The sequence below is a fragment of the Vanacampus margaritifer genome, chromosome 1 (genome assembly GCF_051991255.1).
Source record: "Vanacampus margaritifer isolate UIUO_Vmar chromosome 1, RoL_Vmar_1.0, whole genome shotgun sequence".
NCBI lineage: Eukaryota > Metazoa > Chordata > Actinopteri > Syngnathiformes > Syngnathidae > Vanacampus > Vanacampus margaritifer.
The window spans coordinates 13557055-13800357 of record NC_135432.1 but is presented as its reverse complement, the minus strand read 5'-3'; the positions used below and the strand labels follow the sequence as shown (position 1 = coordinate 13800357).

The window sequence follows — 243303 nt, the reverse complement described above, 5'->3', positions numbered from 1 at the left end:
CCCCCCCCAAAAAAAAAATCATATCTTAGAAACATAATATAATTGGCAAAAACTAACACCAGGTTCATTGCCCCAAAATTACCCCAAATCAGCTGAAAAGGTCCATGAAAGAAAAATCGTGTTGACCAGTACTATGCTCCAAATTATTCAACACTGTTCAACAATGGGACAGCAAGAAAAAAGAAAATTTAATACATGGCCAAGGTCATTTTTTTCTGATCTCTTCTTAATTTAAAACCATTTGGTCTTAACTTTATATTTAATATGCTATAAAAGCCACGATTACAAAATTTTGTCTGGTATCAAAACTGCATGCTTGAAGTTTCAAACAAACCCATCTGTGTCAAAATCGGTGAAGAACTTGATAGGTTATGATTAATTTCTTGGAGTTGAACACATCAAAAATGAAAGAGATCACCAGGGACTCCTGGTTCAAGATGGCGGCTAAGTCTGCACGTCCTCAGCCAGCCAAGTGGTACCCAAAGGAATCACTTAATTAACATTTCAAACTGTGCAAAAGATTGTGTCTCAAAACTCTTTTTTTTTTTTTTTATCCTGTACAGTACATTTGATTACTGCAGATCATTTAAATAATTTTGATTTTTTTTTCATCTTTTTCCGGTAGAATTGTTTGTTTTGAAACATTTATCCACGTACAATTTTTAACTTGTGCAATTACGTTTTGATTACATTAAAAATGACAGCTTTTCTATATTTAGGCACAGTGTTAATGTTCAAACTGCGCATGATACTGTATTTTAAAAATGGGTCATTATTGGTACTTGGAGCGCTAAGTATTTTTGAGGTGGTAGGCCACTTACTGGTATAGAAAATGAATGGATGAATCTATGGATCATTGCAACATACAATAAAAATATTGTAGTGACAATTAAATAGAAGAAAGAAAGTGAGTATTCTTAAATATTGCAATTGTATTTGGCGCTCTAACTTTATATTACATGATACATTCATTGAAAGTGTCACTGTTTAAAGAAGACCAATACTTTGCTTATGCAGTCAAACCAAATGCTGTGAATCAGTGAGCAAATTTACAGGGCAGTGAACGTTGTTTACCGTGGCTGCTAATTGGAGCATCATCCATGCAAAAATTGAAAACATGGTGACACGTGTGCGCTTACCAGGATGGTACCAGAACCACTGTTCCATGGTCTTTGGCGTTTCTAAGTCCTACAAACCCAATTCTTATATTTTCATATTTTTACACACAACAGTCATATTGTGGAGAGGAAAAAAAAAAAGGTTAAACTTTGATAGCATAACAGGAGGGTTCAATGGTGGTTCCGGTGTGCAGACTGCAGAGGTCATATCAAATGCTCACGAATTTTGTTTAAAGATCAATTTTATTACTGTTTAACCTTCCGGTGAAGATAGGTTAGATGATCTACAAATGTAACACGTGGAAATGATTCAGCGAAACAGTTTGTGACAACAACATTTTAAAAATCGTTTTTCTTTATGGACCATGCATTACTTGCATGATTCCAAATTCAGCTTCGAAGGCACCGTCTTTGAATAACTGCTGAAAAGCAAATAGAAAGAAAAACAGCATCAAAGCCTTCAGCTCTTTCAGTGATATTGTCACCCTGCCAAGAAGAAAAGCTTTGTAAATGCTTTCGGGTGCCCAAAGGCAGGGAAACGGCAAAAAATGCAAGTGTGGACTCTCACTATTTGGCGACAAAAAACAAACCTTGAATATAAAGTAGCTGAAGTCGCATGAGAGAGAGAAAAAAAAAAGAAAAAAAAAAAGAGTCAAACTTCCCAGTGGTGATTCTTTTTAAATCTCACAATAATTTGTGTTTCATTTAATGGAGTGTACATTCATCATCCCTGTAAAGCACTTAATGCATTTTATTCTTAGACTCATTTGTCTTCTATTTCCATGGAAGAGGTTGTTGCCCTGTCTTGTGTTAAGAGTTCGGTCTCGGGTCAGAGCAGTCACATGGTGACGGTGTAATCCTTGCTCACATGCAGACGCTGTTTGTTTATGCAGAGCTGCCATGTTCTCTGCTACTGGCGACATTCACTTCAGGTGGAGATTTATCTCACAACACAAATAACGATGGGCGACTGAAGATGCGTGCTGAGAGATGTTTGCGAGTTCAAAATAAATTAAAATGTGTTTTTTTTTCTTGAATTTTTTTAAACAAAAAGAAATCCATTGAATTTGCGACATGACAGGAGGTTGAAATGGTGGTTCTGCCGCGTAGACGTGAATCAAATGATTACAAATTGTGTTTAAAGATACATTTTATGACTGTTTAACCTTGTCGCGACAACAGGTTAGATGATAGATGAATGATTCAGCAGAAAAGTTTGCCGCAACATTTGTAATTTGTAAATCATTTATTTGTTTCGCTACGGGCTTGTACAAGTGACCACGTGTATGACTTGCATGATACACTTTTCTAGGCAACGTTTTTGAGTGTGATTCTCAAAAGTATTCATTTTCACAATGACGTGCGATTTTGGAAGTGCGTAGCCACGTCGTGATAAAATGACGGTCACAGAGAACGCATATCCAGCTTTGACAAATAGCAGTTCTAGCAATACTATTAGCTATGTAAACAAACCAACATTAGCCACAGGCGCTAGTTTGGTAGCATGACGTATTCGGAATGAGTATTACTTTGACACTGAATGTTATCGGTTTAGAATGTAAAATCTGTTTTAAAAAATCAGAATGAGGTGATAAACCTACCTGTTGGTAGTTCAATGTGGTTTCTGAATCCTTTCCGCTCTTTGAGGTCCTTTGCTCTGTCTTTGTTTGCTACTATTAGTGTGCAGTTACTGGTTTTTTAAAATGTATTTATTGCTAGCTGTCCTTTTAAGGATGAATCATCCATTTATTAACAGATTTACTGCCATAAATTCATTTAAAAAAAAAGATTATTAAAAATTAGGGGCAAGAGGGTAATTAAGTTTACTAGTTAACTCACAATTAATCACACATTTTACATCTGTTCTAAATGTACAATAAAAAAAAATCTAGGTTTTCATAATCTTGTTAACAAAAGTGGGGAAAAAAATGTTAGACTAATAGGAAAAGTTCAAATGAATTTTTGACGTTTATAGCCGTCAATGGCAGTGAATCAATTAAAAAAAGAAGAAAAGATTATTACAAAATTCGGGGCATCAGGCGATTAAAGTTTTTAATTGTAATTAATCACATGACTTCCCTAGTTAACTCGCAATTAATCACAAATTTCATATCTGTTCGAAATGTACAATAAAAAAAAAAAACTCTAGGTTTTCATACTATTGTTAACAAAAGTGGAAAAAATGTTAAACTAATAGAAATAGTTACATTAATTGTTGACGTTTATAGCCGTCAATGGCAGTGAATGAGTTCAAGTCAAATAGGCTATTTGTTTATTTTGCAAATATCTGTACTGTAGCTCATAATTTGACATGAGAATACTCTCGGCCAAAATTGGCCCAGAATTTACTATGTGTTCATGGAAATGAATGGTATGTACAGTAATAGTTAACCGGAAGGGTACCAACAACGTGGCCTGCGTGTGTAAGGCTTGTTGCATGTATTAACCAGTGAGCCTGCTGTCAAAGCTGACTAATATGACCACACTGCTCACTTCTTTGTCTGTGTCCTGCCAGCTAATACTTGGAGGGCGCATGTAAGACTTAATCCCATATTACTGTGGCTATGTTAAGTGTAAGCATACTTCCAGGAGCTGCTTCCAATGCAGAGAAGGAAGATAAACAGAATTCCTCCTTGATAAGATTGAGTATTAAGATGGCACTAGAACCACCTTTGCTGACATTTTTTTTTTTAATGCCCCATGGTCTTTAGTGAAAGGTCAAATTATTGTAGACTTGTAGTTTGTAACCCAAGCGTTCATTTTAGAAGGAAAAGGAATACAAAATTTAAAATGATGTACGTGTACTGATACATTAACATTCAGTGTTTGTAAAGGTTTTAGTGTGGGCATTAGTTTAGATAGCAACTGTCTACCTAGCTCTTCTCCCCGCAAGACAATCCTATAAAGAGATCGTCTTGGCGTCTTTTTCCAGTGCAGTACGTGTGTGGTCTATACTGTGCCACTTCTTACGTAACAGCTGGCCTGGACAACACAACACTACACTGACCCGAGACCTAAATCGCTCTAATGAAACGTAAATACAGGACTTCCTGTGTTGCTTGTTGGCTGCATCCACAAAATAAAACATTGATACATTTCATTGACGTACATTCCTCAAACTGGTATATTACCTAATAAGGACATGCTATTGTGGAAGGTAGAAAATGGAGGTGGAAGGTGGCTTTTCAGGTCAGTGTCTGGCTAAGTACGGGTTTACCACTCTCTCTCTCTCTCTCTCTCTCTCTCGCTCTCGAGTACTAATCCCATGACGAAGTGACTAGGATTTCAGCAGGGACACAAGCAGCGCATGACTTTGTCCCCTGGAGAACATACTGTATCTTTACAAGATACAAGGTGTAAATGTGATGATCTCACATTATAACAAAGAACACTTCAGGAAGGCAGATATTATTTTATTGTAGCCGTAATATGAAATTCCTCTCAAAATAAATGCAACCATCTGTATTATATTAGCTAACTAAGCAACAAAATAATTTAAATGAATACAAATCAATCAGTCAAATTGAGATGTAGCAAGTACTCATATGACTCCTTTACTTTGTGTGTGTTTGGCGGGGAAGGGGGGGGGGTCTATTAACTCATTAATTGCCATTTACGGCTATAGACGTCAAAAATTCATTTGAACTTTTTCTATTAGTCTAACATTTTTTTCCCACTTTTTTTAACAAGACTATGAAAACCTAGATTTTTTTTATTGTACATTTAGAACAGATGTAAAATGTTTGATTAATCGTGAGTTAACTATTGAAGACATGCAATTAATTACAAATAAAAAAATTAATCGCCTGACATGATTTAAAAAGAAAAGAAAAGATTATTATAAATTAGGGGCGTCAGGCGATTACATTTTTTAATCGTAATTAATCGCATGACTTTACTAGTTAACTCACGATTAATCACTTTTTTATTTTATTATTTTTAATTTTTATATCCGTTCTAAATGTACAATAAAACAATCTAGGTTTTCATACTCTTGTTAACAAAAGTGGAAAGAAATGTTAAACTAAAAGAAATAGTTCTAATGAATTTTTGACGTCAATAGCCGTCAATGGCAGTGAATGAGTTAACATTGATGGCAAGATTTTGATGTGTTGAAACACAAATAGAATAAATAGACAGCATAAATAGTCACAGAGAACGCATATCCAGCTTCATTAAAATACAAAAAAGCAGCGCTAAATAATACGGAGTTGGCATTCCTGTGAATAAGCCAACGTTAGCTAAGGCTGCTACGTTGGTAGCACGACTTCATAATGGCTCTGTTTCTGTTTGCTAGTCTTATGTCCGATTTTTAGTAAATGAGGAATTGGCTTTCTATTTTGAGCAAGGTTACTCAAGCCCATTGTAAGAAGTCCGCGCGAGGTTGCAGGTGTCGGTCGTTACCAGTTACGATTTACAAGTGCCCACAAGCAAGTCCAGTAAACCTTCTGTGTCTGGTTTCTTAAACTTCCTATTCAACAGAGAGGATGACTATCACTATCAGGTTTATCCTGTTAGTTTTGACAAATACGAGGAAAATGTGTTTTCATTAAAAATGCAAACGATGCATCTGTACTTTGTTACTTAGCAAACTCCTTGTAAACCCATTTGATAGTTTGTGGATGCTCTTATGTATTCCTATATGTAAGTAGATGAAAATACAAGAAAAGTGTACATAAGTTATCACATGGGTACATTTTCGTAACAATGAAAAAAGCAAACGAGCGATTTTTTGGCTACCTTGAAGGGCAGCACCTCAGAGGCAATTGTGTCCCTTCACACAGCCAATCAAACAGAACAAAATAGGAAACCGTTGAGCTCCATTCGTATATTGCAGAAATGAGCGCGACACATAGCTGCTCCGCATGAATTTGTGTCCTCGCAGATTCTCATATACGAGGAGACAGATGTCACTGTGAGGCCTCTGTGAGTCACGCACGCACAGGCATGAGTCAAGAGCCAAGAGATTTTATCCCCCGCTGCCCTCTTCAAGTTAGCTTTTTTTTTTTTCTAGAAACACATGGAACTTGTCTTTGCTAAATATTATTCAGGACAGGAGTGGACTGGACATGCAACAGAAAGTCACGTCTCCAGAAAAAAAAGAGGGAAAAAAAAGAAAGTCAGGTCTTGGCAGTGGAGAAAGAGAAATAAAGCAGCTTATAAACACATTAGTGTCTTTAAATTAAAAAGTCTTGACTCGCCTTGTGTTTCTGTGATTAATGATGAGTTATGTCAATTCCATAAAAGAGCAATGTAATTATTGGACAAAGACGGGGGCAAAGGTGCAGTGTGCGTATAGGGTTATAATCCAGCAAATGAATAGAACAGTCCTACATGTGCAATCAAACTATATGAAGACATTGAGGTGAACAAAGAGTACAGTCACAAGTTACACAACTATGTGCTGAAGTTATTGTACAAGAGGAGGAGCTTTCTTTTGATATCAGAAATAAGGTGACAAGGACAATGTTTTCCAACCTGTGACTAAACCCATCTGTGTTGCTTAGCAACAATAAAACATTTGCACAAGAAGATTGTTGGGGTAATAACTAATTGTGCTGTTTATTCTCGTACCATAGACCTTGTTAGTGTTTCAAGAGACTTGACGGGGCTGAAAGCCAAAGGTTTTGTTCACTGACATTTTCAGTGGCACTGCATTTATAGTGTTAGAACAGCAACTTTGCTCAGTCAGTTGAATACAAGTTATACAAAACACAAGATTACATCAAAGTACGTGTTTTTTTCTCACCACTCTGATAACTTCAGTCTACTTTGAAAAAGAAAATCTCAGAAATCTAGAAATCTGTTATTTGAAGATGAAGGATATTGGCGCAAAGTCTTGTATAATACACAGCTACCCAAAAGCTGAGCAATGACATCATCTGGTGGTACAAATGTGAACTACATCACTTCTTTTTTTTTTTTTTTTTATCTCTTGCACACACTACCAAAGATGTTTCATAACATCCAACACGAATAGAGAATGACAAAATCATATTCTTCATGGAATTGGATACTTAAATATTAAAATATTTGCAAAATGCATGAATTATTATAAGGGTTTAAAAGGTGGCAATTAAATCATCTATTTGCCTTGTTGTTGTGCTATTTGGAAGCCAAATTAAAGTAATCATGTATTTAAAATAAAAAAGTTACACACGTATGGATAAACTCCTAGTTTTTTAAAGATTAAACCAAAACAAATCATTTGTAAATCTTTGTGACCATTGACGCCTATAAATGTCAAAATTTCATTTGAGCTATTTCTATTAGTTTAACATTTTTTCCCCATTTTTGTTAACAAGAGTATGAAAACCTAGACATTTTTAAAATAATATTTTATGAGGAAAAAAAAAGATTATTAAAAATTAAGGGCGTCAGGTGATAACATTTTTAAATTGTAATTAATCGCATGACTTCAAGTTAACGCACGATTAATCACAAATTTTATATCTGTTCTAAATGTACAATATTTTGTTCTAGGTTTTCATACTCTTGTTAACAAAAGCAGAAAAAAAGTTAAACTAATAGAAATAGTTAAAATTAATCAATGGCAGCGTAATGGGGCGGGGGGGGGGGGCAATATTTTAAAGAAGGAAGTAAACAAATACAATAATGTGAGTGCACAAGTGTGTACACCTTCTTGTAACTGGGAATATTTTCTTCGTCCTTGAGCGTAACAAAAAATAACCGAGAAGCACTGTGTTAATCAGAATACATTTAAATGGTGGCGCTGTGGCAGGTGTGTGCTAACTGACTTCCATTTAACACGAGTTGGAAAGTGACTGATTAGCTTTAAACTCAGCCACAACCCCAGTATTGAGAGGGTGTGCACACTTATCACATTGCGCATGATCTTTTGTTGCTTATTTTTGTTCCCCTCTGCAAAAGATTTATCTTAATCTTTTTTTCCCCAATGTAGTTGTACAAGTTGTACAAGTTACAGGACACAATAATGGTGGAAAAAGTAAATGATTACAAAAAAATAGCATTAAAACAAGGATGTGTAGACTTTTAAAATCTGCTTTCCTTAGCAAGATGGTATGTGCAATACACTCAATACTCTCACTAATGTTTACAACTAAAAATAGGTTATGTACAATATTATTGTAACAATATACTGCAGACAAAAGAAGCTTTTAAATGCGAACACAAACGTCTTTTCTCACGCAAATTGCACCTCTCTAGATGTTCAAGGAGTCTTCAGCAGTCGATATCGATGCTGAACAGCAGCTCTTCCAAGGCCTCTAGTTTCTGATTGGCCTCCTCGATGGCACTGAACGTCTGCACGTTGCTGGCGATGTGGAAACGGATGTCGTCTATCAGGGGGACCGAGTCGGTCTCGTGTCGCTTTTCCAGCAAAGCGGCATCCTCCTTGACCATCTCAGCAAATTCTTCCTTCTCCACCAGCTGTGACGGACGCGTACGACGAGCACGCAGGTGGAAGATTACAACAAGGGAAACGGAAATTGTGAATAATGTAACAGTGGTAATTTTTGTTGTTGAGTTTTCCAGTAGACAATAATGCTAGCCATTCCGTGCTGTTAGTGGAAGTCAGCAGGGATGAAATAGAACTGTTGTTTGCACTTAAACTGGATGTGGATATATGGCTATATATCTACTGTGTATTATTTCAAGTCAATCGCACCAAACAAAGATTAATTAATTATTAATAGAAAAGAAATGTAGCTTACAGCCCTGTTGAATGAGTGCTTTCTCTAATACGACAAAATAGATGGAAGCACCACTAAAACTCTTAAAACGAATTAGCACACCTTCTAAGCAATTAGCAAAAAAGCTTGTTTTTTTGCCTTTTTTTGCATTTTGTCTTTGGTGATCTTTTTACACTGAAATGAGTCAGGTTGCTTCCAGGGATGAAGATCTTTTTATCTCATGCTGTGCAGCCCATAGTCCAGAGGTGTCCAAACTGTGGCCTGACGCCCATTTTTTTAGCAGCCCGCAGCAAAATAACCTTTCGTCTAGTAACTGCTGTAAAAATGAATCTCCGGTTGACTATAAATTGTTCTTGTTTTGCTTCTGAATGTGAAGATTGGCTCAGTAAGGGGAGGATATCGTATATTCTAGTGGGATAGTGTCGTCAGCCACCTCAAAATCCTGAAAAAATACTCAACTTTGCCTTATTACCTTTAACATTAAGCTATGATGTAGCACTTTATCAAAATATCTATACAGCGGTGCACCAGAAAATTACATTTCGAATCGCTACTGCCACTTGTGGCCGAGAAATGAAACTACACACATCCTCCTTCACGTACACAATGCACACGTCACATCCGCAGACAGCGGCCGGGTAATCCGAACCCGAATCCAAACAGCTAGGGTGTTAATCTGCTAATTAGAAGATTCAGTCATAAATGGTCAAATAAAAAAGGCTATTGTAAAGAGGGCTAAATTTAGGTTTTAAGGTTAGTGTGCATAACTTCAGTAAATTCTCATAAAAACCTAAAAAAAAAAAAACAACACCCACCCGCTCAATTATTTTGGCCATGAACTCTATGCATTGATCCTCCAGCCGAGAGAGCCGGAAGAGCTTGGCCGTCTTCCACATGCACAGAACGTTGTCCTCACATATGTTCTTGGCCAGGGTCTTCCCGCACAGACGTTTCAGCCCCGGCAGCAGGTACATGTCAGCCACACACAGGATGTCAAACACGTTCTCCCGTGTCAGCTGGACATCAGGAAGAACCGATTGGTTGTCAGGCCAAATTGATTAACACTCAAGAAGCATTGCAGGTTGTTTGTTGCGAGTTCACCCTCACTAAGTACAGTTGGAATTAAAGTAAGCTTGCCCTCAAAGCATGTTTTAATATTGTGTATATGATCGGATTTAAACATAACCAAAAAAACTCAAACCTGTGTGTCATCGCTGTAGATGTAATACATGACATGGATGAAAATCTGATGAGAAATGTTGTGCAGAGTTATCGCCGGCGTGCTAGGCTGGGACTGAAGCTGCTCTCCCTCACTGAAATGGTCCTCCAGCAAAGCTTTAAAGTAATCACTTCGTCCACAGAAAAACGCCTGCAGAAATACACACAAATAATAATCCCAAAAAAAAAAAAAAACTTAGCTGAAGTGAAAGCACGAGGCCGGTCTACAACGAGAATAAAGCGTTAAACCTTATGACACAAGAAATCGTAGCCTTCAACTCTAAAGCAGACGTCAGGATAGGTGGGCAGGTGGTCGACCCTGTTGAAGGGAAGTGCCCCGAAGCCAACCTGAGGAGAATCAAAAGCAAAATGGTGGATTTGGCCTTTACAACAAGAACTTCAGCATCACAGCTAGCTGATTAGGCAATCAATATAGGTAGATGTTAAAGCACCGCAAAATTGGGGGTGGGGAGGGCGGGGTGGGTCACAGTGGTGCCTTAAGATACAAGTTTAACTCATTCTTCATGCTTGCAACTCAAAAGACTTGTATTTCAAATTATCTTTTCACATTGAAATTAATGGAAATGACGATCTATTCCAGACTCCCCACAAAAAAATTTCATGCATTTTAATGACAAAAAAATAGCACTTTAATATTAGACTTTAATAAAATACATACAGTAAAGTCAGAATTAAAAATAACTTAAGCAATCAGTTCAATGCACATTGTGCCTATAATTACAGTCACCTTGATGTACAAGAAAAAAAAAGGAAGACTGAGACACTCAGCGGTATTATTAGTCATTTCTTGGCAGAGGATAAAGAATACATGACTGCGATGACTGTTATTGCCGGTTTACATGCATAACGGGTTATAACACTGCTACAGAGATGCTAACGCTTGCCAATGGTGTTTCCCATTATAGATTAGCAATAGCATTAAGGTAGCGGACTAAAGGCTAAGGGTTACGTAGTTTTTGGAATACACGTGTGATTCCTGATTAGTTTGACAGTAAACTTCAACTAAGAGAGGCAATAAAAATCTTGAAACCTCTTTTTCGACGAATATTTACTTATTCTGACAAAATGCTACTTGTTCTGAAGCTAGTTGAGCCACTGCCACCATACAGTGCATGTACCTTAAATTTGCGGTCGCAAGTCCAACCAAAAATGGTCCGAATGACAACTTGTATCGCAAAAAAACTACTCGTAAGCCGTGCCACTCATATCGCACGGCACCAGTGTATATTAAAACAATTTATTACAATTCATTGTTAAATTATAAACACTAACATAGATTCAAATGTAAACAGTTGTACGGCATCAATTATTGAGCTAAGCTGATCATTTGTTACTGAGCGATTAGCTTCGACATATGCTAATCAGTAAATAATACGTTTTATATTTCTGTAACTGGGCAGGATGAAAGGGTTAAAATAAAAAACCTCAAACCCAATTCTTACTCTGAGCTGAAGGGGCAGAGCGCAGTCTGCCAACTGGGCCATGTCTTCCTGGAGTTGGCAGCTATGAGGTTCCAGACTGAGAACCTTCACGCAGATGCCTGGCTTGTTGGACACTTCCGGGACAAAAAGAAACAAGAAGAGAGTCAAGCTTTGAGAAACAGATTAGCGCAGTCTGACATATAAAAATGGCATCTTACCAAATTCATACACCTGTCTGCATTTTATCTGCAGCTCCTCAATGAAATCTGTCATTTTGCACTGCTTAGCAAGTCGTCTGCAGTCGTCCACGAGGCTCACGTCAATATCCATACGCCCTGTAACAAATTAGGGATGGGCATGATAATCAATTAATCCAACTGTGAGATTGGTTACGTTTATGATCCGGACAATAACAGTTCAGAATTACAAACCTGTTTATAATCAATCAGTGTGATGGGAAAAAAAAGCATTATTTGGGAGCAAGCAAGCAGTTTATTTGTCAGAATTTCTCATTAAACCTCTTATCAAGCAAGCATGAAGCATGGTTTATTTACTACGACACATCCTTATGATTAGGAGCTGTAAATTCTCCTCACCTGTATATAAATATTGCAGAATGGCTCCAAAAGCTGCAGGGTTGATCTGTAAGCAGGTACAAATATGTGCGCTTACAATCACACATGATCATCTCTTACAAAAGTAGACAAGACATAGCAATGACTCGAGCGAGTGGGCCTACCAGAGGATGTTTAAGGTGGATCAAGGTTTTGTTTTTCCATTTGGTTGCAAACATTTCTGTGAAATACTCTGACAGTGCACCGAGCACACATCGGTGAGCCGCGAACATTTGCCCATGAACCAGGAACGTGATGTCACTGTGCAGTCCCTGCTCCAGCAACCTGAGGAGAGAGCAAATGTTAGGATGACACGACCTTGGCTGTTCTTCAGGGAGAACAAAAGAGATGTATTAGTCCTACAATGGGGACATTTATACACAGGATATAAAAAGTCTTGACAGCTCTTTTCCAATGACCGTTTTTGTGATACAAAATAATTAGACCAAGATCATTTAAAAACGTTTTAATTTGCTCCCAAAAGCATATAAAAACGTTCTACAGTATTTTAAATATTGCCATAGTACCACGGCGTATTAGACAATGGGGAAAAGAGCTTTTTTACAACATGGCCCAGGTTGATCTCTTGTACTTTGCTGCCAACTGCTGGCCGTTTTTGTAATAACTACCATCCCTTCTTCAGGTCAGAGGCTGCGTCAAAGCCTTCTGTATGCTCTAGCATTAAAAAAAAAACATTAAAAAAATGTATAGATAAGTTTTGGGGACTATGGTACGATGGCGTATTAGGGCCACGTATAAATATATATTTTGGGGAGGGCGGGGGCAATATTCCGATAAAAAAAAAAAAACTCGTAAATTTGCCACTTCATAATGTCACAGATTTGCGAGAAAAACACGTAGCTATTGTCTAATGAGAGGATTCGTTGGTGGTTAATGGGACACTGTTTATAAAATGAAAAGGCAGGATGGCGATGGATTCATTCTTAGATTTAAACTTTGCTCATCATTCCCCGCAGCCAGAGTGACAACACTTCCTGAACTCCTATCAGCTGACTAACACAAACCAATCAGATGCTAGCATACCATAGGTAAATGCTAGTGAATGGCGGAGAGCAAGCAGATTCGACACATCAATTTAGATACTTGTACAAAAAAAACACAAAAATGTATGAACGTGTAAATAATAATTCTGGAAAATAAATGATAAATGTACAAGTAAATATACATTTTAACAAATTAACTTAAATGCTTGATTGTCCGGGTGTGGACCTTCGCAAAGCGAGGCGTGTTTGTCGCTGGTCAGTGGCCGTACACAACGCTTCAAAAAGCGAATGAATGCTTAACATCATATGGTTAATCTCTACTAAAGCAATTACTATCTCCTTGTTTGGAAACACGACCGAAAAGTATTGGCACAAACATCCGAGTGGTACGCTACGTGTCGTTCTCGAAACTTTCTGAGTTTTTCCCCCGCAAATCTGCCACTTTATAAAGTCGCCAATTTATAAAGTGCAAGTTTTTTTCTCGGAATATATTGTCGCCACCCTCTAAAAATATATATTTATACGTGGCCCTAATATGCCATCGTACCATAGCCCCCAAAACTTTTTTATGTTTTTTTTTTTATGCTAGAGCATACAGAAGGCTTTGACCTAAAGAGGTCGCTTAAAGCAATGGTAGTTATTACAAAAACGGCCAGCAGTTGGCAGCAAAGTATAAGAGATCAACCAGGGCCATGTTGCAAAAAAGCTCTTTTCCCCATTGTTTTTAACAGATTTATGAATAATGATAAAACTTAGCTATATTCTAATGCTAATTGCTGCTAAATGGAAACAGATAGAATTTTTTTTTTCACGATGAAAAAAGAGACGCTACTAATCTTCCTTTCGGTAGGTACCATGTTTTTATAGCAATAGTAACACAATATTCTGTGGGCCTTGCAAAAATCAGTCAAAATCCAGTAAAACAGCAAGGAGCGAAGGGGGTTGCTTCAGTGAAAATGGCTGGGCCTGAATGAGTTAATAGGACCTACAACCTGTACGAAAATAAACTAATAGGGAGGTTACTAGTGTGTGACACATGCCTACTAGTTGGATGTAGTATTGTTGGTAGTAAGATTTAATTGCGTACAAAAAGACCAAAAGGTATGTGAACACATTTAAAGCTACTGAATGCAGAAAATTCCATTTTGAATTGCTACTGCCACCTATTGATGAAAAATGAAACTGCACACATCCTACTTCACATACACAATGCGCACATGACGCCACATCGGCAGACAGAGGGTGGGAAATTCGAACCCGAATCCAGTCTGAAAACTACTGGCCACAGGTATGCAGGAGTTCCCATTGTGCACAACTAAGGTGTTAATCTACTTATTAGAAGATGTTTCAGTCATCAATGGTCAAATAAAAAGGCTACTGTAAAGATATTTTTGGACAAATTGTTACAAAGAACAGCTTTAAAGTCAAACTACTTAGGTCTAAACTTACAAGTGCAGGCAGTAGTTAAAATCATCCCGCTTCATGGCGCGGACACTGACACACTTGTATTCTTTGAGCAGGCGTCGGATGGAGTCGTTCAGTGAGCCGTACAGGCAGCGCTCGCCATCAAACGTGTTGGCCTCACACTTGGCACCTACGCGGCAAAAAAAGGAGAAAAGAGGACATCTTTCTGGAATGCTGTGTTACACAAAATGACAGAGCAGTACGAGATCCTCCTCCAGATAACAGTGCTAAAATCTCAACCTTACCACTTGCCAGCAGGTACTGGACAAGCTCCTCATGGCCACAGAGACAAGCGTAATACCTAGCAGACGAGAGAGGTCACCTCAGAAATGGTAAAAGATACTCTTTCACGTTCACCACAAAGAACGGTACTTACAAGGGGCTGCTATCCCATTTGTCTCTTACATTGAGGCCCACGTCTCGCTGTTCAATGAGGTATCTAAAAAACACAAAATGAATGGCTTAATAATAATGATGTAATGATTATATGATGAAGCGATATGGAGAAATTAGGTTACCTAACACAAGAACATACAGCCTCAAAAATATCAAGAGACCACTGCAAAATAATCAATTGCTCTGATTTTGCTATTTATAAGTGTGTTTGAATACAATGAATACTTTTGTTTTATTCTACAATAAACTACAGACAACATAACTCCCAAATTCCAAATGGAAATTTGGCATTGTCATTTAGAACAGTCATGCAGAAAATAGCCTGTGGGTCTTGAAAAAGCCAAAATCCTCTAAATGTATGGCTGGTGGTAACAGTTTCCTAGTTTTTCACGACAAAAGGAGCATATATTCATTCTTATTTTTAGCGTTTTTATGTAAAACTGCAGCACAAATCAAACAGCTGCATTTTGGCCTTATCTAGTTATCAAAACTCATTTTCACCACAGGCCACATTGTAATGATAGATTCTCACAGACAGCCATTTGATTGTGAAGATCGTAATCATGTCATAATATTGTTACATATACACAATTGCCCCTGTATTTCAACGTCATTATATTGTGCTCGTACATTTACACAGCCGGGCAGAAATGGCAAGACATGCAACATTGTTAAAAGAAAGCATGAGTGAACAAGCAGGCAGAAGCACTTTTTTTTCCAGAAAAGCCTGTATTTTAGCTTAAGTTGCCTGAAGGTTGTTTCCCCCCCCCCCCCCTCTCTCATTGCAAAAAGTCTTACTGGCAAAGTGGCAGTTGTGGCTTTGCCTACCCCGGATTTACCCTGGTTTTGTATCAAATCTTCATACTCTTTTCATGGTTCATTAAAGTTTAACTACCTTTTCTGGCAGACACTAATGCAAACAAGTCATATGCAGAAACTGCATTTAAACATTGTGTGTACTGTCAACATATATTATATTATCAGATCAAACATTCTTCAAGGTACAGTATATAAACTTTTGACAAGGCCATTTGAGCAAGTTCAGCTAATAATATGATTTTTTTTTTTTAAAGGCACACACAATTAACAAATGGCTTCACCAGTGACCACTATCCCGAAATGCATGCTCAGTCATATTTTGCCCGAATTGTAAATAATTCACAAATTCTACCAGGGGGTGTAAACATAGGAGTACTGTTGTATAAATACATAACAAAATTATATAAATAAATGCAAAATTTTTGTTTGTATTCCCATTTTTCAGATCTACGACAATTTTCTATTCACACAAAGTGCCCTTTTCTCTCAAATAGTGTTCACAAATGTCTAAATTTGTGTTCATGAGCACCTCTCATTTGCAAAAAAAATTAAATAAATAAATCTAATATACTGGCGTGGTATATCAAGATCCTCATTTGACAACATGATTATTGCATAGGTATGTATTATTAGGTTGCCCATAAGAAAAGACCACTTAAAATTTTGTAGTTTTAATGTATTGGGGAGATTCGGGAGTTTATAAAACCAGTCAGAATCCGGTGTTATTATCATTTGTCTGCCTGACGGATCTATTTTACTTTATTTGTATTATATTAGTTTGCAGAATGCCACACATGTCTCAGCTGTAGAGTGTAATGACGTCAAATCATGCATATAATCATGCCACTAATCTACTAACTAATGTTACATGTGCAAACTAAGCGACTGAGGTTCGGTGACAATAAAAGCTCATTTTGGCTAACGATAGCAACGCTCGTTTCGTTAAGGAGCAGCTGTAACTCTTACAGTAATGCTTTTTTTCTTTTTCTTTTTAAGAGTACCGTATGAGGAAATCGGTCGCTTAGAAGGAATGTTTGTAAACAAATAATGGTTACCTGACTCTACAAATGTCGCCCTTTCTGCAACTACTAAACAAATCGTGGACGTCCATGATCCCCTCAGTGTTTTCGGTCCTCTGAAATGCATTGAGTCGGCCTGTCTGTTGGACAGGTAGGCAAAAAGTGGGTGAGGTTTGAGAGTTTGTTCGCTCGGAAGTTGAGGTGCTGCGTCAAGATCAACGCTCGGTTGTTGACAAGTGCTTTCTGCTCTGTAATGTTTTGCTGGAAGGGAAGGAGCTCTGGAGTCACGTGACGTGGTGGCGTTGCCTTCGCGGCGTCAAAGAAAGGCGAATAAAAGAAAACTCTTCTATTAATTATATGTGTACACGCTGGCTGACCAGGGAATTTTTTACTACCGCATATTTTGAAATCACGCTAAACAATATTATGTTTTTAATATGACGGATTGAATTTGACAGCAATATTATTTTAACAGTTTTTAAAAGTCTTTTAAAATACGTGATATTCATAAATGCAGCTTTTTGTACGTTGGACGGTAGCCTATTTTTGTAGAAAATTTGGAAATGCTTTACGTATAAAAACTTTTAGTTATTTTATGTTGTGATTTTTTTCGTGGGGGGGGGGTTGTTTTTATTTTTATAATTTTTTTCATAGGCATTAAAATTACTTTTAACAAAACATTTTAAATAAATGTGGAAACACAGGCCTAATAAACAAGGAAAGGGGTGACTAAATATCACCAGGAAGTTGCAGTCCACACAAAAGCCACATTTTGCTTCTATTGTACTTGGTTTTAAGCCTTTATACTCACTTAGAGTGTACCAGTGATTCCCAGCTCGATCATTTGTAAGTGATTATGAGGGGATCTCTTGTGAAATGATCCAATTTCAATTAATTTGTCATAAAAATGAATTTAGTTTTCAACTTCTAATTTGTTTCTGTCCATGCCAGTGATATGTGATAATAGGTAGACCAACTAAATGCTTTTCCACTAGATGACAGAAATACAACAAATCTGCGGAGCCACCTGGTTGCTATTCATACAACAGAATAGTAACAATTGACTCCCTGCGAGTATCTCAGCCTTTTGTTCAATTCAATTGGCCCAACTTTCACAGTGAGGAAGTAAATTTAGATAAAAACGTGATTTTATTTTATTTTTTTACCTTGGCGTTTTGCATGACATTTTTCTAAACAAATGGGTGGGTTATTTGGCACGATAAAGGTTGGGATCATACAACAGTAAAAATACAGAACAAAATGTGTAAATATATACAATACTAAACACGTAATATATATTTATTATGCTGATATGCAATACAATATGTTAAATGAAGCTAGTGAGTGGGAGAACAGATTTACATGACAGGAAATGTGAATGTTGTTTATTGATTCTCGTCATACTCTACTGAGTGAGGCAAGCTGATGTTTTAACAAGGAAATCTCAAGTTGGAGTTTTTCTCGTTCCAGATAGAGGTTTTCCTTCTGCAGTGTCAACACATCATTGCGCAAACACCCTAGGAGGTAAAAGACACACAAACACATTATGTTTCTTTACAGATGGATGTTGTGTCATAGATTTATTTGTGACATGTTGTGTATTATTATTGCAAGCAACGAGATCAACTTAATTAACAATTGACTCTTTACCTGTGGAAGGGTTCATTACTGTTGGATGCAGTGTGTATTCAGTGCCACCTTTCTGGGTGTGATGTGTCATCCAGAAAGGAAGGGAGCTGCTCAACTCCACCTCAACTGGGTAGCGGTCACTCACTTTCAGTGCCTGTGGAAGTGTGCATAACACAGCGTGAGATGATTTATTGTTAGTCGTGTGACATAACATAGAACTCACCAATTCTTCTGTCATTGAAAACTCTCTGTGAAAATTGAATGGTTTGGCTGACTGTGGTACAATGGCGGCCATCATGTCGTCTCCATACACGACAATCCTTTTTAAAAGCAATGGAAACAAGATAAAACCAACCTTTTGACTGTTTTCTCAAAAAGCAAGGAATTTCATTGAAGAAATATTTTGGATGAAAGCATGCCTGTCATAGGTATGTGCATTTTCTGTATTTGCAGTTGTGTCCATATCGTCACTAATGAGCCAGTGAAAATTCTTGTCACTGCGAATGCGAAGCTCTTTCATTCCTTTTTGAGTTACATATTTTCCATCTGCATTGAAGTCACCCAGGATCATTACGTTCTGGAAAAGAGAGAGAGAAGAAGGCAGATGTCTGACTTATAGTTCTCTAACTTTTGTTTACAGGCAAAAGCAAGAATTCAATAGATGGAGCAAACCAACGATTTACTTAACCACTCCCCATAACTCATGTTAACTCATCCACTGCCATTGACGGCTATAAACGTCAAAAATTCAGTTGAACAATTTCTATTAGTTTAAAAAAAATCCACTTTTGTTAACAAGAGTATGAAAACCTAGAAAAAAATATGTATTATACATTTAGAACAGATATAAAATCGTGAGTTAACTAAGTCATGTGATTAATTACAATGACAAATTTGAATCACCTGGCGCCCCTAATTTTGAATAATGTTTTAGTTTTTACAAAAAAAAGATTATTAAAAATTAAGGGCGTCAGGTGATTAATTTTTTTGATTGTAATTAATCGCATGACTTTGCTAGTTAACTCACGATTAAAAAAAAGAAAAGATTATTAAAAATTAGGGGCGTCAGGTGATTAAAATTTTAAATTGTAATTAATCGCATGACATCACTATTTAACTCATGATAAAAAAAGATGATTAAAAATTAGGGGTGAGAGATGCTTAATTTTTTTATTGTAATTAATCGCATGACTTTACTAGTTAACTCACGATTAAAAAAAGAAAGAAAATATTATTTAAAAATGAAGGGTGTCACGTGATTAAATTTTTTAATTGTAATGAATCGCATGACTTCACTATTTAACTCACGATTAAAAAAAAGATGATTAAAAATTAGGGGCGTCAGGTGATAATTTTTTTTAATTGTAATTAATCGCATGACTTCACTAGTTAACTCACGATTAATAACTAATTTTATATTTGTTCTTAATGTGCAATAAAAAAAATCTAGGTTTTCATACTCTTGTTAACAAAAGTGGGAAAAAAAATTAACTAATAGAAATAGTTCAAATTAATTTTTGACGTCTATAGGCATCAATGGCAGTGAATGAGTTAAATTTACTTCTGCTTCGGTTTACCGGTCCAAAATGGTGATCAGCATCAGTTCCTCAGCCCTCCTTAATCCAAACTTCAACCTAATATTTGGTAAAAGTAACCCAATCTGATACCCAGCATTTTTTTTAGTGCCATGCTCATTCCAGTGGAGGCCGAACTGCAGCAGGTCGGTGCAACTCACATCCGTTTTCCATTTCTCCTTGACCGCCAGGAAGACATCATAGAGTTCATCTAGCTCTTTCTCTGTATCCCACGATGTGGTCCGAACTGGAATCATCACTATATCCTTCAGCACTGCAACATGAACACAGACGGATTTAACTATGTATGTGGGAGACATAACCTGTTACACACTGGAGACAATGATTGACAGAACTTGACAAACCTGCTAGTCCTTTCATTGTGGCTCACTACCTGTAAACAACTTAACGTGTCCATAATGGACTCAGACATACTGCGGACACTATAGCAATGTTTTTAAGGATTGGATGCGAATGTGAAAAATCAAAAAGGCTTGCCAGTGTTGCATGGTTTGAAATGCAGAATATAAGGTTCCCTGCAAAAGGCATCCACGTCACTGTCTTGATTGTCTTCATATTGATAGCGGTCAATTAGGTCGACAACGTCATCCCTTTAACATGGACAAATAAGAAACTTAGAAATCTTTGCTATGTATTTCAATACTGCATTGTTTTTTTACCTGTAAAGGAAGAGGAACTGTTCCTTGTATCTGTTCCTTCCCAATCGGCTACTAAGCTGCTGAGCATAATGATGGCGTGCGTTGACTCTGTGAGGCACATGGCACGTAAGATATTAGCATTAGCACAAGGCTTAGCTTCATTTAGAAATAAACAAGCTCACCTATTAAGTTCCTTTACAAACAGTTCAACCGCCGCGCCACTGACATCCACAACCTCTAAAATCAGGATGATGTCATATCGAGACACAATCTAAAGATTTTAAGTTATGACAAACGTAGAAGCATGATAAATGCTTCTGGAATGAGAAACCTAGTGTTTTAATTTGTCTTGTCATAACAATTCATGTGTGTCCTACCTTAACCAGAGCTGAGAGTACATCTGGATTTGAGACTTTTGTTAGTCCAAATCTCTGGACATTGAACGCAGCAATCTTCATGTCTAACAAAAGAAGATAAAAAGGTTCAAAATCCTGCTCAAATGTAATACTCCAAGCAGTTCTTACCGGTAGTAAAGTTTAGACGTGTGCCTCAAATATAGCGCACATATGCCACAAGATTGCAGCAGTGACTGCTTAAGGTGTGTGTTTGTTTAGGAGAGAACAATAATTGGACAACCAGTTTGAAAGGGGGAAAAAAAGCACGCTGAGACTGCATGACCAGTTTCTCACAGGGAATGTCAAGCAGTTCTTTCTCTTTTCTCCCATTTAAGTGGAAACATGAAAAGCTACAAGACCTGGAATTATTCAATCCTTTCTGAACCGTGTAAACGTTATGACCTTTGAAAGTTCGTTCTATAAAGCAAAGTAATACTGTATGTATTTCTTATACTGAAATACGTCAGTAATAAATCAACTAAGCATAGGTGGAAAAAAACTAGCAAGATGGAAAATTTAAAGGTTTTTGATTCTGATTTTTTCAGAATGAGGCAAACTAATGCAATGAAGCAATCCTTGCCTTGTCCTTCTAGCAAACCTTATGGAGGCGGTCAGGAGAACTGTTAAGTCACATTTGGCGGTCACAAATCAGATCTGTGAGTTTCTAGAAATGTGCTGTGCTCATTTGATGGCGGCCTGACAGCTTCTCAAACCTGAAGGTCTCAATGAATAATTATGGCCACTAGGGGCCGCCTTGAGCCGATTGGTACTTGCGTTGATGCGATCATGCGAATCATGCGATACGTCAACGCGTCCGACTCCGCCACATTGAATGTGTCAGAAATATGTTTACTCGCTATTTTATTTAGATAGTTATCATCACAGTAACAACATTAATAGCTGTAAATACTCGTGAAACGTTATGAATTGGTGCTTAGTATCAAATAGTGAGTAAACGTTCATAAGTATAGCTAATCAAATTTGGGCATATTATCACGAGAAAACGAATACTAGTTCATTGTTCAGTTACGTGAAGCTTCATGGGGAAAAAATACTGCCCCGTGTGAGGCTCGAACTCACGACCTTCAGATTATGAGACTGACGCGCTGCCTACTGCGCCAACGAGGCCTTGTATGTAATAGGAAAGTATTTTTTTTATATACATACTCAGGCGTTACCGGACGGATTGCTCTGTGTTCTATTTAGGTAAACTCTCCACTGAGTCTGACCACATGATTGCCATAGGCTATAGCACGTGACAAAAATAATCAGTGGGGAAATCTGGGCCTGTAAATTGAAAAAAAATCTACGATACCGTATTTGCAGGAAGCCATGACTTATTTTTCAGGCGTATGAATGGAAACGTGGGTAGAGCACACAGGATTATTTATTATACCTTATTATGCCATCTAATGGAAGATAATATAATTCTGTCTGTTCCTATAAATCATTGGCATAGATAGGTGAGTAAAGACGCATTTGTATTTAATTTTGACAGATTAAGTAAAATCGGATCGTTTATCACAGCACCTCTTATGATCTGTCTCGGCAAATACACAGCAACCTGTAAGGCAAATACTTGCATGTGCACCTGTTTTCCTAAAAGTGATGAATGCATGACAAATATACTCGTCTTGCGTCATCTTTGTCACCGTGTGCACTAATTTACAAATAGAGGAGCTAGAAGGGCAGACAATACAGACTTTTTTAGTCCTGTGAAGAAAATAAAGATAAAAGTGATGTCAAATAATCAAACTTCATAATTAATGGGCATGTGTAATAATTTAATTTCCCCATGCATACTATACAGAAAATAGTTTACATCAACATCATGACAGCATAAGAAAAGAAATGAACATACTGAATACGTGTCACAGATCACGGAAGGCTCATAAGTGGTTCAAGGTTCAGCAGATCGTGGTAGTGTTAGTACATGATGAAATAAAATTAAAAATACACAAAATATACACGATATATTTTTAAATCACACAACAACAAAAAACAACAACCTTGATTTGTTAGAAAACGTTGATACATTATGTTACATCTCTACATTATCAGTCAGTCCAGCAGCGATGGGAGTGTTTGATGTTTTTTACAACCTTAAATTTTGCTTTTATTGCATGAAAAAGTTCAAGTAAGAGTTGAACATCGCCCCCTTTCCCCGACAGAAATGGGGTGGAACTCGCTTATACTGTATGTGCGATAAGGCAGCACAAACAAAATGCATCTCAACTTCACTTGGCCCTTTTCAAATGGCATTATCGCAGTTTAAAAAAAAAATGAACATTGCAAAATAAAATCCTTCATAATACAAGCACTACCGCTTCATGACATTAGCTTCGTTCAGTTTTAGCGAGATACAATCATGTTTTCTTTTTTGGAAACTGAGGAAGTACATGGTTGTTCTTGTGGTTTCCATGGAAGGCCTGCTGCAACATTTTGAATTTTGGCTCATGATGGCAAGCTCACAGTTCATTGCAACAAAGCTCAAACACGAAAAAGAACAGAAATACAGCATTCATTTGACTGCTCTGACACTATGTGGCTCAGGGTTAGCATTTTTTTTTTTTTCTCGATGACTTCCTTCTGCTTCTGGCAAGTGCACTGACAAAAACAGGCAGTCATTTGAAACAAGTTGCCTTGCACTGGTTACACATCTTTGGCCCTCCCGTCCTTGTTTTGCTGCCTCTCAGAACAGCACATCCTCATTGGTGATGAGCATTTCGACCACCAGCCTTTGGTAGCGGATGTCATTGAGTGCCGTCATGGCATCCAAGTCAGGCGATCTCATCAACGTGGGTCCGAAGACGATTCCAAGGTTCTCGCTGGACATGAGGTTTTCCTTCTCGTACTGGGTCACCCTGAGGGAAGAGAGGAAACAGCTTAGGTTTTGGAAAAGTGCTCAATTAGTCCCGTTTCCCCTCGAGCACCATGGTCTGGTTCAGTTCAGTTTAGTACAGATGCTTTTTTTCTGTTTCCATTACAAAGTGTCCCAAATTAAAGAAGAAAAAAAATCTAAACTAGTGGATAATGCAAGAAGTTTTAAGTGTACCATTAGCCCGCTCAATAGAAAAGTCAATCAATTAGCCAGACCCTCAATGATCATGTTAACTATGGCTGAGTTGTTAATTTTTAAATCAACATACTTGTAGAAATTTAAATTACAGCCAGTGTTGAGTCTCCCTTGGAAGCAATTTATTTCATGTAACATTTTTAGTGTAATGTTAGTCATTCATAGCGCTACATAAAAAAAATAAATGTGGCAGGCGGTACCTCTTGAGGTGCGCCATGAGGTGGCGCAACGACTCGCAGTGTGCCGGCGGAAGTAGCTTCAGGGCTTCGTGGAGGGATTCCAGGCGTTTTTCTGGGTCAGCGATCTCTACAATGAGCAAATGGAAGAACACCAATCAAGACATGAACCATGTTGTCATATATACAGGGATGTGATTTGACCAAAGTGAAATTATCTGAAAATTTAGCCGGGGGTCTGGGGGCCGCTGGCACCCAGCTAGGTCCAGGGTTAGGGTTAGGGTTAGGGTTAGAGCTCATGGGTTTTCCGTGTTTTTAAGTACTTTCAATGCACTCACATGACAAAGAAATAGACAAAACAACAGCATAAATTTCCAATGTATATTGAACTATCCCATATGAAATGGCAGTTTTAGTCAACTCAAAATCAGTCACATTCAAAAATATTGGACTGCCTTTGCTTTTAAAAACTATCACTGAGAATATCATCATATCTAACTAATGTGATTACTAAGTTAACACATAAATAATGTTGAAGAGTTCAAATTTCATGAACAAATAATTGTATCATGACCAAATGAAAAATAACTCATATTAGAGCATACCACAAATGTCTTTGTTATAGCAGATGTTATCTGTCGGAGTCATGTGCATACACAATGAACTACTATAAAAAATAAATAAATAAATAAAATAAAATAAAAATAAAAAATCTGAAAAAAAATTTTTTTTTGGGGGGGGATAAAAAAAAAAGCGGAATTCCGCGAATTAGCGGAAAAATCACATCCCTGTATATAATGTCAGTGGGGGGGGGGGGCTTACTTGCTGTCTCGATGAAGCGCGGGTAGGCATCGTATGTGATGAGGGGAATGGGCAGCTCTCGGAAGTAGAGCTTGAGCGCGCCGGTGATGATGTTGATGTCCTCATACACGCTTGACGAGATGTCCGCCTTCTCGCCATCTGTGGATGCAGTGCGGTGTCAGGGAAGGAGCCCGTCGCAGAGTTGACTTTAGAATTGTGATTCTTACCTCTATCAAATGCCAGCTTGACATCTTCAACCAGCTCGCTGAAACCAGATATTCTATACAAACCCTCTGACTGGAGACCTGGAGAGCAGTGGGAGGCCACGGTTAAAAAAAAAACAGTGATCGGTGGGTGAGTTAGTCGGCTCTCGGCGTCACTCACCTCTGGCTTCAATTTCCTGGATGCACATGTCCACCACCATGGGCCTTTTGGTGTTGTGCGCTTTGACCAACGTGGTCAGGTCGCAGCTGTACACCTTCTTGACGTGACGCAGGTCTGGCTGGCAGTCATTGGGCACGACCTTTGAGCACTGCTTGTGGACGTTCAACCCGCAGTCTGATACATATCAGGGGTTTATTCATATATGTATGGATGTATTAGAGCTGTCAAATGATCATTTTTCAAATTACATCAGATTAATCACATCGCTTGATTAAAAAGGCATTTTAATCGACATTTTTTGCCCGCCAAATTTGAAGAGCACCTGTTATGTGTTTAAAAGCTAAACGTTTCCACATTTAATGTTATGAGGGCGTCTTCAACATGATTTGATCCACTGCACACACACTCATCCTCCTCTTTTTCTAATCAGTTAATTACTTGCATGGTTTAAAATAAAAAATAAAATGACCTCAACAGTTTGACATGAACAAATATTCTGAATGTCATACGCAAACATGTATTAAATGCTTTACCTTCCATCCTTCAATCCATGTAATTATGTTTATTGCTCAAACACAACCTGTGCTACGTTTAACGTAACCATCCGCTGTCAAGATAAAGAATCATCTGCGGTCAAAATTAATAGTGTGATTAATTTGCGTTAAATGATTAATGCGATATTTTTTTGTGATTAATCAATGAGTTAACGCTTTAACTTTGACAGCACTAATATATATTGATTTTTGGGTCAGGCGCTAATTTTTTTTAATCGTAATTAATCGCAGGACTTCAATAGTTAACTCACGATTAATCACAAATTTTATATCTGTACTGAATGTGCAGTAAAATACAGTAAAGTTTTCATACTCTTGTTAACATAAAAGTGGAAAAAAAATGTTAACCTAATAGAACTATGGCTGCATCTTTTAGTCATTGATACAGTAATAATTCATAAAATTGAGTAAAAAAAAAAAAAAGGTTATTATTACTGCTCAATTTTGACATGGACGTGTCTTGTCGTGTTGTGACTGAAATTCCCCCAGTCCAGGGTTTCCAAGTAAGGGGCGGTCATTAATCGCACGGAAAAAAAAAAATTGTGCCGTTAAAGGGACTTTAAATTAATGCACTCATTTTGACACCCCAAGTATGTATGTATGTTTGTGTGTGTGCATGCATGCTTGTGTGGGCGCACCAGAGGTGGGGAGACCCGAGTCACATGATTTGAATAAGACATCCTTTGTAACTTGCTTACACATCCAAGTAATGACATAATTCGACTTCTCATACATTTAGCAGGGAATCAACTTGACTTGTTTGATTTTGCTACAGTAGCTTGGGCCTTGCTTGAAACCTGAAGGCTAACACTTGAGACTTATTTATGACTTGCATATATTCAAGACTGACTCCCACCTCTGGTGTGTGCACTCGTGTGTTACCTGCGCATTTGACTCCTTGAGCAATGAGCCCCCACATGAAGTTGGCACAGTACTCACACCAGTGAGGGCCACGAAATGTATGAATCTGATGACAAAGGCAAAAAATAAATAAGCAATCAACACATTCACGCACGCTCACACGCGAGTCTCACCTTAAAGTTGTGAACCTTCTCATATTTGGGCACCATGTCACTCTCGCGCAGCGTGGCTCGCCGCACCAGCGATGTGAGCTGTGAAAGGGCAAACGATTTTATTGGCTGCCAAAAGGCGGAGACAGGAGAAGTTGGTTTAGACGCAAGCGGGCCTTGGTTGAGCCGGGTCTCTGTCTTTACAATGGGGTCCAAGGCGCTGCCGGCAACTGGCAGATGAAGAACTGAGCCGCCGCCGCTGCCGCCGCCATCCAAACCAAGAGCAGCAGCAAACAAAGAACTCTTTTGGCGTGCGCGTTTCTGCCCTCGTCTGTCCGAATGCTTCTTACCTCTCCTAACAACATGAGCCTCACTGTTTGGCATTATGGGATCTGTAGTTTAATTCAATTCAAATCAAAAAAGGTATTTCATTCTTTGAAAGAAAAGAAATGAAAGGGGACAGAAACAAGAAAAAACTTGTGATATCTGCCCCTAAACAGTTAAAGACAAAAGCCCACTTTCAATAAATCATACCACAAACAGAAATAAGTTGAAGAGTCCAAAGAAAAGCTGGATGTGAAAATGACAAGCCTCTAAAGGTCAGCGAGCCCAAATTTTCTGCATCCTGATGGCGCTGTTCAACAAAAGTCAGCCAAAGAATCACAAAATCTGCTTGAGGATCTGCAAATAAATCCGAAACATCTTCCACAGCCTCTAAACTAGACCGGTGTTACCATCTCTCGCTCTGCACGCTCCAATCCACATGACTGAGCGTGTGCTGATACGCTGCTACGCTGAACAAGTGAGAGAGGGAACGAACGTGAGATGGATTGGACAGGTCACATTCAGAGGAGAATGAACCAATAAGAGCGCAGTGATTCTTACAGTCACTAAATGTTCCGTCTTGTTGCATGTTACATCACTATTCCGCATCGTCTGTGACACTTCACAAATACAAAAGTGCAGATATACTAAGTGCAGTGGGAAACTGATAAGTATATACTGTAGCTGGGATCAATTCATGTTGATTGTCCTCACCCTCTCCTCAGTGTTGTGGTCATCTTTGATGGGAGCCGGGCCATCAGGAGCCTCCATGCTGTGTGGCAAGTGTTTCTTCAGTGTGGGTTCCTGGTTCAGTGTAGTGTAGCCCACATGCTCATAGATAGGGTTGATGGTCATCTTGGCGATGTACTCCGCTGCCTAAACGAAAGTCACAATTTGAAAACACTTGAAATGCTTTGGGCTGTTAGAAGGACGGGTTAAAAAATGGTGCCCACTATGGATGTAGCGATATCACGGTATGTAGCTCACGATACGATAATTATCACGATACTGTGGGGAGGTTGGTGATATAAAAAAGGGTCACAATATTGAAAAAAAAAGAAAAAAGGGAGAGCTCATACTAAAAAAAAAAATACTATTGTGCTTTTGTACATAACACTTACTTGCTAACTCATTTACTGCCAGCCCAGTTAAAATTGATCTTTGACGTCTATGGCCGTCATTGGCAGGGAATGAGCTAATGCACGCACACATTGAGTTCCACATATTGACTGAAGCATATTTTGTTCCCCTTCATCTGACCATTAGCGTAGATTTTAAACATAGAAGGGCCAAAACATGCCTTGTGAAAATTAAACTGCACTAAAAAACTAGCCACCAGAGGGTGCTAGAACTGCACAAATGGAAACCAACCTGACTTTTTATGACAGATATGCTGCTTTTAATATCATGACCACGACGATATTGTGTCAGTTTTAATATCGCGATATCACGTTATTGCTGTTATCGTTACATCCCTAGTGCCCACTTAGTGTTCACCTTCGTCTCAATGTAAAGTGTGATGAGGCCATCTGTGACCAGGTCATGGATGGACTCGAACCTCTTGTCTCCAACAAAGTGCTTCCCATCATGGTAAAGACGGAAGTTTCTCGTTTGGCTTCCGAACCTGAATGGGGTGACAGGAAAGTTATCTTAGGACCCCCACCTATTCAACAGTCGACACGATTTCACACCGCTGGTTTTGCGGCAATTCAAAAATTGAAAACTTTAGCCAATCAAAACGTCGGATTTTCAAGCATCATGCAGTGCGTGGACACCCTTAGGCAAAATCTGCCCTCTCCTGAATAACTTTTAATAAGGCTTGGGAAAAAGTGTGACACATAAATGCAAAACTGGGACATTTTTTCTAGGCCTTAGTGGATCGACACTTTAAGACCATTAACCCAAAATCAAACCTTCCATTCACAGAGTAGTATTTATGGAAGGTAATTATCACCACAGGGGAAACATGGAAGCGGGTGTGTGCAGGTGGAACACGGCTATGAATAGATCATTACAACACAAAACCAAGTGGTGCTCCACTTTGGCTCAAGCTCATTCAGATCTGTCATGACGATTCACATTCTGCTATGGCACAACTGATGCCAACAATTACTTTTTACATTAGTGCGCCTACCTCAGCGCCAATGTATATGTCCCTGGTTGCCTCTGACTCTCTCGAATGAGGTAGCTGCCTTCGGCCTGACTCAGGAGCTGGTCGGCTTCCTCTCTGGAAATCATCCCATGGTACCTGAACACAACACAAGTCTTCTGTTCATATGAAACAATTCTCACAAGACACGCCTACAAAATTAGCCACTTACTCTCTTCCATAGTATTTGGGTCGATTGTCCACCTGCAGGAGAAATACACATTTTTCAACAACCATAAAAAGTTAAGCAGAAGAATTCCACCCAGATGCAAACTAATATTATTCGTGAGCTGATTTTATTCTGGACCAGCATGTGAGTTGGCGTACGTGTGGGAGCAGAGAAGAGCGTATGAGTCAAACGAAAAGCAAAAAAACAGTGTTCTGTTGTCCTTAACAAATATGATGTCAAACCAATACTGTACATCAGCTGTGTAAAATCTGTATGAGCTGTCCAGTGTCAGTGACTAAAGATAAATGCAAAGCATAATACTGTACTGGAAAAATAACAATGACGACATCAGCAAGTAGTCAACATCAACTTGACTTTTATCACATTAGTGTTGATTTTAAAGAACATTTGAAAGTTGGGCAAAGTCGAATAAGGACCAGCATTCAAGCATCTCAATGCAGACAGAAGAAAGAAAAAAAGAAAAAAGAAGAGGTGTTCATAATCAGAACGTCACCTCACAAGTGCAAGTCAATCGCCGTGGGTGTGGCGCCTCCTGCTGGAGCTGATACACTGTGGCGGAAAACACAAGATAGATATAATTTTTTAGAGAGTTAAAACAGGAAAGGCCATCATCACACAAACATTAATGCTAAAATAAAATCGGACTTAGTACTTACAGTAGGATTTCCAGACCGGTGGCCTGTATTCATCATGATCTGAGGACACAAAAAGAATATGTTTTGTCTCTTTTACTTAAAATTGACAGTAATAAATACATGAATGCATTTTGCTTTAAGAACATTTGAGAAGAGCGCAGTATGTACAAATACACAACAAATAAAATCCTTACAAAAAAATTAATGTACTATCATTATTTTATGTTTACTTTGACTGAATTTATAGGGCAAGGCTCATTTGATATAATTATAATTTAATTTAATTTAATTCTAAGTGTCATAATTGGAATACGTATAACAACAATGTAAAGAGAATTTTTTCAGTTATCTTCTGAATGGATAAAAATCTGTTATATAGCAGATAAATGTGAGTGCAGCATAAACGCACAAGCCATCTATGGCTTGACATAATCAAAATACAAAAAAATGCCTGCATATTAATGTTTCAGCATTTACAATCTGCCTCTTAAGTGACAAACACATCTTGTCGCTATTTTTGCGCTCTGCCAACCTATGCCTCATATGCAAATATTGATTCAGAGAGGGATGTTTTTTCAAAAGATAATTTTAAGAATATTCCACTGTCAGGTGATAGAGACAGTTTTAACATATATTTGTTATTATTAAACTGCAACTTTCCTTTTAAAACATCGTACTATACATGTAACAAGGCTTATACCGTCTTTTTCTCAGACGCAGTACTAGTAACATCTGTATGGGTTAGTTAGTTCTTTGCTGTCGTATACAAATAACCTGGTTATTCATTTTGTTATATACCTCAAAACCTAAAACAAAGAATAGCATCAAAAACTGTTGCCATTTATTGCCACTTTTTGATTCAAACTCTGCAGACAATCAAATTGCAATACCAGCTACAATTCTACATCAATTACAATTAGTTAATTAACAGTCTGTTTTAGAAACTGTACCATATCAGATCGATTTGACTACATTATATTATACAGTACTACGTTGTGACTTCACATGCATGTTCAAATCTCTAAATCGAAGCTACTGGTTTCCTCCGAGTTCAAGGTGCAATTAATGTACGCATTGTTTAGGCGTGCGATGCACACAAACGACAAGACAAATTAAAGCACTCGGAATCTACAATGGTAAACCTGATTCTCCTTACCAAACACATTTAGGGCCATCGTGATTCTGTAATTAGATGACGATTATGGTGCACAGTGGTGCGAAAACACATCCAAATTCCGGCCCTCAAAACCCTGCAAGACAAAAATAATAATATAAGCACAGGTAAAAACCAGAATAAATTGCAATACACCCAGCCGGCTAAACAACATACGAGCCAGCAGCAACTCAGATTGAGCGGTAAGCTAACTTTAGCAGGTTTATTACTTCACTGTTGACATGCTAAATAGCAACTCGCTGCAATTTACAAAAACGAATTACTTGGATATTGTTGCTGCGTTAAGGGAGAATGCGACTGGTAATTGTGGAACAATAGACCGGGTGTCTCAATGTAGCGGCTAGCTAATTAAACGAAGTACAGTACTCACACACTAGCATCAATTCCACAATGTGGTCGCCATCTTACTGGGTCACGTGAGCAGTCTCGCCCTCGCCCGCTGTCGTGGTAACTATGGCAACGGACCTTGACCATGAGCAGAAGAAATGCAATATATCCCATGATGCATTGCGCCATTTCATGAGTAGCGGCGCGAAGATCATCAGATCGCATCACATTACTTCTTTGTATTCATTTTGTAAAGTGCAAAATGTGTTCAATATTTATCAAGGGAGATCATCAGCTGTTGATTTAGGCCTTCGCAATTTACTACAGGAATGACATAAATCGCTCCCGTTGGATACAAAAAAACCCAAAAGAAACAAACAAAAACCCAATCCTAAAAATTATAATCTTAATATAGTAACAATTATGGAGCAGGGAATGGGCAAATTAATCAGAAGACAGCCTTCTTTTAAATAAATCATAAATCCGTAACCTTGCCAACAAGCTGAATTCTCGCGGTATTTGTTCACAAATAATTTGAAGTACTCCCTTGAGTTAATCACAATTATCAATCTGGCTATTGCCAAATTACTAAATCCTTGGCTGGAACGTGTTTTCACTCCAATAGATGCCATAGATTAATTTTCTCCAGAAGATGGCGTAAAGGAGCTACTGCTGCTGCACTGGTGTGGCCGGGGTCCCACCCGGCGGCTTCGGGAGGCGGTGCGCTGCTACTTATTGTTCCCGAAGAAAGCTCGGATAGCTTCACACGTTTTCCAGCATTTGTCCAAATGGCTGCCACGCAGAGCCAGCGTCTCACCTGAGAGTAGAAAGCTTCACTGCGGGGAACGCTACCGACCGACCGGCCAGCTGCCGCTCGGTAGGGATATACCGACAAACCCGACGGAGCACCAAAGAGAGAGGAGCGGGGGTGAGGTGAGGAAATCATTCTATCCGGATTATGAAGCCAGGTTACACGTAGGCTTTCGGCTGCGACTCATGCTGCACGCGTTTAGACGACTTGTGGCTAAACGAATGAGACCTTGTGAGATTTTTGATGACCCAGCATTTTCGAGTACAATTTGCATCAAGTCTGGTCATGAAACGAATCCGCAGAGCTCAGGGAGGACCAGACCAGCAGATCTTATTTCGCTGTCCTGTACAGTCAGCGAGTGTGCTTAATGGTAGCTGTTGAGTGCTTTCAACATTTTGCATCCTTTTCTCACAACTTTGTCCTCAAAAAGATAGTAGGAGAGTTTGGTGATTTGCTTTCCATTGTTGATCTATTAGTCAAATCATCCAAATAGGCTTATCATTGTCAAAACGTCAGCATCAATATTGACTAACACGCAGCGATCTTTAGCCTACTGACATCTTTACTAGGGCCTAAAGAAAGGATTAGTCTGCTAACCTACATCTTGGCCTTTCACTCTGCCAACCACAAGCATTAAAGACAGTGTACAGCAGGAGGGGTGTCTAAACTTTTTCTTCTGAAGGCCCCATACGGAGAAATGGAAGGATGCAAGGGCCGCTTTGGCTAATTGCAATTTTTATTCAATCAAACAATTATCTATTGCTTTTTTTTAAATAGATATTATAATAACTGTTGTTGTGTAAACTGCTGCATCACATCTGTCTTAAAGCTGATAAGGAGACAAATAGTTAGATTATTTATTTATAATACAACCACATAATGTTGCTTACCGTTTCCTTACACACACATGCGGTGTTATCCTTCATGTGAAATGGTTATTTTGCCTGTCTAGTGTCTACATTGTAAATAGGTTAAATCTAGCTAGTCTCACGGGCATATCTTGTCTATCCTCTGTTAATAACAACTCATATAACGGCATCAATGTGTTTTGAGCTATGAGTGTAGTCCAGGAACTGGGAATAAAATTCGGGGTGACCGACCCAAAATGGACCGGCCGTCACTCAGGGAAACTGCCGAAATTCCTGATGGCCGGTCCGCCCTTGAATGAACTAAACTAAGTGTCTCAAGGCCCCAGTTTAGTATTAATAGTATAGTAGTTGTCAGGGGCTTTGCACCCTTACTTTTTCGACACCCACGCTTTTCACACACCACCACCCAACTTCTTTTTTTTATTTTTTTATTAAAGTAGGGTTGCAGACTTGTGTCAAATGTTAGTTTTAGTATATGCTGAATGTGGGGCCGCTAAAACATAATGAGAAAAAAAACTTGATCTAGATACCCCATGCTGGACAGACTTGTTTATTAAACATTTTACCCCCCCCCCCCCCCCTTATTTTAAGTTTTTTAGAGTTTATGTTGTTGTTTGTTGACACCCTCCTCCAGGGTGAGGTCAAAGGGGGGCATCACCTCTGATCTCACACCTCTTTTGCACAATGTGCCTTCACACCTTTGCCTTGCCAATTTGTTCATTGTACACAGCCCCAAATCCTAATTTTAAGTGCACGACTGCAAGTGTTCAATTCTTTTATCTCACTGTTAAAGTTAAGAGTTGTGTGTCCTGAGTGTAGCTCTTTGCGGGTGTGTCGTGTGTGTTTTTTTTATTGCCGTCCTTCAACTGACACAATGAAGAACGCGTGTCCTTTTGATTGTCAATATGTTTAGTGGAAATGCCGCCACTTTATCTTGTCAAGTGCAACTTTGCCCTCCACATTTTGTTTTTGTGGCTCCCATGTCGACCCTCTCTCTCACACAATTGCATGGGAACCCCAACGCTTGGCTTTGACTCCCACAAACCCCTGGGAAATGTTCCTCTAAACACCAGTTCAAAGGCTGTGTGAGCGTCCCTCCAAGTGAAAGCGTCGCTGTTAGACGCTCCCACAGTGGTTTCCTTTGTGCCCATGTGCCTAGTTTGCTCAGCATTCCCCTCTCGCCGCTGACTACCTCCCCGTTTCCTCCACTCAACCCGCTGATCCGAGAAATAGGTCAAAGTAACAACAAGCGCGTGTCATCCTTAATATTGGTAAAAAAATATATATATATATCATTATTGCCGCCATAGAGATCCTGACTGCATCTGAATCTGTTAACATGCAGCTTGTTAAAACTCTTAGTGTTGTAGAGGTGCTGTTTAACTTGCAGATGTTTGTTAAGAGTAAAATGTCACCTGGTCAAGTGGGGCTATAAACCACTTGTGATTTGTTGTTGTAATAAGTATGTGGATAAAATTGTTGGTACCCTGAAATAACTTGAAACTGATGTGACTGGAATTTGTTGAAATATTTTAAGATAGGCGACAATTCGACTGGGACAATGTTCATGTGACTGTGTTTTTCTTTCTTTAAAAAAAGGGTACCAATAAATTCACCTGTGCTTTGCATACAAACAAAAGAACACTGTACGAGGAAACTCAATTATATTCTGGTGCTGCTTTGCTAAATCCGGCACAGGATGTCTTGAATCTATTCTGGTTACGATGAATTCTCAAGACTATCAAGTTTCAAGGCATTCAGAGGCGAAATATGCTGCCCAATGTCAGAAAGCAAGGTCGCAGTTACAAGTCATGAGTCTTCCACATAACACTCAGCCAATACAAAACACCAGACTAATAAGAAAGTCCTGATATAAATTAGGGCCCGACCGATACGCTTTTTTTGCTTTTTACAGATTTTTGGCAGAAAAAATCTCACGATTATTTAAAAATATATATAATGAATAAAATTAGCCCTCCTCCCCTCCCCAATTCCTTTTCAATGGGTGTCACTTACGCACAAACTTTCGCTATTAAGATTCTCTGCTTTGAATGACAAGTCTATAGTATGACCTTAGCAAAAAAATTCATGAAGTATACAAGTTATTTTATAGATTTATGTGTCAATAATAAAAACATTCTTACTTGTTTAAAACTGCTGTAAAGCATTGACCTTTTCTTTTATATATTTTTATCTTATGTTATTTTCACAATTCTTGAGATTTAATGGGCTAATCTGGGACCACGGGGATTGTATTTCGTGCCATGTCATGTGGAAATGTGTGTTAAGACAAAAAAAGAAATCATTGGATGTTTGCAAGTTTGCATCCTTGAATTTTGACAAAAAAAAGTATTTGAATCCTTGAAATATCAACTTTCAATATAACGTGAAAGGACAGTGACAACATAAAACAATAAGAAGTTAAATAAGAATAGAATAAACTAAAATAATATCAACTGAAAAAACAGGAATACTGACTGCTCTTGTGCGTTTTGGCCTCTTGGGGGCAGTGTGGTGCCGTGCATCCATAGTGTAAACACTTAAAGTGAGTACAGAAAAAAAATGCGATTGAATTCTATTAAAATAACTTGTTACTCACACATTGTGAAGAAATTGTGCATGTGCGTGGTGTTATCTCACCTGTGGGTATGTGTTGCCACAAGATTTGTTTGTGGATATTTGTTATTTGAAGGAAAAACACTCCCGAAGTCGATGCTAACTTCCTGTTAGCATTTGAATGGGATCCTCCCTTCGCTTTTAGCATTAGCGCTAGGCTAGCGATGTTTTAAAAACGAAGCATGTTTTGTATTTAAATATACAGTGGATGCAATTCTTAACTCCAACTGTGGTGTCATTAAACAGCTTAAAGGACGCTTAGGGACAACAGAATCGCCAGAATAACATACGCTACACACTTGCTAATTGCTAATGCTATGAAAGCAAACTGGTGCATTCAGGGCACTTTCACAGCGTCGAAAACTTCACTTTTCTTTAATAAAGCTTTAAGGGGAAAATAATAGGCCAATTGGCCAATGTTTGGAGGCCAATAATCGTCTGATTATAATCGGCGGCCGATTAATTGGTCGGGCCCTAATATAAATACTTTTGGACATTTCCGAAAGAAGCCAAAACATAGTTTGGAGAAGGCACCATTCAAACTGGAGGTTGTAACACTTTGGTCATGAATAGGGGCAAAATACCTTTGACATGCTAAAAATCACATTGAGACTTACAGAAATCAATTGTGTTTTTCCTCAAAACGTTGTGCAATTAAATATTAAGTTAATGTTACTATTTTGAATGGACCACCACAATGAAACTATTTCTTATTTCAGTGGCTATTTTTCATGACGTCTTATGGCTCAAGTGTGTGACCATGTTGAAATGTCCTTGAGCAAGATACTGAACTGAACTCTCAGTTGCTCTTGATGCTGTGCTCTGAGCGCTATGCAAGTGAAGCCCATTTATCGTTCGGTAAATTTTTATTCATTAGCATTACTTTGCTCAATTTCAAGTTATCTTAGTGATCATGGTGGATTTATCTTTCATCAAGAGTGTGGTACCAACAATTTTCTCTGCGTATGTAACTTGAAGGTCAAACCAGTTCCTTGTGTTCATTTCCAGTGACCTTCCATGTCAGCAAGCATAAGCAAAGGGATATCTCCAAAAGTACCAAATGTAAATATTTACAAGGGTCTGTTTATTCATACACATGGGAACGGCTGTATAGGTTGAATGATAACACTGGAAGGGTTGCCTTCCAAAAAAAAAAAAAAAGGAAGGGTTGCCTCTCGTGACCTTTTAATCGACATGATATGTAAATGACAAACGCACGTTCTGTTCTCCCTTTACCACCACTACACATTGATTTGTCAGGTCAGTATACTAAAGTGGGAAGGTGTGGAAAAAAAAGCTATTTTCATTTCTTCAAAAAATTTGCGCTTTAAAGCGTGTATGTGCGTTGTCAGAATTGTCTTGTAAAACATTCCTCAGACGTGATGTCACAGACCGTCTGAGAGGATATTTATTGTCTGAGGCGGAGGTTTATCGTGTGCAGGGTAGAGGTGGGGGGTGCTGAAAGGTTGGTGTGCTGCTGTATGAGTTGTGGGGGGTTGTGTCTTTGTGTATTCTCAGACCGTGTCTCATTTGCCCTACTTGTGAAGCTTTGGCAAGTCTGGACTCGTCGGTTTGTAGGAAAATGCCGTAAATCCCACCTGCACGTGTCTCACCGCAGTTTTATGCACATGCCATCAGCCCAACTCATGGACAAAATCACTGTGATTAAAAAAAAAATAAAATATATATATACTGTATACATATTTTTGTAACTAGCAACTAATGAGATTTGTTGCACATTTTCAGTACACTAACTTGCTCTCTTTCAGCCATAGAATACAGGGTAACGATAAGGGGGTCTTTCATTATACATTTCACTCCTTCAGTTTCCAGCTTATTGTAAAACATATGTTTTTGGATGGATTGGGTACACACCCAAAAGGGCAGTAATATATAGTGCAATTTAGAGTGAGGGCCCATGTAAAAACTTGGGTGTCTACGGAAATGCCCAAGTGGAATGTGAAGACCAGAATATAAAAATACTCAAATGGCTGACTGAAAAGGTCGCAGCCGGTTTAATTTGGAAAAACAGACACAATCTGCCAGCCATTTGGAGAAGAATCACAGCCCTTCTTCTGTTTCTCCAGCAGACGGGAACAGATTGAGAGCAGCGGCCAACAGCCCCGCCATGGTTGAACCAGCTGACAGGCCATCCACGGCCGGCCACAGGCTGGGCGCTCCCGAAAGCTTTGGGGTGTCCACCCTGGAGCCTGGTCTTCGTCCACCTGCACAGGCACCAGGAAGAAAAGTCTCGATCAGGGTGCAGATGTTGGATGACGCACAGGAAGTCTTCCAGATATCGGTGAGTAACGTCTGTGGTACCGTGAGCTAGTTTAAACCTTCTTCTATGTTGATTTTAAGTCAGGGTTATTTCAAGGTAGAGCTGGGTTTAAAACATTGAATAATCGATATTGAATCGATTTTCCTTTTCTAGCCTGATATTGATTCATGAAACCATGAATTGATTATTTTAATATCTCCTTTCCCCATAAATTTATAATAGAATTTTAAAGGCCAAGATTTTTGGGAGGTATTTTACTGTTCACGTGAATTTAAAAGTATTTTCTTGCATTTATGAAAGACCTGACTGACTGATTGTACTTTAAGACAATTCAGAATATTTTTATTTTATATTTACAATTATTGAATTATAATATATATAAATATATATTATTATATATATAAATAATATAAAAAAATAATTTTCATCTCATTCTTGCTGATGCCAATGTTTGTGTAACACTTACGTGATTATTACACTAAATCATTTAACCAGTTATTTCCTCCGCAAAATTTAATTTGGAATTTAATGTTTGTGGAGATTTTATCATGTCTTTGATATTTAAGGAGACTTGGTGTTCCATAAGTAATCAATATTGAACTGAAGTGAAGTGAAGCGATTAGAAGAAAATTGAAATTGAATCAAACTGAAGTCTTGTGAATCAAAATCGAATCAATTGAGGAAATTAGAATCCATATCCAGCCCTATTTTAAGGTCTTTAAATGTTCTCAAGAAAGACCATTAAGACTGTTTATAGAACCGCTAAAAACTGTTTAAAGAACATTTAGCAAACATTACAACCTTGAACAAACCCTGACCTGAAATCAACATTCGTTAGCGTCGCAAACTTTCACTCTTATTGGGCTTTAGAAATTCTTTTCCTAAGAGGCTTTAAGCTTTTTAATACTTTTCCCAGTTGAAATTTATGGTGAAATTCAGCATAAGACGAAAAATTACACATTGTGTGTTTAATACAACCACATAGCCAAAGTGGTCACATAGTGTACCGTACCCACATAAATAGCATTACTCACATCTGTTGTATTGAAAAATCAAGTTAAAAGAAGCCAATCTTGGCAGGCTTTATTTGTTAGGATGCGTGTATCTGATGCAATGCTGCTTAGTGAAAAGGCTCCTCAGAGAGGCTGCCAGGAGGTATAATGATGACATTTGATATTTATTAATATTCAGGAAATTCCGCCACGCAATTGTGTCATTCATATGTGAAAGCATTGTGCCAGTTTTGGAGAAGGAAGACTTCAAGTTATTGTCTGTCGAGTAGAGCTGTACATTTGTGGAGGCATCAGTTATTGACTTTTCTAAGCTAGGTTGTGCCTGTGGCTAAAAGTATAGCGGGACAAAAGCGTCGCAATCACAGGAAGCAAATGAAACACTTTCACTGCTTATTATTACTGACTATGAAAACAAGGGAGCCATTGTCTCACCCAATCATGTCCTGTGCCATGTTTGTGCAGTTGTCCCACCTAACGTGTGAATGCAAAGATAAGCAGCTCACACTGATGAAGGAATCTATCTTTTCCTTTCAGCACAGTCCAGCTTTTGCACATGCAGGCATTCATCCCAAAAGATCTTTCTGCTTTTAATAAAATCAGCTGGGAATGTGCGCTCATGAGGGAGCATGGTATTCATTATGGGAGGCACTGAAATCCTATTTAACTGTTTTGCAGTGACAGGACATTCCGGGTAATTAGTAATATTGAACATGTATTCCCATTTGCTAATTTGCAGTCACATACAACTCTGCAGACATCTGCACCATCTTCATATTCCCCGGGGAGCAGTGACGTTTATTGCTTTGTGAAATACCCCCTCCCCCCCACACACACACACCTCACAGAGTCCCAATTGGATTAGATGATGCGTGTGTAGTCAAAACGCACATTTAGAGCCACAACTGCTGATTCATAAAAGAAGACTGTAGTATCCTTTCCCCTCACAAGTCTCTAATTAGTCAATAATTTCTTCTCATCCGGCAATCTTACTTGACCTTAATCCTCATAAGACTGTCCAATACGTCCTCATCTTGACTGACGTCTTTGTTGGACGCCAGCGGCTTTAAAGACCAAGACGGGCGTGCGTGTTCAGGCGCAACAAGATTACTGTGTGGGGTTTTTGTTGCATGATTGGATTGTGGCTTTATGATCTGTGTGTGTGAGGTGGGCGGAGCAAAAGAGATCAAACCATGATAAGTGACAGGGGAGAGTATTAAGGGAGAGAAGTGTATCAGATTCAGACGCGACATCACTTCGCCGCTGTCCCCCAAGACTGAAGATATTTGAGTCGCCAGCTAATGTGCATCATGCACGTATGATACACAAATCGGTCTACTACTGATACCGACTATTAGTAGTCAAGAAGACCGATAACCGAGATATCAAGCTGATATTCATATGCAGTAAAAGAGAACATTTTTGCGTCAATTAAAAAACAACAACTTTTTCTTCAAATTTTAAACCTATAAAGAATTTACAGGTTTGTTTAATATTTTTTTCTTTTTAAATCACAGGGAGCTTCCCGGGTCATCAGCATGTGTCAAGCTAAATTCAAAATTAAGCAAGTAAAAAGCTCCCTAAAGTTTTCTACTTTTTTCTTAATTTTAAATCTGTCTTTCATTTAAAAATAAAAATAAAAAGTGTAGGTCATTCCCAAGGTGAAATTAAAAGGTTTCAAAAGATCTTTGCAGACAGTGAAAAATTGTCTGATTTAGCTAGAAATTTTTCTGTGACAAGCAAAAATTGTCTGTGAACATTACAAATCCTTTAAAAAAAAAACTAAATTTGGCTATGTTCGCAAGCATTCACCGCTCAGTGAGGTGCCAGCTTTATCGGCCATCAGATTTAAAAAAAAAAAGAAAGGCCAACGCCGATATCGGCACGTCTATCCCTACGGTCCAGTCCTCTCTATACATTTAAAACGTTTTGCAATTCTTACTTGCAGCTGCCATTTCAAACTAAAGAATTGCCGTTTTGCTTTTATTGACAAAAAAAAAAAAAGGTTGTGCACAAGTCTTTGGTCACCATTAAATGCATTAATTTAGCAATGCTGTACCACAATGGCCTTCAGTGGCAAATTCCCATACCGATTGATCACATGGAAGCAGCATCCCACACACAAACGGTTCTGTGTTACGCAAGACGGCATTGCCTGCCTCATTCCTGTGGTCAGTGACTTCCGTGAAAGCAGAGCACGGAATAGCAATTCTGCCTGTGACAGCATCTATTTATCCATGTGTGAGAGCCACGTGGAAGTATTGGGACGTGCTGGGTTTAAAGACAGGGTAACAGAATGAGCTGTCCCCTCCAAAAGCACGGCGGACATGGCAAGAGCAATGAATGTGAGATGAGGACTCAGGGAGCCAGAGACGCTTCTGAGTGAAAGGGAGCAGGATGGGGCCCAGCAGAGGGGCCCGAGCTCTGTTCCGCTCGCTGTCATGGAGAAATAGAACGATTTCACTGAAATAGCGAGGGTATTCACCACACGCATCCGTCCCCCATGGAGGTGTTTCACCATGGTCCCAGCACACTCTGTCCAGTCTGCATGGGTGCAGATGGGATGCTTGTTGTTTTTGTTAATGCTGTGAATGATATCCCCCAGTGAGGAAGCACTTCAGGTCTATTTCGTTTTAATTTCCGTTTCTGACATAATGGAAGATTACATACTGAAGCTTAAAAATTTCGCACAGCTGGACTTTGAGTCAAAACAAGAAGAAAGTAGACCATGGGTGGGCAAACGCTTGAGCTCGAGAGCCACATTGGAATTTTTTAAATTTTGACTTGAATTTTTTTAATAGACAGATGGGCCTGCAGGTCATTAGTCAGTTGAGGATTAAAACAAATTTTTTTTAAAGTTCATTTATATGGATAATTTGTTAAATTATTTATTTTAATAACAAAATAATTCATGTGTATTTTAGTTGTTTTGTTCAAGAATCAATTATATTATGTAATAAAATAAAATACAAATAAAATACTACTGTTTTTCTATTTTATGTAATATAAGTTTGTTTTGATAATAATGTATTTTTTTTAACATTTTTACTTTGTAAAAAAATATTTATATTAACAAATTATTTAGACAAAGAATTGTAAAGTGGTTAATTCAATTTTAAAAAATTAGTATTTTATGTAAAAAAAATATTTTAATTGTATTTTATGTCATTAAACATGTTTATTCTACTAACATATTGTTCTTTATTTACATTAAATTAACAAACTATTTAATGAGATAGAAAATGAATTTAAAATGAATAATTACAAATTAAGGAACCAATTTTAGGAACAATAATGGATAAATGAATCTTCAGTGGTCCTGATTAAAGAGCAGATTTGGCCCGATGTGGCTCGCAAGCCATACTTTTCATAACCCTGGGTTAGATCGTTGTCCAATTGTCTTTTTAGGTTTCATGAACGAAATAAAGACTGTTTGGTTAGTTGGTATCTTGATCATTTGAATTTTCAGAACAAGCCCAATGGTCTCCCTGCCGCATCATGAATGTGTGTCTCTCTGAGAGTCGTGAAATTTATGGGGTTCATTATTATGGGAGGCAGACTACACCCCTCTGCCAACAGGCATGGGATGCTAATTGCTTTTTTTTTTTTAATGGGACAAGGGCTCTGCATGTACTTAATTTGTTTTCCTCAATTGTGCTGTGAGGCATAACAAGCGCACACACACCAGCTACACACCTCACTGTCATTCACCTGTAGGCATTTTCATTATGTTGCCAGATTGATTGCCTATAATGCCTTGCTGTTAGTGCAAGCAGGTAAGTCGCCATGCTGGAGTGTGTGAGTTCTTTTCGATCTAGTTGTGTGGTAGAGGAAGTGACTTTGACGTCTTGCCAGCAGGGATAAGCCGTTTTTCTGGACTAATCTGAGCGAGAGGTTGTGATTGGTGGACAGACGAGGAAGCCCTCTCCCTGCTGCCTTGCTAAATGGACAAATATATTTCATTTTTTGTTTTATTTTGTTTTGTTTTCTTGTGCCGGGGTTCTGACCTGTAGTATGTTCAGTTCGATTCAAGGGATAAAGTTTGGACACAGCATCTCAGTCAACAGCAATATAGCCAGATTGAAGCTGAGTTATGGTAAAGCTTATTCCCTTTCCTCGTCATTTTCAGTGTTTTCCCCTCTGGACTGGCCATGTTTAAAGTCAAAGCAAAAAGCATGCTCTCTTGTGCTTGGCAAGGAGCTGCAGTGAAAATCTTCCTTTCTGAATTCGCAGAGGCTACCAAAGGAAGAGTAGCGTCTGAGATGTTTTGCATTTTCATTCTTTAGTTCTCTTCTTCAGAGGGTTTTTGTCATCCCTCTTAGCCATCTGGTTTGCATCTGTGCTCGTCCCTCCCGAGTTGTACAGATCACGGGGCATTGCATGCTTCCAAATCTGCCTTTTGAAAGGCTCAATACTTCCAAGAAAAGCAACAAATCCAGATGAAAGCCGCTGGAACACCTCATGACATATTCAAAACCTTCGCTTTTCATGTTTGTGATCGTCGCAACGGACCAATTCCAGGCTGGCATCCATATTTCATAAAAACAAAAGTATGAGCACAGATGGTGAGAATATTTTACTTGGCTTGGAGGTGGAGCGTGACATGAAATACTTGAGGAAAAAGAAAATGATTCCTGGTTGGAAATGAATCAAAGATTTTAGGAAAACATCGGGCAGGTGTGTGAATGCTGAGGCACTTAAGGCAAGTGGAGTGCTTTAGATCTCAAATGTTGTTTTAAGTTTAATGGCTGCATTTCTAAACTTCAGGTCAGTTTTTATTGGCTCACCAATTGTCAGACAGTACGTTATTTTATTAATCAGGCAGGCACACATCTTAAATGGGATTTTGTTTTGTGGTACAATGTTAAGAGTTCTTTATCATCAATTTAATATATGTAATATATGTAAGTGTGCAATTATAGGATGTTAGTGATAGTAGTGAGTGATATTAGATAGGAGCCACATTACTAATTTGGGACAGCTTTGGTTAAGCATTGCACTGAAGTGTATAAGGTGTGGCAGTAAGGTTGAAGGACTTGTGTGACAAAAGATGTAGTTCAAACCCAAACTACAACTTTTGCCGTGCAAAGTAATCCCTTTGGAGTCTTAAAGCGCTTTCCCAGCCTTTCCCAGGATTCTCTTGGAATCCTCTGTAGCGGTGTCAACATGGCTATCTTGAGATTGTCCACGTCTTAACGGGACGGGGAAAAAACGCATCAGGCCAGGTTGGGTGCTCCGGTTTGTCTCAGCCAGGAACTGCCGGATGCTCAGAAGATTGTAAGAAAGAGCGTGGTTGTGGTGAAGCAGCCAATAGTTGTCCTGACACAACCTTTCTTGCGCACTAAATGAAACAAACGTCAAAGGATCACTTTGAAGACATACTTTGTAATTTGGGTTTGAAACAATGGCTTTTCTGACACCCGTCATGGAACTTTTCTGACACATCTCGTATGAAACAAGTTTGATTTAGGATTGACAAGATAACCTAATTCGCGGTTAAAAGAAGAAAAAAAAAAGTCTGAAATACTTGCTCTGCTGAAGCTGCCTTAAGATGCCATATCATTGTGACGTGTATTTTATACAGCCTCCTTGAATAGAGGAGGAGGATTACTATAATTTGTCTGCTGCAAAACCCGCATGAGTCACTAAATGAAAAGCACATAGAAATGAAATGCACCAGCTGCAAAAAGCCACTGTTGATTGGTGACTTGTGATGGAAAATGATCGTTTGAGTTCTCTTTCTACTTTGTATCTTGTACACCAGGAGACTTAGAAGGAAATTCAACGTTTCAAAAGGGATAGACTGTTATATCCAAGTCTGGAGGAGCTTTTGGCTGCTAAATCTGGATTTTTTTTTTTTTTGTGCCAGACGTTGTATGATGGTTTCCAGGCATGTCGCCAGATTCCAACTTGGCTTGCTGATGGACAGTCGGCTGTTGAGGCCCGGGCCACTTCTCCTGCTCTCTAATTATTCTAAATGTGATGAGCTGTGGTGGTATGGTATTGGTCTCGATTCTGAACAGACGGCTTGTATGAAACCTAACCCCTGCCTTGACCGCGGCTCGGCAGGTTGAGAGTCAGAACGGGGGAAATCCTGCTTCCACTGGTTAATCGTTGGTTAATCCTGGTTAATCTAGTTAATCCTCCACCCAACACAAGTATGCAATCGTGGTTAAAAATATGACAAAAATGAAGGAGCTTGTGTATTGGAGTGAGCCTGAGTGGAGTGACTGTGTGTGAGTCTGGATAAGAATTTGAAGCATTAGCGTTTTCACACCCACTCCGCAGCTAGCATTAGTAGCATGCTAAACGGTATACTGTATGTATGTGCAATGTGCAGATAATAAAATGTTTTAACCGTGCCATTTTTCATGAAAAATTTTACTAATTTCTGTGATTATGGGGATTTTGAACAAAACTACCATGATGACAGTTGGTTTTTATTTTTTGGGGGAGGGGAGGTAAATTACACAACAGTACACAATGATTTTGTTAATTAAAGATGCTAACGATCTCTGGTTTAATAATAATAATAATAACAATAATAATAATAATAATAATAATAATAATAATAATAATTAGGGATGCACCGAAATGACATTTTTGGGCCGAAATAAAAAAAACAAAAATGAGAAATGCTTGGCCAAAACACAGAAAGAAAATTATCTATTTTTTTAAAAATTATCATTGCATTTATTATAATTAATTAAAATTATATTATTATTGTAAAAAAAATATTTAGGCCTATTTATTATGGGCATTTTAACAAAGCACAATATAAATTGACATACGTCTACCACAGACATCAGAGACATGTTGGCGAATGGTACATTAAACACCAAACGTGGGGTGAGCAACTGAGCATTTTATGGCGGCGCAATTGCACTTTATAGTCAATGTACAGTAGTTTGCATCAGCGGGCATAGATACGTGCGGTGCGGATGACGCATTTGTAGGCTATTTGGAGCGGCACAAGGTGAGGCGCACTTAAAATCGGCACATTCACAAACGCAGTGTTTCCCACATCATGTTAATACTTGGGCAGGCCACCCAAGTAAACTGGCCACCACCCAAGTAGATTTCAAGAAAATGTAATAAAAATAAATTAAATAAAACAAACAAAATGTGTCGCGACCAGGTATACCGCATGTAACATTAGTTCGCTGTCACTCACTTGTGGATCATGAGGTTAGAGGAGACGCAAGAAGCAGGTAGCAGGACGACGTACCTTAGACTATAGTACCGTCTACACCCAATGATGCCCTTTTAAAGATGCTTTCAATGGGGTTGAGCTCAAAGGGTGAGGGCGGCCACACGTGAGCATATCTCCCTTTATAGCCCATAGCTATTGAAGTAGGATAATGTGTTGTCTTGTGTGAGAATGATTTTACTGTGGAAGGCTCAGCTCTTCTTTTTATACTATGACAGAACTTTATTCACCTAATAGTTTCAGTACTAAAATGAACAACCTGTCAGTCTTCCCTTTGCAGTCATAGTATGTAACACAGAGCTTATTTTTCAATAACGTATTACTATTTTCATTGCTGTTTCCCTTTGGAAATTGGTGAACCTTTCAAACTTGGACATTGACCAAAATAAGAGCAAATGGTTTGCTGCAAACCATTTATTCGAAATGCTTCTTGCATATATTTTAGGTACTGCTGCACAAGGCATGGAACTATTTTAGGGTTATTGTTTTGAAAAGGAGTCCACTGACTGACTTTTAGTGGTAACATTAAGGTTGGAGACATATTTGCTTAGCCTGTTTTGACTCTCAAAAGGTTTCAACGTTAAAGTGAAGGTCTTTAGTTTGTCCAAATGTTTATGGTGACATGATCTGTGTTGATGAAGCCCATGTTATTGATATTTAATCCCACCATTCTTCACAAATATTGCTTTGTACGCTCCAATGTGACACGTAATATATCCCTGAAGCATGCTTGAAGCTTCCTGGAAAAATCTCAGCAGTTGAGACTAAGGAGACTGTTTTCCCTTAAAAATAGGCAGTACTTTTGTGTATGTATGTGTATATTAAAACGATTTAAACGGAATATTCTTGATTGGACTAAATTAAGAATAGTTGTAGATGAAGTGGACATTATAAGATGATCTTGCAGTTACAAAGTATCTGTTTTTCATGTTTTTGCATTGTTTTGCATTCCTGGTTTGAGGTTTGAGTAAGCTCCAGTCTAAACTACGGTATGCGTCTTTGCTCCTGCTTCCTTGTCTCTTCTTAACTGTGAGTGTCAATTCTGAGAAGATTTGTGGTTTATATTTTTCGATAATTTTTACGAGGATATTCTTAACCCAAGTGAATAATGACCTGGAATTTACTGTGTGTGCATGGAAAATGAACAGTATGTGTCCTTAAACTTGGAATGGCCGTGTCCTAGTGAGTGTGAAGTGAACCTCTTTTCATCCAAGATGACAGCGCTGAATGAATGGCTGAATGAATGAATAAAGAGTTAGTCACAGCCTTCTTGTATGGCATCTGTCTGTCTGTCATTCCAACACACACAGGTTGTAATGTGACATTAAAAAAAAATTCTGACTCAGCAATAAGGTAGTGCTCACTATTATTGTAGGAGCGTATGTCTGCCTGTCTGTCAGCGCACGTGGGCGTGTTTGTCCATTCAGGCTGACCACACGCAAGCCAAATCAAATCGAAATCAAAGCTGAACACGTTTTCAGCAGTTCATAGTAAAACTGTTTTTACTCACAACATTTTGATGGCAACCGATAGGACACACTGACATGCAGCAGAGGATTACCACATGTGATTACAGGGTGAGCCGCTTCTTGTAACGACCAAGCATAGCTCACTTTCCAGGATACATTCCTTTCTTTTAGCATTACTGTGGAATTCGTCACCATATTGAGCAGCAAGGACAGGAAAATGTCTACTGTGTTCTTAAAATTCAACCATTTCTTGCTCAATGGTCTTATAGTTTTCCTCATTGCCGCCACTGGTACATTGGTTGGGATGTCTCACAATAAAATTGATGCTCAGTGAACTAAAATCTTGTAAGATTAGCTGACATGTCATGCACAACATTCTGGTTTAATCAAACTTCAAATTTCAGGACTTCAAGAGAACATGTATACAAATTATACTATATAGTATAGTAGCTCTCAAACTTTGTGACCAAAAACAAACACCTGATTTTTTTAAAATAGTGTCTGAAAGAAATGTTATCAATAAAATGTTTATTTTTAGTTTGTCTGTGCTACTACTGGTTCACCGCCCAGCCTCAGTATAACAGTGAAAAAAATATCCTAGGTAATTTAGGGTTTGGTTCCACAGCTCTGTGTGTTTTGGCACTACTTATTTGCCAGATCACAGCTGAGACCACTGGATGAGTAACTCGTAGCTTTTCCCTGTGGCCTATTGGTTGGTTACAAGCCTACACTTGTTGGTCAGGTTAAAGATCAGTCGCTTGTCGTTAGGAGAGAGTTGTTTGGGGTGGGGTGCGTCCACTGCCCCATTCTGCTGTGAACCATCTAATTAGACACGCATGAGAGAGCTCCTAATCTCCAACATCATACTCTTGTGCCTTCAGGCCGCGAGTTCAGTATAACCTAATTCCTGCATTTTATCTCTCTTTCCAGCAACGCTCCCCCGGCAAAGTGCTGTTCGACCTTATTTGTGTCCATCTCAACCTGGTGGAGGGAGACTATTTTGGACTGGAGTACCAGGACCAACGCAAGATGACTGTGAGATGCACACATTTGAAAAGCTCTTTTTGGGACTTGGACCTCAATGTTTCACTCTGACCTTTACACAGGTGTGGCTGGACCTGTTAAAGCCAACGATGAAGCAGATCCGACGTACGTTGCATAAATGTATTGTACTGTAAAGGGGAAGTCAACCCCCCCCCCCCCCCCAAATTTCTTGACGATAATATGTTCTATGCAGCCCCACTAATCTAAATACAGTATTCTGGTTAATATTGCGTTAGTGGACTATGAGATAAGCAGGAAAATCCAGCATTTTGTATCAATATCAGAAGAACTTGCTATCGAGTGAAAATAGCATCACCGTTGCTCAGGTCTCATGTAACAACCAATCACAGCTCAGCTACAGAAAACAGGAAATTGGTCATTGCCTAGCAACTGTGATGTCATCTTCAGTCGACAGCAAGTGGCAAAATGGCCGCCCCTTGAGATGGATAAAAATGGCTGGATTTTGCTTCATAACTCATATTCCACAAATGTAATATTAATCAGAATGTCATATTTAGACTAGTGAGGTAACATATACTGTATTATTGTCAATAAATGTTTAAGGTTGACTTTCCCTTTAAAAAAAAATTGGGGTCATTTTTAAGTTAACCTAAGTTAACATAAAAGCTACATTTAAGGTTTTCCCTTGGCGATCCCCTTGTAGTGCAAATCCTACCATTTTACCATTATAATGATGCGCCAAGTTTTGTATGAGATCTTTTGATAGTTGGTATTTGTCACAAAAATATAAGATGACAAAAAATATATAACATTTTCTCTTTAATAACAAGTTCCCCTCCCTCCCTCCCCATTCAAGGGCCGAATAACACTATTCTTCGTTTCGTGGTCAAGTTCTTCCCTCCTGACCACACGCAGATCATGGAGGAGCTGACTCAGTAGGTTTTCTCACACACATGCGCACACTTATCTGAGGAGGTTTAATTTCTGAATTGTGTCTGCTCTATATTTACTGGTGGCACACAAAGCCTGGCTAGTTTGATCTCTCTGAACACTTAGACTGTTGTTATTGAGCAGGCTAGCTGACTTCAGCAACAGGCAGGAAGTGTTGCTCATTTTTCCCCCTTTGTGTCTTTATCACTATTGTCAGAATTTCCATTAATTAGGACCATGTTTCCCAAACTTTGAGCCAAGGTGCATATTTTGCATTAGAAAAACCATCAAACAAAAATGTCACATGAATGTACCAGTATTTGTTTGTATGAATGGCAGCAGGCGGATACACACATTTATTTCCCTTCTGCTATCAAAGAGAAGAACATTTCATTGTTCTGCATGTCACACTGTCACCGACATGGCTAAATGAGCAAAGAGACATTATTTCAAGTAAATAAATAATATTTTTTAGACAAATTCTGTGAAATTGGACCATTTTGTGTGGCTCACTGGATTAGGATACATGCAGACCAAATAGACGGAGACATAGTAGGCCGATTTCCCATCAATGTTTAATTCGACTGAACCGGCCATATACTTATGTTCTCATATTTATTGGAAGTGTATTCTGCTTTACATATGACTGCAATGCAATGAGCACAGCAAAGTATTTACACTGATATTCACAATTCTTGGCCAGTAACCTCCTTCCATCTGCTTCTGCTTGCCTTTAGGTATTTATTTGCTCTGCAGATCAAGCGCGACCTGGCCTGCGGTAATCTCATCTGTAACGACTCGAGCGCCGCCCTGATGGTCTCACACATTATCCAGTGTAAGAGAAAGGAGTGTCACTTACCAGTAGTTGATGTCACAGTTGGTGATGGGAATGGTGGAGGCAGGTGTATCACGAAACTCAACGAAATAGGCAGAAAGCAGCGCATAAACTACAATGAGTTTGTCACAACGCAAAAGACTGAAATCATCCATCTAAATATACAACTGTGGCGATTGTATCTGAAATTGGGCATCTAAAGGTTGAATGGTACCATTTGTATTTAAAACTTATTTCACTGAACACATGAATCTATTCATGGTTTCAGCAGTGGGATGCATGCAGCGCAGCAGGCTGAAGAAAATGTATTGGTTGCTAGGGAAACTGTCATTGCTGTGCCCATACACCAGTACTGCATGCGGGGATGAATAAATGTAGAACTAGAATAGAAACCAGCTGAGCGCAGGCCTCTGCCAAGGCTGAACAATCCTAAGTGTGTCTGTCTTGTTTGATTGAAAAATTATGTGGAACTGTTCCATTCCAGCTTCGTTGGTGCGGCTCCATCTGCTGGAACAACTGGAGCACTGTTTCACTGAGCCCAAATGTAGACAAACTGTAGCAGTCACAAATCAAAATAAATGATTGTATTTGCAACTCTGCTCCGATTAAATGAGTTGGCCGAAATTAAATGAGTTCTTGCACTGTACTTTTTCCGCCCTGCCATCTCAACTCACCTAACTCCTGTACTGTATCTTCATTTGTCTCCCTTCCTCCACAAATCTTCCTGTCTTTCCCCAAATTCAGCGGAGATAGGAGACTTTGATGAGACCCAAAGCTGGCAGCATCTTCTGCACAATAAATACCTGCCAGACCAAGACGCCATCCGGGACAAGATCACTGACTGCCACCGCAAACATGTGTAAGTTCTAACACTCTATTATTGGTCTTTAAGCTTCTGGACTCTATGCTGGCCATTTACGTCCTCCTTGCTTCCCTTTTTTGGAACTGTTGTAGTTGTGTTAATGCAAATTTAATTAAAGGGGATGTCAACTCAAAATATGGTATTGTGGTTAAAATAGCGTTAGTAGAATATGATCCAGCATTTTTTATCAGTATTGGAAGGCGGCCATTTTGCCACGTACTGTTGAGTGAAAATGACATCACAGTTGCTCAGGTCTCAGCTACCAATCACAGCTCAGCTTCAGAAAACAGGTGAACTGTGATTGGCCGTAGCCTGAGCCCTGAGCAACTGTGATGTCATCTTCAGTCGACGGACAGCAAGTGGCAAAATGGCCGCCCCCTCAGAAGGATAAAAATGGCTGGATTTTGGTTCATAACTCATATTCTACTAACGCAATATTAACCCGAATGTCATGTTTAGACTAGTGAGGTCACATATAACATATTATTGTCAAGAAATGTTTAAGGTTGACTTTCACTTTAAACTTACCAAGTGTGTAGATTTTTCCCCTGGTTTTGTAATTTAAATATATCAATAATACAGTATACTGTATGCCAAATTATACCTTTTGGCTATGGTACAATTTAAAAAAAAATCCTTGTTATTTACTGAATTGAATCATATGGTTGGGATAAAATGGATTTCATTCTAGACTCGTTGCTTGAAAATTTTTATTCTATTTTTCTCTACTAGATTAGATAATTTGCCAAATTTTGGACTGGGAATCAAATTCATGTACTGGTAATATTCTTAATTTTTTAAGGGTTAAAAAATAAAAAGGATTTGATATTTTACACTGAGTCATGACAAGAACTAGTGTTAGATTTACCCCCCCCCCCCCAATAAAGATGCAGTAAAAGATTTTTTAGGAAATCTTAAATTATTAGACACTACATCCGTACGTGTCTAAATCTAGACCACAAACAATGAAAGGGCATTAAAAGCTCAATAAGGCCTCAGGGTTAAAGAGCTGATTGAGGTTAGGCGTGCTTGTTAAACATAAACAACACTGAGCTTCCCTTATCTGACTGGGGATCAGTTTCAGAAGGGTGTCAGGAGTCATAAACACAGACATCCACAGCAGGTCTTGCACCAGATTTCTATTTCACACACTACACACCCATCTCACAGTCTCAACACTCCAGCAGATTTCTATCTTTCCCTCACCCTCCTATAAACACGCACAAGCAGCGCTGTGGCACCAATGAGGGGCTGAGTGTTTGAGCACCCCCACTTTTTTTGTGAGGGGAGGGTGTTGTTACCAAAACACCTTAGAATAGTTGCTCCCTCTGTGCCCTACCCCTCTTGGTCCTTGAAACATGACCTTAGCTTTTATTTCATTTTGCTGCGCTACACCAATAATATCTATGCACCACACACACACACACACATAAACTTTTGTCAAGCGATCAGCAACACAAAAATTTTGAAGTACATCCTACCCTGCCTCCAGCCCCAACTCCCCTACACTTTTACACTGTTTACTTTGCCACAACATGCATCCATTTATTTCCACAGTGGAGAGCAGCGATCCACAAACATACTGTTTGGCACTCCTAAAATGCACCTGCGAGAACATCCACATATTTTCCCCACTGTGTTAAAAGTGTCGCAGATAAGCACTGAAACCCGAAGCAGCCCGTCCCTGATCCCTTTCCCTTCCCCCATCCCTCAGCCGATGCAGGAAGGAAGTGGCTAATTCAGCAGCGTATACAGGAAACAGGAAGATATTTTCCGATTTGCAGGGAAACAAAGCTTGTCACCGCCATCTGATCTCGCCCATGTATTTTAAAGCATGCTGGGGGGGCGGCGGGGGGGGGGGGGGGGGGGGGGGGGGTCAATCACCTTGATCATCATTGTGGTCTAATTAAAGGGTACTGCATGCAAACACTGAAACATAAAGGATGCTAATTCCAAATATTGGCAAATCGAATATTCACCTTCAGACAGTTTCAATGTTAAAAGCAGACTGTTTGATAAACAAGCCATCAGCTAGATAAGCATGAGATCAACTACTGAATGATGGACCGGTCCCTCTCCTCTTCAGCGGACAGACCCCCGCAGAGTCAGACTACCAGCTGCTGGAAATCGCCCGGCGACTTGAAATGTACGGCGTTCGTCTGCACCCGGCAAAGGACCGCGAGGGTACCAAACTCAGCTTGGCTGTGGCCCACACTGGGGTGCTAGTGTTCCAGGTAACATCCATACAAAATTCATGTTTTACCACAAAATTGTGTGTAGAGAGAGAGATGGGGGTTATAACTTATGCTGGATATACTGTATAACTTCAAAATGTATGGAATCAGTACAAGAATTTGCATTTAGTTCTCTGGGATGAGACTGTGGAACAGTTTAGTTGAGAGCATTTCAATCTTGACGTCTTCCCACTCCCCTTTGAACTATAATTAAATGATTGGCCTAACCAAAGTAAGATTTTATTTTACAGTCTGCAGTGATGGGTGATTTTTTTTTTTCAAACATGAACCTCATTCTGTGCATATGTTTTCCTTTCAGGGATACACAAAAATAAATGCCTTCAACTGGTCCAAGATTCGCAAACTCAGCTTCAAACGCAAACGATTTCTTATCAAGCTGAGAGCTGACCCTGCTGTAAGTTTCTCTTGCACCTTCCATTATGAGGCTGCTTTTAGCTCCATCTGTCTTTATGCCCACTTCTTCTTCTTCTTCTTCTTCTTCTTCCAGCAAAGTGGTCACCATGACACGCTGGAGTTTGCAATGGCCAGCAGGGACTGCTGCAAAATCTTTTGGAAGATCTGTGTCGAGTATCACGCCTTTTTTAGACTTTTCGAGGAACCCAAGGCCAAACCCAAGCCCATCCTCTTCACCAGAGGATCCTCATTCCGTTTCAGGTAGTAGCAACTTCTGGAAAGCCAGAAGCACACATTTGACTATGTCGTTAGGGATTGTTTACACACCAATAGTATTGATAGATATGATATTATACAGAACAGATAGATACAATAAAGTACAGAGGTGGGCATCGAGGGCCGGAGTCCTACAGGTTTTGCATGTTGCCCTTCTCCAACACAGCTGATATATGATCAGCTCATCAGCCAGCTCTGCATAAGCCTGATAATGATCCTGTTGATTGGAATCAGCTTGTGTTGGAAGTGAGAAACCTCCAAAACCTGCAGGACTCCAGCCCTTGAGGACCGAGACTGCCCACCTCTGATATTGTAGATATATATACAAAAAATGGATGGATGCATACAATAGATGCAATTGATACAATAGGTAGAGCCACATATGCATATACACATACTGTAAAAATTTTGAAATAACACAACAATATTCAAAACGGATTCAACTGTGGGTGGATTTCAGTTTTTAGCTTAGAAAAGAAAATGGTCAAATGACAAAATCATTTGCAATCAATGGCCCACCTTTGTTGGGGTATTTTGTAATATATTATGCCATATGAATTCTGACTACCGATTCTAACTTTCCTACATATCTGTTGGCGTGTACTCATTTATTCTGAGAACAGTCATTTTTGCAGGAATCACCAGCAAAAATTCCAGTTTTAACTAGGTTAAAGCCATGTATTGCACCCTTAATTTGGCTTCTATAGTCATCCCTTTGTGTCCTGTTGTTGCAGTGGTCGGACCCAGAAGCAGATCATTGATTATGTGAAAGATTCTGAGCTAAAAAAGGTTCCATTTGAAAGGTGAGACTGTTAAAACTTTTTACCAAAAATGTGCATGTGATTTGACCCCAAATGTCAACCCTTCTCAGGAAGCACAGTAAGATTCTGTCCACTAGCAGCATGCCTCATCAGTCTTCTTCCTTCAGATCGCAAGTGCCAAAAGAGGTAACACATTCATATGACAGAAAATAAAAATCAGAGGCCATTAAAAAAAATCTTCTCCTCCAACTGTCTTGCAGAGTGTCACATCTGTACCGATGGAAGATCGACCAGACTCGGCCGGACAAGTGGACTCTAACGGTGCACAAGAACCACCAGGGGCCATATCTGCCACCAACGGCTTCCGTGATAACAGCGCAGCTCCCGGCTCAGATGCCAGGCAGACCCACAAAGACAAGCATCTCCTCAATCCAGGTCCATCCTGCAGGGCCAACAAAGGCAGCAGTTCTTCCATTCCTTACATAGACTGCAGCGACGTAGACAGTGAATGCGATGTCACAAAGAGCAGCAAAGGCTGTAGCCAAGCCAACGGCAGCAATGACGAGTCCAAAAAGCACACGGGTTGTAACGCTCCGAATGGGGGCCCGAATGGGAGTCTGTTCAGGCTTGTTAATGGCTTCTACCACACGAATCATTCGGGGTTGATGCAACAGCAGGATGTAAAAGGTCAACAGCAAGGTATGCTGGGTGATAGAAATGGTAGCGATCAGCCACAGTCCAAGGTTAATGGTAGCCACGAGCTCAACGATGATGACAGTTTGTCAAATAATAACATCCGCCTGCCGCTCCATAGCACGCTGCTGGATGAGATCTTTCAGGGTCGCGAGAAACGGGTGGCGGCACCGGGGCGCCCCTTTGGAATGGGCACTCAAAGCCAGTGCTCGAGCCCGGTGATGAGCAGCTTCCACCAGCGCACAAACTCGCTCGGTCACGGCGAGGTAACAAACGGTCACCCTCGATGGGATGACGCCGGGCATTATTTCAGTAAGCGTCCCGGGGGTACGCCCGTCGAGGCGCCCGTTGTCCCTCCGCCCAACCACTATGGCAGCTACTCGCCCGTCAACTTCATCTCCAACCGCACGCCTGCACATTTGGCCAAACAGTGCAACAACAACATGCGTAATCGCTCCGATACTGATCCGTTCATTCTCAGCCAGCTCACGTCCACGCCCATCTACCAAACCAGTGCACGTCACACCCGGCTGCATGCGCAGACCCCGTGTTCAGCCCCACTGGAGCGAAGAATGATCATAACTAACGGTAATCATCCCGGGAACCTCCTGGCTCCGGGTCAGGCGCGTTCCAATACAGTGCAGCGCTTGTTCGGCCAGCGCGGCACGCCCGCAACTCAGAAAAACCGTAACAATCTAAACCAGCCGGTTCAAATGATCGACGGCTCCACCAGCAGCGGCAGCGACACTAGTGACACCGAGTCGGACACCGGCAGCAGCGCGTACAGCCACCCGCTGATGTTCGGCAATCCCGCCGCCGTCAGCTCCATGAATTCGGTCAACTCTAACGGCGTGTGCGCGTCTCCGCTTCCACGCTGTAAATTCTCCTTTGGGAGTCTCCAGCTGGTTGACGGTAATGATGGAGAGGTGGCGCAAGGTGGCTACAATTTCAACGAGGAAGAGAGAGGCGGTCGCGTTTTCAGCTGCTAAAGGCCATAAAGCTACCAATCCATGGCATCTTATAGTTGGTTGCATGAGGGCAGGATGTGGCTGTCAATTCTTGCTTTTTTTGATTATGGTGATAGACAGAAGATAAGTAAAAATGGCATAAAACAACATTCCATGTGAGCTAAGTATTGGATTCTTGTGCAGCAACTAGTTTTGTACTTGGTGGAGAGGCCTTTTTGACCCTTTGAATTTTGAAGCTTCAGCTTCCTCCACAGATTTGCTATTGGGTTGAGGTGTGAAGATTGGTTTCGACCACCCCATGCACTTGAAGTTCGTAATACGTTTGGGTCATTCTCATGTTTGAGATATAATAAATACCTCAACATGGTTTCAGCTGACCACAAGCCCACTCTCAGTCATTGATATTCACTGGCAAACCTTAGGCGGGCCTGTAAATGTGGCTTTCTTGGAGAGCGGCATCTTACGGGCATCCTAAGCTTTTAGTCCATTATGGCACAGTTTTAACCAGTTATTTTCTCAACGACTGAGGTCACAGCTGCCTTGAGATCAAGTTCATGTCGAAGTATTTTAGCTCTTTTTTTTAGCTATAGTGCCCAAAGCGCTTTCCGTAGCATCACATTCACCCATTCACACACCAGTGTAACCAGGGGTGAGGATCGAACCCACAACCTCGCGGACGGACTCTACCACTGAGCCACGCCGCCCCTACGTACGTCTACTATTTGAAATAACGGCACCAGTTATCTTTCAGACTTTCACAAAGTATTTTTGCTGATATTCATGACCCAATTTTGTCCCTCATATCCAAATTGCAACAGAAATTGGAAGTAAGATTTTCTTTATCCTTGAGTTTTTGGTAATTGTGCTTAATTTTGTGCTACTTGTGCACCAAGCAATTAATGAGAGCCAGAATTCTGACTGAGTTGTTACAATACTTGTTTCACTTAACATGTAGTAACTTTTGGCTGATATTCTACAAGTTCACCACGGGATAAAAAAAAAAAAATCTTCCATTGTATATATTACTCCTGCAATGTCTGAGTTGTTTGAATTTAGTATGCATTACAGACAATGTGGTTGTTAGGGAGGTTAAGGTGTGATTACTATGGGATGCAGGTGTGCATTCCCTGTGTGTGAGTACAACAGATTGTTTTTGGTGACTGTAATAAACTGTAGCATCACCATGAAATCTACTCACGGAATTTAGAAATAGTGATGACAATAGACAAATGTTGACTTTGAATGAAGGCTTACTAGGGTTTAAGAAGGTTATGAGCTGTTGACAACAAAAGTTTGCTGGCATCACGTTTAGACGGTGATCCTGCCAACAAGCTTTTTTTTTTTTAAACAATGTGCCATAATATATTTGTATTTATATTATTTACATTAAGGACTAATGTAGCATACATAATTCAGTTTTCATCACCAAAATGAAGTGTCACCTTTTAGTCCCTATTTTGTTTGTTTTATTCTTGACATCTTTAGGCATAGAGACGAGGTTGTTGGTTTAAACTGTAATGTTGTATTTGTCGTCTTGTGCAATACATTAGTTTCCTAGTGTAGGCATTTGTCTTTAGTGCTTTTCCTGACTGTGTCACCTGTGATTATTTTCAAGCGGGCAGCCGTTGAGAATAATCCTCCTTTTAAGAGGGACTGTTGTTGCAGGAGTAGCTGTGCTCACTGCCTTGGACCTCCTGTCGTTTTGGAGCACTTTCATACTTGCAATGTTTTTTTGTGGTGGAGACTTTTGTAGTATTTTATATTTAAAATTAGAGACGCTTAACTAATGTATTTGAATAGACTAGTGGGAGTTAGGATAACTTTTATATACACGTTTGTGTAGCGTATTTTTGATAATTGTAGGCCTTTTCCAGTCTTTACACTGTTACACCTTTGCACTCACAGTAATCACCAATCAAACATGAACCCATTTCCTCGTGACCATTCATGCTTGGCTTGGCTCCTGGCATGCAAGCACACACACACACGCACACTATCTGTGTGTGTGACCTTTCCTTGGCGTCAGCTTACCGGGCCTTCTTAATTAAGTTTCCATTGTGATGTCGCCACATGAATGAATTGTGTACCAACCTGCTATTTGTTTATGCGTTTCTAAAGGATGCTTCTGAATGAGAGCCGAATGTGACAGTCTGACAAATGTCAGAAAATTGCTTGCTAAATTCCTACATCTGATTGACATTTTCCCCTTGGCTTGTTCTGATACAAATGTTAACACTTCATGCTTTGTAATGTTGCTATTTTTGAGCATGTTTTCTGTTTTTTTCGGGGCGTCCTGCTCGCCCCTCCCCAGAATGCATGTTAACTGGACAAACGCCTTTTCTGTCATTCAGCTCTGTTTTTGCTCACTTTGTCACTCACTGTTAAAGGCTTTTAAATGGTTCCAGAATGTTTGCGAAGCATTACGTGTAGGGGTGGGAATCTTTGACCGTCTCACGATTCGATTCGATTTTGGGTCTGCGATTCATTTCAGAATTTCGATTTTCGGTTCAGAATTTTTTTTTTGATGCAAAATGATTTGATTGACAATGATTTCTGCTTGAATTTATACATGTGCAAAGAATTGTCATGCTCTACTACGCACGACACTTTTATCACGCAAAAGAACGGCTATTCATACAAAACGTTTCAGGATTGTATACAGAGAAGCATCTTAACATTACTCACCAACATATGCTCTTCCTACGCTGCAAAAAAAACAACAACCTTTTTTTGGGCATAACTTGATTGTGACTTTTTCCTTCTACTCTCTAATGTGGCTACAACTTAACAGCGTATCCACATTGCCCCTAAGTGGCCAAATTGGGTACAACATGAACTGTACTCCCAATAAAGACACACACAAACAAGGGCAAGACCGTATAAAATAATTCAAATAAAATACATTTTGGGACATTTAAAATCGATTCTGAATTGTACTAAATGAGAATCGAGATTCTTATGAAAATATTAAATTAAATAAAAAAATTTAGGCACACCCCTAATTATTTGTATTACTTGTCTGTTATTTCACAGCGCTGTTTGTTTCCAAACATTTAGGAACCATTTGCCGTATGTTTCCGCACTGTGCACACGAGGGGCAAAACAAAGTTGCCTCAACTCCAGTGGGTGGGAGGGTGACAGACGGATACAAGCCAAGTTCAGTTTAATGCATATTGTAAGTGCAAACATATGTTTGAACCTCACTGCACGTTTTGAAGTTGTTTGTGTGGGATTTTTTTTGTTAGAGAAAGGACATACAATCATGCGCGTGCTGGAGTTGAGTCCTTTTGTCTTCCCTCTCATGAAAAAGCCCATACATGGTGGTCATTATAATAATATGTGCTTGTGACATGATAGATTGTGATTTTTGTACTTTCTTGAGATAATCAGAGGCAAATTTGCTCATATAAATGTTCATATAGTTGTTTTTAGGTAATGGGATTACATTACATGACTTAGATGTAGGCTTATATTTATTTGTTTTCTCCTGAACTTTAACTAATTAGTATATTTGTAAAGGTCAATAGAACTGCTGAACGTGTATTCCTCAACATTTGACTTACACACTAAATATGTGGGCTGAAGACACTCTGGGTTTCACTCTTGTAACTCTTTTCAACACATTTATCACCTTTTTTATTTTCCCCTCAAAATGCAAATCTGCTTGTTTTACTCTTCCTTCATCTGTCTTTAACACTGTAACTTCTTTTCCTGCGCTTGCATAAATAAAAACACCCAAAAATTCTAATAAAGAAAATGTGCATGATTCCGAAAAATAAAAGTTGGGAATTCTCTGTCCCTGGGTCCAACAGCCCTCGCCCTACCCTTAACTCATTCACTCCCAGCCATTTTCAGTGAAGCAACCCCCTTCGCTCCTGGCTGTTTTACTGGATTTTGACTGATTTTGCAAGGCCCACAGAATATTGTGTTTAATTGCTATAAAAACAAGGAACCTACCAAAAGAAAGATTAGAGTCTCTTCTTTCATCAGGAAAAAAGTGTATTTCTATCTGTTTCCGTTTTGCAGCAATTAGCATTAGAATATAGCTAAGTTTCATCAATATTCACATTCCTGGTGAAAACACTGACAAAAAGAGCTTGTTGCAACATGGCCCTGGCCGATCTCTTATACTCTGCTGCCACCTGCTGGCCGTTTTTGTAAAACTACTATTGCTTCAACCGTTTTGTGCAGTTGAGTGGCAGCATTAAAGCCTTCTGTATGCTCCATCATTAAAAAAAAAACATTAAAAAAAAACTATAAATAAGTCTATGGGAGCATGGTCATATTCAAAGTAGAACGTATTTATACGTTTTGGGGAGAAAATGAGTTAAGCACCTGGACAAACGAACTGAAAAGTCATCCACCCCCACAACCACAAGCTATGTTTTGGTGTTGGTTGTCCTTTTTGTGCATGTGCCCTGCTCGACGGCTCCTGCACTGTTTTGACTTGCTTGTGTTTGTGTATGTTTTTGGCCACGCTGGTAAGTAATTACGGACTCAGTGGTTTTCCACCAGCATGTGGACTCAACGTTGCACCCCGGGCAAGTATGACATCATAGTTTAGTAGTTAGCTTTTATAGTGACGTCCCGTACGACTGCAATCCTGCCTCAGCAAACAAGCATGCTGGACTTGAGATGTGTTTACTTTTAGACGCTTCAGCTTGCAGACTAACCTTGTTCTCATTACTAACACATTTACCGTGTATTGATTTGTGAGGGTCTTCTCTCATCTCGAAATGCATTACCAGGTTGCTTAAGTGTTGCCGTTGATGTAATTTGTAGAAGCTGTCATGGATGTACACAAGTTGGCAGTGAGTTTCTAGACAGTAGTTGTACTTTGTGTTGCATCACATTCCCCCAAACGCCACGTGTGTGTCCTTCATTTACCGTCACCTCACTCTTCTACTCTTACTGCCCCTCCCTCATCTTCCTCTCCATTTATCCCTCCTCTTCCTCCCCCAGGAAGTCCTGACTCTGAGGCCTCCCCACTGAAAAGTCACCACCCGGGGGTGAACGCCAACGGCATTTTGAACGGAGACATTCCCGTCGGCGTGGTGGCCCCAAGTCAGCTGTCGCCTCTCACCAGCCCTCTGCTCGGTGACGTTTGGAACGATGATGAGGATGAGGCCAGGAGGAAGGTGGGCATACAAAACAATAAATGGGTTTGATCTTGATTGTTTTAACGGGGAAGTCAACCCCCAAAAAGTTCTTAATATGTTCTATGCAGCCCCACTAGTCTTTTATAGTGTTAGTGGAGTATGAGTTAAGATGCAAAATCCAGAATTTTTATCAGTACCAGAAGGCGGCCATTTTGCCATTTTCTGTCGAGTGAAAATGATATCACAGTTGCTCAGGTCTCAGGTGACAACCAATCATAGCTTAGCTTCAGAAAACAGGCAAGCTGTGATGTCATCTTCAGTCGACAGCAAGTGGCAAAATGGCCACCCCCTGAGATGGATAAAAACGGCTGGATTTTGCTTCATAACTTATATTCCACAATTGTAATATTAACCCCTGGGCGTTATTTTATTTTGAAATGGCTTGGTCAGAACCAACAAAAAGCCAAAAAATGGTCAAATAACGCCCAGGGGTTGAATGTCATGTTTAGACTATTGAGGTCACATATAACATGTTATTGTCAAGAAATGTTTACAGTTGACGTCCCCTTTAAATAATACATTTTGGTCAGATGATTCTGTGCCACCTTTTTGTGTCCAGAAGTTTCCCACAGACAAGGCTTATTTCATCGCAAAGGAACTGTTGACCACCGAGCGGACCTACTTCAAAGAACTGCATGTCATCACTGAGGTGAGAGCGCTAATAGATAACAAAGAGAGTAAAAACTTTATCGTCGGGGAATCGGTTCCAGATGTTTTAAAGTGGAGCCTCTAGGAAAGTTCAACAACCTGTAAATTGTTTTACATTAAAGCCAAAACAGTTTGGATGCTGCTGTTTTTTAAAAAAAAATTATGGGATTGCACATTTACCCTCTGGGAATATATGCAGCTGGTCCAGTGAATAAAGACGAACCAATGAGTCAAATACAGAAGGTTCAAGACAGCGGCGCTGTAAACCTACTTAGATGAAATTACCGTAAAGTCCTGCTGACATTGGTTTGGGCCGAAAATGCATCCTAATCTGATTTTTTTCGCTCGGTCAGCTGTTGCTTCGCGAGGGTGGTTTCCAGCTACTTTGATGTGGGAGAAAGGCGTGTGCTGAGCGCTTTTTAAAACTCTTCAATATTTTCTTTGGCTGGCACTACTGAGCTTTCCAAATTCCTCCAAACCTCCCACCCTGTCCTTTGCCCGTCTGAACTGTGTCTCGCTGTAGATTCCCTCACCCTCTTTTTTTCCCCTCTTTTTGTTTGTGTCCATCCCAGTCTTTCCAACGTATTGCAGAGAAAGATGAAGACGCATTCCCAGTGACTGTTCGGAACCTGATATCAGCCAATTATGATCCAATCTACAAGTTCCACCAAAGTTTCCTTAAGGAGGTGGAGCAAAGACTGGCACAATGGTCAGTATCGACGTCAGATTACATGCGAGGTGTTGAAAGTACAGTAGAACACGATCCCATTCAGAGATGCTGGTTTGACCAGATTTGTTTGTACTAGAATCTTCTGCATAGAGGCAAACACAGGTCATATATTCTCTTTGCACTGTGTGAAACATTACTGGAGCTTTGTTGGGGACCTCCTCTGCCTCTTCTTCTTAATCTTAATAAATGCTGCACCTCTTCCAGTTGCTTGTATACTGTAAAAACATTATTAAATAAAAGAGAGTCTTAATCCACAATACGCGATGGGCCATGAATTTAGACCGGAATTCACTTTATTGATATAAAATAAGACCAGAATTGTAAAAAAGTTTTTAGTTAGCATTAATGAAGTGTAAAAATTTGTTAGCCACTTTTGAATTTAGGATGTAAAAAAAACAAATCGTCCCTCTTATTCTTGATGACGAATGACAAAAGCAGAAATGTTCTTTTCGTGTTCTCTCAACAGCTCTTTTTGGGGCTGTTCCTTGAGAATCAGCATTGCATAAAATATCTCAAAAACCAAAGAAAAGCCGAATATAGACTGCAGGGTTATTCCTTTGACACCATAATCTGGTTGTAAATAACCATAATTATTTTTTCTTACCAGAACATTGATATTTTATTTTTAAATTTGCGTTGTAAATCATCACTTCAGTTTTCGCTTTTATTTTGAAGTCACTTTCGGTTGAGTGTTTTTGTACTGAAGCTAGCTTAATAGTATTAGTATGCTAGAAAAGTTTGTTGCGCAGCGTCAAAGAATGCCTTATTTTGTATTGGCAGCCCCTCCGATGAGGGAAAAGGTAAAGTTTGTTTAATAATTTGTTTTCACTAGTGTGCATAGTTTTGATTGTTGTTTGCTTGGGTTGTAATATCTTTCAGCTCTTACGGTGACTTACTGTGATTTAAAACAAAAAAAACAACGACAAATCATCAGTAAAGTTTCATCCTTGTTCGAGGGGCCTGCTTCACTGATGTTTGGTGTAATATGCTGACATCTCGTAGAATATCACCTGTGATGGTGGTATGACATTAAGGCTTATTCTCAAATGTCTTGATCGCATTCGACAATGACTTGTGGACTTCTGTTGTACCTAGCTGTGTTCAAGGTTTGGCCTGCGTTATTTATTTCGTCACTGAAACGTTACAGTTCCAAAATGACCATAAATGATGTGATGTCATGTCAACTAAATTGCATTTGTGGTAACAAATGAAAAACCATTGTACAGAAATGCACTTATTTATTTATCATTATTTTCCTGGTAAATATGTTCCATTTATTTCTTTTTGGAGAAATGTGACCAAAGCTAGTCACTATTAACTCTTTGACCGCCAAAAACGATTAATGACGTATGCTAAAATCCTTAATGAATGCCACCAATAACGTCAATTGATGTCAACTTTTTTTTTTTCTCTAAATGAGCAGTGCAACGTCTTGCGCAACACTGCCTTGTCATTGAGGTTGTCAAATCCCAAAACAGCCACTAACTATGGCCAGCAGATGGCAGCATTGTATCTCTTTTCAATGGGCTCCCGGTGTATGGAATTACAATGAAACATGACGAATCTGATGAAATAGAATGTTTTCAAGGATGACGTGAATGATCAAAGCCTTTGTCACATTGACACTTATATTTTTTGTTTAGTGACGCTCTGTGAATTAGATTTAAAGTCCCTGTTGTGCAGAAAATGTATCTTTTCAGAAATGGCTCATTTTCTCCTTCTCCTGGCACTCAAATTACCTATTTTCAAATGGTAATTACTAAAGAATGGAATAAGGTAGAAACATATCTTTTTTTCTAATGAAAGAATGGAACGCGATTTTCCATTTGGTACCCACCATGTATATGTAGTCAAAACACACAATATTCTGTTTGCCTTGAAAGATGAGTTAAAATACTCTAAATCGGCTGGCATTGTAGAGGTTGTTTTTTGGATAACGTTTGGCAGTCAAAGAGTTAATTATTTTCAAATGTGAAAGAGTTATTGTTGTTTTTGTATTTCAAATGTAGTGGCGCACCAACGTTTATGGATGACACAAACAGAAAAAATTCTGCACACACTCTTGAATGGCATTTCAATGCAGAGTTGCCATTAGGAAAACAAAAGACTTTTGTTTTTACTTTTAGGGAGGGTCGATCCAATGCACACATCAAAGGAGACTATCAACGAATCGGTGACGTTCTACTGAAGAACATTCAGAGTCTCAGGGTAATTGAACTTCATCTACTGCTACCATAGTGATTTCCCCTGGCTTTTGTATGAAATAAACTTTTGATTCTCGACATTCTCCACGCCTCTGCTACAACTGCAGCAGCTGACGACTCATCTGCAGAAACATTCGGAGTGCCTGGTGGAGCTGGAACGAACCTGTCGGTAAGTGCGTCAACCCCTCGGAAAGAATGTTCTGACCTATTTTAACAGTTTGTATTCAATTTAATCAGTTTTGACATTTGAGTGCAATAAAAATAATTTTTTTTCCTAAAGTGACTCAAAATACACAAAAATGATCACATTTGTCATTCTTTTGTACAGGTACTACAAAATTAGTGTACACTGAGCATGTTTTGGGTATCTGGGTACCTAAAATATATTTTACATTTACCAGTGTGTGTTTAATTAAAGAAAAAAATATACTGTATTGGTTAGAATTTTGAAACATACATGCCATAAACGTGTGATCTGTAATTCTTTATTTGATATCGAGAATTATTCGGAAGATATTGTCAAAATCGACCAAATCATACTGTTTTTGGATGAGAAAAAAAAAAGAAAAAGTCTGTCCTCTATCTGTGTGTCTCAGGTTCAGTCGCAAGGCGGAGGCTCTGTGTGGAGAACTGGAGCAGCAGAGGGTGTGCTACCTCCCCTTTAACCTTTTCCTCCTACGGCCGCTCCACCGCCTGCTGCACTACAAACTCATCCTGGAGAGGCTCTGCAAGCACTACCCGCCCACCCATGAAGATTTCAGGGACTGCAGAGGTAATGAGTCCTGCCGCTGCTTTGCTGTATCGTCATGATTACATGTGTGGATGCTGAAGGAATAAATACATTAAAATTAGGGCTGGGTTTAAAATATCGAATAATCAATATCAAATCGATTTTCCTTTTCAAGCCCGATATTGATTCATAAAAACAGGAATCGATTATTTTATATATCTTTTTCCCATAAATTCTTAAGAAAATAGAATTTTAAAGGCCAAATGTTTTTAATCTTAATTTTCTTGAAATTACTGTTCACATGAATTTAAACATATTTTCTTAGATTTATGAAAGACCTGCCTTTTTTTCACTTTAAGACAATTCAGAATATTTTTAATTTATATTTACAATTATTAAATTAGATTATGAAAATCATTTCATCTCATCCTTGCTGATGTCAAATTGTCAATGTTTGTGCAACATTTAAGTGATTATAACACGCGCTACTTTCATTAATAAATTAAATCATTTGACCAGTTACTGCCCCCGTAAAAATTTACTTTGAAATTTTAAATTTGTGGCCTTTTTATCATGTACTCGATATTTAAGCAGAATTGATGTGCCATAATTAATTGATATTGGATTGAAATGAAGTGAATCGGGAAAATGTCGAAATTGAATCAAACTGAATCGAAATCGAATCGATTGAGGAAATGCTGCATTCGAGGGTAGTCGGATATATCCGAGTTGGTTTTTCCCAGTTCCGAACTGAAAGCGTTCGAGGCGAAAGTAAACAACGAAAATGGCGGATTGTGATCAATTGTTTTTTATTTTGGTCTTTAAAACTCATTTTGACCTCCAGCAAACTTGCCTTCTCGCAATTTTGCTTCATTTATTGTTTTTATCTTTTTCCATGAGCATTTCATACAGTTTAGTTAATTTCATGCAGGGAGATAGCGGCATACTGTCACGTACGTTGTGTTACGTGAAGTTATGTCGAATATTTATGAATGAAGAAAGTTAGCTAGTTTTATAACTCAAGTAAATTGTGTTTTACCATTCACGGTCTGTGTTTCCAAAAGGTGTCGCCATTGTAGAGTGACGTCACATTATAGCCCGTCGTGAAGTCGGGGTACTTTTTTTTTTCCCGACTGTGGAACTTCCTGGTTTGAATTCGGGAAAATCCGACTTCCGACCATCCTCGAATGCAGCATTGGAATTCATACTCAGCCCTAATTAAAATATTTCTACATTCTCAACTGTTAAAACATCAGAATTTTACAAAATTAAGATATTGAGGAAACTTTTTTTCCCCAAGAAATTTCCAGTTTTCCTACAAACCTACATTTTTTTCAAGCGAAACAAAAAATACTTTCAAGTGAATGAGACGTTTGAAAAAAAAACACACACACACATTTCACATTTTTTTTCCCGACTGTGGAACTTCCTGGTTTGAATTCGGGAAAATCCGACTTCCGACCATCCTCGAATGCAGCATTGGAATTCATACTCAGCCCTAATTAAAATATTTCTACATTCTCAACTGTTAAAACATCAGAATTTTACAAAATTAAGATATTGAGGAAACTTTTTTTCCCCAAGAAATTTCCAGTTTTCCTACAAACCTACATTTTTTTCAAGCGAAACAAAAAATACTTTCAAGTGAATGAGACGTTTGAAAAAAAAACACACACACACATTTCACATTTTTTTTCCCGACTGTGGAACTTCCTGGTTTGAATTCGGGAAAATCCGACTTCCGACCATCCTCGAATGCAGCATTGGAATTCATACTCAGCCCTAATTAAAATATTTCTACATTCTCAACTGTTAAAACATCAGAATTTTACAAAATTAAGATATTGAGGAAACTTTTTTTCCCCAAGAAATTTCCAGTTTTCCTACAAACCTACATTTTTTTCAAGCGAAACAAAAAATACTTTCAAGTGAATGAGACGTTTAAAAAAACAACAACACACATTTCACATTCCAACTTCAAACGGTTAAGCTCAACCTGGGGAAATATTTTCACCTTCCCCAAATTGCCTCATTTTTATTAATAACAATAAAATTCCCAAATTGAGATGTTTTACATATTTGATCTCTTTCTTCCACATTTCTCAACCGATTCAAACCACTGCAACTTAAAACTGTTCTGGTTATTCACCACATCCATACAGTATGGAGTTATTATAACATTACGAAAAACGTTTTACATTACCACGCCTTCCACAATTCTCCTTCCACCGTCCTACTTTTCAACCATTCAATGAATCCCACCACATTCCCGTTCAGCATCAGCTCTTCAGCGTTAACATGCAATTTCTAAATCAATTGCATTTTCTACTTTTGCGTGAACTTCATCCAAATGTTATCCCCGCTTCTTGTCTGCCTGCTGCAGCGGCCCTAGCAGACATCACGGAGTTGATGCTGCAGCTGCAAGGCACCATGATGAAGATGGAGAACTTTCAAAAGCTTCTTGAGCTAAAGAAAGATCTGACCGGCATCGACAATCTGGCCATCCCCGGCAGGGTAAGACACTTTGGTTGATAGAAGATAAATGTCGTCTGTTGTTCTCAATGGTAAAAGCGTGTTTGTGTTGGGCTGACAGGAGTTCATCCGACTCGGATGCCTCAGTAAGCTCTCGGGGAAAGGCCTGCAACAGAGAATGTTTTTCCTGGTATGACGTCAAAATGCTTGAAAATGAGCTTTAATGCATGTGGTGGCAAAATTAATAATTCCACTTTTTTTCCTGCCTTTTTTTCTCTAGTTCAGCGATTCCTTGGTGTACACTAGTCGAGGGATGAGTCCATCCAACCAGTTCAAAGTCCATGGCCAGCTACCCCTCTTTGGAATGACGGTATTCCACCCTAGGGCTGAAAATAATATTGATGGAATGGACCTTTATTTCAAAATAGAGGCTTATCTGTTTAGATTTTTGGGCATTTGCAAATCCAGAAAAAATATCTGTTCAACGTGTTGCCGGGCAAAACCTTTTCTGTGTTTGTGCGCTTGCTTGTATGTGCAGATTACAGAGAGTGAAGAGGAGTGGGGCGTCCCTCATTCTTTTACCTTGTTTGGCCAACAGCAGTCAGTGGTGGTGGCAGCCAGGTACTCTGCAACAAACATTTACACAACTTTGTTATTTTTATATTTTTCTTAAGTGTCCAATTCTACGACGGTTTATTAGGGCCACGAATAAAGAACATTTTTAGTGGGCGGGGGCAATATTCCGAGAAAGAAACTCGCTAATTTGCCACTTTAATAAATCGCAAATTTGAAACTTACGAAAAATACACGTAGCGTAGCTATAGTCTAATGTGAGGATTCGTTGGTGGCTAATGTTTATAAAATGAAAAAGCAGGATGGAAACGGATTCATTCTTAATGTAAACTTTACTCGTCATACACGGCAGCATACACTTCCTGATCCCCCATCTACGGTGGCCGGGAGGTGCAAAACACTTTTACAATACGAGAAACACTTTTACAAAGCTGGAGACTAATTTACATTTTAGAAAACATTTTTACAAATCAAAAAAGACACAATTACATTGCCATAACAAATGTGCAAGTCCTGAAACAATATTTACATTCGAGAAAACACATTTACAAGACGTGAAACACTTTTACACAAATATACAAGTGACAAAACACTTTTACAAGCAACCAAAACAAATTTACGTATTTAAGTAACTTTTTCAACCGGAAAGGACGGTCCAGTAGAACCGGAAGTGATAAGGATTTCATGGTGATTCAAGATGGACGGCTGGCAAGCGGTGTTTGGCTCGTTTTGACTTGAGCCGATTGACTCAATTCTGTTTTTTGTGTGGAGTTTTTTGTTTGGAGTTTTTTAATGTCGCAGCCCAGACGGAAGGACCACGCACGCCGGACGTCAGTCAATCGGCTCATGTGTTTGCCGAAAAATGGTCAAAACACCGCTTCCCCGACGTCCATCTTGAATCATCACGAACTCCGTATCACTTCCGGTTCTACTGGTCCGCCCTTTCCGGTTGAAAAAGTTACTTGTAAATTTGTTTTGGCAGCTTGTAAAAGTGTTTCGTCACTTGTATATTTGTGTCGCCGTTTGTAAAAGCGTTTCACATCTTGTAAATGTGTTTTCTCAAATGTAAATTTGTTTCAAGACTTATAAATTTGTTACGGCAATGTATTATCGTTTTTTGATTTGTAAAAATGTTTTAAAAAATGTAGGCATGGGCCAATATTAGATTTTGACGGTATGACAACCGTGAGCAAAAAATATTGCGGTATCACGGTATTAAAATTTACAGCTCTAAAATGTCTTTAAAGAAAATATTTGGGTAAATAAAAACAGCATTTTTTTTTTTCATTCAACACATTCTATTTAATTTTTAAACTAAATATAGAATATTTGGTACATTAAGAAACGTGTACCATGGTAAGTTTAAATAAATGTTGTACACTTATTTTTTAGTCATTTATTTATTTATTTTAATAACAACAAGCGTCTCCCCTTATCCCCACCTCTCTCCATGCAAGACTGCATGTGCACTTGCTGTAGAAGGAGAAGAAAGTTAATTGAAGGAGTTAATTACCGGTGACAGACAGTATTAACGGTTATTGAAACCAAGGTAAAACAACAAACCGGTTATCGGCCCATGCCTACTAAAATGTAAATTGTTTACAGCTTCGTAAAAGTGCTTTGCACCTCTCGGCCACCGTACATATCAGCCGACTAAACACTAACCAATCAGAAGCTAGCATACTTTAGGTAAATGCAAGTGAATGACGGAGAGCAGCAAATTTTGACACACAAAAATACCAAAATGTATGAATGTGTAAATAATAATTCTGGAAGCATAAACGTACAAGTAAATATTTATTGATCCTTCGCAAAGCGGAACATCTTTGTCGATGGCCATACCCAACATTTCAAAGAGCGAATGCTTAATGACATGGTTAATATCTGCTAAAGCAATTACTATCTCCTTGTTTGAAAACCCAACTGAAAAGCATTGGCACAAACATCCGAGTAGTACACTTTATAAACTCGCAAATTTTACCACTTTATGAAGTGGAAAGATTTACACGTTTTTTTTCTCGGAATATTGACCCCGCCCTCTAAAAATATGTATAATATACGCGGCCCTAATACGGCGTCGTACAATCCACTTATCAATTCTTCTGAACTTTTCTGACACACCAAAAAACGGATTGACCTAACTGCAAGAGTTCAATAAAGACCCCTTTGCTTCTTCCCAGCTGCGCAGCTGAGATGGAGCGATGGGTGGAGGACATCAGGATGGCCATCGACCTGGCCGAGCAGAGCAACGGTCCTCACATGGATCTGCTCTCCACCAGCCCCTCTGATAATAGTAAGGACGCGTCGCCGCGCACATTCGAGACTTGACTGAATTAGAAAGCTCAACGTGCTTCGTCTATCAATACCAAATTTGAATACAAATATTTACTCATTTGTATTCCTTGTCTGTTTGTTCCCCAGAGCTTCTGGAGGAAGGTGGGGCCGACCACGAATCCGAGGAGGAGACCTGCGGCTCGCGCTCGTCTCTGGAGCGCCAAGCTCAGCGCGGTAACACCACAGTTCACGTGTGCTGGCATCGTAACACCAGCGTGTCCATGGTGGACTTCAGTATTGCTGTTGAGGTACGTGACTTTTTCCTGCTGATTTCCTGCTATGCTACCGCTACGCCATATTGCTTTGCTGCATGTATTACACCAGCGGTTCTATACCTGGGGGTACCCTGACCACCGGGGATCCGCTATAAGTTATTATGTCATATTATTTTAAAAGATTTGTAACTACTTAATATATATGGAGACAGTTAATTTAACTGAGGATCATGACACTTATGCATTAATTTATGATACTGTATGTACGTACCATAAAGGCTGTGGGAAAATTAAAAATCATCAATTACTTTCAAAAACTTTCATGTTTGATTTGTGCCATTGAACTTGCAAAAATATTAGGTTGAGCGTAATTTCCCCCGTTTCTGGTGCTTAACTTATTCGCTGCCATTGACAGCTATAGACGTAAAAAAATAGTCAAAACTATTTCTATTTAACATTTTTTCCCCTTTTTCTTAACAAGAGTATAAAAACCTAGATTTTTGGGGGGGTACATATGGAACAGATGTAAAAATTTGTGATTAATCGTGAGTTGTACTAGTGAAGTCATGCGATTAATCGCCTGATGCCCCTAATTTTTAACTCATTCACTGCCATTGACGGCTATAAACGTCAAAAATTCATTTGAACTATTTCTATTAGTTTAACATTGTTTTTTGTTAATTAATATAAAAAAATTAATCACCTGATGCGATTTAAAAATACTAAATAAAAAATTATCCAAAATTAGGGGCATCAGGTGATTAAAATTTGTAATCGTAATTAATCGCATGACTTCAGTAGTTAACTCACGATTAATCACAAATGTTATATCTGTTCTAAATGTACAATATTTTTTTTTTAAAGGTTTTCATACTCTTGTTAACAAAAGTGGAAAAAACAATGTTAAACTAATAGAAATAGTTCAAATGAATTTTTGACGTTTATAGACGTCAATGGCAGTGAATGAGTTAATAACCTTTTCTTTAAAAAAATTAAAAAAATTATTAAAATTAGGACACGCTGGAGAGACTACGTCTCTCGGCTGGCCTGGGGACGCCTTGGGATCCCGTCGGAGGAGCTGGGTGAAGTGGCTGGGGAGAGGGAAGTCTGGGCTTCCCTGCTAAAGCTGCTGCCCCCGCGACCCGCCCCCGGATAAGCGGAATTGAAGACGGACGGATTATTAAAATCATTATTTATTTATTTTAAAGAAACGATTTCAAACTCTTGTCAACAAAAGTGGGAAGCAAATGTTAAACTAATAAAAATTGTTAAAATGAATTTTTGAAGTGTATAACCGTCAATGAGTTCATCTTGAGATTGATCTACATTACTGCTGCCCTTCTTCTTCCAGAACCAGCTTTCAGGGAACCTGCTAAGAAAGTTCAAGAACAGTAATGGTTGGCAGAAACTCTGGGTGGTCTTCACCAATTTCAGCCTCTTTTTCTACAAGTCACACCAGGTTTGAAAAAGACAAGTTATTTTCAGAGTTTGTTTGTTGTTGTTTTTTTTTGCTGCTGCCCTAAGTTGCCAGTTTTAGGACCTGGGGCATTCTTGCCTCAAATTTATGAATGATTTATGATAATTTTTCTCTTTTTTGGGTATGGGTAACGAGCGACCAATCATGGCTCACCTGTTTTCTGGGTTTGGTCAACAAACTGAGCTATGATTGGTCGTTACCTGTTTTCTCAGCACAGGTGATGTCATCTTCAGTCGACAGCAGGTGGCAAAATTAGTTTTTAAAGTTATTAATTGTTCATGAAAAGTAATTTAGTTATCACATTACACTGCAAAAAGGACTGTAGAAATTTTAAGAAAAAAATATAGTAAAATAAGAAAATTATTGCTTCAAATAAGCAAAATTATCTGCCGACAGAACAAGAAATGTTAACTTAAATCTACCTGTAAGATTTAAAAAATAATAATACTAGGCCCATATCAACCACTGCGGTCTTGAAAACAGTATTTTCAGACTAAAAACAAGTAATGTTGACTTTTTTCAAACTGTAATAAATAGAACTACAGTCGTACCTCAGAGTTTTAACATAATTCATTCCTGTGAAGTGTTCAAAGTTCAAATTGTTCAACCTCCGAAACAATTTTTCCCATAAGAAATAATGTAAATGCAATTAATCCGTTCCCAAGCTCCAAAAACAGAAAATTCCTATTTTAATTTCTGTTTATGTTTTTTATATTTACAGTACAGTACAGTATTTAAACAATAAAACTACCTTACCTTATCTGTTGTGGTGTGACGGCATCAGTGGATGATAAATGCTATTTTAATGCTAGCTTTAGTTCAGTGCTAAGTTTGTGTATTTTACATTGGGCATATTGTTAGACTACTAAGCGGTCCTTGCGTGCGTTGTTTAACGTCAGGCACGTTGTTGAACAGCTAAGGGGTGGGGGTCCCCGTGCTAGTATTTACAGAAGTAGTCACGGTAGTTACAACTGCACGATAATCTCCTTCCTAATTCCACTGTGGTTTGTAGCACGGTATGTTTTTCTTTGCTGCCACCGGTACTGTTGTCTTTCTTTGGGCCCATGGCGAAGAAAATTGTCGTGGAAAAATCTAAATGCACTCGCGAGTATGGAGCACCTTCGGGGGTATTCACGATCTGACTGGAAATGAGCAGTGCGTCGTCTCAACTGTCGCAACGTGAGCATTCGGCATTGCTCGGCTTCACTCGGGTACCCGTTTTTAAGGTACGTTCGACTTAGCTCGCTTTCAAACTCCGAGGCATTTTTTACTCCGATTTTTTGGTTGAAGTCCGATTTGTACGAGTTCCGAGACGTTCAAACTCCGAGGTTCCACTGTATTTTCTTAAAATACATGAGTATTTTTTTTTACGCTTAGATAATTTAGCGTGAATGTCAAGCAGAGAGACAACAGGTCCCATTTTCTTTGTCATGACCTTATTAGGAATTGAACCCACAACCTCCAAGTCTGAGGGTAGGGACTCTACCACTAGACCACTAAGCTGGTACTGAAACAAGGAAAAATTAGCTTAGTAAATATAGTGAAATGAAGCATATTGCACTCATCTGTTTTCATACTTGTATTTTTTCTGTTTTTTCAGATTTTTATGCAAAATCTTGAAATAAGAAAACTTATGAAACCCTAGTTCAGGGCCTTTGATGTTGGTTATTTGTCATCTTAAAATGTGGGAAATGCTTGTTTTAATCCTCACAGTACTTAAAACTGGCTGTTAAAACTCAATGCCAAGAATGCTTGATCAAATAAGATAATTAAGTAATAAGTATCTTAAAATAAGCACAATGATCTTGCCTGACAATTTCATTTTAAGTAAAAACAACTAGTCAAATCAAAATAAGCAAATTTAGGTTAAATTTAAGAAATGATATCTTACTGAAGATTTTAGTTTTTGCAGTGTAATTATAGGCAAAATATTTTCTTCTTACTGTTGAAAATGGCCCAATGAGTCAAGTATCCCTTTAACCCAAGCAATGACTTGATTGGCTTGACGATTTAGTAGGGACTTGAATTGCTTGACTTTTGCCACAGCAACTTGCGACGTAGCACCTCTGGCATGCGATAACACTGAATACATGTGACAACTGCGATCTCCTGACAGGATGACTACCCTCTGGCCAGCCTTCCTCTGCTAGGCTACGCCGTTACCATCCCGTCCGAGTCGGAGAACATCCACAAGGACTACGTCTTCAAACTTCACTTCAAGTCCCACGTCTACTATTTCAGATCGGAGAGCGAGTACACATTTGAACGGTAAACGGTCGCTTACTAATACATGTATACATACACGTGTTCAATTGACATTTTTTTTAAATGAAACACGAAACATTCAAAAGTTAAGAAGTTTGCAGTCAGTTCCCCTTTTAACTCATTTGTAATATATCTATATGTTCTATTTTAAATGTTTAAGTGTCCCAAAGACGTATTTATACGTTTTTTATGTTTTTTAATGCTAGAGCATACAGAAGGCTTTGATGCAGCCTCTGAACAACGGCCAGCAGGTGGCAGCAGAGTAGAAGAGATCAACCAGGGCCATGTTGCAAACAAGCTAATTTACCGATTTGTGAATAATGATGAAACTTAGCTATATTCTAATGCTAATTACTGTAAAACGGAAACAGATAGAAATATACTTTTTTTCTGATGAGAGGAGAGACTCTAATCTTTCTTTTGGTAGGTTCCATGTTTTTATAGCAATAGAACACAATATTCTGTGGGCCTTGCAAAATCAGTCAAAATCCAGTAAAACAGCCGGGAGTGAAGGGGGTTGCTTCAGTGAAAATGGCTGGGAGTGATTGAGTTAAGGTCATAGTGCCTTTTTGGTTCACACTGAAATGTCATTGTCAAAATGAACATCATCAGATATTTTGTGGCAGCGAGTCAATTACATGAAATGTATTTGACCAGGTGGATGGAGGTGATCCGCAGTGCCACGTGCTCCGCTAGCCGTTCCCTGCCAAGCACCAGGAAAGACCTTTATTTATAACCCCCCCAGGTGAAGATCTGGATTCTCAGCTGCTTTCAAGCAAGAAAGACTTTAAATATGCACCAAATCATGCCACTTTGCACTAATTAATATCTGCAATTTGTCTTTTCACTTCCACTTTCTACACACATTCTTGGGAGGTTCTTCACTGCCATCATTCACTTTCTGCACAGCTTGTTTATATTCATAATGATATTTTCTTGTTTTCCTCCTGGTAATTTTTTTTTTTTTTTTTTTTTGCACACGTGCACACTCATCACAACCCTGACTGAACTGTTTGACATCTGCCACAAGTGTTTGTCTGCATCGTACTGGTCTGAAATCAATGATGAAAATTTATATATCAGTAAATAGTTGTTTTTTCTATGACATTCTATACATGACTGCAGTGCCACTTTGAATCTCCCTCTTTTTGTACAGTACTTTGATACACTGTGAAACCATCTGCTTTGCTTGATTCTGCGATTTATTACTTTGCCACATTTTTGTGTCTCATTTACAAGGACGACCTTCCAGAGGATTTTGTTTTTCTTTTACAATCCTGACATTTTTCTATTCTAAATAAAGACAACAATCTGTTTGTATTCAAAAGAAAATGTTTTGTGTTCACTACAATACAGTACAGAAAATAACCATAATAAGCAGAGTACAATTGTACCAAATATTATATATGTAATAATAATTATATAAAATGGCTATAATTACATATGCATAATGTAAACAATGTACAATAAGCACCTTTGCTCAATCAATAAAGGTTGGGGAAACTGCAATAGTGAATAAACTCAAAGCACAGTGGGACAAATGTCATCAGCTTTAGCGGCGTATGTACACAAGCCCGTGATTGCCATGGGAGTTGTAGTCCTCGTAGTGAGGCAACGAAGGCCAGTCCGGCTGGTACGTCGTCGTGCTGTACACAAAGGCCTCAGTGACATCCCCCGCCGCAGACCTCTCCTCGTCGTCGGCCTGCCCCAGCCACTCCTTCACCGTCAGCGTCACCAGAGTTCGCTGATACATGGTGGGAGTTTGTTCAAAGCCATCCAGGAAATTTAGCAAGCGCTCGTCCACTCTGTACAGCTCGCCGTGAACCTTGTGACCCTGACCGGGGAGGTTGAGGAGGAATGGGATGTTGTACTCGCCAGCGATCACTAGGGGGAACCGTTCAGTCGTGACGGCGGAGGCAAGCAAACGCGCAGCTCCAACGCTCTCGTTCAACATGCGGAAGTGGTTCGGCTGCCCTCTCTTCAGAGTGCCGTAGACGAAGACTCGAGCCATGATTCGGGAAAGGCGATTTCTGAAGTGACAAAACATTACACAGACACCAAAATTATTCGTATTCTGTATTGCTCTCTATAATTCAGGTAGAGGCGGCAAAAAAAGTACTCTATGATACAGATGCTAAAGTAGAAGTACTGATTCAACTGTTGTACGCTTTTTTAAGAAAACGTTAAAAAAGAAAAACACTACGGTCTATTATGTAGAATAACCATCTATTTAATGGCACGTTTAATATATATTTCTTTAAAACAGAAGCTATAACTAGCATTGGCTAAGGTTTTAACAAAACACGTTAGATTAACTAATACTATAACTGAAAAACGTTCCTTACCTGTTTTTCCACATAAAACTCGTTGTTGTTTTTAGGCTGACATAAGACATGTTCGCCATGAATCGTTGTAAACGAAAATATTAAACAAATAAATCTCAAAGACCATAGATGGCTTGCTTCTACAAATCTGTTGCAGCATTGTTGCGAAAATGTCCACAGGTGTGCTCACTTTTTTTTGCAAGATACTGTTAGTGTACTCCTATAGGATTGTGTTCACTGTTGTTTACTATATTTTGATTATTCTTTATTTTGTAAAAAACAAAACACACACACACAGACTGTATTTGAAGAACTGGCGTGCAGACAGTTATTGCTGACCTAGAACCAGCGCATTATATAAAATATCTATAAATGTTAATCAACAACACGTATATTGTAGTTAAACTGTAGCAGCTTTTCCATTGCAAGACGCTTAGCCAAGAACGTGAAACGTGGATTTTATATCTCCCTCGCTTGATAGTACTTTACCTGAAATAAAGGGAGGATCGGGTCGCTCCAGTAGACGGGAACTTGACAAACTGACCCAGTTCGAGTTCCTCCGTAGGAGACGGTTGGTTGAACTCGGTCACATCAATCGCTTTAGCCAATCTCTCTACCCATAGAACTATAATACCGTGTGTCCGTTGAATCGTACATCACCTTTGCCGACATATTGTATGTGGCATAGTTGAGCGATTGATGAAGATGTCTCATTTATTCAGTAATTTAATTGGAGTTAATACATTTTGTTGGCTGCAAATTTTCTAAACTCAAGTTGGATCTCATAGGTTGAAGAAATAAAAAATACTTTTGATTGTCTAAGTCTGACTAAAAGCTCAGGCTACGATGGCTCTGCTGCATTTATCGCATATGAATTTAAAAAAATTACTGCTGTAATACAATACTGTTCCGATATGATTAGATGTATACACCTTTGCGTTAATTATGAAGGGGATGCAGTGTGCTTGCTATATTTACACTGCAAATGAACAAATGGGGGAGGGGGGGTATCCCTCCTCCGGTGGATGTCTCCCATATTGAAAACTTAATTTGAAACCCTAAAAACAACTTTAATCTCTATTTACTGCAGTTTAAAACTCTAAATTTAATCTCATGTTTAGAATCTTAATTTGAAACAAACCCTAGTTTAAGTCCTCCTGAAACCCTAGTTTAATACGCTAAATGTAATTTGGAAACATACTCTGAAACTCTGACCCAAGTTTAAAACCTTAATTTGAAACCCTAACCCTAATTTGAAACTAGTTCCCTATTTTGGCATTATTTGGGGTTGTGGATGGAAGTTTTCCCAAGATTCTCAATCTCACTGCCTCCTTGGCCCCACCCAAACTTCGCAAGCCAAATTGATAATTGTGATTCACTCGAGGGGGTTCTTCATATTATCATTAGCTGCTTTTCCACCAACAAGCCCAGCATCTTTGAGTTCTGGGTAAAGGGAGTTATTGGTAGTAAAAGTTCCGCAGGGAATTTATAATATGTGTTTCCACAGCGTCTTAGAGTTCTCGGTAATAAGCAAAATGCGCATCTCGACTGCACGGTGCATTATGGGTAGCAGCGTGGTGCATTGTGGGTAGGCTAAACTACCATACGGTCATTGAAAATGAATTGGATCCAATGCAATGAGCTCTGATTTCTAACATTTCAACCCTTGGAAAGTTGCTGTTTTTTATTTAATGTATTTTAAACATGCATAGCATGTGGTTTACTGACTTTGGGGGTTGATTTGCAAGCTTTAAGGCGTAAAGTTACGCAAAGTCTGTCACCACTCTAATCTCCGCCATTCAAATGAAGGTTAGTTGGAAGCCTCGCTTTTTTTCACGCATGCGCAAACGTAACGCGCACTTTGCTTATTAATTCAAATTAGTTGGATGACGTGTGAGTTTGATGAGCCCAGCCGATGTAACCCCCTCCAACACACACACACACACACACACACACACACACACACACACAAAAATACCATCTAATCAGCCTTGGTCAGTGCATATGGAGGATCAAAAGTGCCAAATTTCCAAATAAATAAATGACTAAATAAATAAACAGATGACTAAAAGTGAAAATAAAAACGGATAATATATATATATATATATATATATATATATATATATATATATATATATATACATAATGAAATAAATAAAAACATTAATATAAAAATATAATTAAATATCAATCAATAAATAAAAACGCTCTGCTCTCACATTTATTTATTTCATGCTGCAGACGCTCTGCCAGGACAAAATGTTATTCAAATGAGGGGGCGGTCCTAAGCGTGTCTTGGGTTGAACTCCGCCATTGTAAACTGCCTTTCATTGGTCGAGTGAGTGGCTCTGCGAACAAGGAAGTCTCGCCGGCTTACATGGAGAGCTCCAGCGATGGACGACTATCTTGTCCACTGTCACCACAATTTGCAATTTGAGTTGCTCGACAACAAGTCGAGGTGACAGTGGACAAGATAGTCGTCCATTGCTGGAGCTCTCCATGGAAGCTGGTGAGACTTCCTTGTTCGCCGACCCGCTTACTTGACAAAAGAAAGGCAGTTTGCAACGACGGAGTCCAACCCAAGACACGCTCAGGACCGCCTTCTCATTTGAATAACGTTTCGTCCTGGCAGAGCGTCTGGAGCATGAAATAAATAAATGTGAGGGAGAGCGTTTTTATTTATTTATTGATATTTAATTCTATTTGTATATATAATTTTGTATTTATTTCGACATTTATTTTTTACATTTATATATATATTTTTAATCTCGTTTTTTAAATTATTTTTTACTTGTATTTATTTATTTATGCATATATGTCTTTTTGTTATTTTTATTTATTATTTAATTAAATTTTTGAATTATATTTTTATCCATTTTTATTTTCACTTTTAGTCATTTATTTACTTATTTAGTTACACCCTGAACTGGTTGCAAACCAATCGCAGGGGACATATTGTAAGTCATTTTTTGAAAATCTTCCATCGAAACCCACATCAGTGACCCCAACCCACTGCACTGACAATTTTTTTAAAGGGCATCAAAATTATGCACTCGGCCAGTCCTCTGCACGCCACTGACTGTAGTTTTATCTGATTTTTTTAAGAGAATAACGATGATAGGTTCCAAAAACAATCCGCGAATAGTCGGGGGACCATTGTACTCTGTGTTAGCAGACAGCTATACATTGGGGACACTCGAATAGAAAAAAATGGTAACGTAGTTTCACCCGCACTACGTTTTCGGCGTGCGAGCCTTAAATCCGCGCTGACGAGCTAACGTCGGCGCACGCCAGACGACCTTATCAAGCGCTCTAGTTTACGTTGCAGTTAGCCAATGAGCGCCCGGCGATGCGTGCCCGTGTTGAGTGGCTCAGGCTGCTGGCTGGGCAGTTACGAGCGAGCCTAAGCAGCTAGTATGGCGGAGGAGGGCAGTTTGCTGGAGTTGGAGGGGCTAGAAAAACAATTACAGTCACTGTTAAGTTCTTATTCAAGTGACGACCTGCAGGTAGACAGCAAAACGTTCTGTTCGGACTATTGTAAGGTAGGTAGTCCGCGTCATTGACATATTTGTTGTCGAAGGCATTAGCATGTATGTTAGCTTACTCCCCTCCCCCAGAACTGGACGGCTAGCTTTTAGCCGCTATAATTGTGAGCGTTTGCAAGTAGCAACGAGTCGATGCCATTTAAATCACAGACATGGTTTCGTAACAAATGTTAGTCTCTACAATAAAGATATAAAAGAAACGCCAATTCAAGTGTTATTCTGGCGATGTCTGTTTTGTACGGCTAGCCTGCTACTATTACACCTGAGCAAGCGAGCACGAATTTACTAACAAACTTCGCCAAATGTTTACTTGGTTCAGGAATTGGCAGTGGTTTGCACTTGGCATTCACATATTTACTGCATCCCCAGTCTTGGTTGTCGATACATTTCTCAAATAGTTATCAATTAGCTAAACTAAATTGTAATCTGTTTAGATAACAGATCATTCGATTTCATTTAGGGGGTGGAGAGAATCCATAGATTGATTCGTTTTGCTATAAATTCTCTATAACAGTATAACTTTCTAAACGTTTATTGACTGAGCAAACACACATGTTTATATTTGAAACATCATATGTGTCATATGTCATCATATACGTAATATGTCATCTGAAAAAAAGTTTGTCGTTTTGTGAAACTATTCGAAGAAAATATGATGTATACATATAAAATACATGCTATCAACAGTGATATAAAAAATATTAGTGTTTGGTGTATTTCTGGTGGTGGGTGTTTGTTTTGGCTGAGACAAATGTTTCAAACAAAATTAAAATGTTAATGTTGGGGGGGGGGCTTACGTTTTCATTGTATTTACAGATGCAGTGATTTTTTTTGGGGGGGGAACAAATATTTGTTATCAAATTAATTGATCTTTTTTGATAATTGATTAATCATTTAGATACCTTTTCAATTTGATTTTGTCAAAGTGCTTGGAATTTCAGCTTCTCAACAGTAAATTTCCTATTTCTGTGGTCGTTCATGAAAAGTGGATTATTTTTTAAAAAGATGTACTTTTACTTTGGAAAACAATGATCAAACTTTTTGCCTATTTTCATACATATTCCAAACCAGTAACTGAATCATAATAAATTTTTGTCTGTGCATTGTCTGCGCTGTCAATTTGAAATAGAGTAATGTCCTGGTTTGGAATAAAGGAATGGAAATTTAAACATTTTATCAAAGCAATTTACAATTAATCGACAAAATAATTGACACAATCGATTACTAAAATAATTGATTATTGCAGCCCTATTTATTTATTTTTAACGTTTTTTTACCTTTATTTTAATCCAGATAAGGCAATTGAGAACAAATTCTCATTTGCAATGCCAACATTTTTGCAGGCAGCAGAATAAAACAAGGCCAAATAAAGGCAAATACAAATAACAGCATTTACAGAAAACAGAACACAAAATATGTACACACAACACCAATAAAATAATAATAATGCAATCATACATAACTAGACAAAATCTTCTCCAGTCAAAATACACCATCAACCCTTAGAGTTAGTACAAACCCAATTCCCCAGAAGTTGGGACAGTATACAGATTGTGGGGAAAAAAATGGAATGCAATTACATGTATGTGGAAGTGCCACATTTTAATATTTTGTTCAGAATAGAACATAGAGAACAGGTTAAAAGTTTAAACTGAGAAAATGTTTTAAGGGAAAACTATGTTGATTTTAAATTCCATGGTGTCAACAAATCTCCAAAAAGTTGGGACAAGGCCATTTTCACCACTGTGAGGGATCCTCTCTTCTTCTTACAACAGTCTGCAAACATCTGGGGATCGAGGAGACAAGTTTCTCAAGTTTAGAAATAGGATGCTGTCCCATTCTTGTCTCTCTAACTGTTCAACTGTCTTGGGCTTTCTTTGTTGCACCTTCCCCTTTTATGATGCGCCAAATGTGGTCTAGAAGTGAAAGAAGTGGACTGCAGGCTGGCCATTTCAATACCCGAATCCTTTTCCTACGCAGCCATGATGTTGTAATTGGTGCTGCATGTGGTCTGGCATTATTGTGTTGAGGAATGCAAGATCTTCTCTGAAAGTGATGATGCCTGGATGGGAGCATATGTTGTTCTCCAATCTGTATATACCTTTCTGCATTGGCCTCCAGTACGATTTTTCGGCCTTGACCCTTACACACAGAGATTGTTCCAGATTCTCTGACTCTTTGGATGATATTATGCACTGTAGATGATGATTACTTCAACCTTTTTGCAATTTTTCGCTGGTAAACACCTTTCTGATATTTGTCCACTATCTTTTTTGCGCAACATTGGAGGAATTGGTGATTCTCTACTAGGGATGCACGATAATATCGGTGGCCGATAAATATCAGCAATTATCAACCAATTTGACATCACACAGATAGACCTGATAATACAGAAGTCCACCAATAATAATAAACTTACCGCGTTGGTCCATCTGTTGTGGTTTTGGCTCAAGTTGTGTCCAACTCCTCAACCCCTCCCCTCTCTTATGGTAGTGTGAGTGTCGCATATTTGTTTTTTGTTTTTTTTGTGTCGCATATTTGTGACGTCATAATGCCCACAACGGACCTTGTGTTGACAGAAGATGCATCATGGCAGTCGCCAGTGTGGACTTTTTTTACTGGGTCTCCTTTGCTCTCTTGTGCCTCCCTAAACAGCTGTGTTACCCACCCCTGTGTGTTCTATGCACCTTGGGACTCCTCCCTTCTGCACTGAGGCAGATTGGGAACAATTTTGAAAAAGATTTTACACTCAACGATGAGGAGTGAAATTGTCCTGAACTGCTCGATGTTGCTTGCATTCGCCTCCTTGGGAATCCAAACTGCTGAGATACAATCCCTCTTCTCCAGATGGTTCTCAGGGTCTTCCAAAGACGTTCCAGAAGCTGGGGGCAATGTTTGAAAACCTTGTATGGAACTCTACTCGGGCCTGGTGCTGATGATGTTCTGGCATATTTGATGATCTCTTTGACATCCTTAAGGGTGGGTTCATTGATGTTAAAGAGGGTGCTGGGTTTGGGTGGACATATGAGGGCCGCACAGTGTCCAAGATCTTGCTCCCTCATGCCGTCGCTATAGGTGTTGCTGATGTAGCGATTGATGTCCTCCTCAGGACATGAGAGTTGACCGCTGCGTTTCTCTCCCAGCAGCTTCTTCGTAAACCCGTAAGGGTTTGCAATGAAAGCACTGCGCCTACGGGTCCTCTCCTTTCCCCTCCTCCTATGCCACTCCGCACGCCGATGGGTGATTAGCCTCTTCTTCACCGCATCCCGAAGTTCTGCCAGGGCGGCCTTCTCCTCCTCATTTGTCTTCCTATACTGGCTCCTAAGTGACTTCAGCTTTTTACGGAGTCTAGAGACTTAACAAGAGTATTTGCTAGCATACTGGCCTGAATGATGCGCTAGCACAAACTGATATGACTCAAGGGCAAACAAATATTCACAGTACACTAGTGCTTTACATGAAGTTGTTAAACTCACATTTTGGCACAGTCACAATAATAATTGTTGGGGAATTCAGGCAAATTGACACAGCAAAGTACACTTCAAGGCTATAACATATTTTGAGTTTCACTCGTCAGTAATTGCCTCTTTTAGTGCTGTAAATAGTAAATCCTTGTCGTGGCGAAAGCCGCATGCTAAACTAGCGATACGTCACATATTATTAATTGTTATATGACTTCTTGCATTTACCGCCATGCACCAAACATATTTGCCAATGGCCAAATTAATAAAAATAATTTGAAGACAATGTTGTAGTAGTCATGCATTACTGCCATGCAGAAAGAATGTGGGGCAAAGGAATTTACTATTTAGAGCACTAAAATGCGCAGTAGCCAAGCAGGATTCTATTGTTGGCCACAATGCGGCATAGGATTGTATTTAGTTAGTTAGTTAGTAAATAAAGCATTATATATATATACGTATATAGATATAGATAGATAGAGATATATAGAGATAGATATATATATATATATATATATATATATATATATATATATATATATATATATAGATAGATAGATAGATACCACCAGAGTATAAGTCGCAGGACCAGCCAAACTTGGGGGGGGGAAAGTGTGACTTATCAGGGTTTTTCCTGGCTCAAATTGAGGCAGAGGTGGTATCATCCTGACTATGATGGGTGACCACCAATACCACGTATTGGTATCGGTGCCAATACCAGTCTAATTTTAAGGTATCGGTACTCACGGCGGTGACCAATACCATTATCGGCCTCCTGCTGCCGTTTTACTATAAGGGACTAGAAATTATATGAATACAAAGTTGCCATTAACTTCATGCATTTTTAAGGAAAAATCATATATATGGAGATATATTGGTCTTTCTTTCGTTCTTTAACATAATCTGTCATTTATGGGTGGGGAATTTTATTTACTAGTGGTATCGGTATTTGGTATCAGTAGCGGTGACTACTCAAGTGTTGCCTATCGGTTGGGAAAAAAGTGGTATCGAACATTCCTAATCCTGACCATGCGCCATGACGTGCATGCGTTCTGTAAATTCAACTGACTTGCTTTCATTTTTTACATGCAACATACAGTAATTCCATGTTTCAATAACAAGAATAATAGTTCCAATACGAATATCACTTATTATCAGGTTAAAGCATTCATTCATTATCAGTCTTTCAGGCTGGAGGTGGTGAGCAAGTAAGGTGGAGGTGGCCGCCTCTGAGTTTTGTACACAGGAAAAACCCTGCTTATAGTCTGAAAAATATGGTAAATGGTACTTCATTTATATAGCGCTTTTCCACCTTACAAGGCCCTCAAAGTGCTTTACATTTAACTACTCATTCACCTACTGATGACGCAGAATCAGGAGCAACTGGGGGTTCACAGTATCTTGCTCGTGGTCACAATGGAATGGGATCGAACCCACAACCTCTGGGTTGCGGGACGACCACTCTACCACTGAGACACGCTCAAAATATGATAATTTTTAGACAAATTAAGTGAAATTGTAAAATTTCCTGCAGCATCTTTGATGAACTGTCATGCCAGATTCGGTTGCCACAGCACCATTGTTGGGAATCACTGGACTAAATCACATCTGTTTTTGTCTGTATGTTCATGCAGCTGGTGGAAGAGTACGCCTCTCGCTGGCAGACGCCACTCCCTCGGCTCAGGATCCTCGAGACGGCCCTGTGCCACTTCACTCGGGCCTCATCCTCCTTCACGTCAAGCTGCGATCATGTGCTCCGCACGCTCAGTAGTTTGGCCTTGTAAGTATACTCAAACACGGTGCCTTTCTTTACATATAAACTTGACTCCATTCCATTGCTTTAATGTGAACTTTGGCTTCCCAACTGAAGATGTTCCATAGAAACCTCTCTGGTGGTATACAAAAAAGGCCCGCAACCTTCATTTTTTTCAGGTTTGCAAGAGATTTTAGAAATAGGATTAGACCAGTGGTGTCCAAAGGTGGTCCCCAAGGGCCGCAGTCTTACAGGTTTTGGATGTTTCTCTTCTCCAACACACCTGAAGCTCTTCAGCAAGCTCTGCATAAGCCTGATAACGATCCTGGAGCAGAGAAACATCCAAAACCTGCAGGACTCCGGACTGAGTTTGGACACCACTGGATACAACTGTTTTCAGTCGGCATTGAAAAAACATTTAACATTTTGGTTTTATTGTTGTACAAATGTAAAAAAAAAAAAGAAGAAAAAAAGATACAATTAAGTGTTCACCACAGATGATAAAACTAGATAAAAATAGATACAGCACCAGTACCAGGTACACAGGCTATTTTCCCTTATTTGGTTAAATTTGTGCTGTAGAACTTCAGGCGTAATTTAGCTTCAGTGATACCCCTGATATTCTGATTCATTTAAAACATAAACATTGTTGTGTAGAAAACATTCTTGACTGTCCCATTTTTCTCTTTGGTCTTCACACAGGAGTGTTTTTGAGTTGCTGCTTTTCTTTGACGAGCAAGATTTCCACGAAGAGCCATTGAAACACTTCTCTGTTAAATTCCAGGTGAATAATATTTGCTCTTCCTGACTGAAATTTGAACATACACACCATTCAAATAATCGGTTCTGTTGTTTGCTGTGGACTGAAAACATTTTGGTTTGATGAAGAGATAAACGAGACAAGCAAAAATCATTTCAGCTATTGTTTCCAAATACTTCCATCTCGATCTGGTACACGGCAAAGTCAAACTTGAACCCATTTTAATGTAATAATAATTTGGGGGAATGGTGCAATGCAGTCTTTGCAAAATTAAAATTTCATATGGCTCAAACAAAGACAAGTCATTGTGATCATGGAAAACAACAGCCATTGAAGGCCACCATTTTGAGAGCTGTCAAGAAAGACCAAACTACTGTTAGTAGCATCAAGAAGCTCCGTAGAGCAAGAGTGAAAGGGATTACAATCTACTGTTTGCAACAACAAAAAACAATACGGGCAAAAGAATATTGCTGAGCTCAGGCTGAAAATTAAGTCAACATTTGGTCAGTTTGTTTGGTTTCATACATCAATGTTATTATTGGGTTAGTTCGTGTGTGTTTTTATTTATTTTTACGAATTATTGACCAAACAAAAGTGTTGAAGGGGCTTGCTCTGTTTGGCAATCCAATATAAATGATTAAAATATCGTGCTGGTTTTTGGTCCTCTAAAAAGTGATGATTTTGGAGTTACAAGGATTTCGCCCGACGCTGGCAAAATATACACCACAATATGCAAACCAATCATTACCAAGAAGAATAGGAAGGCCAGGCTGCAATTTGACAAAAAAAAAATACAAACAAAAAAAGTTCTGGGATAAAGTTTGATAGACATGAATCAAAGATTGATTTTCAAGATAATTCAGTTATCGCAACTGAAGCAATGCCTGGTTTTCAGTCATTTCTTCACAGTTTCAGATTCCTTCAGTTATTATTGTGGGTTTTTCTTAAATGAAAATGAAAACTGAAATGTTAATCTCATGTCTCTGATTAATCTTTTGTCAAACTCATAAATTCAGTCTACAGCAAAGAATAAAAGAATAGGCATCACGGTTCCAATACTATTAGAAGGGTGTGTATACTGTTATAGACCTTTTGCACGTGACGCCACAGCCCTCATAGGAACGCCCCCTCCCGGACGGTGGACGGCAAATTAATCATTTGCCTCGTACAGATCCATTGAATCTCATACAGTGTTTAGTCCTGTATCTAATCGATTATCTTGTAAAATGGTCGATTGTACTAATAGACAAGAAAGGGTGTAAACCAAACGTAGCTTTTTATCGCATACCTACTGATGAAGATAAAAGACGTCGATGGTAGCAGCAAGACTCCAGGCAGCCCTCAAAAGTATTTACGGATTTGCAGCGATCATCTTTTACGAGGTTAGTAGATAAATGTTCATATATTTTACTAGCAAACATACACTCTGACAAAGATTGTAACAGAGGTGTTGAATTACGTGCTTAAAATCACATTAACGAGTCAGATAGTTAGCGTCCACTCCAACTCCACGTACTAACAGCTTTGTTTAAAGTGTACCTTCTTCAAAACTATTCAGTGCATTTGACTTTTTAATAATGGGGAATTTGGTCTTAGTGCTTGGAGTTTTTCCCACTCTGGAGCTCAATACTTCGGAGTCATAATCATGAAATTACTGCATAGCTTGCCACTACAATAGTCATTTGTTCCATGCTAATCAACATAGCATAACATATCATCATAGTGCTTCAATATAGAACGGACAATTTAAAAATAAGTCAGTTAGCATGATAAACAAGTTTTACCTTTGCATTACGAGGTATATTGTCCCCCAGGTGTGAGCGTAGCATCTCGTCCCAGAGACCGCCAGCGACAAGCTTTTAAATCTGCCCCGGTGTAAGGAGGACATATGACATTGACTACATAATGATATCGGTCGTGCGCAGTGAAATCCAGCAAAGTCGGCGATTTGATTAACTTGGTAAAAACAGCAGGCGACAGAGGGTAAGGGGTTGTTTTCAAACTAGCGATCTCCAACTTAAGTAAATATTGCGCTCTATGAGTCCCGACTAAATGTGTCACTGCGACTGACGAGCGAACTTCAGTTGAAGCAGTAGATTCCATGGCTTGATGGGCAATAAGAACTTTTAATTAGTAAAATAACAGTCACTAAGTCGCTCCGGGTTACGTCCACTTCCATTCAACAGTCGTTTCCTTCCGCCGTCCATCATAGGTAGTCACGTGATCATGTGGCGTCGGTGCAAAAGCTCTATCTTACAGAAATGTGTTGTGACTGTCATCTTTTCATTTCCTTTATTTAACCAGGTAAGAAACTCATTTAGATTAATAATGTAATTTCCAAGAGTGGCCTGGCCACAAAGACATTATCTATTTTATCTTAACACTGTACATTACTATAAACCATAGGTGTCAAACTCCGGTCCTGGAGGGCCGCAGTCCTGCAGGTTTTGGTTGTTTTTCCTTTCTCCAACACAGCTGTTATATGATCAGCTCATCAGCAAGCTCTGCAAAAGCCTAACGATCCTGCTGATTTGTTGGAAGAGGGAAACCTCCAAAACCTGCAGGACTGCGGCCCTCAAGGACCGGAGTTTGACCTCCATGCTATAAACAATTAACAGATAACCTATTATTAATCTGTCTTGGTGTTTTTTTTGTAGGAATGCCATGTTGCCCTTTTAAGGCACCAGAATGTTCACCTACTTCAGGTTGAGCCTTTGCTTCGTGCAGGAGGCGCTTGGTCCAATACAACCTTGAAGCAAATACTCAGCGATTCCAGTGTACCTCAGAATGAAGGTAGATGATATTTGTTGTCACATCATTAGCCCAGGTTGCTTTCCCCATGTTAATTGAATTCTTATTTTGCTGATACAAAATGCACTCTGCAAATACTGTTGTTTTTTTGCCACCATGCATTGTCTGGCATCTTAATCAAATGAATTTTTTGCTCACTCTAAATATCGCTGGTGAACAAACAAAAGCTTGTTAAACACCCTTACAGTTAATTACCCAAATGTATTCATAGCAAAGAACTGGCGTATATATAACTGGGAAACCTTGTGATTTTTCTTTTTCTCAGTGGACAGGTTCCTCAGTTCTGAGTTGCCAGTGTTCTTGGAGCTTCGGTTGCGCTACCTTCTTTGCCGTGAGCGCGTCAGTGAGGCTTTAGCCCTGGCTAAGTGTTGTATTCGTCATCCGACGGCAGGGAAACACTTGTTCTTCCTCCAGGTCTACCTCACATGGCTTTACAAACAGCAATACAATCAGCTGCTTAAAGAGGTAGGTGGAAAGGAGGCGGGCAGTTGATTGTTAATGGCTCCCTGCTGCCATTAACTACCTGGATCATTTTGTCTTATAGCACTAATCTGAAATGTTTCTTTCAGGTTGCTGACCTCACTGGTAAAGATGCAGTGCACATCATCTGCAGTTTAGAGTATGAAGAAACAAACGAGATGCTGTTAGCCCTCTGCCAGGTGTTCCTCTCCCAACAACTCTGCAGGGGAGACATGTACTATTTATGGTGGGTAAATTAAAATTCAGTTTTATGTTGTAATGGTGTATAAACATCCCCTCCTTGTGCTTCTGTGCAGGGAACTTGTTTTTGTGTGGAGCCAACTTCACAATCGGCTGAATACTTCTAAACAAGCTTTTCTTGAGGAAAGCCGTCAGCTAATGCTGTCTGCCACCAATGTCAACTCAGTCTTCCCGTTTGTCAGAGTTGTAATACAAGAGGTGGGAATAGTACAGATCTAAATGTATTGGTTATTTATCCAAATCACAAGTTCTGATCCTTTCATGCATCTGACTATTTTACAGTTCTTTGTGTTTCTGTCTTGTCAGCTGGGTGAAGACGGGGTCCAGTTTTGCGTGGAGCTTTGCACGGATGCCTTGAAATCTTGTCTCCCATGTGACATTATCACCAAGTCGCTGATCTATAAAACTATTGCTGGCCTCCTCCCCAACGATCTGGAAGTGTGTCGGGCGTGTGCGCTCCTAGTGTTCTTCTTGGAACGCACCGTGGAAGCCTACAAGATGGTGTATTTGCTCTATATGCTTCCAGACCAGGACTACTATGCCGAGCACAGTCCCATCAGAAATCAAATCCGATTTGAAACACTGCAGGTAAACTGCACTATCACCATATACAGTATTTATTAGGGCCCGGCCGATGTGGATTTTTTGAGGCCGATGCTTCAAGTAATATTTAGAAATATTACCATCTAATCAGTTTTAGCAACAGAAGTTTGTCATCTTGTAACAGGAACCATTTTATTCAAATTTTGTGTTTGTCTTGTCCTTTCTTTTTACAAACATTCATCAAACATAAAGATCAAGTATAACAAATACAAATAGAACAGCCATTTAAGATAAAGATGAACAAATACAGAGGAAAGGAAAATAAATGGGGGGGGATAGATACAAAGATTGAAAAGGTAATGCTGCATAACTATGAAAGAAGAAATAATGTGTCATATAATCAAATGAATAGCTCAATTTCTCCATGAGTTGTAACGCTCACCCAAGCGTGCTTTCATAAAAAAAAAAGTATGACTTGTCAAATTGACAGAATCACCCATTGATATAAGTACACATACTGAAGAAATCAACATTATGATAGTTTTCTGTGTAGTAATAGTTTAGATCATGATTCTATATGTTCATCATTGTAGGTTGTTAGGGTACATAAGGCGAAAAACAATCGTTCAACAGAGGACAGATTGCCAATGTTTTTTGATGTTAATCGGCAGGTTGATTAATCGTTCGGGCCCTAGTATCTGTGCAATGTAGTAATGTGTCAATGTATGTTTTCTTTTTTCTTGCTGTTTGTTGGCAGGTCTTGAAGAAGGACCTTTACTTTGATCCAGAGTTTTGGAACCTTATTGCTTTGCGTGCCAATTGTTTGAAACTGATGAATGAGAAAGTGGTTGAAGAACTCATGGAGGAAACATGGGTCCCAAATTTCTGTGCCAAAGAGTTTTCTTTTGTCGAAAGCACATCAACAGAAAGCACTGATAATAGAATAGTAAAAAAGCCTGATCATAATGATGGCAGACATAAAGAAATTATCCCTGCAGAGGCACCCAAGAAACTCAAGTTGGGCCAAGGCAAAACAGGACTGAATGATAGTAATGCTGTGAAAAAGAAGGCTAACTACAGGTCACGATTTACAAAGGAAACATCATCTCAGCCTTTGAGGCGTTCATTTTGGCAGCTTGACAGGGTACATGACATACGGTCTGGGCAGCTAAGACGAGCTACCCGACTATCCGAAAAAAATCCTCCAAAACGAAGGATTCAAAAACCTAAATGGCTACTGGAAGATTCTGGCAATCTACAAGAGTCAAGGCGGAAGAAACATAGTTTGAGACATCAAAGGGTCCATCGGTCGTCTGCCCTAAAGAGGTCTGAAAATGGGCAGCCCAAAAACAGCACCCACCACCCTAAGGTGTCTGAAAGCTTTTGCACCAAGCATGAGAGCGGATTTCCACTGAGCTCTGTTGAACCAGTTTCTGCTCCACAAATAATTCTGGAGCTGTCACTGCCAGACAATGAGCTGATGGGAAATTTCACTGAAGATTGCAACAGACAGAAAAGCTGTCCTCCGATGCTCTTTTATAAACAAACACTAAAACTTCCTGACCCCTCCCATCCTGTGAAGCTACTGAGTGGAAAAGAGGTCATCCTTCGAGCAAGGGATGCAACTATGCTTGTGCAGCTCTTACACTGTTATGCTCGCAGGCCCAAAGGAAAGGGTAACGGGTCAAATATTCATGGATCCGTATCAACAATCACACGGTCTTCTACGCATGCAAATCCCCTTAAAGAACCACAGAGAGGGCTTTGTGAAAAACCTAATGCTGAGACAAGGGTTTGTTTGAGCTCGGAGGATGCAGATGCAACTCAACATCCAAAACCACCAAGCCCAGTTATACAGTCGCAAGCAAAAGAACTCTTAGAAAACACAGAGATGAAAAAAGGGGTTTCTTCTGACAAATTAAATATATTGAAAAGAACAGAAACTCATATTTTAGGTAAAACTGCTCACTCTCCAAACACAGACAAAGTTCATACCACATCCATAGAATTGAGTGATGAACCTTCTGTTGAGATGAAGGTGACTTTTGCTTCACAAAGCCCTCCAGTGGGGAAAGTCAGACAACAGACAACCACAGCTTCCACTGAGGTTTCTCAGACCTTTAATACACAAAGCAGTGAAATGGAAGATACTGAATACACCTCATCAGCCTCCAGCTCGTTAACTATTCTAAATTCAGACTCTCCATCTCACATATCTCTTGAAGATAAACAAGCTTCTGTGAACATAGATGAAGAACAAAATAATCCAAAGACACTTCTCCCTCATTCCGAAAATGGCGAAACATGTATTGACAATGACAAAGATGTCACGGAAGATTCACAACACGAACAATCTAACCATGTTGATGACATTTCAGCCTTAGTAACAAAAATAGTCACTCAGCTTCCTCCTGTTGAACTTCCTCAAGACATGGAGGATTGCAAGCAATCGACAGGCACTGAATCCAAGGAATCATTGCTTCAAAATACAAGCAATGTTGTAAACGCCTTCAGTCATACAGTACCAGAACCATCAACCACTGCTAATATACAAGGAAATGATCAAGCAAGGTCAGCTGACGGTGACGGTGATGATGACTTTGAGGATGATGAAACAGTAGAAACAGAGGAATCCAGGTTGGAGTACCGCTGTACTTTTTGTCAGAAAGATTTTAAAGGCAGGCGTGTAGTAATACACGCTATGTTCCATTTCCGTAAGGATGAATGTATGTTTTGTGGGACCAAGTTCAAAGATGACCTCCTGGCTATGATGCACTTATCTGATCATATTGAGAAGCTCAAAAGAAGCAAGGAGTTAGCCAGTAACAAAGCTCAACAAACCGGGGTGTCAGAGACCAAAGATTTCTCCCAACCCAAGACCTCTGCCAAACCTAATGTTCCCAACAGGCTGTCTGGCCATCACATTAGTATGAGGCTGAGGCGGTCCTCTGTCTGTAATAAATCTGTTAGCCATCCAGAAGCACACTTACTATTAGAATCAAGAAATTTGCGATCAAATGACCAGCCACTCGATAATCAATTTGTACAAACAAACAAACAAAATGAGAGAAATGACAGCAAATTTCCCGACCGCAAGGTAAATGGACTTATTGGCAAAAAGAATGAGTTTGACCAAATGAAACGGACCAACTCAAAAGCTGAAGACGGGCAGACACCTCCAACGCACGGTTCTAAAGACAAAGCAGGCAACTGCCAAGTGAATCACGTGATGCCCAAATCTTGTGAGTCCTTTGCATCATTGGTTCAGAAGAGGAAACACATTGAATGTTTTAAGGATGATGTAAGCAAGGACAAGGTCATTCAAGAGAAAATGGTAGAGTGTTCAGAAAAAGTTGACTGTCCAGCAGATGGATGCACTTGGTCTATAGACCTTTCTAAAAACCGTGTTGCTCTCCTTTACCATGCTATGGAGCATCACTACGGTGACATCAAACCTTTAGAGCTGTCATTTAAAGTTGCAAACAACCAATGCAGTATTTGCAAGAGAGTTTTATGGAGTTTTGAGCATTTTCAGCATCATGTGGAAAGACATCGGCTCAGTCCTCGGCATCCTTGCCTTCACCTTGGTTGCACCGCCAGATTCAAAACCGGAAATGAAATGAGACGCCATGCCAGAAAACACAGTCCACTACAGGCAGTGTGCTGCTTACCTGGTTGTTCTGAACTATTTATTTGTCTCTGGGCACTGAACCTTCATGAAAAAGAGCACTATGCTTCCAAACCCACCAAGCCAGTAAAGACTGTGGACATGCAGACCGACAATAAACCTAACTGCATGCAGGTAAAAGCTGTAACCTCTGCTATGAAAGGGACTTTGAGCTGTTCGCCTCGTAATTTAAGGGAACACGCGTCTTATGACACAATGGCAAAATGTGTCAGTGTTCTTCCTCCCGCTGTAAAATCATCCGTGGTGGAAGAAGAGCTGAAAACGAGAAATGAGTCCAAGCATTCAATTTTAAAGAATCTCTCCAACAAGGACACCACCACACAGTCCAGTAGTCATAGTTTGAATCTGAGGTTAAGAAAAGGTCAAACATCAAAGGTTAATCTGGTGGCTACCAAAAGTCTGGAATTACCCTTCATTGAACACAAGAGCAAATTGAGGCAGAACTTCAAGAAAATTCAGGTCAATGTCAACCAAACTGAAATAGTCCCTAAAAGAAAAAGAGGCCGTCCACGAAAGTTAAAAAGAACAACGCATGACGATAACACGACCAAGAGCCAAAACAGTATAAGTCTAAAGAGCGAAATCCCAGACGGTCCTGAGACAACAGTGTCTTCAACGGTTAGCAACAAGTTAGACATTAAAGCAACGCACAAGCAAGTCAACAATGCTGGCAGGATGACTGAAATGATACACCAGAAATCAAAGTCCAAAAAAAGTGTGAGAGTGAACACCAGGAGCAGTCGTGTTGAACGAAAGATTTCCTTGGACAGAAGCTCCCTTCTAACTATGGCATCTCGGAGTTCAATGATCCATGCACATAAATTAAGAGTTCTTAATTTGAGGAAGCGCTGTGCTTCAAAAGACAGTGTGTCTTTAGGAGCCAGTACGGCAAAGACGAGAAGGGTTACACTAAGAAAAAGTCCCCGCACAGAGTCTCGATTGCCAGCTACTTCAAGGGAGCCTGCAAAGTCAACATTTATTGATGTAGCCCAGGAGTCTGGTGATGGAAAGGTAGCGAAAACGCATTCTTCCAAAGGTAGCCCTAATGATGGCGCTCCTGCTGTCACTCCTATGAACATGAAGAAGACTGTAACTGAAAAGAAGACATCAGACAACACACGTCATTGGAAGGTTGGTGGTAAAAAGAAATTTGATGTTACAATCTTACCCAGTTTGGAAACAGAGTCCCAGAAAGAACCTAAAAGTGATAGCTCCAGTCCTACCATGTTCAATTTGAATAGAAAGACAAAGGAGGAACCTTCACATGTGACAAGTGAAGTCTCCAGTTCCACCACAGCCAATTTGAAGGGAAAGTCTAAAAAAGAACCTTCAGATGTGACGAGTGATGCCTCCAGTTCCACCATGGTCAATTTGAAGCAAAAGTCTGTGAATGAAACTTCAGATGTGACGAGTGATGACTCCAGTTCCACCACGGCCAGTTTGGAAAGAAAATCAACAGAAGAAGCTTCAAATGTGACAAGTGATGCCTCCGGTTCCACCATGGTCAGTTTGAAGCAAAAGTCTGTGGATGAAACTTCAGATGTGACGAGTGATGGCTCCGGTTCCACCACGGCCAGTTTGGAAAGAAAATCAACAGAAGAAGCTTCAAATGTGACAAGTGATGCCTCCGGTTCCACCATGGTCAGTTTGAAGCAAAAGTCTGTGGATGAAACTTCAGATGTGACGAGTGATGGCTCCGGTTCCACCACGGCCAGTTTGGAAAGAAAATCAATTGAAGAAACGTCAAATGTGACAAGTGCTGCCTCCAGTTCCACCACGGTCACTTTGAAGCTAAAGTCTGTGGAAGACCCTTTAGATGTGATGAGTGATGGCTCCAGTTCCACCACAACCTGTTTGAAGAGAAAATCAATAGAAGACCCTTCACATGTGATGAGTGATGGCTCCAGTTCCACCACAACCAATTTGGAGAGAAAATCAATAGAAGAAGCTTCAAATGTGACAAGTGATAAAATAAAGTCCAAGGAAGAACATTCAAAAGTCACTAGTGATGGCTCTAGTTCCACCACGTCCAATCTGAAGAGAAATTCCAAGAAAAAATCTTCAAATGTGACTAGTGAGTGCTCCGGTTCCAACATGTCCAAGTTGAATAGAAAGTCAAAGGAAGATCCTATAAATGTGACGAATATTGAATCCAGTTCAACAATGTCAACTGTTCAAGATGAACACACAGCACACAAGCCTACTTCAAGGTCAAAGGATGTGCAGGTTAGGAGAAACAAAGCTGCCAAGGGAATTAAAAAAGGTGAAATAAAGACACGCAAGAAAATACCACATCCAGTCCAACGTACTGCTAAAGAAGCAACTGAGTCTAAAACTGAAGCTTCAAAGGACAGTGAAGTGAAGGCTGGAGAAAAGGTAGAAGAAAACCTAACACCTGTGTGTGCAGAAGACAGTTGTGGTTACTTGCTGAAATCAGGGTTCGTAAAAGAGTATGAGAGACCCACATTTTGCATCGACACTCTGGCCGAGTATGGAAAGAAGCACATGCGTGCGCCTCCCACGGCTTACCTCGACGAGAAGTACACCGCCATGCCTAAAAAAAGGAAGGTGGCGACGTCTGACTTTCGGCCTCAGGAGGCTCCCGTCACTGCCGCTCCACAGAGACAACGGTGTGCCAATTGCTTCATGACGTTCAACAGCGCAAAAGAGCTGCAGAGTCACCGCCATATTCAGCGCTGCTCCAACCTCTTTGGCTTTGACTCGGATGAAGAGGGTGAGTCGAGACCATTTCAGAATATTTGTAAATAATGGGTGCCAGGGTACTTCCAGGTGACATAGGAGTGAGTGACAACTGCTGAAATGCTGACACAAACTTGTTTGGTGTTGCGGAATTAGAAATACCCCTAAGTTTTATTTTTTATGAATTAATCCAGCGGAACCTGTAGGTGGGGAGGATAAATAGAATGCATGTTGTAAATGGTTGTACAGAAAAAAAGATGACGACAGACGGACTAGATCACGTATCGACTTTCCCAATGCTCAATGACGGTTCTAGCTTGGGGTTGTTGCACGATTTTTGTCAACATGGACGCCTTGCTGAAATCAACAGGTTGTGGGTTTGCACAGCAAGTTAGCAACGGTGCCTCAAGCATGTTGCAATATTTCAATTAATAAATAAAAGACTATAATGGTAACTAATGTACAATTGCTATACATGCCCATCTGAAAAGGCATCTGCTGACGATCATCCTTAAAGGAATAGTTCGGGGTTTTTGGACATGAATCTATGGCGTCTTCATCTAAAGTGGTGTGCCATCAGTACTGACTTACAGCTGACAGCGTTCTCTGACCCGAGATCCGGTCCGGTTTTGGTCGAGCAGTCCGGCAAGTTGGCTGGGGTCACGGAAATGAAGCGTTTTTCTTGTAAAAACAATTTGTGTTCAAAAGAGTGATAAATTTGCATTACAAAACTGCACATTAGGAAAAACTCAGACTCCATTACCGCCGGGCACTATTTTTCTGTTCGTATCACTGCGCGGCGTGCTGCATATCCAGCTGACAAACGCGCTTTCCACCGTAATTATAACTTTGAAAACTCACGATAACATGTCTGACTACGACGACAATGTCTTTAAGCACTGAGCCAAGGGGGTATCTTTATGAACCCGAATATACTGATGCCGATATTCGTCAGATGGAATTAGAACGGGCAGAAAGAGAGTGCGAGAGGGAGGAGGGATAGAGAAGTGGTACATAGCCTTGAGAGAGCTGATGAATCTCACTGACAAATGAGGTGCATTTGTTTAAAGTGCTCAGAAAGCGGTGAAAAGTGTGCGGAGATTCAGGGAAATTTTAATTGGTACAGCACGGGAAATCACGCGTCCGCATCATGTTTACATACAGAACAATATAATACAGTGTGACGTGTCACAAGAATGCTGCCAGCAGACGTCGTTGGTAATCTCACCTTTTTATTTGTCTTCACACAATTGGCTACTGTTGGCCGCAGCCAACGACGAACACAAGAAACTTTACTCGCAGGCCGAATTGGCACACGTTACCAACAATGAATGGATGAGGCCCTTCCCACCGCGAGACGTGCAATGTGTTCACAAAGACTCGGACACAAGAATACAAAACAGATTGTGCAACACAGGAACACACAACACACCTTAGTTATACAAGCTTATTAAGTTTATACAATCGTAACGTTATTTACTAATGGCTCTTGCTCTCTCACATCAGGTAAACACTTCCAAACAACTTTGTTTGTGCACGTCTGTCAGCTGGATGCAGTGCGCCGCGCAGTGATACAAACAGAAAAATAGTGCCTGCCGGTAATGGAATCTGACTTTTTTCTAATGTGCAGTTTTGTGATGCAACTTTATCACTCTTTTGAACACAAATAGTTTTTAGAAGAAAAACCCCAGCCAACTTGCCGGACTACTTTTCGTCTCAACCAAAACCGGACCAGATCTCGTGTCGCAGGATGATGTCAGCGGTAAGTCAGTGCTGATTGCGCACCACTTTAGGTGAGGATGGCATACAGACTCATGGCCATCAGCCATTCACCAAACACCTTCATGTAACATTGAAAAGATAGACAATGGTGTGGCTCTGGCTTCTTTCTCCTTCCACTACCCCCCCCCCCCAAAAAAAAACCTACTCATCCCATCAAAAATCAGACACCTTCATAATAAATTATAAAGAAAATAGATAGCTGGACCATTACAGAAAAGATCACAAAACTGTCTGGCGGCATAGTAAGCCACTTGTAAAGCGTCAGACTGAGAACCAAAACCTCTATCATCGGGTTTGTGGAAGGCAGTTTCACACAGTTATGGAAAAATGTTTGGTGGTGTTGTGTTTGTAATTTAGCAAAACGTCATGGCTAGCCTGATATCTACAATGCACTATCCATTTAGCCATCAAAAGAGCGTGCCTTGTGCCATAAATCCGAGCAGCAGTAAAGTCCTTCAATGATGGTTATTTATGTCTGAATTTCCACTATGTTTAGCTTTGAATCAACTTGACTGTTGAAATGTTAATTAGCGCTACTTTTGAAAGCAATTTACCTCAGGTATCATCTTCCTTTCGACGAACACTTTTAATTAAATTACAGGCTGCGGTAGAGAAGAAAGCTGACATAATCCTTCAAGCCCTTCACCTTGTTTTCTCAATCACCCCGCCTGGTTCAAATGACGGACAAGTTTTGTTAAGTATTCATTTCATCAGCGAAAGCTCAGGCTTTTGCTGCCTGGGAGTACATATGACATCATAGTGAAATATCCTGAGAACCTCTGCTATTGTGACTAAACTTAGTGTCTCTATTCGTTGTGTTGCAGGGAATAGTTGAACTACCTGACTTGAATCCAAGTGAGTGGACCTTGTGGATGCAGAACTGACTGGCCTGTGGAACCTGTGGGGTTGATGAAGGTCCACAGGACCTCCTCAGGACTTAATAGATGTACAGACCAAAAGCGCCACAATGGCAATATTTGTTAATAAAGCCTGGGAGCTCGCCAGTGAGTTAAAATACCTACAGAAGCTCAGTCAGTTTGTACTGAAGTGCCTGCCCTGGATCCACACGTTTCCTGCTTCACTGGAGTCTGTACCACACACTCTTAAAACATGGACAGAACTGCCGCAAGGATACTCGTTCCCCATCAGTAAGCCATAAAAAGGATGCTTTGTTTGCATTTTGCACTCTTGTCATAATCTACAAGCTCATGCTATTAACATCGGACAATGAAATGCAGTTTCAATTTGTAACAGCTGGGGTAGGCTCCAGCTCTTGAATGAATGAATCTCATATCTAATTTTGGTGCTGCCAGTAGGGGTCAGCATGTACTAAAATTTCTGAAGTTGCTGCATTCTTTCTTGCCCTAACTTAATAAGTTCACTTCTTGTTTGCAGTTTTGCTTCGCTGCACAGGTTATTTCATTGTCATTGAACAGGCCTGTTTCTGCTATAAACATTGCCCTGTTTTCTTTCAGGCTTACTTCTACAAATAAGACAATGCAGAACCACAGTTTTAACTGTTTGCAGAAAGCTGCAACAGGTTCTATTTATTTTATTTTTTATATTGTAAATATTAGGAGAGTTTAAATTGCTTATGTCAGGGTTTACTGGAGCGGAGTTTATATTTGTTTTTGGAGAAAATAAAAGATAAGACATTCACATTATTGATTCTGTTTTTTAATCACTGCAGACTTGGATGCAATTGTCAGGGAATGTCTTCTACGTTTTTTAGTTGTTGTTTTTTTAATTGTCTTTCATAGCAGTGGAAGGTTATTTAAATGAGCCTGCATGGCCAGGTGTAGCCTGAGGCTCACTCCAACTACATGTCACTGCAGGTCTGTTTGTGTTACACACATACATGGATAAAAAAAAAAAAAAGTTTTAATTAATTATTATAAACGATGTCAAGACATTTGTCAGTAGATCATTTAATTGAGTGTGTGTGTGTGTGTGGGGGGGGGGTAGTACTTCAGAAAGTAAGCTGAGAACACTTCACTCTTTTTTTCTCTCTCTATTATGTAGTGTTGGATTTGAGCCGTAAAATATTTGGAGTCATTCTTTTAGCACTATTGGCATCAATACCAATCAAAACATTGACTTTGGGAGAATGGTTTGCCTTAAATACAGTATTTCACAACTACATATGACCAATATTTAAATACGAATAAATCAACTATTTACATTTTAACATTGCCTCGGATCATTTAAATTAAGAGTAAAAGCTCTAGATCAGCACTGCAGCAGGAACTGTACCTTTTTGAAGCGAATGACTTAAAAAAAAAAAAAAATTTTTTTAAAGACACCAAGTAGTGTGTAGGAATTACAAGACGGACCCGTCTGTGCCCTCTGGTAGGTATGCAAACGTTTAGTTGGAAAAGATTGAATGTTGGTGTCATGTTCATACTCATGCTGCTGCGGCCTCTCTGCTCGGCTGAACGCTTCCACCTCACAGCCAGCAGCAAAGTAGCCTTGAGCTTATTTCATCTTTAGTCTACTCTGTCATTATCTTCTTCCACTTTCCATTTCAAGGAAAGTGTCGGCGTGCTTGCTCCAACATGTTGCGGCGCAGGTCTCAAATCTGGCCCGGAAGCAGATCGATCCGATCCGGCTTTCTGACATTTCTCCAGGTGCGATTGGATGAGAGCCCACACACGGACACCCGTGAGTCACATATATCTCATTTCCTCTTCTGTTACTGCATCCACCCTTGGGACAAAGTGTTAGTGCCTGGAATCATGATTAGGTCTGTTGTAATCCAATAGCTGTTGTTTTGTTCCACATGCTGGTCTCTTTTGTAGTGTCAGGCCACAAGTTTCCCGAGGTTTTAAAGGCATCCTCGGTTTGCATCTGTTCCTCTGTGATTGGCTAATTCCACGGTGGCCTCATATAGTTGGGGATGCATTGGCAGACTTGGTGGCTGTAGTAAAAGTCGGACAGACAGGCACGTTTGGGGCTTCTGCACGGTAACCTGTAACAACTAGGGAAAGGTGGAAGAGGAGAAAACATTTCATCATCAATTACTCAATCCCAACTTGGGTTCCCAAGAGGTGGAAAATAGCTGAAAAGTGTGTGGTAAATGTTATGGAAATTGAAAAGCTGACAAGGCAAGTGAGGTTAATTTAATGGTAAGGTATCTTATTCACGCCGTTGCACCAAATTAATACCATTTGCCTTTTGAAACACTCTCAAAATGTACTTCAATTTGTTTGTTTTTTTAACTAAATCTGCTAACTCACATTGAACTGCTCAAAATGTATTGCTTCATCTAGGACAATAAATTTTTTCATGTTATGTTTTTATTGTGGACCGACTGAAACTCCCTAATTGAGTAAAAGGACTGAAGTATCAGGAGTTGACTTTTTAGCATTGAATTAGCAAATGAAAATAGCCATGTGACATTTGTAGACTGTTGACACTAAGTGCAGTGCAGTGGCAAATAAACATTAAACCCCCCAAAAATTATTTACAGAGCAGGACTCTCCCCCCATCAAAGTTGAAGTGGAAGCTATTAATAATAATACTAATAAGGGACTTACATACTTCCCATGGCCTGGAGAGGATCTGAGAAATGCAACTTTCTGTGGACCATGTGACTTGGAAAATATTCCACATTTTTCAGAGGGGGTGACGTGTTTGGGTCAAAAGTGTGAATTAAAATGTTTTTCTTTTAGATAACGTTTTTCTTTTAGATAAGGAGTAAACTACAATATTTCTAAAGGATTTAAATTAGGCAATCTGATTAATATGCAGGATACTTTGAGTAATGGTGGTGGTGGGGGGGGGGGGGGTATTGTACAGTTACAGGGATTCAAATTAATTCATTGAAATGGCCCAAAACATTATTTATTCCATAAGTAGACATCCATGACAATAGACTGCTCTCCTTGCCCGCATGAAAGGGCATCACAATACAGTACCTTAAGTCAAGTCATTTTTATTTATATAGCGCTTTCAAACAGCCTTAGCTGTCACAAAGCGCTTAAATGCTTTTTTTTAGTTTCTAAATTAACTTGAGTGTCAAAGCATGCTTTAAACACAAAGCAACAAAAAAAGCCAATAGCTTGTTACGCTCACAAGTCAAGGTATTACTCTACTTGCATTAAATTAACTTAATTTAGTCAAGATTATGCTAACATATATTTTTGCTCAGCTCTATTTTAAGTTCCCCTTTAAGAGCCAACCTTCAATTTTTAATTTTTATTAAAATTTTATTAAAAAAAAGTCCCATGCGTAACGAAAACTACAAAGTCATGTTAAACTGTTTTTTGTCACAAATCCATCTTTTTGTGGTCCCTCACAAAACGCCTGAGAATGTGCACCGTGACAAATGACTTGCACATCTGAACTTCCCCTCATGGCTCAGCTCCCGTCCCCTTGTATGTTTTTCTTTGGGTCCTGTCACTCCATCCATCTCTGCGGCTGCTCGGCGGCCTGATGGCTGCTGTGCTCTGCTCACTGTCAGCATGCTCAGGCCTCTTGGGTCAGAGGCCTCTCGCGTGCGAGCTGTGGGAACCGCAACACGCTCGCAGCTAAGAACGCGGTTGGTTGCTGAGGACGTCTTGTGTCCATAAAAGGAAGCGTCGGATCAACAGTGAATGGACAAGGTTGCAAATCGGCAATGAATGTATCAGATTTAGATTTTGCTTGCTCGAATTTATTAAGGAATAAATGGTTGTCATAGAGCAACACAACCATAATAAAGATGATTCAGGAGTTTTTTTATTATTATTAATTTTTTTTTTATATAGTAGTGTCAGGGCATGCTATATAGGACGCAGGTCTAGAATATCTTCTTCATTTGAAGAGACTGGACTGTGTTTGGGGACCACTGGCTTGCAGGGCTATAGTGACGTAATGATATAAGCTTTAAAGATGGTGGAGTGAAAGGCTAAGTTAAGTGGTAAATACGCAAGGTGTAATTGTATTTATTTCTTCTTTAATTTAGCAGTAAAAAAAAAATATTTTATATAATTAGGGATGGGCGAGTAGCAATGCCAGCCTTATTTTAGGGTTTCATTACAGAAGGTGGCCGATACCAGTGTCGGCAGCCCTCTTGTGGCAGTTTTATGATCAGAAACGAACTTTTTTTTTTTTACAGGAATAGAAAATTGACATTTATCTATTTTTTAAGGAAAAATACTATATTGGAATATATAAGTCTTTCTTTAAAATGATCTAGATCATTTTTGGGGGGAATTTGGTATCTGTATCTCAAGAGTTGAGTATCGGTATCGGTCTGGAAAAAATGTGGAATAAATCAATTGTAAACAGACTGGCAAGAGAGTAGAGTAGGCTAATATTTACACTTGGAAGAGAGTAAAATAAAGAATTGACAAAAATTAATAAAATTACTCCAGGGTTGAGGAACTAACTTTTTTTCGTTTCTTTTTTTTTTGCACTCACTCACACAAACACGCATGGTCACGCCAACCTGCATCGCAGGCAAGTGACGGTACCACTCCGCCACCTGGAGCCCTGAGGAACGAACTCGCGACCTTCAGCTTGGGAGACCACCTGAGATATGCCCCTCCTACTGTTTGTTTATCTCCAAGAGGAGAGTTAGGAAGATTCCATCTGACGCGAGCAAGGAGCTGCATGGCTCAGGGATTGGCTATTTCCCAAGCTGAAGGTCGTGAGTTTGTTCCTCAACCCTTGACTTTTATTTATGTATTTATTTTTTAACAAATATTTATTTTACTCTTTTTCAAGTGTAAATATTACTCTAAAACTGAGTATTTGGTAATTGGTCCCACTCTATATAAATAGTCAAATTTACTCTACAGAATTTACTGTATACAAATGCATTTTTACTGTCTATTTCAATAGCCATTTTGCTAACTTGGTCCAACAAAATAAACTTTTGAAAATAGTGTCCCTCTTTATTAGCTAACGTAGTCCTCGTACTGAGAAAAAAAAATACATGTCACATGTTTAAGAGCGAGCTAGTGTTGGCTCGACTTTTGTGCTATCAAAACATGTTCCCATAGCTTCGCTAAAGTCAACGCTCAGTAATAAAAACAATGCTAAATTGGCTAATGACTACAACTGGAAAATACATTTCCATGTATGTCTTTTTTCTTTAGACTGGGATTTTTCAAAACAAAACAAAACCGAAGCAGGCTGGCACTAGAGACGACGCATTATAGCCATGAATCATTCTTCTTCAAATAATTTTCTTGAATATCTTGAATCTCTGATTTATTTGAATGCTCCCTGGTTCCTTTTTCTCCATCTTGTTTTCCCCTCCATGCCTTACAAGGGCTCATGATCTCAACCAATCACAGTTGACTTGACCTCAGTGGAAATTAAGAACTAAAAATGCAACTCCAGCTAAGCCAGCAGGTTAAAAAATACAATAAAATCACAAATACAGATGAATACGATCTACATCTATCTTCTTTTTTTTTTAGGCTCACCTGCAGGTATTGGGGTTGAACCTCTTGCCTTGCCTTAGGCACGACTGTGGACTCTCTCTGCACTGACACAAGCAGGTGTCCGGGTTGAGGGGCTGATTCCCGGGGCACTGGGCAGCGCACACGCAGCCGCACAGCTCCTCGTCCCAGCGCTGGCCGACGGGGCACCACTTGCCCTCGCCTTGACCTTCGCACTGACATTCACCTACAGGAAACAGTCTGCTAAGGTATTGATCTATTACTGCCCATCCCCAGCTAATAGCTCAAAAGTCACAGATTTGCGTGGTGTTTTTTTTGGGAGGGGCTGGTTTTCCCCTGTAACGCCTTAAGTTACCACAAGATGGCGTTGAAGCCCTGGCTAATAGGAAATTAGTGATTGATGTCACGTATGTATGATGAAGAGATGCATCTCAACTGAGACTAAGATATGTCTACAATTGGGAGGAGTTAAGTTTAACCTCGGTTGTAAATGGAGGTTAGCGAGAGCCGCATGTATGAGTTTGCTATATTAGTACTTTGGGTGCATTTTTTCCCAAGTCATCTGTAAGTGTTCTTGATTAATATTTTGTCGTATAGACTCCTTTATAGTCTATTTAGTCCAAGGTTCCATGCACACAATTGGCTCATAACAATGGGAGACATACATGTGTTTAGGTACCTTTTTCATTTTTTTTCCCATATCTTCCAAACCTTGAATTTCCAAAATGTACTTTTCAGGAGACTCCAAAAACGTTCAACCATTAACATTACATCATGAAAGAGAGGAAGTCATTTTTTTATATTTAAGCCCAGAGTTAATGCTCAAAATGTAATGTTACAGTGTCTTATACCGTGATATTAAACATACTTTTTAGGATTAAAATCTGTCTCAGGCCATGATGGCGGCACTCGGAGAGCAAAGTATTTTTTCTGTGGTGCTTTTGTGGAAAATGAGAACCACCGCCATGCACGGTTATAAATATTTCTCCATTTTTTTTGCGTGGCAGGGCTCAGTCCCCATTTTGTGTATCTGCGTGTATTGTATTTCTGTCAACATATCTTAAAAACACCCCTTACATGTGTTGTGGTCCAGTTTCCAGCCCAGACCGCAGCTGGCCTCAGTGAGCCCGTTTCGACAGACGCATTCGCAGCTGGGCTCCTTCAGAACCCTGTTGGGTCCGCAGAGAGCCAGCAGCCCCGAGTCCAAAGCCTCTGGAAGCCACAGAGATAAAGAGAGGTTGTTGGAATAGCACCAGCGGTTAGTTGCAAAATCCAGGCCTTGTTAAGTAAATACAACTGAGCTGCTGTAAGCCTGCGCTTGATTTCTTTTCGCAAGAACGGGAGACAACTATTTCATGGAGGATGTCGTTTTCTAATGACACAATATTATGCAATGTATCTGCTTTCAAAATTAGTTAATACGCTTACAGTTGGCTGTGGATTCATTCACTGCCAGCCATTTTAGAGCATTTTTCAAGACCCACAATATGGTGTTCTTTAACATTATAAGCACTCAACCTACCAAAAGAAAAAGTAGAAGCTCATCTTTTACAGGGGGGGGGGGGGGGGGGTCCTAGCTTTTTTGTTTCTTTAGGAGGCCGCTGTGGAACATGGGCTAGTTTCACCAAAAGCACTTGTTTGTGACCAATAAGTGGAGGAAATGAGTTTTGTGAAAAGAAACACGTCAAGCAGAACAGTGACTTTGGTGCTCATATTTTTCCTGCTTTTGTAAACATCTAAAGCTACAACACAACAAAAACAAGACTGAGCTTTTGATGGTAAAATAACATTTACAGATATACAGCCGCCTCCAAAAGTATTGGAACGGCAAGGTCAATTCTTCTGTTTTTGTTGTATACTGAAGATGTTTGTTTGGGTTCTAGGTCGAAAGATGAAAATGAGACAAAACTTTTGAAATTATTTTCTTGGCCTTCACTGTAGCGCCTTTCAGTTCTTATTTGTTTCATTGTCAGGAGGTAAAATGTACCATCTATTAGTGACTTTTACCCCCCCCAGTAATTTGTTGTGTTAGCATTTTTTTTTTCTCGGTCATTATCTTGTTGCATGATAAAGCGTTGAGATTAGTTTGGATGCGTTATCCAGAAATGTTTTTGCAAACGTCAGAATTCATTCTGCTGTGACCATCTTGAGTTATATCATCAATAAAGACTCGGAATGAAGAAATATACAGGCCATACCACAACATTCAAACCGCTCATCCGCAAAAAGAATCTGAAGGCCAGATTGGATTTCGCAAAGAATTACAGGGATGAGCCACAAAAGTTTTGGAACAAAGTTTTATTAAGCTCTACCAAAATGATGGAAAGGCCAAAGTATGGAGAAAAAAAAAAAAACCTGCCTATGATCTATAACACAAGCTCATCTGTGATTGGTAGCAGCAGAATGAATTCGGACATTTATTACTTACTGTGTGTAGGTAATATCTTCACTTTCATTTTTGTTTTGCTTAGATTTAAATGTCAATTTATTCCAATTCCTCCTCAACATTGCTTTTGTTTTCTACATTAGCTATCAAATCAAGCGTGTTTCAATCATGTTTGAATATTGCTGCTGTGACAGTTTGGTTTCCCTCGCGGGATGAGTTAGCCGTCTAAATTTATGTCCATTCCAAAGTGTAGAGGTTCATGATCAACAACGAAAAAGGGTCTCACCTGTCTCTTTTTCAGAGTAATTAATGGCATCTATTGGCACACACATGCAGTTCACGGGATCCCACAAGAACGCTGGAGCACAGGGGACCGTGGGAGGGGAACAGCTATACACATAAACACACACACACACACACACACTCTTAGAATAAGGACATAGACCAGGAATGTCAAACAAAACAGTTCAATCCGGTTATGTTTTGTGTTAAGACTTTTATCATTTCCGATTTTTTTTGTCAGGCCGTGATCCGAGTCCTGACTTTTGATTGGATTTCACCACAAACAGTTTGGGGGAATCCTATTTTTAAAGGGGAAGTCAACTTTAACTCATTCACTGACATTATTGGCTATAGACGTCAAGAATTCATTTGAACTATTTCTATTAGTTTCACATTTTTTCCCCACTTTTTTTTAACGAGTGTGAAAACCTAGAATTTTTTTTATTGTATGGCTTGATTTTTTTTTGGTGAAGTCATGCGATTAATAACGATTAAAAATTGTAATCGCCTGGCGCCCCTAATTTTTTAATAATCTTTTCTTAAAAAAAAAAAAAAAGATTATTCAATTTTTTTTTTTGCTTTTTTAAAAAGACTGAAAACTTAAAAATATTTTTTTTTTGTACATTTAGAACAGATATCAAATTTGTGATTAATCGTGAGTTAACTATTGAAGTCATGTGATTAATTACAATTAAAATATTTAATCGTCTGACGCCCCTATTTATTTATAATCTTTTGTTTCTTTTTTTAATTAGGGGCATCAGGCGATTAAAATTTGTAATTGTAATTAATCAAATGACTTCACTAGTTAACTCAAGATTAATCACATATTTTATATCTGTTCTACTAAATGTACAATTTTTTTCTAGGTTTTCATACTCTTGTTAACAAAAGTGGGGAAAAAAAGGAGAAATTAATAGAAATAGTTCAAATGAATTTTTGACGTCTATAGCCGTCAGTGGCAGTGAATGAGTTAAACATTTCCTGACAACATATTATATGTGACCCCACGAGTCTAAACATAACATTCTGATTAATATTACATTTGTGGAATATGAATTATGAAGCAAAATCCAGCCCTTTTATCCATCTCAGGGGGCGGCCATTTTGCCACTTACTGTCGACCGAAGAGGACATCTGTTGCTCAGGGCTCAAGCAACAACCAATCACAGCTCACCTGTTTTCTGAAGATAAGTTTTGATTGGTTGTTATCTAAGACCTGAGCAACTGTGATGTCATTTTGACTCGACAGCAAGTGGCAAAATAGCCGCCTTCCGATATTGATCAAAATTGCTGGATTTTGCTGCTTAATTCATTTTTTTTTCTCTGCTGCTTAATTCATATTCCACTAACGCAATATTAACCAGAGTAGCATATTTAGTAGACTAGTGGGGACGCATGACTGCTTGGCAAGATTTTTTTTCTCCAGGGTTGACATCCCCTTTAATGCAATGCTTTAAAAAAATAAAAATAAATGTACAGATGATAAACTAAAGCAAATTGCACATTTTTATTTTTGGAGGTTGTCCTTAATGTTGTGTAAAATGATCAATGTAAAGATGCTGCCAATGTCTGTGCATGACACACGCCTGCTTCAATGTCACTCACAGGTGATCCGTTGCGGCTCTTCTGATGATGGAGTGAAGTGGCCGCTTCGGGAGGCACTCGCACGCCGTGTGATTGACAAAGGTTACCACGACAACGGAGCGCTCCATCCTGGGTGGCGATAGCTCCATTAGCTGGAAGGATGGAGGAGGGTGAGAGTTGTGCTTTTGAGTCAGTGATTCCCAACCACTACACATGTGAAATGAGCTCATTTCACTTCATTGGTGGGTCAAATAATGTATTCGCCACAAGTAATAGCTTTCTTCATCTTCATTTGAAGTTTAAACACACCTAAACAATAATGGTTAACCTTATGATGGAAAAGGTTTCCAATACATACTAGGAACCAAACTGGCAGAAAAGTACAGTAAGAAACACTTTTTTTTTTTTTTCCTTGAAAAAGAACCGTTGACAGTTTGTTTAAAGTGCATTAAGTTTCTCACCCTTGGTCTGCCACTACTACTGTTTATTTCTTCAATTTATACTGCATACCATACAACAGTGGGCTCTTTCGAAAGACATCACGTGTGTAAACAAAAACGTACAGACGTGGTCGCTTTTCCAGTTTGGACTAATTATGTATCTTTTCTAATCATAAACAGAGAATTGTGAGTCCTGCAGGATACGCCAATCCTTAAACCTTGGAGAACAAAAATTGACCCTTTTTTTTTTTCTGACAGTTTAATGATCTAGCAGCTAGATCAGGGGTGGCCAAGTTCGGTCCTCGAGAGCCACTATCCAGCCTGTTTTCCATGTTTCTCCCCACTAACACACCTGATTCATGATCGGGATCGTTATCAGGCTTCTGCAAAGCTTGCTGATGAGCTGATCATTAGATTCAGCTGCGTTGAAGGAGGGAGACATGGAAAACAGGCTGGATAGTGGCTCTCGAGGACCGAACTTGGCCACCCCTGAGCTAGATCATTAAACTGTCAGGGAAAAAAAGGGTCATCTAGCAGGTCTAGGCTCAGGGACGGCTTCTGCCCACAAGCCTGCATAACACTGAAGTATTATTTTATATTTTTGGACATTTTAAAATGTTGTCCTCTGCTACTTACTTGCTATCTGTTACTTATTGACTGCAATAATAAGTATTTTTTTGTATACTTTTCCAGTTCTTAGCTTTTTCAAAATTTGATTAGTTTAGAATAGTTGACTGCCCGAAGCCAGCTGGGATAGGCTCCAACGACCCCCGTGACCCTTGAGAGGACAAGAGGTTAAGAAAATGGATGGATAGATAGTTTTGCTTTTTTAAATACTTGTCATTGGAATGTTGTTGTATCGGCACCTTGAAGTGACAATAAAGGCTTTCTATTGTAATCTATTCAAATGAAGGGATTCCTAAATCTAACTAAATGAAGCTCACATGTGCCTCAAATTCTGGCTTACTACACAAAATGAACCAAGGAATGGCTCAGAAAATTAGTAAGTCAACTTAAGGTACCACTGTATATACGTTTGTTGACGTTTTTGTTTTGGTGGTGTGCTGTGACGCATCAAAAAAAAGATCCTGGATCGGTGCCACAAAAGATCAATTTCTAACAAAAGCTACAAATGTTCCCGTTGAAAGTAACGCCCCGTTAGAGTCGAACGCACTTTCCCGGCATTCTCTGCCGCTTTCACGCGCCCGTCCGTGCCTTGGCTTGAAAAAGGTTGTGAAACGGTGCTTGCGTCAGATCATAGCGAGGCGTGCTGCGGATGTGCTCATATTCACCGTCTTGTTGACGAGCGCGTGACTCGTGTTGGTGCAGTAAAAGGCTTCGTTGGGGCAGCATCCACCGCAGCGGTGCAGCGCCACGCAGCGGGGGAGGTAGAACTGACTGGTGGATTCTGGGTATTCTTTAGTCACCTCGATGCACACCTCCCTGGGCTGACATGAGGTGCGCTGGATCTCCTCTAGGATGACTGACCACATTTGATTGCATTAGTCGGCCGTTCGGCCCAAGGGCGCTTTGTGAGCGTCAAAGCACGCCGCCGCCGCCGCGTTTACCTCCGAGAGTGCTGTCCACTTTGTAAAGCGCCTCCTTCCTCAGATGCCCCCAGAGATCGTCGCGGTCCGAATGGACCGTCGGGCTGGCCGAGGAGGTGGGAAAAGAGGAGGAAGAGGCGTGCCATGACTTCTTCCTCAGGCACTGCTGAAGCAGATTGTATTCAGGATAGAGAAGCTGCAGCAGCTGATCCACGCTCACCACGCTCTGTAAACTGACCTGGTCGTCTGACAACACTGGAGCCTGGAAGGAAGACAAACATAACATTCTTATCATAGTCCCACATCGGATATGATGTCATAACATGATCATCATCATCGTAATAATGGAATTGTTTGTAAAAACATGCGTGCGGTGTTGTGCACCAAATTGTTCTCCTCCCCCCACTTTACACCAAAAAGCCGAACTTTGTTCTCTGCGATTGGGACATGAAGTCATTGCCGTGGGACTGTGAGGTCATGATAGAGCAATGACCGGTCCAGTGCTCTGGGGTGTGTCCACTTCTAGGAATATGGAAGAATAATATTCATGGCTGTTTCATTACTCCAGCTGCAGCAGTATTCAATTACTTCAAAGGCTTTTTTTCTTTTCATTCTCATGAAAGGCAAATCATTATTCTGCCGGCAAACTGACGCCAACTCTTGCAACATCATTTGAAGAACCTGCAATCTGAAACTTAGATCTGCTCTTACTGGATTTTGTCACAATTTGTTGGATTTCTTATTTGTCCCAGCTATGTGACATGGTCTACCAGGGCAGCAGTGATTTTTTTTTAAATATTTTTTTTTACATGTGACAGCTGTATAGTAGCAGTGAACTCAACTCACATCACAACAAGCATCATTTCAGCAGATAAGCAACCAGAATCGTGCAATAGCGATCTCGTCAATGCCCTGTGGAAATTTGGCAGTTAACAGTTGTTATTCTTCTTCCAAAAAAAAAAAAAAGGTTCTGGCTTTTTATTGCCACTCCCAGTTGAACTTTACTGTCGAATAAACCAAAAAAAAAGAGCTTAAATGTTGAGTATTCGAATGAAAACATTTTCCTTAAATTCTGCTAGCCTAATGCTAACACATGGGAAATTGAAAACACCATGGACGTGCTAACGAATAGCATCGAAGACACGGTGTGATAACCTTCTAAGGATTAGATACCTGAACATAAACAATCGAGTGACGCATATAGCCAGGTAATATAAGTGTTAAGAATTCTTCAAGTTGTTTTGTCTGCGAGGTTCACTTATCTTATTTTGAAATGTATGCTTTTGGTTTGAAAGGCCGCTCCGTATTCCCGTTTCCTGTCTGCAGTCCTCGTTCATCATTCCGCTCGCAGCGTGCAGTAGTAAATGACGAAGTGAGTGTCCATTCTGATTTGTAAATTGTTCCAATTCTAATTCATGCTGATACGTTCTTATCTGTGTTTAGTAAGAAAATGTGAGTCTTTATGTATTTTATATGTTCGTTTTGGCTGAGGTTTGTACTTATTAGCAGTAGTTGCTAGCTAACTGATAGTGTGTGGGTGTTAGCAACTTGCTAATATGAGCGATGTAGACCTACAATACGGTACGTTTCCATATAAAACAACCTGTAAACATTTACGTATTTAAGTTTATTTGCATTAGGAGTGTAATTTGCTTTTCAATGATAAAAGCACTCAGATAGCTGCTTTAAATGTAATTGTTTTCTTTCCTTTATTTCTCCAGATACTGTAAATCTGCACATGCAAATAAGTATGCATTTTCAGTTGATTAAATGGTTGAGTTGAGTTCAACTGAAAGACTTTCATTCTCTCTTACCGGAGCGCCCTCTGATGGTTAATCAATCCTAAATAACCAGTCCAGAGGTTGAACCCTCAACAATAAGATGATATAAAAATACTCACAGCTTCAGGCATATATTACATACCGTACTTACTACGGCTTACTCAGGAGCTGAGACCGGCTCCGTGTACAGTATAAATTATAAAATGCACACCGAAAGGACTAGCACAATGTCCATTGAAGCAAAATGGTTGACTTGATTATGTTATTACTGTATATATTTTTTTTAAAAAGGCAAATAATATACAATGTTATTTTTCTTATCAAAAAACACATTCCAAACTTTTCTTCTTTTTTTGCGGGTGCGGGAACAGATTATCGGCATCTCCATTCATTTCAATGATGAAAGATTAGAGATGAGTTTTGAGGGGTTTTTTTTTAATTTTTTTTAGAGTAGTTGAACTTAAGTCTTTTTCACTAACGTCTTTTTGAATATTGAGTTGCTAATCCTTTGCCGCATCAAGCTGTGACCCATTTTCTCTCATCTTCACATATCTCTGATTTTCATGTTGGTTAACTCTGAAACCAAGAGTAGACGTTAAGTGTGCTATTTTATCATTTGAATAACAAATGTAGCACTTGGGACACACCTTTGATTCACAGCTTCAAACATTAGCTCACATGGGGAAAAAATGGGTGGGTTCAAAGAAAAGGTGCCAAGTTGTGTATCAGTTGCAGATGTAAATACCTGGAAATCAAAGCTGAAATGGTCATCTGTCTCATTCATCTTTAAATGTCAAACCCAGGAATTAGCATTACTTTTCCAATGTTTTGTAGGGAAGTATAGGTCCAAAACTATGATTTAGCTTTTATAGACGACCAGAATTGTTGGTGGTTGATGATTGAGTGTAGACTGTTAGCATCAATTTAAGAGGTACCACTAAAATATGAGATTTACCAGACATTTTGTGTAAAATACGTCCATTTATTTTCCAAAGCTCAATATTATTTGGACATTTGTCGTAGTCGTACATTTTAATACTTGTATAAAAAGTCCTTTGCAGTCGACATCACAACATTCTGAGATCTCTTGCCTGAGAAGCTTTGCCAGGCCGTTGTTTGTGGTTCTCTTCTGACTGCCTATACTTTAGTCTTCAGCAAGTTTTGCCTTGAGATCAGACCGGTGATTTGCCCATTGAGCAATATTCCGTTGATTTGCCTTCAAAAGTACTCCGTTGCTTTCACAGTATATCTGAGGTCAGGGTATCAATTTTCACTGTCAAGTTGAGTCCTATCGGCTTTGTAGCGTTTGGCTGAATGTGAGCAGAGGACACTGTGGTCCGATATATCACACAGCCTCCATCATGTTGGACCTCATGTTGCGTTATGTTTGTCGTATGTCATCGTTCTGATACGAGTTGACCAAGGTTCAGTCCAAAGAATCTTTTTTTGTTTTTATATTCATAAGATTGTACATTTTTACCAAGGCAATCTTTGTGTGCTATCTTTTGTCGTTTTTTTCCTTAAGAAAATTGCACTCAATGAATGTATTCTGGTATGCACAGCATGGCCACTGGGGGCAATATAATACAGACATGCAGACACAATCAAAGAAGAATTTCACAACTACTCTAAGTGACTCAATAAACTACAATAAATTAATTGATATGATTATGACTATTGCAATACTGGAATTTGCTATTTGACTCGTTCCACAAACGCACTATAAATCACAATGACTCGTGGGGGGCACTACGGAAGAGGAATAGGGCCAGTGAAGGGGGGGGGGGGGGTTGGCAGGATTCTCACTTTATTCTCAAAATTCGGACTTTAAAGTTTGAATTCCGACTTTGATCCCAGAATTCCGACTAGTGAGAATTCTGACTTAGTGACGTAGAGCTATAAATTGTGGGGGAAAGAATTCTGAGAATAAAGTCAGAATTTTGACTTTAAAGTGAGAATTCTGAGAATAAAGGGAGAATTCTGATTTGACTTTAAAGTTTGAATTCTGACTTTGATCCCAGAATTTTGACTAGTGAGAATTCTGACTTGACTTTAAAGTTTGAATTCTGACTTTAATCCCAGAATTCTGACTTTGTGACATAGAGCTATAAATTGTGGGTCAGAATTCTGACTTTAAAATCAGAATGCTGAAAATGAAGTCAGAATCCTGCCGACCTTTTTCCCCGCTCTTCACTGGCCCTAATCCTTTTCCGTAGGGCACAGACACGATCATAATAAATGGCTTGCTTGAAGTCTTCTTTTTTGAAGAGCTGTTCGTGTTCACTATCTGCTAAACTACTGCTTGTGACGTGAGTTCACTGCCACCAAATAATGTTCGTATATATTACATTTTGCTTGCAAGTCAAAGCAAAATAAATAAATTTTTAAAAAAATTGGCTGAACAACATATTTAAAAAAAATAATAATAATAATTGTCACCAGTATCTCAAGGCGCCAAATTGTTTATGCGGCCTCAGCATTTTTTCGCAATCACTCATAATAGATTTGTTGTCTTTTAGCACAATGATGGCCTCCTACACTTGCAAGATGTTATTGGACTTGATAACTGCAGCCCAATGTAAACGTAATATAAATTCTGAATTTCTAACATGTGGAGGGATTACCGTTTGTTCTATCTTTTGTAAACTGTATTAAATTAGCTAACAATGTACTGTAGACGTGCAGTTGTGTACTAAGTGTATCTTTATTTTTTTTTTGTAAGTGTGAATTGATCTCAAACTTTGGACATTCTCTACCTTGTACGCAGTTTTATGCAATTGCAGAAAAGTTATCATAGCGAAAAATCCACAAGATAAAAGTAAGATATGCAGCATTTTAAAATCAGCGATACAGTGAGACTTCGTTTTGGCAATTCTTCAATCAGGTTTTTTTTTTTTTACCCCTTCAAATACACAGTGGTGGTCAAGGTTGCAAAATCCAGGTCCAGAAAGTAAATACCCTGCCACAGATTGGCTTTAGCCACAGGTGCTTCTACTTAACTGTCTGGTAAACAAGCTCGTAGAAGCACCTGTTGAGTAGAATCACCAGTGACTTAAGTCAAACTGTTTCAGGGTTTGTTCTCTCTGGACGTGGATTTCCCCAACCCTGGTGGTGGTGTATGAAGGAATTAAATCATAAAATATTCTGTCACTGACCTTCCAAATACAGTGGTGCCCTGAGATCAAAGTAAGATGACCTGTTGTGATATGTGATGTCGTTCTTTTCTTTTTTTCTTTTTTTTTGTAGAGGGCAGAAATTCGTAATAGTGACTTCTAGCTGTGTATTGGTTCTCCCAGGGGAAGTTTACTGTCAAACTAAAAATAAAACTACATAAGATAACCTGACTTCATAACACTGTTCTTGCATTAAAAGTGTTATTATACTGAAGCTGATTTTGTCATCATGTAACCTGCTTTACATGAAGACACATTGAAGCTGTTGTGTTTGGTAAAATCTCACGAAGTTGTCCTTGTGACCGCTTAAAAAGTCATAAATTAGATGATTTTAGTCGTAGTCTCAGGTTCTTAACGCCTTTCAACTCGGGCAAGTCTTGTGCACCTGCGACATTGCAAACTATCTGACTGCTGTACCAATAAAAAAAAAAAAAAAAGTCAATTGACTACAGCGGCATACTGGCACGTGACCAGAGACGGCCAATCACAACCAAGTGTCGGCTTTAGATGGGGCAAAGGCAGAAGGAAAAAAACTTGAGTTTTTGCGGCGATAGTTCAAATAACACTAGAATTGTAATCAACAAAATGTCCGTGCATATATTCTCCTAGTAATTAGTTAGATTTTTGCAACGAGGTTACATAATCACGTTACATGATGTAATTCATTACTCCCTAACCCTGGTCAGAAGTAACGATGAGCTCTCACCTGGGTTCCCGTGTCTTCAGCTGCGTAGTAGTCCATGTAGTCTTGTCCTGAGCACAGTTTGCTGACATTAAGAATCCATAGGAGCACAGCTGGTATCAACATAGTGAGGAGGAGAGAGTCGAGTTGAAGTGAAGGCAAGGACAGAGGAAGGTGATGAGGGAGAAGAAGAGAGGAGGAGGGTTGTCACAAGCTCAGAGGTGTCCTTTCGTCATTCTACCCGGGGACGAAGTTGCTCTTCCGGCGCAGGTTGTACTTGGAATGTGGGAAAGCAGCTGAATCGAGCATGATGAGGAAAGTGCTCGAACTCCGGCTCAGCGTGGCTCATTCAGGATGGGCGTGTGACGTCAAGTCTCGCCGCATTCCCGCCGTTCGCGTTCAGGTGGACGTCGGATGAGCAAAAAAACCCGCTTTTGTTTTGTTTGTTTTTTGTCCTCGGCGTCCTCCTCGCCCTTCACACTTGCACACCTCCTCGCCTTCTTTATCTCTTATTTTTCTTTGCTCCTCACGCAGCAGCTGCGCTTTTCCCTCCCTCTGTGTCCTACTCAAGATTATCCGCCTCTTGCCCAAGAAACCTTCAGGGCAAAGCTCTTAAAATCCTGACATAAAAGCATCAGAAAAAAAGGAAGAGAGAATTCCAAATCCTTTCAATCAAAAAAAAAAAAACATGGAGATGGTGACAAAGGGCAACGTGAGTTTCAGCGCTCATGTGAGCAGAAGTGTCGAGGCGCTGCAGGCAGACGTCCTGGTGGAGTAAATGCAAAAGAATACAAGAGTGGAAAGCTTGTTGCTTGTGGGCGGAGCCAAGAATCTGAGGGATGATTTATGCATTTTCACTGGTTATACTGGCACGCTCTTTTTCCCTTTTCCCCCTCCAGGCTATCATTTATGCCATCGGGCTCTTTCAGGGATATATACATTTAGTGTCAACTATTTATTTTTTCTACTCCACATTCTTTTCTTTCTCCATGGCAGACTTTTATTTGCGTGCGCTCACCTCAGTGGAGCAAATGGTGATGAATGCGGCTCTTAAGTGCCTTTTTATTGCCCGCTAATACTTTCGCTGTCTGTTCACGGTTTCTGCTTTACATCATTCTGATGGTGTCCTTCCTCCGATTAAAAAAAAAAGAAAGAGAAAAAGGTTGCTGAAGTACATTTTTCTTCCTATGCTGCTTTTAGTATCCAAGGTCAAACATTGCATACTTTCACAAATGCCCCAAGGCTCGAGGGCATGTGTGTCGCGGGGGAAATGTGAAGAGCAGAAACCTGACTTTCGGAGTTATCTTCCGCCCTCCCAAGGTGACGCAAGAGAGCGAAATAACCCGGGACCGACCACACTTGAAAAAACAAAAGGGCGAGAAAGGGTGACTCGCTTGAAGCCGAGTGGAGCTGTGAGAAAGGGGAGTGTCTGGGAACTGCTTGGTTGGAGGGGGGGGGGGCATCCGATTTTTGTTGGGGGGGGGCAGTGGCTGGCAGCCTTTACAAGGATTAGAGGCGCACATGCACGCACACGGTGGCAAGTGTCTGCATGCAGATGTGCTTTATGTGTTGAAATCTGCGCAAGCCAAATTCCACATTCCAATCATTGCTGCCTCCATCTTCGTGTGAGCTCACGGCATGAAATTCAACGTGATTGATTTTTTGGATTGTTGCCAAGTATTTACAGTATACATTCATGTGTGTGGTTTCTGTTTAGAAAAATGACAACTTTTCTTGCTGGCCAATTCATGTGCTGAAAACAAATGACTGTCATAAAGAGGTCTTCTCTTCTTTCCAAAACCTGTTTGGAGTCATTTAGTCCATAATTATGGACTACACTGCCTCCTCAATTTTCACATGGTTGCAGCAATGGTAGCCTGGATTCTGCAGACACTGACCAAATTAAATCCCCTTAAATGTTTCAAATTGTATGAACATTAATGATTGTGCAGCTGGACATAAAACTTTGATATCCCAGAGTTGTTGAGTTGCGCACAAGTCAACCAAGATAGTCATAATCAGTGATGGGAAATAACCATATCCAAATTATATCTTCTTTATCCTCTGTTAAGAATACTAATATTACTGTTGTTTGCTGAGGAGTTTTGACTGGCTCTATATTGGTATTATACTGCCCCCAGGTGGCCAAGACAGCACACTCTCGATTGAATTAAAACAACAAAAGTGGCAACAACTGTTCAATTTCTTTGCATTCTTTTTAATAATGTCATTTTTGTCCGCTGATGAGAGCAGAAATTTATTTCGGAAGTGCTGTAATTTGGACAAATGTGAACCAGGGAGCAATCTTCTTCTTCTTGGTATGACTGTTTCTTACCTTGTCAAATTATTGTTGATAAATATTGTGATGGGTTCTTATTATAATCAGTCTTCATATAGATTAATATAGCATTTATTATTAATAGTAACATAATTAAAGGTAATTTCTAGGGCTGGGTATCTATTTGATTCACAAGTCTTCAGTTCAATTCGGTTTTTAACACCCCCCAATTCACTTCAATTCAATCCGATATTGATTAGTTATGGAACATAAATTCTTAAATATCAAGGACATGATAAAAACACCACAAACATTAATTTCCAAATTAAATTTTGCGGAGGCAGTTATAAGTGGTTAAATGATTTAGTTTATGAATGAAAGTACGTGTTATAATCACTTAAGTGTTAAACAAGCATTGATATCAGCAAGGATAAGATGACAATATCTTTATCATTCTAATTCAATAATTGTGAATAAAGATTCTGAATTGTCTTAAATTGCAATAAGTCAATCAGGTCTGCTGAAAGTTCTTAATGTGCTGTGTAGTGAACATTGTTGCCAATCAGGCTAATATGTACTCATTACAAATACATAGCCTATTTATTAATTTATGCCATTGTTGTATCGCATCAACATGCAAGTTTTTATAACGTCGTAGGCTTAGTACTCGCTAATTATGTTAAAATGTTTTAAATGAAGATTACCACAATTAAGCATTAAAAAAACAGACAGTAATATACATTTGAAAAGCTCTCATTTATTCACTGCTTCCCCCCTATTGTTGTCCTTGTGGTTCTCTGCGGTCACGGGTCAGGTCCAACTGGATTTCCTGTTTGTGTGTCAAATGTTCTGTCAAAGTCCTTACTGGGGCTGCAGATTAAGCCCCATCTCAGCTTTCGTCCGCCTCCAAGTTGATGTTGTTACCAAACTTGGCGTAGAGCTGCACCTTCAGGTCCGACAAAAGCTGCTGGATGGATGACACTCGCTCGTCGAGCTCTTTGACCTCTTGCTGCAATGCTTCCTGCTCAGAGAATAAGGCAAACAGAAGTCAACCCACCAAGAATGTCTTGTCCATAATGTTCTATGCAGCCCCACTAGCCTAAATACTAGGGGTGGGAATCTTTGAATGTCTCACGAATCGATTCTGATTTTTGGGTGTGCAATTAAGAACGATTTTTGATTCAAAATTTTTGATTGACAATGACTTTTGCTTCAATGTATAGATGTTCAAGGAATCGTAATGATCTACTCCAGTCTGACTCGCTAATGCTAATTAGTGCTCTACTCACGGCACTTTTATCATTCAAAAGAATGGCTCCACGCCGCAAAAAAAAAAAAATAAATAAAAAAATTATTGGAATAACTTGATCGGGACTTTTCCCTTCTACGCTCTAATGTGGCTACAACTTCACAGTGTATCAGACCGCGTGGAACCACACTGCCCCTAAGTGGCCAAATTGGGTACAGCGCTCCCAATAAAAGGCACACACAAACAAAGGATAGACAGTATAAAAATAATTTAAATAAAATAGATTTTGGGACATTTAAAATTGATTCTGAATCGTACTAAATGAGTAATTTAGTCGCTTTTCTTATGAGAATCGATTTTTTAGCACACCCCTACTAAATACAGTATTTTGTTGAACATTGCGTTAGTGGAATATGCAGGTTTTTTTCTATCAGTATAAGAAGGCGGCCATTTTGCCAATTGCTGTCAAGTGAAAATGACATCACAGTTGCTCAGGTCTCAGGTAACAACCAATCACAGATCAGCTTCAGAAACCAGGTGAGCTGTGATGTCATCTTCAGTTGACAGCAAGTGGCAAAATGGCCGCCGTGAGTTGGATAAAAACGGCTGGATTTTGCTTCATAACCCATATTGCACAAATGTAATATTAATCAGTGAAGTCACATATATTATTGTGAAGAAACGTTTAAGGGTGACTTCCTCTTTAAGTCACCAAACATGGCCCTACTTTCAGATTTGGACCGAAAGACACCAAAACAACCAGACAGAAACAGTATGTTGTGACAACGAAAGAATAAAATGTAACCGGCGAATGCTAGTCATGATAAAGAGACATTAATTGGGCTCTGCTGCTTGTGTTGTCCTTGTATGAGTCTGCTAATCGATAACAGTACCGATTTACTTTGTGTTACGATACTGCAAATAGAGTGCGTCAAATGACTCAACTATCAACCGTATTGATGTAGTGAAGTCTGTAGTGCCCATTTTGATTAAACTAACCATTTGTTATGCTGCTTTGCATGCGCAGAAAAACTAAAACATAAACCCAAACACATTAAATCAGCAATCACAACTAAATCCCATCAATGGAATTGTTTGCATGATATGCATTAATTGTGTGTTGATAGTAGATCTGCAGTGAACCTACCTTGGCAGCCTCCAGCATCTCTTGCGTCTCTTCTTGCGTGTGACTAATGAAGACGTCACCAATCTGATAGGGGATCAACAGTGAGTCGTCGTCAAACATCATTAGGTCGTCGCCGGCGTCCTGCAAGTTCTGCAGTGACTTCTACAAGGCAGGAGAGCGCATCAGTAAACAAAAAGTTGCAAAATATGACACCAACAAAAACATGATGACGCTTATTCCCACACTGCTCACCTTCTTTGACTCGATTTCTTTTTTTAGCTCCGTCATTCGATTTGTGCTCCTAGCGAACTTGTTGATCTTCTGCTGGTCTTCGAAAGTGACGTTGACATCCTCGACCCCCTGCAGGTGTGAAATGTGTTTACAACGCAGCACCTTGTATAAGCTACGCAATCGCTCTCTTATCGTTCACATATATCAGCCATTCATGAATTCAAACGAGATGGGCATGGTTTTACGCACTCTTTTCTGCAAAAGCCACAAAATTACAGATACCCGGATGATAATCAACCCGCCTGGATACAAAATCAAACTAGATTGAACACGACTGCTATGAAAGGCTAACCTTGACGACAAATACAGTAAAACTCGGGCGTAACGTTTTGTCGTTTTGTTAATTTGACTATCTGTTTAAAAACGGAGAGCAACAACTTCACCAAAAGTAATCAATATTAATCAAGCTATCCAAAAAGATCAATTTGCTGAATAATATCACAGATATGAATGGCGAGGTTGCACATGCTGCTCTGAACTAGATGAGGGTGTGACCACGACTTAAAAACATCGGGCAAGCTGTCTTTTACCACCGACAGTTTCATAGACAAACTACACAAACTCTATACCACAGCGGAATAAAGTGTGATGGACAACTAATAGTTATTTTAAATCCATTTTACGCCACTTGCCTTTATGGTTGCAGCCATCTTCACTTCTTCGTCGATACCGTCCTGTTTCAACGACTACGAACGTCAGGGTCCAACTAACAGCGCCCCGTGTGGCGCGGAGGACGACAGCTCCTTTCCGTTTCGTTTTTTTCCTTTTTTTTTTTTGAACATTGACTGCTTACCCCTTTGTCATGCTCATACATCAGCCGCTGTGTCAAAGTGAATCTTCCCATGTGGATGTCTTGGGTAATGAAGTTGCGTTAATTGCTAAAAACAGATTGGGATTTTACTGGGGGAGAGAAGGAGGGTTTTGTTAAAATTTTCAGTAAGGGCTAGCGCATTTAGCGGCAGCGGCATGTGTCGTGGCATCAGCGACGTCACTTCCCCTTATGCTGCGGCACCAGCGACTTCACTTCGACGTATGCCACGGCATCAGCTACGTCACCTCTGCTTATGCCGCGGCATCAGCAACTGCCTTTGCCTTTCTTCTTTATCTCGTGAGATGTCGCGACTCCATTCAACTTGGTGCTGCTCCCATTACTCATTCCACGGCATCGTGTGCGTTTATGAACGGATTATTTTTTTCGTTCGTATGTGTTTACGAACTGCGTGTTTAAAAAAAAAAAAGTACTTAATTATTTTCACGGACTTGCACTGGGGGGCGGGGGCACGCAGTCAACCCCGTAATCGGAGTAATAAACACATTTTATTGCTGGCTTTTAGCTTGACACGAATGTCGACATTGGTCTGGTATCTGATAGTGTTTACCTTTTGTATGTTATTAATTTAATGTTAAATTTTTTGTTTTTATATGTTTGGTTTTTACTCCATGTAGGCTACATTTTTGAAGTGCTCTAGAAATAATTGGCGAGGCACCCTACGTTACTTCCATTCAGCGTCCAAATATGGTGTGGCATCGCTAGGATGCCACAATGGGTGACAGGAAAAACACCATATTTGGACGCTATTTTTTTATCAGCTTTATTGAACCATAAAATAAGTACAGAAGAGTATTGACCATTTGCACCGACGTCACGTGACTACCCTATGACGGACGGCGGAAAGAAATGATTGTTGAATGGAAGTGGACGTGACCCGGAGCGACTTAGTGACTGTTATTATACAAATTTAAAGTTATTGCCCATCGAGCAATGGAATCTACTACTTCAACCGAACGTCGCCTGTGAGTCGAAGTTGCACATTTAGTCGGGACTCATAGAGCGCGATATTTACTTAAGTTGGAGATCGCTAGTTTGAAAACAGCCCTTTACCTTCTGTTGCCTGCTGTTTTTTACCAAGTTAATCAAATCGCCGACTTTGCCGTGTTATGGCGCGGCGCTGATGTGAAACCCGAAATTCCGTGGCATCTACCCCATTGGTAATGTGAACGCTTACTAAAAACAAAAACAAATCTGATTTCACCCAAAAATCGGAATTACGCATTAAGACCTGCAGTGTGAACGTAGCCTAATTCTCTGCTTGGGTTGCAATAAACAGTTTGAAGTCTTTTTTTCTTTTTAAAGAATTGCTCTTTACTTGTACTTTTATCTGCCAAACTGCTGCTTGTTGTGAAATGAGTTGAGTCCACTGCCACCATCTGGTGCTTGTATCCCAAATTTTTGCTTGAAGGTCAAACCAAAAAATGCCGATTGAATGACAGATCAGATCTTGACAAATCGCTGACGTATTGGCAGTCGGACTCAATCTCTATCCTCCGTGAACAGCTGTTGCTTGCAAACTCTCCCCCAAAAATCCAAATTAGATCATTTTATTGTAGTATGTAGTATGTATGTATATTTAATTAAATATAGTGCTTTTGATGAAATCATTTAAAAAGCACACACGTCAACAAATCACTTAATTAATTTTTTAAAGGTACAAAGTGGAGCAAAAAAAAAAAAAGGAACATAAGTTGATTTTGTTCTGTTTAAAAAATGTTTAAAAAACGAACACCAGGGCCAAGCTGAGTGTGAAATGTCAATGAATGGGCAGACTTGGCATGAGCCGCTACTCAATGTTCATCATGAAGAGGTTAAAATGGAGGCCGGAATCACAGAGGACCAAGTTGACCAATTTCATCCGTTCTCACGAGTGGCTCTCCAGCTGCTCCAACTCGTCTCGCAGAGTCTTCGCCCTGGCCAACTTTTCCAACTGATCCTGTGTTGGCTGCTTTATTTCCCCTGAGTCCACCTTCTGCTGCAGCTCCTCCACCTGACGCAGCTTCTTTCTCAAATTCTTAATCTTCTTCGCTTTTTCCGCTGCAGGGGTATCATCTACTCCCGTCGCTGCTGCCGTTGCTTTGTGCAAGTGCTCACCACCCGCTGAGATGGTCACATTCTCGACGGCGTCGGAGAGAGACGCCACGTCAGCCTCGCTCTCCTCCGGTTCGTGCTGTTGCTGTTTTCGCTTTTCTTTACGTTTCAGGTTGCGTTTGGCCGACTTGGAGAGACTGGCGGCATCGCCGTCCGGATATCCCGGGATCTTGTGCTGCTGTTTTGGGGACTCAGTGTCAGATGCACTCAGGCCTGGCGGAAGACCTGGTTTGCTTTTGAAGAACTTCACATATTTGTTTTCATATCTGAAAGACAAAAGAGGGAATTCGAACATTAAAAAAACAATCACCTCTTTTCTCATGAAGCAGTTGTGACAGAGTTCACTTACACCGGGACCTCTTCTTGGGGGACATAGCCTTCTTTCACCCGCCGTGGTTTTCTCCACGTGCCGTCCGGTCGCTGTGTGGCAGCAATGTATTTTCCTGACAAACAATAATAACATAGAAGGGAACTGTCAAATACACATATACAATTATAAAGCTTACATTTGTCCCACCAAATACAGTGGATATAAAAAGCCCAGACACCCATTCAAATGCCAGATTTTTGTGAGGTTAAACAAAAAATAAACCAAACAAAATCATTTCAACACTGCTTCCACGACATATAAAATGGAAAAACCTTAAATCTTCCTTTTAGTAAAGTGCAACATGTTTTGTCAGTTCTGCAACAGTAACGGTTGGGAATAGTGTAAATCGCAGATTGTTGTTGTTTTTGGCTATAAAAACACCAATAATATGAGTTGTGGATAACAATAAACATGAAGCCACAAAGAGCACAGCTTGCTTGGAAGTGTGTTGCACCTCATTGCTTTATGCTTTACTGTTAATTAAGTAGAATGGACTTCAAGAGAAATGAACATGGCAACAACAACAAAATAGCTCTGCACAGCAATGAATCCAACCAGTAAGAGATCAAGTTTGCCACATTAAGTTAAACAATTTCACTAATGTGGGCTGATATATTCACTACATAAATGGATCTTTGTTGAAACCATGCCTGCTACAGGTAGTGACCAGAGATTTATATGCTCTACAACTAGATGGCAGTAGATACAACATTAACCTGTATCAACTTTTGTGACATTTGTCAGACTTTTTTTTTTTCCTTTCAAATATGAATGTGCATACATAATGTAAAATTTTATGGTGGCGCACGTCTCCAGTACACTGTAACGTGATGTTCACTACTGGTAACTTTTAATCAAACACACCCCACTGCTTCTCTTCATTTGAGCAACAATACAAAAGGGAGGTGAGGTGAAAGCAAGTTTGTCGTTCGTCTCATACGAGAGGACGCGTGATAGTATCATGCTAACTAGCAGCTAGCCTGCGAGCAACAACAGGGATACATTTGCATGGCAACAATGCAGCGTTGCGAGCACTGCAAACGTTGCAATAGCCAAACACACAGCAGCTGGTAAGATAGTAAATCCCGACAGCAACCGTTTACTAATTTGATATTTGTTCATTATATTTTAATTCTGTAAGTTCCACACGCGCAGGGCTTACCAGATTCATCTGTAACATAGGGGGTTGCCATTTTGAAGAGCTGATCGTTCCCCTTCGTGGGTCAACCTAAACGTCCCCCCTACCCAACGCTCCTCGTCCCAAAACAGGCAGAGACTACAAAATCGTTATCGTAGTAATCTCATTACGTTGTCCTCGAGGTGGTCGCTCTCATGACAACATCAGGCGATTAAGCGAGAACGAGAGGTAAAGCAGAGCAGGTCTTAAAAGAACATCATGAGCCTTGTCTATCGGGAGGTGCAAGTTAACAAAACGAGCGAACGTCCCCCCAGACGGAAGTGACGATACTTTAGGGTTGCCATGTATCGATGCAAATGGTTTGCCTCTTCGAAGCGGTTAATAAAATAAAATTCAAGAAAGAAAGAAAGTACTGCGGAGAAAAATAGTTACTGCGACCATTCCGCTTAACCTGGAGTCCGGCATCGGGACCTTTGAAGACATTTTAATTCACCTGTATTTTATATCTCTTGACATTTTCCTGTCCATTCAATGGACATGGTCACACACAAAAATCGTTGCAGGCTTTGTAAACGCAACTGCCACATAAGTCAAAGATGTTGGAGTTGAACAGTATGGACAGACAGCTGCACAGCTCCTTCAGTGACTCTAGATTCAGATGCTACTTTCTGACAGCTGCTGTCAGCACTCAGCTTTTTTTTCTCTCTGCTGGGGCTAAAGCGAGGCTTGACTAATTTATAGTAGGGGTGAGAAAATGATTTATAAATATATTTTTATTTTGTTATTATTATTATTATTTTTTGTTTAAATAAAACTGATCTTACAGCACAAGCCAAAATGGCGGTCTTACTCGGTGAATAGATCTAAAATGGTCTAACATTAGACTTACAAACAGCCAAGAGGCACTTGTACATTTATTACATTATTAATAATGAAAGAATCAAAACCAAGTATGTATAATATTTAGGTCTTAGGTCATCTGAATATTGTACATTATAACAATAATGTAAAAACTGTTCCATAGTGTGATATGCAAGCTATAGCTTTACATTATAATGTCAAAAGACTATCAAATGGTACGATAGCTAGCACGGAGCTGTGGTGGTTTGATCTCAGGTTGAGTTAGGGCAGCCAGTCTAGTACTCTTTAATATTCTATACAAAGAGTAGGACATTTGCATCAATACTTTCAGCTGAATTAAGCGATTTGGACGATTAGACTGATGTTTTGCCTTTTTGTATTTAGTTACCCCTCTCTTTCACTGCTTGTACACATTTTGTCCAACGTTCTGGGTCCATGGAAAAAAACATGGAACGATAATTTAGTTTCCATAACAATATGGTTGGAACATCCAACCGACCTCTTTTATGCCTGATTTTCTGAGAGCTTTGTATGCTAGTCACATGCAAAAGCAATACACCTTCTCATTCAATACATTTGCTTTATTTTCATGAAAATGTAATGTACATAGTTGATCCTCACTGAAGGCATCAAAACTATAACAACAACAATGACAACCCTTACACATTTAGAGTCATGTACTTTTTTTTTTTAAAGGGTGAAAATAATAAAATAAATACATAAATAAATAGCCACCCTTTTTTCTGATTACTTTTTTTGCACATACTTGGTCAAAAGGTATTAACCTGAAAGGGTTTTCCAACAGTCTTTAAGGTGTTCCCAGAGGTAAGAATGCTAAGAGTATGCAAAAAAGTAACCAGAGCAAAGGATGGCTATTTTGAAGAATATATAATATAAAACCTGTTTTCTCTCTCTCTCTCTCTCTCTCTCTCTCTCTCTCTCTCTCTCTCTCTCTCTCTCTCTCTCTTTCTCTTTCTCTTTCTCTCTCTCTCTTTCTCTCTCTCTCTTTCTCTCTCTCTCTCTCTCTCTCTCTCTCTCTCTCTCTCTCTCTCTCTCTCTCTCTCTCTATATATACCATTTGTTTTCACCGTGTATAAGGGGCATTGCGAAAATATATCATATGTGCCCAGATGTTCGGAATTGTCCATAGCACATCCTATTCCTGGTGTAGCGCCATCCATGCATTGCATACCCACAACCCTACTGAGGATAATCTACTCATGTTACTATTCCAAACTTTTCCCGTTTGTCAATTTTTCATTCATTCGTCCATCCATCCATTCATTCATTTAGTTTTCAGTTCCAGCTAAAACACATTAAGGCTTTGTGTGAATTTTCATTATGGAAAAATTTGCTTCGACTCCCAGAAAAAAAAGTAAAAATAACTGATATTTTCAAACTATTAGGACTAATTTTGCTGATATGTCAGTAAAAAAATTGAATACACTAATGAGCAAAATGAAGAAGAAAAAAATCGAGCTTTGTCAAATGTTTCCCGTGTGCCGTGAATGGTTAATAAAGGCGTGTTTGTGACGTTCCAACCTGGCAACCCTGGAGGAACCTGAAGCGAACTACAGCAGAACACAGAGCGGCCGAGCAGTAGAACACAGACTCTTGTCTTGTCGCTTACCTCACAAGTCTGCTGCCTTTGGGATCTGCGGTCACTAGTGCCCGAATTATTCTCTCCTTTTGCATCACCAAGTACGTAACTATTATTTACCTACTAGCGTAGCATGTTCAGCTTTGTTATTATGAAGCTTCTAAGCGAGCTGCTTAAATTGGCGTAGAACGGATAAATGGGTAGCTGATGAGCAAATTTATTTATTTTTTTAAAACCATAATAACTGCAAGCTAGCTGCAAGCTACCGAAACCTTCATACCGATTTTCATTTTTGATGGGGGAAAAAAATTGGGTAGCTACCGTGTTCATGTTGCAAATCATCGCCGATGTGTTGCTGGAAATGTTACACCGGAGGCTAATAATTGCGGTCCTTAACGCGTAGCTGTGCAAAGCTTACGCGGCGTTAGGTAACGATAGCAAGCTAACCTTAGCTCCGGAGTTGGGCTGATGATGTGAAACGAGCGAGCAAGCAAGCTTATTGTGTGCTACATTTTACAGCCTTGTGGCGGCTACAACCTGTCTTGTCATACAAAGACAGTACATGCAATGTATTGCGGCTTGGTTGTCATAAATTGCTATTGAAATGTTCGTGTAAGTGGAGAAACGAACATTTTTCTTTTGAGGGATTTCGTGTAGTGTTCCAAAATGTGCCTGATGAACGTTAACTTATCGACGGTGAAGTTTTCCACTAGTTTCGCTTTCCAGTTATTCAGGCCGGTTTCTTGGCGTGGTCCGATAAGCCCATTGACTTGCATACGTCAGTGCGTGTGTAAATGTGTTTAGTTTTAAAGTTGAGAGTGGCTCTCACTTAACCCCCCTCCTCCTCCTCCTCCTGCTCCTCATCCTGCAGCAGGCAGCCCGAATCCTGCTGGCTCTCTTGACGACTCAAGTAGCAGCAACCCACTTGATCAACAAACACAAGGATGCAGCACATACACCACTATCAAAAAGTTTGGGATCATCAGCTTTCCGGGGCAAATTTCGGGATGAACAGAAAAATCAATTTGACGTCATGTTCAGTGTTTCACGTCCTTTGTATTGAGTGTGTTTAAGTCCCTTGCTGTTTCCAAACAAGTAAGTGAACGGCAGAATTCATAACAGGTGAACATTAATTAACCTGTAAACTTCCTGGTTCAGTTGGAAATGCTATTTAAACCAACAATCATCTTCATCAAGCAGTTCATATTTTGACATCATGAGGCTTTAAATCCGACCTTGTTTGAGGGACTTATTTTTATTTTTTCATGTTTTTTGTTGTTGCCATTCAGCGGTTTGTTAGAGAACAACAAATTGTGCATCACAAAAATGTTTAGGGATGATAAAATTCTATTTACATTTCAGTTTCATTGTGGAAGTTCACCAAAAGCCAAATAATCCTAAACTCAATACAGGTAGTGAACGTGCTTGCTTTCTTCTTGTCTGCACGCCTGGCTGCACTATCGCACCGGTGACTGTCATGCGCATACACAGGTGTGGTTGAAACTGTCATCGATAGACCGAAAGCTTTTAGCTGTCCATTTCCCGAGAAGAAGCAATCAGTTCTGCTTCTTGCTTCAAGGAAAACATGGGAAAAAATAAATTAAAGATCGAATAATGTTTGATAAATAGGTGGACCTTTGCTATGTTGCGAGTACAAGCGACTAATAAGTTTATCACAGTTTCTGACACTTGGCCAAAATACTCACACTTAGTTTGTACTAGGGTTGCAGTTTTTTCTTAATACAAGTACAGATACTTGTTTGGGGGAACTCTCTCTATATAATTGGCATGACATGAATGAAGTAATGCTTGGTCACGAAGCCACAAGCGTGTCTCTTCCATTTGAGCTGACATTTGCGAAACAACCTTGAAAGTGCTCCAAAACAAACTCGGTCATTTCTAGGTCAACTCGACAGTGAGATTCTTACACGACAAGCGTGTCAAAGATTAGGACTATCTGAAAATGAAGGTTTGTTTTCCAGACAGGAGGCAGCAATTGATTGAAATCTGCCTTTTTATATTTTTTATATTTTAACTTGTTAGTGGCCATTAATATGTGCCTGCATGTGCTTCTATTGAGTTTTTGCAAAAGATGAAGATCTCGAAATCTATGTGAAAATGATTGTGTGATGTTGCTAGTTGTTTTTTTTAATAATAGTGTGGTCAGAAGAGTTGCTATATATAAGTTGCAACAATGGCTGCATTTGTAACCTAGCACTTCTATTTGCAGCCTTGTTGTTTTTTGTGTGTTATGCTAGATTGGTGTTCGGACTATAAGAGGATCCATGGGGGAAAATTATCCCTCGTAAGACGCCTAAAGTTAAAATGGCACGTCAACCCAAAAATGTTGTATGTGCCCCCCATTAGTCTAAACACCACATTGTTTGATATTGTGCTTGTGGAATATGAGCAAAGCAACAAAATCCACCTGTTTTTATCTCTCTCAGTGGGCGGCCATTTTGCCACTTGCTGTCAACTGTAAATTATATCTGCTCAGGTAACGACCAATCACGGCTCAGGTTCAGAAATCAGGTGACCCATGATTGGATGTTAGTTGAGCCCCGAGCATCTGTGATGTCATTTTCAGTGGCAGAGATGGATAAAAATGGGTGAATTTTGATGCTTTATTCATACTGTATACTATTGATTGGATTCCGATTTTTGGGTCTGCGATTCGGTTCAGAATCGATTATCGATTAAGAGCGATTCTTTTTTTTTAATTCGAAATGATTTGATTGACAATGATTTTTGCTTCAATCTATAGATGTGCAAGGAATAGTAATGATCTACTCCAGTCTGACTCGCTAATGCTAACTAGCGCGCTACTCGCGGCACTTCTATCACTCAAAAGAACGCCTCCACGCTGAAAGAAAAAAACTTTTTGGGGAATAACTTGATCGTGACTTTTTCCTTCTACTCTCTATTTTGGCTACAACATAACAGTGTATTAGACTGCGTGGAACCACACTGCCCCTCTGTGGCCAAACCGGGTACAACATGAACAGCGTTCCAAATAAAGGCACACACAGACAAAGGCAAGACAGTATAAAATAGTTTGAATAGAATCGATTTCGGGACATTTAAAATCTATTCTGAATCATACTAAATGAGAATCGCGATTCTTATGAGAATTTTTTATTTTTTTTTTGCCACACACACACACACACACAATATTAATCAGAATACTGTGTTTAGACTAGTGGGGGACTCCCACCATCGCCGTTTCTGTTTTAAATAGACAAAAGTAACCAAATGAATGACAACTTTTTCTCCCTACTTTCTCCTCACCAGGAAGAGAAATCGTGTCTTTAGCTGAGCTGATGGTGGAGGTTTGGTCTGAATCTCCCCCTTCCGACCTTCCGGCCCAGGCGTGAGCCTCGACAACTTCCTCCATCACAGCACAAACTCTTGAGAAAAGGAGCAAAACCTTCGGATCCTTCACTTGTGAGCGATAGTGCAGCGCACTTTGAAGTCATCGTCTTGAGCAAGTTGCAGACTCATCATTGTGCAACTTGTGGCTGACAACATGGCAAAGAAGAACCAAAAGGGTAAGTGTGTGCTGAGATGAACACGCCCGGCTGACGTGCGGCGCGGCGAGGCGAGGTCGTGGCTGGCTGGCTGCATGGCGTAACAAGTAGCAGAGTGACCTGGCCGTGTATGTTTACTGTCACTTTAACCTCTTTTCCTATCACTGATGGATCTGTTTAACTTTGGACTTCCCGCTCACTGTCCTACTCAGCTGTGTGCAAATTTCCCTCCTCTACATTTAAGGGGAAATATTCCTTAAAAGCCACTTTGTCTTGTTTGACACAAACAAGCCAGCATAGGAATTGACCAGACATTTCTTGGGAAGATTTTAAATGTAGCTCCATTAAAAATTGATGTAACACAACTCGTGCACACTGATTTTGAAGCGTCTTCTGTCGCTCTCATTTTTTTCCTTCTTTTTCTGCTCATTTCAGACACTTCGGGCGTTGTGTTTGACACACGCTCAAAGATGGTCATGTCCCAGGGAGGACCGCCGGAGAGGATGAAGGAAAAGGTAAGACGTGTGTACGCGAGCAATGCCGAGGAGTTTGTTTTAACACACACACACACACGCTTCCCTACCATTTGTACTTTGGAGGACCATTATTGTTTGTTTAATGTTCTACACCTCACTTAACCCGAAGGCCTTTCAGGGAAGTCTGCTTTGATAAGACGTTTTATGGAATTGCACCTCAAGTGTTTTTATTGCGCCAGAAGCCTGAGCATTTTTTTTACATTTTTTTTACCAAGACAGATTTTTAAGATGTGAGCAACATGCTGTTTTTTAACGTTGTGTTCACATATTTTAAGATGCAACTGTTGAAAAGCTGTTTTCTTCTATTATGTTTAAGTCTTGACGTGTGTCAAAGTTGCGCATCAGTCACCAACATGGACATTTAGTGGTTTGCAGGGTTCCCGCCAGTGCTTTATCTGCCTGACCAGATTTTTCTTGCTCCCCTGCCAAGCTATACGTATCACTTGTTTACAACAACATTTACATGACCTGTAGCGTGCGTAGTATTGAATATGGCCAAAGGTCGAGATTTGGACCCTGCTGTGGCGATAATCATAATTGACGTTTCATTTTGTCTATCGTCTTCCGTGCGCACTCCTCAGTGTGATAGATATGTCCTAATTATGATTCGTTTCGTCTTCGGTACATTAAACTTAAAAAAAGAAAGCTGTTTCTTCTTCGGGTGTTGCTTCAGGTCTTTCCGGTGCACTGCTGTTGATATAGCGCCTCCCTAATGGCGCAACCCTGCAACTGCAGTTAAAATACGTTCCTGCCGAGCTCAATCAACACAGCCGCAGCGCTGTGTTGATTGAGATCAGTGGCTCCGGCTGAATGTGGTGAGCAAATTAGATGGAGGTGGCCGCCTCTGAATTTTGTACTCAGGAAAAACCCGGCAATTGTATTTTTATATATATATATATATATATATAAAAATATATATATATATTTTTTTTTTAATTGTATTTTTTTGTGGTTGTTAAAATCATATTTTAAGATTGTGCTTTTTTGGAAAACTCTGTTAAAGTATTGTTGGTAAAAATGGCTTATAATAACATATAATAGTCACCCTTTCAAAACACCCATCATATTTTCATCAGTTAGCAAAATAATTATTGATTCATTTGATCATTTATTAGTTATTGATTATTGTACTTCTAGAGTCTAGAAGTACAATAATAATAATAAAATAAAAAATAAAAATAATAAAAGACAGATGAACGTCGGGTGCCTTAAGGCATCTGGGAATTGCACCCAAGGTTGAGCCAGACTTGTTGTGCAAGTCCACAATTCTCATCCCGATATCTTGGGAGATTTAATTATTATTATTTTTTTTTAACATGTGTTTAAGGTGTGCATTCAAATACGGTACTGGCCAAAAGTTTGGACTCACACACATCTCATTCAATGTGTTTGCTTTATGCTCATGACTATTTACATTGTAGATTCTCACTGAAGGCATCAAAACTAAGAATGAACACGTGGAGTTATATACTTGACAAAAAAAGGTGAAATAACTGAAAACACGTTTTAGATTTTAGTTTCTTCAAAAATAGCCACCCTTTGCTCTGGTTACTTTTTTGCACACTCTTGGCATTCTCACCTCTGGGAACTCCTTCAGTACTGTCGAAAAGCCATTTCAGGTGACTACTCTTGAAGCTCATCGAGGCAATGCCAAGAGTGTGCAAAAAAAAAAATCATCAGAGCAAAGAGTAACTATTTTGAAGAAACTAGAATATAAAACATGTTTTTAATTATTGCACCCTTTTTTGAAAGTACTTAGCGCCACGTGTTCAGTCATCGTTTTGATGCCTTCAGTGAGAATCTACAATGTAAATAGTCATGAAAATAAAGAAAATGCATTGCGTGAGAAGCTGTGTCCAAACCTTTGACCTGTATTGTACATCCACAGGTGTGCCTCTTACAGCGTATGCTGTCAATAAACCTGCCATAAGCTTCAAAAGACATCTTACCATCCTCTGGTGTTTCCCAAATTGTTTCAATTTTTTTTTAGGTCAGCTTGTAACATTGAAGATAGTAAGCATTTTCTAAAGCAAAAATAAATATAATTCTCTCATTATTTTGGCATTTAGCAAATACAAATAATTTTAGTAATCCTAATTGACCCCAAACAGAAAAGGTTTAGTCTGAGTTCATTCCAGACAGTGAGGGAGGGACAAAAAGTGTATTTTAAAATAATGTGTATATCAACATGGTTTCAAATGTCGTGCAGCGGCTGCAGCGCAGGCAATAATTTCTTTCTGCACTTTGACTTGACACTGTTGTGACTGATGTGCAAATTTAAACACTTTAAGACTGTTTTTTTGTATGACTTTTGTTGTAACTTTTGTCTTGTCAGGGGTTGCTAAAGTGCACAGCACACAAAAAAATTAAGTCTACTTGTGAGTTTCTGAAACCTGTGCAGATACATGAGCCCATTTTGGCAGCAGGGACTCTACATGCTTTGCTTGTTAGCCACAGGCAAATATTATTGTAAAACACTACTGTTTTGGTTTAGCTTGTTGGCACTCGGCTACATTTATGGCGGATGTAAAACTCTGCCAGCCTCATGTTTTGATGCAGTGCTTTATTGTAGTTAATGTTTAAACCCGCTCCAGCTGATATGTGTCACTTGTTGTATGATATCTGTTTTTCCATGTGTTGCAGATCAGCGCCGTCAGGGCAGTTGTGCCCAACAAAAGCAACAATGAGATTGTTCTGGTGTTGCAGCATTTTGAGAACTGCGTTGACAAGGCAGTTCAAGCATTCTTAGAAGGTATGAGGGCATCCAGTGTTGACCTAGAAAGCTTCACTATAAAACATTTATTGGCTAGTGTTTGGCTTCCATAAAAGCCACAGTTCAGAAAGGCCTTTAAAGCAACGGTCATGTACGTCATATATGACAGCAGCTGCATTTAGTGGAGATTGCATTGTTTGTTTTGTGCAATTCCAGCTGACTGGAAGTCAGCCAGTTGTGACGTGCTAGCTGTCATCGTAGCGGCGCTTAGATTAAGCATGCCTGGGCTATATTAAGCACAAGAAACTCCTTTTACGTCAGACTCTTTTGTTTGTTTTTTGTTTAAGTAACTTCCTGACAGCACCAAGAGGCATTCAAACAATGTATTGAGTATTTTGCATCGTTTCCGGCACACCTTTTTGTAGGTAGTGCAGCGGAGATCCTGAAGGAGTGGAGTGTCACGGGCAAAAAGAAGGTATGTGCACCTCATTCTCATTGATTGAAGATTTTTTTTTTTTGTGTGTAAATCATCTTTGAAATTTATGTTACTGTACAGTTGACCCCTGCTATTTATTGGAGATATGTACTTTTTTTTTTTTTTTTTTAACAACCAAAAAAATGTCTTCATTAAGGCATATTTTAAAACCTATGGGTGACGTTAGTTAACCCCGAAAACCTGAAGCTTTCCTGGAAATTCAACAATATCTTCAATGCCTACTAAATAATTGATATTTCAGCTCCTCAAAGCTTAGATCTGTGGCGTTCACATAAACCTTTATTATTATAAAACTTCAATATTTAAAATAAATAAATAAATCAACAAACTGTTGTGTCGCATCTGCAGGTATATTTACCTTCCAACACAAGAGCGCAGTTGTAATAACCTCGGGGATCGCGTGGTAGTTATTCGTCGTCCATTCCATTACAAAGCCGTCGACATCTTCAACATTCTCATCGTCTACAAACATATTTCTTAACAATATGTCACTGTTGACTGGTTACACTGATTCACAGTCCTCCCGCGCCGCCATCATTTATTTCATAACTCCCGCGAGCAAATCTGCGTCAGCCATGAACGCTCGGATAAAATTCCAGGACATGCTACGAGGCCCACGTCACCCTCTCGTGTAGATTTTGACGCATTTCATCGGATAAGAGGCCAAGAATTGGTCAAAACAAAATGATGTATCCGCTCTCTCAGCTTTAAAGGGAGAAGAGCGCTGGAGCGCTCCCGACTCTAACGATAGCGACGCGGTTATGCGCTCCCGGCCTTAATGGGTTAAAAAAAAGAAAGAAAGAAAGAAAGAAAATCATTCATTACAATTTTACCATTAAAATGGGGGACACATGAAGAAAAAGTATGTGGGGGAAAGCAACATAATTGTATGACATGGAGCCAGTATTTATTGATACTGTATAAGACTACAAAGGCATTTGATGGGAATTAATTGGTGGAAAATAGGAAGTCAGTTACATAGATACCTTTTTGTTATGAGTGACTTTTTTGAGACAAGCGGTCGATGGGCCATTTATATATTCATTTATTTTATTTTAATTGCGAGCAAACTTGAGCTACGAATGTAATGGCAGGTGACTCAACTGACTTGAAATTCTCTTTTTTTTGTGTATATATTTTTAAATAACTGTAAAGTTTCAGTGAGTTTTGCGCAGGTCACATCCCACCTGTCCTGTTGATACTTGACAAAAGAAAATATCAACAAAGCAGCCTGATATTGATATCTTGATCTGCAGCCCAATAAGAAAAAGAAGCCCAAGCCCCGGCCCGAGGCCGCAGCCGAACCCGGCCCGTCCGAAGCCACACCCGTCGAGGAGGGCAAGGACAAGACCAACGGCTTCCACCCTAACGGATCATTGGTGGAGGGGGAGTCACTTGATTCTCTAAGCGAACATTTAGACTCGGCTTCCCTGGACGCGTCGGAGCTGGACTCTGAGCTAACAACATCTGAAATCACTGGTAAACACAGACAGGACTTGTATATTGATGGTTTTTTTTTTTGGGCTATTATGTGTTTTAGGGGCGTACTCAAACTAGGCCATTTGAGTCAGGCCAAACTTGTGTGCGATTCTGCCACACTTTTTCTGTCACCCCTGGCATGCACGCAAATTGCAATATAAGGTTTGTCTTATTTAGTTGCCATCACGTCATCATACAACACAGGTTTGCTGATTTGGTGGATATTGTAGTCCAGCCAATTTCTATCGTGCAAGGTGACATTTATCATGGGGAGGTGTGGTAAGGCACACGTGACTGACTAGATTAGTTCTAGCCATTCTGTTTATTTGCATTGGGCGGGGCTATTGATGATTGTCTCGGAACAAGCACGTTGCCATACAATAGAACGTCGGTTTGGGTATGCCACAGTTTTCAAAAGATTCAGTGATTTGATTTTGACGGATTCATTTAGTGCTAGCTGCAGCATACACTTCTGACAGACTGATATTACATCAAGTAAAGACGGAAGTCCTGTTTGAAGTTCGTTCATTCATTTCATTAGCAATTTAGTTTATTTCACATGCTTTTCTGAATGTTAAAACTATGGTAATTTCTGTCTGTCTGGAACAGATTATTTGGATTTCCATTGTTTCCTATGGGAAATACTGCTTTGGTATTCATCCAATTGGAATTTATACAGACTTTCGAAACTGATTAATAGTGAAAAATGTTTTATTGTAATTTATAGCTGCGATTGGCTGGCAACCAGTTCAGGGTGTACCTAACCTACTGCCCGAAGCCAGCTGGGATAGGCTCTAGCGCCCCCCGCGACCCTTGTGAGGACTAGCGGTTAAAAAAATGGATGGATGGATGTAATTTATAGTCCTTGACCAGTCACGCCGGGCTCTTCCAAGCGTGCCAGGGAAGAAATCTTAAACATAAAGCACTTGTTCCAAAAAATCATACTAATTAATAAAAACAATAATAATAACTTGGCTTTTCATAGTACTGTGACCAAAAAACACTTAATATTTTACTTATTAATCAAACATACCAGATGTTAAAGTATCAGCTAGGCCTAGCATAGCACAGATTGCCTAGTGAGAATATGTCCTTACCAAAAACAAATGTGAACGCATCATCACTTGTTGGTCACCAGAGGAATTAAACAGCTGCGATGTGCGGCTCATAGGTGCAGAAGCAGAGCCGCCCTCTCAGCCGGTACAGAGTTCTCACCAGGCGCTCAGAGGCAACAAAGCACGAGATTCACAGCGTCATAATTCCTCCTTGGCACTCCCCGATGGGCAAAGTCAGCAGCGGTCGTCTGCGGGCAAAAAGATCGGTAAAGTCCGTGACTCATTACTAAAATCTGCTTAAGGTGTGGTGTTAAGTAGTAACTGAAAATAATTGTGTAGTTTTGTTCTCATGCAGACGCCACCTCATTAGTAATACTGTCACGTTGCAGTTGAGTGAATGAAGAAAAAAGAAAAGAAAAAATTACTACTCAAATATAGGCCACATGCACGTGACATTATTCTGTCTTGTGACAATTTGAATGTGTCCCCTCAGCTCCCAACATTGACCGCTCTGTGAAGGACTTGCAGCGATGCACCGCTTCGCTGACTCGCTACAGGATGATGGTGAAGGAGGAGATGGAGTCATCCGTCAAGAGGATGAAGCTGACTTTTGCTGATCTCCAGACCACGTCTGTATATTTGACAGTTTTTTCTTTTCTATTTTTTTTTTAAAATAATGGATTTGTCCAGTATTTTGCATTGAAACAATTAGCGGTGTACCTTCAGGACTCTCATAAGTGGAAATAAAAAAGACATTACTAGGTATCGCTATGACAACATGCAGCGTACAAAAAGAATATGTTGTGTTGCAAGCTTAACTCATTTGCTCCCAAAAATGTATAAACACATTCTATTTTAAATATTGCCATGGTCCCCTATAAGTTTTTATTTATTTATGCTAGAGCATACAGAAGGCTTTGATGCAGCCTCTGACTTGAAGAGGTGGCTTAAAGCAACGGTAGTTATTATTAAAAACGGCCAGCAGGTGACATCAGAGTATAAGAGATCAGCCTGGGCCATGTTGCAAACAAGCTCATTTACCCACAGTTCTAAAGAGACTTATGAAAAATGATGAAATTTAGCTATATTCTAATGCTAATTGCTGCAAAACTAAAACAGATATAAATATACTTTGTATTTTTTTTCCTGATGAAAGAAGAGACTCTAATCTTTCTTTTGGTAGGTTTCATGTTTTTATAGCAATAGAACACAATATTCTGTGGGCCTTGCAAAATCAGTCAAAATCCAGTAAAACAGCCTGGAGCGAAAGGGGTTGCTTCAGTGAAACTGGCCGGAAGTAAATTAGTTAATAACCGCTATACTTAATGTTTGCTATTTGATTGCTTTATTTTTATGGCTGTGAATTATTTTCATACATGTCAGTGACTTGCACTAGACTTGACTGTCATGTCCTACTGCAGAACCTTTCACCACATTATCCGAACTGCGTGCAGCTGTCTCTTGATTCATGTTTCTGGAATTCTTGTCTGTAATCTGATTAAAGACAATTTTATCTTCATTTTCTTTTTCAGCCTGATGGACAGAGAAGTGACACTGCTGTCCGAAATGGACAAAGTGAAAGCAGAAGCCAGTAAGTACTGTCTTTGAGAAGTCTCAGGCAGATAGAAGCTCTCAAAGGAACTCAATCTGGCCTGACGTGTTTCTGGAAAGCTCGTAAAAAGTCTTGTTGGGGAAGAGCAAGTCTGAGTTTTTTTGGTGAGGAGCCTCCAGGGGTCCAACTATATCAGTGGTCTGCAACCTGAGGCTCTGGAGCCACATGTGGCTTCTTATTCCCTCTTCTGTGGCTACCTGTGGATCTTAAAAATAATAATAATAAATTAATATTTTTTACATATTTGTTTGTATTTTTTCGATAATATATTATTCAAATGATTTAGATTAAAAAAAAGAAAAAGAATACATATTCCTTAAAATTTCAGAGGCCAAATTTTTAAGTTGTCAAGAAAAAGATTTGTAAGTTAAAAAAAATATATCCCAAAAGGATCATAAAATGTCCAAAAAGGAAGAGGAAAAGGAAAAAAATACCATAAAATGTACATGAAATTGCCAAAAATATCAGAGAATTGGAAAAAAAAGAGCAGAAAAGAATGTTCAAAAGGGTAACCTAAAATGTTAATAAACAAAAGAAAGGCAGAAAATTACCATAAAATTGTTTTGCAATTGCCAAACGGCAGAAAAGAAAACGTTCAACAACTAACTACAAAATGTCCACACACAAAAAAAAAAATCCAGAAAAAAATTAATTAAAAAAAATTGGCATGAATGTCAGATATTTGCTGGCAAAAAAGCTGCAAAAAAGTCAAAAAATAAAGGCCATAAAATGTCCATAATAGGAAGAAGAGAGGCAGAAAATTACCAGAATATGGCCATAAGATTGCCGGAAAGTCTAAAAATATGTAAAAAAATTACACGCAAAAAAAAAAAAATCCAAACACTAAAGACAAAAGGGAGAAGAAAATGAATGTCATAGTATTGGATGTTGTATATTTTTGTGTTGTGGTGCAACTCCAATAACTCATGAGCCCTCAATACATTAAACTAACACACTGTTTCCTTCATCACAATCTTCAAGTGTTTTGCGGCTCCAGACACATTTGTGGTTATTTATTTGACCTAAAATCGCTTTTTTGACAGGAGAGGTTGCTGACCCCTGAAATATACCTCCAACATTCCTGTATTTGCATGTATGGAAAGTAGGAAAATAAACAAGCAAAGTGTATCAAGACAAGACATTAGTACAAGTAGGCCATTCTGCTTCATTCTGCTCTTTGAGCGAAGAGCGTTCCTGGAAAAATGGAATGGTGTCGGGTGTCAGGGGAGTCTCGGCGCTGTCTTCATGCTGGGACGCGTGAGAAAATGTGCAGACATGAAACTAGAAAAAAAGAAAAAAAATTTCTTCTTTTGGCCTTTCCTGTCTTTTCCGTTCAATTCCCCAGGAATTGTTAGAAAAACTCAGATGGATTATTTAGATTTTTAGGATATCTTTGTTAAAAATCAGCTGTGCTGTACAGTTCAGGTTGCAAATGACTAGTGGCTGTTGTGTGCTTGCTGAGCCGACTAAATTTACACGAGAAGTTTCGATGCGGAGCTCGGCATACCCGAGTCCGGAACTATCAAAGCCCTTTTTATTTTCTTAACGTGCTCAAATGGATTCAACAAAATGACATCCTAATTGTTAAAGACTGTGATTGGTTAGTCACCGGATGACAGTGCAATTCAGTCATTTCCGTTATTACGGCCCGAAACGCACTCGCCTCAGCACAAATCCGTCATTCTTTTGACATGTACCTCTTGTCTCTTCAAATCTCATATCTTAACGATTGTCGTTTCAGTGGTGAGTTTGAACGCCCGGCAGAAGAGAGCCGAAGAGCTCCGCAGGCTGACGGACCAGTCGGCGTCCATGTCTGAAGAGCAGCTGACTGAACTGCGGGCCGACATCAAGGTGCTTCAAGTCGCTCTCCGACGCCCCGTTTTGCTTCCCGCCTCGATGCCCTGACTCTCGTCTGTCACCGTTTTGCCTTTGCAGCACTTCGTGAGCGAGCGCAAATACGACGAGGATCTCAGCAAAGCTGTCAGATTTACTTTCGATCTGGAACCGTTGAAGACGAGCATCACGGAATTTGGATCTGGTAAAAGCTGTCATGGCCGCTACCTCCATATTGTTACCTTTTTAAAAAAAATAATGGCCAAAGTCATAGTCTTACAGTTTTTTTTTTTTGCCTTTTAATATTTCCCCTGGTCACATCTGCTACATCTTTCGTTAAACAGAACATTCAGTTTTACCCATGAAATATTAATTAATACAGTTGTGCTTGAAGGTTTACATGCCTTTGGGGTATGTAAATTTATGCAAATGTACAAAATCAAAAATGCTATGAATTGCCACCAAAACGATTGCCACAGTATTTTGTATTTTATGGTTACTAGGCAACCGTGTCGCCGTACAGTGCGCTCAGATAAAAGTGACTGAGTAGAAACGGGGTTTGTGATTTCTGAATCTGCCACGTCCCCTCATTTTCTTTGCCAGTTTACCACCCTCGGACGGGTTACTCGGATCGATCCCGTTGCAGCTCCACGTCGTCCTCAGTGGCCAGCCCAAGTATTGTGGAAAGTCCTCCCCCCACCCAGACCCAAAGCCCCCCCAGCCAATTCCGACCACCGCCGACCAAACAGGTAAACATTTTTTTGAAAATCACATACCTGATATATCTGGCAAGGGCGGGGTGAGGTCGTGGTGCAAAGTATGGCCACGTATGACGTACTTTGTTCTTGAAGTCGGTTCTGATTTGTTTCGAAGTAGATTGTATGCAAAGACTAGGAATTATTCAGTACTTATAATTGTGGTGATTTTGAGTTAAAATGTTTTTCAACTAGGCATGTCAAAATTAGTGTGTTTATTTAAAGTTTCTTTAGCGCCACTAAATATTTTTAACGCACGATTAATGACCTGTACTGGGGGAATTCCAGTCGCAATGCAGCAGACTTGTCCACGTCACTATTAAGGTGTAATAAAGTAAATAATAATATATTTGTGGAGACTAAGGTCTAGTTGTATTTTGTATTATTTTTTAAATGTGCAGTATTTCACAAGTTACTTCATGTTAAAGATTAGAATGCAATTATGCCATCTAATGGCAGAAAAATGACCAACACAAATCAATATCACTCTTTTTTTTCTTTTTTTTTCTTTTTTTTTTTACAGTGTATCTTTTTCATTTTAACTCAATTATATGAATTATTATGAAATGACTATCAGTGACTTAAAGATGCAATCATATTTCTAGTAAACATTTTTTTATTTTAACAAGCGTATGAAAACTAAGTTTTTTGTACATTTAGAACAGATTAATCTTGAGTTATTAACGCTTTCACTGCCAGACGTTTTCAGAAACGGTTTGTCCCCAGTGCCAGCCGATTTAAGCATTTTGACTGATCTTTCAAGGTCCACAAAAAATGTTGTTTGGACTATGGAAACACACATACTACTAAATGAAAGATTGGACTCTCATCTTTCATCAGAAAAAAAAGTTTGTTTCTACCTTATTCCGTTCTTCAGTAATCAACAATAGAAAATGGTTACTTTCACCGAAATTCTCTGTTTTGAAACAAAAAGCGGAGAAAAAGAGCTTTTTGTGAAACGATGTTATTTCATGCACTCTAGTGAATTTGACACTTCTTTTTGTCCATGAATGATGCCACAAACACCTAAATAGTGCTTTACTTCTGTAAAACGCTTTCACCAACAATGAAAAAGTGTTTTTAGTTTGCAAAATACGTTTATTTCCATTCAACAGTGTAACAATTTGACAAAACAATTTCGCAAACTATTTACAAATGTGTGCAACTGTGGTACTACTTACAATTATGTGGATGTTTCAAATACAGTTTTTCTTTTTATAACGCTCCCCTGCGTGCAAGGAGACACAGCAGGACTCGCACAACAGATTAGTTTCACTTTCGCATTGGTCCGTTTTGCGTGCAAACGTTACACTTTCTTGACGGCCTTTTTTTCCGGGGAATAAAAAGCAAGTAGCAGACTGTACACACTCCTCCGATGAATATGCATTGGACTCGGGGCACTCTCCGTCGTCCGATCGAACGTCCGCCTGTGCGTGCTCGGTTGTGCTCCGCGTTTGACGCCGTCATAGCCGCCGTGTCAGCGCTTGCAACTTCGCCGTCAACCTCGGATTCACCATCATCATCGATGATGATCATCGTCGTCATCAATGTGCTCTTTTAGCGTTGGTTGATGCCTTTCGTCTTGTAAGTGTAGAACTGCTTGCAAACGGGCGCCTTGTCCGTTTCCTCCTCCTCCATCTAGCTACCCCCCATGTCTCCTACTGCCGCGTCAATGCTTTCCAACCACGGAGTCACCATCATCATCATCATCATCGATGATGATCATCGTCGTCATCAATGTGCTCTTTATCGTTGGTCGATGCTTTTGGTCTTTGAAAAAAACGGCTCGGGCGTGAGCTGCTCGCAACCGGTCGCCATTTTTCCTTTGTCTTCCATTCTCATCTCCTGCTCGACGTTCTAGCTCCGCCTCTACTGACGCCCACCCGATCTTGTCAAAAGAGTCATCGCTGCCCTCTAGGGGCCAAAAATAGTCATTAGGCACAACAGACCTCCTTGAAACTTTCACCACAGCTCCGGAAGGCTTGCCCGCACCCGTTTCAAAAAAAATAAATGTATAAAAAAAATAATTGGATGACGTCATTGGCAGCCCTTCGTAGGTTTTTACTTGACGTCTTTTAACGTCAGTGGCAGTGAAAGAGTTAAAGTCATGCGATTAAGATTTATAAAAAAAAATAAAAAATAAAAAAACGTAATGCCATGACACCCCTATTTTAAACATTTCATCAGTACTTATAATTGTGGTGATTTTGTGGTAAAATTTTTTCAACATTTCAATTTTCCTGATAAAAAAAAAATTTTTTTGAGCTGGCGGTGCACGCATGTCACACAGAGAAAGACAGAAAAGCGATGAGACGGGTTCAACTTGACAGTTGTGTTTTTAAACTCACACGTGGCACCCTCAGGAAGACGCTGTGTCTAACTTGTGACGTGGTCCTCAGATATTCCAAGGCAACCGGCGCATGTTCCAGGGCCCGGGCTATCAGTCGGGCGGCCAGCGCTACGGCAGCGGCTTCAATCACGATCGACACCCCGGACGCCCTGATCACCGTTACCGCGGCGACGGCAGCGGCCCGCCCAACAGCTCTCGAGGCGCGTCCCACGCCGCCGCCTCGTCCTCGTCCAACCAAAACCGAGCTTCTCACAACGGTCTTCCTCAAAGGCTTCCGCGGATGCCTTGCCCTTGACACTGGAATCCCTCCGCTCGCTCGCTCGCTCCAAGCCCCTTTACTTATCAACCTTGCACTCCCCGAGCCTCTTCCCGCCATCCCGAAAAGAAGTTTACATATTTTCATGGTTCCATATACACCAATCCGTTCATCCTTCAAACTTGAACAGCAGCTCTAATGCTTCGTGGCTAGAGTAGTTGATGTAAGGCCCGTGTGAGGCTTCTCCTCGCCGTCTCCCGTCCACTTGTGAGTACTTGACCGACATTTGCCCTCACCGCAACCTTTTTTGTGTCCCCCTTTCAATATCAAAGTTTAAAGGAAGTCGTATGGCACTAATGCTGAGCTGCTACAAACCAGGGAGAACTAGCGCTTTAGCTTTAGCTTGCTACTAGCTGTCCTCAGTAGTTTGTTGCTGAACTATGCTAATTTGCTAGATTGATGTTTTCCAACCTTGAATGAGTCGAGGTGCCTGTATATAAACACTAAAATAATCACGTTTCAAGTCACTCCGTTTGTTTGTTTTTTCCAAACAGGTGGCTACGCATGTCACATAGTTAATTTTTTTGCCAGTCACTAGAGGTCGCTTGCATTTATTTTGGACAAAGATGCATTACAGTGAACTCTCCCCGGCTTGGCGTTCATTTTTGAATCTACCCTTAGTTATTAATTGCTTTTGTTGTGAAAGTATTGCTTTGCCGTCATCTTGGTGCCGAGGACCGATGTGGACGTGAGTTGAGGAGTGTTACTGAGATACAAGTTGTGCTTTGCTGCCACCTTGTGGCATGCGTAGTCAGTTATTTTATGATGGGGGACGTTCTTTCCCCCCTCCTTTTTTTTGCGCCAGACGCTCACATTTTTTGTTGTTGTAATTAATAGATAGTTTTCAGACCCTGAAGTGACCCCTTCCTGATAAGTTTTGTATAAGAGGGCTCTTTTTTTTTTTTTGGTAGATTGTTTTATTTAAAAAAAAAAAAAAAAAAAACGGAAGTCCTTTATGCTGTTTTTGAGTTTTGGCTTCTGACCAACACATCTAACTTTCTTCCTTGAGCAGTTTGTTGTGTTGCCTTTTGTTGAACACATCTTTTTACATTTGCCTTTGAAGAAAATGAGATCATTTAGGGAGATCATTTTCAGATAATTGTAAAAATTGTCCACTTATTATTTTTTTTTTCCAATACATACGCTCGTTTTTGTACTGCATGAGTAAAGCTTCTCACTTTGTGTTGCCACCAAAACGTGAAGGAAAACAAGTTAAATACCTCATTGCGGAAGCTTCAGTGTGGACTGTATCAAAGAACTGCGGGAAATATACCTTGTAAAACCTGCATTTCTTCACCTTTATTACCCTGAAGATTTTTTTCTTTTAATTTCTTCATGTAATTGCTTGAAAGTTGTAATATTTGCATCGAAATGGGCCAAGAATCTTTTGACTGAAAAATACAAGCTTGATACAAAAATGAGGAGCTAGCCTAGCTAACATCTTCAAAGTTCACTGATGAGGTTTCTTGCTGCATAGTAGTCTTTTTTTTTTTCTTCCTTTTTTGGTCCCACCTTTTTGTACGCCGACAAATATACTGTAGTGCTTTGTTTAATGTGAGCTTTAAAGGTGCTAGCAACTAAGTTAGCATCATTTAGAACTAATTAGCAATGTGCGTATTCCTTCAGGTGTTCATGTTTCTGACTGATGTCATTTTTGCTGTTGAGTTAATCACAACTTGAAAACCACAATTTCTTTCTTTCTTTTTTTGGTGCAAATTGTAGAAATAGTTTATTGCCAAAGACTTGTCTTTTTCTTTTCTTATTATTTTATCCCATTGTTATTTTTTAAAATCTCAGTTAATCTTGCAGCCTTTTCATTTCCTCAACAAAAATCTCCTTGTGAGATTATCAATCCAAATTGAATTCTCTCGGCTCTCCTTCCTGCATATATTTTCTATGTGAATATTCACATTGGGCATCATGGACATCCAGTTGCTGAGACATCCGCAAACTCAAGTGCCTTTTCTTATGGTCTCCCACTAATTGTTCCCACCCACATGCACCACAAAACAAATCACACGCAATCGAATGGACCAAAGACCTTGGCCTCACCCACAGTACACCCCCCCCCCCCCTTTCAACCGATGGCACACTTCATTTATTACCAATAAACCCTTTGCAATATGGACTGAGTTGGCTTTGAATTATTGCTATGAATTGTAGCATTTTTTTTGTTTTCAATTATGAGCATTCAATTTGACGTATCCAACTGGAATATTTTGATATTCTCAGAGGTCATGCAGAATTGTAGGACATATCAGCTATTTTTTAGTATGAGTTTGATTTACTTCTCATTTTTAATAGCACTATGCTGCAACGTTATCACTCAACAAAATATCCCTGTTACTAAAACATTTTTCAGGCACATTAGATTAGAATGTTCCATTCAAAACAATCTTATGTCTATGACTTACTCCTTGAGGCTACTTTTTTCCCCCTCCTGTGCAGACACAACGCACGCACGCCACACACGGAAATTTCCTCATTAGGAAGTAGCAACATGATTGAGGAGCAAAAAAGCAGACCAGTAATAAAAATAATGCGAGTGGTAGAATGTCCCAAAAAACTTTTCACATATCCTGGTGTAAGTAAAACTTAATTTCAGTCCACTTGACAGCCCTTGAATGATCGGAGGACAAGCGTGCGCTTGCTTGTGAGCAAAAGCAAAGATGGGAGGGGTCAAGTTGGATGAAACCATTTTCAGTCAAATGGGGGGGTATACGGTATTTTTGTTGTTTAAATATGGTTTATATATTATATATATTATAGCTATACGTTTCTAGCTTGTTAAAAAGCACACAGTAAAATCTTTCTCTCTCTCTCTCTATATATAATACTAATTTTTTTGGGGGGGGTGCTATTGTTCACTTAATGAGTTAAATACGCGTCTGGTTAAAGGACACATTGAGCCAGCAGAGGGCACCAGTGCTTTTTAAAACGACAAACTCCCCTCCCCCAATAACTCAGAGCAAAATTTGACAAGCCTTGCGAATTATATTTTGCTTTAAAAGTCGCATTTTTTGTTAAAGTCAAAGTTTAATCAGGGAAAGTAATTTTAATGAGAGAATTTCAAACACACTATCCTACTTATTACCGGATCTTTTTTCTTCTTTTTTTTTAAATTCACGCAGGGATTTTTGTAACGAAAGAGCACAATCGTGACAGAGTTGTGGTTAACAGCTAAGGAGTATTATTTTTTGCTTCACCACATACTGTAGGTAAGCACCTTTTTAAAATACAATACACAATTTACTCTATTAAATGCTCATTATTTCACAAAGGTTGAAAACCATTGCACAAAATACAGTAGTAGCACTTTTTGTAAGCTTTAGTGACTTAATATGAAATCGTAATTTTTCACAAACACATCAAAGACGACAGTTACTGGTGCTCACGGTCCATTTCTTTATTTACACGCACCAACAACTTTTATAAGCAAAAGAAACAAACATTCTTGGGTTTTTATAAAAACGGCACTTCCTTTTCTCAGAATGATTCCCTAAGTAAAAAGTGCAAGCGATGATGAAACATGATGTGGATCTGCAGAATGATGCAGAAAAGGAAATGGTGATGACATTGGTGGTGAGTCACAGGCCGATGACAGGAGGAAACACCGCAGCACCTGCCGGAGGAAGAAGAGTCGCGTCAGTCCATCTGCACACTGCCGCACATTTCCTTCCCCATTATTTCGTACTTTTTGGGCTACCTCGACCATCTCCCGAGTCCCCGTCTGGGACTTTCCAGTCCATCTGCCGGCCTTTTTCATACAGTCCCTTCAGGACCTTCCTGACTTCGTCGGAGCCGCCTCCACGACTCACTTCTAAATACTTCCTGTACAGCTGCAGGGCCGTGCGAGCGTCCTCTATGCTGTCATGGGTTTCCCCCTGAATGCTGAGGTCTGATAACAGGAGGAAAGGACATTTAACGTTTGTTTTTTGTTTTTTTTGCATCGAGGGAAACCTTAAGCCTGTCAGCAAAATGTTTAGTGGATTGACTGATGTCAATCCAAAGCATTTCAATACAATAAAATAAACCTTCATTAGAAGGGTAAATTGAGAGAGGAATAAGAAACTGAAAGCTCATTTATCTTGGTGGTTCCAGAACTACCTGCAATAGGTAAAAATCTGCGATACAGAAAGAGCATAATTTTTCTGACGTCCGACGGAACCCGTGTGCCTTGAAAACCATACAAAACCATACAAAACCTACAACCCAAGCCCCCCCCCCACTCCCCACACACACATCTCTGGCCACTTTAGAGTGCCTCGTTGTCGGGCCTGAGTACACGTACGCCACGCAGAGACTGTCGGAAAACCATCACTTAGCATGATCCCTTCCCTCTACCCACTTCATTTGTATCAGCAGTTATCTAGCGAGTTATACCTACAACCCCCCCCCCCCACACACACACACACACACACACACATCTCTGGCCACTTTAGAGTGCCTCGTTGTCGGGCCTGAGTACACGTACGCCACGCAGTGACTGTCGGAAAACCATCACTTAGCATGATCCCTTCCTCTACCCACTTCATTTGTATCAGCAGTTATCTAGCGAGTTATACCTACAACCCCCCCCCCCCCCCCCCACACACACACACACACACATCTCTGGCCACTTTAGAGTGCCTCGTTGTCGGGCCTGAGTACACGTACGCCACGCAGTGACTGTCGGAAAACCATCACTTAGCATGATCCCTTCCTCTACCCACTTCATTTGTATCAGCAGTTATCTAGCTAGTTATACCTACAACCCAAGCCCCCCCCCCCCCACACACATCTCTGGCCACTTTAGAGTGCCTCGTTGTCGGGCCTGAGTACATGTACGCCAAGCAGAGACTGTCGGAAGTGAGGAAGGGGGAAAACATTTCTCAAAAGTCCGAACAAAGGTTTCAGGTTAGCATGGTTACATTAGAGTGCCTCATTGTCAGCCTTGAGCGCACACGTCACGCAGAGAAAGGAGGAACAAGGAAGGGGGGGGGGTGTTGAAAAATAAATAAATACAAATTTAACTTGACAAGTCAGCATTTGGACCCGGCTTTGGGCTGTGCCTCGTTCAACGAGTGCCTGTCATGCAGAGAAAGAAGCCCTTTTCTATATACGTGACTTTTTTTTTTTTTTTTTTTTCATCATCCAAATTTGGCAGGGTTGCTAACAACACACCGCGGCGTGTAAAATTGTCCAAAAACACAAGTGCCAGGGTTCGGTTGAGTCTGCGTGTGAGTATCTAGCATGAGCTGAGGCTGACAGCAGCTCCCGCATGCGTGTACTGATTTCGTTTATGCATTTCACTGCTCACAAGGAGCAGAGGCACTGTGAGAGTGCTATAATCCCATTTCATGACCCCCCCCCCCACCCCCCATCCCTCCCACCCCCCCGGACAGACTTACCAAGAAAGTACCAGGCGAGAAACCGCAGTGATATCATCCTCTTCCGAGGCAAATGGAAAAGGTAGACCGTGTCGATGACTTGGTCTTTGAGCACCTTGAAAGAAGCAATCAGTCATAACCACGCTCTAGCCAACTCTTAAATTACATCCCGCTGGATATGGAGTGAGTGGCGAGTGAGTAACAGTATACCAATAAATTGATAACTCGGAAATCCTTCTGTAAGCCGTGACCGACAAAGCGGACTCCCGTGTCGATAAGGAAACGCAGCTTGAGGTAGGTGGACTTGAGCGTGGTCAAATGCTTGGAGGAGATCTTCGCATCCAGGTCACCCGGTTTGATGCCGGAATACTGAGTCAAGTAGTCCACCACCTGCACGACATTCAAACAATTCCACTGATTATCCCATCACTTCATTGAGTAATCACATAAAAATCGATTTTGCATTAAACACAGTGGCACGTACCCACGAGGTGCAACTATTACTGTTGCCCACTTGGCTCACCATTATTCTACTGTAGTATCTGTGACTTTGAGTGTGTTTGGCTTTAAAAGGCAGGGCCTGATTTGGTGAGTGACGTGGGTGTCAACGAATAAAGTGTAGAGTTGATATGAGACGTTCTTACTAGTTGTTGCCCAGTTGATTTTTTTGCTTTGTTGAGAGCACAGAAAACTTTAGCGTAAAATTCAAACACTCGCCACTAGATGGCAGGAGTGACCTTCACAACAACCAGCCACTATCAATTTGCATGGTTACTTGCGGTGGGAATCTTTGAATGTCTCACGATTCGATTCCGATTTTTGGGTCTGCGATTCGATTCAGAATCGATTTTCGATTAAGAACAATTTTCGATTGAAAATGATTTGATTGACAATGATTTTTGCTTCAATCTATAGATGTGCAAGGAATTGTAATGATCTACTCCAGTCTGACTTGCTAATGCTAATTAGCGGCACTTTTATCACTTTAACACAAGAACGGCTCCACGCTGTAAAAAAAACTAACTACTTTTATTGGAATAACTTGATCGTGACTTTTTCCTTCTACTCTCTAATGTGGCTACAACTTAACAGTGTATTAGACCGCGTGGAACCACACTGCCCCTCAGTGGCCAAACCAGGTACAACATGAACAGCGCTCCCAATAAAGGCACACACAGACAAAGGCAAGACAGTATAAAATAATTGAAATTAAATCGATTTTGGGATATTTAAAATCGATTCTGAATCGTACTAAATGAGAATCGCGATTATTATGAGAATCGATTTTTGGGCACCCCCCTAATGGTTACCTTGCATTCAACCAACAGTACCTGTTGTGTTGTGAAGGGTCCGACCGATTAATCCGCCGGCCAATTTATAATGGGGCAAATAAAAAAAATATTTTAAAAAGTATTGTAAAATAGTCAAATTAAGTCAGCATTAATTGACCAAAAAAAGAAGTTACTTCATTCATAATATATTTTTTAAATGAATCATCTTCTGCCAAATATTAAAAAAATAATAATTAATGCCTTTTTTAAAATTTTGGGTGCAGGTTTGTCACTTAAAAATCAAAAAAATCAAACCAAGGTTTCTGAGAAAGTGACAACAAAGTGGATGCTGTCTATTAAATAAAATCTTTAAATGACGAAAAAATGAGTGAAGTGCGTGTGCAGCCGACAAGTCGTCTTCAGACATCACCTGCTCCTGCGTAGAGATGTAGTCGTCGATGAAGGGCACGCCCTCATTGGGCCCCTGTCCCCGCACGCACGTGATCCTGGCCACGGACATCTGGCTGGGCTTGATGGTCGACTTAGTGCCGTCACTGCGTAGCTCCGCCTCTTCCTGCCGGCGCACACATCATTCATATCCCGATTTGTTCCTTCGGTGCGGTTTCGTGGGGAAACCCGCGCAAGCCGCTCGCTCACCTGGTTGAGCGTAACAAACTCCGCGTCCAGGCCCACCAGGTCGCCCGCCTGCGGCATCTCGCTGACCATCAGTGGGATGAAGGTGGCGTGACTCTTCCTCTGCTTGCGAGCCAGCGAGGCCTCCGTCAGCAGAACGCTGGCGTCGATGGGGTTCTTAACTGGAGAGGCGGCAAAGAGCGAGTCGCCACGTCAAGACCTTCTTACGCGGGGCGAGCGTCACGCGTGAAGTCAAACTCACTGCGAAGGTCGTATTTGGTGTGGTAGTTTCTCTTGGCGTAATACAAGATGGCGGGCACTTTCCAGCTCATGTCGAATTGCGCAGCTTCGGTCTGTGACGTTGAAAACAAATCTGGTAAACTCGTTTGAATACTTTGGCTGTCTGAGATGTGTCGTGAAACTTCGTCTCTTCACTCACTCTGTAGGAGCTGTGTGGCATTTTGTGGCCTCAAGATCAAAGGTTATTAACTCATTCGCTGCCATTGACAGCTATAGACGGCAAAAATTCATTTGAACTATTTCTATTAGTTTAACATTTTTTCCCACTTTTGTTAACAAGAGTATGAAAAACAAGAATTTTTTTATTGTACATTTAGAACAGATATCAAATTTGTCAGCTATTGAAGTCAAGCGATTAATTACGATTAAAAAAATTAATCGCCTGGCGCCCCTTATTTTTAATAATATTTTCTTAAAAAAAACAAAAAACAAAGATTCTTAAAAATTAAACAACTTTTTTTTTTTAAAGAAAGAAAATATTATTAAAAATTAGGACTATCAGCCGATTAAATTTTTTAAATTGTAATTGATCGCATGACTTCACTAGTTAACTCACGATTAATCACACATTTTATATCTGTTCTAAATGTATAATAAAAAAAATCTTGTTTTTCATACTCTTGTTAACAAAAGTGGGAACAAAAATGTTAAACTAATAGAAATAGTTCAAATTATTTTTTTTAAAAAGTCTATAGCTGTCAATGGCAGTGAATGAGTTAAAATGGTTTTGGGATTTGCAGTACAATTAATTTTAGTTTTCAGAGGTGGTTTGTTAGTTTTTTTATGCTTAGTTTAAGTAAAAAAAATATTTTTTTACTGTATTTCTGTATTCTACATTGCTCATGAAGAATACGTCACAGCAAACAAACAAATTTGATTTCGAGTGGCGGTCAATGGCAGCTTTTCCAGACTCACTTTATGTATTTCAAAAAAGTGGGCGTGGCTTGCCAGGTTAGGTGCTTTAGTATTGGTCGACTTTATTCCTGAAGTTGATACCGTTAATGCTGTGAAAAAACTCAAAAAACTGGCTTCAGGTTAATTAAATTAAGCAAAAAACAAAACAAAATAAAAACTAATTTAAGTAATATTGTCATTTATGTTAGTTTTTTTTATGCTTAGTTGAAGTAAAAAAAAAAATGTTTCTGTATTTCTGTATTCTACATTGCTCACGAAGAATACATCACAGCAAACAAACAAATTTAAAATTAAAGTAAATTTAAGCAAATTTTAAATTTAAGTAAAAAAAATATTTTTTTGCTGTATTTCTGTATTCTACATTGCTCATGAAGAATACGTCACAGCAAACAAACAAATTTAATTTCGAGTGGCGGTCAATGGCAGCTTTTCCAGACTCACTTTTTGTATTTCAAAAAAGTGGGCGTGGCTTGCCAGGTTAGGAGCTTTAGTATTGGTCGACTTTATTCCTGAAGTTGATACCGTTAATGCTGTGAAAAAACTAAAAAAACTGGCTTCAGGTTAATTAAATTAAGCAAAAATCAAAAACAAAATAAAAACTAGTTTAAATAATATTGTCATTTATGTTAGTTTTTTTTATGCTTAGTTTAAGTAAAAAAAAAAAAAAAAGTTTCTGTATTTCTGTATTCTACATTGCTCACGAAGAATACATCACAGCAAACAAACAAATTTGATTTGCCGAGCCGTTTCGAGTGGCGGTCAATGGCAGCTTTTCCAGACTCACTTTTTGTATTTCAAAAAAGTGGGCGTGGCTTGCCAGGTTAGGAGCTTTAGTATTGGTCGACTTTATTCCTGAAGTTGATACCGTTAATGCTGTGAAAAAAACTCTGTTTGGCTTCAGGTTAATTAAATTAAGCAAAAAACAAAACAAAATAAAAACTAGTTTAAATAATATTGTTATTTATGTTTGTTTTTATGAAAGTGGGAAAACATTGGTTATAAGTTGGAAATCGGCTTCTGTGAGAAAAACAAATTTAGAATTTTATTTTAAGATCATATCAACCAGTGCTATTTTGTACCGTCTACAGGTGTTAGTTAGTATATACACTCAACAAAAATATCAACGCAACACTTTTGTTTTTGCTCCCATTTTCCAACTCAAAGATCTAAAACATCTTCCACATCTGTGATAGTGAGCACTTCTACTTTGCCGAGATAATCCATCCCACCTCCCAGGTGTGCCATATCAAGATGCTGATTAGTGCACAGGTGTGCTTTAGACTGCCCACAATAAAAGGCCACTCTGAAAGGTGCCGTTTTGTCACGTTTTCTATCAAAGATTTAGACTCTGTTTGTTTGTGGAAGACGTTTTAGATCTTTTGAGTTCATCTCCAAAAAAATGGGAGCAAAAACAAAGTATTTCTGTTGAGTATATGTTCCGTCCCTTCTAAACAAAACCAACGGAGTGATTGACTCGCCTTGTCGATGGGCTCGATGAGGAAATCGTTGAAAAGGTACCACTGCTGGTGCGTGACTCCCTGAAACAAACATTCCTCGTGCGGTTACTATGCTAACAAGGAAGGACAAATCATATTTGCTACTTTGCTCACCTCTTTTCTCTGGTGATACGTTTCTCCCACTTTGATGTGCGCCACCAAGTTCCCACCTGTGCGAGCGTCAAGGACATGCGGCACGGTCACCACCAAGTCGTAGAGGGACGCGCCATCGGCCTCCTCGGTGTCACTCAGCTAACGGCGATGAGAACGGCGGTGAGCGGCCAAAAAACCAACCACGACTTCCTTTTCTTGATTTCTCCCTCACCTCCTCCGCTTCTGGCCAGCTGCTGATTTCCAGTCCTTGGGTTTTGCTGATGGACATCTTCAACGTGAGCGGGATCCACATGTGTCTCAGGTCCTCCAGCCGGGTGAAGCCCTCCGTGTTGCAAACGTCCTCGCCGCTGGGGAAGGTCAAGCGAGGTCAGATGAAAGGTTGAAGAATGATGTCAGCGGTGAATTGAAGAGAAAGGGAGGCCGAGGGTCTTACTCCAGGCACCACTCGGTGGGCATGGGCGGGGGTTCTTTAGGCATGGCAGGCTCCGATTCCTCTTTTTTTCTGGCCTTAGTGAAGGCGTACTATGGAGAGAATCACAACCAAATTGGAGATTGGATTGTACACACATTTTGGTCACTTCATTTACCCGAGCGTATAAAATGATGACATTACCTCTGCCTGGACCTTCCAAAATTCCGCCTCTTTAGCGCTGTTCACCTCACAGTTTATCACCAAAACATCGGGGAGACATCGAATGTTGCGTGTCTGGACCTGCGGAGGCGCACAAAGACAACAAGAGTGTCGGCGCCGCACGAGGTCATCAAAGTGGGCGCCATTCCGCAACTCACTGTGGGTTGATACTTTTCACAGTTTTCGCACCACGCCTGCGTGCTCTGCTCCAGACAGATGCTCTTCTTCAGGATCTCGGCAAAGTCGTACTCCTTTATCATTTTCTCTGGCACAAAAAGGTCATGGTATTTGCGTCAAGCTAAGATTTGATTGCTAGTCCCAGTTGAAGTTTAACTCATTCGCTGCCATTGACGGCTATAGACGTCAAAAATTCATTTGAACTATTTCTATTACTTTAACTTTTTTTTCCCACTTTTGTTAACAAGAGTATGAAAACCTAGACTTTTTTTTATTGTATTAGAACAGATATAAAATGTGTGATTAATCGTGAGTCAACTAGTGAAGTCATGCGATTAATTACAATTAAAAATTTTAATCGCTTGGCACCCCTAATTTTTTAATAATCTTTTCTTAAAAAACCCAAAACAAAGATTATTAAAAATTAAACAACATTTTTTTTTAAAGAAAGAAAATATTATTAAAAATTACGGGTATCAGGCGATTAAATTTTTTAAATTGTAATTGATCGCATGACTTCACTAGTTAACTCACGATTAATCAACAATTTTATATCTGTTCTAAATGAACAATAAAAAAAATTCTAGGTTTTCATAGTCTTATTAACAAAAGTGGGAAAAAAATGTTAAACTAATAGAAATAGTTCAAATATTTTTTTTAAAGTCTATAGCTGTATGAAAACCTAGAATTTTTTTTAAATTGTACATTTGAACAGATATCAAATGTGTGATTAATCGTGAGTTAACTATTAAAGTCATGCGATTAATTACAATGAAAAATTGTAATCGCCCGACGCGACTTAAAGATAATAAAAAATTCGGGGCGTCAGGCGTTTAAATTTTTTCGTTGTAATTAATCACATGACTTCACAAATTTTATATCTGTTCTAAATGTACAAAGAAAAAATCTAGGTTTTCATACTATAGTTAACAAAAGTAGAAAAAAATGTTAAACTAATAGAAATAGTTTAAATGAATTTCTGACGTCTATAGCCGTCAATGGCAGTGAATGAGTTAAACATTGAGATGCACCGAAATGAATTTTTTTTGGGCCAAAACCGAAAATGAGAAATGCTTATTATAAAATATTTATGCCTATTTAGTACTGTCATTTTAACAAAGCACAATATAAATTGAAATGCGTCCACACCACAGACATCAGAAACATGTTGGCGAATGGTACATTAAACACCAAACGCGGGGTGAGCGTCGTCTGGCGGCGCAATTACACTTTATAGACAATGTACAGTACTTTGCACCGGCGGACAGGGATGTGTGCAGTGCGGTGCGGATGACACATTTGAAGGCTATTTGGAGCAGGACAAGGTGAGGCGCACTTAAAATGGGCACATTCACATATTCACCAACGTTTAAAAATACATTTCTTCGCACCAGCCAATCGGCTTTGGGAACGGACTGCAAAGTCACGCACGGCATCCTGAACAGATCTGTAGTCACCTGGAGATAGTGGTAAGTGTTTACTTGTTTAAAACTGTTGATAGCAATAGTGCTAACATAAGCGAAAGTATTTAGCATGGCCGCCAGAATGCAAGTGAAAAAGTGGAAGCGCTCTTCAAAGAAAAAAAGGAAGGCGTTTGCCAATTTTGGCTGAAAAATTTCGGTGGCCGAATATTCGGTGCATCGCTACATAAACACAATACAAACAGAATTACACGTGTGGCGCTAAGACAGCATGACGATCGGGTTCTTGGTCACATCCCTCACTCGGGCGCTCTTCCCCTGATTGCTCAGTTTTTGCCAGGTGGAGTCCAATTAAGCTATTGGAAGCGCTCAAATATGATGAGTGTAGCGGTTCTGAACCTTGTTGGAGGTACTGAACCCCATCAGTTAACCGATGCACAATCACCGAATGAAAAATAAAATTGTCTTTTTTTCCCTTCCAAATTCAAGACATACCGTATAATCATTGAACACAATATCGTGTGGGCATTCAAATTTTAAAAAGTTCTAAAATGTCAGTTAAAAGTGCAAGAATTTAAAAAAAAACACTTTTTCAACAGTGCCATTTTGGGGCATTGTATGTATAATTTGAGGGGAAAAAATGAATTTATTCTATTTTGGAATAATGCTGTAACAACCATATGTGGGAAAAGTGAAGCGCTGTCAATACCTTTCCGGATGCACGATACTTCTGTCTTGTTTGTGACATTACGATGCCAAAGAGGTGCGTGGGCCCCCGCGCTACTCACCTTGAGTGTTCTGCTCGGGGTAGTGCATTGTGAAGAGCAAGGTGAGAGAGGAGCGAACGGTCTCCTTCCCACAGCGACACAGGCTGCTGTTCTCCACCTCGCACCCAAACAGCTTCCCGATGGCAGACTCACCGGACGAGCCCAGAGAGCTGCAAGCAGAACAATCTTCTTTGGGTTTCCTTAGTTGAGTACAATTTGGTCAACAACCAAAAAAAGGGTTACTTGACTCATTGAGCCATTTTCAGCAGCAAAGTTCATATTTTGTGTAGAATGAATTTGTTAACTTCATTATTTTTCATGTACAATTAATACTTCTGAGGAAGTAGGCAACGATCAATCATGGCTCAGTTTGCTGACCGAACCCAGAAAACAGGTGAGCCATGATTAAGTGTTACCTACTTCCTCAGAACATGTGATGTCATCTTCAGTCGACAGCAAGTGGAAAAAATAGTTTTTAAAGTTATTAACTTATTCACTGCCATTGACGGCTATTGACGTCAAAAATTCATTTGAACTATTTCTATTAGTTAAACATATTTTTCCACTTTTGTTAACTAGAGTATGCAAACCTAGAATTGTTTTTATTTAACATTTAGAACAGATATAAAATGTGTGATTAAACGTGAGTTAACCATTGAAGTCATGTGAATAATTACGATAAATTTTAATTGCTTAATGCCCCTGATTTTTAATAATCTTTTCTTTTCTTTTTTTATCGCGTCAGGCGTCTTAAATAATCGCATGACTTCAGACTTTAGTTCATTCACGTTTAATCACAAATTTTATATCTGTTCTAAATATACAATAACAAAAATCCTAGGTTTTCATACTCTTGTTAACAAAAGTGGAAAAAATGTTGAACTAATAGAAATAGTTCAAATGAATTTTTGACGCCTACAGCCGTCAATGGCAATGAATGAGTTAATTGTACAAGAAAAATAATGAAGTTATCAAATTCATTCCGAACAAAATATTAACTTTTTACTGCTGAAAATTGCTCACTGGGTCAAGTATCCCTTTAAATTGATATTTCCCCAAATACTGCAATTTGATTTACATTTCTCGATTTAAAGTTTCAGCTTTAATCCTGTAGTAAATTATTTTAATATGACCTACAAGTTAACGTAAGTTACATTGAGTACATCTCATTCCATTCCCAGTGTTGCACAGTCAATAAACCTTTATACCGACTTTTCGGTAGCGCGCCACTTATATTAGCGAGCAAATGGAAGTGTGCCAACAAGTACAGAATAATTACTTTCACCACTTACCGCTAGATTACGCCGCATGCGCGTGCGTTGCGGATCCGCTCCGCTCCATCTTGACTGCGTGCTCCGGACACGCCAATACCATGGACAAAACTCACCGGCTGCGCATTATTGCGGTCCGGCAGCTGCGTCGCCGGCAACTTGATGTGCCGTGTCATATATAAGTTTGAGGCTTTCCACCTCCATTATAGATCTTGCCTCGTCCATGTTCGCTGATGTTTAAACCGTTAATAAGCACCTGGCCTGGCTCCGACCATTAGCCTATGACGTTTTGCTGACATGATTGCCAAACAGGATCTGGCGAAAAAGTCTAAAAAGTAACCAGGTTTTTTCATTTTAAAGCCGCGTTGGTCTTCCTGTCCCGCTCGATGTGTTCTGTGCTACTTTGCCATATGCCGGATGCCGACGGATGCGTCATCCGGCAAAAACAGAAAATAGGTTCGTCACTGTGCCACAGTCGATCCGCAGCGCATACGCAGCCGGTGTAATTTGAACAAGCTGCTAGAATGGAAAGGAATCGGCTCCGGCGCCGGAGCGGAACCGCAACGCACACGCATGCGGTGTCATCTAGGGGTTAGGGTGCTGCTGACCTGCTGCTGGCCCCCCTGTAGGCCTGTGGCCCCTCCTGCTCTTGAGTCTCCTGGTGCAGTTGTGTGAGAATGAAGCGGTTCCAGCTTTGGATTAAGCGCCCGAGTCTGGCCTTCCCCGTTTGCTCGTCGGAGTCGGCGAGGATCAGGCCCAGCGCCGACGCTTCGGGGATGGTGCGGAATGCCCGCAAGAAATTACTTGCCTTGATGAGAGGAGACAGAAGAGGATCAGGCAACGAGTGCCTCCCGATCTTTATAGATCTAACGCACATATGGAGGCTTTGCTCATCTCTCAGCTTTCTCAGTGCAGAAGTAATATTAGTTGCACTATTCTGAAGATAAACATGTACAGTAATTTCTGGACTACAAGGCGCACCTAACTAAAAGCTGCGCTAGCTAAATTTGGGGAATGCTAAGCATTTAAGCCGCACCCGACTGTAAGCCGCAGGTGTTTTTAATATTAGCACACCGGGTTCCCGCTACTTTATTTTTCATAATGAGGGTGAGAATGGTCTCACTCTCGTTCTGTCTCTGCTACTGTATTTGAGCTCACTTTTTTTTTTTTTTGCTCTGCCTGACGCTCTTGCCCTTCCTTTATAGTGCGCCCCATTTGTGGTCCGATGGATAAGTCGCACCTTTGAATTAGCCGCAGGGTTGAATGAAAGTAAAAAAAAAAAAGTAGCGTCTTGCAGTCCAGAAATGACTGTAATTCTCTTTTGTTTTATGTGTCAACAAAAGTGAAGCTTAACTGACCTGACATGGATCTCCTCGCGACAAATCCAACATGTGGAAGAGGAAGCCAAGCTCGCAGGCCAAACAGAACTCCTTCTGACACAAATGATCCTGCACCAGACAGCGAATTGGCTCCAGGAAATATAAAACCTAAAGTGCCAACACAAACCATAACATATTTAGCATTTAACAAACAAATCAAAACAACCATTTTATGAAAAGGATATAGAGTAACTCTCACCTGGATCATGCAGTTACAGTATGCATTGGGGATATGAGGCTCAAGGCCGGCGAACAAGGTTTTGTTGTAATGTTTGAAGTCAAAATCTTCCAGTCCCAGTTTGGAGTATTTAATTGTCACCTACTCAAGCACAAGAACGTCACAGTCGTACATGAGGTACAAGAAACCTTCACGTAGAGAAAAATACTAACCTTTCTATATTTTTTGGGCACCATGTAGAGATGTGGCTCTTCGTCACGCCCAATCGGTGATTCTGGAACCTGGTTGTAACTGTCGTAATCCTGCTCAACGTCTTTTATTTTGTAGGGAACCTGAATAAGGAGAGAAAAAGAGATAAAACAGTGAACACTACAAAACAACAACAACACTGCTGTTATCCGCATCAGTGTTTCATATACACATCATGTTTTCAACATGCCTGGTTCCGGGGACGAGCGCGCGGGTTTGCTGCATATCCGATGAATCCAACGGTCTTTATTGTCCGCAGGATTTCTGGGTCCACAGGAGGAGCTCGTCTATAAAACAAAAAAAATACAAGCTTAGGTATGTCACTTTGTCAGAAGTAACTATTTTGACGGTAAATCAAATGAAGAGATATTCTTTCCCTGTGTTGCCATCTTGGTTTTAAATTTGTTCTCAAGCTATTTTCAATACTTTGAATTGGTTAATGATGGGTACAACTACTAGATGACGTGCGGCCAGAGTAATAGTATTGATTTGTGAAATAATATGAATATAACCATTGTTGGACATGCCATAAAAGGTTTCCATCCAACGGTGATGATATGTGTGCAATGACTTCAGCCTGCTGATATCAATTTTGTTGTCTCAGCAAACTTTTTTTTTTCTTCTTTTTTTTTCTTCTTTTCTCTATGGAGAGCTCAGTATTGTTCATTCGATTTGACATGTCATCATTGCTCTCCCTTTTTTTTTTATTAATTTTTTTTTTTTTATATATATATATATTTTTTTTTTTTTTTTCCAGCAAACTTTTCTAATCTTTAAAAGGTTTTGACTTTCCAGTGAACTGACAATATAAAGACTAGTAAAAATGGTTAAACAGCAGTGCTTTGTACCATTTTTGTTTTGTTTACTCAAAACACTGTCACCTAATATCGAAAAAATTTGATGCGGGTTTGACGTGACAGATAAAATCAATGGTTACCCAATGTTCTTGATTAAAAGAGGGGTGGGTGGGTTGACTCAACACAACACTCACAACTGTTTGACCGTGACCGCAGATAAGAGAACTGAGTGAACTTCCACACAGTAAACAGATCTACATGATATTAGTTCTTTGCAGCGAGTAGTGACACCATACATCTCCATTCTGGATGAAGTGAAAAGTCTCCACTGACTCTTGACTTCCTCAGCCTGCCAGTGACTCATCCCAAAGCCTACGAGCAGCTTCGTCTTTTACACCGGCCGATTGCGGTCCAACAAACAGAAGTTGTGGATTTCATTCAAATTTGGTATATTGGTAAACATTCCTGGGAGAATGAATGATGTGATCCAAATGACTCACAGTCAACGTTGACGCCTGTTACCTGGGGCTGGGCGTGGCCAGCGCGGCGGGCCAGTCTGACAACAGCGGCTCCGTGCTGGTGAGTGTCATGGGGATGAGAGAAAGCGGCAGCAGGTCGTGGTTCCAATCCAGCTGAGGCAGCGTGTCCACAAGGCAGGGCAGAGCAAACTCCGTCTCCCGAGAGTAGTCATTGAACGAAACATCGGGAGTGTCCGACCACAGGTGCGCGCATCCCCCAGAGTCCCCGAAAGCTAAAGCTTGCTTGCTGGATGATACGTCAAAGCTCATCAGCAACTGGCCCACGGTGTTCACGTGAAAAATATCCGCCACGTTGGCGAGTCCAGTGGGCTCGCAGAATTGGCACTGACCTGGAAGGGAGACATTGGGCAGACATTTAGCTTCAAACGGCACTAGCAAGCATCACAATTCACATTTTACACGAATGTATACCAATAGATGCACAAAGGTATACGGTTTCAAATAGCCCAAGAAGAATTACAGTACAGCACACTTCTCATATTGCTAAACAGCCCTGTTCAGAGAAGCATCCGTCTGCAGGATGCGCCAAAGCGAGTCTGGCTTTGCGTTACCATGGCGACGAGTGAGCATTTGTCTGGGAGATTTGTGGACGTGAAAAGTTTTTATATCCTTGCATGTTTTTTGGGCTGTCGTGGTTATGCCAATGACTGCGACCCTGTTACGTTATGCAGCATGTTTATGTGCTGTTATTATGGACTAAAGCTGATGATGCTGTTTTTGTGTTGTACATCACTTTCCACTAGAATAAAAAGATTCTTACATGAATAGCTCCATTACAGTGAAATGTAATTATTGTTACTTTTGTAAAAGTGCTTATTTGAGCAGGTATTCAACATGCTGCTGGGAATATAAATTGTGACAATTTTTTTTTTCCTGGCGAAAAAAATAAGAAGTAAATTGTGACAAATTTGGTTGTAAAAAAAACAAACAAAAAAAACACTATCAATATTTTACGTCTTTATGAAATGGAATTGTAGCCAAAGTAGAGATAGACCAATATGTTTTTTTTTGGGCCGATACAGATTATTAATTGTTGAATAATCCTAAATCCAACTCTTAAATTAATTTGAATGCCTTTAAGCATGTTTATTAAAACAGCTTTTTTTCATTAAATCATGTTAAATGTTTTTTTCTTTTTATCTTAGATAATGGATATATTTATTGTAAAATTCTAACAAAGAGTGCAGGGAGCTCCCAAGCTCAATAGCATGTCTTAGAAAGTTCAATAAAAATTTAAACAATAGCTCCTTAAAGTTGTCTACATTTAAGTTTTCCCAAATTTCACTCTAACTCGGTGCTTCTCAAATAGTGGAGTGGGCCCACCTTTTTAAAATGTTTAATTTATGTAGCTTTATTGTAAGTGCAAACAAAATCTAAGAGTGAAGGGATTTCCAAAGCTCAGCATGAGAAATTAACTGAACATTTAAACCAAGAAATAATTGCCTGGGCTTTACCCAATTTTAAGATGATATCTTATCGGACGGCAGATTTTTTTTACGAAACGCTGATGCTGATATGCATAAAAATTTTAAATATCTGCACTGTAATCAGCCCGGCCGATAATGAGTCAATCCCTAACCCAAAGTTGTCAGTCAGTGTAGTCCAATTGCAACTACAGCTGTACCTGTCTGTGAGATAATGGCCAAGCGTGATGTGTACGTAGGAATGAAGCGCAAGAAGACCGGGTCCACATGCACTTGAAGTGGCGTAACAGCTCGCATCATGCGGAGGTCGTACACCATGAGGAAGCGGTCGCAAGCCAACCCGTTCAGTCCTCGGCTGGAGAAGCCGCAGGCGGCCAAGAGGTTGCCGTGTACGTCGAAATCTGACAGGCTGCCCGAGAAGGCGTCAAACTCATGCTCCGTCTTGAACGTACGCAGGTCACGAAGTGTCACCTGGTTTTAATAGAAGGACAACATGACCACTGGAAATTGGACTTGAGATTTCACTTCCTACTGGAGCCTCCTTACCTTGCCTGAAGTGTGCCCACAGAAGAAAAAGCGACCAGTTTGGCGCATGATTGCAACTCCGGGGACCTCCACGGTGAACTTTTAGGCACGTCAAAGATACCATGAGTTAAGAACTGTGTCAAGTGATACTGTGCTATATGGGAATCTCACCTTTTGAGTTTCCTGAACTGTATTCAAGTCAACTTCAGCTACATAGTTTTGTAGTCCTCCCATTAGCAACATATTGTTGTCAGTCATAAGGAGACTATGCATATCAGCGCCTTCCTCCATCCTAGAAAGACCGATATGTCATCAATTGATGATTGCGATACTAAATCTGTAATCAAATGAGATAAAAAGAAGGCTCTCCGTACGGATAATCAAACATGACGAGGCCCCCACGAGTACAGCATTTGAGGTTACACTTTGAGAGGAACAGCACGCCTGTTTCCAAACTCTGAATGTGTCGAATATCATCAGTTGCATGAACTTGAAAAGAAGAGTAGCGGCCCATCGTGGAGCCAAAGAATGACGTAGCGTGACCCTGTATGCAAGGAGAAAAAGACATTAGACGTTGATTTGAATAAAGGAACCCCACATCACAATCAACGCTCACTCTGTGGTTTCCCATCCAAAGCATTTCTTCCTGTAGGTCAAAATGTGTGGCTGTAACAGGGACGCCAACTTCAGAGACGACACTGTGCAGCTCAGAAAACATGCCCTCCATGAGATGCACAGGTTCAGGGACTGTCACGGCCAGACCGTCTGCATCAATCTCAACACCCTGCAGGAGGTTGGGGTTGATGTGGGGATCCAGGGAGGGCTCCAAACCAGGATCCAGAGTCCCGTGAAGGCTCGGAGAATAGTCCCCCATCCCAGAGTCCAGACCCTCATAGTTCATCATGGGTTCAGCTAAATCAACCTGGAATTAAACCACAAAGTCTGCGAATGATACACACTAATAAATGTGATTGTTGTGTTAGTCGAGTTGACAGGACATGAAACCCCTTCTTCGTGTTTACTTCGCGTCGGCTAACAGTTAGCTGGCGAACACTGTAATGATTCAACGAGACTTTTAAACTAGTCTCCTAAATTTTAGGAGCCAATCATTAAGGTGAGAGACACATGATGACGTTGTAGTGCACAACAGTAACGAGTTTACAGATCGAAGATGTTCACCGGCCGTGTACAAGTTTTAGCAGGTTAGCTTATGGCTAACAAGAAACACAGCTAAAATGCCGAACACAGTCAGTTCCATTCAAAAAATATAAATAAATAAAAATCTCCTTTAGATTCAAAACCAGAAGCGATACATACGTTCTTGCCGACTTGAGGTTGAAGTTTGATTTTCCTTCCATAATCGGAGCTGAACTTACAACAAAAACAATAACACGCGCAAGCACCCTAAGCGCATCCGGAGCAGTGGCGGTGCGTTCAAGAGCACTTTCGTAAATTAGCCACTTCAAAACAAAACGCATTTACTTACTCATATAACTTTATTTAACTCTTTTTAATGTAATAAATTGTGTTTTATTTCCTCAAATATATTTAGAAATATCTTATCCTTCTAGTGTAGAATAAATAAATAAATAAATAAATAAATATATAAATAAATAAATAAATAAATGTAGACTATCGTATTTTGATCGTTTTGGATATCTTTAGTATATTGATAAAGGAAATCGGTGACATTTACTGATATTTTTGGGCTTCCCGGGGCCAGAATAACAAGGAGATCAATTTCAGCGAGTGATTATTACTTTAGTTGTTTATTTATTTGCTAGGCTTGTAGAAATTGGAAGGAAAGTGCCAATGAATCTTTCTAAAACATTCTTACAAAAAAAGAAGAAAATAAATCGAAGGAAAAAGAAAACCAAATTCAAGTTGTTCTCCATTTTTGTTATGACAAAATCGACAGGACAATGTGGAATGTGGATACACCCTTTTTCTTCCTATGCTTTGGATTGTCTTTTTATTTCAATTTTGTCATTTTCACTTAATATGTCTTAAATGTAAGGAAATAAAGACACTGATTTGAAGTTCACCTGAGGGATGCCCATTAGGCAGGGAAATCCCTGCACTGACTCATCCGCGTTGATACCTTTAAAAGAAAGCCACCGACGCTCATCACTCAATATACTGCAAGGAGGAGGGATCGGTAGACAGCATAAAAAAACGGAAAAAAACAAACCCCAAATCGACCATGACGTTTGCTTGCAAGACTTTACTGTATATTTTCTTGCCGATGATCGCTTCTGCTTGTTGGTGCGCTGCCGGTGAAGAGAGTGAAGATCTCTGCGTGAAGATGAGGAGCAACTCTCTGAAACTCAACCAGCTCGCAAAAAATGTCTTACTACAGGTACGTGCTTTGGAAATAGTCCTGTCAAATACACCTTGATTGAGAAGTGCATTTTATAATCACTTTAGTGAAGAAGAAAAGAAAAAGACAGCCAACCGTTTTTGGAAATGGCTTGTAATCTATAAAGTATAGCAGTTAATGAAAGAATGACTATAGCCCAATCTAGGCCTATGTGAATGCAAATTCTACTTGAATAAATAAATAAACATAAATAAAATATGAATAATTAATATGTTCCTGCATTGACATGCCACCGAAAATGAATGTGCACATCAGGCAGCTGATTTTCTATTAACAGTGGAGTGACAATGCACGGGAAAATGTTTTACAGGCACGGAATGGATCGAACGAAATATCAAGTTTCACAGACTTCTTGCCTGACTGGATGCAAGCCGGAGATCAGTGTAATGAGACATTGAGCCGCCACACTGTAAGCAACAATACACACACCGTGACATCAGTTTGGTATGCATGCGGAAAATTGGAGTTGCATTTAAAGTAATTTGGATGTTTGTTTGTTTTTTGTCACACCTTCAGCATCCATGCATTGAAAAGATCTTCAAGGTGTTGAGCAGCTATAAATCGGCACTAAAAAAAGTCGCAGAGTTCTCATGCTGTTTAAAGTTTGTCTCTCAAGTGCAGCCAGCATTGCATGGCCTGCACGAAAGCATGAGCAAATGCATGAAAGTGGTGAGTGGCCTTTATAAGCATTTACCAACTTTAGGAGTCAGGTGAGATAAGTGATTAATATGTTGGGGTCTCTGTGCAGGACAAGGAGGTGGAACAGCGTTACAGAGAGAATGAGGATTGGGAAGAGGAACCGCTGTGCCACTACACCCTGGACCGACTCTTCTCCTTCTCCATTCTCACGGCTCGAGTCTTTGCAGTTGGCCATCAGACTGGGCACTCTCAAAGCTTTCCCCACAAGTGCATGTATGAAAGAATGCACCGTGATCATACTGATCAAAATGTCTACAGTCAATTGTGACTGACCCCCTTAAACCTCATCATAGACATTAGTGTGGATTGTATTTCCAATGGAAAGTCCCCCAAAATATTTTAACGATATTTTTTCAAAATATATTTATTGTATTTATGACTATTTATTGTTTTTGTATGATCCCTATTCACCCTGTCTGAAAGTTGCACAATAAAAATATGCCTTCAAAATGTGTTGCATACAGTATGTCTTTTTTCCTTAGTTCATTAATGAACACAAATTGTAGTTCCAGTTATTTATACATTTTATTTTGCTTCTCTGAGGTCAGGCCGTGGGGGCAGCTGCTAATCTTAAAAGACCAGATTTCTCTCTCCCAGGTCACTTACTTTGTCCAGCTCTTACATAGGGATCCTGAGGTGTTGTCAGACCCGCCAGGAGGCGTCTCCTCTGCGTTTCATGGGTCGCCCTGTCGGGTCTACTCGTAGCACCACCACCAAGCTTTGGGAGAATTTTCTACGGACTGGCGAGGCAAACCTAGAACTTTTTGGCAAGGAGCATTAGCGCTGTGTTCACAGACGCAAAAATGAATCATACCAAGAAAAGAACGCTGTCCCTACTGTGAAACACAAAGAGATTCTTGAATCTATACAGTGTACAATGCAGTCTCAAGAATTTCAAGGTATTTTAGAGCTAAATGTGCTGCCCAACGTCAGTCAGAAAGCTTGGTCTCAGTCGCAGGTTATGGGTCTTGCAACACGACAATGACCACAAATACACAGGTAAACATACCCAAGATAGGCTATGAGCAAAACATTGGACTATTCTGAAGTGGTCTTCTATGAGCCCTGAGCTAAATCCTATTGAATAAATGTAGAAGGAGAATTCTGTCAGGAGAAAACACCCTTCAAAATGAAACCCTTGAGATCCGCATTTTTTCTGATGGACAATTTTATTATTATTATTTATTTATTTTTACTGATTTTGACTCTTGTCCCACATAAAAACAACATGGAGAAAAATTGGGGTTTTCTCATGTTTTTATTTGTTATAGTAGACGACTGCAGATATATGTAACATTTTAAACATGAACATCATGCAAATCAACTTGCAATAGTGATTGGTTAGCACGGATCCAATCATGAACCAGAAGTGTTGACATCGTCCAAATAATGTGTTTTTATTGGTTTAGAAGGGATTAAGAAAACTGGAGCAGTTTGCTCATGACGAGTGGGCCAAAACTGAGAGTGCAGATGTCTCGGACCCATCAATGGCTATACCTCTCGTTAACTGGGGTGAACCCCAACATACAGGCACCAAGCTAGAGGGCTTGGTGCTTATCACTGGGGGCAACTCCCAATTGTATAAGAGATGCATAAAGGACGCATAACGCCTCGGAAAAGTTTAGCTACTTGGATCACTGGGCCACACAAATCCATCCACCGAGATGACATAGTGGCTCAGAAAGGAGAACGCCAATTGTCATAAAAATGAATTTAATATGTTGATGTAATGCCCAGTGTGAAGGAAAATACATAGCTCCCCTTTTCTCCAAAGACAGCATAATATTATGCTGACATAAGGAAGGTGTGTTTTCCAAAAATATTTCTGCGATTTTGAGGCCCGCAACTTCCCACCTAATTCCTTCCTAGCATGACCGCTGCAGCATGCTGATGATGCAATGCAAATTCAGTAGTATTTCAAAGCAAACAATGGGGGAAGAATTATTGTTTTTTTTTTTTAGAGGAAGATGGAGAGGGGAAGTAGCCAAGAGCTCAATATGAATGAGCCATATTGCTACTTAACAAGGAAGTTAACCATTATGATGTCATACAACTCTATCAATCAACAATCATTAATAGTGCCCTTAAGGCTAGTCTGTATGTGTGTGTGTGTATGCGTGGTATTGTTTTTGTTACATAGTGGGGCCAACATTCCGGGATGTCACAGTTGTGGGGCCCACCCGTCCACGTGGGGCCATTTTGCTGGGCCCCACAAGTTTAGACCTCTTTTTGAGGGTCAAGACTTTGGTTTTAGAATTTAGGTTTGAATTGGGTTATGGTTGAGGTTAGGGTAAGGAATAGGGGTAGGCAATCATTTTGGATGGTTGGGGTTAGGGGAAGCGGCTAGGAAATGCATTATGTCAATGAGATGACCCCACAAAGAAAGCAAAACAAACCTGTGTGCGTGTGTGAAAAAATAAAGACTGTGTATAAAATAAGTGCATATAAATCCAAACAAATTCCTTGAATGTTTACTATACTTGTCTAATAAAGCTGATTCTGATTTTGAAGTTGATGCAGTTTATGTCTTACAATCGTCCAGATTCCTAACATGACCTTTGACAAGTAAAATGTTATCAGTTCATCTATGAGTCTAAAGTGAATCACGTCTAGTCAGCCCAAAGAAATTTTTAAATCCTTATGACGTCACACTGCCCTTTGCATAAGATTTGTCATTGCATCAAATTTCCCTGATGTGTGTGATTAAAAAAAAATGCGATTAAAGTCAGTAGGGGTCATAAATCCTTTGATGTGTTATCACGTTAGCCTACTTGCTTTTGCTCTACAATGACGTTCAGCGCGTGACATCGACTCGTCATTAATTGAATATTTTGGGCTTGAGGAGAGTTGACTACGTGATGATGACTACGTGCACTGACTGAACTATATGTTTTTTATTTAGTTTTTGATCCCCTTGATAATTCATTTCAATTGTCTTCTGTTTCTGAATATAAAGCTTTGGTAAACCATTAACTCGTGAGATATATTTTTTTAAAACAATACTTGGAAAAATATCAATGACGTCATCAGCAACTCTCTTGGTCGCTCAACACATTAAAAAAACGGGTTCGAGGTGGCGGAGTGGTATCGTCACTTGTGTTGACTTTAAAAAAAAAAGTTGTGCAAAACCTAATACATCCTATTTTATGTCATAGTAAATTGTGGCAAAATAAATGCTTGATACAGCAAGTTTATTTCCTCAGAGTGTCGAAAACTTTTGAGTAGTTTTTTTTGTGGTTTTAGAATGTACACCAACATCACTTCCACATTTACTTTTTTTCCCTCAGCAAAATAACTGATTTGCGTTTTTTTTTTTAAATTATGTGCATGTCATCCACTTCTCGCTTTTTTCCCTTTATTTTGACTTTTCAACTTGAAAAAAAAAATATATATATATATTTTGTCAACTGCAGCCAAACATTCACACTACTCCTTTTGTCATTTTCATCTTCCCACGTAGATGTTCTGTTGACAAGCAATTGAATCCTAAAGCTCGGGGCTTTCTTTCTAATATGCCAAATAGGTGTTATTACTTTTCAGAAACAACAGCGACATCTGCTGGCATAGTGAAACCAATGCAGACTAAGAGGGCGACTGATTCTACAGTATGCTACTCTAGTCTGAAATCACATCTGATTGGACAAACACGTCTAACATCCACATAGTTGTTCTGCAAGCCACGTAGCCTATATAAATGCAACTAAATGAATCAAATAGACAATTGTCAATAAATCCATACATTTTTATGGAGCAAATACTAGAGGTTGTAAAGGTAAGTGCTTCTGATCGAGTTCACAGCCCACCACTACTCTAGAAAAATTGCTCCAGGACTTCCGAGGCATTATTCTTGGTACCTTTCACTGGCTGGATCTGTATAAAGAAAATATGAAGAGAGATCATTTCGAAGTAGACTTATATGCGTGAAGTCAAGCTTCCTAAAACACAAGTAGAGAACTGATTTCCCTTAATGTCACGGTTAAAATCTTTCAAAAGCAATTTTGAAAGTGACTAAAAAAAGCATAATAAAAGTGTTTCAATGTGATTTTGAGTGATAAGACTTACTCCAATGATGAAATGCATTCGCCTCCAAATTTTGGAAGAAACAATATGTCCAGAATCACTGCATAATTTAACAGTAATTAGGAACTTGTCAACCTTCAAAAAATATTTTCATAACTTTTTCTGATTAAATATGGACTTAAAACCAGTTGAATGGTACCTTTGTCATGGCCTAAGAGGGTTTGTATTGCTTTTACTGGCACTAAGCAACTTTGAGGAGGATGGTAGGAACACTGCCACACAAAAAAACTACAAATGTGCTGACTGCTTAATGGCATGCGTTAGTTCCTCCTTTTCCCATTTCCCCACGATTATTGCTTTCCTGGCAGAAGCTGCAAAACAACTGAAAAGTTTTGTCTGAGGAGACAAAAAAAGTAAAATGAAAAAGGGAAGCTACCCGGAGAAAAGGACAGTCAAGGATCAACAATGGCCCGGCTTTCACTTGCTGGTGTGCGCTTGTTCTCATGGGAAATGTGGTCTTCCTTCATACATAACATTACCGCTTTTGTCCATATGGTGCCGCCATAATCAACATAAACTGAACGTTCCTTAGTGTTGCTTTAAAGTAAAGCATTTAATGAATGTTTGCGTATATCATTCAGAATGTTTGTTCATGTGAAACTACTGGGGTCATTTTTTTTCCATTTTAAATTATGCAAGTAATTAACTGATTAGAAAAGTGGAGGATGAGAGTGTTCAGTGGATCAAAAAGTGATTAATTGTGATTAATCTGATTTAAAAAAATACCTTTTTTGACAGCTCTAGATTGAATGGAAATGGATACAATTTACATGTGTATTACTTTTGGGCTGGTTACCGTTCCTTGGACTTCCTCCTCCCATTCTCAGCGTCCACCCGGTGACACCATGTCAACACCATGATGCACTTTAAGCTTCTTAGGCGCTAATGAAAGTGGGCGCACATTGTGCGGGAGACAGATGGCTCCTGTCTTGATTAAGTTCTCATTTTCCCGCCTGCAGATGCTGGCAGGCTTTGCTGGGCCAGCTTCATCCCCGAGGAAAGGAGCTCATGTGTGAAAGTGCAGCACGCGTTCTGTGCTATCCTTTCTTTTTCTTTTTCTTTTTTATTTCTTGATGGAACCAGCGTGTCACCTGCTAAATTTGCTGTGTTTTTACTACACAATGATATGCAAGGCGTTAATTTGAATGGATACTACTAAAGGAAGCTTGAGAAGAAATTAGTTTTGTTACTGAGGAGCAGCGGAAAAAGTAAGTAAAAGGTCACATTTCATCTATTTAGATCACATTGAATATCATTCGTTCATGCCCCGCTGGTTAATGGAGGATTATTGTATCAGTGCTGCTGTAAACGTTTAAAGCAGCTGTAAAGAAAACAGTTGTTGCCCGTCAATGAAATGCTTGCCAGATCAACTTGAAATAATGAAGGTTAAAGGGGTTAAGTTACCCCCCAAATGCACTTCTGCAGTTTGACGTTCCAGTTTATGCGTGACTCATTCGGACTATGACTTATTTTCCGAGTCCTGTCTTATGTGTTTCCTGAGCGCGCTGATGTTTACAGCCCCAACAGCTAATGACTCACAATGAAGTGCAAGGAGCCACTCTAATCAGGCTTTTCTTGGCATTTCCTCAGCCTCCTGATGGGAGAATCATCACCGCGTACGCCGTCGCAAACTTGCATGAGCATCGATGATCTGACATCATTTGTTATGGTCCAATGTCCCTTTTGTGTGTGCAGGCATGACCCTGGGAATTGTTTTGGCAAGGCCACTCCGTTGGGGTCTTTTCCTGTTTTGCGTGGTGAGCTTGTGCAGCCGGCAAGGGTCTGCTGGCAACCAAAGCTCTAGAGGCCAGACGGGTACGTGACAGACCCAACCTGCAGACCAACGCACGGGCCCTGGGGGCTCATTAGGGCAGCTGGTCACCAGTCTGGGTGCTTCTTTGGTTTGAGCCTCCCCATTCCCTTGGCATCTGCACTGCCTGCCAATAAGTGCAGTGCTTGACTACATTCACTCATTGCACTTAAGCACCAAACTATTTATTATGTATATATATATTATTATATACTAATTATTGTTTTTAACGCTCTGCCTTGGTATCACATTTCATTGACAATTTAACCCCTGGCCGCTAATAGTGCTGCCATGTATGTTTCCAGCCAGACTCCTCAGACTTGAGTATGAAATATGCACGCAAGGGTTTTTATCTCTCTGCTCGGCTGCACAACAATTTAGAGTCAATTCAGCATTTATCGACGTGAATCATCTGTGAAGTCATAATCAAAATCAGCTTTTTTATTATTCTCCTGCGAGATGATGCGCTCCCGTGTTAACGATTTTTCTCTTCATGCGCATTACTGCATTATTTCTATCCGGATGCACTTTGCACATTCAATTAAGATAGACAAATATCATGTATGCATCTTTTAGTTGTCTGCACCGTGAATGACTGCTGATGCCCTTCTTCCACGTGATGGCGCTGTAGCTTTGAAAAAGTACTTGTTTGCTTATTTGCATGAGCGCCATAAATCAGTGTCTCCCGACCTTTATTAAGCCAAGGCAATACAATCCTCACGATCACACCAGCAAACAAAAATGTGACAAAAAGTATGAATAACTAAATAAAGATGACCTCCAAATTTACTTACTCAGATAAAATGGGTCTGTTTAACTGAACAAACAGCTTATTTAACTTGCAGGAAACTATGTCTTAAATCTGCTGAAAGATTTGCCATTTCATGGTTCTGCCTGTCATTATATATCGCTGGCATAGATAGATGAACAAAATACAGTCAATTCTTGTAATTGCTATATTAAAAAAATATGTAGTCAAATTTATGCCACGGCATTGTGGTTGGCACTGTCGAAAAGGACAAGACTGCTTCACCTTCTACTCTCACACAATATGTGCTTAAATTCTGCACTCCCCAAATTCTCCTCTTTTAAGGGTCATCGAAGGAGAGGACAGGGACTTGCGAAGTGGTTGCGGCTCATCGTTGCTGCAACAAGAACAAGATTGAAGAGCGCTCTCAGACGGTCAAGTGTTCCTGTTTCCAAGGACATGTAGCCGGGACAACAAGGGCACTGCCCTCTTGCGTGGAAGGTCATTGCTAGCACTCACATTCTCGTGCTGCTCTTTAAATGATTCAAGGATTTTCTTTTTAAGTTATCAGTGTTCTGGATACGAGATTTGAATATCACTCGTTATCTCAAGCAATAAGTAACTATATGAAGAAGAGTAAAAAAAAAAAGACCTTAAAATTCTAAAGAAGAATTTGGCTATGTATTAACATGACAAGATTATTATATTCATCAGGTCCCACCCAAACACACTGGTGCTTCCACAAATACTAAGAACCCTTTCTTTTTTTAATCCTTCATGACACAGTTTCCACAGTAACATTTTCATGAGAATTTTTATGAGGTTTAGGGCTGTATTTTCATAGGTAGGCCTTGCCGTGTATTTGGCGTAAAAAGCATCATTATTCTCAGTGTAGTCCGTGTTTGGGACCACATTCCGCCAGTCGTGGCTGCCGCGCCCCCAGCACATCTAGCAATTTGGTGACAAAAAGTAGACTCGATTTTAGACCCGCAATACAGGTCTAATTTGTGGCCCAGGTGGTGTAAGGAGAGTTTTGTGGATTTAAACAAGGCACAGGCAGACAGATTTTCAGCTCCGTGGACATGTGTGGTAGATGTCATCGGATTTCATTCATAAATATGAAACAGTATATACATCAATTTATTGAACAAATTATTATCATTATCATCTTAAAAATATTTTAATAGCACCCGAATGACCTATGTGGGGGGTGGCGGGGTGATCACACACGCACGGTCAACTATTTTTCATTCCGATGATGAATCAACTGTCCACTTGCGCAGTAATTTGGCAGCTAGCTCGGCTTCAAGGTGTTTAAAGCCACTCCCAGATGAAGTTTACTGTCAAACTTATAAACTTAAAACTTAAATAACATATGTTGTTTATCATTTGTGAAAAAAAGATAATATTACAGCAGCTAACTGAGTCACACACTGTACAGCAGTTGTGACTATTCTTCTTTGTTTGTGTCTGCTTGGCTTTGTAATAATAATAATAATAATAATAATAATAATAATAATAATACTGCCATGTGGTGGCCAATTAACACACACCAGATGAATTAATCACAACACAGTTTACCTTCATACACGTTACCACTATAATATATGTTTATATAAAGTACAATATTATAGAGGGCTATTTTTGTTATTACAAAGCACACATTTTTTGGTTGTGCTTTTTAGTAGAGGCTGGAACGGATTAATAGCATTTTCATTCATTTCAATGGGTAACGATGATTTGAGAGGAGGGGGGTGGGTGTTAAAGATGTATTTCAAGGCACATTTGGACAAAATGCAAATGTCAGTCTGTGAAGACAACAAATTGAACAATAAATTGATGACATTGGCCAACATGGAGAACACTGTCAAGCTGTCCATTGCAATACGGAAATCAAGGTAGTCTCTCAGTTATCACCTCTATTAACAGTTTTTTTCTATTAGTACACTACATCAACAGAATAGTACAGTCACATATTTTTGCTCATGGGGTAGAAACATTTGTGTCCCCAAAGATGATTATTTTAGGTTTAAGATACTTTCACCTACTATATTGTTTCCATGGCAACTCCACTGTCACAGAAAAGAAAGGCCAGATAGAGCCCACTGGAGAAGTTATATAGACATGTCAGACAGACAAATCCTAAATCCATTACAGTAAAATAGCAAGAAAAGGATCATGTATTTAGTGTACACATTATGAGAACATGTGCCCCCCCCACCACACACACACACACACACACACAACACTATCTAGCTTACACTGCTTCGTGGTCACTGCCCTCATTTAAAAAGTAGCTTTCTGTCGTTGTGTCATGTTTCCTGCAGCCTCCATCGTGCGTCACAAGTGGTGGTGTCAGATGAAGCCGTGCGTGGAAGGGGAGGAGTGCCGAGTACTTCCTGACTTGACTGGCTGGTCGTGCATCTCTGGGAACAAAGTCAAGACCACCAAGGTGAGGAAAAGTGAAATAACAAATCTGTGTGCTTTCCACATGCTGGAGCTCAGTGCAATGGAAAATCCTCTTTCCTTATTGCATTAAAGCAAGCTAAAGTCATCTGCAATACTTATTACACCATAAGCTCTCTTTTTGAAAGAGAAGGATCAGAGAGTAAAGCGTGGTCACTGCTCCCAGTGGCTCTCGAGCATGCAGACACACAACAACGACTTCTATAATCTGGCGAATGACGGGGCCAAGAGCACAGACATGGAGAAAAGCTGTAAACTAATACTGTGCACTAAAACCCGTGTAATTAAATCGGACGAGCTGTGGAAACGGCGCCACATTTAGAAATGTGCTTTCTCATAAATTGCCTTTTTGTTGAGCTGTCGTAGTTTGTCTGTGACACAGGCAGGGGTAAGCAAGCGCATGCAGCGTGCTAGCCCTGATCAAAAGAGACCCACTTGTCTTGACACTTTATACTGTATACCATCCAACAGTAGGATGGTAAAAAAAAAAAAAGTCAAATCTAATTGATTCGATGAATTAGTTACTGTTACTATGTTTGGTTTTCGTTCGTCTGATTGCACAGCAGGTTTGCTACTGGAAATGTTTAATAAGTTAAAAATAAATGTTTTTACTTCCTTACCAAGAGCCCATATTTTATAGAGCCAGAAGTTGGGCAGCCCCCCGCCCCCTTTACATTTCCTTTCTAGCTACCATTGGTAACACAATGACTAAAAAAACGTTTATTCTAGTTAAAAGCCGGTGATACACGACCAATATTAATTTCCTGTTGTTAATTTGTGGTGGCTTTAACTTCAAACACAACCTCCAAAGTTGACTGCAATCTGTGTTCTAATTTTAAAACAATGTATTCCAAAAAGATTAATTGTAATGGAATACTGTAGCCTGTTTTCATGTTGTACTGGCACATGTGAAAATACATCTTTGATCACACAAGATAAAAGTAGTTTTCAGCTTTAATCCTTTACAATGTGCTCCAAATGATTGCCGGTATGCTTAGAATTCATGGTCATTTGAGTTTGAACATTTAGGGAGATATTGTTGTTTGTTGTTTTTCCTTTCTAATTAAATCACAGATATTTATCTCAAACAGGTTTGACAATCGGTGTCCCAGAAAAGCCTATTTACAGGAAATTAAGTTGTTTCATATTATTACGCAAGTTATTGTTTTTATGCATAATGGGGAAAAATAGAGTCTTTTCTGCTGATGAAAATCATCAAATAGTTAAATGCCTTGAAAAAAAGGATTAAAGCTGTGGGCGTTTCAAGAAAATCATTGTACTGAGAAATAATTTGTGTGTGACTCAGAGAGGAAATGGGTTCATTTTGTTCTGCATAAAGTCATACTCATAATCCAGTTTGCTGCCTCAATATGGCAACGTACTGTAGGTCAAGATGGGCCTACCACGTCTCATCGGTCCATGTGTTGGGATTTCCTCCTTGTTTCTTGTACTATGGTCAGCAAATATAGACAAAGAGATAAATGAAACAACTGGACTTGCTGTTTGTTGAAGACATTTCACCTTTAATCTAAAAGGTTTCTTCAGTTCAAAATTTTTAGGTGTACAATTGTACAAGTATACTGAAAAAAAATATCAATGAGGCTACAGGGAAAATATTCACTCATTCATCCTGAATGAAGAAACTTCCTGTTGACCAAGTTTAATTTTTATTTTATTTTTTAAAGTTGTATGTTACTGAAAATGCACTACAGCCAGAGCATTATGAAATGATTTACTTAAAGGGACAGTCAGTGATCTCTAACACCATCTAGTGGTGAACTAATAATTCATTCAATTAAAAAACCCACTATTAAGTTCAATAATAAGAAAAAAAAATATCCCATCACATCAACGTTCATTAAAAAAAAAAATACAATCGTAGGTCTAGTAATCACTAATTATATTACATAGATGGAGCCTCACCTTGCAAGAGGCTGACATGTTTCGCCGCCATCTTCCTGCTACAGATGCCCAAAGGACAACTTTTTACTAGCCCCTCCCACTAGCCACTCCAACCTATGGCTCCGACTAACTCCTGCTAGCCGCTCTTGTTAGCTGCTCCGGCTAATTCCGGCTCGCTCGGTCTTTTGGCGCCGCTCACCGAGATGCTCGTTTGCTTACACAAAAAAGTGATCGGCGGTAGGCTTGCGAAATAGAGTCTCTCTGAGCCACTGTAGTGTGCGGGCTCTTGCGTGCTTTTAAATATTATTCTTCGACTACTAGATGCCGCTAAGGGGCTTTAAATGTAAACAGGCCAAGGGTATTCTTCTTCTTGAAAATGAGAGTGGCTGTTTTTTCAGTGATTCTTCACGGAGTTATGGTGCATCGAAACTACTTAGTACAATTAATCCCAAAAGTAACTTGAGTAAAAGTAACATAGTAAATGTAGTGCGCTACTACCCACCTCTGTTAACGGCATGCTTTTTGTTGCGCAACATGCAGTTTTGCTTCCCAGCATTTATTTTGAGTTTCCTGATGTCAAGTGACTCGTCTGCCCAAAGCAGCAACTCCTGAGCCTGTTGTATTTATTCATACATTAACGCTACTGTAGCATTGCTACGTCATCAGCAAAATCCAGGCCAGTCAGAACCCCTACACGAGGGCGCCTTTCCTATTCTTCCTTGTTGCCAGATGGCAGCTCAATTCCTCTTCACTTTCTTCAATAGGTTCTCTTAAAGCATAGTGAAAAATTATGACAAACAAGTAGGGGGCAAGAGTTTTACACTGCAGTACATCTGCCAGTATCACAAATGGATCAGTTTCCCCCCATCTAGACATATCACTTTTGCCAGGGGTGTTTTCAAACATCCTTTCTACAGCATCAATTATCTGTGCGGGGATTCCACAAGCATTCAGGATTTTCAGCAATTTCCCTCTGTGGAGTGTTGAAGGGTTTTCTGAGATCGATGAAGGTGATGATTGCATGATGGTTGTTAGTCTTTATACCTTTTACAATCTGTGTGCCAATGAGAATGCGTCCTGCCGTTGTTCTTCCAACCATAAATCAATTTAGATTTCTTCTAAGATGCTGAATGACTAATTGAACTTTTTTTCCCACAATTGAGCTGAGTCTCTGTGGTTAGCGGCCTGGTTGGGATCTCCTGATGTTGGATTAGGCACTATGCGTTCAGCATTGACCACTGGGTTAATTCATCTCAAGCACTTGTTACAAAAGTTAAGAGTGATGTCACCAAGGTTGCAGCTCTTGAGGTCTTCAGGTGGTAATAGTGGTTTGTTATCCTCTCCACTGCTTTTGCCCTTGACGAGTCATCCTTGTTCACACATCTGTCAGCAATACCCCAAAATGAATGTCGAGATCTTCCAATCATTTTATGACTTCCTCATCCTCTATCCAGTATTTGGAGGCCTCCTCAATTCTTTGATATGGCAGTGTCAGTTCTTCACACGCATCCTGTGCAGGTTCAATTTGCTCTTTTCTGGAATTGAGTGTTGGCAACACTATATTATTTATTAATGGTATGTGTGAGTAGTATGTCATACTCAACTGCTATAGTTATGGTCTCACTGATGGACATTAATATCTATGGAAGTGAATGAGTTAAAGTGTTTTAACCCTGGAGAACCCAAGAACCCTTTTCTTCTTCGGAAAATTATGAATTATACATTAAATGACTGCTCTAAGTTCACTGAACACCAAAATATATGTTTTTTCAATTTTAACCCTTTTTTTTTGAACTAGCTCAGAGTTGCTAATTTATCAAAATATATATATAAAACATACTCCTAGGCATTCTGCAACATGATATGAAATAGATTAACAAAAAAAACACAATTTTACCATCTGATGGTTTGCTGAGAAGATGGTTTTGTTTGGATTGATTTCCAGCTCAACAAAACAGCATGTTGCCAGCCATCTTGTCACCACCACTCTGGCTCATGTAAGTGCAATATTCATCCACTAGATGGCCCCATGCAGGGGTCAGAAGTGACACTCTGGACTTTTGAAGTTAAATTTGTAAAAAAAAAAGAAAGAAAAAAAAGGTCTTTGTTATTGGAGTAGCAGAATTTATAGGGGCCAAATTTGACCCTGTGGGTTCTCCAGGGTTGTTAATATTGGTTTTCCATTGCTATTACTGAAGGATTATTGTTATATTTTTTGTTTTTAGGTGTCACGGTAGCAAGGCAGCTACTTCATCCAATCAGAGCAAAGCCGTCCAACTCAAGTAACTCTGGACCCTGACCATGGAGCATCAAAGAATACATGGATTAAACAGCGGGAACTTGTTTTTTTCCTTCTTTTTAATTTCTTGTGTTTAGTCAGATATAGTCACGGTAATCCTATTGTGTGGACAATCCATTAGTGAATATGCACAAAATGGCTCCAGTGAATGTTTTTTTTTTAAATTTTGAGTGGTGCATTATGTTGAGCCCATGTGCATTGATTCAAAGAGAGGATGGGCCTGTTGTCAGACACTACAAAGGAGACTCTTAGGATTTTCATGAGGCTCCAACCAGTGGCCTGCAACTCTCTGCCAACCAAAAAGCAAAAATGCTGGGAAATGTATATTGTTGTCTATAACAAATAAACCATGCTATGGATTCCCTTTGAGTTCTATAAAAATAGGTCAGATCCCTCCGGACTGTGAAGATGTATTCTCAAAAACATTACTGCCACACACACACACAGGCTCCGTTTGGACTACGGATTGGATGGGCCACCGCACAAGCACGCAGACATTCCCGCCATGCAAAACAAGGACTGTTTGAAATGCTAATCATGGAGAGAAAAGCGACGAGGAGCTTCTTCACTGGCGAGCCTATTTACATCACGCATTTGTTTATCTCGCCAAACGCAATACTCCTGCGGAGGGGACGCAGCTTATTGTAATGGCGGCGAACATGGAAAGTTTTATGCCTCCGAGCAAAGTGTAGCCACTAACAAAATGCTTTGTGTTATTACCACTTTATCTTCTTGATGAATAATATTATTATTGCCTCTGTTGTATCTCTGGAGTTCAGGCACTGTCTTTGCATTTTACATTTTCAATGAGGAGATAACAATAATATACAAAAACCCCAAGACACTGACGGGAAATCTTTTGCTCAGTTTACACTTTTTGATGATTCATTTTTCAAATAAATTGTGTATTTAATGCTCAATCATTTCAAATTACACTCCTCAGTGTAACGCTTTTGTTGAAGTTGATTCAGCAGGTTTGGAGCACATGTAAATATCAAGGACTGCTACAATGACTACTTATTTCACAATGGTTCAGTCTGTTGGCATATCTTTTTGTTGTTGTTGTAGTTTTGAATCTACCAACCTAACGGACTTTTATGGATGTCAAGAGAATTTTTTTTAACACTTTAGTAGACAAGAGCCAGAACAAGCACTTTGAGAATAATGCGAAATACAACTTTGCTGTCAAAATTGTTCTAGTCTACAATAATATGTTCCATTTACCCCCACTAGTCTTAAACGCATTCTGATTAACATCGCGTTTGTAAAATATGAATTAAGCAGCAAAATCCATCCGTTTCTATGCATCTCAGGGGCAGCCATTTTGTCACTTGCTGTCGACTGAAAAATGAAATCACAGTGTCGAAGGGCTCAGGTAACGACTGTCATGGCTCAACAGTTTTCTGGGTTTGCTTATGTGAATCTTGCAAGCTGAGCTGTTAGGCACAATGGCTGTGTACGAATGATAGCCACTCAAATCCCATCTTCATTCACTGTATGGTCTCGCAATATATAGTAGCCTCATCTGTACTTCCCTCATTCTGTTTGGCGATTCGGGCAGACAGCAAACTACTTGCTCCTCGATGTATATCACGTGACCATCATTTTATTTCCATTCTGGCAATGTATTCACTGCTATAAATTCATAAAAGAAAACAAAGATGATTAAAAATGACTGGCGACAGGCCATTAAAATTATTAATTGTAATTAATCGCATGACTTCACTAGTTAACTCACGATGAATCAAAAAAGTTTATATATTTATATATTTATACAATAAAACAATCTAGGTTGTCATACTCTTGTTAACAAAAGTGGGAAAAATGTTAAACTAATAGAAATAGTTAAAATAAATTTTTGACGTTTATAGCCGTCAATGGCAGTGAATTAATAAAAAAAAAAGATTATTAAAAATTTGGGGCGACAGACAATTATTATTTTTTATTTGTAATTAATAGCATGACTTCACTAGTTAACTCACGATTAATCACAATTTTTATATTTGTTCTAGATGTACAATAAAAAAATCGAGGTTTTGTTAACAAAAGTGGGGGAAAAAAAGTTTAACTAATAGAAATAGTTCAAATGAATTTTTGACATTTATAGCCGTCAATGGCAGTGAATGAGTTAACCTGTTGAGTGACCATTAATGCTCACTACTTTCCCAAGTGCATTGTGGGTAATTTTGAGTGCACTACATTTTTTTTCTCTCTGAACATTCGGACACCCCTACAAAATGGTGTCATTGCTATACAGTATAATGGGAAAAGTGTGGACATTGGGACACAGTGTCATTTGATGTGATTTTCAGTCGACAACAAGTGACAAAATGGTATGAATGTAGCTGCTTAATTCATATTCCACAAACACAATATTAAAAACATAGAATTACATTTGCACTGGTGGGTGTGCATTGAACACATTATTATTATTTTTTACTTTATTTTTTCCCGTTTAAGGACCAAACCAGCTAGCAGATGTTTTCACCACTCTTCTGAACCTCTCACTACTGTCGTCTGTAGTCCCCACATACTGTATATGAGCCACATTGTTTTACTGCCCAGTTGCTCTAACACTCGTTAAGCAGTTAACTACTTGGACCTCACTAGTGGGAAATTAACAACTTAGACCTGAATACAGCCAAGATGAACCTACGCTCTGGAAATGTTCACCTTTTAGTAGCTAGACAATAATTCACAGTTTATATTGACGCTGACATGTCAAACGTGTTTTGCTGTTAAAGAACAATTTTAAAAGTAAGTGTATATGCACACAGAATTTGAAATTGAAGTATATAATTAGATGAAAAATTTACACCCCAGTTTCATATTCTGTCATCTGAGAACACAAGTAGCAGGGCTTCCTACTCATTAAAAAAAAAAGAAGCTATGTGACTGTGATTCATCATGCTCAGGTAGCGTATATCTCACTGGTTTAGTCAAATACAAAAGGTTCCTAAAAGACAGTACAAAGATTTAAAAAATAAGATCCAGATAAATAATGAGGAAGTAGCTACATACAACCCCGCTAGCACCTGCAAAAGTTTGCATGCATTTAAAATAAGAAGCTTGATGAATTCAAAACAAGACACAAGAGGATTTGATCGAAATAAGAGTCATCCAAGATCCCGATTCATGGCTCGAGCATGTTGCACACATAGACTGCTGTAGTGCTTAGCAACAATAGAGTAAATTGCATGTACATTGAAGGTATTAGTTGATTACTATATTAAGTGTAATCTTTGCGTGTTCAAAATAATTGAAAAATGAGATCTGATGAAGAAGCTTCTTTTGCAAAAGATTTATTTTAGGAGCTCCTAAAAGACACAAGACATGCTTACATTCAAAGGTGATGTTAAGCCTCGAGTGTGTCCATATGAAAAACACACAGTCGCTTTATAGAGGAAAAAAGCATACTCCTCCTCTGAGGCTGGACAAAGGGTTAGCAATTATAATAAACAGACAAGTGATTCATTGACATGTTTACTCCAGTTTCGTCCAGAGCCGGAAATATATGACTAGACAGGTACGACCCTGCGACCTAGACTCCCTAAGACCCACAGTGTTATCAACTTGAGAACATGCATGCCTCCCATGTGCATTCCTGTCTCACCAGCTGGAAGGGAGTGAAAAGTGTTATTCCTTACACTACAGTTATATGTCCAATATATTTCACACAAACATTATCAGTTAAATGGCATCTATATACTATAAGTAAATTCATAAACAGTAAAAATATGCTTAGAAAATGTTAAATGTCTTCAACATCAAGACACGTCCGCTATTATTTACTCAAAAAGAAATCCAAGACGTCACATTTCAATGGAACCAATTTAAGTCTGTCATGTCATATTGCCATTACGCAAGTCAGTCATGTTTTTATACATTAATGTGATTTACTGTGCACAAGAGAGCAGGAACGTAGGAGTAATCATGACAACCAAGTTTGACTCAAAATTGATTTTCATCACATAATTCTCTCTCTCTCTCTCGTGAAAGCAACAGATATGTGAGAGGTTTCTTGATACTCGTTTTCAAGTGATGTGTGACTAGCTGCTAAGGACAGAACGTGGTTGCTGTTAATAGAAAAGAAAGTCAGTGTCTCGGGGCTCATGAAGAAGAACATAATGGAAGCCTGGCTTCTCTTTCCCCTCAATGAGTTTTCCCATCAGTACCTCTCATAAAAAATGTCAACGGAAGTCACAAAGTTGATCTCAGTGTGCATACGCTAAAGAGTTTGTGTGAAGTAAATTAGGGGTCTTTTTTACTGCAGGCAAGTCCAGTAATAATATAAGCAAGTCGGAGCAATAAAATGAATGTAGTTTGGTCATGGCTCAAAGGCTTTGTCATTATGCACACAAGCTTAGATTGTGTTTCCTGCTTAATTAAAAGAGAGACGAACAATTAGACTTTAAGAATCAACATTAATTAGACGATATTATCCTCCTAGTGTGATGCACTCGCATGCATTTGTCCCTCATGACACCATCTTAATGAAACAAAACTCACTCATTTGAACAAAGGAAAGGGAAATCCACGTTGTCAATAAGTCGGTGACTTGTTGACGCAGTTATCAGATCTCAAAATTTTAAATGCAAACATGTAAAAGGCTCACCTCGCTTCCTTACCTTAGCAATATTTATTTCACTGTTTATAGATGCTGTATTTTGTATATATATATATATATATATATATATATATATATATATATATATATATATTTTAATAATTGGTGGATTAGCTAATAGTTAGCAATTATAAAGGAAATGCAAAAATAATTCACACATAATAGCAATATTTTAGTGCTGATCTGGATAAAGTTTGCCAGGCAGCAACATACGTGCATGTAGCCTGCAGTGGTGGATGCAATTTTCAATTGTGGAGAAAACACCGCTCAGGTGCATTCATCAAGAGCAGATTAGCACAACGTGAAGAGATAAAAATATGCAGAGATCTGACCTCATCTTGCCAGGACAGAGAAACTGGTTTTCACAAATTGAGATTCTGAAGAAAAAGAAGAAGCCCTCAGCGGGCCTTGTAAGAAGATAACACATGCTAATTTGAGATAACAGTGAACAGTTGAGCTGAGTTCAACTTTACATGCTGTAACTGTCATCAACATTTGAACAAATTCTCAAAGAACGTATTGACAAGGTTAGGGAACAACATTGGCTCTAGAATAAAACCCAGGGGTACCTCTTTTCAAATGTAAAGCTGGTCACATGGCCAGATAAATCAAAGTATGTCCGAAGTTGTTTATTAACTCATTCACTGCCATTGACGACTATAAACGTAAACAAATTCATGTTAACTATTTCTATTAGTTTAACATTTTTTCATTTCATTAAAATTTTTATGAAAACCTATATAAAATTATAAAATTTGTGATTAATCGTGAGTCAACTATTGAAGTCATGTGATTAATTACGTTTAAAAATTTTAATCGTCTGACGCCCCTTATTTTAAATTTTTTTTATTTATTAGGGGCGTCAGGCGATAATATTATTATTTTTTTGTTATTAATCACATGACTTCACTCATTAACTAACGATGAATCAAACATTTTAGATCTGTTCTAAATTTACAATAAAAAAAATTATAGGTTTTCATACTCTTGTTAGCAGAAGCGGATTTTTTTTTTTTAACTTAGTGTAAAGTTATTTTTTGAAGTGCATAAATAGGAGCAGAATGACACAGTGAGGAGTCATGCAGCATTTTAATACAGATTTTTACAACGTTTCAATAAAGAAAGACCTGAAACCAAACTAAAGTGTCCTCCAACTGCAGGCCATGTCTTCATCCCTTGAATAATCAGATTAGGGTAGCTGAATTTCTTAAACTATATTTAAGTGTCTAGTGTGTGTAATTGTGACTTAGTGTCAGTGTTGCTTAGAGTCAAACATGCGGCTAAGGAGCAAATGGTGAGAGAAGAAAACAACCTACAGCAAGACTCTGCAGTCGGCCCAAGTTGCTTGCTGCTCATTTCATGTCAGATGACAGATGACGGCCACATTATGTCATCCTGCGCTCGCTTCGCTCAGCCAGCTGTGTTTCTAAAAGGACGCCAGAGATATCGAAGAGACTCAATGGCGCCTTCAGAAGCTCATTATCCGAACAAGGAAACAGAGCTTTATTTATTTTTATAATAAAAGGCTGCTGACCTTCCACACTTCGTGTTTTAATTAACCATAAATGCTACAAAACCTAAAAAAAAAAAAAAAGTGTTTACTCTGTGAGGTCTTTCAAAATGTGTTTAGCTGTCTAGCTTAGCTAACTACATAGATTGATAGATAGACAGATTTAAAAACTACTAAATATTGTTTATATTCAAATTGCAGACAGTAGTTAAAGCGCAAATATGAACAGGCTTTGCATACACATATATGGATTTAGACCAGAGTCGTCCATTAACTTAAAGCTGCCCTATGGAGGAATTTGCCCCAAAATATCTTTACAATAGCCTTTTTATTTGACCATTTAATGACTCAAGCATCTTCTGCCAGGTTAGGCCGAAAAATGAAACTGAACACTCTCTTTTTTTGTTTGTTTTTTGAAAACTTTTCAAACTCCACACATCCTTCTCGCGTACACAATGCACACATGACATCGCATCCGTAGACAGAGGGAGGGAAATTCAAACCCAATTCCAGTCTGAAAACTATTGGCCCGAGGCTTGCAGAAGTACCGATTGTGAGCAGCTAAGGTGCTGCTAAAATGCACTATTGTAAAGATATTTTTGGGTAAATTCCTCCATAGGGCAGCTTTATATTAACCTCGCTCGGCAAGCTGAATTCTCGCGGTATTTGTGAGTTCACAAACTCCGGAAGAATTCATCTTGTACTGAGCCCGTTGATTTCCACCGATCCGAACCACCAATCACAGAGTGAGCGTGGAAGCCAGCGCTGGAGCAAACAAACACACAAACAAACAAACAAACAAACAAACAAACAAACAAACAAACAAACAAACAAACAAACAAACAAACAAACAAACAAACCTAACTTGGACGAATGGACGCTGCAATTAATTCTGTTACTCACCGTTTTCTTGGTGAATGTTGAACAAGCGAGAGGCGCTTCATGCATTTTAGCTGGTAAAGATGTTTGTGCTTTTTTTCCCCCCTTCGGCAAAAACGAAGACGACATTTTCATCTGTGGCCGTGATTGGTCAAAACAAATGTGCACAATGCCGCATCGTGCAATCAGCTGGAAGTAATGTACAGAATGTTCCGCCTTTCCCAAGCAAATCAACGTAATGAAGTCCCAGATTGATATTGTGGAGAACTCCCTTGAGTGAATCACAATATCAAGCTGGCTATTGCCAGGTTAGCTTTATATTCTTGTGATGTAATAAACTTTTAAGCAATTTTGAGATGAGCATAAATATAGAGCAGCACATATAAGGTGCGTTTCCATTACCCTCAGTTTTGCGCAAAAGGCACGTTGCGCAAAAGTAAGCTGGTAATGGTAACACATGATTTTCGAAAAAACTCTCAAATATTCCCAAAAGGTTTTTACGCTCTGAATGGAAAATAACCATGGTTTGATATGTCCTCATGTAACCTCTTATATAAGGCTGAACTGTTGGCGGAATCGAGCCTGGGAACTCTTAATTTGAATGCCTTGTTTATACTGCAGTCCTCCCTATTTCAGAAACATGTTAGCAAGACACGACTCATAGAAAGGGTGCCTGGGAGAGGGCTTGGCCAGCCCCGCTTCTCACGCTCATCCCTACTTGTTAAAGAATAAAAGATGGAGCGGCGCGCGGTTTGGGTAGAGTCAGCTGAGGGAAGCGTACGTTCGCCCAGCCGTTAAGCAGCTCGTTCTACCCGGACCGTCGGCTCTCCGGTCTAGTGTCAAGGTAAGCGCTGATGTGATTATATTATGCTGCTTAGCGTTGAAGTGTGTTGATTGCTGTTTGCGGGGAATAAAGGGTACAATTATTCTAGCACAGTATATCAGTCTCTGTGCATTCATTGTTGCCGCCGATCACTCACGATCCTGCATAAAAATATATAAGTGAAGTAGTGTTTAGTGTAATGGAAACACTTTTTGTGCGCATTCCCTGTAGTCATGTGACCCCCGCCTGGCCACGGAGGAAAGGAAGTAAGGGTGTATTCAGACCTGCACTGTTTGGTCTGCTTTAAACGGACCAGAGTTCGTTTCCCACGCTGATCCAAACTTTTTGTGCAGGTCTAAATACACACAAACGAATCCTGGTGCGGACCAAACAAGCGGAACGAGACCCATTTTTTGAGGTGGTCTCGGTCCTCTTCCGAACGCACTCGGCGCGGTTAGCTCCGCAGTCTGAATACAAAGCACGGCTGATCCGCTCCAACTGCAGGACATATGCACCTTTTTGGGCTTAACAAGCCACCGTAGCCAAGCATCGCGGGGGGAATATTGCCCGGTAGTGAATATTGTGCTAGATTCATTTATAATCATCCGTATACTGTTTAGCCACGGTGTTGTCAGTATGTTGTGGTGGGCACTGAAGAGGGTCTTCTGCCCAGATTTAGTCATACCTGTTTTAATTTACTTATTTCCTCAGTAGAACTTTGATCTGTGGTTGAAGTCAATGTGTATTGAATGATGTCTGTAGGGCCTCTTCTATTTTCACAACAATAGCTATTGTATGGGAACTCGCTTTTGCCCGGAATATTCTGTAGAAATAAAAGCTTCGAAGTGACTGTTCATCGATCTCCAGCCTGCATTCGGATAACCAACATTCTCACTGCCCGAAAGAAAACGAACATGCGGAGAAAATATATTTTTTTCAACAGCACGCGGAGCCCAACTGCTCCTCCGGTTACTGCACGCAATCGACGACGCGTTCCAAAATTAGAAACAGCGTCGCGCAACCTCCGTTGAATGAGCTGGCAGTGACACTCGCAAATATCTGGCATCTAATAACGCCACAAATATGCAGGACATATGCAGCACGTCAAAATTTCATGTTTTCTTCTATTTCCGGGTTCGGTTATGCGTTCAGCCCTCGTCATTTTTGTCCAATGGGAGCACAGATCGTCACGCGGTCAACGTCATTACGCAATATAGTCCACTTGCAAAAAGCACAGTGTGAATATGAATCGCACCAAATGAAAAAAAATATGTAGTCCGCTTTTGATCCGGATCAAACAAGTGGACTAAAGGACTTTTCTGGTCTGAATACACCCTAAGAAGTACGGGGCCACTCGCTTTCGTGTCGGAACGGCCTCCTCTTTTAAAGCACAAAGCGATTTAGCTCTGGAGCCCAGGCCGCCGTTCCATGCATGTTCCATATCGTTGCATGAGAAATGGCTGTTACCCCCCGCACGGGCAACAAGCAATCGAGCGGCATACGGCGCACGTCCTCGTTGAAATCCGTTCTATCCGTCCGCACCATAACACGAGTTATAAGCGCGCACACAGACAACACCAAATGCCAGAATCCGTCCGATGAGGGGAGAGAGATGTAATCACTCTGGGGATCCGTCTTCCTTAAAGGTCCCATAGTATGAAAATGCACTTTAGTGGGGTTTTCTATCAATAATATGCATCCCCGGCCTGTCTACAATCCAACCAGGTATGAAAAAAGTCCATCCGCAACTTCTTTAGCTTTCGCCTCTTTTCTAAAATGTGTGCTTCAAACGGGCAGATGAAACTTCTGTGACTTAGTGACGTCAAAAAGACACGGAAGTACACTCGACCCAGCCCCCTCGGGTTAGCGGCACCGCTTCTGGTAAAGGTTTGTCGCGTCCACTGAAATTCGAGAAGCTGGCTGCTCCTTTCTTTTTCTCTCCCTGCTGGCAAATGCTCCGTGGAGAGGGGAAACAATGATCAGGGAAAAGTGATTGCTTCCTTTGTCCCAAGTCTTTGAGAAGACAGTGGATTAATTTTATTTTTGAAGGACGTGTACGGACATCATCATCATGACTGTTTTGTTCTTCCTTCCTATCTTTTCTAAAAAGAGATGTGCACCTTCTACCATATTACTGATGTCGTTTTTAGTGCTGTTAGATATTATAACATTTTTAATACTTCATTTTATTTTATTAACCATTATTAACATTCCAATTCTTTATATTAACCTTGTCAAAATGTTTTGTGTCCTGTGCAGAGCAGATGGTGTTGATTTCGGTATAATCTGACCTTAAACTGGGTCATACTATTTAGTCTAAAAAAGTTCCTTCTCAGCGCTTTGTACACGCACATTTCGGTCTTGAAAACAAAATTTGCTTTGAAATAACACACACACACACTCTTTACTTTCTTCATCAGTCACGGCCACCGTAAATTTGGTTCAACTTGTTTGTGAGATTTTGTTATGGGGAAAAATAGAACCTTCAACTATATAACATATTCAGTCCCGAACACACACCCAAATCTGACCTTGTTTACGCCACTGCTCACGGAAAAGTACCAGAGAGTATGTTTAGTCTATAAATGAAAAGGAGGAGGTCTTTTTAACTATAAGAAGCTATTGTACACGTAGAAGAGTACATTTGACGCTCTGAAATCCCACGTTGTTTAAGTGATGATTAGAGGCAGTTATTTGTCCAGAGATTCTCTGTTTTTTATTAAATCATTTTTATAAAAGGTGTATTTTTCTTACATTAAATCTATCTTCATTTTTGGAACACGCAAAGAGGACAAAATAATAAAATTTTCCTTCAGTGCCTAAAGTGGGAGCTGCGTTTTGTCGTGTGCAGGTTGTTTGGTTACAAAAGGTCAGATATGATAAAGCAGAGGGTGGTTGGATAATATGAAGTTGTTTTGTCAAGATACAATCTGCGGTGGTTAATTTGCCGTGACTGGTAACTCGCCACCTAGTTGACATGACTTTGTGATGCTAACCGGCCGCTAAGTGGTCTCGACGAGACGGATTGAACCTTGCGACCGCGCAGTGGCCTAAATGTGCATATTTGTGGTATTCATAACGGCTTGGAAAGGTCTACAAGCATTCACGGCAAATCAGAGACATTCACGGCAAAATAACCATTGCCTAAACAATCACAAACTAATGCTGCAACAGTCTCTGTAGTAACTTTATGCTACTTTTTCTTACGCTAAAACGTTATGCCACTTTTACAAATATTAAAATCGTTCTCAAATGTGTAAAAGACATTTCTGTATTTTTCTTTTTTTCTGCTCCCATGCCCAGTCTTTTCCATTCACAACACTAGCACTGGCTACCATGACCGAAATCACTACCCCTTCGAGAGGGAAGGGTATGGCCTGGGCTTGGCCTGGTGCAGCTATTTACATAAAAGTGACACGCCCCTAAAACAGGTTGTTTTGAACAGAGCGTTTTTTTTGGGCTGATTTGGGGACAACAAAAATATTAGATCCAAAGTCAATTTTGGCGAATGCATTTAGTATGTTGAAAAGTTGAATAATACGAGACCTTTAAACATCATGAGCATCTCCTACAGACGAGACGAGAATTGCGCCTCGGAAGTGAAACACTCTTCAATGGAAACACCGACATGTCGAAATTGTACTTTATCAAAATAGCACAATATCGCAAGGCAAGCACACCAGAAGCAGCACAATCGCAATGAATTAATCATAATGCTCAAAATGTTTCATTCTGTTCTTTCTATTTCTTTCTTATTTCTGTGTGATTGTATAACGTACAACATTATAAAGTGCTATCTTAGTTTTTGGAAGAGGTTGGAACAGATGCAGAACGAATTAAACTCACCTCTCAAGGCAGCAAATCGACCTAAAAGTTTGAAGACCACTCGATAGTGACAAAGAACTAGCCAACAAAAGATCAAATCCCAAATAGTTTTTGTAGCAATTTTCATTCTTGAGGCAGCCCGACGTTGCGGCTCAACCCCTGCCATTGTGCCGAAGCTATTTTCACACCCGTTTCGGCATCCTGCAGACTGTGGACTTTTGTACTTTCCAGTTGTGTGGCGTTCACAATAAGTTAACAAAAGACAGGCAGAGCTCATCTTTAATTCAAGGCAGCCTTTGTCACACTACGATGAAGCCCTCCACCCTCTTATGTAAGATATAAAAAAAAAAGCGCCACCATTTCTCCGAGATTGTGTGGCCTTTACCTGCACGCGGCTCACTTGAAGAGAATAATTCAATGTTCTGCTTTTGTTCACTCCTCGCTGCGAGCGGCATTGAGTGGCACGGATCCTCTCGTCGGCGTTCCGGCGTGGCCGCCGCCGCGCACTCGTCACCTCGTTCCCTCTCAAACAATCTGTTGGAAGGTTCGCACCTGGAAGCGGAGCATTTTGCCGCATTCCGTCTTCATTATGCCTTGTGATTCTATTCAATGTCTATTTTTAGCCCCCTTATTCCATTTACACTCCCACATTTCCCAGCGATGACTCCAAATATGAGGCGAGTGCCTCCGCATCGGTCTGACTTGACTTGATGCGAGGCGGTGGTGTCATTGCAAATCTGTCCACGCTTGCTTTGTGCCATCTCGTTGTTATTCCTTTGCGAGGTCCTAACTGCATGAAAGGCCCGCTGTTCTCCGCATGAATCATTTAGATGAAAGCCTGTGGTGGAGAAGGGAAGGAGCACCAGGCACCTGATGTCAACTTTAATTACAATCCATTTTGGCCTGCGTTACCTTGACTTTGAAATGTCACAGCCCCGCCTTTTCATCGGAGACGGTCGTCACAATCGGGAGGGGGAAACGACCGAATCCCTTTTTTGTTGACTTATTATCAGGGGCGATCCACTTTTTTTTTTTTCTCTCTTCTGGAGAGCTCAGTATTGTTCATTCGGTAATTTTACCGATTTGACATGTCATCATCAATGCTCTCTTTTTTTAAATTTTTTATTTTTATTTTTTTTTATGTGGGTGAGTATGTGCGTGTGCGTGTGCGTGCGTGCGAGTGAGGGACGATCCACTTTTAATTGGGTGTTTGCTTTTATTTCTTCACTGTATCCTTTTGTTGTTTGTCTGTCGCCCACCCATGCGCTTTACTCTAAACAGTACAAATACAAAATGCTCTCTCAGACATTTATCTTTACTCAAGCAGATAATTACTAGCGTGTGGGGAGTTTACGTTAGGTTATTTCACACTCAGCGCACTTTATCATCTCAACATATCCTGTTGATTTAAGTCGCACCTTGTTATTCATAGAAAGTGAGCCTTGAATTGGGAGCACAAGGCAAGACTTGACTTTTTAATCATTTTGAATGAGCTCTTGTCTTCCCAAGGAACCCGTGGGGACCCTGCGCTCCCAGGACGTCCCTGGTGTGTCATACAAAGAAGTCAGGCCACATCAGCATCACTCGCGTCTCATTTCTGGCTGCTCCACAGCTTGAATGTAAGACATCAGAGGCCTTCAGCTGCAGCCCGGAGAGCAACGCTGAATGAACACTGAAACTGGGACACTGCCTATTGACATATTGCACACATTAGTCCCATTTAGCAAACATCTCAAACGGAATCTCAAACTGTGAGCGCCTGAAGCAAACAAGGCAATATCTAAACACTATTTCCATCTAGCCGTAAGAACATGAACAGCGGTAACAAAAAAAAAAAAAATTGTCATTTTGCAGCACATGATGAAACATGCAGTAATTTGAGACTGCCGAATCAAAGACAGTCAGAAATGATGAATAAAGCAGTCACATAAAAGTGCGGTTTGGATGTTGAGTATGAGTCTTGCAGCTCCTCTTCTTGTTCACCCTCCCATTTAGATATGATAATTCGGTAAAAGATTTTAGAGCTTACAATTACTTCTCTTCATTTACTACTACAATTTACAAAATGCATCAACTACTTGCTGTTGGGGTGGGAATCTTTGAATGTCTCACGATTCGATTTGATTCTGATTTTTGGGTGTGCGATTCGATTCAGAATCGATTTTTGGTTAAGAACGATTTTTGATGCAAAATGATTTGATTGGCAATGATTTTTGCTTCAATTTATAGACGTTCAAGGAATCGTAATGATCTACTCCAGTCTGACTCGCTAATGCTAATTAGTGCTCTACTCGCGGCACTTTTATCACTCAAAAGACCGGCTACACGCTACAAAAAAAACCTAACTTTTATTGGAATAAATTAATCATGACTTCTTTTTTTTTACTCTCTAATGTGGCTACAACTTAACAGTGTATCAGACCGCGTGGAACCACACTGCCCCTCAGTGGCCAAATTGTATACAACATGAACAGCGCTCCCAATAAGAGCACACACAAAAAAAGGGAAGACAGTATAAAATAAATTAAATCAATTTCGGGACATTTAAAATCGATTCTGAATCGTACTAAATGAGAATCGCGATTCTTATGAGAATCAATTTTTTGGCACACCCTTAACTTTGGATAGGGTATTCATTTTTGTAACCATCCGCATATTATTGCAATACAGTTTTGTGATTGGATAGACTATAACGTTCTGGCTCAAATATTTGTTTTTATAAGTTGTAGAGATTTCTGAATATATGCCAGTCGCAAGATGCATCAGTCCTAATTACACTATTTAAACAAGTTTCGCTCCCTTCCACTGAACTAAATCTATGAACAAGTATTTATTTTGTCATATGTCACTTTTATTACTATTGCTGCTGTTGTGTAAATCTGTCTTGTAAAGCCCACATTATGGCATTTGGCTTCAACAGGTGCCTCATGAATACATTAATCAAAACAGTGAGTTTATCTCACATTAGGTAGTAAAGTAAAACCGAGAATAACCTTTGCTTTGCAATGACATTCAAGAGCCCCTTTGTGCCTGCAGAGATTAAAAAAAACTTTTTTTTAGGCCTATTGATTTAATTTTTGGGGGCCTAAATGCCATGTCATATCGATTTAAAGGAACATTTAGTCAAAAACCAGATGCCACCACTTTCCCAGCCTAATGAATCTCAGGCTATTTGAATCCTGTATGATAAGGTTACACAGTGTAGCACGTACATGAGTGCTATTTTTTCCACACAAGGCAGTTATTTTATGTACCGGTATGTTTTCCTCAGATCTTAGACAGAATGCATCGGAAATTAACTGAGTTTAGAGACTGAGTGCATTTTTACTGAGTATGCACAGAAGCTAAATTTGCAATCTTTTTACGGGGAGTTTTCAGTTGAGAGAAAAAAAAATCTCACAGTTAAAAATATAATATTAAAAATATGTTGTTGTTTTTTTAAGGTTTGCCCCCAGTTACACCCTGATTTTTCCATGGTTTGATATGGAAAACAAATATTGAATTTTTAAATGAATTTTTGGGTTTTTTAAAAAAAGTGCCATCAACCCCCTTCCCAATTCACACAGATTTTTTTGTGTGTGCCGATTTTCACTATTCGTGGGCCACAAAAAAAAAAAAAAAACACTGATTACATTTAGCATTATAGTAAAACTCCATTACAAATGAGTCATGTTGTCGATGTAGAACGTTAGCTACTTTACAGTGCTAATGCTAGCTTAGCGCAAAGATGGATAGACATGATTCTCGGCGACTCGCATCTGAGAATCAATCTCCAGGGGGATGAATTAGTGAAATGATGCTACATTCAAGCTAGCAGTTGTAGAACTGCAAACTTCCCCTGTAAGTATAGGGCTTGATTAAAAACGACAACTAAAAAAACAAACACAACAAATGTAAGTCAGCAGATGTGGCTATTAAACTCTGCTTTGAGCACACAGTAGACAACAAAAGCAGTAGATCGTGTGCTTTAGAAAACTTTGAGAATTTAAATCCAAACAAATACGTTCAAACCTTGTTGTAGGTACTGAGACCCGCAAGTTTTTATGTGTATTCACGGAAACATTCGTAATTGGAAAAATAAAATGATTTTTCATTATGAATCATACCAGTGATGAACAAAAGTGACACACCAAGTGGGTAGCTTACATGTCTTTTTTTTTCTTTTTTTCTGGAAAGCTCAGTATTGTTCATTCGGTAATTTTACCGATTTGACATGTCATCATTATTGCTCTTTTTTTTTTTTTTTACTTTTAAAAAAAAAAAACTTACATGTCTTGAACTCAATTGAGAATGACTCACCGAATCCCTGAGGTACGATCGAACCAAGGTTGAAGAACCACAGCTCTTAACCCGACTGGTGTACAGTTAATTTAAATAAACAACAGATGGCAACAGATGCTATTATGAACCTAATCACAGAGAAAAAGCAATATTTTTCCAATCATGAACAAAGCAGATGGAACAAAAAGGGATTTTAAATAGGTTGTATGACACAATGAGAACATTTATGAATTTCTTGACATTAGAAATGAATATAAACAAGTTTTTGAACAGAGGGAGCAAATAGTGTCTGCAAAGATTTTCTTACTCTTGCCTTTTTCCCCTTGCTTACGTCTTAATGTTAAGCCGAGCAAAGCATTACCCATATCAAGCCTCTCATCTGCAGCATTTTCTGGCAAGAAAGGGAGAGAGAAAAAAAAAAAAGTCTATCTCGGCCAAATGTTAAACTATTTCCGTAAAGCATCAGTCCCAGCAATATACAGCATTTATGAGAAGATAATCCCATGCAAACCATACACTGGTATTCATCTACTTTAATGACTTTAATGACACTTCATCACATATTAACATATGGCTTCATATGTACAATATCATCATTTGAATGATTTGACTCAAATAAGGCATTTCAAGTATTGAAAACAACCTACAGGTATCACATATTTGGCAAGTCAAGATCATTATCGGGGTCTCTGAGACGTTACCAAGTTGGACTGGTAAAAGCTGCTGAAGATGCCTACAGGGACCAGAGAAACAAATGTACAGCATCAAGACACACAGGTTTAACTTGTAGTAAGACTTTCTGTTCAATTATTCCCATTGGGCTCTTCTCGCTTTGGCTCCACATCACCATAGATAAAATTCTTGTACACAATAAAAGACAAACAGTTTATGTACAATTTTTTTTCTTTACACAATGTTTAAAAAAAGAGCACCCTGAGGGCTGTCAACTCGTTTACTGTCTCCCCTCTGGCCCCCCCCGGGCTTCGTAGTAGATGCCTGTCAACTGGCGTCTGAGGTAAAATGCCAGACGATCTCCTGATTTGACGTCCCGTCTCAAAGTTTTGAAAAAGTGATGAAATTATATTTGTAACAAGGTTATGATGATGATGATGATGATGATGAAGATCCCGCAGGCAGCGCAGAACATCTGTATAGTTAGCAGCCTTGAGCGGGTTGTGCATTATGTATTCTACAATTTTTTACACTTGAATCTGAGAAGTGTTCATGTCTTTAAGCAACAGAAAGTTTGTTGTATGGTTAGTTCTTGGTCCTTCGGCAGTGCTGAAAGGAAGAAGAACAACATTTTTATTGGAATGATTCACACGTCAGTGTCATTATGCAGTACATGCACCTGTGAAGCAAAACCCTGGTGTGCTGCCCTCTACTGGTCACCTTTCTCCACTAATCTTTATCAAAGGAAGAATTTTTTTGCATGATGATGAATGATAATTTCAAATGTGATCATGCCCCACCACACATGTAAAAAAGAAAAAAAGTAAGAGTTTGGGAAGATTATTACATGAGTGTGTCTCAATGCTTCGCTTGTTGACATTTTACTGAAGCGTTGTAGTAGAATTAGAATTACCGTATGATTGTTGCTTTAGAACAGGGGTCACCAACCTTTCTGCAGCTGAGCGCTACTTCTTGGCTAATGATTAGTGGGCTACCGGTTTGATACACACTTCCGAAATAACACATGTGCTCAAATTACATAACTTGGCTTCGCAGACACAAAAATTCCTGCCTCAAAACAAGGGGCGGTACGATTACACGTGCGATTGGTGTAATAATCAATAGGCTAATCATGATGGATACATAACAATACTGTATATTTAACACTTTCTTTATATAGATCTCTTCCATTGTTTACATTTTCAAATGATCATGTGATCAACTTTCCTAGAAAATCACAATGCCCCATCACAGATTTTTTTTGATTTTGTGACCCTTGCTTTAGAATGAAAGTTAAAAACAACCTTTTTTTTTTTATTTATTTTTTACTTTCATTCAATGGTGGGCCACCAATTAAATACCGTCAGTGATAACATTACTCAACTACTGTATAACTGTTGATTCATTTGGGATTTATGTATTCCTTTAATCAGCATTCATCATGGTCTGTGTTTTTGTTGACTTTGTTTTGATTTGATTTAGATGTCTTTTTTTTTGTGTCCCATGTTCAGGTCTTGCCTGTTCATTTGTTTTTTGTCTCCACCTATTCTCACCAGCCCTGTTCCTCGTACCAACCAATCAGCTCCCTCCCTTTTCAGGTATGGCTAATTGTCTCATCATTTTGTTTCTATATAGTTCCTTGGATTTGTTAAGTCTGTGTCGGTTCATAGTCGTCATACTGTAGGTTACTCTCTTGTTTCCTGTTGTGGTCAGGGTTTTGGTTCCTTGCGTTTCTTTTCTTTGAATCTTGATTTTGGGGACCTTGTTAATTTAGTATTTCGATTTTTCCATCTGTCTTTTTATTTTATATATATATACATATGGTGTTGGCAGGCAGGAGGTCTAGAGGAAGACCAAAGATAGTTGGTGTGAGAACAGAGGATGCAGAGGACAGGGTTAGATGTTTCCTTTCTTTTCTTTGGTCCTTCCTCGGGTCTCCTGACGGCCTCACGACTCTGGCTGGAAGTGTTCGGTATGGGATTTTTTTTAATAGGTTTTAGTTGAACTAATGAATACACACACACTCGCACGCACGCATGCACGCACACACACATACAAAAAAAAAAAAGGAGAGCAATGATGATGACATGTCAAATCGGTAAAATTACCGAATGAACAATACTGAGCTCTCCAGGAAAAGAAAAAAAAAAAAGGGTTAGATGGAGGCAACTGATTCGCTGTGGCGATCCCTAAAGGGAAAAGCCGAAAGGAAAAGAAAAGTATATTGCCCAACAGTGTCAGTCACATTTTAACTAAAAGAATAATACATACAATAAAATAGCACAAATGCAGGAAAACTAAGTAACAAGAAATGGTCATAAATGAACTTTGTTTACACTTGTAAAAGAGCACAACTGTCTCACATGGCGGAGATAATGATATAATTTTATTATGAGTTATAAGTTATAAGTCATAAATTGTGAGCAGAATGTAGCTCATGTAACAGTCTAAAGTAGCGTCTCTCCTTCATAAAAAAGTAACAGTCAAGTAAAACGTAAGAACTATGTTGCATGAAGTACAATTTATCCCCAAAGTTACCCACCACTGGAATTATGGGACAGTAAACGAATGACTGTCCATTTATTTACCAGTCACTTTATTAGATATCGCTGTCATCTAAAAGGCAGTACCGTAACAATATGTTGATTATTGTGGTTGCAGTTTTCAGTGCTGTACAAATGCACAACATCATACTGGGAGCTCTTTTAATATTTTGTTCACTATTTGGAATATGGTCAGTAACAATATATAATGAGACAGTATTCTGCGGTACACACTTGTACTAACTGTAAGCACAATAAATTGTTAAAGTAATACTTCTCTGACATTGTCAATTCAAGCTGAATACTGCGGTGCCTTGACATACGAGGTTAATTTCACTCACACCTCAAATCATATGTCTATAATGTTGTACTTATGTATAAAAAAAATAATTAAATAAAATTATTAGTTGTTTTTTCACCAAATGTCTGTGTGTATTATTACAGTATATCATCTGCAGAGGTGGGCACTTCCGTCAATTCCCGTCAATGACGATGCCCGCCGCTTGGCGAGTGCTTCAGCACTTTCAGCGAATGCTTGATAATGAGAAGCCTCGCAAAAATACACGGAATGAGAATGAGGCGCTCATTCTATTTTGTCAAGGCTAACCGGAAGGTGGGCATCGTCATTGACGGGAAGTGCCCACCTCTGAATCTGTACACCTGTGTTGCTTTATGTTCAAATATGTGTCGGGTTATAAAACCATAACACCGATGCCATTAGTTAGCCCGTCTGTGGGTTTTTGCAGTGTGTCTAAGTATGAAGCTAACTCACTTTCATAGTTAAGCAAACTTAAGTGTTATGGTTAAATACTCAATGAGTAATTCTTTTTGTTTTATGCTTAGTTTGGAGTGGCATTAAACAGCTTGAAGCGTCTTTGCTTGCCACCGCACGACGCTTGCATCTCAAATTTTTGCTGAGCAGAATGACGGCTCATATCTGGAAAAATATGTAAATCAGGCCACTAAAGTCTTACCTGTATTAGGGCGCATATTTTCATACTGCTCTTCATTGTGATTTTATCAAATGGAAAAGCCAGTGAGTGTATTTTCAAACATAAATGATAACAAGTGCAATTCTTTCCAGTATCAGAAATTACCTGCAATTCAAGCTTTGCGCCAACGTCGTTCAATTGCAAGCGTCTGGCAAAGCCTCAGTATGTAGATGACGTTGTGTATGGCTGAGTGTTCTGGGTGGGGGGAAGAAAGGCCAAATAGGTGTTAGACTGTGACATCCACCGCTAGGTAGTATTAAATGCTAAAGCATTTTTCTGGCTGCGGTACATCTTTCTGCCTTAACGTCTTGTTTCCTGCGGTCAAGCGAGGTTATCTTACCCTGGTGGTTTTGATCTTGTTGCCTGCATAGCACATCCAGCCTGAGTTGTCAGGGAGCGTCTTGCATTCTTCTCCCTCCAGGCAAGGCTCCATCTCACACCACCACTTCCCAATTACTATGGACGCTACGGGCAGCAAAGACAAGCGAGACAGTAACGTAGGTGTCTAACAAACTGCAAATCCAGCGCCTGCCAGGCATTTTGAATCCAACACGCACGCACACGATTTGGCAGTAAGTAACCTGGCCAGAATTTTTTTTTTTATACCTACTTTAATATTATTTCTTGATTGGATACAGCTTCGTTTAAAATGAGCAAAAGGGTGAAATAGGTGCTTTTCAAGGATTGAGTGGTAGGTGTGAGTATAATGTGGCCCACGTTGCCAATGCCAATGGGGAAGAAAATTGCCTTAAATACAGGGCAAGTAGACAGTAAATGGGTCATAATGTGCTATGGTGAGAGTCTGTCAAAGCTGAGATTGACATTTTTCTGAAGGCTGCTGCCATTTTATAGATTGCAGGTATATTTGCAAAAGGGAGTAATGATGAAAGCTGTAGACGAGAGGTTCTATAGTTGACAGTGCAAATCAAGTTGTTGGAATTTTGCCCCATAACTGTAAAACCCTTCAGATTGTTTTATTTGGACTTTTGGCGTGTGGATAGCGCAGATGACATTTGGCAAAATAGTACAGCGGCATTCTATAACAATCCACTCATCCAATGTGTGTCACTTAATTGTTGTTGTTTTTTTTTTTACTCTTGCCGTGGTGCACTAAACATTAGCATTATGTCTGCTGTCATATGTAGGCATGGGCCGATATTAGATTCTGACGATATAACAACTGTGAGCAACAATTTCACTCTATCACGGTATGACAATTGCAGCTCTAAAATGTTCTAGAAGAAAAAAAAAGTGTAAACAAAAGCTTTCTTCCCCCAATTGAACACAAGCTGCTTTATTTTTATACAACAAATAGAACATTTGGTACATTAAGAAATTCGTATAATGTTGAGTTTAAATAAATAAATGAATAAATAAACAAACAAACAAATGAATGTTAACATTCCTCTTCTGTCACTGTTGAGCTACTTTTAGAATGGACCCGTGGGCTACTCATGTTGTCCTTGGAGCCAACTAGTACACGACGACCCCTAAACATATACATTATTAAGAACAATGCAAACAATGCCCCCCCCCACCCCTCCTCCTCAATTCATAACTCTCTAGAAAGAGAAACCAAAACTTAATTGCAGGCAATTAACTTCAAAGCTGTTTACTCAAATCTGAAAGCAGTCACTCATTTTGTGCTCTGATTAGACATCCCGTGAAAAAAAGAGAAAAGGTTGAATTATCACTGTTGTTCGTTTTGGAACCCTTGAGTGTGAAGCAGACATGCTGTCCACACTGTAAAAAATAATATTCCTTCTATTTTATCCCATTTTAATCCACACTATTTTGGTCATTATAATAGCATTGCTAAAACAACACGTGTGCTGGCTGTATTACTCACCATCAACGCATGAAGGTCTGTTCCTGGTGGTTCCAGCCACCTTCCCCGGCAGGCAAGAACACTTGACGGTTTGTGAGCGCTCCTCAATACGATTCTTATTACAGCATCGGTGAGCAGCAATTACTTCACACGTGCCCCCCTCTGATGAGGAAAAAAAAACAACAGTACATTAAAATCGACATCTCGGGGGGGGGTGAACGAAAATAACATTCTGCTTCCCGAGCGCCTTTGTTTGTGTTTCCTTTTTATTTTATCCATTTAATCATATTTGTCCTCATGTTGGAGTTTGCATCATTTAGGTGCAAATGCTTTGTGTGAGCAATATTCATCCGCAAATTCCCGTTACATGAATCATTTATAATAACTGCCTAATTTCACGGGGCAAGCGCACTACAAATATCATGACTGTAAACACGAATAATAAGTCTGCGCCGTACACTCTTTGAGGAGCCGAAGCCCCTGCAGCTTATTGACGTGGAGCGATGATGAAGAGATATGTGCGCGCATACAGAAAAAAAAGGCTTTCTATTAGTGGGAGAAGAGGCCAACTTCAGGGTCATCATGAATATGAACACGCGCAATTATCAGCGAGCGACGAGCGGCGCCCCAAAGGATGGGAAGCCTGGACCGAGTGAAGTCGACCCACCTCGACCGCCGGGCCTCTCCCACCCACCGCGTTCAGGCTCTCCACTCCTGAGAGTAGTGCTGCAAAAGGACCATGTGACAATTACAATCGCCAGCGTGACACAAGATCAAGGGGGGGCTGAGAAGAGAACGAGGTGAAGGGGCCCAAAGGTGTAGCTGGTATATTGGCAATAAAGTGATGTTTGACAATGAGCTGCCGCTTTGGTGAATGTGCCCCAGTTTGCATGTATTCCCCTGCTATATTTGAATATTTCTTTTTGCGAGTGTGCTCAGATGCAGAAGATTTTCCTAGAAGCAGCCGACACCTTGATCAGTCATAATCTTATGTATTCATTCCGCCAGGTTGCTTCATTCATCCATTCCCTGTAGTGCTTATCCTATTCAGGGTCACATGAAAGCTGGAGTCTATCGCAGCTGATTTAGGGCACAGTATATACATGATGTACATGTTATATCTTTTATATATATATATATATATATATATATATATATATATATATATATATATATATATATATATATATATATATATATACATACATACAGGGTGTCCATAAAGTCTCTTTACCATTTAAAAAAATTATTAAAATTGCAATTGATTAGATATTTTATTCAGATTTGTTCTATTGTATTCAGTGTCTAAAAAAACACACAGTGTTTATCATTACTGACTTTAAGCAAAGGATTACTGATGCCATTGCCACAATTGATGAGGCTATGCTACAGCGAACATGGCAAGAAATCGAGTAATCTTGATGTGCTTCGTGCAACTAATGGTGCCCATGTAGAAGTGTATTAAAAGAGGTAAAAAAAAAACTTTAATAAACGCTGAATACAATAGAACAAATCTAAATAAAATATCTAATCAATTGCATTTTTAATAAATTTTTGAAATGGTAAAGAGACTTTATGGACACCCTGTATATTACAGTACGGTATCAACAACACTCAGAAATGCTGCCAGCTTCCCTGCATGGGCCTGTGCTCATCTGAGATGGACTTACTTACTTAGTGTACTGCGGTCTGACGAGTCCACATTTCAAATTGTTTTAGAAAATCATGAATGCCTCCAACGAAGAAAAGGACTATCTATCTATCTATCTATCTATCTATCTATCTATCTATCTATCTATCTATCTATCTATCTATCTATCTATCTATCTATTCTGACCGACGCTGCATTTGCATTTATGCATTTGTCAATAATGCAGCTCTGCTCAGGTTTTGCATTTGAAATAGAAATGTTCCCAAATGATCGATAAAGTACCTCACTAAATATTTTGAAGTGCGGGTTTAGGTGCACTTCGTGCATACTCCCCTAAACTCACTGGACCTGTGACTGCCACATAAATCTGTGACTTAAACAGGAGGGGAAAAAAAGGTTTGTCCAAAATAATTTGAGCAATTTTTTGGGGTAATGTTTCCAATTGTATTACATTTTTAAGGAAAAAAACTCTCTAATGGTAGTCTTTCACGTCAGATATTTATTCTCTAGAATATGTCCAAGGCACGAAAGCCAAGTCAGCCAAAAAGTAGCTTTAATTCCAATAGCAAATAGTTGTGTGTTGACATAATGGTGCCATCATGTGAGCTCCTTTGGGGATTAGTCAACACAGCCCCACTTGACCTGCAGGATGGAAGTAGATCACTCGACTTTCATCCACTTGATTCCCTCATTCCTCACACTTATCAAACCATTAGGATGAACTCCATGCCGCTAATTGTGGGAATTATTCTTCTTGGTGAGTGAACATTTGTAAACAGACAAGATGAAGCCTGGCTATTTCTCTACTGTAGCCTATGCTTTACTATTCGTTGCTATATTGGAAGCAATGAAAGAACAATTTCAGGCCATTTTCCTGCCAACAGTGAGACACTTAATTGGGTGTCAGCTTCAAGTTACATTAAAAAGTAAACCAACTGCAATTTTGATAGACTTTAATAGGTGCTGGCTGACGACCAGACACATTTAGTTTTTACGAATAAGCAATGAAATAACCACAAAATAATGAATTTACGTGTCGACATTTACTCTGGGTATTGTGGAGAGGGTTTTGGGAGAAGATGCCACTGGGTTTAATTCTTAGAGCCGGTCTGGCTGTCTGATGCATTCAACAAAAGGGCATGCATGTGCAACGTTAATCGTGATGTACCAGCGGAAGCAGTGGGGCATCATTTGAAAACAACAGCCCACAGGGGTTTGTTCTTCTTAATGCAGTGCCGTAATTGCAGAAGACAGCCCCAGATTTCTGCTTTGATCTATTAAAAAACACGCGGCGCAACAGAATTAACTTGCATTGCTTGTCGGTAGCAAACAGAGCAAAGATAACTCTATATTTGGAAATCATCACCTCCGAAGAATACATTAAAATCAAAAAGTAATGCTCATCAGCGTGGTGTCTCCAGCAGGTACACCCACAACATTTAAACTAAAATGATGTTGGATGTTTGTCGTAAATGTCTCACAGGAAGACGCGTGGCGGGTGGTGGACGAGTGAGAGTTGGTGCTATATAAGATTATAATTGTCTTCACAGTGTGTGTGTGTGTGTGTGTGCGTGTTTTTGTGTGTGTCCAGGAACATTTTGATTGACGGTGTCTCAGGGATTTTCATGCGGCGGGTCAGAGTTGGTGCACAAGGTCTTAACTGGAGCTGCTCTCGTTCTGGTGCGGCCATCTTCATTACGCTGAGGCCAGGAACTGTCAGGTAACGAGGCTACCACATACAGGCTGCGCCTCCGTCTCATTTATAACTCTGAAAAAGTCATGTGTTGCAGATGTACTCCTGTTTTTCTAGGCTGATTTGCCTTGTTTACAGGGAGAGCTGACGCTCTTCATCTTGAATTCAGAAAAACATTGTGTTCTTGTATTCCTCATCTCCATGCAGTTTAATTAATTGTTCCTTTACTTTTGTTAAATAGGTAGAAAATAATTACTCAACTCGGCATTGCAAATCATGAAATTAGGATGCTGACTTCCACCTCTCAACTCTATATTTATAGAGCATTTCAAAACAACCATGGCTGTTTCCTAAGATGCAACCCAGGAGCAGCAGCCACTTGAGCAGAGGCCCTAGAATTGAACCCTGTGGAACGCCATAAGTTCCATTATACATTGGAATTTATATTGCACATATTCATCCGACCATTTTTTTGCTCGACATAGTTTTAGTATGTTAGTAGTAGGATTACAATAACAAAGAAATCACACGACGTACAATCACTTTGCCACAAGTCGACTACTGACTGGACCAAATTCCCTGCTGCACAGATAGGCCATTAATTGTAGAGTGATCACCTGCAGTCAATGATGGCCAAGTGGGGCGTGTCTTCACGAATCATTTGAGTCAGGTGTGTCTTGAACTCCGTCAAACCCCTGAGACTGACTCACTGAAACTCTGGGGTTTGATCGGACCCAGGTTAAGAACCACTATGAATATTATCACACCATATATAAGTGACACAGGCATTGTCAGAGGAAAGAGAAGTCAAGACAAACAAAACAAACAAAATTAAAGTCCTAATAAAGTAAAAAAATATCCATCCTGCCAAATTTGCATCATTAAAAAAAGTAGCCTTCAAAATCTTGAAAAATCTAACTACTATGAACTGGGGGAAAAAACGCTAATTACATCTTTCAGACTGCATTCAAGCTGCAGAGATGTATTTGATCAACTGCTGATGCAAACTAACACGCTTAAGTTCTGATCTAGTGGGGGAGGGGCGACTCATGTCACAAGTGTGCCACGGCCAAAAATATAACTAAAATCGTGAAAAACAACATTATATCACCACAAATGAGCACTACATTGTTGTCACTTTTCAGCAATCATTTTCAATCACGTACAATGTATTTATAAGCTCCACCACCTACCTACCAGTGTCCACCCTGAGACTGGGAGGTCGTGGGTTCAATCCCCGGCCGGGTCATACCAAAGACTATAAAAATGGGGCCCATGTGCCTCCCTGCTTGACACACAGCATCACGGGTTGGAATCACCAAATGATCCCTGAGCACAAGCCCCTGCTGCTGCTCACCGCTCCCTCACTGGATGGGTCAAATGCGGAGAACACATTTCACCCCACTTACGCCCAATTCACACTGACTGCGGAACGGACGCGGTGCGTTTTCCGTACGGCCGCCGCAAGGAATAGAAAGCATTCGAGTCTGCGTGTCAATTCACACCAGCTGCAGTGCATTGCTTATGCGGTGTTGCGGAAGGTTTCCGCAAGCGTTCTATTTTTTCCGGACGCCGCATGAAGCTGAAGAAATTACACGAGCCGGACAGGAAGTAGAGCGTCGGCATCAAGGTAGCTCAGGAATATTTCAAAATAAAACTGTTTGCAAACTAATTTTTGGGGGAGGGAAGCTAGCTAACTACATAGCATGACATGAGTCGGACAGTTAAGAAAAAAAAAACAAGCTCAGAATAAATTAAACATGACAAAATAACACTATTTAAACACAAAACGTACTTATGTTGAAAAAAGCTCATTTACCCACACTACAGATTTGTGAATAATGATGACATTTTTAACTATATGCCAATGCTAATTGCTGCAAAAAGGAAACTCTACCTTTTTCCCCCCAATGAAAGAAGAGACTCTAATCTTTCTTTTGGTAGTTTACATATTTTTTATGGCAAAATAGAACACAATATTCTGTGGGCCTTGCAAAATCAATGAAAATCCAGTAAAACAGCCGGGAGCGAAGGGGATTGCTTCAGTAAAAATGGCTGGGAGTGAATGAGTCAAATTTAAACAAGTCTTTGAATTCACTTTATGCCTGAGAAGTGCCCTGGCTGGTCCAGCATAATTATAAACCACTGACTGGGGTCCTCATGGCAATGATAGAATTTCTCCTTATTGTAAGCCAAATGCCTGAAATGATATGAATTTGAAGAGGTTGTGACAAGTCTGATTTTTACAGACTTGTTTAAAGCGGTAAACCAAGAAGCAGTTTGGGGCAATGAAGCAAAATTACACAGGCACGCACACACACACACACACACACGCAGTTCCACTAATAATGTTGTGATGCAAATGAATGTTTATTCGCCCAGTCAAGCAATTTATTGTGTGACTGCTGAGAGACAAGCATTTAAACTAATGAAAAAAGTGAATTGCACTTTCATACTTTACATCTCAATATGTTCCATAACTGTAACTCGATCTAATGAAAACTGTTGTGATCGAAAGAACTTGGACCAAGACCGTTGCTTTTTCTTGGCTACATCTTTGCTGAGTAATTTCAGTTGTAAATGAAAGAAATGGAAGACAAATATATATATAATGTAAATCATGACAGGGCTTTGTAGCAAGATGCTTTTCATGTGCTGTTACTAAGGTCAAATATCAACTTTGATGCTTAAGCACTGATGTAATTCATTTTAACATTCTTACTGCAGATGTATCTGCCTTATTTCAGAGCAGTGAGCAGATTTTTCCAACATCACAAAACTATAATTTGCACAGTTTCACATCAAAGAATTCATTACCTCCTGTGATAGTGACATGGGTTCTAAGTCCGTGCGTTTTTGTAATTTCTAAATTGCTTCGGGTCTCATCACATTACATAGATCATCTAACTGAACAATAATGTGTATGTGTGTGTGTGTGTGTGTGTGTGGGGGGGTGGGGGAGGGGGGTCACTTGAAATAGTTCCAGGCTTATCATGGCGGCGCCTTGATTCATGTCAGACATATTTCTTGTTCTTTGTGTGTTTTACTTCATCGCAAAGTGGCAGTTAAGCTACGGCTGCACATCAAGATGTAACAGTGTCTTGACAGTTCGTGTAAAATGTGTTTTAATATGCCCTCTGGCACAATATGCAATGGTGGATATGATTTCTCCCCTTAGTTCAGTACATGAAAATCAGTCAGTCCCTTTTCTGCACAAATGCTACCAAAACACTCGTGTTGCGCCAAACTATGGCACTGCATTAAACAATGATTACAGACAATCAGCAGTGGTGTCAAAAGTAAATAAATAAATATATATATTATTCAACTCCTGTAAAGTCTGCTGGTTTACTGCTAGCAAGATTTGAATGTAGCCTCATTTAACTAATCCCCTTCGAATCGAACCACTCAGCAACGAACGAACACAGATGTCAAACAAGGCCATTAATAACGGCATTCAATCATTAAAGTGTGATGTCGTGATAAATAATCACAGAGAACACATCCAGCTTGACAAAATAGCGGCGCAAACATTACTAAGCTAGCATTACTAAGCTAGCATTAGCACTGTAAACAAGCTGATGTTAGCCACAGTCCTCCCTCGGCGTTAATACTTTAGATATGAGTGTTTTGGGTTGGGAATGAATTAAACTTGTATCTCAAGGCCCAAGTCATCATAACAATACAAAAGTACAGCCAACTGAAAAATGTATTTAAAGATGAAGTCAACAGAAAAGAAATGATTTACAATCCCATGTTCTACGTATACACCTCCAACTAGTCTAAACATGGCATTCTGATGAATATTGTGTTTGTGAATCCACTTGTTTTCATCCATCTCAGGGGACAGTCATGTTGCCACTTGATGTCGACTGAAAATGACATCACAGAGCTTAAGTATAACAACCGTCACGGCTCACCTGTTTCCTAGATTTGTTCATGTGATGTTTGCAAGCAGAGCCCTTTGCATTGTTATAGCATTATCAGTCGACAGCAAGTGGCAAAATGGCCGCACCCTGAGATGGATAAAAAAACGGGTGGATTTTTTTGCTAAACTCATATTCCACAAATACAATATTGATCAGAATACCACGTTGAGACTAGAAGGGGTGCATAGAACATACTATTGTCAAGAAATTGTTGACTTGACTTCTCCTTTAAGTTCTGTAACAAATTCATTCTGCAATGTGACTTCCCGGCACTGACGAGCAAAGACATGCTGTCAAATCAGATGTTCAATGGATGGAACGTGCTCTCCAATTCCATTGGCTCCACAGTTGCAGTTCCTAATGAATGTGAAGTATGTTCTTTTGGGACCTGCGAATGGTTCTTCAAACGTGACAAAACACAGCATCGTGTGAGGAAAATTGGCCAGTCTATCACAATAGAAATGCCACTATGCAATGAGTTGGTGTCGAGTGTAATGAGGCCAGACTTGGGTGGTTGTCTCTGGAGGTGCTCAGTACAGCTACTATTTGAATAGCAACGCTCCCCCTGCAACATGAACACACTGCCTGACTAGGTTATACCTGTTTAGGGGACTTAAACATAGTACGCAGTATAGTATGTATGATTGGTTAAATTTTAATATTCCTAGTATGGATTTAATGACTGAATGGGCAGCACAGACTGTTCATTCCATGAATGAATTGAAAAGCCTCAGGGGCTCAATGCGGCAACCTGCTGCTCAGCCTCGGCTTTTGGTACCAGTGATTGGCAGCACTCACTGCATCATTATAAACAGTATAATTTTGTTGTTTCTTTTGTACAGTGGGGCGTGGAAATACCAGTTGAAGCAATTCCGTGACCTACAATTGCCATTAATCCCTTCTTGCCCCTGTCAAAAAAAAGAAGAAGTTTTTAATGTGTTTTTTAATAATAAAAAATCACATCCTATAACATCATCACACAAAAAAACTGCACCAACTTTAATAATTTTAAATCATGAATATAATTGAATGATCTGTTTAACTAAGGATGTCAGCCGAGGTGGCCTACATCATGAGGTGATGTTTAAGTTATTTTTATTATTATTATTATTTATTTATTTTTATTTTTTGGGGGGTAGGGGAGCCAACCCATGTTTTTTTTTGTTTTTTTAAATGGAAACCATTTATTGGAAGTTTATAATTTAACCATAAAGCAATTGTATCACTAATCAAAGTAAAAATTGCCCCCCCCCCCCCAAAAAAAAAAAAAATACAAAATAAAAATAAATTAAAAAATAAAATAAAATAAAAAATAAAAATAAAATAATTATCTTGCAATGCAAGACAAAACTATATTTCCATTGTCCACAGTGGTATTTTGTCTTAGTGGTGGAAATGTGACTGGACTGCCCTGTGATGGCACCAATTTGCTTCCGATGCAATGTGGTGTCTGAATGAACAACAAGTGTTTTACGCGGATGCTGACAAAGTCAAGGCCTGTGTGACCCTGCGGTTAATTATTTTCATTTTGAAAGTCATTTAAAAAGACACCGCAGGTTCCGATCTCCGGACCACTGCGGTCTGTGTTTCTGAGCAACGTGCCTGTCACCTTTTAATGAGAAATGCATCCAAGGTGACCCATAATGGGCTCCGCTTTCTCCACAAGCCAGCAGGCGACTGGGGCTCTGCCAGCAGAAAGTCAAATGAATGCAGATGGAGGACCAAAATATGTGACTGCGTGTTGTCAAATTATTTTCTCCCTGTCTTCGGTGAAAACATAAATCCCTGTAGTGCTTTTGTTATTCCGGAGTGCAAGAGGAGTGACACATTGCTCGATAAACTGTGAGACAAATTTGTTTTGAAGCCGGAAAAAAGAAAAAACGGGACGACACAAATGTTGGAGTAAACAATTAAAGGAAAGCGTATATAGAGTATGTTTGACAACTGAAGTTGAAGCGAAGGCTTGAGAAGAATTTCAGATTAGGAACATGTCGAAATGAGGCACAGGATAGAAACATCAGAACAAGTTACCAGCAAAGAGAACGTTGCAATTGCTGACAATAGCACACAGTGAGGCACAAATATACATGATATTTCTGACAACATGTCAGCCATGGGAATGGACCTAAACTAAGATCCTTGAAAATCACAGCAAGGCCGGCCAAGTATTTCTTACGTGTACAAACCGATGAAGCAATAATTGTGTGTTTTTCATTCGTTTCACACGACTGAGACTAATGGAAAGGCACAGCTCTGGCTCTCTGTGAGTGCGAGGACATTTGTGGCTATAACATATCGCTTGCAGCAACACACAGCACCTTTTCACGTCCATTAAACGCATATAAACAAATTGACACGCTCTACATGATCCTCTTCAGCCAGCCACCTCTCAAGAAACGCAACATTTAAAGGCATCAACGTGTCCTCTGTCACCGCAATGTCGCTCCCTTTAAATGTCAAGTTGCACCCGTCCTATCAAAAAGCCCCCCCCCCCCCCCGTCTGGCACACTTCCACAACTGCTATTTCATATTTCGAGATGGCTAGCTGCGATGAAAGTACTACATTGAAAGAGAAGAAAAGGAAGCTGCCTTTAGAGGGCAGCTGCTGGCTGGTCTTATGTGATTGCTGCTCCTCGCTGTCTGTGCTCGGTGCCAGCGTGTGTAAGCCATGTAAATTGTGTAATAATGCATAATACAATGGCTAAATGACCTTTGACGATGGATGACATGCGCACAGGAGGGCAGCTTGTAAAAGGCTGCTAAGATGCTGCGTTACATCCTGTAAAACATTTAACGGGCCCCATTGTGTGATGGTTTACGTTTTTTGTATTGTACTACGACTTACATGTGATCAAAAAATAGGACTGCAACACTTTATTTGGTCTTTTCTTTTTTTTTTTTCTGGAGAGCTCAGTATTGTTCATTCGGTAATTTTACCGATTTGACATGTCATCATCATTGCTCTCTTTTTTTGTTTCCTTTTGTATGTGGGTGAGAATGTGTATGTGCATGTGTGCGTGCGTGCGTGTGAGTGTGTGTGTATTCATTAGTTCACCTAAAACCTATTAAAAAAATCCCATACCGTTCACCTAAACCGAACACTTCCAGCCAGAGTCGTGAGACCGTCAGGAGACCGAAGGAAGGACCAAAGAAAATAAAGGAAAGTGAAATCCAGCACCGACCAGACACCACCCACCAGATATTTATTTGGTCTTTTCTGATGCTTAAAAAAAAAAGAAACTAATTTATCTCAAATTTATGACAGATTTGGGAGGACTTCACCAGTCAGTATCATGTTGGGTGTGTCCTGTCACCATTGCTTTAAATGTACAAAGACAACTATAAAAGTCACTGGAAGGCAGTGATATTCAGTTCAATACAAAATAATAATTGCTTATTTCAAACTCAAGGTTGATCAAATATGCACAATTTAAAGGATTTAAAGGGACAGCAACGTGAAAAATCGACTTTTTGGAGCTTTTAGCCATGTTAAAATGCTAATTCCTCACCAAAGTAGTGTTTTCCTCCATTTGCCCCTCTATGAGAAATTCTAGGTCATTCTGCTCTACAAACACCAGCCCCTCCCAACCTGAGAAAATGAGCTGTTGGAACTTTTTGACGTCATTAGGTGTGGCCCCAACCCCGCACCGCCTGTGCGGACTAAACGCACGCCCACTTTCTCTGAGACCTCCATTTTAATGGTGACAAAAGTAGCCTTTATCAGTAAACATTCGGTCCAAATTAATTCAAAGCAATCAATTATCCTTCACATTTGCAATGTCAAAGTGCAATGACAATTGGCCGTTTTATAATCCCCTTGTAAACTACAAGTAAAACATTTTGCGCTGTTGAACATAACTGAACAAATGGTGTAGTGGTTAGCACGCTCGCCCTATGACCATGCTAGCATGTCTGTGGTTTGCGACCCACTCAGGGTTGTCTTTTCTTCTTTCTTTCTTTCTTTCTTCCCTCTTCTCCCCTCTCTGAAGAATTGAACATCCATCCAATTTCCACATGTAAAGAAGACGCGGTTGTACTACAACGGCTGGCCGGCCTTGCGTGGCCACAAAGCGCTCTTTGGCAGCAGCCGGCTCGGACGATAGGGACAACCACACGGGGAGAGGCGGGGTTTTACTGAACCAGGCATTTTACTGAACCAGGCATTTTCCTTCCGCATTCGAAAAATAGCCAGCAAAATACCTAATATTTCATTTAAAAAATGACATTGCCATGGTGTCAAAAGGTATGTTTTAATCATTATATGTCTATAGTTAACTGTGGAAGGGCTTAAAATTTTGTGATGTATCACTTTAAAGTGCCAGAGATCCGCCTTTGCAAACCATGGAAATTGTTTAGTACGTTTTTGTTAAATTAGGTCTACATAATGATTATGAATTAGATGGAAATTAGTGTAATTGCAAAATGTGATGCCACATAAAAATTCAAGGACACAGACCTCTGCTGAGGAATGTATCTTTAGGACAGTGATTGAGCTTCCGCTTTATACTTCTGACTATAAAAATTATTTTTGATTAGTAGCTACCGTATGGGTCACCAACCTTTTTTAGACTCAGAGCTACTTTGTGTGTTCTGATACATTTAAAGGGATCCAACTTGCATACACACTTCTGAAAGAAGAAATGTGCTTAAATAATGTGGCAAATGATCTAACATTTAAAATTTACACCAATGCACCTGTGATTATAAAAAGAATAGCAACATGACAAAAATGAGATGCATCTCACTGGTGAGCTATGTTTGAACCAGGCTTGCAGGCAACTTGTGTGGTCCTTGCGGACTACCTGGCGTACCACATTGGTGATCCCCAATCTACAGTACATGCGAATAGAGGGAGTCCTCAAGTTATGGTGGAGTTCCGTTCCTACGCTGGCGATACAACCCAAATTTTGACATGAGTCGGATTTCCCCGTTAAAGTCGATATTTACATTATAAGACACACGTTATAAGAAAAAAAACATATTTGCGCGACCCGGAAGACGCCGGAACCAATATTTCGGACATTCATTGCTGACGGACGGCGGAGTGGAGCTAATTCAAGCTTAAACACGGAAATGTAACGCGCCTGATGGCGAGCCGACCGGCTGATGGACGACGCCTTTTGCTGGAGGTTACAACAACACAACTTTAAATAACTTTAAAATGGCGGCATTACTGTGGGAAATTAACGAAAAAGAAGGTGCTGCGGACGAGGCACTGGCGCCGTAAAGTCAAAACGACGTAGGTCGCGTGCGATGTAGCTCGAGGACTCTCCTGCACCTGCTGAAGTCGCACCCTTGCCTGCCTGCCTGTGGATCGCTTACCCCCTACCTGGACTTGAACCCCCTTGCTCTGCTCCTCACATCTTATGTTTACTGATTAAAAGACTCACAAGTGACTCTGCCTTCCTCCCGTGCCTGCACTCGGGTCCTCCTCTCACGCCTTTGAACCCTCGCAATAAAAATTCATAAGTTGTTAGAAAGTGATCTGCTCATAAAAATGTCATCATTTATTTGTGCAAAAGAGTAATTCAGCGGACCTGACGGGCATGTGACATTAACATCCTCTTCCCTAATCACGTTTCCATTTCTTGAAGGATAATGACAACGTTTGAGAAGTAGCCATACTGTCGCCAGAACTGACAAGCTTTTTATTTGAGAGGTACAACAAAAATGGTATCTTACAATACAAATCTAGCCATTTACCTTGACAGACAGACAGACATTCAGCAAACGTGGGAAGTAATAAGCTACTTTTACTCTATTACATTTAGTCAAGTAACTTTTTGGATACATTGTACTTTTAAGAAAAATGTTTTTTTTGTTTTTTTCTGGAGAGCTCAGTATTGTTCATTCATCATGTCATCATCATTGCTCTCTTTTTTTATTTTATTCTGTATGTGGGTGAGTATGTGCGTGTGCGTGCGTGTGGGTGTGTATTCATTAGTTCACCTAAAACCTATTCAAAATTCCCATACCGTTCACCTAAATCAAACACTTCAGAACCCAGCCAGAGCCATGAGGCCGTCAGGAGACCCGAGGAAGGACCAAAGAAAAGAAAGTGAAATCCAGCACCCACCGGGCCACCAACCAGAGTCCTTTACCAACCCCAGAAACATCCAAATTCCAACAAATCAGGGAGACCTCAAGAGACCAAAGGAACTTTTCAGATAGTTTTAATGCAGCATATTTGACATTTCTTGAGTATTTTTGCCAAGAAGAAATGGTACTTTTTACTCCATTGGACCGTCGGCTTTGTCAATCAGAGGCTGTAAGACACGGAACAATATAGCCTAGCGCTCAACATCAGAGAATGCCCCATTTTCAATACCTTCAAGACCGAACTCAAAACATGGCGAAAAGCAAATCAGTCATGTAACCATGACTTGGACATTTAATCATGTTTTTATCAATATTTCTTGCTTTGTATATTGTGCTTTTTTCCCTTGATATTTTGTTTCTGTGATCTTGCCAGGAGACAACGGATGGAAATGAGCCTCTGGCTATAATCCGGTGAGGTGTGTTTACATGCATGTGTCCCATGGGATGTTCATTAACATGCAGCGTCCTGACTAAATAAATGAATTGAAATTGAAATTAAAATTAAATTCAGCTATTTTCCATTTGTTACTTGTGTTTTTGTCTATGAGTATTTATTATTGCTTGTACAATATAGACAATACTTCACCAATCCATAATAAAACCAATAATAATAAGAAGAAATGGCTTAACAGTGATGTGACAAAAGCATTGTTCTTGCAAAGTGCAGTGTTGCCACACCTGTTAAAATAACCAAAAAAATCTTGCACATTCAAATTATGGCTAGTTTTCACCTTGCAGGGGGCGAAGCTGCTTGATCGTTTGCCTGGAAAATCCTCGGCGTGCAAAACAAGGTCAGAAGTGCGTGATAGAATATGCGTGATAGAATATTTAGAAACAGGAGGAACGCAAAGCTATCATTAATTTAACAGTAGCTTTTGTTCCAACAGCAGGAATGTTGAATTAAATAGGAACAGTGTCTCCACATAAAGCCACACAGGTGCTGCATGTAGAATCTCTGCAAGTAATTACGGTGAGTCTGTACTGTGGCGGATCCTTTCATTCTTTATGCAAATACCCGTATCAACAGTGGATAAAAAAAAAAAAGGCTACACACTTTTCAACAGTGGTGTGTAGAATTTGTATAACCACTGGATGTAACAAAGGAGACATTGATTCATTTCGCCTTTCATGTAAGTCAGCAACTTGTATTGAGTGACCACAAATGCAGTTACCGGTGGCTAATGTACAGGATTGTGCTATGGAACTTCCTGTCCCTGTCTAACACAATCCAGACTAATTAAAGTTTAATACTAATTACTTTTTACAGTCGCCATTACAGACGAATTAATATAAAAAATTCATGATGTGCTGTTAACTCTGTTTAAAAGCCACTGATTCATTCTCAGCTCCTAATGTTCCGCAGGCTCCCTCAAACAATGGCGCGATGTACGAAAACCACTTATTTAGCTTGCACACAGACAAAATAATGGTATCGCTAATAGTTTGCTTTGCTATGCACATGGAAACGGAGCCCTGGAGTAAGAAGGCAGGCAGTCAGCTAAGCACTATGACACATTTAGAAAAGCGCTGGCAGCCAAGAAAGTAAAAACAAATCCTGCTAATACCACAGAGAGGATGTTTCATACCTGTCAGGGGAAAAAGTAGTTTGGAAATTCCTTCATTATTCTAATCGTTTATTACTTGGCTTGTACCTGCAACCAAAATAGGAAACTCAAAGGGGTGGGGCTGCATGGAGGTTTCGGGTTATCATCCATGGGATGAACGAGACAGGGTAAAATAAGTAGCAAGTTAAAGTAAATAAGAGAAAATAGAAGGTATATTTATAGTATATATATTTTTCGCATTGAATACAGCATTTAAACAGCAAAAAAGGCATACAGTGTATGTTGGGCTTTTTTTTGTCCTACCCTCGAAATATACGCTATAATTAATGAACATCAGCACAAGTATGAAGAGACGCTTGTTTATTTTAGCTCACTGTCACAGCGATGATGCTAATGTTTGAGGAGCACGCCAGAGAAGATGAGAAATGATTTGATCTGAGAAGATTTTGATGGCAGAAAGTCTGAACATGAAGATGCGCCTGAAGCGACCGATGAGGCGTTTTACTCAAAAACAGTCGAGGACGCGGCTGTCTCAGAGGTCACGAGGATGACACATAGCAGTTCGCCTCATGCTACGTACTAAATGCTGCGCTTACTGCTATTTGTCATGAGTGCTAAATGTTCACAGCGCAATTGTGCAGTAGAGAAGGTCACTTGAAGATGAGTTCAAAGTGATGTGGAACAATACTCCCACAAATTTACCTATTTTGTTTGTGAATGCTTGAGGCAATGACCTCCCATAGCCACCTTATCCCCCTATAGGCTACATATATAACTTATTATAACAATTCTGTCTATAGGTTAGGACTGGAGCCCAGTCAGATATAGTTCTAGGGATAGTTTTTCGATCAGGTAATTGGTATTTCTTCATCCGCCATGTTAGGGGTCGAGATCAGGAGGTTTAAACTCAAGACTAGTTAGACCAACCTGTATTTGTTTTCTTTTGTTTTTTCTTTCTAGCCCTCATCAGGTAAGATCAACTGTCATAAATGTACAGTCTCCTTAAATGTGTTAAAATGAGGGCTAAAAAAAAAACTGCAGTACAAATGTTTTCTTTTACATTTTGAATGCAGAGGCAGGATCACGACGCGATGGCAAAGCCGCCATGAACAACAACAATCTCAAAACATCTCACCACCTAACTGTGTGAAAAAGACAAGTGGAAATAAAACTGACTTCATGAGCCGCAATAGTTGACAGCTTGGCTTACTTTAGCTAAAACAGCACTTGCTTTGCCTAACATTAGCCTAGCTGTTAGCATGATGGAAATCGGCTTCCAATCTGGTAATCAAAATATCCTACATGGCAATAACTGAGAAATATCCAACATGAGATATATATTTGATAAATCTGCTTTAGTTAAGAACACTGAACATTGAAAATGAAGATGTAGCTTATGAACAGTATGTAACTTGCAATTCCAAACATTGCTAAGCACTGAAGCTTACCTTCATGGCCTAAGTAATATCAGCTATGCTGATTTGTGAAAGCCACAATCTCACAAATGTTCCGTCTTCTAGCCCTAATTCAAAATAGGTGCCGGTGAACGATTACACACCACAGTGCCATTTAAAATACAGTATTTATGAGAGCTTTAAAAAAAAAAAAATGTTTTCCTTAAATCAAACTGCCAAAGCATTTTTTTCCTCTTTAATTTTTTTAAAATGAGAAATCTTTTACAATTCGAGGTCTTTGAACTTGTCGTCTTAAAAAAAGTGCAGCCAAACTCATCAATGAACTTACATTTATGACAAGGAGAAGAACATATAATGTTTCAAGTTATGAACCCTTCTTTAATATTTGCATGTTTTGTGTAGGGCAGGCACCATTTGGCAAAGAGGCTTGCTAATTAATTAAGCTGTAGGCAAGTGAAATTCATTTTTGCAAAGAAGCGTTAGCTGCTACACATTGGCTGAAAAACTTCAATTAAACATGCTGTTTAAACAAATATCCACAAGCTTAGAGGAGCACTTTTATGAATTATTCATAAACCATAAGACGAATAAATGGCAAACACTGAAATATGCATAAGCTATTTGTAACGATGCGCATACAATAATAATTAGGACACCGATAGTCCTTAGATTCATTTACTTTAAGAAGAAGAAGACGAAACATTTTTCTTTGGGGGACAACAAAAGGAAATCTGTCTGAAATGATCTAATAACAAGAAAAGCAGGCCTACAGTATACGATACAGCGCCTGCAGAAGCAGCTTCGCCTCTCCAGTAAAGTAAAGAATATCCATTTTGAAAAGGCAGTTTTACAACTTTCTTGCACGCTACAAAAGGGTCAGTGGTCTCACATCAGAGTGGCGTGTGCAACAATGGCAAGAACAAAGCGGATATGCGTCGCTGCAGATGTGGCAAGGCCTCCGGCTGAGGAGGCACGACACTTCCCATCGGCACCGCGGAAGCGGCATTGACAAAAGAGAAAGTACGGATGAGAGGAGGTCGAGTGAGGGTGGGGGTGGGGGAGGTGGGGTGGCAGTTGTGTGTCAAACTAATGTGCCTCCAGGATGCATTATATAAGGCTATTAAATTGTCATTGTCTAAAACAGCGCGCAGAGGATATAACCTTTGTTTGTGACAGCCGAATATCCATTTTTCATGTCACTGTGAGCAGCCAGCAGCTTCCTTTCTTCAAGCATACAAAGCAAAACGGACAAAAAAAACCCCAATTAAATCTCATGAAAAGATGAGAGGAGAGATTCGAATTATATTGTCAATGTAAAAATAATGAAAACATGTCATTATTATTATTATTATTATTTTAATGGATGAATTAGAGTAATTTGGAGTGTTTGGAAGTGTGACCAACGTCACTGATTCTATAGTGGCTCACTCACCTGACTTTGCTCGTTCAGTTACCTCTCAGTCAACGTGTGAATGTGAGTGGGAAAGGTTTCTGTATTTTCCTTGTTATTGACTGGAAACCGTCTGGTGCAGTCAGCTTGTCGTCCACAGTCAACTATGCTAACTGCAGCTCCCTGCAGCCCTGACCGAGATAAGCGCAAGGCTAGAAAATGGATGGAAACACAACTAAAAATAAAGAAATGACTTCAACTGCTTTGGATAGCAATAAAAATACCATCCAATAATATTCTACTACATTAAAACCTACTGTAATGACATAATTAAATACAATGTAAAAATTAAACATTTAAAATGATTAAACAGTGACATTTCTTGCTTGACTTCAATAGACATTGTGCTGCTCCTTTTGCTGTGTGTGCCTTGGTCACTTGGGGGCAGTGTTAATTTTGACAAGAATTTTTTATTTAGTTTTAGTCATAATTTAGTCACCTGATTTTATTTTAGTTTTTAATCCAATTTTAGTCTACAAAAATAAAGAGCAATTTTAGTGGACTAAATTGACAATTTAGTTGATGTCTTCCTTCAGCATACATTTAATCTTTTATATAGAAAATTATAACACACCTATTTGTAACTGTAGTTTAAGCAAGACACATTTAACACACATTCAACTTTGTTTCAATTAAACATATTTTGAATTGACAATAATGTCATCTTAAAACTTAGTTTTCACCTAAATAAAAAAAAAGTGCATAATTGATTGAGATTACAGCTCTTATCTTACAGCTGCGCAATGAATGTAAACATGTCTGAATATTAGAATATTAGAAAAATTGCTGAGTTTTTCTTTTCTCCCACTCGCGTTTCATTCTTTCTTCTGATTGGATTTTGTGAATTTCCGTCACTGTGTTTGTTTTCGTTTTCATTTTAGTCATTGGCGAAATTGTCAGTCAATTTTAGTAATCGTCATCGTCTCAAAGAACGGCTTCTATTTTGTTTTTTGTTTCATTTTAGTCTGAATTGTTTTTTTTGTGATGATAATTTGTCTGGGGGCACTATAATACAGATAAATTCCAACATTATGGATTGCTATTTTTCCCCATTAAAATACACATTATAACCTTATTTTTGGAGGATAGGACAGTTTAATGGCATTTCCATTCATTTCAATGGTAAAAGATGATCTGCAATATGAGTGTCTTGAGTTATCCGTGTGCAACATACTGAACTCATATCTCAAATACACTAATCACAAAAAGTTAGGCTTTCAGGTGAAATTTCACAATGAGCGCATTGAAACCTTTTCAGGTGAACTTAATGTGACCTTCTCTAAACTTTTGAATGCACATGTCCAACTGTTAAATGTTTTCGTACTTTTGGCACAAGTTGTTGTTCCCTAACATGGAGTTTAACAGCAAAATTCACAAACGACAACGCTCCAGCTCATGGAGGAGGAAACGGCTGTTGGAAACTGCTGTACCTCAAATGGAAAGGCCTGCACTTTCTCCAAACCTGAATCCCATTGAAAACCTGTGGGATCAACTGAGTCGCCGTGTAGAGGCTGGAAACTGGACCCCACAACCTCGAATACCCGAGGGCTGCCCTTCAAGAACTGAGCCGACTTGTGAACGGCATGAGACGTCGTCGTCAAGCGGTAATTGTTGCTCAAGGGCACATGGCCAGTTATTGAGACGTTGACATTTTTTGTTGCGGTGTACCCACCATTTTTGGTAACTTTTCTGCCAATGAATTGTTTGAGATGAAGAAATCACCAGTGCATCCTTTTAATTAAATGTCCTACTTTTATGATGTGATATCACTGTAGCACGAACTTTTGACATTTTCCATAAATTTCTCCTGAAAGCCAAATATCCCTAACTTTTTGTGAGTAGTGTATGTAAGTTCTCTCACAGTTTCATTGTATTTCCATTCTTCCCTGTGGTAAAAAGTGTTGACCAGTCAATCCAGGTGTGGATTGTGGTCAAGTTTCAGTGTAAATCTTGATTTACAACCAATTTTTTTTTTCAAGTGCCACTGAAGGTGATTAAAGCTTCTTTAACAATATCACGCCCCTGAAAGCATTGTGAACAGAGGACAATATACTGCGGTGTAAAAGGTATCACACTGTGTAAAAGATTTATGACTTTTATCTGAATAAATTATATACATACTTACAAGTCAGTTCTTTCTGCTTGTACTCACTCACATGTTTTGCTCTGCATATTTCAACTCGTTTTACATGAACAGCAAGAGACAGACGGCACCGTGGTGACTAAAGACGACCTTTCAGGTGTGTAAAGCGTGATGCGGTGAAGCGGACATACTGTATGGTGGGAGGGAGTTCACCATGGTGCAAGGCCATATCAGGCAACTACGACTACTCTTTGTCTCTCCACATAATGCGCCGGCTCACACTCAGCGTTTTGTATGAGGAACGTCTTTTTAATTCGAGACGAGCAAATTACACTCATCCGAAGCTGTTGTTTGACTATATTTATCTGCTAATACAACTGGGATAGACTCCAGATGTAACACTTTGACCCTCACAACTTTTACACAATCCATCTATTTTATATATATATATATAAATAAAAATAAAGTATTATTAATAATATTATGCAAGACTTGCAGTCAAAGGTTTTATAAAGAGCAAAACGTTTCTTGGGGCTACAAGACAAGTGACTGGATTTGACTCAAAATGACTTTGCCAGGGTAATATTTTCCTGAATTGGAAAAAAATAAATACATTCATTAATATGTTAAACGAAAGATATAAAGACAAAATACTAAAGACTAAGTAAGACTAAATAAATAAATAATTGACAAATTCATGCAAATTATACTCTGTTGTGCAGTTAAGGATAAAATATTAAAACCGTCAAATGTTCTGACAGTTTATATATATATATATATATATATATATATATATCACAATAGTGATGAGCATGAAAATTCTTTTAAGTGAACTGAATCTTTAGAATCAGTTCATTAAAAAGAACCGTTCCCAAACAAATAAAACTGGATGTTCTAATTCAAACCATAGGAATAGATTTTATTAGGGCATAAAATTACTCATGCATTAGTTGCATAGAAAGTAACTATGTTCAAAGAAGGAAAAAAAAGCAATGACTTTCACACAAAAACACAACAATGTAATATTTAGTGAGCGATCAGCAGAAGGCACATTCACAACTCACTTACAGTTGTCAGTATGTCTTTTAGTAACACAAAAGACATTGGCTAGAAGTCACGACACCCAACACACCCTTGTGAGAGTTAAAACGAAAGTAAACAGATCCAACCGAACACATGACACATACATTGTCATATTACACAATCAACAAGTATACAACAGCAATTAACATCATTTGCTGTAGTTTTAGAGAGTGGTTGGAGAGTGATAAATTACAATAAAGTGACGCAGTTGTTTAAGTTACCAAACTAGCAGTATTTCACATATTACCGAAGATAGTTATCTTGAGAAGGAAGTTAATGCTACCATTTTATGTGCGCAAACTACAATTGTTAAGTTTGCAAAGTGTCTCACATACCTGTTAAAGGTGCTAAGTTAGCTTAGCAAGTGCTACATTTCATATTCATTCATGTTATCAGGTCCACCTTTTAAGTCGTGTCTGATAACAGGACAGGCATGCATCCTGGTTAATGCGCCTTATACAACTGCTGAATATAACTATGAAAGTAACTTGTAATCTAAATGAGTTACTTTTAACATTGCGCAATCTGTTACTTTACTTGTTCAAATGTGGCAACATTGAAAGCCAACAGAGACAGGTTCAGGAATGCGTGACTTCTTTGAAAGTGACACTTTTTTGGGTCAAAAAATGTTGTCTCCTTCTCTTCGTTTTTTATTATTTTTATTAATTATATTTGGTGACACTAAATATTATGCCCAAGCAAAGCAGTATGATCAGCTGCAGATAATGATGGCTGAAAGGAGTAATGTTAAAAAATAAAAGAGCGAACACACACATACACCGCGCTAGAATGACTCATCAAACCCCTGGGGTTCGATCGAACCCACTTTAACAACCACCGTCCATAATAGTTTTTGTTAGAATAGAATGGAAGGAAGGATGGTGTGACCATTTTTTCATCACCAGTTGTAGTTGCCGCGTCAGGCTGTTCATTCAAACGAACTCCACCCCTTCAGCTATTTCAAGAAATATGTCGATTAGTTTATTCTATTGCTCAAGTCACCACAAGTACAAATCTGTTTTTACTTTGACATGTCAATGATTTCAGCATGGAAATTTCTCCTGTGGACACCATTGCGGGGTCAAGACCCAAAAATGATCACTCCACCACAGTGTTTTACAGATGCTCTCGACAAACACAATCTGTTCTCTTTTGGTGCACTACTCATGTTCTTTGCACCAAATAAATGCACACCTTATGAATCATAGGGTTGAGCGCAGTACTGCCTGTCTACCAGTAGGGCGGGGAAAAAAGCTCCAAGCAATCAGAGACTTTAAGGCAGCAAAAGTAGAGCTGTGGGATATAAGAAACAGGTGATCTTCTTGTAATCATTGACCATACAATGTAAATATTTTCACCTTATAAATATGGGAACATGAAACTCAACAAAGGCACTCAAGTTTATATAGTGGGGGGAAGAGAGAGTCATGCCGGACACCCAAGGGCATAACTGAGTTTTAGGCTTCCCCCATTTCACATTTGTATTATGCTATAGAAACAAACAAATGCCCGAATTCACTTTAGTGGGTCCTTATCAGGGTTATTATAGTTTGGGAATTTTTCATTTTAGTGAGTTTTTATTTAGTTTTGAGTTTTGGTTTTTTAAATTTTAATTCGTTTTCAAGGTGGTTCTGTTAGTTTTTATTCGTTTTAGTTATTTAATAAATGCTTCATTTTAGTTTAGTTTTAGTTAGTTTCAGTATTAGTTTTATTATTTATTTATTTTTATTTTTTTAAATGTGTATTACTTGTGCGCAATATTTTAAAAAAACACCATGGGAGCAACGTCATCTGAAGGTGCTTTTCTATTGGCTGCTGCTAGATGACGTCACTTTTGTGTGCCACACTTTCAAATGTCCTTATTCCGGTTAGTATCAAAATAAATCTACTTAAAATCACATTTAAAATCATCCCCAAAGGCTCATGTATTAAATGTATTACCAAAGACTGAAACAAAGGAAATTTTTGCTATAATTATAGTTAGCTTTAGTTAGTTTTCGTTTTTTTAAAAGCATTTTCGTTTTTATTTTATTTTGTTAGCAAATTTTTATTTATTTTTTTCCCGTTAGTTTTAGTTAATTAAAATAACCTTATGAACATTACTGCGTGATAAGTTAGTAAGTTCGTCACTCCATGTTTCTTATGTGGAGCAGACACAACATTTTCACAATCACTTCCAATTTCCTGTACTGATAACACTGAGGAACCAAATATTTGTTTGGTTAGAACTGACAGCTCTTTTTAACAAATTTTTGAGTGCGCAATCCAAGACTAATCTTGTTTTTTCTCTTTCATGTCAAGTTGTAGAGCTATAGGATCCCTATTTTGTTAAAAAACAAAAAATGAAATCAATGTTATGTATGTAAAGAAAACGCTGAGACTGAATAGTTAGAAATAGAACTTATTGTGTCTATGGTTACAGGTTGGAACAAAAACCAGCACTAATCCTCTTAATTCCTACTATGCTAGCTTTTTGTTTGCAGATGTTGATAGTACTGAATTGTGACTGCACAAACAAGTTGCCTCGTAGTTGTAGATAAGTCCAATCGTAATCAGCTCTTCTTACTGCAATCTTACTCCAGCCTATCAGAAGAAATTTGCTTACCTGGAGGGTAAACGGTGTCAAAATTACGTGCAATTTAGAAATCAGCATGCCAATTTTAATTTTAAACAGTATAAAAATCTAACTCATCAGATTTTTAGTGATCATTAAGCATCCAAATAGACTGTTTTGAAAAATTCTATTTTTTTCATGTAAGGTATATTTAGGGATCCTGTGATGCTCAAGCACTACAGAATATCCAAATATCTCCACGACCGTGTTACAGTCTATCCTCAAAGTTATGGCTGGCACTTTTTAAACATCTCATGAATCTAAATTTCCATTGAAGTGGACAGGAGTGATCCGTCGTCCTGCCTAATCTCGATTTCCTCGAGTAATACTGGCCGTGTTGAACTTATGGCATTTGGCCGGCTTTTAAGATTGGCCCAGTGGTCTCCATCCACTGGCCTTCTTGCCACCAATTGATGACCCGTCAACCCCAATCCTCCCACCAATCCAACAGGCGCACAACACAGAGCGCTGAACAAATGTCTCAGTGTCAGGATCAATCTGGACGGGCTGCCCATCCTGTGCTCATAAAACTGGCATCTCATTTATCCAAGAGTGAGCACTAGCTACACCATGCTAAATAGAATGGCAGCATATTTACACGTTTAGTGGTGGAGAGCCCTGGTAAATACCAATTGCGCATTTGACGTAATCGCTCCAATTTTCTCCCAAGGTTTTTTTTCATGATATGCAAGATGGAATGCAAAATGTGCAAAGTGCTGTACTACAAAAAGGAGGATGCATTCTTCCTTTAAAGAAGTGACGCCTTCTTCGCCATCCAGTCTGGAGGTAGTAAATATATATTTACACGCCTCCCCGCCTGCCAAAAACCAAAGTTCAACTACAGCGGTTTGGCCATTTTCTATTCAATTCAATTTCACAAGGTGTGCCATCGCTATTGCTGAGCAAATTGAGAGGAGGCAATGTAGCATGAATATCAGCGGCAGACTCAAGGAGGAAATTGCAAAATGTACTGAATATCTGAGGGATCCTCACTAAGGATCTGAATCCAATTAAGGTTCAATATTAATGAAGAACTAGCAAGTGGAAAATGTGTCTTCACAAACAACATCTGCACCTAGCATGCAATATTCATGAAATAAATCATTTCCGGGCATTGATTTCACATTTAAGACTTAATTCTAGATATTTCTGCATGTTTTATTCGAAGAGAAAAAAATACTGTAAAATTCTGTGATTAACACTCATTTATTTGGCAAAAAAGAAAAGAAAAAAAAGATCCCAAAACAATGTTTAGATGTTTACCTGTACCTAGGCAGTATTTAGGGATTGTAAAAAAAAAAAAAAAAAAAAGGCTTGACACGTTGTTATTTAAAGTGCAATGTTACAGCAGTTACAGAGTTAATGATATTTAAAAGGCAAGTAAAGAAATTTAAAAAAAAAAACACTTAAAGAGTTTACAGTGAAAGAACAATGTTTTCAAATACATGGTTTAAAAAAATACTTTGAAAGTCCTTAATTATAGGTATGGGAAAAGAGTATCGTTTTTAACCTGGATTTAAAAGCATTTAATCTTTATTGGTGTGTTTTGAATCTTTTGTTCATTCATATTGATCACTCTGGATACCAGCAAATTGGGGGACCGTATTATAATGAGTAAGAAAAAGCTGCCTTATAATAGGGATTTTATACATGGGGGCGTGTTATTTACAGGATTTTATGGTAATTCATATCATGTGCAATGATTGATTCAGCTTGTCTTCACATAAATATGCTTTGAAAATCTTGACAACAAACTGGAGGAGTATGTTAAGTTTCAGTCTATAGTTTACATAACCATAGTAACCAAAACTCCAGCACTTGCCTACAGCTCACCACGTCCCCCCTCCCTGCACCACGGGGAAAAAAGTGTGAAAAGAATGGTATGAGCAATAATAGCCTAGCAGGTGAGCGTTACTTGAGTGCCTTGTAGTGACAGAAATCCACAGCAGCAAAACAGTTATCATAGCATTCATATTTTCAAGAACAAATGTTGTTAAAGGGTTGCTGTGAACATAAATAAAACATCAAAGCCCATCAACTGTCAGGTAAGAAATCATCTCGAAATATGAGGTGCTGTACATATGAAACCGCTCCACCATAATGGGCACGTGCGGTTTCATGCTGAGGCGCAATGAAAACACATGAAAATACCAACATTGATTTGCTGCAAGGTTAAAAAATGTGATTTCCAATCGAGATAGCGAAATGAACTCGAAGGAAATCGAAGTCACTCTCTGCGAGCTTGTGACAATCTAATTAAACGTAAGGAGCCAAACCGGTTGCAAAGGCTGCGGCTCCTTTGTTCAATAATCAAGTGAAAAGACATTTTCTGCTCCTCCGGAGGCTTTGCGCAAATCGGAATGAGAAGGGCTCACCGATCATGTGGACGGTGGTGCGGCCGGGCCTGGTCCCGTGCTGCTGCTGGATGGTGTCGTAGAAGGTGGCCTGACACAGCTGAATGGCCGTCACGCTGACCCAGAGGCACAGGCAGAGCAGCCAGGACATGACAGGACACATCTGCTGAGGATCATGTCGAAAAGCTGTCACGTCAGCGGACATGCATAGACACACTCTCCTTTGAACAGAAATACGCTGCCATGTTTTTGCCGCGCTCAAGGCCAAACGCACCTTCAACGTTTCTCAGCAATTGCTTCTTAAGCAGCAGGAGGGAGTAAATTAATTGTCAGTTTTGTTTTGTTTTTTACTTAAGAAGTGTCATTTAGGCTCAATATGATTGGGAAGCTGAGTGAAGTGGGGTTAGATGTATTTTTCCTTTTATATCAGATATTGGACAACTATTTTGGAGATCATGAGAATGATGACATGCCGTCGGTTGTTTTCTCAAACTCTGCTACAATGTTGATATTTAGGGACTTAAAAGTGTGACATTTAACTGGCCTTTAACAGACAAAACATCGATGCAAATCACTTACTCTCCAATTCCTAAGCCAAATAAAGGCTCAATATTGAAAACGTGTTTTGGGGTAGTAAGCGGGGGAGGGGCTACACCTGGCATGCAAATTCCAGGTTCCAAAAACGGAATGTTTTTGTGCAAAGTTGTCTGTATGTGAAGCTTTTAAAGCAAGTAATATTAGTAAAAAAATATATTGTTTGAATGCACCATCTTTCTTCCTGGTGGTTTTTTTTTTGCCCTAAGCTACTTCCAGAAGATTTTTTTTTTATTATTCCTTCAGTGACTTAAAGCAATAAAAAGCAATTGTCGTTTTTTTTTGGGTTTGTCTAGGGTTCCGTTTATTAGTGTTTTAGTAAGAATATAAGCATCTTGCCAGGTGCCAAGGGTGAAAGAAGTGGAAGTGACATTTATGTTTGTTTCCATAGAAAAGTTTGGACAATCCACCTCTGAACAGTAACCCGAGCACCAATGCTAGTAATAACACAACATTAAGTATTCACCATATGAAAGATCATTAAAGTCTGCGGTCATCTTAGCAATAACTTAAGACACTTTTTTTTTTTAATGGCTTCATTTCTTCACATAATGCCGCTTTAATCATTGTGAGCGGCATTAAATTGGTTCTTCATGGCTTGTCTTCCTAGTTTGCCCTCTGTTCTTCCGGAGCGACGCGGCTGCAAATGTGGAGCGATCCCCGGGGAGTTTTTTTTTTTTTTTGCAGCAGCAGAGATTTCCCCTGACAGACTGATTCCCATCCACTCCTCAGCAGCGTCCCTGCCTCCAAACCAAACTCCGACTTAAAGACAGACACGATTTTTACTAGCAGAAGGCTGCCGAGGCTTTTCTGTGTCTGTCAGAATAATGTGACAGTGACACAGCAGAAATATACGAATCAAAAGCTGTTGCAACACATTGTTTAGAGAAGAAATAAGAGAATATAACAACAGCGGAAGTTTTTTTTTTTCTCCTGGTGAAGGGAGGACTTCATTCGAGTGACATTCAAGCTCTTACATTTTTATCCTCTCTAACAACCTGACACCATGAATTAAATCATCTACGCGCTCAAAGTTGGGTCCACAGCCTGTTCATTATATCGAAAAGACCTCCAGTAATTGCATACATGTGAAGGGATTTCAACTTTTTTTGCTCATTTTCACATTTACGTTCAAACCTTTACAGTGAAATGCAACATGAGCAGAAGCTGAATTTAAGAGATGTGTCGACGTGTAGAAGAATACAAAAAATATTTCTGCTCAACCTTGAAACATCTGTTTGAAGGAGCATTAATCACAATAATTTGCATATAAAGTGACTTTTCCTCATTTTTTCCTGCCATCTCAACACATACGAAGCTGCTATCACAATTACTTTACAGCCAGGAGTAAAAGAGCATCTCACCTGAGCAACCCGTCCACGATTATAAAAATAACTCAACAAAATGCCATAAATCCATCCATGATGCCGCTCATATTGATTCCATCCGCTAACTCAGCTGGAGGACAGAACTCCACTCACTCTTCCTTCGCGCTGCTCCACTCTTTGGACTGCAACAGCCCAGTGACTCAGAAAAGAAGCAGAGAGGGAGAAAAAGACGCACAGTTGTTTCAAGTCCACCTCTGAAATGCCACTGCTGCTCCTTCAGGAGTGGCTCCCGCTCAATTCATCGGCCCATTTGTCGGCACGTGCGGCGTCCTCGTTCAAGTGGAGTGGAATCTCTCCTCTCACCGTCTGCGTCCTTCCATTAAGAGTGAGAGGACGTGACTGACTCCCTCCCCCCTCAGCCAGCGCCAAGACATAAATGTTCTCGTGCAGCCGGGCTGACTCTTAAGGCACTTACGCACGCTTTAAAGCCTTCAGAGCCGCCTCTGGATTAGATACCGTGGCATGGGACTGCAGCACCTGCTCATATGCAAATGAGGTAGAGTGGCAGCACGCACCGAAATGTGTGCTCCATGATTAACAACCATTTACATACTGAGGGAATCACCTGGGGCGGCATTTTTTTCCCCTTCTTGCTCATACGGCTGCCCCACATAATAACAACACAACACCGTGGACGGCAAATGGCAATTCCCTCAAGGAAAATTGAAATGAAGTATGGAAATATTAGAAATGATTTGCGGGAATGGAAAACAAAGCATCATAGTGTAGTGGTTTACTCTCAATGACCCATTCACAACTAATTGTTTCCTGAGTTCCATCGTGTGTCTATTTTTTACGCCCTGTGAGCTAACGAACACGTGACAAGACCAGGAGACGGGATCCGTGCAATCCTGTGGATTAGCCAAATTTCTTAGAAAATTTTTCCAAAATTACCTCTTGGTTTCAGAGCCTTGTCACAACATGAAAAATTTGAATACATGAAAGCATATCAGAAAATAAATGGCAGTATGGTGGCTAAAAAAAACAAAAATCGTCCTGTGGGTTTTCTTTTTATAGACAAAAAATGAACAAAAAATAAAGAAAAGAGAGAACAAAAAAATTATAATAATTTAAAAGAACAGACAATTAATACAGGCAAATAATCACATTACCATACATTAGAGGTGTCACAGAACAAATACAGCCAGCAATGAGAAAATACAACATAGGTACAATAATTAAGCGACGCAAAAAAAAAAAAAAAAAACAAGGCAGGAATTAGTGCATCCAAAGAACAGTATACATCAATACAATAAATGCAATATAATATATGAAATACCCTGCAAAACCTGTAATAAAACTTATGTTGGGGAAACAGGAACATCTTTCAACATAAGAAATAAAGAACACCAAAAGGAATGTGATAAACAAACAGCAACACGTTACACCAGAGCAGAGAAGGAAAGGGCCACACAAGAAAACCTCAAATCCGCTATATCAGATCACTGCAAACGAGAAAACCACATCATGGACTGGGACAAAGCAAGCATCATTGGAACAGAAGGATACAAATACAAAAGATGGATAAAAGAAGCAATAGAGATCAGGAAACGAAGACCGGACACGCTAAACAGGGACAAAGGAACTTTTCAAATTTCCCACACATTGGATCCACTTCTTTGGAGATCATGGAGCGACGGAGAGTGTGGAATGTCACATGACAGCTCAGCCACGCCGACTACGCCCAGAAACATCAGCTGAGAAAACACGTCACAATTGTCTGTTTAACAGCTTTTGAGAAAGGCGGCAGTCGTCACCGAAACTAGTCAAGGTAAAGCACAACCTTTTTTTGTCTTGAAAAAAAAAAAAAAACACAGGACAAAATGTCAGTACTGTAGTTTGTCTGGGATGTATTGTGTATTAAAAAAGTCTACACACCCCTGTTCACATGCCAAGTTTTAGTGATATAAAGCAATGAGATCAAAATCATTTCAAAACTTTTTCCATCATTAGCGCAATACAAATTTGTTATAATTATATAAATAAAACTGAGATTTTTGCACAAGTGTGCACATCTTCCTTAAAACCTAAGATGTGTTCGCAATTAACCAATCACATTCAGACTCACGTTAAATGTTATTTTGCATTCTAGCAGAAGTCTGAAGTTTTTGTGCTATCTATTTTGAACTGTTTTCTGTCAAGCCCCAGTTCCAGCTGAAGAAAAATAGCCACAAATGATGATACTGCCAGCGCCATGATTCACTGTAGGCATGGTGTTCTTTTTAAGTGTTTGGGAGATTTTGGTATGGGTCAAATGAAACCAAGGTTTATCCTGCTAAAAAGCAAAACAAAGGTCAGGAAAAGCCTACTAGAGCTTTACTTGTTTAATTGGTGTTGGTGTAAAAGTTTAATTGGGGTTTATCAGAGTCACATTCAAGGTAGGTGTGTGCGCACTCCCATTTAACGCATATTTGAATGTGGGTGGTTAATTCTGAATACAACCATACCCTAGTTTTTATTGGGGTGTGTAATTGTTTTTTGTTTTTTTACAGTGGCATTATTTCAGTTATTTATTTTTAGTTGCCACTCCAAAAAAAAAAAGTAAAATAAATAAATAAGTTGCATGGGCTTTAGGTCAAATGGCTTATCTTGGTCTCATTTTTTGTTATCACAAAAAAAAGACATTTGAACAGGGGTGTGTAGACTTTATAATCACTATAATACATCTCAATTGTTGGTGCATTACTCTTTACCCTCAATATAAAACACCCCTCAAAAATGTGTTGTGGATCAACAGCTCTATCCTCTCCATTTCTCAGCATGTGCTGATTTATTTATTTTAATTTTATTTTATTTTATTTTAATCTCTGTCTGGCGTGCACAAGAGGTCTGAACCCACACGCTGCCATCTCTACAGCTTAAAACATTCCATTACGATAACTTTCCGAGGCAGACGGCACATCCCCAGCTGAGGAAGGAGTTAAGTCAGCACCGAGGCACCGAAGGCAACGCAGCGTTAACCTCAGAGGCTTCGGATGAGACACCTGGGTGCTGGGAAGATTTGACGTTTAGAGAGGGGGAAGCAAAAATATTACGAATTGTTGAGTTCTTCTGAGCGGAACAGCGAGCTCCTCAGATGGGGTGGTCACGTGAGCAGAAATAGCTCCTGAGAGACGCATCTTTAGCCCTGCAGCTAGGCTTGTAGGTTTCTGCCCGGTATTCGAGGCATACATGATGCATTTTCCTTAACTACAAAACTGCTGGAGACATTACAATGCGTTAGCTCTGTGAAGCTCTCCCCTAAATGTTGGACATATTCGTCACCTAGTCAACTTAACTACTTCTCATCAGCATTTAAATCTTACAGTCAACTAGTTGCTAACCCTGGAGAACCCAAGAACTCTTTTCTTCCTTGGAAAATTATGAATTATACATTAAATGACTGCTATAAATTCACTGAACACCAAAATATGTTTTTTCAATTTTAACCCTTGTTTTTTGAACTAGCTCAGAGTTGCTAATTTCTCAATATATATATATAAAACATACTCCTAGGCATTCTGCAACATGATATGAAATAGTTTAACAAAAAAAGCACAATTTTACCATCTGATGGTTTGCTGAGAAGATGGTTTTGTTTGGATTGATTTCCAGCTCAATAAAACAGCATGTTGCCAGCCATCTTGTCACCACCACTCTGGCTCATGTAAGTGCAATATTCATCCACTAGATGGCCCCATGCAGGGGTCAGAAGTGGCACTCTGGACTTTTAAAGTTAAATTTGTAAAAAAAAAAAAAAAAAAAGCTCTTTGTTATTTGAGTAGCAGAATTTATAGGGGCCAAATTTGACCCCGTGGGTTCTCCAGGGCTCATGTTTTTTTTTTTTTTGCATTTCGTCCTCCAATCGGCCAGCTTGCAAAGGACTTTCGACTTGCCCATCAGCATCAGCCCACAAGACGACAGTCTTCATACATCGGCGGGGGTCCGAGAGTGCTTAAATAGGCTGGCGATGGCTGAAAATAGCGGTCAGCCTCGCTATTCCGATCGCCGCTAGTCCTAAAATATTCATACCAGTGGGACTGAGGGACTGGCGGCGAGGAACAAGGGCAGCGGCGCAAAGTGAAACTTCATCTTCATTGCCAAAATGTTATGTCCAAATACCGCGCGGGCGTAACACTTGTCGTAGCGTGATGCATTAATATTTGACCAGAAATGAGACCAGTAGCACTTGCAAAATATGTAAGTTTATAAAGGCAGTAAAATAGAAACAGTGAAACAGAGACATGTATTTTTTATTTAATTTTTTTTATAATATAAATATATAAATATAAATATACAATGCCCTATGAGTATGACACACTAAGCTGTGTACAAGATGAAACCAGCTGACTCATTAACAATTAAAACAAACTACATTCAGCATAATGAGTTGCATCTTTATTCATTTGTCTCGGTCCATATAAATATATCTACGCAAAACCGGTCAATGGCAGAAAATAAGTATCAATGACGTCAGCAATGAATCGACTCTAACTTGACTAACATCACGTTCCATCTGATGTTGTTCAATCTCTGGTCTCTTCAGGGCCCAGTTTATATTTACAGCTGTGGATATTCATCAATACAGATATAATGTTTTTATTTTGAACAAAGGAGCTTTGCTTTGGTGCACTACTTTTACGGCAAAGGTCCAAATGTACTTATTGAAGTGGATTAAATAGATTTTGATGGCTTGCTTTGATTTAGCGCTTTGATTAGGTTGCATAGGCCATTATTTTAACTGCATCCATCAATTACTTGTTTATGACGTTGTCTACACTGTATGTGGATTCTTACTTGACTAATGTCTTTCCCTGGGGTGGTGAGAGACACAGGTTGTCTGTCTGCGGTTTTGTTTGATTTATTGTCATGGTCCAACAAAATACGGCAAGTTTCAGTCCATTTATCCATTTTCTGTGCTGCTTGTCCTCATTAGGGTCACGGGTGAGCTGGATTCTTTCTCTGCTGACTTTAAACAAGATGCTTACTGCACCCTGGGCTGCTTGCCCGGGCAGTCTATTTTTATTCAGTAGGGAATAGAAAAGATCTGCTTTTAAATCACTTATTTCATACATGCATAGGTGGATTTGCTCTGCCATAACTCATAGTTTAAAACATTTAATATATATTCCAAACTTTTAAACATGTTTCTTTCTATCCATATCCTTGACAATAATGACCTGAAATGCTGTAGCGTACATAAATAAAATATATATATGTATTGCCTTGTGTGTCTGAACACGCCCCTCTCCTTCTCCTGCCTTCTGACTGCCAAGGGGGAAAATACGTTGTCCGATCCAATCATCTTTTTTTTGGGTTCACTGGGCTCTTTACATCTTTATACCATAATTCCTTTTTTTTTCTTCAATGCAGTAAACAGAACAACAAAATGAAGGATGTAACTACAAATTTCCACTATAGAGGACATTAATTATCGAGTCCGGGCTTCGGCCTTCCTGGGTGGAGTTTGCATGTTCTCCCCGTGCTTGCGTGGGTTTTCACCGGGTACTCCGGTTTCCTCCCACATTCCAAAGACATGCATGGCAGGTTAATCGAACACTCCAAATTGTCCATAGGTGTGATTGTGAGTATGGTTGTTTGTCTCTGTGTGCCCTGTGATTGGCTGGCAACCAGTTCAGGGTGTACCCTGCCTACTGCCCGAAGCCAGCTGGGATAGGCTCCAGCACCCCCGCGACCCTTGTGAGGAAAAGCGGTCAAGAAAATGGATGGATGGAGAGGACATTAATTAAACACTATGCTGAAATAATAGAGCCGGGCTGGGCAAAATTTAAAATTTCAGAATTCAGTTCAACTCATTGGATGGATTTGAATTGGCTCCACCCCACAGGATGTTGAAATGAATTTAAATTGTAATCGCAGGAAGTGGAATTGAATCAAATTCAAATTCAATTCAATGCAATTCAGATAAACTGATACTCTGAGAACGAGACAGTAACTATCATGAGTGGGATTTAAACTAAATATCCAAAGACTTCGGAGAATTGAAGAGCTGTTCTACCATCATAGCAACCAATTTCAAAGTTTTTACAATTTTAATGATCTGTAGGCCTACTGGCATGTGACGGGATGTATGCCACCTCAATTCAAATTCAAATGTCAAGACAATGTTTGAATGTGTTGTTAAAGGGTCTTGTACAAAATATCGGCATATTTATTTTGTATTTTTACAATTACCTCAACAAAATGCATTAGACACTTACTTTTCTTCTACCCCTAAAATGTGCTTACACTGGTGGACACCATTTAACTTAATGAGAAAGAGAAAGGTAGCAAAGTCCTACCATTTTACATTTGGAATAATTGAAAAGCATTAAAAGTCCTTTGTAGATGGCAAAAGCAGTTCAGTCAGTGGTACGGAGTAGGTGGAAGACATTCAGGTTTATGAATCTGAACGACTGTTGTCAGGAGACTAGTAGGGGTAAGTGCTGTCAAAATGGGTGCATGGTTCCAATCAATTTAATCCGTTTGGTTTTCTTCCCCATATATTTCAACATTAGCCTTTTTTTTTTTGTCATCGATGTTATGGATTCTAGATTTTCAATTGAAATTGAAAATCTAGAATCCATAACATCGATGACAAAAAAAAAAAAAAAAAGTTCAGCAATCTGACCTCTGACTCCAAGCATCTTATCCTTCGATATGAATATACTGAGGAACTGAGAGAATCCCTGCTCAGGATAAATAAAAAATTATGATGACTTGACAAGCACTCTGATCCCACTCCTAATAGAAATGTGCTTTTTTGGCTTTCTTATAAACCGCAATCCCGGCTTGTCTTTTGTGAGGGACTGTGAACCGCCCACATAAAAACGCAAATGCCCTCCTGTCTATCATCCTTGCAGCGCAGCAAACCAATCACAAAGATTTTTCTGACCTGCAGACCACCGATTTCTGTCTGAAAGAGGTTCATGCACTGCTGATTCAATGGACCGCTCCCTGAATGCTTCTGACGGCGGCTCTCTGAAAAGCAAGCCTGGGAAAAAAAGAAAAAAAAAATAGCCTATAGTGTTCACAGATGTGTCCTAATTCGTAAATGATTATTACAGACATGAGCGTTACAGTGTTACAGACGTGATTATTCGGAATGTGGACAAGATCAAATCATGTTTTCAAGTAATAATGTCAGCACGATGGGTTCTGTCTTAACGCCTGTCTGCCTCCGTGCTTCTAAATGGCATGCCTACAAAATAAGGTGTTAGTTGCTTCTTCCAGAGGGCGGCTAAGCACAGTGAAAATGTCAATAAATCGTTGTGTTTTGCTCAGGGTGGGAGCGCTGAAAATGTCTCAGGAAGAACTATGGAGCCGGGATGGTTCGAGTCTATTTAGCTTCCCCCTCAGCAGTGCCACAGTCGTGTCATTATGAGAATCACTTAAGGCCTTTTTTTTTTTTATAGTGCCTGAAAAAAAAAGACATGACATTTTAAAATGATATTCAGATTACAACAACAACAACAACACCCGAGGGTCACGGTGAAGATCATGTCGTGACGAAACAAAGACAAAGCAGAAGATGTTGTGGATGGAAAACCATAAGCAGCAAAACATCTTCACCCAAACAAAGACGGTGAGAAAATGTTGATGATGGTGGAACTCAAACATCCTTACTGTGAGATCTATACATCACTGCCCGTAAGTTCCTCAATGAGAAGTTACGGTGCTGACTTTCTCGGGACTCATTTGCATTTTCATTGGCCGTTTTTTTTGTTTTCTAAAGCCTTCCACAAAGGTCAATAGGAAACGCTTGCTGTCTACTTTATCTGCATGAGGCGACTCTCAAGTTCAGCCAAGTAAGAAATAAGATTATCTTGATTGAAGCCGCTGTGCAAATCTAGCCTTTGAATCTCTTAGTGGAGTATTAACATCTAAGTGGGTGAAATCAATACAAACAAGTCTTGAGTGGGATATTTTTCAATTTGCCGAAGCCCCACCCTGAATGTTGAATGGAAATTGAGCTTTTACACCTTTTCGCGTCAGTTGATCTTAACATTTAATAGGCTTTCTTGGGGATATGAATCTGTTGCGTTTGAGCCTTGTTGCGGATAAGAAGCAAGGCAGCGAAACAACTCATTAACTTGCTGGGCACAAACCTTTCTGCACTTGAGGTGTGATGCGCGCAAATGTAGGCAAAAAGCAGAATAAGCCTTATGCATGCTTAATTCCTGAGAATGTAATAATAACCGCATGCAAATGTTTTCCATTACATCCCGAGTCCAACATTGACATTTAGCCAGAGCGACGCTGTTTGATCCTGAGTCAAATGTCATCGCATGCACATTAGGAAATATTCAAATTAACAGAACTACAGGCTTCCATTTTGAGGTTTAATTTTTTCCCTTCAAAGTGCTGATGATAGTCAGCACAGAACGCAGATGCTTTTACCTTCTGGCTCTGGACTGCTTTGGCCGTTCCATCCCAGTAAGCATCCCAATACCTCCTGAGATCTGCCACTGTTCAACTCTATTGGCAATCAGGTGCGAGACATGAATGCAATAGCAAACGTTTACCCATGGCCTTTAAGAATGTCATCTACAGTTATCCGTGTGAATATTTGCAAGCTTGATGTGCATTTCTTGTATTCCAGATAAGGAAACATTACGCAGGGAGATAACACTGCCTTTGAAGCATTTTGGAAAGGGATGAAAATCTGGCGCGATGTCACACTATCAATCATTTCAGATGCCACCAAAGACCATCGGCTCCCTCCCAAACGTCACATGATAAAGCCAACAATTACGCTTCCTCCTATAGTTTGTTTTTCTGACGGCTGCATTCATCGCCCCGTGATGAAACCTTATTTGCCCTTCAAATGTTTACAAAATACAAATAACTACTAAATCAGTGTCTCTCAATTATTTTCTGTTACGCCCTCAGTGATTTATATGCCTGGTGATTGATGGTTAATTAATCGACACATGTTGGCGCACTTCCTTCCTCCGTTGACAAATATGATTGGGGTACTGTCATTTAAGTCTCTATTGGTTATGTAGGAATTCTTTTTCTTCTTTTTCTTCTTTTTCTTCTTTTTCTTCTTTTTCTTTTTCTTCTCCTTTTTCTTCGTAATGAATCACATTTTTGAGGGCCTAAACATGAACAAAAGCACCAAAAATGGGACATTTTAAACTTGTTAGACACAAGTACATCAATTGGGGTCTGCAGCGCCCCCTACGTACGTTTAATGGAACGTTGTTCTTTAATAATAATGCATTATATTTATATAGCGCTTTTTTGGACACTCAAAGACACTTCACAGTGGTTGCATTATTCGTGCGCTCACACATTCAAACTGTGGTGGCGGTAAGCTACTTAAGTAGCCACAACTGCCCTGGGGCAAGCTGACGGAAGCGTGGCTGCCAGTCTGCGCCTACAGCCCCGCCGACCACCACCAAACATTCGCACTTTCCATACTCCAGTGTGAGTAGCACTGGAGGCAATGTGTGTGAAGTGCCTTGCCCAAGGACACAACGACACATGACTTGGGGAGAGCGGGAATCAAACAGCGGACCTTCTGGTTACTGAACGACCGTCTCTACACCCTGAGTCACGGCCGCCACTCATTAACTTCACTCCCATTAATTTTCACTGAAGCAACCCCCTTCGCTCCCGGCTGTTTTACTCGATTTTGACTGATTTTCCAAGGCCCACAGATTATTGTGCTCTATTGGTATAAAAACATGGAACCTACCAAAATAAATATTAGATTATCTTCTTTCAGCAGGGGAAAAATGTTTGTATCTGTTTCCGTTTTGCAGCAATTAGCATTAAAATATTGCTAAGTTTCATCATTATTCACGAATCTGTTTAAAACACTTGGTGCGGAGGGGGGGGGGGGGGCTTTTTGCAACATGGCCTTGGTTGATCTCTTATACTCTGTTGCAACCTGCTGGCCGTTTTTGTAATAACTACCATTGCTTTAAGCTTTCTTTCAATTCAGAGGCTGCATCAAAACCTTCTGTATCCTTCTGTATTCTCTAGCATACATATAAATACGTTTTTGGGGCCATGCTAATATTTAAAATAGAACATATTTATATGTTTTGGGGAGCAAATTAGTTAATTATGTAAACACAAAAGCTTTGACGTGCATCAATTTGCCTGAATTTATTAAAACATTTAATGAGAGCAGCACTGCCATCTACTGTCGGGGATGTGTCATTAAAATTAATTTTAGTTTGAAAAAAAAAAACATCTTCGTGGGGGTTTGGTTTGTGTGGGAATGGGAGGGGGCGGGGGACGCAGTGCAATGCCAGGGGGGTACGCCCCATTAAATGAGGAGGACAGTACTAAACCCATGTGATAAGTGTCATGTGTGTCTAGCAGAATATTTAAATTGTAGCCTGAATATGCTGCAACGAAGCATCATTTTTTGTTCTGCTGCAAACTGAGGGAAAAAAATGCCAGAGAAACCACTGTAATTCACAGCACTTCTCTCCTCCTAAAGTGACACCTGAGCAAGGACAGAATAACGTATGAAAAGAAGCAAGGTGGCTCTGTGAGAAACATAATTCAGGAAGATATCATTTATATTATATGACATATGTCAAATCTTTGCCCATCTCTTCTGCAGTCAGAGAAGGATCGGGTTGAAATCTCATCCCAGCGCTCCTGACAAGGTCAGAGTGTCTCATGCAACCTTTTTGTGGAAAGCACTCAGCACAACAAACAGAGCCTAAACTGTTTGATGCCTGCTGTTTGCAGCTCGCAAGACTTGATTGTGGACACCAACCCTGGCACGCTTCATCCTCGACCATTTGTTCTGGGCCACTGCTGCCCGAGTGTGACTTGAACAGCTGGAGGAAATCCAACGGCAGAGGTCAGCTACAACCGC

At 39.6% G+C, this 243303-nt stretch overlaps 13 protein-coding genes, 3 long non-coding RNA genes and 1 other non-coding gene across 30 annotated transcripts; 6 read left to right on the top strand and 11 right to left on the bottom strand.

The window, feature by feature from the left end:
- Positions 1 to 6401: 6401 nt before the first annotated feature.
- Positions 6402 to 17050, bottom strand: abtb1 (ankyrin repeat and BTB (POZ) domain containing 1). Its single transcript, XM_077574198.1, has 12 exons — positions 16804 to 17050; positions 14910 to 14972; positions 14779 to 14834; positions 14519 to 14663; positions 12191 to 12350; positions 12048 to 12093; positions 11670 to 11786; positions 11473 to 11585; positions 10259 to 10357; positions 9993 to 10160; positions 9607 to 9807; positions 6402 to 8528 (listed from the first exon to the last, which is right to left on the bottom strand). Exons 1-12 carry the CDS (start codon positions 16857 to 16859, stop codon positions 8322 to 8324), a joined length of 1431 nt encoding a protein of 476 aa, XP_077430324.1. The 5' UTR covers positions 16860 to 17050; the 3' UTR covers positions 6402 to 8321.
- A 1028-nt stretch (positions 17051 to 18078) lies between these two features.
- LOC144057012 (deoxyribonuclease-1-like) lies at positions 18079 to 21233 on the bottom strand. Of its 3 annotated transcripts, XM_077574219.1 has the most exons (10): positions 21154 to 21233; positions 21007 to 21089; positions 20812 to 20900; positions 20651 to 20737; positions 20469 to 20581; positions 20132 to 20244; positions 18816 to 18973; positions 18620 to 18716; positions 18418 to 18550; positions 18079 to 18284 (listed from the first exon to the last, which is right to left on the bottom strand). In XM_077574219.1, the coding sequence occupies exons 2-10, from the start codon at positions 21085 to 21087 to the stop codon at positions 18166 to 18168; spliced, it is 990 nt and encodes a 329-aa protein (XP_077430345.1). In that variant the 5' UTR covers positions 21088 to 21089; positions 21154 to 21233; the 3' UTR covers positions 18079 to 18165. The 3 variants fall into 3 exon arrangements, with proteins under 3 accessions (XP_077430345.1, XP_077430335.1, XP_077430354.1); XM_077574209.1 differs by having other exon boundaries at positions 18418 to 18716; XM_077574228.1 differs by lacking the exon at positions 20812 to 20900 and having other exon boundaries at positions 18418 to 18716.
- An 846-nt stretch (positions 21234 to 22079) lies between these two features.
- trnam-cau (transfer RNA methionine (anticodon CAU)) lies at positions 22080 to 22152 on the bottom strand. The gene has a single exon. It is a non-coding gene; the product is annotated as a tRNA-Met (tRNA).
- Positions 22153 to 22787: 635 nt separating this feature from the next.
- Positions 22788 to 32759, bottom strand: LOC144056955 (N-chimaerin). 3 transcript variants are annotated; one of them, XM_077574138.1, is made up of 15 exons: positions 32642 to 32759; positions 31480 to 31573; positions 30345 to 30383; positions 30182 to 30237; positions 29671 to 29702; positions 29484 to 29597; positions 28847 to 28973; positions 28064 to 28225; positions 27050 to 27127; positions 26898 to 26982; positions 25462 to 25635; positions 25305 to 25382; positions 25099 to 25236; positions 24301 to 24406; positions 22788 to 23888 (listed from the first exon to the last, which is right to left on the bottom strand). In XM_077574138.1, the coding sequence occupies exons 2-15, from the start codon at positions 31496 to 31498 to the stop codon at positions 23717 to 23719; spliced, it is 1380 nt and encodes a 459-aa protein (XP_077430264.1). In that variant the 5' UTR covers positions 31499 to 31573; positions 32642 to 32759; the 3' UTR covers positions 22788 to 23716. The 3 variants fall into 3 exon arrangements, with proteins under 3 accessions (XP_077430264.1, XP_077430248.1, XP_077430256.1); XM_077574122.1 differs by lacking the exon at positions 32642 to 32759 and adding an exon at positions 31868 to 31962; XM_077574130.1 differs by lacking the exon at positions 32642 to 32759 and adding an exon at positions 31761 to 31869.
- On the top strand, positions 32511 to 77207 carry LOC144056938 (FERM, ARHGEF and pleckstrin domain-containing protein 1-like). Of its 3 annotated transcripts, none has more exons than XM_077574105.1 (28): positions 32511 to 32757; positions 38208 to 38422; positions 49021 to 49125; positions 49197 to 49239; positions 49952 to 50030; positions 50763 to 50860; positions 51605 to 51719; positions 53809 to 53956; positions 54276 to 54371; positions 54465 to 54631; positions 55381 to 55449; positions 55518 to 55593; positions 55668 to 55842; positions 62031 to 62206; positions 62790 to 62876; positions 63448 to 63584; positions 65732 to 65813; positions 65917 to 65978; positions 66406 to 66581; positions 68923 to 69053; positions 69133 to 69201; positions 69292 to 69381; positions 69550 to 69632; positions 71765 to 71877; positions 72006 to 72166; positions 73485 to 73592; positions 75727 to 75878; positions 76533 to 77207. In XM_077574105.1, the coding sequence occupies exons 2-28, from the start codon at positions 38249 to 38251 to the stop codon at positions 76609 to 76611; spliced, it is 3051 nt and encodes a 1016-aa protein (XP_077430231.1). In that variant the 5' UTR covers positions 32511 to 32757; positions 38208 to 38248; the 3' UTR covers positions 76612 to 77207. The 3 variants fall into 3 exon arrangements, 2 of the variants coding, with proteins under 2 accessions (XP_077430231.1, XP_077430223.1); XM_077574097.1 differs by having other exon boundaries at positions 62787 to 62876; XR_013295144.1 differs by lacking the exons at positions 62790 to 62876; positions 63448 to 63584; positions 65732 to 65813; ... (9 more) ...; positions 75727 to 75878; positions 76533 to 77207 and having other exon boundaries at positions 55668 to 61609; positions 62031 to 62172.
- LOC144056982 (uncharacterized) lies at positions 38113 to 40534 on the bottom strand. The gene is made up of 2 exons (XR_013295147.1): positions 40410 to 40534; positions 38113 to 38345 (listed from the first exon to the last, which is right to left on the bottom strand). It is a non-coding gene; the product is annotated as an uncharacterized LOC144056982 (long non-coding RNA).
- On the bottom strand, positions 77060 to 78799 carry LOC144056974 (gamma-glutamylaminecyclotransferase-like). The gene is made up of 2 exons (XM_077574150.1): positions 78689 to 78799; positions 77060 to 77905 (listed from the first exon to the last, which is right to left on the bottom strand). Exon 2 carries the CDS (start codon positions 77884 to 77886, stop codon positions 77428 to 77430), a length of 459 nt encoding a protein of 152 aa, XP_077430276.1. The 5' UTR covers positions 77887 to 77905; positions 78689 to 78799; the 3' UTR covers positions 77060 to 77427.
- Positions 78800 to 81549: 2750 nt separating this feature from the next.
- Positions 81550 to 101623, top strand: LOC144056878 (zinc finger protein 654-like). 2 transcript variants are annotated; one of them, XM_077574001.1, is made up of 10 exons: positions 81551 to 81741; positions 86840 to 86985; positions 87661 to 87742; positions 90376 to 90511; positions 90795 to 90994; positions 91099 to 91235; positions 91306 to 91447; positions 91556 to 91837; positions 92550 to 98214; positions 100787 to 101623. In XM_077574001.1, the coding sequence occupies exons 1-10, from the start codon at positions 81616 to 81618 to the stop codon at positions 100795 to 100797; spliced, it is 6927 nt and encodes a 2308-aa protein (XP_077430127.1). In that variant the 5' UTR covers positions 81551 to 81615; the 3' UTR covers positions 100798 to 101623. The 2 variants fall into 2 exon arrangements, with proteins under 2 accessions (XP_077430135.1, XP_077430127.1); XM_077574009.1 differs by lacking the exons at positions 91099 to 91235; positions 91306 to 91447; positions 91556 to 91837; positions 92550 to 98214; positions 100787 to 101623 and adding an exon at positions 89019 to 89100 and having other exon boundaries at positions 81550 to 81741; positions 90795 to 90941.
- vegfc (vascular endothelial growth factor c) lies at positions 99396 to 119009 on the bottom strand. Of its 5 annotated transcripts, XM_077574054.1 has the most exons (10): positions 118474 to 119009; positions 118257 to 118303; positions 112835 to 112858; positions 112618 to 112759; positions 112342 to 112532; positions 110631 to 110761; positions 109027 to 109130; positions 107432 to 107566; positions 106379 to 106580; positions 99396 to 102939 (listed from the first exon to the last, which is right to left on the bottom strand). In XM_077574054.1, the coding sequence occupies exons 2-10, from the start codon at positions 118290 to 118292 to the stop codon at positions 102828 to 102830; spliced, it is 1077 nt and encodes a 358-aa protein (XP_077430180.1). In that variant the 5' UTR covers positions 118293 to 118303; positions 118474 to 119009; the 3' UTR covers positions 99396 to 102827. The 5 variants fall into 5 exon arrangements, with proteins under 5 accessions (XP_077430180.1, XP_077430161.1, XP_077430170.1 ...); XM_077574035.1 differs by having other exon boundaries at positions 112618 to 112762; positions 118257 to 119009; XM_077574044.1 differs by having other exon boundaries at positions 118257 to 119009.
- Positions 102500 to 111266, top strand: LOC144056916 (uncharacterized). Its single transcript, XR_013295139.1, has 3 exons — positions 102500 to 102623; positions 106373 to 106602; positions 110633 to 111266. It is a non-coding gene; the product is annotated as an uncharacterized LOC144056916 (long non-coding RNA).
- Positions 119010 to 121247: 2238 nt separating the features above from the next.
- pfdn4 (prefoldin subunit 4) lies at positions 121248 to 124142 on the bottom strand. The gene is made up of 4 exons (XM_077545766.1): positions 123809 to 124142; positions 123138 to 123245; positions 122907 to 123047; positions 121248 to 121531 (listed from the first exon to the last, which is right to left on the bottom strand). The coding sequence occupies exons 1-4, from the start codon at positions 123824 to 123826 to the stop codon at positions 121400 to 121402; spliced, it is 399 nt and encodes a 132-aa protein (XP_077401892.1). The 5' UTR covers positions 123827 to 124142; the 3' UTR covers positions 121248 to 121399.
- A 1281-nt stretch (positions 124143 to 125423) lies between these two features.
- pym1 (PYM homolog 1, exon junction complex associated factor) lies at positions 125424 to 127934 on the bottom strand. Its single transcript, XM_077545753.1, has 3 exons — positions 127632 to 127934; positions 126449 to 126542; positions 125424 to 126365 (listed from the first exon to the last, which is right to left on the bottom strand). Exons 1-3 carry the CDS (start codon positions 127660 to 127662, stop codon positions 125873 to 125875), a joined length of 618 nt encoding a protein of 205 aa, XP_077401879.1. The 5' UTR covers positions 127663 to 127934; the 3' UTR covers positions 125424 to 125872.
- A 2090-nt stretch (positions 127935 to 130024) lies between these two features.
- Positions 130025 to 148868, top strand: spats2 (spermatogenesis associated serine rich 2). Its single transcript, XM_077581621.1, has 13 exons — positions 130025 to 130169; positions 133360 to 133616; positions 134031 to 134110; positions 136775 to 136883; positions 137270 to 137319; positions 138597 to 138819; positions 139991 to 140140; positions 140368 to 140503; positions 141407 to 141465; positions 143228 to 143337; positions 143422 to 143524; positions 143923 to 144068; positions 146474 to 148868. Exons 2-13 carry the CDS (start codon positions 133595 to 133597, stop codon positions 146717 to 146719), a joined length of 1434 nt encoding a protein of 477 aa, XP_077437747.1. The 5' UTR covers positions 130025 to 130169; positions 133360 to 133594; the 3' UTR covers positions 146720 to 148868.
- Positions 148869 to 150125: 1257 nt separating this feature from the next.
- pan2 (poly(A) specific ribonuclease subunit PAN2) lies at positions 150126 to 167635 on the bottom strand. 2 transcript variants are annotated; one of them, XM_077583238.1, is made up of 26 exons: positions 167514 to 167635; positions 166813 to 167118; positions 166571 to 166740; positions 166368 to 166488; positions 166218 to 166295; positions 165872 to 166142; positions 164231 to 164576; positions 163102 to 163198; positions 162875 to 162994; positions 162684 to 162803; positions 162464 to 162592; positions 161714 to 161913; positions 159856 to 160004; positions 157628 to 157734; positions 157452 to 157550; positions 157272 to 157360; positions 157050 to 157185; positions 156839 to 156976; positions 156707 to 156766; positions 154276 to 154366; positions 154038 to 154195; positions 153811 to 153954; positions 152320 to 152499; positions 152131 to 152224; positions 150435 to 150638; positions 150126 to 150362 (listed from the first exon to the last, which is right to left on the bottom strand). In XM_077583238.1, the coding sequence occupies exons 2-26, from the start codon at positions 167098 to 167100 to the stop codon at positions 150328 to 150330; spliced, it is 3624 nt and encodes a 1207-aa protein (XP_077439364.1). In that variant the 5' UTR covers positions 167101 to 167118; positions 167514 to 167635; the 3' UTR covers positions 150126 to 150327. The 2 variants fall into 2 exon arrangements, with proteins under 2 accessions (XP_077439364.1, XP_077439374.1); XM_077583248.1 differs by having other exon boundaries at positions 150447 to 150638.
- LOC144062183 (uncharacterized) lies at positions 156532 to 157910 on the top strand. Its single transcript, XR_013296356.1, has 3 exons — positions 156532 to 156754; positions 156888 to 156997; positions 157069 to 157910. It is a non-coding gene; the product is annotated as an uncharacterized LOC144062183 (long non-coding RNA).
- A 6674-nt stretch (positions 167636 to 174309) lies between the features above and the next one.
- LOC144056282 (chemokine-like protein TAFA-4) lies at positions 174310 to 184119 on the top strand. The gene is made up of 5 exons (XM_077572921.1): positions 174310 to 174563; positions 175051 to 175170; positions 176259 to 176414; positions 178241 to 178365; positions 182507 to 184119. Exons 2-5 carry the CDS (start codon positions 175053 to 175055, stop codon positions 182516 to 182518), a joined length of 411 nt encoding a protein of 136 aa, XP_077429047.1. The 5' UTR covers positions 174310 to 174563; positions 175051 to 175052; the 3' UTR covers positions 182519 to 184119.
- A 14929-nt stretch (positions 184120 to 199048) lies between these two features.
- Positions 199049 to 232919, bottom strand: LOC144056354 (chemokine-like protein TAFA-1). Of its 2 annotated transcripts, none has more exons than XM_077573120.1 (6): positions 232455 to 232919; positions 230518 to 230662; positions 204582 to 204722; positions 203073 to 203197; positions 202838 to 202927; positions 199049 to 199806 (listed from the first exon to the last, which is right to left on the bottom strand). In XM_077573120.1, the coding sequence occupies exons 2-5, from the start codon at positions 230657 to 230659 to the stop codon at positions 202892 to 202894; spliced, it is 444 nt and encodes a 147-aa protein (XP_077429246.1). In that variant the 5' UTR covers positions 230660 to 230662; positions 232455 to 232919; the 3' UTR covers positions 199049 to 199806; positions 202838 to 202891. The 2 variants fall into 2 exon arrangements, with proteins under 2 accessions (XP_077429246.1, XP_077429236.1); XM_077573110.1 differs by having other exon boundaries at positions 230518 to 230659.
- Between the last annotated feature and the right edge of the window lie 10384 nt (positions 232920 to 243303).

What these genes read in the sequence shown, in the direction of transcription:
- abtb1 (XM_077574198.1), bottom strand. Translation starts at nt 16,859, where the DNA reads ATGGACGTCCACGATTTGTTTAGTAGTTGCAGAAAGGGCGACATTTGT. An exon ending in CCAGTACCTGCTGGCAAGTG is followed by an intron (nt 14,664 to 14,778) that starts GTAAGGTTGAGA and finishes TTTGCCGCGTAG; the next exon opens with GTGCCAAGTGTGAGGCCAAC. An exon ending in TTTAACTACTGCCTGCACTT is followed by an intron (nt 12,351 to 14,518) that starts GTAAGTTTAGAC and finishes CTCTCTCCTCAG; the next exon opens with GTTGCTGGAGCAGGGACTGC.
- LOC144057012 (XM_077574209.1), bottom strand. Translation starts at nt 21,087, where the DNA reads ATGAAGATTGCTGCGTTCAATGTCCAGAGATTTGGACTAACAAAAGTC. An exon ending in TTTCAAACCATGCAACACTG is followed by an intron (nt 20,245 to 20,468) that starts GCAAGCCTTTTT and finishes TTCATGTTGCAG; the next exon opens with TGCTGAAGGATATAGTGATG. An exon ending in AATGCACATACCTATGACAG is followed by an intron (nt 18,717 to 18,815) that starts GCATGCTTTCAT and finishes GCTTTTAAAAAG; the next exon opens with GATTGTCGTGTATGGAGACG.
- LOC144056955 (XM_077574138.1), bottom strand. An exon ending in GATTGACTTGCACTTGTGAG is followed by an intron (nt 29,703 to 30,181) that starts GTGACGTTCTGA and finishes TTTCTCCTGCAG; the next exon opens with GTGGACAATCGACCCAAATA. An exon ending in CACTTTACATTGAGACGAAG is followed by an intron (nt 28,226 to 28,846) that starts GTGAACACTAAG and finishes ACTTTCGTTTAG; the next exon opens with GCAGCGGAGTACATCGCCAA.
- LOC144056938 (XM_077574097.1), top strand. Translation starts at nt 38,249, where the DNA reads ATGGTTGAACCAGCTGACAGGCCATCCACGGCCGGCCACAGGCTGGGC. An exon ending in GGATCCTCATTCCGTTTCAG is followed by an intron (nt 54,632 to 55,380) that starts GTAGTAGCAACT and finishes CTGTTGTTGCAG; the next exon opens with TGGTCGGACCCAGAAGCAGA. An exon ending in CACCAGCCCCTCTGATAATA is followed by an intron (nt 71,878 to 72,005) that starts GTAAGGACGCGT and finishes TTTGTTCCCCAG; the next exon opens with AGCTTCTGGAGGAAGGTGGG.
- LOC144056974 (XM_077574150.1), bottom strand. Translation starts at nt 77,886, where the DNA reads ATGGCTCGAGTCTTCGTCTACGGCACTCTGAAGAGAGGGCAGCCGAAC.
- LOC144056878 (XM_077574001.1), top strand. Translation starts at nt 81,616, where the DNA reads ATGGCGGAGGAGGGCAGTTTGCTGGAGTTGGAGGGGCTAGAAAAACAA. An exon ending in ACGCTCAGTAGTTTGGCCTT is followed by an intron (nt 86,986 to 87,660) that starts GTAAGTATACTC and finishes GTCTTCACACAG; the next exon opens with GAGTGTTTTTGAGTTGCTGC. An exon ending in ACTTCTCTGTTAAATTCCAG is followed by an intron (nt 87,743 to 90,375) that starts GTGAATAATATT and finishes TTTTTTTTGTAG; the next exon opens with GAATGCCATGTTGCCCTTTT.
- vegfc (XM_077574018.1), bottom strand. Translation starts at nt 118,358, where the DNA reads ATGTTGATACCAGCTGTGCTCCTATGGATTCTTAATGTCAGCAAACTG. An exon ending in AGTGGACAGCACTCTCGGAG is followed by an intron (nt 112,533 to 112,617) that starts GTAAACGCGGCG and finishes AAATGTGGTCAG; the next exon opens with TCATCCTAGAGGAGATCCAG. An exon ending in TTCAACCCCAATACCTGCAG is followed by an intron (nt 102,940 to 106,378) that starts GTGAGCCTAAAA and finishes ACCTTTCCCTAG; the next exon opens with TTGTTACAGGTTACCGTGCA.
- pfdn4 (XM_077545766.1), bottom strand. An exon ending in AAGAAATCGAGTCAAAGAAG is followed by an intron (nt 123,048 to 123,137) that starts GTGAGCAGTGTG and finishes CCTGCCTTGTAG; the next exon opens with AAGTCACTGCAGAACTTGCA. An exon ending in AGATGCTGGAGGCTGCCAAG is followed by an intron (nt 121,532 to 122,906) that starts GTAGGTTCACTG and finishes TTCTCTGAGCAG; the next exon opens with GAAGCATTGCAGCAAGAGGT.
- pym1 (XM_077545753.1), bottom strand. Translation starts at nt 127,662, where the DNA reads ATGGCAACCCCCTATGTTACAGATGAATCTG. An exon ending in CTATGTTACAGATGAATCTG is followed by an intron (nt 126,543 to 127,631) that starts GTAAGCCCTGCG and finishes ATTGTTTGTCAG; the next exon opens with GAAAATACATTGCTGCCACA. An exon ending in CCCCAAGAAGAGGTCCCGGT is followed by an intron (nt 126,366 to 126,448) that starts GTAAGTGAACTC and finishes TTTGTCTTTCAG; the next exon opens with ATATGAAAACAAATATGTGA.
- spats2 (XM_077581621.1), top strand. Translation starts at nt 133,595, where the DNA reads ATGGCAAAGAAGAACCAAAAGG. An exon ending in GGCAAAGAAGAACCAAAAGG is followed by an intron (nt 133,617 to 134,030) that starts GTAAGTGTGTGC and finishes TGCTCATTTCAG; the next exon opens with ACACTTCGGGCGTTGTGTTT. An exon ending in AACAACATCTGAAATCACTG is followed by an intron (nt 138,820 to 139,990) that starts GTAAACACAGAC and finishes TGCGGCTCATAG; the next exon opens with GTGCAGAAGCAGAGCCGCCC.
- pan2 (XM_077583238.1), bottom strand. Translation starts at nt 167,100, where the DNA reads ATGATGAACTATGAGGGTCTGGACTCTGGGATGGGGGACTATTCTCCG. An exon ending in CCCCGAGCAGAACACTCAAG is followed by an intron (nt 157,735 to 159,855) that starts GTGAGTAGCGCG and finishes TTTTTGTGCCAG; the next exon opens with AGAAAATGATAAAGGAGTAC. An exon ending in TCTCGCCTGGTACTTTCTTG is followed by an intron (nt 150,639 to 152,130) that starts GTAAGTCTGTCC and finishes TCCTGTTATCAG; the next exon opens with ACCTCAGCATTCAGGGGGAA.
- LOC144056282 (XM_077572921.1), top strand. Translation starts at nt 175,053, where the DNA reads ATGACCCTGGGAATTGTTTTGGCAAGGCCACTCCGTTGGGGTCTTTTC. An exon ending in AAGCTCTAGAGGCCAGACGG is followed by an intron (nt 175,171 to 176,258) that starts GTACGTGACAGA and finishes TCCTCTTTTAAG; the next exon opens with GGTCATCGAAGGAGAGGACA. An exon ending in ACTGCCCTCTTGCGTGGAAG is followed by an intron (nt 176,415 to 178,240) that starts GTCATTGCTAGC and finishes TGTTTCCTGCAG; the next exon opens with CCTCCATCGTGCGTCACAAG.
- LOC144056354 (XM_077573120.1), bottom strand. Translation starts at nt 230,659, where the DNA reads ATGTGTCCTGTCATGTCCTGGCTGCTCTGCCTGTGCCTCTGGGTCAGC. An exon ending in CACCACCGTCCACATGATCG is followed by an intron (nt 204,723 to 230,517) that starts GTGAGCCCTTCT and finishes TTTCCTCATCAG; the next exon opens with AGGGGGGCACGTGTGAAGTA. An exon ending in ACAAGATCAAAACCACCAGG is followed by an intron (nt 202,928 to 203,072) that starts GTAAGATAACCT and finishes CCCCCCACCCAG; the next exon opens with AACACTCAGCCATACACAAC.